Source organism: Panthera leo, chromosome E1 (assembly GCF_018350215.1).
Source record: "Panthera leo isolate Ple1 chromosome E1, P.leo_Ple1_pat1.1, whole genome shotgun sequence".
Classification (NCBI taxonomy): Eukaryota; Metazoa; Chordata; class Mammalia; order Carnivora; family Felidae; genus Panthera; species Panthera leo.
Genome location: NC_056692.1, coordinates 4,489,635 through 4,777,992, shown reverse-complemented (window position 1 = coordinate 4,777,992; position 288,358 = coordinate 4,489,635). Strand labels below are relative to the sequence as shown.

General features: G+C 43.7%; 5 protein-coding genes and 1 long non-coding RNA gene across 9 annotated transcripts; 5 read left to right on the top strand and 1 right to left on the bottom strand.

Annotated features, from left to right (window-relative positions):
• The first annotated feature begins 65,743 nt into the window (after nucleotides 1-65,743).
• LOC122206599 (myosin-2) lies at nucleotides 65,744-89,397 on the top strand. Of its 2 annotated transcripts, none has more exons than XM_042915939.1 (38): nucleotides 65,744-65,947; nucleotides 66,039-66,182; nucleotides 67,895-68,051; nucleotides 69,099-69,126; nucleotides 69,210-69,318; nucleotides 69,402-69,494; nucleotides 70,025-70,088; nucleotides 70,215-70,313; nucleotides 70,956-71,059; nucleotides 71,555-71,693; nucleotides 72,052-72,170; nucleotides 72,259-72,408; nucleotides 72,525-72,695; nucleotides 72,798-73,103; nucleotides 73,740-73,811; nucleotides 74,651-74,738; nucleotides 74,831-74,948; nucleotides 75,882-76,005; nucleotides 76,096-76,232; nucleotides 78,211-78,466; nucleotides 80,033-80,275; nucleotides 80,369-80,545; nucleotides 80,628-80,773; nucleotides 80,857-80,947; nucleotides 81,033-81,422; nucleotides 82,349-82,475; nucleotides 83,407-83,525; nucleotides 83,668-83,864; nucleotides 84,573-84,756; nucleotides 84,834-84,999; nucleotides 85,101-85,225; nucleotides 85,395-85,703; nucleotides 85,791-85,994; nucleotides 86,317-86,442; nucleotides 86,530-86,700; nucleotides 86,784-86,888; nucleotides 87,008-87,103; nucleotides 89,168-89,397. In XM_042915939.1, the coding sequence occupies exons 1-38, from the start codon at nucleotides 65,744-65,746 to the stop codon at nucleotides 89,318-89,320; spliced, it is 5,811 nt and encodes a 1,936-aa protein (XP_042771873.1). In that variant the 3' UTR covers nucleotides 89,321-89,397. The 2 variants fall into 2 exon arrangements, with proteins under 2 accessions (XP_042771873.1, XP_042771872.1); XM_042915938.1 differs by having other exon boundaries at nucleotides 72,798-73,107; nucleotides 73,738-73,811.
• Nucleotides 89,398-94,217: 4,820 nt separating this feature from the next.
• MYH1 (myosin heavy chain 1) lies at nucleotides 94,218-117,539 on the top strand. Its single transcript, XM_042915942.1, has 38 exons — nucleotides 94,218-94,421; nucleotides 94,516-94,659; nucleotides 94,778-94,934; nucleotides 96,400-96,427; nucleotides 97,155-97,269; nucleotides 97,353-97,445; nucleotides 97,580-97,643; nucleotides 98,275-98,373; nucleotides 98,465-98,568; nucleotides 98,728-98,866; nucleotides 99,047-99,165; nucleotides 99,256-99,405; nucleotides 99,522-99,692; nucleotides 100,458-100,767; nucleotides 100,865-100,932; nucleotides 102,328-102,415; nucleotides 102,498-102,615; nucleotides 102,935-103,058; nucleotides 103,148-103,284; nucleotides 103,383-103,638; nucleotides 105,724-105,966; nucleotides 106,060-106,236; nucleotides 107,067-107,212; nucleotides 107,289-107,379; nucleotides 107,466-107,855; nucleotides 108,687-108,813; nucleotides 110,387-110,505; nucleotides 110,664-110,860; nucleotides 112,129-112,312; nucleotides 112,597-112,762; nucleotides 112,852-112,976; nucleotides 113,381-113,689; nucleotides 113,777-113,980; nucleotides 114,303-114,428; nucleotides 114,516-114,686; nucleotides 114,948-115,052; nucleotides 115,175-115,270; nucleotides 117,356-117,539. Exons 1-38 carry the CDS (start codon nucleotides 94,218-94,220, stop codon nucleotides 117,506-117,508), a joined length of 5,817 nt encoding a protein of 1,938 aa, XP_042771876.1. The 3' UTR covers nucleotides 117,509-117,539.
• A 14,022-nt stretch (nucleotides 117,540-131,561) lies between these two features.
• LOC122206598 (myosin-4-like) lies at nucleotides 131,562-159,603 on the top strand. Its single transcript, XM_042915937.1, is given in 43 exon segments — nucleotides 131,562-131,627; nucleotides 132,341-132,700; nucleotides 134,609-134,768; nucleotides 134,986-135,031; nucleotides 137,527-137,736; nucleotides 137,739-137,767; nucleotides 137,853-137,996; nucleotides 138,333-138,489; nucleotides 139,247-139,274; nucleotides 139,364-139,478; nucleotides 139,897-139,989; nucleotides 140,145-140,208; nucleotides 140,351-140,449; nucleotides 140,576-140,679; nucleotides 142,347-142,485; nucleotides 143,127-143,245; nucleotides 143,336-143,485; nucleotides 143,602-143,772; nucleotides 145,284-145,593; nucleotides 146,428-146,498; nucleotides 146,902-146,989; nucleotides 147,117-147,234; nucleotides 147,784-147,907; nucleotides 147,999-148,135; nucleotides 148,251-148,506; nucleotides 149,198-149,440; nucleotides 149,743-149,919; nucleotides 150,124-150,269; nucleotides 150,557-150,647; nucleotides 150,734-151,123; nucleotides 151,592-151,718; nucleotides 152,186-152,304; nucleotides 152,432-152,628; nucleotides 153,855-154,038; nucleotides 154,118-154,283; nucleotides 154,385-154,509; nucleotides 155,160-155,468; nucleotides 156,033-156,236; nucleotides 157,591-157,716; nucleotides 157,804-157,974; nucleotides 158,061-158,165; nucleotides 158,270-158,365; nucleotides 159,331-159,603. Coding segments are annotated over 39 exon segments (5,817 nt in total). The 5' UTR covers nucleotides 131,562-131,627; nucleotides 132,341-132,700; nucleotides 134,609-134,768; nucleotides 134,986-135,031; nucleotides 137,527-137,564; the 3' UTR covers nucleotides 159,484-159,603.
• Nucleotides 135,797-213,812, bottom strand: LOC122206603. The gene is made up of 3 exons (XR_006196521.1): nucleotides 213,704-213,812; nucleotides 190,070-190,171; nucleotides 135,797-136,083 (listed from the first exon to the last, which is right to left on the bottom strand). It is a non-coding gene; the product is annotated as an uncharacterized LOC122206603 (long non-coding RNA).
• Nucleotides 177,810-205,029, top strand: MYH8 (myosin heavy chain 8). Its single transcript, XM_042915941.1, has 38 exons — nucleotides 177,810-178,019; nucleotides 179,230-179,373; nucleotides 179,459-179,615; nucleotides 182,333-182,360; nucleotides 182,462-182,570; nucleotides 182,654-182,746; nucleotides 182,879-182,942; nucleotides 183,596-183,694; nucleotides 183,786-183,889; nucleotides 184,102-184,240; nucleotides 185,396-185,514; nucleotides 185,605-185,754; nucleotides 185,871-186,041; nucleotides 186,928-187,237; nucleotides 187,348-187,415; nucleotides 189,255-189,342; nucleotides 189,426-189,543; nucleotides 189,923-190,046; nucleotides 190,142-190,278; nucleotides 191,939-192,194; nucleotides 194,086-194,328; nucleotides 194,422-194,598; nucleotides 194,679-194,824; nucleotides 194,908-194,998; nucleotides 195,087-195,476; nucleotides 196,130-196,256; nucleotides 196,832-196,950; nucleotides 197,078-197,274; nucleotides 198,369-198,552; nucleotides 198,637-198,802; nucleotides 198,900-199,024; nucleotides 200,341-200,649; nucleotides 201,370-201,573; nucleotides 202,630-202,755; nucleotides 202,843-203,013; nucleotides 203,196-203,300; nucleotides 203,870-203,965; nucleotides 204,862-205,029. The coding sequence occupies exons 1-38, from the start codon at nucleotides 177,810-177,812 to the stop codon at nucleotides 205,009-205,011; spliced, it is 5,814 nt and encodes a 1,937-aa protein (XP_042771875.1). The 3' UTR covers nucleotides 205,012-205,029.
• A 7,235-nt stretch (nucleotides 213,813-221,047) lies between the features above and the next one.
• Nucleotides 221,048-285,841, top strand: MYH13 (myosin heavy chain 13). 3 transcript variants are annotated; one of them, XM_042915618.1, is made up of 41 exons: nucleotides 221,048-221,288; nucleotides 224,924-224,971; nucleotides 232,642-232,858; nucleotides 234,427-234,570; nucleotides 234,659-234,815; nucleotides 236,919-236,946; nucleotides 237,034-237,145; nucleotides 238,277-238,369; nucleotides 240,606-240,669; nucleotides 240,761-240,859; nucleotides 240,969-241,072; nucleotides 244,326-244,464; nucleotides 247,038-247,156; nucleotides 248,342-248,491; nucleotides 248,608-248,778; nucleotides 250,282-250,591; nucleotides 254,151-254,224; nucleotides 254,320-254,407; nucleotides 258,649-258,766; nucleotides 259,840-259,963; nucleotides 261,243-261,379; nucleotides 262,098-262,353; nucleotides 264,594-264,836; nucleotides 267,118-267,294; nucleotides 267,886-268,031; nucleotides 268,182-268,272; nucleotides 269,848-270,237; nucleotides 272,999-273,125; nucleotides 273,205-273,323; nucleotides 274,976-275,172; nucleotides 275,557-275,740; nucleotides 276,121-276,286; nucleotides 277,201-277,325; nucleotides 278,099-278,407; nucleotides 278,483-278,686; nucleotides 280,232-280,357; nucleotides 280,641-280,811; nucleotides 283,478-283,582; nucleotides 283,671-283,766; nucleotides 285,191-285,325; nucleotides 285,732-285,841. In XM_042915618.1, exons 1-41 carry the CDS (start codon nucleotides 221,263-221,265, stop codon nucleotides 285,744-285,746), a joined length of 5,904 nt encoding a protein of 1,967 aa, XP_042771552.1. In that variant the 5' UTR covers nucleotides 221,048-221,262; the 3' UTR covers nucleotides 285,747-285,841. The 3 variants fall into 3 exon arrangements, with proteins under 3 accessions (XP_042771552.1, XP_042771551.1, XP_042771553.1); XM_042915617.1 differs by having other exon boundaries at nucleotides 224,921-224,971; XM_042915619.1 differs by lacking the exon at nucleotides 221,048-221,288 and adding an exon at nucleotides 222,469-223,105 and having other exon boundaries at nucleotides 224,921-224,971.
• The last annotated feature ends 2,517 nt before the right edge of the window (nucleotides 285,842-288,358 follow it).

The window sequence follows — 288,358 nt, the reverse complement described above, 5'->3', positions numbered from 1 at the left end:
ATGTACCCAAACTCTTCTCTGGTGCCCAGCTCCAAGTTAGGGCCACCTCCACGTCTTCAAGCTCAGACTCTGTTCTCACCTCCCACGGTGACTCGCCGTACATTCTGCTTCTCTCCAGTCACTCCCCTGCACCTGCGGCAGATCGAGCCTAAGTCACGGCATCTCCCGCCAAGCCTACGGTGTGAAGATCTTCCTCAGCATCTGGTGTCAGTTCCTACCAACTGCTCAGACTCAACACGTGAGATCTGGTCACTTGGTGGGGAGTTACTAGAGTCTGCTGTGCGCCAGGCACTTTGCTACTCACCACCCTTCTCCGCCCAAGGCAGGCCAACAAGGGGTGGTTTCCCCGACACAGACTGAATTTTCTCGGGTCTCCAGATTCACGTCTCAGAGCCGCTCTCGGCAATGGGTGCCCCATACTTCTGGGCTTATCCTGATACTGAGCATGAGAGGAGCCCTGGAATCTCAAATTCCCATGACACACTCCCGGTTAGACCCTGCCATGTTCCTCCAGCTAAATTCAGAATGGCGACAATCCCCTCCTGCCAGATGGACTCAAACCGCAAACAGCCCCTGTGAGAGTCGGACCCAGACCCGCGGCTCTTCCCCACTTTGCTCCATTCCTACCAAAAGGTAAAGGGAGTACTTGCAGAGACTCTGCTTTTTAGGATAGTTCAGATGTCAAATAGCCTCTCTCTGAGCCAAACATTCAAATGCTCTTAGACTTGGCAAACACTTGCCCTGCCGATTTAGGGGCTGCATTTGAGAATGTTTTGATTATGCATGCTCTTCGAGGGAAATAAGGGAACCTGTTCTTTCACAATTATACAATTTTAGAGAAAGGGAAGTCAATGAAATCCTTGACACAAACTACAGACTATTTTAAGAAAGGGGAGAGGAAGGATATAAGGAATCAAAGGGTTTAGCGCTGCTTAAACCAGAGAGATCATAAAATACTTGTGCGGGATTTATCTCCAAGATGGAATTTAGCTGACTGAATGATACGAGATGCTCAAGATAGCAACAAGAGAAGGGAAGGTTTCAGCTTTTTTAATCACTCCAGGAGGAGAAATGCATCAAAGAGGTTTACAGTTGAGTTACATTATGAGCCTAGGTCAAGACAAGACATGTGGACCTCCGGTCGGATCCAGTTTATGCACTAATGGAGAACTAATTTGCAAAAGTGGGACAATCAGAAAGGAAATGATTGTTAAAATGAGAGTCCAAGGTCATAAGACAAGGTATTCCAGAGGTCGCCTGACGGCCTGGGCAGCAGAGAGCTGACCGAGTCCCCTGCATGGTAATGGGCCATGGAATCAAGAGGCCAACAGCCTCCCTGCCTCCGTAGTCTTGAGGTTCTCGTGAGCACCGTGTCAATGATAAGAAGCTTATACTATCAAGAAATGGTAAAATACTATTTACTCTGTTTAAGAGGATAGAAACCAAAGACCACATGTGAGATGATTCCATCTGTGTGAAATATCCAGAATAGGCAAATCCATAAGGACATAAATAGTTTAGTGGGAGTGACAGATTAATGGGATGGAGTTTCTTTTGGGGGTGTTGAAATGTTCTAATATTAGAGCATGGTGATGTTTGTACATCCCTGTGGATATACTAAATGCCTCTGAACTTTGGATAGGTGAATGTTGTGATATGTGAACTATATGTACCTCAGTATAGCTGCAGAGAAACAGGGAAGATGGGAAGGTATGTCATACGATTTATAGATATTCCATCAGAAGTTATTCCAAAGTTCAGCAGTGTAAAGGGATTAGACTCATTTACCTAGAGAATTCACAGCATGGAAAATTTCATTCTCCGGCAATGGTGGGAAAAGGAGGTGTTTCTAAAATAATCAGCAGAGTTGAATTCCATTAAAAAGGTTAGAGAAAGAAATACAAAATATATCCCTCCATTCAAGAGAATTACAGACTCTCAGAAAAGGGGCTCAGAAGACCATCTGATCCTTCAGATAGAATCTCTTATTTAATGGACGAGGAAGTGGTCTAAAACAGCACAAAAGGTTCTTAAATTAAAAAAATTAAGGCCTCTTTCCTACCCCAGTTCATCAAGTCACATTCCCTAAAATAATCACTGCTTCCAGTTTCTTGTATGTCCTTCCATAAATGTTGTATCGATGTGCAAGGACATACATATACCTCCCCTGGTGCAATTAGGCGAAATGGAGGGAAAATGTACATTAACTTTAAGGACGAGTTTCCTTATATAAGAGCAAGTCCTCAGCGTTCCTCTAACATTTCTATACGGAAGAAGGACCTCCCTTGATTCGAGCACACTGAAAAGCAGGGCGGCAAGTGCTGGAGCCTAGCAGATGCACGCATGGACTCGGACTGTTGGCAGCTGAGTGACGCTGGGTGGCACTCACACAGCTCACTGGCATTGAAGGCGGGCAGAGGTGGAGGAACATACCCACCGTTCAGCGTGGAACCACAGCGGCACACTCCATGCTTTTCCTTAGACAAACACCAGCACACACACGACACCAGCGCGCCTCTGTTCCTCTGGTCTTAGGTCTCCGTGGGAGCGCTCCGATTAGACCACCGGACCCGGAGATGGTGGTGGCACGTAGGGGATTATGGCTGCCACAGAAGGATGGAAGTTCACACGGGCCGGAGAAAAGTGAAGCGTTGGCATGATGCATGGGGAAGGTGGCTAATTCTGTATGCTGAGGCTAAGTGGCCATAGTGCCATCAGGAAAATCACAGGCAACGTGGCTGTTGGGTGCCTTAGCAGGGAAAAGGCAACATAATCACAAGGCTCAGCATAAAGATCTGCTTCTAATCAACCATGACACAAAACACTGGTCTAGCAGGTAACATGCAGCTCAGTACAATAAAAAGGCTACCGCCTTGAAATATGGTAGCAAAATACAAGGAATACAGTCCTGGCTGCAAAGTCCCCTTGAAGTTTCTTCACCCTCCCAAGTATTTTTAGTTGTGGTAACTGTAGACGGTGGACAAACGCTACTGCCCTCAAAATAAGGTGGCTCCCAAAAAGAAAGGTCAGCAGATGCCGTCTCTGTAAGTCAAGCCCTCAAGAAGGATGGGATTAGCTGTCTACAGGACAGCTTTCCAGAAGTAACCCATCTTGCAGAGTGCTTTGGAGTGACCTTACCGAGATTAAAGTGCCTGCCTTGAGTATGTCATTAACAAGCAGCCAAACTCCACGTGAACCTGTCCAGCACTTAAGAAACTGTTGTGGTAACGAGTGTGCACGGCAGGGTGGTGGTCTGCATGAATATTTGAAAAGGGAAAGTGGGACGATGAGCATCTGTCATTCATCATCTGGCTCTGCATGATTGATCCTGACCCTGTACGTTAAAATAGCCTTGAAGAAATGGAGACCGGGCCATCCGATCACCAGAACTTGATAACAATAGCACATAAGAAGATCCAACTTCTGCTCTGTGCTCTCCAAGTAACCTTTGGATCCCCTTCGCCAGGAAGAGACTGCATTGGGACAAAGACTGGTTCTACTTCCTGAACCCTGAGAGCTCCTTTTAGGAACAAATAACCTGGAAATTAGGCATAAAAACCAGTCTCTTGTGAGTTTGGTTACAAATTTCTGATGATTAATCCTACATATCCTAATAAAACATGTTCATCCAACATTTATTAAGCACCTACTCTATACCATGCACCATGGTACCAACAGGTAAGATCCACATAAAGGACATAGTCCCTGCCCTCAGGAGGATTATAGACCTGTGCTGACCGGGCTTGCCCAGTGGTTAAATATCACACTGGTTATGGCCAAGCCTGAAGAGGGTGATGACCCTCCCCCACTGTTACTGAAACCGTATTTTATAGTCTACCCAAGGGGCCAGAAAATTAGTTTATCCTAGGAAGTTCAGATATCATTATATCCACTGGTTCTCAATCCTGCCTGTATGTAATCACCTGAAGAAGCTTTTAAAATCTACTGATGTCTGGGGGAGTCTGGGTGGCTCAGTTGACTGGGTGTCTGACTCTTGATTTCGGCTCAGGTTGTGATCTCATGGTTCGTGAGATTAAGGCCCACATTGGGCTCTGCACTGGCAGCATAAAGACTGCTTGGAATTCTCTCTCCCTCTCTCTCTGCCCCTCCCCTGCTCACATGTGCACATGTTCTCTCTCTCTCAAAAAATAAATAAATAAACAAATAAACAAACAAACATTAAAAAAAAATATCGATGTTTGGCCGAACCCCAGAGATGATCATGGAGTTGGTCTGCAGAGAATGACAGGCATCAGTATTTTAAAATTTTTCCCAGGTGATTCAAAGGTGAGGGCAGGGCCAAGAACCACTGACCTACTCCAACCCTTGTATTTTCCAGGTGGGTAAGCTCAGACTCAACTGAACTGAAGAGATGTACCCAAAGCAACACTCACTAGGTGTAATGCTCAGATGAGCTGTGACTTCTTGCACACTGAGCCAGACTATGTTTTGGCTCAGGCAATGTCTCCTCAATGTAGTAATTTGCACAATACCTTCATAATGTTTGCCATAGACACATGCATCTTCATGTTTTTAATATTTTTCTTTACAACCAATGACTTAATGATTGAACTTCAATGCAATACAATTTGTGAAATACTCCTAAAAATTAACAACCGTTAAAATGCAACAGATTTAGCGGCAGGCCACCTTAGTTCACAATGCGTATCATGCCTGGTGCATGTGGCACACTTTGGAACCCAAAGGGCTGGGGGTCCTCCTGACGGCAGCGGGAAGCTTGGGAAGGTCTGGGGCACATGTTGCACACCTTTGGAGCAGGTGCTCACATGTGGGGCTGAGGAAGCTTCAGGTGACCACAGGTACCAGGCAGCACAGGCATCATCTGATCCTCACAGGGTCTGTCAGTCCTGAGAAGCACTCAGGTTGGGAGGACTGATTTATGACAAGGCTGGCATGAGGCAGGAGGGGGCAACATCAGGAGGATTTATTTTACCTCTCCTGGAAAGGCCACAGGTCACCACTGTGACCAACAGACTCTTAAAATGAAGCTGCCTATCCATCACCTGGGAATTTGCTGATGGGAACACGCTGAAATTGATCTAGAAGGAGGGGAAAAATACCATTCCAGCATTCTGTCAAGTAACAGCCCAGGGACATCCTTCAGTCCAGCTCATAGCCATTCAGGGTCTTGAATTTACCATCCCAGTTAGCAAGACATTTTCTTTCTTGAATAAGCTCATTGGCCTTGATATTTTATTTAACATGTTCTGAATCACCATGCAATAGAAACAGAAAAGAAAGGAAAAAATAACAACTTTCATGAGTTCGGCTTCAGGATGAGTTAGTTCTTTGAGTTCAGACCAACAAATTCTCTGCAACCTGGATTCTAAGGAGGAAGGCTCCCAGGTTTCCAATGTGAGAGAAAAGTAATGAAAAGAAGTGGGGAATTCACCCTTGGGGGCGATGAAATGACCCAGAGTCCTTACTAAACCTGCTTCCTGAAGAAGACCGAGACTTTGGGTGTGTGTCTCCCTGTCTCTTGAATGTTAGAAGATGTTTCAGTGACCCAGTGGTTTCCCTGCAAGGACCATCCCTAGGATGGGCTCCGGTTCAAGTGCACAAGACCACAGAGACAAAGATGTTCAATGCAGCCATTATTATAATGGGGAAAACCCAGAGATGTCTTGCGTGTCTATGAGTAAGAGAATGGATAAAAAAATTGCAGATGAGCTATACAACGAGATGTGTACAGACGAACTGGGGCTACATGTATCAATCTGGATAAACCTCAAGAAAAAAAGTTGATGAAAATAGCAAAAATTAATTACATAGACAGCACCATACTACTTTGGTTTAGTATGGTAAAATATAAAATAATGGTGCATATCGTTTATGGATGCACCCACAAAATGAAAGCATAAAACACTGGACAGTAAGATGCATACCAGCTTCAGGGACACATTTACTACTGGAATAAAGGCAGGAGATAAATACCTAGTATGTTTATTATTATTATTATTATTATTATTATTATTATTATTAAATTGCAACGGTTTTTAAAGATCTAAAGCAAGTATGGGAAAATGACATTCGTTAAACCAAGACGGTGAGTCACGGATATTTGTTAAATGATTTCCCAGACTTTTTTTGTCAGCTCAAACAAAACTTCATAGTTGAAAAAATGTCATTTGACTACCGAAGCTCTGAATTAAAGGCGCATGTTGAATCCATTTGGTGGAAACAGTTGCTTGTGACAGAAAGGCCCGTGTGGTCCATATTGAGGGACAAATGCAAAACTTTTGCCAGGTGGGCTGAAACATGTAAAATTGGCAGAAAGGATCTGCTAAAGAGTGAAGAAAATAACATTCAATTCACAACATTTTGTACAATTTCAAAAAGTGAATTAAAAGTTTCACTTAATGAAACAGATTTGCTTTTGAAAAACACATGGCAAAAAATTTTTTTTTTAATTTTCCTTTCTTTCCTGAATTTCCTTAAAAAATGGCAAAAGGAACATACACTCATTTGAATGATGTAAGCAATACAGAGACAGTTTAAGGCTGACAAGCCCCTACCCCCACCTCTTGTTCCAGTTCCACCTCCATCCCACAAGTTAAACAAGGCCAACAATATGTATCCCTTTATCCTATCTTCTGTAAAACTAAAAAAAAAAAAAAAAAAAAAAAAATTGTTTTGTAATTTTTTTTCAAACTGATTCAATTTTTACAGCTGGAAATAATTTATCTTTATCATCGCCAGCACAACTCATCCGTATTTTAGAAAAATACAGGACATGCAAATGAACAAAAACAAGGTAAAATGAAAACATTTAAATGGGTGTGCATTTTAATTTTCTGTTTGAAAAAAAACTTCACACACATGCAAATCCTGAATTGAAGGTTTAGGACAGACTCCATTTGCCAGCTTGCAGGCGCTAACTTCGTTTGCCACAGTTACTCGCCACGAGAGGACATTCACGACCCCGGGAGTCACCCGGAATGGTTTCCACCTCAGGCAGGGTGTATTCGGGGTTGGTAAATCACTGATCACACCCTGAGGTTCAAGGCGGGAGGCATCCCTGTCCCCCAAAGTATGGCAAGGGGTATGGTCAGCGACAGGACTCTGCTCCCTCCCCCAGGCTGCTTGACTGTGGCCCACTGTGTCCTGCTTCACTCCCCCCACAACCTTGTCCTTCCTTTCTCCTCTGTCCTTCCCTCCAGCACCTCCCTCGCCCCACTCCTTTCCTGTCTACAACTGGCAAAGTGTCCACGTCACTCACCTCTTGGGTAACTGGAGCCCTTCAGCTGTTTGGGTCCCTGTTTGGAAGGACGTCTCAGCACTGCCCAGGGCTCCCGGAGCAGCCAACTTCACACAAGCATATTCACCTGTCAGAGCAAGATGCTGACTTAGATTTCCTTACAAGAACTTTGCCAGAGCAGTTAAAATAAGTTGTCTTAGGGGCTGAAAGAAATCTCTCCAGAATTGCCCCCGTCCCTTTCTGAGACATCTAGTTCAAAACACTTTCCCCTATCACAGTTTGGAGGGGCCCATCATGTAGCCCTGGAAAATATGTGTGTGTGGGGGAAACGCTGCAAGGAAAAGCCTCAAAGGCAGGAGTTATCTCCACAGGAAGAGGAAGGCCCAGAGACAGGTGCAGGACAGTAGAAGCAGAGTCCAGAAACAGGAGAAGAATATGGACATTTTAGGCAAGAACTATCACTAACCTTTACTAAGAGCTTCAGAGATTGGGGATGAGACTTGTCTGGGTGAGCAGATGGCCCTTTGTCTCCTCTCCTTCCTTTCTTCATGCCTTTCTTACTTTTTTGTTTGTTTGTTTGTTTGTTTTTGTAGTTCAACGCAATCTCAAACGTTGCTGGCATAAAAAGTTAACAACTCCCACAGAAGGTACAGCACCAAGACTGAACGCTCATGTAAATTATGGAATTGGGGTTAAGATGACGTGTCCACATAGGTTCATCGAATGTAATAGATGTGCCATTTCTCTGGGGGTGCTGATGTTTGGGGAGGGTGTGGGTGGCTGGGCAGGGAGGCAGGGAATATGGAAGCTCTATTACTTTCTGTTCAGTGTTGCTGTGAACCTAATACTGCTCTTAAAAAATCAAGTCTAGTAAAAAAAATCTCTTTTCAAGGCAACAACCACTCCCAGGAAGTAGAAACACACCCTGTATCCACCTGTACAAGGCAGCTGTTAAACACACAAAAGACAAAAGGGGAAAGAAACAAGGACTTTACAGATAGTCCCTAGGGTCTAATATCAGCAGGCACCTAGTAATCATGTGGGGACAAGGAGCCTTGGATGGGGGACATATTCCTGTGCTTGGGGCCAGGAACCTTTGGCATTATCATTTTACACAGGGAGCTGCAAGAATGTCTTCATAATCCAAGGCTTGGGCTCCCTCTCCTTGATCCCTGGCAGGGGGGAGGGGGGTAAGAAATCTGAGGACAGATGAGCCTGCTGGGCATGTCCTCCCCACACTATAAATCTGGCTGAGACATGGGGCCCAAGCTGTAAATCCCACCAGGGCTGTTCTCAGAAACTGAGTGATGGGGTTATCTGACCTCACTTGATCTACCTGACCCTGGGCTTCTCTACTGACCCTGACCAAGGAAACGTCATTATCAATCATATGTTATTCGCCGGATATTATGAATCGTGTTATTATGAACTCAGAATTTGTTGAGCACCTCCTGGATATGAGCCAACATTTGTTGAGCACCTCCTGTGTACCGGCCAACATTTGTTGAGCACCTCCTGTGTACCGGCCAGTCATGTACATTCTCTCACTTGTTCCTCATGTTCATAGTTAAGAAGGATGGACTACTCCTAGCCCTATTTTACTGGTAATATGGCTGAGGTTTAGGAGGAGCTAATAATTTTCCAAACCCACAATTACAGCAAGATCTGTGGCCAAGAAACATACTCAAGTCTGTTGCACAACAGAGCACACGCTCTTGCCTCCTAAGTCCTGCTCCTTGGGCCTCAGTAATATCACAGCATGAACCAAGGAGCCCTTTGGGTTTTGTTAGTGGTTGCAGCTGATTCATGGTGCCCGGACCTGAACTGACTGAAGCCCCATTGTGTTTCACCGCTACAGGGCTCTCCAGGTTCTTCTGTGTTCGTGTGTGCCCTGCCACACCTCAGACAGTAGCTGCCTGGACAGTTACTTTTCTCAGACGTATCAGGCTCCCCTACGTCTCCATGTGGGGTGTGTTGCTAACGTGGTTCCACCCGCTGGGAATGCACTTCCTCTATTCTCTGTCTGGCAAAGCCTCCTTTCAACAGCGAATGCCAGTGGTGTCCCCTCCTCAGCGAAAACAAATTCCTGGTCTTGCAAGAACTCCTTGTCCTCTCCCCACTGTGCTCTCCACGTTGTGTCACCCTCAAATCCAGCTTCCCACAGATGGCTCTTCACCATCGGTGTGCGTCACTGTCTTTTCCACTAGACTCTGTGCAAAAGGCAAAAGCTGTTCATCTCCTGCCTTGTCTTCCTCATCTTTATAGTGACTTAGTACTAGTAATGGGCCAAAGGCATGCTGGGTGCCTCTTAGAGTGAGTCAGCTGGGTGTCTGAAATACCTGTAGTGTAAGTGAATGCATCAAGTGAGTTAAACTGGGTGGAGAAAGCTAGTGTAATTGGAAAACACAATTAGGACTTTGGAAACCGCTGTTTTTTTCCATTTGCATGCCGAGGCTCACAGTTATTGAGTCGAAGTCATATTACCCAGATCACCAAAGAATTGAAGGCAGAAGCTAAATCAGAAGCAGTGTCAGTCCACTGAGCAGACCCTCAGTCTTGGCTGATAGCCTCCTAGTTGTAAATGTGGGGTTTTGGTTTTTTTCTTTTGTAAATTTTCTTTTTATGAAAAGTGGTCCAAGATGGAAAGTATGTTCTGAAAACTGGGCTTATTTGATGACACATAAGGATCTAATGGGAAGATTTTTCCTGAGAACGAGTCAAGATTTTCCTCATCTATTAAGTTCTAAGAGTCAAGCATCCTTGAGAACTCCCCAGAAAGAAGGGAAATTGCTTCTTCTGGAAATAAGTAGACACCAGTTAGAAAACAAGTTTTATTGTAACTGTGTGGCAAATAATAATCCTTCATGATGTGCCCCCATGATGTTCAGAAGGACTTTCCAGTTCATTCCAACCTGGGTTCAACATCAGTCAGAAAGACCACGAGTGTGCTTACACCAGGCCATATTGGTTGCCTTCTAGTGAGGCCCTCTAATGTTGCAGGCTGGACAATGCTTTGGAGATATAACGGTGCAGCAGGAAATACTTAGGGAGTACAGCTGCCGAACTGGTCCCCAACTTAATTAATTCAATCAATCAATTAATCAGCCAGTCAAATGATTAGCACCAGCACTAACATTTGTCGGTGTCTAAGCTCAAACTGCATCACAGGCATTGCTCTTTCAGAGAGTAACTGTGAAGTGGTCAAAAGGGGGCTAAACCAGGAGTATGGACACTACCACTTCATCCTCTGTCTCTTCTTCCCATCCTCATCAGCTACACATTATTATTACATACACGATAGTAAACTCTGGCCACTACACTGGGTCACTGTTGAACTTGACATTTTAAGTTGAGTGGTGAAAACAACTAGGTAGTGTGCTAAGAAATATTCAGTCCATTATCAAACTCAACACCCAAAAAACAAATACTCCAGTGAAGAAATGGGCAAAAGACATGAATAGACGCCTCTCCAAAGAAGACATCCAGATGGCCAACTGACACATGAAAAAATGCTCAACTTCACTCATCATCAGGGAAATACGAATCAAAACCACAGTGAGATACCACCTCACACCTGTCAGAATGGCTAGCATTAACAACTCAGGCAACAACAGATGTTGGCAAGGATGCAGAGAAAGAGACTCTCTTTTGCACTGCTGGTGGGAATGCAAACCGGTGTGGCCACTCTGGAAAACAGTATGGAGGTTCCTCAAAAAATTAAAAATAGAAATACCCTATGACCCAGCAATTGCACTACTAGGTATTTATCCAAGGGATACAGGTGTTCTCTTTCAAAGGGGCACATGCACCCCAATGTTTATAGCAGCACTGTCAACAATAGCCAAAGTATGGAAAGAGTCCAAATATCCATTGATGGATGAGTGGATAAAGAAGATGTGGTCTATATATACAATGGAGTATTCCTTGTCAATCTAAAAGAAGCAAATCTTGCCATTTGCAACTACGTGGGTGGAACCGGAGGGTATTATGCTAAGTGAAATTAGTCAGAAAAAGACAAATATCATATGACTTCACTCATATGAGGACTTTAAGACACAGAAAAGATGAACACAAGGGAAGGGAAGCAAAAATAATATAAAAACAGGGACAGGGGCAAAAATAAGAGACTCTTAAATATGGAGAAAAGCAGAGGGTTACCGGAGGGGTTGTGGGAGGGGGGATGGGCTAAATGGGGAAGGGGCATTAAGGAATCTACTCCTGAAATCATTGTTGCACTAACTAACTTGGATGTCAATTAAAAAAAAATAAAATTTCTAAAAAAGAAGAAAAAAAAAGAAATACTCAGCCCAGGTTCTCATCTTGCTATGCAACACTAAAGCTTAGCTATGAGGTCAGCTTGGCTCAGGAGTCACACGAGAGATTGTTAGCATATGGGTGTTCTCTGCACCTGTGCTCAGGTCTGGACTGCTGTCAGCAGTGGTAATAGCAGCAGAGTGGGTTTGGAAATAGGTGTGGGCTGAGAATTCTTTCTAGGAAATATCACTGCGAAAGCACTTGCTTTTTGTTGTTTGGGGAAAAAATGGACCCCTTGATGGAGTGAATTGGGTGTCTCTTAGCTCACGGGAGGAAGGGCATCAAAGTGTCTCATCCACTTCCCCGTCTGAGCCAATAGCCACTGTCTCTACCATTTTGTAATCCTAACTAGGAATACTGGACAGAGGTAGGACACTGAAAGAGTAAATTATTCTCAGCCATTTCAAAGATGTTCACAGTCATTTATGCTGCTTCTACTTCCACCGAAAGCCGCAGTGAGTCTGGTTTCAACTACTGCTGTGTGAAGGTTCATTATTGAATCAAGTTCATTATTTTAACAGAGCTCTTGATTCCATTCTTTACTGGACTTGATGCTCCTGAAAACTGATCTTACTACATTATTGCTTCTACTGTGAATGGACAGGCTCCTCGATTCGCTAAAGACACCACTCCACTAGGGATCACTTTTGAATGACTGTAGCACAGCCTTCTCCATGAGAGAATGCAAGAGAAGGGCCAGACGGGTGCCCTGGGATTACTACAACAATCAGCTCAGCAGCGGGGAAGGTAAAATAGTGTCCTGCTAACATGATGGAATGCTTTATCCACATTCCGAAAGCTTAAAAGCGGTGCCAGCTTTGGAATCCTACAGCAGTAAGGGCAGGGACTGGTCACACTGCACTCCTACTGCTGCTTGAGTAAAATTTAATATACAGTGACTTCCGGCTTCCCACCTGCTAAGCCATGCTGTAGGAATTGCCTGAATTCATTGAGCAGCTTCCAAAAGTTCCAAACATTTCATATATGAGATCTCTCATGAGTACAGTGTTCCTCCGAAAAGGGAGTTCAGTGCCTTGTCTGACTTCAATGAGTGAATAGTAAGGGAGATTCGAAGAGAGCTGGCTAAGCAAGGACTAACATTTAGGAAAAGAAGGAGTTCTTTTGTCCATTCTGGCTCTGCTGCAAAGTTTCTATCAGACCAGATGGAAGGCATTCAGTTACTCAATGAGCATTCATCCTTCATTCATTCATCAATTTGAATGTCTAGTATGTGACAGTCACTGTGCTACTAGTCATGGGAAGTGGGATAGACATGGAATCTACCTTCATGGAGAGAACAGTCTAGGAGCTGATTGCCTTATTATGGGCTAGATGCTGCAAAGGAAATACAGTCATCTTATAAAATCTCTTTATTTCAAGGAAACCCATGGCCACCCACATGCCAAGCTCCTTCCTGCCTCAGGGCCTTTGTATGTGCCCTTTCCATCTGCCTAATGCTCTTTTTCTGACCGTAGAGATTTCAACTCAAATGGTTTCTCCTCACAGAAACCTTCCCTGAGCATCTTATCTAATGTTATCTTTCTTGTTCACTTTATTATATCTTTGCTTTCTTTTCTTCACTCTGAAATTAGTGCATTTATCTGTGTGCCTGTTCATTCTATTTCACACACTTGAACATAGCTCCATGGGAACAGAATCTCATTTGTATCCCCAGAACCCGAAGAGCACCCAGAATACAGTGAGTGTTCAACCACATTTGTTGAGGTAAAGGTGAGGAGTACCTTACGAGTAGAAGAGATAAAGTTTTGTAAACACTCAAAGCAAAATGAGTATGGTCAACTGCGTTGATCAGCAAATGCTATCTGAAAATTTTACACTGGAATCTAGATCATGATGAACAAAGAAAATATGAATGTGGCTGGGGCCATGGCAGGGTGGGCCAGAAGGGCATGGGCAAAGGACTTGGAAGCAGGAAGGGGTCTTTAGAGTGGCTGAAACCAAGAGTTCACAGAAGCAAGCAGCGAGCCTGAAAAAGCAGGCTGGACCGGCCCACAGACAGGCTTCAATGCCCAGGGCAGAAAATATTCTCCAAGAGGAGAAAGGACTCAGGAATACTCATTTTCATCCTTACTGAATAAAGGCCAGAGTTTGTTGTTGTTTTGAAGGTATGACCATCCACATTTCTTAGAAAATGCCATACGGTGTTTCTTTCAAGTTTTTATTTTAATTCCTGTTAGTCAACGGACAGTGTTACAGGAGTTTCAGGTGTGCAGCCTAGTGATTCAACACTTCCATACATCATCCTATTCTCAAATCCACAAGTGCACCCCTTCATCCCCATCCCTCCACCCCCTCCCCTCTGGTAACCATCAGTTTTGTCTTATAATTAAGAGTCTGTGTCTTGCTTTGTCTATTTTTTTTCCTTTACTTCTTTAATTTCTTAAATTCCACAAGAGTGAAATCATATGGTATTTGTCTTTCTCTGACTTATCTCAGCATAATACCCCCTAGCTCCATCCATCCTGCTGCAAATGATAAGATTTTCTTCTTTTTTTTTTTTTGTGGCTGAATGATATTCCATTATATTTGCAACTTCATCATCCATTCATCAGCTGATGTACACTTGGGCTGCTTCATATCTCGGCTCTTGTAGATAAAGCTGCAATAAACATTGGGGTGCATGTATCCCTTTAGAATTAGTATTCTTGTATCCTTTGGGTAAATACCCAGCAGTGTGATTGCTGGGTCATAAGGTAGTTCTATTTTTAACCTTTTTGAGGAGCCTCCATACTGTTTTCCACAGTGGCTGCACCAGTTTGATCCCATCCAGTACTCTGACCTCTCGTCTCCTACTCAGAATGTAACCAAGTCAAGGAGAAGCCAGAAGAAGGATAAATAGATCCATTCATAACCAACCTCTCCAGGGCTCTCCCAAACCTGCCATGGTGTGAAAAGCAACGAGGAACTGAGGTGGGCACAGTAAGAGGGTTGAAAGTGCTTCCCCGGGAGACTGGATGGAAGGCACTCACGCACACTGAAGATGAGACTCAGTGCTTGAGGGCCATAAATCCACCGGCAGCTCAGGAACTTAGTAAGAAGTAGGTTACCAAGGAGCTTCACTTTTATGAGGACCAACTTTGCCCTTCAAGACGGTTTAAAGTAGACTGAAAGAGGACACATAAAAGCCTTCATTTCATAAGACCATTTGGGGATAGCAAAAGGGAAATTGATTAAAATTTTTACAAGTGAAAAGATACTGTCTTCCTGCCCCCTTTCTTCTTTGAAAACATAAAAGAAAAAAAAATCTCTTCTTACAGCCAAAGGGTCTGGAAAGGGGTCCGTGCGCATGTGAAGGCAGAATGACACTGCAAAACTTAAAAAAAGAACCTGATGATGTCTCAAAGCAAATGCATAACACTTGGAGCTTCCTTGACACAGATCAGCTTCTGTTTGCGGCTCGGCAAACCATATGCTATATTCACTCACTCCTCAAGGATCATCCGCTCCGTTCCAAGTATTAAGATGTCAGCGAAAATCTACCTTCTGGGGAAATTTAATCTGCTGGAGAAGAGCTGCTGACGCTCATAAAAATAGCTGTCAGACATTATGACTCCTCTGGGACGCATACGGTGAAGACGGGGTCATAGAACCCAAGGTGGAAAAGCAAAGCTGTTCAGGATCCTCAAAGATCAGGCAGGCCAGCAACTCTCGACCCAGGACCCAGAAGCCCTAAGAGGCATCAGGGTATCTAGAAACTCCCTGAAATGAAACAAAAAGTTTCATGCCTTTGTGGAATTTGGGGCTGAGGGAGGGTATGTGTGTGTGCGTGGAATTTTCATCAAATTCCCAGAAGTCATGACCAAAAAATGATTAAGAATCATCAAGTTAGTAGAACATTTCCATGGGTGTTTTTTGTGTTCTCAAAAATTGTTTTTCATTGCTCAAGAAATACTTCATTACATAAACGTTACAAGAAACTTAAAAATTATAGGTAAGTCTGAAGTCTCTTTCACACCTGCATTCTATCTGTTCCCCTTACTGTTGTCCCCTACAGAGGTGAGAGCTGGTCTATGCATTTTCATAAGTTTGCACTCACGGAGAACATTTAGAGCACTTGGGTGTGATTTTCCTAGCTTAAATGGTGCCATATTTTATATCTATTTCTGCAACCTGCCTCTGCATGCCACATTGTCTCAGGGAGAGTTCCACACTTAGAGCCACATCTTCCTTTTTCCCCTGCTGCCTAGTATCCCATAGGAAGGCTGTGCTCTCAGGTTATCTAGCCATCTGTCTATCCGTGAGTATTTAGGTTGTTTCCAGTTTCCCCTCATCGCCAATGACAGCACGATGAATATCTTCGTATGCGTGTGTTTATGCGCTGGGGCAAGGGTTTCTGTAGCAGAGAGGCTAAGAAAGGAAACGGCCTGGTCATGAGATAAGCTTATTTAAAATTTTAAATTAATCTGCCAAACTCTGCTCCGGAGATGTTGCATTGGTTTCCCCGCCACTAGTCCTATCTGAGAGTATGTGTTTCCTGTATCCGATTGCCACACTACATACTATCAATCCTTCACATTTTTACCAATCTGAAAGACTAAAAGTGTACTTCCTTGTTATTGTCATTTGTATTTTCCTGGACATTTTTCCACATGTTTACTGACTATCTGTATTCCCTTTTCAGTGAATTGCCTGCTTGAAGAGCTGAGCTTCTTACACGTTACCACACATCAGAATCATCCTAAAATGATTCTAAAACCTAAAATATGATTGCAGCCCCCCCAACCCCCCACCCCAGAGTTTCTGATTCAGTGATTGAATGTGAAAGTGCATTTCTGACATGGTCCCAGTTGATGCAAATGCTGCTGGTCTGGGGACCAGATTTTAAAGCCACTACACTAGAGAAATGCCTTGGTCCTTGCACCTCTCTATTGTTCCATCCCGGTGGTTCTCAATCCTGGCTGCACAGTGGAATCCTCTGGAGAGAGCTTTATGAAATAACGGGGGCCTGAGTCCCTCCCAAAATAATTAGGTCAGAATGCCTTCCCTATCTGTACTTCATATTTTTATTTTATTTTTTTCTTACTTGTATTTTTTAAAGTCCCCAGGTGTGTCTATTGTAGTTCATCCAGGATCGAGAACTTTTGCCAGCTGATACCAGCACTTTGAAGGAGGGCAAAGTCCCTCATTCTATTTCCTCGCTTAGAGCACATATCATAGTTATCCAGTGCCTTGCCTGGGACCATCTCAAATGTTCTTGCCCTGTGTTTTACCCAAAGGCACAAGACTGTGAATTTACAGCCAAAATGGTACTTTCACTCCTATCTGTTCAAAATGCCTATTGTTTGTTCTGTATGGGGGCAAGCCAGTGTGGTAGACTTTCAGACCTGAGTTCTTAGCTCAGTTCTGGTTTCTCAGCTACATTATGCTTAGATTACTAGCGAAGCTTCCGTTTGTTCATCGATGAAACAGGCTTCATTATAGCTACCTGACAGGCTTTCGTAGATCAGTGAGTTATGTTAGGTGCCAGAGACAGTGGTCAGCACTATAACAACTCAGCAAAACTAAGTTCAGACCCCTTCCCACTTTGTGACTTATTTGAGATAAAAATCTGGTTTCTGGATTCTCTGCTCACAGATGGAATAACCTACTTCCATCTCGTAGAATAGTTACAAGTCATTCCCGGAGCTCCAAACAAAATCCTCATGCTACTCTTAAAGCATAATCACCTAGGCTTCAGTTTTACACAACTGGATAGGAATTTACTTAGAAATAAAGGCTTCAATAAAAATGCTTTTGGTACTGAATGATAAAGGACAATCAATCAATCAATCAATCAATATTACTGTCTGTTACATGCCAGGCACTGAAGGAGTTCAAAGGGGAGGAAGACCCCCATCTCATCCTCAAGAACTGGTAACGCGTTTGGAGAGACTTGAAACTTAAAGCCAACCAACAACATCAGGAGGGGATGTTGAGTGACAGTGAGCTGTAAGTAGTTCCAACAGAGAAAGGAAAAAGTGGTCAGGAAACCTTTCCAGGACTTTGATGGAAAAGTAGACTGTAGGGATAGAGGATAGCAGTGTTTCTCATGAGGAAGGGATACCCGAATCATTCACGAAGGGGTGGGGAGAAGCAGGGCTGAGAAGGCAGAGAGAGCATGGGGGAGCTGGTGTAGGACATTAAAGATCAGGGAGCAAGTCAAGTGTCACCTGATAGACCAGATGTTTAGCAGTAGTTGCTTTGTTTCCCTGACACTGAAGAGAAATAACACTAAATGGTGTTTTTTCACTTTATGATTTGCTTTTAAATGACTACATTTAATTTTTTGATGGGTATGTTTGCATGGCACAAAATACAAAAGGCAGTATCATAAAAAGTCTCCTCCCACCCCGTCGCTCAGCCACCTAGTTTTGCTCTCTGGAGCAATCAGTGTCATCAGCTTTTTGTAGACCCTTCAAGGGAGCACCTGCATATGTAATCATATATAATTAATTATAAATTAGTGCATATTGAGTGATTGCTACTAGGGGAGACACAGGGTTCAGTTCCTGTGAGCCTCTGGTCACAACAATCGCACCAGGGGATCAACACATAGTCTTGTGTTATGTGTCATCCTGTTTAAAAGCACCTTATTTAATATATATTGTTGGTCCATTAGCGTTGAATGTCCCACCAAAAGCACACCTCCTGCCTGAACGAAACTTACGGAACACGAGTGTCTTCTCCGTGAGGCACACCATTGGCCTTCTTGCACTTTGGAACACTGAACAATGGCTAGCACCACACTTGGGTTTGCAACAATGAAATTACCAACGAAAGGCACAAAAATGCAAAAAAAAAAAAAAAAAAAAAAAGTGGCAGCTAATGGGAGGAAAAGGGCATGGTGACAGTATGAGAGCTGAAACAAAGGGCAGTTGTGTCACCTTCTTGTCCCTCAGCCAGGAACACAAGTGTTTCATCATATGCTGAGCATGTCCATGATGACCACCCAAGTTCACGAGGACTGATTTGGGGGTTACAAGTCAATTTTAGCAACTAGGCAAGTTAGCAAATATGGAACCTCTAAATAACGAGGATCGACTGTACACCCCAGACATTGGAAGATACAGTGTCCCCCTATTTCCACACAAATGATGAAAGCCATGATGGGTAAGATGGGTAAGTGCTGTGGGGGTGCAGAGATTCAGTGAGGAGCAGGCCCCACCCCCACCCTTGAGGCGCAGAGCTCCGGAAAGGGGGTCAACGACATCAGTGTCCATAGCTGCACCATCAGGATGGGAGGACAGGGCAGTGGCGGTCATAGTGTCTCCTTCCACCCAGGGAGCTTGGGAAGGAGTAGGACTGAGATGGAAACAGGTGAGCAGTCTGGCAAATGAAGAACAGGACTGGCCTTGGGCAGATGGTGGGCCAGGAGCAGAAGCAGCAGCCGGGAAGTACAGTGGGGGGAGCTGTGAACTCGGAAGGACTGGAAGGGTCTATGGTGCAGCAAAGGGATTAGAGGGATGATCTCAGTGATCCAACTAGTGTCTTTAAAGAAACTTGAAGCTTAGACATTATCTCTCATGCAAAAGCCCGGACCGGTAAGAGGACAACGGGAGAAACTGTCTCTGAGCTGATGCCCCTGAGTTCTGAGGGCCACGGGAGCCATGTTTTAAGAAGGGCAAACTTCCTAGAGGCCACTTTAGGGGCTGTTGCTATTTTCAGTCATCCCTAGCTCTGTAGAGGAGAGGACATTTGGATTGGAAGTAAACTCTTAGAGCCAGGAGCATTATAGAATAATGCCTGGATCTAATCGAACACAATCCTCTTCCCGGAGCCCATGATAGGAAGGCTTTGCTTAAACACAGCTGGGAGGAGTTAGCTCTCTGACTCTCTCTCCCTGCTACACACAAAATGTGTAGGTCTCCGAGATTGAAACCCACCCACAACATGATGGTATTTGGAGAAGGAGCCTTCGAATAGTGAGTAGGTCATGAGGGTGGAGTCCTCGCAAATGAGATCAGTGTCCTTACAGAAGAACTCCCACAGAGGTTCCTTGCCTCTTCCACCGTGAGGGCACAGCGAAAAGATGGCTGTCTATGACATAGGAAGCAGACTCTCCCCAGACACTGAACCTGCCAATGCCTTAATCTTGGACTTCCCAGCTGCCAGAACTGTGAGAAATTTCTGTTTTCTGCCTGTCTACGGTATTTTGTTATGGCAGCCTGAACTGACGATCCTTTAAGGGTCCCTGGGAGTCCAGGGCTATGGTCAAGGAGAATAAGGAGTCACCATGAGTGTAAAACTCTGAAAAAGTCATCTTCTTGTTCTCGAGAACTGGTTGCTCTGAGTATCCAAACAGTGCTCTGTCCTGGGTCATGACTGCATTTCACAGGATTTCCTAATTCCAAAGGCAGGAGAAGCTACCACAGGCCTTCTGCAAGAAACCGCTATATCAGCCATAACTGAATGTCAGTGGTAGACTGCTGACATTAGAAGACACCAAGCTTATTAACTAAGTGACCTCATCCTCAAAATTCAACCTTCTAGATATTTCCAGCCACTGTGCAGAAGCTTCATTGTCTGATACACTGTGGCTATGATCTCAGCATATTGCCAAGGAACACACATTTTTCTGGGTGTGAATGTTGGCATAGGACAGTGGTTCTCAACCGGGGGCTATTTTGCCCCTCAGGGCAACATTTGGCAATGTCTAAGGGTACTTTTTTTTAAAAGTTTATTTATTTATTTTGAGAGAGAGAGAAAGAGAGAGAGCACGGGGGGCGGGGGTGGACTTAGAAAGGGAGAGAGAGAATCCCAAGCAGACTCCGCACAGGCAGCAGGGAGCCCCATTTGGGGCTCGAACCCCCAAACCAGGAGATCATGACCTGAGTGGAAACCAAGAGTTGGACACTTAGCCGACTCAGCCCCAGGCACCCCAGGACATTTTTGATTATCACATCTCAGGGGAGGGAACATGCTACTGGCCTCTATTGGGAAAAGGCCAAGGATGCTGCTAAACACCACACAATGGAGATGCTTACTTCCACCACAAGGAATTACCCTGTCAGTGCGGGACACGGAGATCAAAGCTGTTTGTTTATCCTGCTGTGGCTTGTTCAAAATATATTTAAAATATATTGAAATGTATTTCAATTGTTACTTCAAGCCAATCTGCCGACAGGCCATTATCCATCAAATTAGCAATTTACAGCTCAGGGTTTGACATATAACTGGCAATCAAAAACCCAGACATAGGGATTAATTTGAGACCCATACTTTGTTACACTACAGCATTTCATTTTTGAGACTTGCATTGCTGACTCAATAGATTTCCATATGTTATCACTGCGTCTCAAAACTGTCATTTAACAATGACACCGAATGAAGTTGACTTGAGCTCATTTGGGGTATCTGCAATTTCATAGGCTACTGATCCCTCCTGATCCTACAGAGGTGAGAGACAGGACCGGATCCTGTTCTTAGGCATTTAGCTTAGGACAGCTCCTTGTGGTAAATAAAAGGGTGTTAAGGGTATACAGACAGATATCTTGACTGTTTGCTTTCAGGGATACGTTAATTGTGTGTATATGAGAAATAGTATGTTAGGAGATAAAGACAGTCTAGAAAACTCTATTTTTCCTTCCTTATGGGACTCTAGAATTTGGAAAATGATTTTCTGTGTTCTAAACGTGAGCTGTGTGGACATTTAACTATGTATGCATCCTGGAGCCCGGACTAGGAAGTACGCATATGAATGACCTGGGAATCTCAGTAAATGCAGATTCTGATTCAGCATCTTGTGGCAGAACCAGTGATTCTGGATTTCTAACAAGCTCCTAGGTGATGTGGATGCTGCTGGCCTGTGGACCACTTTGAGTAGCACCAGGATGTAAGGGATACTAAGTATCCCTTTGTTAGAATCTGTCCCTATTTTAAAAGCCACAGGGTCATAATATCTAGTATTTAGAAATCACTGCTATTCCCTCACTTCCTTCATTATATAATGAGATAGAAATATTTGGGCCTTTCCTCCACTGAAGGTCTAGAGAAAAATAACGTTTGTATCAATCAAAAAGTAATAGAGAATGGAGGTAACAATCATTAGGCATCTAGTTTGACTTAAAAGATGATCCTTGTTCAAAATGAATATCAAGTATTTGATTTTAAAGATATGGTAGCATTTTATAACTGAACAATGAAAAGTCCACTAGATCAAGGATCAGTAGAACCAGTTACCAGAACCAGTGACCCTGCCACTGCGTCACCTTGGACAGCCAGGAAGCCTCTGTAGCCCCAGTGTGAACTGTATGAGGTCCCTTTACATTCTGAAAGATCATGACTGTAAGATAGGAAAATTTTTACTATTTTTTTAAAACCATACATACATCTTGGATATGCCGTTTTGTAGGTATATTTCACAATACTAACATCTATTTATTTATTTATTTATTCATTCATTCATTCATTTATTGCAAGCAGGGGAGGGGCAGAGGGAGAGGGAGAGAGACAGAATCTTAAGCAGACTCCGTGCCCGGCACCGAGCCCCACACAGGGCTGCATCTCACAACTGTGAGATCATGACCTGAGCCAAAAATCAAGAGTCAGACACTTAACCGACTGAGGCGCCCCATTAATTATTATTTAAAAAGTTAAATGGTGTCATTGTCAGGAAGTTAGAGACTGATGTTCTGTTTTTAGGCTAATTTATTTGTAGAGAAGCGGTAGCATGAATGGGTAACGCACAGGAGATTTTGAGGCCAGTAAAACCATTCTGTATGATATTCCAACGGTTAGATAAATGACATTATGCCTTTGTAAAAATCCATAGAGCAAAGGGTGAACTTTAATGTACGAAAATTTTAAAAAAACTAAATGATTAATTTAATCCAATGATTAGATTTAAAAAATCTAAATGGAGGCCAGGGGATCCCGATAAGGAATGCAGACCATGAGAAGGGAATATAACTATATTACAAAGGTATGAAACAGTAATGATGAAGGGGGGAGGGGAGGGAGAAAAGGTGGTGACCTAATAACTTTAGGGGTGAATAGAGTCTGTAACATTAAAAACAAAAGGGCCTAGCATATGCTCTGTACTCTAGTTGATGAAGTTGTTTCCCGTGGGGGTATAGGGTAGTAAGTCTGATGCTGCTATACATATGCACTGATATTGAACAATTAAGTGCATGGCCAATGTTGGGATCCAGGTTCCTCACTCTTGGGAGTGGGAGTTTACAGATAAGCAAAGGAAGGAGGCTAGAATGATCCATGTGGAACAGACCAAGGTTCACCAGGATTAACTCCTGTTTAGCTTAATAGACAGATGGTTATATGTTGCTATGTACATATACACAGGTTAGGATTCACACCTATGTTTCTTTGCTCTGTCAGCTGGAAAGGCCTAAAAGTAATGACCCCATTAGCAGCAAGCACACTTCAAGCCTAGATATTGGTTTCTAATACCATTCCCCAGTAAAAGGAAGCAGAGTTCCTTGAAGAAATAGCTGAAGGAAGGATTAGAGAGGGAAGTATAGAAGATGAGCCCAGAGCATCTTATAGTGCCAGGCAGTGCTGACCCAAAACAAACAAAATCCTACCTCCCCCCACCGCTCCCCCCCCCAGAAACACACATGGGAGTAGGTCAAAGGGACACAGGAGCCAATCGAAACAGCTCCCAATGGCCAAAACTGGAAAAATTTGAGACAAAAGGAAATAAAGCAGTATTGGATTATAACTCAAAGTATAAAATAAATATCCATACTGACACCAATAGTTGGTTAAATGTATAAATGGGGGATGGGGCGCCTGGGTGGCTCAGTCGGTTAAGCGTCCGGCTTCGGCTCAGGTCACGATCTCACGGTCCGTGAGCTCAAGCCCCGCCTTGGGCTCTGGGCTGATGGCTCAGAGCCTGGAGCCTGCTTCCGATTCTGTGTCTCCCTCTCTCTCTGCCCCTCCCCCATTCATGCTCTGTCTCTCTCTGTCTCAAAAATAAATAAACGTTAAAAAAAAAATTAAATGAATAAATGGGGGAGAAGAGGTGAATTACTCATGCAGAAGAATTCCAAGTAATTGATGTAGACACTCTGCTCTCGAGGAGGGAGGACATAACTCCCCACTCCTTGCGTGTAATACCATGGTCCTGAAAGCCATATAGCTGTCCATCAGAAGCTATACTAAGTTTCTGACGGTCCGAGAGTCATACAAGTTTCAGTGGCTACAAACAGGCTGCCAAGACCTGGCTTATCTACCACAAACGCGTGTGCCGAGAGAGTGGAGTTGTAAATCCAGCACCCAGCATCTTAGCAACTTTTACGATGATGTCGAGTTTCCATATTTTCAGCAGAGTTCTTTTGAAACAAATCTTTAAATAATCTTGTAAACACGAAAAGGAAAACGAGCAGCAGTTTTATTTTCTGTAACGTGTATCACTAACCAACAGGTGTGGTTATATTTATTAGGCTTTATGATCTCTTCTATAAAAGACTGGGGATGCGAAGACTAGGACGTGTTCCTTTAAGAGCACATCCCCAAGTGTTTTACTGAAATGGACAGAATGGAAAACAAACAAACAAACAAACAAACAAACAAACAAACATGAGGTAAAGAAATAAAATAGCTAAGGAGAACTGAAATCCCAGCCTATCAAAACAGCGGTAACCATTAGGTTAACGTTAGGATTTTTGTCTCTTACATTATCATTTCAGGAAAAGAACATTTTAAAAATTACTCTCGTCTCACTAAGTATATATCTTCAAACTCCTTCATATGAAAAAGTCTAACTCCATCACACTCATTGCAAACATACATTCTTTTGAAATATTTCGTCTCATTTAAGGAGTAAAGTTTGCTGAGCTAAAGAATTTGTGGTAAAAACTAATAAGGAATCACGGAAAATGTTTTCAGATGGAGCAGCTGGCAATTTCTTTCCTATTCAGGTTTCAAGCGCAGTTGGAGCCGCCTGCAGCCATGAGCTTGGTTTGTGCAGTGCTCTGACTGGGGGACAGTGCTTGTGGCGTTTTCCCCACCTCCACCCCTATAACCCAGGAATGTCACCTGGATTTGGGATAAAGCCTTATCACTTCTAAACAAACTATCTACCCTTTAAGGGCAGAGTGGTACAAAATATTCATATCTCCTGCAAATGCAACTGGGAATGGCCAAGGATCCAATTATGAAATGCCCTGGGTAATACACAGTGCTTTGGGGACATTTATAATAGGCATCTTTAAACTCACTTTTAAGACTCATTCATCATGAATCTTTACTCACTTAAAAGATTTATTCGCACCTATTATGTTCCAGGTACTGTTTTAAGTGCTGGAGGGGAAAAAAAAAAAAGACAAATATATATGTCCTCAGGGAGATAAGAATACACATATATGAGCACATACAGCTTTATCTCATATTTTTAGATGTTGACTAGTATTTCATTGAATGAGTAATCATAATGTATTCATTTGTCTCCCACTGATGGATATGTAGGGTTTTTATCCTACTTTTTTCCTTACAAACATTGCTATGGTGAATTTTGTGTGTATATACATTGGTGCACCTGTGGAACTTAGCATACAAGTTAAATTTCTAGAAGTAGAACTGTTTGGCCAACAGATTTGTGACTTTCAGTTATTGATACATAATTCCCTGACTGCCCTCTGAAAGATAACTCTTCGGGTTATACTACCACTGAGATGAATTGAAAATCCCTCACCACAGGTGTATTGAAAAGGCAGCGAACAGGCCACAGAGGACTAGAGCTGTACCAGACCAGAAAGATTATCTGATCCAACCCCCTCAGCAAATAAAACTCCTATTTCTGGGGGAGCAGCCACCTTGTTTATTTCAAGGTTGCTATGTGACAAATGTGTCCCCAGCTCAAATTTACAAGCTCCAGATGAAGGTGGTTTGTCTTTCAACACAAGCCATCTTTCACCAGGTTGATTGTGAGACTTCCAAGGGCAACACTGTGCTTAACACTTCTGTGCTCAAGACGTTCCTGGGCACTGGGGAGCCCCAGAAGAAATAAGCACATTTTCCTTTCATTATTAACAGATATACTTCATTTCTTAAACCAAGGTATTTCTCCTTCATATCAATCTATTTCATTCTTTCAGGAAGGTTAACAGTGAGGACATTTCAGCTAGGATGTATGAAGTCTTTGGCTAAGACCCTTGTATTCTGGTGAATTGATTAATAGAAAAAAAAATCTCTGTACAAGACATATTACTCTATTAAGGCAACTGTCTAATATAATTATTACTAATAGTTGGCAAAATACACAATACCAGTATCCTTATGTACTACTTCTGGAACACTTGACAAGTAAAAATATTCCCTTAAGCTGATCAAAAAAATGGACTCACTTTGCTTTGGAGCAGGACCATGCCTTCAGTTCTCTGACTTAGACTTAAGTGGAGGAGATGGAATCCCTTAATTTTTCTTAGTAGAGTAAATGTTTATTCACAAGTCAGGAAATCAAGCTCTTGTCTTTCGGAGGCTCAGTAAACTGACAGATGCTCTGTATCCAATTACTTTTCTAGACGTGCTAGCTTTCCATGGGAGCTATTTCAAGGCCAGAATTCTACAGGCAGGTAGAACGCTGGTGGGTTTGCTGGGAACAGATGTCACTGCCCCCCCCCCCCCGCCAACCCTCCCATCTTGGCCTCAGCCCCCTTCAGTCCCTGCATGCTACAGGATCATGAGGTCCTCTCTCTCATATTCCAGGGGCCACCTCTCAACCTATTTCACTCTGTTTTCTTCCTGCCTCCTCTTCCCCCCTTGCACTCTCCAAGCCCTGTGCTCCCACCACCGGTATCCTCGCTCCTCAAATCCACTCTGGTCCCCTCCCTCTACCTTCTGGGTCTGCTGCCTTAGACTCCTCCCTCCATGTGTGACTTGCTCTCCAATCACCAGTCACCTTCACACTTTTCCATCGATGGAAACACGTGCAACTTTCTTGATGTCTACATGTCAGTAACCTACAATTCTGAGTTTCCAAACCACTGTCTCCATTTCACAGAGTGCTGACACAAGCCTGCCCTTACAGTGGGCATAAACTTTCCCCCCTGAAAGGGTGTATTTGCAACTGTTCATTTTGATAGAGAGTGGTAGGGTGTTAAAGACCATCCATCACATTTGAATTACCTTGAATGAAAATTTAAATGAAGGCACAACATAATGAATCTAAAGTCTTAAATTGAAAACCCACTGGGAAGAAAGGAAAAAGCAAAAGGCAGATTTAAACTATCTTTGACAGATAAAAGTCACTATTTTTAAAAAATATTTATTTAGAGAGAGAAAGAGAGAGCGTGCACACATGTGTGTGCATGAGTGGGGTTGGGGCAGAGAGAGAGGGAGACAGGATCCTAAGCAGGCTGCAGGCTGTCAGTGCAGAGCCCCATGTGGGGCTCAAACTCACGAACTGTGAGATTATGACCTGAGCCGAAGTCAGAGACTCAATTGGCTGAGCCAGCCAGGCACACCGCCCCCCGACAAAAGTCACTTTTTGAGAATCAAAGAGTAAGATCTTCCCAATATTCAAGTTCCTTTCTTATAGTCAAGTTCCTTTCTTATCAAAAGCTAAAAGCTTAAAATGGCACAACTACTGGTGTGGGCATTTCTCAAGAAGTAGAAATTGTACCCACGACCATATTGCAATGAGAGTATTACCTAAAAAACTTATGTAAACATATCACATACTCACAAATGGTGCAGCCACTGTGGAAAACAGTCTGGTGGTTCCTCAAAAAAATTAAAAATAGAACTACCATATGATCCAGCAATCCCACTTCTGGTGTCCATCCAAAAGAATCAAAATACCTCTCCCAAGAGGTATCCGCACTTCTATGTTCATTACACCCTTATTCACAATAGCCAAGACGTGGAAACAACCTAAATGTCCACTGATGGATAAATGGATAAAGAAAACGTGGTCTATGTACAATGGAATATTATCCAGCCGTTAAAATGAAGGCAATCCTGCCATATGTGACCTGGATGAGCCTCAAAGACATCATGCTAAGTGAAATAAGCCAGTCACACAAGGACAAATAAGGCATGATTGCACTTACACAAAAAATCTAAAATGCAGAAGCAGAGAGGAAAAGGGTGGTTGCCAGGGGCTGGGGAGAGGGGGAAACTGGGAGTTGCTATTCAATAGGTATAAAGTTTCAGTTTCGAAAATGCGTAAGTTCTAGAGATCTGCTGTACGACACCATGCCTCGAAGTTGAGAGAGCTGACATTCGCCAGACTTCTTTGGCTACTGTTGATATTCAGCCTAACAAATGTCAATGTTTGCTATTTTCGCAATAAACAGTGTGTGATAGGACAAGGGTGTGCACATACAAACAGGTGCACGTATGTAAACACATGGCCTGGCCCAGGAGCTGCTGTATGGAAGGAGGCAAGGAAACAGGGAAATGCTGAATCACCTGGGAGGAGGTGAGCCAACGGCAACCCCTCTCCCAGGACTCAGTGCCAACAGCACCCCGAGGTTAAGGGAGCCAGGGACACTGCAGGCATGTCCCCTCCACCGCCACTTGGCCATCTGGGCCCCTCGTTTGACAATCAACTTCAGCAGAGTAACGCCCATGACCTCTAGGCCTCTTATCTTTCCCATTCCCATCCTCAACTGCTTCCTCTACCCTACCCCAGTAGGGGGAAGAAATTACTATAAACATGTAGCTAACCACTGATGTTTTAAAACACAGGTACAGGGCGCCTGGGTGGCTCAGTAGGTTAAGCATCTGACTTTGATCTCAAGGTCTGTGAGTTTGAGCCCCACGTTGGGCTCTGTGCTGACAGCTCAGAGCCTGGAGCCTGCTTTGGATTCTGTATTTTTCTCTCTCTCTGCCCTTCCCCCACTCATGCTCTCTCTCCCTCTCTCAAAAATAAAAAAGAAAACATTAAGAACAAAATTTTTAAATAAAAATAAAACACAGGTACAATGTCCAACACTCCATTTACATAAACACGCCTCTGTGGATTGAATGTAGATAGACACCAGATCTGCATCGATATACAAATAAGAAAAGAAGAAATATGAATAATTAAAATGATTATGTTAATGCTCTGTAAAAATATAAAGCAGGATACTAATTGATATTATTACTGGTATAAAATGAAGTAAAAGCACAAGTTTTTTTCTCTAACAATAACCACCTTTACAAAGCAAAACACCTTTAACGAGCCATTAACAGATTCATGACACTCATAAAGCGTGTTTATAAAGCAGTATCCTGAGTCCAATTAATAAGAGACAGTTACCACTGTTTTGCAACCTAGTATTTTGCTTCTTGGCTCATTCATCACTGCTTCATAAAGACCCCTATCTTCTCACCAATTTACCATTTCATTTGACAGATTCTGCTGATGCACCAAAAGAGAACAATTATCGCTGTGAGCAATTCAGATTTTTGCTTGAAGATGTGGTTTTTAAGAGCAAAATATTCCTGAAACCATTTTCCAGTAGTGAAATACTCATATAACCAAGTTAACAGTTTACTCTAAAACTGCCATCATAGTATTTCAAAGGAAGACTACATTTTTTCTTTTTTTTTTTGTAGCCTCAGGCCTAAACCGGACTAAATTTAAACGTTAGCAGAATATCCCGTAGAAGGTGGTTGCTGCTTTTGACCTGGAACCTGACGACCTGGTGTGTTCAGTTTGTAAAAATTCATCAAGCTGTAATCTCATGATATGTTTACTTTGTGAAAAAAAAGAAATAACAGGCCCCAAATGGAGTCACTTGTGCTCAGCCCTATGTCAGCAAATTGGGACTTAACACCTTAACCTAACCGCAGTTTCAGCCTCTCCCCAAAGTGGAAAATTAAACCAATCAGTCTGGAATTTCCTGGTCAACACTAGAGAGGATAGAGCCCTGCCCCCCTCCCCCACAGTAAGGTAACCCTGCCTGAAATAATGCTTTCTTTTGTTTATGATGTCCTGTCCCTGTCCCTTTCTGACTATGAAAGCCTTCTACTTTGTACAGCTCCTCAGAGCTCCTTCCTATTTGTTCAATGGGATGCTGTCCTATTCATGATCCCAGCACCGCCCCCCCTCCCCCCGTCCCTGGCCCTTTTTTTTTTCTTTTGAGAGAGAGAGAGAAAATGTGAGTGCAAGTGGTGGAGAGGGGCAAAGGGAGAGAAATAATCTGAAGCAGACTCCATGCTCAGCATGGACCCTGACACAGAGCTCAATCCCATGAACCATGAGATCATGACCTGAGCCAAAATCAAGAGTTGGGCATTCAACTGACTGAACCACCTGGGCGCCCCTATTAATGAGTCTTTGAATAAACCAATTAAATCCTCAGATTTACTTCAAATGTATGTGTTCATACAAGGTGAATTGTTTTTTTAACAGATTTGGTGGCAGAGGTGGGATCCAAAGCAAAATGCTAACAGTATCTGGGAACAATGAGAAACACAGGCAGGGAAGCTATGAACTCCTCTTGAGTTCTTCTCCTCACTTTCTGTGGACTGTGGATAAATTCCTCTCTGTTGTGAGCTCTGATCTCTGCATCAAGCTCCTGATCTAATCGGCTTTCCAACACAGGGCAGGTCAACTGGAGACGGCAGAAGGTTCTCTTCAGAGCCCAACCTGAGCTTGCAGACAGTTTTGCCTGGACCCACGTGTCTTTCAGACCGCAGTTCCCAGGTTTCTGAGTGGAAAACCCCCAGCCCATAATTGTGTCCCAAGACCCATGTGGGATCTGTCGGTGACAGTGTGCAGTTCCCCATCTGTGTGGAGCCTCCGGTTGTCACCTGCCGGTTCAGTCCTCTCCCCCATCCAAGGCTCCCGGGGAATTTGTGGTGGTGCACAGCCCACTCTCTTGGCCAAGACGTGGTGATATCTCTTGATGACTGCTGGTATATTACACTGCATATGTTTATCCTTGGTGTAGCTAAAGGCTCATTGCTTGTGGGAATCTCAGAAATAAGAAAAGCCACAGAAATTTGTGGGCATGGAACAAGCATTTAAAGCTATGTTAGGTGCTCCCCGCCTGACCCAAAGACTCCCAAGTTCCGGGTAAATTGGTTCCAGAACAGGTTAGATTGACACTAGGTCATGTAGAGACCACTTATAGACAACAGGCCTAAGCAATGGAAACCTGAGTAAGCTAAAAGGGCCCACAGTGACCACTGTGCAAACAGGCTCATTAAGTGACCCAGCTCAAAGTAACCATAGGCTAGAACTGACCAGTTGTAGCCAGGCACAGTTCCTACGATTGCCAGAAAAGGGAAAATTCCACCTGTTCCCATACTCCCTCACATTGCCCTGTAACTGTGACCTCTCACCACTGCCTCATGACAGACATTCTCTCCTCTGCTATCTTACCATCACTCCCTTACAGTGTATTCAGTAAATTTCTATCTCTTCTGTTCTGCCTCCAGTGAATCCTTCCACTGCCTGGGCCACTGGCTCCCATCTGATCAGGTCACCCACATTTTGGAGCTCCCATCCAACAGGGAGAGACTACATTTGGTGGCCCTATATGTGGAGACTTTGTGTCTAATGTAGTGTCTCTCCCAATCAGATGGAGGCGCCCAAATGTGGAGACCTGACTGGGTGGAAGCTGGTGGTGTGGGCTGTGAAAGAATTTACCCAAGGGAGAACAGAGGAGCTAGAAGTTTACGGACTACACCACAAGGGAGTGGCAGGCAGGACCGCCAAGGAGAGACTGCAAGGAGGCAGTGGGTGGGGGTTGTATTTAAAGGGGGAAGGTGAGGAGGCGTGGGGATGTATGGAATTTAACTGTGCCTGGTTGTAAGTAGCCCATTGGTTAGTTAGGGCCTAAGGATATTCTGAGGTGGGTCACCTGATGGGCCTGTCTGTATTCAACCAGGTGGCCGCTATGGGCCCTTTCTACCTTTCGTTGCTCAAGCCTGTTGCCTAACAGCAGCCTTTACACTTACTTTCCAAATCCAGGCCATGGGTCAGGATACTTGGGAGTGAACCTAGATCTTGTGAAGATAATGCCTTCTGCACCCTCCTGCGGACACCTCTTGGATCCATGGGGTGGTTTAAGATGTTAGAAGTATTTGCTATTTGTTCCATCTGAAAACTGACATGATATTTATAAGAATTTTTTAAGTAGCTCTATGGTGGAGGTGGCCAGGAGGGAGGCCAATATTCAGAGCCTGATAAGAACTTTGTTTTCGGCCTTTTCCCCTGAGCTAAATGTACCCGGGGAGAAAGAAAAGCATTCCAACATTGGTGAATGGATGTATCAGTCCTCTGATATCCTTTAGCAACAACCCAGTTCTTTGAGGAATTAAAAACAGCTATTTCTGTTGTACAAATTTAGTCTTCACAGGACCCAAGGTCTGGGCTCCAGAGAGAATTCAAAGCCCACCAATCTTTTTTACCAATCCTAAAACCTCCCCCAGGTGCCCCTAGGTCATCTCTTTAAAATATCAACTTAAGGGAGGTAATTCTTATCAGGAGAAAAACAAAAGAGGGAAAGGTCATTTGAAACTTAAGTGGGAAAAAACCCTTGAGTGCCTTCTCCACCAAAACCCATATCATGACTAAAATTTTATTTATTTATTTTTTAAGTTTATTTTGAGAGAGACAGAGACAGTGCCAGTGGGTGAGGGGCAGAGAAAGGGAGAGAGAGAGAGAGAGAGAGAGAGAGAGAGAGAGAGAGAATCCCAAGCAGGCTCTGCTTTGTCAGCACAGAGCCTGATGCAGGGCTCAAACCCACAAACCATGAGATCATGACTTGAGCTGAAACCAAGAGTCAAGGGCTTAACCACCTGGGCACCCCTCATGGCTAAAATTTTAGAATGGAACCCAGGAAGCCCGTGTGTATGTTCAAATGTGTCTATATACAGGGGTTATAAATGTGTGATATTTGCCACCTGGGATGATATTGCAAAAATTAATTTGTAAAACAGCTCTATCTAATTGGTAAAAGAAAATTGCATGCTTATATAAATTCAATTCTCAGAAATAAAACAGATATTTAATCCAAAGAAATTACAGGTTCATGTGATCTGGAAAAATATTTGGTATTAAAGCTAGTTTATCAGTTTAATTAAAAACAGGCATGACTTTAGAGTTATAAGCATAAAATGTAATGTCTTCATTCTACCTGGATTTCCTAAAGGTCAAATAAGTTCATGTTTCCTCTTACAAAATCTGTCAGCAACGAAACAGCTGAAACAGTGGCCAACTCTGTCTAATGTCTAAATGTATTCATAAATTTGCTAGAATAGCAGTTCACAAAGGTTTGCTTCTTTATTTTCCCTAGAATTAAGATTGTTAAGGTCCAAAACTTCAATCTACATGTAAGCTACTAGAAACAATAAGGGAAATACCTCTGTGTGCAAGGAAAGTAGGATGCTCGTTTTCAGCAAGAGAAGGGATGAGGAGGAATGGAAATGTGTTTTTGATTGAGAAAAAAAAGAAGACAACTTTGTCCTAAAGTGAGGCTGGTTGCTTCAAAAGGAAAAACATAAGACAAAACCTAAAAAAAAAAAACAAAACAAAACAAAACAAAAAACAAAAAAACCCCACTAAATATAAAAGAGAAGGTTGTAGAAGTTTCATGGGAAGGTATCTTGGGAAAGGAATTTTACATATGGTCAAGCTATATGAATTAAAAAAATTTTTAATAAGCTTTAATATCTATTAAATATATGTAACTAAACATTCACTGTCTTTCATCTACTGAAAGGACAAGTTTTCTTGAGTTGATTGGTCCATTAGGTTTTCTCTACCTTTTTCTTTTTTTAATATGAAATTTATTGTCAAATTGGTTTCCATACAACACCCAGTGCTCATCCCAAAAGGTGCTCTCCTCAATACCCATCACCCACCCTCCTCTCCCTCCCACCCCCCCATCAACCCTCAGTTTGTTCTCAGTTTTTAAGAGTCTCTTATGTTTTGGCTCCCTCCCTCTCTAACGTTTTTTTAATTTTCTTCCCCTCCCCCATGGACTTCTGTTAAGTTTCTCAGGATCCACATAAGAGTGAAAACATATGGTATCTGTCTTTCTCTGTATGACTTATTTCACTTAGCATAACACTCTCCAGTTCTATCCACATTGCTACAAAAGGCCATATTTCATTCTTTCTCATTGCCAAGTAGTATACCATTGTGTATATAAGTCACAATTTCTTTATCCATTTGTCAGTTGATGGACATTTAGGCTCTTTCCATAATTTGGCTATTGTTGAGAGAGCTGCTATAAACATTGGGGTACAAGTGCCCCTATGCATCAGTACTCCTGTATCCCTTGGGTAAATTCCTAGCAGTGCTATTGCTGGGTCATAGGATAGATCTAGTTTTAATTTTTTGAGGAACCTCCACACTGTTTTCCAGAATGGCTGCACCAGTTTGCATTCCCACCAACAGTGCAAGAGGGTTCCCGTTTCTCCACCTCCTCTCCAGCATCTATAGTCTCCTGATTTGTTCATTTTAGCCACTCTGACTGGCATGAGGTGATATCTGAGTGTGGTTTTGATTTGTATTACCCTGATGAGGAGCGACGTTTAGCATCTTTTCATGTGCCTGTTGGCCATCTGGATGTCTTCTTTAGAGAAGTGTCTATTCATGTCTTCTGCCCATTTCTTCACTGGATTGTTTTTTGGGTGTGGGGTTTGGTGAGCTCTTTATAGATTTTGGATACTAGCCCTTTGACCGATATGTCATTTGCAAATACCTTTTCCCATTCCATTGATTGCCTTTTAGTTTTGTTGATTGTTTCCTTTGCAGTGCAGAAGCTTTTTATCTTCATGAGGTCCCAATAGTTCATTTTTGCTTTTAATTCCCTTGCCTTTGGGGATGTGTCAAGTAAAAAATTGCTGCGACTGAGGTCAGAGAGGTTTTTTCCTGCTTTCTCCTCTAGGGTTTTGATGGTTTCCTGTCTCACATTCAGGTCCTTTACCCATTTTGAGTTTATTTCTGTGAATGGTGAAGAAAGTGGTCTTGTTTCATTCTTCTGCATGTTGCTGTCCAGTTCTCACAGCACCATTTGTTAAAGAGACTGTCTTTTTTCCATTGGATATTCTTTCCTGCTTTGTCAAAGATTAGTTGGCCATACTTTTGTGGGTCTAATTCTGGGGTTTCTATTCTATTCCATTGGTCTATGTGTCTGTTTTTGTGCCAATACCATGCTGTCTTGATGATAACAGCTTTGTAGTAGAGGCTAAAGTCTGGGATTGTGATGCCTCCTGCTTTGGTCTTCTTCTTCAAAACTACTTTGGCTATTTGGGGCCTTTTGTGGTTCCATACAAATTTTAGGATTACTTGTTCTAGCTTCGAGTAGAATGCTGGATGTCCACTCTCACCGCTGTTGTTTAACATAGTGTTGGAAGTTCCAGCATCAGCAATCAGACAACAAAAGGAAATCAAAGGCATCAAAATTTGCAAAGATGAAGTTAAGCTCTCACTTTCTGCAGATGACATAACATTATACATGGAAAACCCGACAGACTCCACCAAAAGAATGCTAGAACTGGTACGTGAATTCAGCAAAGTCGCAGGACACAAAATCAATGTACAGAAATCAGTTGCATTCTTATACACTAATAATGAAGCAACAGAAAGACAAATAAAGAAACTGATCCCATTCACAGTTGCACCAAGAAGCATAAAATACCTAGGAATAAACCTAACCAGAGATGTAAAAGATCTGTATGCTGAAAACTATAGAAAGCTTATGAAGGAAACTGAAGAAGATATAAAGAAATGGAAAAACATTCCATGCTCATGGATTCTCTACCTTTTAAATGATCTTTTTATCAATCACTTTCTGTGTTTACTGTCTTCAGAGGGTCTTTGATTACTTAAATCTAGTATTCTGAGTATTAAAAGAGTTAAGCTTTTCTCAGAACTATGTAACCTTCTATAATTGCCTGTGGTCTTTGTCACTTTGGTTAAACAGAGAACTAACTACTGTGTCACAGTGACCTGTGATCCTAGCTGACCAAGTGCTTTAAAACCTTTTGATACTTTTTTTACAGACTTCCCCCCAAATCAAATTCTAAATGAATTCTTGTTGACAACAAATATATGTGAGATTTTTCATAGGGTCCGTGGAACGTCTCTCCTTATTTGTTCTCTCTCCTTATAAAAAGAAAGATGTTTTACTATTATGTTAATTGGATATGTTAAAGCACACTGGAAGCATTATCAAATAAGAAGTAATACTAAGCCTTTTTTATGTTGTGTTTGTATAGGTATATTTCCGGGTATAATGTTATTACCATAATTCCAGTTATCATTTTAAAATATTGTATTTCACAGAAATAACCAAATTTCCTTGTCCATTTTATTATAATTATAATAAACTCTCCACGGATCTTTAATGATGGACATTTTTAAGTCTGTCATTTACAGAGTTATTATTTTACTTCGATGCTTTACAGAAGTGCTTCAGCAAAAGTGTTCTGTCTTCAAGAAGACCCATGACAAGTACTCTAGAATACAGGTTTCTGACAACTTTAAGATCATTAAACTGAACTGGGTAAGACATCCCAAAACTAATGGGAAAACTGGATTCAAGCAGAACAAGGATTCGTAACATGGGAGCTGTTGGGATGGAGCTGATGGGATGGCTGTCATCTTTATGACACTCCTCTGTGTTGGACTGGATCCTGAATTCTGGTTTCTGCAAATACCTGACTAGGACTTGCTAATGTTTCTAATCATTCCTCCCCTTCTGGTTTGGAATCACTGAGAACAAAGACTGACCTTAAATCCCTTCAGAAGGGACTATACCAGCTCCTCCTCACTACCCACATGACAGCCAAACCTCAGAAGCCTGGACCTTGGACACACATCTCACAGCTGAAAAGGTGTCCACCTGGCTTCCAGTTCTCTACAAATGCTGGAGACCTCCAAACCCAACTGACTAGGAGGAGAAGTAGCAGACATTGATGTAGACTGTTTCCACCCAAGATGCCAGATCAAGGCTTCACACTTTAACTAAATATGAAACCCTGTCTTCTTTTCTTTCTCTCCTTCACACTGGCATTGGCCCGGAAGGATAACACCATCATTCATAACCCCCAGGCTATTGCGAGGTAACCGATGGATTTGTCATCAAAACTCTCATCTGCCCGTGATGCTAGAGAAGCGCTAGTCCATTTACCTGTCTCCAGCCAACGCCCCCAAATTTGGGGAATTCTCCGTCCAGGCTGTATGCAAAGAAAGGGGCACAAGGCAAGAGTTAAGAATGAAACTGCATGTTTGCTTTACAGACCTTTAAATTTTTACTGGCCTCCATGGCTGTCACTTTTCCAGTCCCGAGCCACAGATTCAAATGTGAATTACCGGGAAGCATTCATGATTCAGGCTATGCTCCCTTGGGCAGGGCCCAGCTTCCCTGGTTTGGAATAAATGTACATTAGATTACAATCAGGAGCCTCTCCTCAACTCTTGAAAGTATTGCAGAATCTGTGGCTAAAGCAATACTGCCCCCCAAAATCCTTAGACTCTCTGGCCAAAGTCGTTCTGAACAAGAGGATAGCCCTTGACGATCTTTTAGCTGAGCAGGGAGGCTCTGTGGCCTACATCACATACTGCACAAGTAACACTTCTGGGGAAGTTGAAATTCAGTTACGTAAGATCACCAAGCAAGTCACTTGGCTTAAAAAGGTGACTCCTTTAGTGGCATCTCTTACTTATTTGATTTTGATTGGTTTGGGTCTTGGGAACTATGGCTCCAGAGTATAACTACAGATGTTGGGAATTATCCTGTTTATAATACTCATAGTAATCTCCCTGGTGCATTGTATTCTCTCAAAGGCTTTACATGCATTTTGCAATTTCTAACCACCAAGCAAATGATCTCTCTAAGACTGGAACATTAGAAAGAAAAAAAAAAAATGAAGAAAATGACCAGCCAAAAAGTTGTGAGTCTGAAGTCATGACCTGTGACTACCACAGAGATTCAGCAAAAGCAAAACAAAATAGAAACACAAAAAGAAAACATCATGACCCATGAATGTCACCCAGAGTATCAGTAAAAGCTGTGAGAACTATAGAAGAGTAGCTGAGAACAGTGCTAATGCCTTAAATTTTGATCACATTTTTCAGTTAGGCTGAGAGTCTGGTCAAAAAGCGGGGAATTGTTGGAAGGAAGGAAGGAAGGGAGGGAGGAAAGGAAGGGACGGAGGAAAGGAAGGAGGGAGGGAGGGAGGGAGGAAGGAGGGAGGAAGGAGGAGGAAGGGAGGGAGGAAAGGAAGGAGGGAGAGAGCAAGGAAGGAAGGGGGGAAGAAAGGAGGGAAAGAAGGAAGGAAGGAAAGAAAGAAAGAAAGGAGGAAGGGAGGAAGGGAGGAAGGAAGGAAGGGAGGAAGGAGTAAAGGAAGGAGGGAGGGAGGAAAGAAGGAAGGAAGGAAGGGGGGGAAGAAAGGAGAGGAAGGAAGGAAGGAAGGAAGGAAGGAAGGAAGGAAGGAACAACAGGCCTAGAATGGAGTCATTTGTGCTAAGTTGTAGGTTAGCAAACCAGGACTTAATACCTAAATTGCAGTTTCAGCCTCTCCCTGAAGTGGAATTTTAAACAAATCAGCAGAACATTAGGGAGGTGATCTGTAGGATAGAGCCCTGCCCCTCCCCCACAGTAAGGCAACCCTGCCTGAAGTAATGCTTTCTTTGGTTTGTGACACCCCTGTCCCAGCTCCCTTCTGTCCAAGAAAGCCTTCCACTTTGAAAAGCCTTCCACTCGGAGCTCCTTTCTACTTGCTTAATCGGATGCTTCCCCATTGATGATTCCTTGATAAAGCCAATTAGATCTTCAAATTTACTCAGTTGAATTTTGTTTTTTGGTGACTTATTTTGTATTTATATTGTGAATTAATAAATAGTTAAAACAAAAATCATGCTATGTTCATGGCTATCTCCAGGGACTTACCAATAGTCTGTTATAACGGTTACAACTGTTATAATGGTTGCTGCTTGGAACCAAGGTGGGTAAGTTCCGGGACCCAATCTTATGTCCTGGAAGCATGTTTTTTCATTGTAGGGGCATGTCCAACAGCAATTCCCTTTTTTCACCTCCAGCTTTATTGAGATACAATTAGTATATAACACTGTGTAAGTTCAAAGCATACAATGTGCTGACTTGATACACCATGTATCTCAGTATGGCTACCCACTACAGCATTGGCCAATACCTCCATCTTGTCACAGAATTACCATTTCTTCTTTGTGGTGAGCACATATAAGATTTATTCTCTTAGCAACTTCCAAATATGTAATTCAGTATTAACTATAACCACCATGATGTACACTCGATCTCCAGAATTTATTCCTCTTAAAACTGGAAGTTGCACCCTCTGACCAATAATAATTATTTCAATAATTATTAAACAGATGGGTTTTGGTCTCAGGTAGCTTGGGGTTAAGGCTGTGGCTGCAGAAAAACACTGCTCTGTGACCACAACAATCCCCACGAGACTCTGCTCTCAGCAGTAACCAGCTGTGCCTGTCCATCTCTCAGGCCATTCAAGTTCAGGGATGTCAGAGCCAGTTGCCACAACCTATTTACAAAGCCACACTCCCACTGCCTCTCTAAATCCTCTTTCTTCCCTTCCTCCCCCAGGACCTCTTCACTGGACGACGTCTAGACCCCATTTCACCACTGGATCCTCCTTTCTGCCTTCAAACAAGCACATACACACCGTATTGACAAAGAAAAAAACTTATCTTGACTTTATTGACCTTTGAATGGTTTTCCCCCCCTTTTATTTGGCTTCTGCATCAGCCAGTCTCCTTTGCCCCTTCTTAATATTCTCCAGTTTGGGTTTGGGTATCTGGAAAGTTCTAGGGAAGGGGATCTCCAGGGATGGATGGAGCACATGGCCTAAGCCACCTTGATCAATTTTTTTTTGTCTTTTTTGTTTTTTGTTTTTTTGTTTTTTTGGTTGTTTTTTTTTAACTGTTGATGTACAGCTGAAAGATTTTTGAAAAACTATGTGACCCTTACACATTTTTCTGTTGACATCCAAAATCTTTCATTATCAGTTTTAGATGCAAAAGAAGTAATCCTGTATATGTAACTCCTGACATTTTAAAATAAAACCGTCAATTCATTTTTTATAGGTATACAACAAACTCCAAATACTGTGGCAATTGGTTCCCAACATCTAAAATACACCTGAATGAGTTCTTCTATAACAGACCGAATTTCCCACTGTTATTTTTTTTTATTACTTAAAAATTGGGTTTCTATTCTATTTCTTCCTCAGAGTCTGACCATAATGTAACATTCCTTTTGCAAGCTATTATTTCTCTGGGCAATAAAAAATGTCCATTATTTGAGATTAACTTATTTATTGTGACCGTAAGGTTCTACAAGTTAGCTTTTTCCTCATGAAGTTATTATTACAATTATTGCTAGTAAATTTTGATAAAAATCTAAATATAGGACAGACTTTGATTAAATGATGCCCAAACACTAATAGTAAAATTGTATCAGAAAGGCATTTTTTAATGAGATAAATGGGGCCACTTTTATATTTTAGTTATTAGTTCATAAATCCATGAATAAATATTACTCATTTTGAGAAATTTTCAGAAATAGGATTAATTCTATTGTCATATTTTCTTTCTATAAACGTATGTGCAGAGACCTCATTCATATAAATAAATAGAAGCAAGAGAAGGAATTTTATCCCAGAAATTAATGTTTTATTATTATGCACACAAGTTATATGCCAGAACCACACAGTGGTTTATGAAAAAAACTCTTCTTAATAATCAGCTGGTAAGTCAGTTAGGGTTTGTCTTTAATTGTGTTGGGAACAAAGATTTGGAAGTCACATGTCTTGCTAATGGACTTGTTTCCCTGTTAGAGTCATTCATTCTTTCAATTTGGGGGAATTATATCAAAGGGTTTACCTATCTAGCAAATGACCATTAAACTATACTTGACATTCTCTTACTAAGAGACACTTTATTTCACCCAATATACCCAGAAAGGGTGTGGAAAATAAAAGTATTGCCAATGTCAATAAAGCATTCCGATACATTTTTATAAAATAAAATTTGCACTGCATGCTTTAAATGTATTTCACAGAAACCGTGCCACAGCAGATTTCACTCGCTGTGTTTACACAGAAAATGTCCGTCATCTATTCATGTTGGCAAATGCGGCCCTCACGGCCAAACCTGCAGCCAAACAGACTTACTTTCTGTCAGGTGAAGCTTCTCTTCACTTTTCAATCCAAATACAAATGTCATGCATGGCAATCATGTCACCTCTGATGTCCAGGCATCTGGTTGAGGGGACACCAGGAGATCAGCCACCAGCACTTTTCCCCTCACCTAGTCCCCTTTGCTGTGTTCTCATGAATTTCTTAGAATGTGTTCTAAGCACGGCTGGGGCTTCCAATGGAAACTGTCCTAACACTCCATCTATTAAATCCGGGTTCAGAATGCACCAGGGTGGTCTAATGCTGGCTTTCTAAGTCATGCTTCACCCCAACCAAATCCATGGGTAAGACAGGGAATGTCATAAAGCCTTGATTAAAGGAGCTTGTTCAACAGGAACATTGCAAAACTGTCCTTTTGGAGTGTACCCCAGAGACTTTTATGGCCTGGGTCAACACACCATGGTAATGGCTGGGATGGCTGAGACATGCCCCCTGTTCTGGTGGAGCAAGAGAAGGGTGATCATGAAAAACGGAATGAAAAGAACCAACTGAGGCCTCACCTGCAGACAGGTTCTCAGGTAGATCAATTTTAGGCAAGAGTGAGTATGAAAAATGAATATATAGAAATTGATTGCCTTAAAACTATCTAAGCCTATGTACCATTTTGAAAAAGTCTTCATTTACCTTTAAGGATATGCATAGCCAGTTTGAGGCTGATAACCTAGGCTAAATCAATCGTGGTATTTCCCGACTCCTGGCAACAGACATGGGCATGTGACTTCAGCTTGTCCAAGAGAGAGATGCTTTCTCTTTCCTCTGGACCTGAGTGGGGAAGCGTGGAGATCTGCAAGCTGCTGGCAGCCATCTTGGAACCATGAGGAGAGCCAACCTGAGAGCAAACAACTCTCAGGGGAAAGCAGAAAGACCAGTCTGAATCCTTGATAATATCACTTGTTTCAGGTTCCTTGAATTGGAATTTACTTTTAATAAAAACTTTGATATACTTTAAGAAACTTCTTATACAAATAGTCAATACCCACCCACTCCATTCCTGTATCACTTCTTTTCTGAAATCAGCTTCAGCTAAGGGCTACAGACATAAGACAACTGTGTGTCCACACCCCCTTCTATATTGGCGTTTGTTCCACTTTGCCATGCATTGTCTAGGTCAACCATCCCTCATCTGAAATTGTGAAATCCACATGCTTTGAAAAGACAGAAACTTTGAGATAGATAGAGTTAAAAAGAAAATCATAGGCCCAATATGGAGTCACTTATGCTAGGCCAAGTCACCAAACAAAGGCTTAATGCCTATCCTCACTACAATTTCAACCTCCCCTAAAAATGTAGTCTTAACCAATCAGTCAGGAATTTTCTGGTCAGCACCAGTGAGGTCATCTGTCACATGGGCCCTCTCTATCCTTCAAAGGATGATGAGGTAATCTGCATGATAAGACTCTCTGTCCTTCCCAGTAGGGGCAGTGGGGGGAAGGGGACCTTGCCTGAAATAATCCTTTATTTTCTTTTGTTAATAACTTACTGGCCCATCCTGCTTCCTATAAAAACCTTCCATTTTGTACAACTCCTCAGAGGTCGCCCCACTTGCTAGATAGGATGCTACCCAATTCATGAATCGCTTAATAAAGCCAACTGGATCTTCAAATTTACTTGGCTGAATTTTGTTTTTCAACCATAGATACATTTGCACCTTGGCAGCAAGATTTGTCTTAAACTGACGTAGAGATATTTATCTGTACTTTTCCCACTTTGTGTGAATATGTGCAGAGATCATTTCTCTGCAGAAACAAGTATTTGATTCTCTGGTGCTGCTGCCGACCCTGCCAGGGATGCTAAGCAACACAGGCCTACGACTCCGAACCCAAAACCTTTGGGGCCAGGTGTGTTTGGAACCCAGTGTCTTTATGACTTCAGGAAAGCTTTCCAGTGCACATGACTCATATTACCCTACTGGGAGTATATATTACATATATACATATATAGTTCTTTGGGGATGCCAGGAGAAACCACCTGCAAAGCAGGAAGGACATTCAAAGCTCCTTGCCATAACAGTAGGGACCCACTGACTTCCATCAGGGACAGACGCCTTGGTGGTCAAGGACAGTTCTTTCATCAATAGAGTACCAAGCTACAGTGTCCCTGAAAGAGAAATTAATGTCCGTATGACACTGGAATGGCGAATGCATGAGATTATTTACTTGTCAAAACCCCTAGCCTATGCAACACAAAAAGTATAATGTAAACTACTGACCTGTTAGTATTAATATTATGTATTAATATTGGCTCCTCAATTGTAAACAATATACTGCACTAAGACAAATAGGGGAAATCGTGAGGGTAGAGGGAGAGAGGAGATTAGGCAACTCTAAACCTTCTGCTCAATTCTTCTGTTAATATAAAACTGCTTTAAAAATAAAGTCTATCAAGGGGCGCCTGGGTGGCTCAGTCAACTGAGCGTCCGGACTTCGGCTCAGGTGATGATCTCACAGTTTCTCTGTCTCCCTCTCTCTCTGCCCCTCCCCCACTTGCACGCTCTCTCTGTCTCTGTCTCAAAAATAAACATTAAAAAAAAAAGATTAAACAAAGCATGCACGTACAGCTCTTGGAACCACTGGCAGCATAGAGCAAGCTCGCAGTGAAGGTTAGCTCTCATCAGCTTTTTACTCTCCAGCATTATAATTCTCTTGTCTAACTCTTGAAGAAAGAAATTTCATAGACCATAGTCAGTGTGTCCATTCTGAGATTAGAGGAACAGAGTGGCAAAAGGCTGAGTGAAGAAGGAGCAGTTTCCACCCCGTGTCACCCAACAGAGAGGGGCAGCAGGCCTTATAAGGGGTTTCTAGCTCCAGGCTTTAGGTAGGGATGGTGGCCTGTGAGAGAGCTAGCATAAAGTCTCATACTGTCACGGGCACAGTCTGGAGAAGACACATGCAAACAGAGGCAATGAAGTAAGTCCCACAGCCTAGGGCATGCTGTCTTTCTAAAAGAGTAGCTGGAGAACCCAGTTAACCCCTTGATATACCAGTACAAGGAACCATTTCAGAACATGTTTGCTGAAGCCAGACGCATCATTGTACTGGGCAGCACACTGGACCAGATAACCTGAAGGACACCATCTAGCTTGTCCATGGTTCCTCCTTGTAAGCCCCCACCTGTTCTCTCAGAGTGTCTCCGTAGCTCTGCCCACACATGCAATCAGAAATCTCATCTGATCCCCAACTCCCACTCTCCATCCCAGTCTGTGCTCCAGTCCAGATCTGCTTCGCCAACGTATTATTGCCTTCTGCAATTTCCTTTTCCTCTCTGGACCTCCAGTGGCTTCTACTGCTTCCAGACCCAAGGTCATGAGTTCTCCCAGGCACCGAAGTTTGTAGTGCATTCAACAGATTCCCCTTTACCCAGGCAAACTCTTAGGTCAGTCTTCCTCCACAAAGGCCCTCCACTGAAAGAAAATACCCCATTGAATATCTGTAAAAGGGGTCTGCCCCCTTTTCTTTCCAGACCATCTCCACCATTTACCACTGACTGATCTGAAATGAGTCCTTCGAAATTCCTCGCCATTGGCAGTCAGTCATTCCTCCTGGGGTAATCTCCTAGCCCCTGTGAACTATTCTACCCTTTTTAAAACTGTTTTTTTCTAATCTAACATCTCTCCATGATCACTGTATTTACCTGATTAGAGCTCTCTGAGCTTTATTTATACAGCTAAAATTTAGAGGACTAACATTTCTAGTGTTGGTGAGGATGTGAGGACACTGGGGCTCTCATACCTTGCAAGTGGGAGCATAAAATGGTAAAACCACTTTGAAAAACTGTTTGACAGTTTATTCTAAAGTTAAACATACACCACCCTAGACTTAGTAATTCCACTCTAGTTATTTACCCAGAAGAAATAAAAATACAAGCCCACACAGACTTTTACGTGTATGGTCATGGAACCTCTGTCAACAATAGTAAAAAAAAAAACAAAAACAAAAAAAAAACAACCAACCAACTAGAAATGATCCAAATATCCATCAACAGGAGAATGGATAAACACACTATTACATTTTTACATAGTTAGATAAATCTCAAAAACATTAGGCTGAATAAAGAAGCCGGACACAAAAGGGTACACACTGAAGGTTCAATTTATATGAAGTCCCAGAACAAACAGAACTAATTTATGTGAAAAACAATCAGAAAGTGGCCACATTTGTGGTTGGGATTGACTGGGAAGAGATGTAGGAAACATTCTGAGATGGTGAAAACGTTTTGTATCTTTAATCTAAATGATGGTTACAGAGGTAGATACACAGGTGAAATCTCACTGATCTGTATATACCTCAATTTTTAGAGAGTTTACATTCTGTGACACAGAATCCAAAACTTACTTGTGTAATATAATTAAAATGCATTTCATCAACACTAAGACACATTCCCCCACATTTCAACATTTCTGAAGTCAGGATGTGCCTTAGAATAAATGAGATGTCACAGTTTATTGGCAGCATATTTTCTTTCCTAGAAGTACATAAAATAATGGTATCTCCTAGATTCACCAAAAATTGGTAGCTTCTATTTTTTTTTATTTTGCAAAATTCCTGCTAAACTCATAAAAATTAAACTTTCTCACAGTACTCCTACCTTGGTAGCTTATCCATTCTCCCATTGGTAGTTCTCCAAGCACATACTTAGCCTATTCACCACCCTAGGAATGCCCTGACTTTATGTCCTATTGCATAACATTCTTTAAATCCACATCTTCAAGTTGTTTGAAGACGAAGTAAAATGGCAGACTGGTTCCAGCCCCACACGGTTCCAGCACCCACAGCTGAGGCTTCAGCCTCCACTACTAGGTGTAGCCATGTCCCAGCCGATGTCCTTGTGAAGCCAATGGCAGGGCAAACATGAACACAACTATGGCTCAGCAGCTCAGCTGTTCTTGTTGCCAATCCCGCTCTGTCCTTGTCTGGTCCTAATGACTAGTCTCACAGAATGGAGAAGGGTCCAAGTGAAACCTTTCTCTTCCCAAAATTAGTGTAAAAAAGACTACAGTTTGGCTCACTAAGCATCTATTCCCAGCTTCATTATTCCATGCCATGCTCCATTATAGAAAGGCTGGGAAGCCAAATGCTAGCTTTTCCAACCTCCCTTGTAACTTACGGGAGCCACGTGACACAGTGCTGGCCCATGAAACATATTTTGAAATCTGTTGGTGTGGGTGAGGGGAGAAGGGACCTGGGAAAGCTTCTGATTTCTTGTTACTCTGCCTCCCAGTGATTTGTCTTGAACTTAGATGTGACGGTTGAAGCCAGAGAGGCTCTCTTGCAACCGTTAAACAGCAAGGATAGAGAACCACATGCCCTCCACGAGAAAACAGAAACAGTTTTGAAATCACAGTTACATTTTTTATGAATGTTAATGATCTTGTGGCTATGTTTCTAGGAGTCCTTATCTTTTGAAAGATCCATACTGAAATATTTATAGATTAAATGTGATGTCTAGAACTTGCTTCAAAATAGCCTAGTGGAGGCTGATGGGAAAGTGGATAGAGGTACAGATGAAACAAGATTGATAGATAAATAGATAGATAACAGCTAAGCTAGATACAGACCCACATTCTCTCTACTGTTATGGATATTTTGAATTCTCCATAATAAATAGACTAAAAGATCTGGCAGAAAATACCCCTGTCATCAAGCTCAACATTATCAGTTGACTCTCACAAGGTTAACCTCACCAGTGATAAGTAAGTCATGTTGATAGCACATACCCCTACCCCCCCAACTGAGGTGATGAGAAGGGCACTCCAGCCCTGTGGTATTCTTCCCCAAAACCCATAACCCCAAACTAAGTACGAGGAAGCATTAGACAAAATCAAACCGAGGAACATTCTACGAAGACACCAGACCAGTCCACTTCAAAAAGTGTCAAGGTCATGAAAAATAAGCAAAGACAGACAAACTGTCACAGCCAAGGAGGAGCCTGGGGAGATATCAGGGCATGAATGCAATGAAGTACCCTGGATTGGATTCTGGAACAGGACAAGAACATTAGTGGGAAAACTGATGAAATTTCAATGACATCTGTAGTTTAGTTAATCATAATGAACCCACACGAATGGCTTTCTCTTGACAAATGTACTATAGTCATAGGCGATGGTCACACCCAGAAGACTAGGTGAAGAATGTAGGAGAACTCTTTGTATTTTCCTTGCAATTTCCCTGTGAATCTAAAATAATTCCAAACCAAAAGTTTATTTTGAAAAAAAGTCTAAAAGGGAAGAATTTGTATTCCCAACGTTATTATTGAACCAATGGCATACTTTCAGATTTCCTGTAAAATAAAACACGTTTTTAAAAGTAAATGCCACTTAATTAGTCTGTTACTTGCAGCTGAATGAATTTGAACTGACGAAATGTGTTTATTGTTTGAGGTAATTAGCTTCTGAAACCCTCTGCTGACAACAATGCACTTGGCACCCTGCAGCAATGGGGCTGGCAGCTCCTGTGAGCAACCTTGGACCCCACTCTCTGCCTCTAGTTCACACAGGGAGAGCTGGGAAGTGAGGGGAAGAAGTCATCTCCTTGGGAACCTGCCTAAAGCAGACAAGTAGCATAACCCATTAGGAAGTATCTGTGACACTAGATCATCCAAAAAGCAACAGCTTTCTTTTCCGCTCTATTCATCAACTATAAAGAATTAGCGAACAAGATGGAAAAGAAGTCTCATGTCAAGTAGCAACAAAAACTACAACATATCTGGGAATAAGTAATAAAATAGGTGTGTGTACGTGTAGACCAAGATGTGTCTGAATAAAAGCACGAAGCTTTGCGGACATGGAAGCAGACCTGACTAAATGAAGGACACATTATCATGTCCCTGGATATAAAGAAGCTATGTTGTAAAGATGTCAGTTCTTCCTAAATTAATCTGTAACTTAAATATATTGCCAATCAAAATTCTGATGTAAAACCTAAATCTCATCTACTATAAAAAAATTTAACACAAAGCGGATCATATATCTTAAGACGTAAAACTGTAACACATTTACAAGATAATGGAAGAAAAAAATCTTTGTGATCAAAGAGTTCTTGGACATGGCACCAAACACACAATCTGTCACAGAAAACTATAGGTAAACTGGACTTTATCAAAATTTAAAACTTTTGCTCTGGGAAAGGCACTGCTAAGAGAATGAGAGGGAAAACAAACAGTGGGCTGGGAAAAAGTATTTGCACATCACACACCCCACACACAGGACTAGCTACATGATGCCCAGGGCCCAGTACAGGCTGGAAGTACTGGGTCCTTTGTTGAAAGTTATTAAGAGTTTCAAGACCATGAGTGCAGAGCGTCACATGAAGTGGGGGGCCCTTCTGAACGTAGGGTCTGTGTGACTGCAACGATCACACTCCCAACAACAGATCTGTGTTCAGAATACACAAAGAACTCTCAAAACTCAATGGTTAAGGAAACAAATAACACATTTTAAAAATGGGCAAAAGATTTGAACAGGCACTTCGCCAATGAGGAGAATAGGATGGCAAACAGGCCCACGAAGAGATGTTCAATATCGTTGACCATGAGGGAAACACGGGCTAGAGCCGCGATGAGGTAACATTGCATTGGTCAGAATGACTACAGTAGAGAGCTGATACCACCAAGTGCTGGCAAGGGCATGGAGGAGCTGGAGCTCTCAGGCCTCGCTGGTGGCAGGGCCAAACAGCATGCCATCCTGGCAAAGAGTCTGGCAGGTTTTTGTTCTTGTTTTTGTTTTCACCAAGTTATACTCACCACACAGCCCAGCCATCTCATTTTTTGGCATGTACCCAAGAAGAATGAAGAGTCATGTTCACAGAAAAATCTGTACACGAGTGTTTAAGATAGTTCTGTTCATAATGGCCCCAAACTGAAAACAACCTAAATGTCCTTCAGCAGGGGAGAGCAGATAAGCTGTGGTTACCTCCACACGATGGAGTGCTACTTAACAATACACTCAAGAACTTGGATGAATCTCAAATACATTGTGCCGAGTGAGCCTCAGAAAGCAACACACTGTAGGATTCCACTTATATAACATTCTCAAACAGATAAAACTTTGGGGACAGAGAATTGATGGGTTGGAGGAAGATGTGACAACCAAGGGATGGCAGGAAGGAGTTCTGGGGCTACAAAACCATTCTGTATCCTGATTGTGATGGTACCAACACGTATCTATGCTTGTGTCAAACTCACAGAACCATGCATCCCCCTGAAAGCCAATTTTATTATATACAAATTCTTAATTCCAGTGTAATTTTGAAATCGAACTTGACAAGCTAATACTAAAGGTCAGACAGAAGAGACAAAGAATGAGAATAACAGAAACATTTTGAAGCAGAACAATATTTGAAGATTTGATCTCTCAGATTTGAAAATATCCTATAAGATTATCATAACTGGCTGGTACAGAGACACAGATCTGTAGAAAGATAAATAAATCAATCAAAGAATCCGAAGCAGGCATACATACAAATTTGGTTTATGATAAAATTAACATTTCAGACCAACAGGAATAAGATGGACTATTCAATAAATGGTTGATAACAAATTAGTATCTATTTCTTTTAAAGTATAGTTATATCACATTATGTATAAAACAAACATTATATGCATTAAAGACCTAATTGTATGAAACAAGATTATAAAAGTCTGTGTGTGTGTGTTTACAAGAATGTTTGCTGAAGCATTGTTTGTACCAGCAAAGAGAAAGAGAGAAAGAAGACAAAACAGAAAGAAAGGAAGGAAGGAAGGAAGGAAGGAAGGAAGGAAGGAAGGAAGGAAGGAAGAAAGGTCCGTCAGAAGTTAAATAACATATATTCATACTAAGGAATAGGTATACCAATGTATGTTCTGACATGAAAAGATTTTTTTTTTCAGTGTAGAGCTAATGTTTAATTGCTTCAGTGTAGAGCTAACAGAATAATTGCTTTATTAAAAAGATCTTTGGGGGGCACCTGGGCAGCTCAGTCAGTTAAGTGTTTGACTCTTGACATCAGCTCAGGTGGAGATCTCATGCTTGTGAGATAGAGCCCCATGTCAGGCCCCACGCTGGGCATGTGGCCTTTTTAGGATTCTCTCTCCTCCTCTCTCTCTGCCTCTCTCCCCTGCTCAAGCACTAGCTCTTTCTCTCTCTCTCTCTCTCTCTCTCTCTCTCTCTCACAAAAAAAAAATAAATAAATAAACATAAATAAAAGATCTTTGGGTGTGCATATTAAAACCTCACACAACGTTGGGACACCTGGGTGGCTCAGTCAGTTGAACATCTGACTCTTGATTTCGGCTCAGGTCATGATCTTATGGCTCGTGAGTTCAAGGCCCACATCGGGCTCTGTGATGGTGCACATCCTGGTTGGGATTCTCTCCCTCTGCCCTTCCCTCCCCCTCTCTCTCTCAAAATAAGTAAATAAACTTAAAAAAAACCCACATACAACATGGTTTTGAGAGCCATGCTCTGAACTGCTAATAGTGGGACAGAAGGCAAAGAGAGGAGGGACAGCCTTCACTTCTCACTCTACGTACCTCATTTTTAAAACCTATTCACTGCATACAGCGAGGTATTACATACTATTAAACACCGACTTACTTGGTGACTATGTAACCAACGCGAGGAGCCATGGGAGTCTGAGAGGCTGTCACGGGAGAAGGAACACTGTGCCAGGTGCCTGCCAGACCCTCTTGGCCAGCAGGGCTTTTCATCCAGGCCCAGCCTGTCCCTTTGCCATACAGACCCCTAGTTCCCCAGTAAGAAGTAGTTGTCGAGGAATAAAAAGAGTCTTCTGGCTAAGACCCAAGGTTTGTGAGTTTAGAAACTTGCCTTTTCTAATACTTTTCAAAAGACAAATAAAAACGGGAAGAGAAAGCCAACACGGGGTTAAACTGTGGAAAGAATGTCCTGTGTTCTTAAAAATGACGGCCAGTCATAGTCAGTGTTACTAAGTGGGGTTCAGAGAGTGAATAGCTAATGACTAGAGCCACTGAAATCCCTTGAGAAGCATTTCCTGTGAGATTTATAAAAGCAGGCCACTAAGGAACATCAGCAGTGACAGCTTACACGTACATGTGTAATCGTTTACACATAGACACACACATGTGTACACATAAGCATTATATGTAGTGTTTTGCGTTTATAAAACCCTGTACACACAGCTTTGTATGTGATCCTTACAGCATTGCTATTACTATGACTCTGAAGTTATAGATAAGAAACTAGAGGGGCACCTGGGTGGCTCAGTCAGTTAAGCCGTTGAATCTTGATTTCGGCTCAGGTCATGATCTCATGGCTGGTGAGGTGCTGCACGTACATCGTGAAGCCTGCTTGGATTCTCTCTCTCCCTCTCTCGCTACCCCTCCCCTGTGCTCATGCTCTCTCTCTCTCTCTCAAAATAAATAAACATTAAGGAAAAAAAGTATGTTCTGCAGAAGACACAAGAGGAAACACTGCAGCTTCTTTAGAAAAACACATAGATCAATCTCATTTCAGACACAGTGTGAAAAACATGGTTCTAAAAAATATTTAGTGATTATATAAATACAGCATATATATTTATACACACACATAAAAACACCTTTGCTGGAATTATTGATGCCTCAAATAATAGAAATGCAATTCAAAATTACTTCAACAGAATAAACAATACTACTCCAAAGGTGAATCCCGTCTTGTATCCTAAACTCAGTCACTTTAATTTTACTTATATAATTTTACTCACTGCTACCAGGGAATTTCTTTAGCTATGCTCTTAATCTTATAGTTATTTTGCTTCAGTAAATCAGAGCTCTATTTGGAGGTCACAGCTAATTATCACAAGGTCATTGAGTAAAATTACCCTCTTATGACACAGTTTACCACTTTAAAGGAACGGACATAGCTTTCTACAAACAATAACAAGAAAAAAAAATTTTAAGTGTAACGTATACAGTTTTTTATAAAAAAAACATTTGTTTTTGGTTGCAAGTCAGCAGTCTTTGGAACTGTAAAACACATTTTGTAACGTAATATAATTTGTGGGTTTGAGCCCCAATTTCTCTGCTCATCTTAACCAAGAGACTTAGCAACTGAGCTTGAGGATGAGCAGTACAGAGTAACGGGTTTACTGAAAATCTGAGGTAACTATGTGCTGGTCTTTTTCTTCCCACAAGATGGGACAGCGGGCTGAGTGCCCACCTTCGCACTGCACCTGGATCAACCCCAACCCCTCAAGGCTTCTTTTACAACTGCCACCAGGCGCCTATAGTTTCCATTTTCAGCTATAGTTTCCAACTAGGCGTGAGGCTTCTCGCTAGACCTTACCTTCTCCACAGATACAAAGGAGAGTGTAGACGGGGGCATCCCTAACCTTTCTAATGCCTCCCAATCCAACAGTGTTTGTTGAGCAAATACCCACCAGACACTGGGGTAGGGATTGTGGACACTCTCTGTCTCCACAGGGCTCTCATTTGAGCAGTTGAGTGGACATGAGGCTCAAAATCAAAATAATGAGCTTCACTTGTCAAACCAGTTCATTGGCTCCAGCGAGAGTACATAACAGAGTACCTGCCTAGTCTGGGGGGGGTATCCTGTAAAGCTCTCCCAAGGAGGGGACTTTTATGCTGAGGCCTCAAAGCTGAGCAGGTGTCAACAGTACCAAGAATGGTGTTTGAGGTGGGGCGCCTGGGGGGCTCAGTTGGTTGAGCGTCCAACTTCAGCCTAGGTCCTGATCTCACAGTTTGTGGGTTTGAGCCCCAAGTCGGTCTCTCTACTGTCAGCTCAGAGCCTGCTTGGGATTCTCTCTCTCTCTCTTTCTCTCTCTCAAAACAAACAAACAAACAAACAAACTTGGGGCACCTGGGTGCCTCAGTCAGTTAAGCGTCTGACTTCCGCTCAGGTCGTGATCTCAAGGTTCATGAGTTTGAGCCCCACATCCAGCTCTGTGCTGACAGCTCAGAGCCTGGAGCTTGCTTCTGATTCTGTGTCTCCCTCTCTCTCTCTGCCCTTACCTGCTGGTGCTCTCTCTCTCTCTCTCTCAAAAATAAATCAAACATTAAAAAATGTTTTAATAAAAAATTATAGGTATTTTCATATCGTCTGTCAGCATTGTAGGTATTTCAAAATATGGTTTAGAAAGCATCACCACTCTGGAGGTATAACAGTTACAGATCTGCCTCCGGATCTTACGTGACAAATGCAAATATATTTATTCCTTTTATTAACACAGATTTTAAAATATTTTGATAACCGTATTTCAGAATAACGGTTTATTTTGAAATCTTGAAATAATGTTTCATTGTATTCATTTAAAAACATTATTCTGGGGGGCACCTGGGTGGCTCAGTCAATTGAGCATCCAACTTCGGCTCAGGTCATGATCTCACAGCTGGTGAGTTCCAAGCCCCGCATCAGGTTCTGTGCTGACAGTTCAGAGCCGGGAGCCCGCTTCGGATTCTGTGTGTCTCTCTCTCTCTCTGCCCCTAACCCACTTGCATTATGTCTCTGTCTGTCTCAAAAATAAGTAAACATTAAAAACATTATTCTGGGAGCACCTGGTTGGCTCAGGTGGTTAAGTGTCTGACTATTGATTTTGGCTCAGGTCACGATTCCACAGTTTGTGAGAGCAAGTACTGTGTCAGGCTCCATGCTGATAGTCCGGAGCCTGCTTGGGATTCTCTCTCTGCCCCTCCCCCCTCAAAATAAATAAACTTAAAAAATCTTTAAAAAATAACAACATTATTCTGGGGTGTCTGTGGCACAAAAACAGGCAGGGACAGCATCGGCAAGGCAGTGGCCACGTGGAGTAGAGAACATAGTAATCAGGGTGTGGAGTTGGAGACAAAGGTAGATGAAGTTTGGATTGGTTGGGTGAGTGGCGCCTTAAAAGCCAAGGAGAGAATCCATAAGGCCTGGTGGATTGTTATCATCTAAGAAATGTGATAGTTGACTGAACAGCTATATCAGGGCTTCTCAAACTTTAATATGATAAAAAATCACATGGAGAGCTTTTGAAAACACAGATTCTCCGGGCCCCGTCTGCAGACTGGGATTCAGTAGGTCTCAGGCAGGGTCCCAAGACCTGCATTGCTAATAACCTCCCAAGTGATGCTGACATGGCCTGTCCACACAGAAACACACACAGGAAACCAAAACTCAGAGATGTTGTGGTAAAGTTCTATGTTGTGTTAATGCTTTCTTGCATTTGGCAGTAAGGTGCAAGTACAAAACCAAAAAGAACAAAGGCCCATGGCTGAACAAATATGTGAACAACTTAGAATGATAAAGGCAGACTTGTGCTAAGACCTTTTATAATGCCAGCGTGCATGGTCACTCTTCAGAAGGACATAGCATGTGGTGTGTCTTAAGCTTTTATGACCACAAAGTCCCTTTATTGTCAGTGGTGCTGGACTAATTATCCAGAGGACACATGGTGAGGAAAGCTGGTCTCTGGTACCTCTGGAAGAAGTCTCCCCAGCAGGCAAATACCAGACACAGTTAAAAGCAGTCTATAGATAAAGACATGTTAAAGCCTTTGCCCACGGGTCCTGAGTAGCTCAACCAACATCCCAAGATTCAATTGAAGACGTTTTCCAGAAGTTCAATTTTCTCATTTCACTTAAATTATTGATTTTCCTGAATGCCAGCTTAGAATCACTGTTGAACTTAGAATCCCCTCAGGGAGGAGGGCCTATCTAAACATCCGGCTACCCCAACCAGGCCCCATGGTTTCTGAAGCATCGAACAAATACAGGTAGCTCTGTGTTTCCTGCCTTTCTCCTATCTGTACAGGGATTTTTTTTTTTAAGTTTACTTATTTTGAGAGAGAGAGAGAGAGAGAGAGGGAGAGAGAGAATCCCAAGCAGGCTTCATGCTGTCAACACAGAGCCCAACACAGGGCTGGAACTGATGAACTGTGAGATCATGACCTGAGCCGAAGTTGGAAGCTTAACCAACTGAGCCACCCAGGCACCCCAAGTTTATTTACATATTGAGAGAGAGAGAGAGAGAGAGAGAGAGAGAGGCAGTCAGAGGGGGAGGGAGGGAGGGAGAGAGAATCTCTAGCAGGCTTCATGCTGTCAACACAGAGCCCAACACAGGGCTCAAACCCACGAACCGTGAGATCATGACCTGAGCTGAAATCAAGAGTTGGACACTTAACCGACTAAGCCATCTGGGTGCCCCTGCACAGGGCACTTTAGATTAAGCACAGGTGTGTGTGCTAGGCATACATAAACACCACCACACCCATGGGTACGTATACACGTAGGCATCTAATCCTCAATCCATTTCTTCACCTAATTTTTACTTGCAGGACTGTTGAAGATTGACCAGCTAACATTTTCCCATGAGGTTATGACATATCTTAGGAGTTTCAGGGGTTATTTTTGTTCTTATTGCTCAAAGGGGAAAGAGTACAGGCTTGAGCCTCCCACAAGGCAGTTGAAAAGAGCAAATGCCCGTGTTCACTGACAGTTCGTAAAAGGGACAAAGTATGAGAAAATCCACTCGAACTTCCACCGTTAAGTTTCTCGGACGACCAGAAGAACTGGGTCTCCACAGCATATGGTTTCTCAAAGCTTGGCCTTTGGCCGCATTCCTTTTGAAGTATGCTTTTCGGGTCTTGCCAAGTCCCAGCTTCCACACAGGACTTTGGATGACATTACCATCCTTTCCTTCAAATAAAAAAACCTTCTTCCTCAAGACCTAAAAATACTCCTCAGCCTTGGAGTACAGCCTTGTTTTTATCAACGCCTGTCCACTGGACCAGTTGTTAGACTGGGACAAGCCAAAAGCACAAAGAAAAAGCAGCAGTTTTGAGGACGCTGATCCACACTACTGGGGTCTCCTTGAAATGTCCAGATCACAGAAATAGCAAAAATCTTTCCTTGTTCAGTCATGAGAATACCATTCCTACCCCCAACTCATACTTTTTCTCTTTCCTATTTTTTTTTTTTTTTTAGGAGAGGGGATGATCTTAGCAAGATGGAATATTTTTTTTTAATTAAAAAAAAATTTTTAACGTTTATTTATTTTTGAGAGACAGAGCATGAGTGGGGGAGGAGCAGAGAGGGAGACACAGAATCGGAAGCAGGCTCCAGGCTCTGATGTGTCAGCACAGAGCCTGACACAGGGCTCGAACCCACAAACTGTGAGATCATGACCTGAGCCGAAGTCAGATGCTCAACCAACTGAGCCACCCAGGCGCCCCTTGAGTTTTTATTCTTGCTTCTAAGATAAACAGATCAGGATTTGGTTAACTGAATTATTTTTCTCATTCCTAAAAATTGACTTTAAATCTCATTTAAATTGAGTAAAATAAAATTTTCTCAGAAAGCATTAGATACATTTCACTTTAAGTCGCATATGTGATGATTTTAGTGCTCAATGGTATAGTATTCTATAGCAACTCATGGCCGTGTTGTCCTGATTAATAGCCCCAAATTTAGGGGGTTAAATATTTATTCACATCAAGTCAAACTCATGTGCCCAGCATTTGAGGCCCGTTGCTGTCACATGCTGTGGGCAGGCTTGGGCAGGAAGCATATTTGCTGGTGGAAGTCATAGCTGTTTCCAGTCTCAATAGGGGTCAGTGGGAGGGAGGACCGTGGGCAAGGAAGAGGGTGGAGGGTTGGGTGCCCTGACAGTATGATCAAGTGAGGTCAAGGGAGGGAGAGATCAAGGGCAGAGGAGGAGCCCAGCTGTGGGGAGGCTACTGCAGATACAGGGGATGGGAAACCAATCAGAGTGCAAAACTGACTGGAAAATAAGGAAACTGGGGGAGTTGGGAGGTGGCAAATGGTCTGAGAAAAGGCAAAAAGCTCATACAGCAGGTGCTCTAGTCAGCCTGGTTTGCAGTTTGGGGACAGGATGTTTTGTTCCTAATGAGTTAGTTGTAGAATCAGCTTCTGATCGTGTGGCCCAGTCTCTCTTGAGACTCATCCCTCACACACGGGGTCCACTCCAGTCAGACAAGACAACTCCCACCTCCTCAAACAGACTTCAAATTATCCCTCTTTCTCCCTCTATCCCTTCTGTCTCCATTCTTGCCCCTCACCTAGAACTCCTTTCTTCCTGGATTGCCTCCTGTCAAATCCAGGGTGTTCCCTCACAAGCCATCGGAGATGTCATTATTGTGAAGTCGTCCCTGATCCCTCACTGACGACATCTGCGTGTACTGTCACAGCCAGTGCACTAATTTCGAGGTGACTGAGAGAACAGGGTAGCAAAGTGGTGGTGGGGGGGAGGGCAGAGAAGCTATCCCACCCCTACACTGTATTTTAAGCTCTAAACTTAAAATTCTCCTGCATTCTGGAATAACTATTGTTAGCTTCATATCAGTACATCATCTTACCTTCTGCAGGATATTGCACGATGCCAGGTTGAGGCTGGCAGTTGGTTTACTAACTTACATCCTAACAGTCAACCTGAAGGAGTCAGAGCCATTCTGGGATGAGTAGCATTCAGAGTTACATATATTCAGCATTATAAACAAGGGAGAGTGGAGAAGAAAATCTTTATTTGGGGTCCACTCTGTTTAGGCAAGCCATTCCACACCCCTCTGGATCACAGTTTGTACAAATATGAAAAGAGAAGAGTTCATCTGCCTTATCCATATCCCAGAGCTTTGAAAGGAAAAAGTTGAGATAATGCCTATAATATGTTTACAGGCTACAAAATGCCATGTACATAGTGACATTGGCAAAATGTTCATTTATTCCCTATTCAACTAATATGCACTGATGCTTATTACTTGATAAGCAGGAGGAAAACAGAGACCATGTACATACTGACTATACCTCTTAATTGGATAATTAACTGGATACAACTTGGTAAATGAGTGCTGAGATGTGCATTTTTCTCTACATCCACCATTAAGAAATCATCTCTCTTGACTTTCATTCTTTTGTTGTTCTTTTTCCAAATTTCTAGACAACCCATATACCTATGTTATTTTTGTAATTAGAAAAACAAACACTGGTTTTAGTCTCAAGGGAGTTTGTATTGCTTCTCCCAAATGTCACCATGAAAGGTCACCCAACTCCCTTATCTACCTATAGATCATGTGCCTTGTGTAGAATTGCTGGATGTTAGGCACCAAGTATGGTCCACACTTCCTCTCTCCTAAGTGCTAAACAGCATGCTTTACATACCACAGGCCTTTGGATTTTTTTTTTTTTAATATTTATTTATTTTGAGACAGAGAGAGAGAGAGAGAGAAAGAGAGAGAGAGAGAGAGAGAATCCCAAGCAAGCTCCACACTGTCAGCACAAAGCCCACTGTGAAGCTCGAAATCACAAACTATGAGATTGTGAGCTTGATTTCTTAGCTGAAGTCAAGAGTTGGGCGCTTAACTGACTAAGCTACCCAGGCACCCCAAGCCTTTGGATTCTTATATTTTAGTACAGCATGTTTCCAGAAACTTCCTGAACAGTTCCACCCATGAGTGTTCACAGATACAAGCTTTCCCTCTCCCACACCTATTTCAAATAAGGAGCAAAAAATGTATTATTTGAAAGCTCAAGGGGCACCTATGGCTCAGTCAGTTAAGTGTCCGACTTCGACTCAGGTCATGATCTCACAGCTCGTGAGTTCCAGCCCTGAGTCAGGCTCTGTGCTGACAGTTCAGAGTCTGGAGCCTGCTTTGGATTCTGTCTCCCTCTCTCTCTGCCCCTTTCCCGCTCACGCTCTTTCTCTCTCTCCTTCAAAAATAAACATTAAAAATTTTTTTGAAAGTTCAATCTGAAACTACTAAAGAGAACCATGTAATATATGACAAAATCAAATTATAAATGGCTTTTGAATGATCCTCACCATTTCTCTTGAAAACTTTAAATTATGAGTGCTCCCATAGGCCATTTTGCTATTTTCTTATAAAGTAGATTCTCAGAAAATTCTATGACTGGACATTTGGAAAAGTGTAGATTCCTATTGATGGGACCTTAAACATGGGGGCTGCTGGTGCAAAGGCATCAAGATTGGACCAGAGGACCAACACTTCTGGAAAACAACATCAGCACCCAAGCTGATGGGTCTGGGATCCAGTCTACAGAAATGAGTGAGAAGTAGCCACTGGAAAACTTACCTCTTAGATTCTGACTCCTCTGGAACTCAGTCTCTCATCTCTTTAATTCTGTGGTCAGACATCTTTCAATTCCATCCTTGCTTTTGTTTCATACTTTGGAGGAATCCTCTTTTGATAAATCACCACTTTTTGTTTTTAAACAGTAATACGTGCACTTGGCATGACATTCAAAAGGTACAAAGGGTATAGGTATGAAACATCAGTCTCCCCTCCACATTCAGTTCCTCTCCCTGGAGATGACCAGCTAACCAATTTTTAGAGCATTCCTTTCTTCTTCATTTCCACAACCAACTCCCTAGACCAGGCTCTCAAGTCTCCACTCTTATCTTAATATAACAGCTTACACCAGCTTGTCTCTTTCTAAGCCAGACTACCCTTCTTCTATCAGGTAGAAGAACCATGAAAAATGTCTGGGAAAGACTGATCTGGATTTTAATATACGTAAGACATAGAAGTGATACAAAAAGGGAGGAGAGCATTCCATGGCAGTGGGGAGCCTGGCATGTGCTCTGCAAATGTTTCTCAGGTAATTGAAATGATCAATGAAACAAGCAGGTCTTGTTAGAGGAATCAGAAAGGAAACTACTTTACTGCAACAGAATACAGAGTAAGACTGAACAAAAGATGGGGGCCATAGTAATCACAATAATTAACATCTATTGAATTAGTATTAGGTGCCATACACTTTTCTAAGCTTCTAAGCATTCTATTATCTTACTTACTCCTCAAATCCCCTTATGGTGTATTACTTCATCATCCAGCTTATAGATCAGGAAACAGAGCCTTGGGAAGGTTTAGTAAATTTCTAAGGATATCGAATTGAAGTGTAGTCAAAAGTCAAATCCAAGATCCAATTTCAGTTGACAGGGACAAGAGTGATTAGGATAGAGAAACATGGACCATCTGAAATTTGTAAACTAGAATTTGGGGGATATTTTCCATATGTTCCCACCATTCTCAGTATTGAGAAAGATCAAACAGATGCATAAAACTTGGCTCCTTCCCTGCAGAGAACTTGTACTGAGTTTTTTAATGTTTTGTTTTGTTGTTTTTGAGAGAGAGAGAGAGAGATAGCACGTGTGAGAGTGGGGGAGGGGCAGAAAAGAGTGGGACAGAGGATCCAAAGTGGGTCTGTGCTGATAGCAGAGAGCCCGATGCGGGGCTCATGAATGGTGAGATCATGACCTGAGCCAAAGTCAGACACTTAACCAACTGAGCCACCCAGGTGCCCCTACACTGTATTTTTTTAAAGCTACTATCACATTGTTCTGCAGGTGACCTGAGCCACTTCCCTAATGATCTTCTTGGTTTCTCAGAGTACAAGCTCCTGAAGACAGGGTCAATGGCCACTGTTTCCTTTGAACCTCCTCCCTCTGCACAGACCAGCATTCACTCTTGAATTCCTTCTGTTACTGAGTTGTTACTAGGTCTAAATGTGACAGATATCCCAAAGGTATGGAATTGAAGGTAGAAAACCCCTGACTCATTAGACCAGTGGCCAAAACAGTGGTGAAGTCAAGAAAAATGCTCTAAATAAATGTACATCTTTGGCTTATTTGCAGAGTGGAAAAGCAGATTATCATGACTGACATATTCCTAGGCCCTAGTTCTCAGAGAACATCTACCAGTCATAAATCATGAGCCAAGTGGCACAAGGAACAATTAAGGAATATTTCTCAACCACTGGAAATGAGGCTTCTCCTTTTCTTTTTTACAGCAAAAAATAATATATTAGACAGCTTCTACCTGTAACTATGGTATTCGCCAAAGGATTTTACCACCTGAAGAAGCAGAATATATAATCATGAGATGACTAAAAATGAAGGAAATTTTACAAAGAACACAAAATAATGAATTTCTTTATATATATAGATTTTAATTTAAATACAAATTAGTTAGCATATTTATAATGTTAATCATAATATAATAATGATTTCAGGAATAGAATTTAGTGATTCATCACTTATATAAACACCCAGTGCTCATCCCAACAAGTGTCTTCCTTAATGCCCATCACCCATTTAGCCCATCCCCCCCACAGAATACCCCACCAGGAACCCTCAGTTTGCTCTCTGTATTTAAAAGTCTCTTATGGTTTGTCTCCCTCTCTGTTTTTATCTTATTTTTCCTTCCCTTCCCCTATGTTCATCTGTTTTGTTTCTAAAATTTCACATGTGAGTGAAATCATATGATTATTTGTCTTTCCCTGACTGACTTATTTCACTTAGCAGAATATACTCTAGTTCCATCCACGTTGTTTCAAATGGCAAGATTTCATTCTTTTTGATTGTCAAGCAGTATTCCATTGTATATATACACACCACATCTTTATCCATTCATCAGTTGATGGGCATTTGGGCTCTTTCCATACTTCAGCTATTGTCGATAACACTGCTATAAACATTGGGGTGCATATGCCCCTTCGAATCAGCACTCCTGTATCCCTTGGATAAATACCTAGTAATGCAATTGCTGGGTTGTAGGGTAATTCTACTTTTAATTCTTTGAGGAACCTCCATACTGTTTTCCAGAGTGGCTGCACCAGTTTGCATTCCCACCAACAGTGCAACAAGGTTCCTCTTTCTCCGCATCATTGCCAACATGTTGTTGCTTGAGTTGTTAATTTTAGCCATTCTGACAGGTATGAAGTGGTATCTCATTGTGGTTTTGATTTATATTTCCCTGATGATGAGTGATGTTGAACATTTTTTCATGTGTCTGTTAGCTGTCTGGATATCATCTTTGGAGAAGTGTCTATTCATGTCTTTTGCCCATTTCTTCACTGGATTATTTGTTCTTTGGGTATTAGTTTGATAAGTTCTTTATAGATTTTGGGTACTAACCCTTTCTCTGATATGTCATTTGCAAATATCTTCTCCCATTCTGTCAGTTGCCTTTTAGTTTTGCTGATGTTTCCTTTGCTGTGCAAGAAGATTTTATCTTGATGAGGTCCCAACAGTTCATTTTTGCTTTTGTTTCCCTTGCCTCCAGAGACATGTCAAGTAAGAAGTTGCTGTGGCCAATAATAAAAATTTAATAAAGCGTAAAGATAATGCACATGGGCAGCAGGAATGGAATAAGAAAATATCAAAATATCGGTTTGGCACTAAAAATGGCTGCTTACTATCAGAAGACAGAACCACAGCTCATCTTAAGGCAGAGCTGCCCACCCAGTGTGTCCTGGCATCAGAAAGGTTACAGATGTGCCACGAAAACATTGATCCCTTCAGTCTTGAGATGGCTGGATGCGCTGGGAGGCCAGAGCATCGGGAAGTGGTCTCTAGCTGTGAGAAGCCTACCCAAGGGCTCCTCAAAGGGTAGCCTGGCTGAGTCAAAGTCTGACAGTGTACCCTACAATCCCCAAAGGAGGCAAGTACAATGGTGGTGTTTGCCATGGGCTGAGTGGAAGCAAGGAGGACATTTACTTCTGCAGCCAGCTGGGAGTGTGAGGCTGCCAGCTGCAGGCAAGGGACCCCTGGATATGCTGGGCAGGTTGGCGTTCCAGGATGCCCGGGACAGGGCATGCAGCCCAGAGTGCGGCCAGCCAGAGCAGGCATGCTGGAAGGCCAAGTAGGTTTTCCAGGTGGAGGCAGCTCCAGAACTTGCACTTTGAATGCATCAGGCACTTCTGTGTATTTGTGGCTGATGTGCCCTTTTAATGGTGGCCAACCAAGCAGCAGGGCGACTTCTTTAACACGTAGGCTTTTTGAAGATTAGAGCTTCAACATCTTCGGAAATATTTGATATTGAAAGAATTCAAGTGGATTCAAAATTTATTCTCATTAATCTAGAAATTTCAACATTATATTTGTCGGTAAAGAAAAAAGAAGAGCTGGTGAATTTTTAAGATATAATTTCAGTAGTTGTAAAAAAAAATATGGCTTTACATTTTGATTGCCTTCTTGTACAAACTTTGTGCAAACTTTATAATTACTTGATAGTAATTATCAAGAATGCAAATACTGTATGTCATCGTTTTAAAAGATTTGATCAGGAAATGTGTGTCATTTTTTCAAGTGTAAAGCCACATATAAACAAGTTTTGTTTAGGGACGCCTGGGTGGCTCAGTCAGTTAAGCGTCGGCTCAGGTCATGATCTCATGGTTCGAGCCCTGGTTCGAGCCCTGGTTCGAGCCCTGAATCTGGCTCTCTGTGCCCAGAGCCCACTTCGTATCCTCTGTCGCCCTCTCTCTCTGCCCCTCCTCTGCTCACACACTCTCTCCCTCTCTCAAAACTAAATAAGCATTAAGAAAAAAAAAAAAAAAGTTTTGTTCATGGAATCTAGCTGAAATTTCTCCTGAAAAGTTTAAGATCTTCTTTGGAAGTTTCAGGCACAGTCAGTATTTAGTATTTTTCTTAATGTAAATATATCATATTTACATCACATAAATAAATGTAAAGAAATATAAGAACTATAAAGCAATGTTCTTACCAAGCCCTTTACAGATAGAGCTAAGTCACGTCCATGTTACTCTAGTGTAACTACACTAATATATCATCATTTTCTGGCTGTGCTGACATGGAAAATGTTGGGAAGTAGTCCCCAAAACACCTTTTACTACTAAAAAACATTCAACCATTTTTACTGCAGGCAAGTCCAATGAGTATGTGGGCAGGAAACCATGTGCTGTAGGGAGGATGAGTTTGGGCAAAAAGAAAACAGTGAAAGAACAAGGGTATTCCCGCAAACTACAAGGACACCAGCACTAGGACAGGACCTTCCTTCTTTTTAAATTGTCGAAGACACACAACTTGATTTTGCCAGGCTGGAAAGGAAAGACCAACAGGTGAAAATTAACTGTCGCAAAGTCAAAATAAACATTTGTACTTTATTTCTATCATCGAATATGCAGAATATGAAAAGTGGCGCAAGCAAAGCTGAGTGTCATGCCCAGCAAGGCCACGAGGAATTTATGAGAGAGGCCAGTTATTCTGGCTGCCTGGTCACTGCCTTTATCCACCAGCCTGAACCTTCCTTTCAGATCATCTTCTCAAATTATCCATAGGAGATTTATCCACATACTCAATAAGAAAAATATTTCTAATTATATCCAACCATTCTTAATATGAATGAGAATTATGCAGGGGCGCAAGATTGCCAAGACTTTTCTGCCAAACAATTCCTTTTGACTTAAGAAAGAACAGGCAGCTGCATTGTTTCCATAGCTCTCCATATAAAAGAGCCCTTGGAATGAGGCTGACTGGCCTGCTTTAAAAAGCTCAAGGTAAGTGGGAACAGGGAACGGGCTTTCAAGAGGGACACTGGCCACGCTGCCTGCTGCCCTGTGTCGGCTGCAGCTGCTAGCTCGGTACTGCTCTTTCGGATACTACATGTTTCACATCCATGGCTTTGTTGCCTGCTGTTTACAATAGAAAGCAATACTGCAGATAGGATTGTGTGTGTGCGTGCGTGTGTGTGCACGTTAACTAATGAAGTGTTTCTTTCCTTTTTTTTTTTTTTTTTTTTTTTTTTTACAGAACTGTCTTGCTTCCAGGCTACATCTCCACTTGCTAACAAGGTAAGATTCAGACTAACCAGTCCCTAGAGGGGAATGTGAGAGCCTCTGGGATGGATCTGTGTCACTTAGCAACCTTTGAGAAAGTGCTGGTCTCAGTAAATACCTTAACAAGCGTACTTCAGGAAAGGTGCTGGAGAAAGAGGGAAGGAGCGGACAATGCACATATAGTCATTTGGGATGCAAGCAATCATTGGTGGGGTGACATTTTGGCAAGAAAATTGCTAATGGAATTGCTAGTTTGCTAATAGAATATTCCGTAGGGGGAAAAATCTGCACTAAGATTCTCTTGCTAAAAATCTCAAATTTAATAAAAATGTATCCTGCTATTGGAGTTCATTAAGCAAACATGATCTCTAACATATAAGAAAGAAGGAACCTAGGAAAATGCTTCCTTTAAACTTCATGAAAACTTTTAAGAAGTTACCGTGCCCAGTGCTGAGTGTTGCATGAAATTAAGATACTGTGAATCTTTTGTTACACACATGAAGGTATTTCTGTGCCCTTTCTACTACTACTGTCCACCGCATTTCTGAAGGAAGACCCTGGTGGATAGCTGATCAAAATGAGTTTCGAGTAACCTGATCCTGTAATGACTGCAGTAACATTCTTTGCCAAACCGTTCATTCTACTGATGCGGCTGGCAATCGGCAGATAACAGAATAGAGCAGTCCAAGCCTGCATTCTCCAGAAGGAGATCTGAAAGGGCCAAGGGAGTCCTTCAGTGTAGAAGAATGAGGACAATAATAACATCGAGGGTCAACTAAACTTCAGTGAAATAAATTAAAAATAATTTTTAAAAATGAGGATAACATTTGCTATGGCTTTTATCCTCAGTTAGGTTAATGGATTAACTGGATTTAATATGCAAAGAAATTATGTTAGACAAACTCTAATAAGCACACAACTAGAGAAAAAGAGGTAAACAAAATTATCATCCCCCAAACCACTGACCTTGAGCGCTTCTGGCTGAAAATCTAAAGGAGGAAGTAAAGTTCTCTTACATTACAGGACAAGAAATGGAATTGTATTACATTGCAATAAATGACATTTTACATCTAAATGGTAGCCTGCGCTATTTCAAACTGCTTTCTGAGTCATCACTTGACCTTTTTCCCCAAGGTATCTGTAGTGTATCTCACAGGCTGTGAATTAAGAAAGGCAGATGTAATCCCTGTTCTAAAGAGGGAGACACTGAGGCTCAGAAAGATCAAGTGCCTTCCCCGAGGTCACAAGCCCCTCAGCAGCATGCAGAGACTACACTCAGCTCCCTGATTAGAATGCTAGTGTTGGAGGATGGGAGAAAATAACGCGTGTAAAGCCCTGGGTACGGTGATGGTTACACAGTGACCCTCGATACATCTGAGACCTTGTGATTATGTTTGTTCCAGTAACTATAGTATGGTGCACAGTGGACCTGCCTGGTGAAATTTCCAAAAAGTGGATTCTCCGTGAAATATCATCAGTGCATAGAGATCTACTGACACATATGGCAGTCCAGAATCTCTAATGTGAAATGCCCCGTCTCCTTTAGGATCTCTGAGCTCAGCAGCCATGAGTTCAGACCAGGAAATGGCCATTTTTGGGGAGGCAGCTCCGTACCTCCGAAAGTCTGAAAAGGAGCGCATTGAGGCCCAGAATAGGCCCTTCGATGCCAAGACATCTGTGTTTGTGGCGGAGCCCAAGGAATCCTTTGTCAAAGGGACTATCCAGAGCAGAGAAGCAGGGAAGGTGACGGTGAAGACTGAAGCGGGAGCGGTAAGTAGAGTCCATGGAGCTGGCCACACGTGATTGATGATTTTTGGTTTGGTCACTCAATTGACAAAAAGTTATCCTTCCTACCTACCAGACTCTGACAGTGAAAGATGATCAAGTCTACCCCATGAACCCTCCCAAATACGACAAGATCGAGGACATGGCCATGATGACACACCTGCACGAGCCCGCCGTGCTGTACAACCTCAAAGAGCGTTACGCAGCCTGGATGATCTACGTGAGCACCCCCTGCCCCAGCCCCAAGTGGTCTTTATCGCCATCACCACCGACCTGCCAGTCTACTGCTTCCACTCTTGTATAAATGGGTCAAAAGTAGTGACCCGTTTCGTTTTCACTAGTAGCGTAACTAGTTCGCACACAAGTTAACTCGTTAGTACATCAGTTAGTTAACTAATTAAAAGGCTCACTATTGCTATCGTAAGGCACAACCCAACAACCAGACTTCATTCTCCGTCTTCCCATCCAAAGCCAGGCAAGGCCACCATCCATGTGCACTGGGTTTGCCACATGTCCCTTGAACAACAATGCAGCAGCTACTGTTTATGGCTCAACCATGTGCCTACATTTCTACCACTCCCCCCCACCCTAGTTGTAGAATCATCCAGAGGGAAATGATAAACTTATGTCTCAACACATAAAAATGTTTTAAGAACCAAATTTCACACAGTTACACTCCTCCAAAATAACAGCAACCAGTATCCGTGTGTTCTGGTCCCTTCTACATGAATGCCACCTCCTCGAGTTAACCTCTCCACCTTCCCCCGGCAGAGCAGGACATTCTGTCCTATGGTCTCTGCCCCAGCCACAGCACTGACCTTGGGTTTCCACCGCCATCCATTCACATGTCTGTCCCCCATGTGGGCTGGAAACCCAGAGCTCCCCAAGGAATGGCATCTCATTCAGGTTTTGCTCCTGTGCCCTGCAGAGGTCTGGCACATGATACATGCCCAGTAAACATTGCAGAACTGAACTTACTATATCACACTGACATTTTTGTGTGCTTCAGCCAGTGCTGCTATGCAGCTGGATGACACCTGCACAGGTGCACCTGCTGCTCAGGGCCAGTGTCCATGCTGACTGGCCAGTGCCTGTCTTACACCAGCTGTCCAAGTTTTTGAAAATCTCCCTGTTTGGTCATAATGTATTCACACCATTCTGTGTCCTGTTTCTTTAGAGCTTCATAGAAATTTGCAAATGTTTCCCCCATATTGCTAAATACGTTCATGCATTTTTTATTTTTTTTTAATGTTCTTTACCTTTGAGACAGAGAGAGAGAATACAAGTGGGGGAGGGGGAGAGAGAGGGGGGGACACAGAACCTGAAGCAGGCTCCAGGCTCTGAGCTGTCAGCACAGAGACTGACGCGGGGCTCGAACTCACAAACCGTGAGATCATGACCTGAGCTGAAGTCAGCTGCCCAACCAACTGAGCCACCCAGGTGCCCCCATTCATGCATTTTTAAATGCCTTTTTAAATGCCTGCATCCCACTGTCTTTAGAAGATTTCCTGTAGTTCACCTAACTGCTTCCATAGTGTTGGGCACTTCGGGTGTGTCCAAACTTCCTTTTTCATGAATTTGAACTATCTTAATGCTGCAAAGGAAATCTATGCATATTTCCTAAAACAGAGTAAAAAATGTCTCATCCTACACATGAAGAAACAAAACAAAACCAACCTTTGGAGCTCCTGCTGTGTGAAAGTCTTGTGATAAGTCCCAAAAGGAATAGTAAAAATTCTAAATTGGGATCCCTCCCCTCATGGATTTTACTATCTCATTATTGAAACTTCCAACTAGTTTTCATGCCAATGCCTTCGAGAAATGTAGGGTACTTACTTAAAGTGCTCCTTTGGGTCAGATTTCTTCTAAGTGAAATGCACACCTAGCAGGAGAAGCCTTTGGATAGCTGCTCTTTTTTATTCCCTTGAATAGACCTACTCGGGCCTCTTCTGCGTCACCGTCAACCCCTACAAGTGGCTGCCGGTATACAACCCCGAGGTGGTGACCGCCTACCGAGGCAAGAAGCGCCAGGAGGCCCCGCCCCACATCTTCTCCATCTCCGACAACGCCTATCAGTTCATGCTGACAGGTGAGTTGAATGCTTTGTATGTTCATAATCTTTTCAGAGCAGAACAATAAGAGAAAGAGGCTCTAACCATCTCAACACAGTCTCTGAGCCCTTTGGTTGAGCTGGAGACAGTCCAGAAAAGAGAAGGTGTAAAAGACAACTTGCAATCCCTAACATTACATAATAGATAATGATCTCTTAAACTTTTAAAAGTCAACAGAGGTTGGCCATAGTTAGAGAACTGACTTTTGAGTGACTCAGAAACTAGAAAAACTTGAGCAAAAATTATAAAACACTGTTTACATGTATGTACACACACACGCACACAATCACATACACAGACTGTGTTTCCATTACCAAGAGCCAAAAACCAGAAGAGTAAAATCTGCCACTGTGGCCTTATCCTCAACATCAGAAACTATGACCAATGAATACCCTCTCTACATCACAGGAGGCGTAAATTCTCTTGCCCTTTGCCCAGAACCAATCTGAACACGGTGTGTTTGGTATTAAAACAGCTACACCATGAATCTTCTTCCTAGAATACTGTCTCAGCTAGCCCAATCTAAGATACTTGAGGAAAGGGTTTAGAGAATTCATCTTGGGAGAGTAAAACAGTAGAACAAACCTTCCCCCCCAAATATGACTAAAGCCATGATTACTTCCAAAGCTATACTTCTGCGCTATATTTACCCCATCCCACATACTGTTTCTTGCACCTACAATAAATACGTTGCTGCTGGAGTTGTCATCTGAACCCAAGTGAAGACTCAAGTCCACTTTTAATATTTCCTTAGTGGTCGAATATGAAAAAGACAAGATCTGGTGCTTGTTTGCAGTGTTCTGTTTAAATGGTTGCACGTATGCTAAAGTCAGTGGTGGGGTGCAGGGAGGGACTGGGGTACACGAAAGGGATACCGGAGGCCTCAGGCTCATGAAGCCCCAGGGATCGCAGAGGCCAGTCTGAAAAACACTAAGTTTGTTCCATTTTACTTACTGCTTACAAATATACAAAACCAAGAAACAAAAAAACCCCAGTATTAAATGTCTATAATTTCTCTTTTATAGACCGAGAGAATCAATCAATCCTGATCACGTAAGCAAATTTTATGCTCTCTTCTCATGGCTGTGACAGTTGCCACGTTTGGAACCTCCTCTGACTTAGCTTTTATTTGGCAGCGGAGAATCCGGGGCAGGGAAGACCGTGAACACCAAGCGTGTCATCCAGTACTTTGCAACAATTGCGGTCACTGGAGAGAAGAAGAAGGAGGAAGCTGGCAAAATTCAGGTGGGTCTGGGGTCAGACTCAAGATGTCAGGGCTCTCAGGAAGTCTGGAGCCCCGGAGGTGAGGACCGTGATTGCCTTTGCAGGGGACTCTGGAAGATCAAATCATCAGCGCCAACCCCCTACTGGAGGCCTTTGGCAACGCCAAGACCGTGAGGAACGACAACTCCTCTCGCTTTGTGAGTCTCTTGGTCACTAGTATGGTCAACATTCATGGGATGCTTGTGAAGACATTCTCTGAATCTTTTCCATTCACATTATATTGCAGCACGAATCTTTCCTTTCCCTCTGAGCACATAACATGGATCCAAGTCCCATCTAAAAAGATGTGACCACCATATATCTGAGTTCTTTCTTCTCTGGTCATTACCTCCAATTATTCACAATTTTAAAATGAAAGATAGGGGCACCTGGGTGGCTCAGTTGGTTAAGCATCCAACTTCAGCTCAGGTCACGATTTCACAGTTCATGGATTCAAGCCCCTCATCGGGCTCTGTGCTGACAGCTCAGAGCCTGGAGCCTGCTTTGGATTCTGTGTCTCCCTCCCTCTCTGCCCCTCCCCCACTTGCTTGCACACACTCTCTCTTTCAAAAATAAACACTAAAAAAAGTTTCTAAATATTAACACATTAGCATTCCAAGTGTTTTGAGTTTCTTGAAGATTTGATATGATTGAAAAACAAAGTAGTAATATTAGTTTTCCTTTCAAGGGTAAATTCATTAGAATCCACTTTGGCACTACGGGAAAACTGGCTTCTGCTGATATTGAAACATGTAAGTGCCTGGATCTCCTTTGCGGTCATTTCTGTTGCTTATAACCTATATAAGGTGAACCCAAAGTAAAATTCGCATCTTGCGTGAAGTTTTGCACTGCTCCGCTTGTCATTTGTTTACTTCCAGATCTGTTAGAGAAGTCCAGAGTTACTTTCCAGCTTAAGGCTGAAAGGAGCTATCACATTTTTTATCAGATCACATCAAACAAGAAACCAGAACTAATTGGTAAGAAATGTCATGATCCCTTTCGAGAATGATTACACCAGCACCCTCCATGCATGGTCCAACCTCGTATTCCATGACTGAATTTTGTCAGGTTTATCATCTGGAGTTTGAAAATAGCTTTGTAATTTTACATGTGCTTATGATAAAAATCCAAAAGAAAAACTGAGGATAACACCCTCAAATCCTATCACTATGAAATAACCACTGTGAACACTTGGGTGGACACTGTTCTAGTAATTTTCTGTATATGCACCTTGAATACAGAAACACATACATACAATAACTGGAATCACAGTTTCATACTCTCCTGTGATGTACTTTTTTCATTGAATAATAACGTATCATGGTTTTTTCCACATCACCAACCGCAGCTGCACATTATTATTTCTAATGGTTGCATAGTGTTATATGGTAGAGATAAGCATTATTTACTTAACCATACCCTTTTAAGGATATTTAGGTTGTTTCCAGTTCTGGATTTTAAAGAGTCAGTGCTGTGCTGACCATTCTTACAGATATAACTTTTCCCAGTATGGGATAATCTTCTTTGGCTTTATACAGTGTCTTAGAATTTATCTAGACATCTCTTGTTTTAGTGAAGGGGATAATTCTGCTTACCTTTTCTCTGTTTCACGTACACAGAAATGCTTCTGATCACCACCAACCCATATGATTACCCATTTGTCAGTCAAGGGGAGATCAGTGTGGCTAGCATTGATGATCAGGAAGAACTGATGGCAACCGATGTAAGTGGAACGCAAGAAAATCAGAATGATGTTGGGTTAGAAGCTATGGTCCCTCCAGATAAATATTCAGATTCTTGTAGAAATAGCAAAAGAGGGTTCAAAGACAAGCATGGATGTGCCACCCAGAGCCAACCAGAAGGATTAAGATGTGTCCCACAACATTTTACTTTCCCTTTTAAAAACCTGTCATTTCTGAATTTACCTAAACCACTTTTTTTGAAATCCACTTAATGAGATCAATACCACTTCTCAAAATAACAAGTCCTTTAAATTTACTATTTTGTTCTTTCTCTTAAGTTTACTTTTTGAATCTTAGAGGCTATGTTCAGTGCTGGTCTTTGGTTGACCAACTCCCCATACACCCACTCTAAAGAGTTCCTTGCACCCCCATTAGCACTGAGAGTTTGACCAACAAGTCAGGAATCAGAATGTGAACAATGCATAGTAAGTGTGTAGATCATAACCTAACAGTTATCTTATTGGTTATGTCGGTAGAGTGCTATTGATATTTTGGGCTTTACTAATGAAGAGAAAGTCTCCATCTACAAGCTCACGGGTGCCGTGATGCATTATGGGAACATGAAGTTCAAGCAGAAGCAGCGTGAGGAGCAGGCCGAGCCAGATGGCACCGAAGGTATCAACCAAGTCAACCACCTGATTTTATTTTTGTTTGAAAATCACATTCTTAAACTTGTTACCCTTGCATTTGTCTAGGAAGACAAATTCATTTTTAAGAATTGAGTTTTAAAGCATACCCAGATAATATACTATGTGAAGCCTCATATTAGATAGATGTTTCCTAACATTAATGAAGTTTTTTAGGGCACACTACCCATAAAGTCTTGAACTCAGTGGGAAAAAAATGGGCAAGAATGCTCAAAAAGATATTCTGAAAACACTGCATAAAATGTCTATAGATTAAAAAAACTTTTTTTGAGCAAGTAGGTCGCTTTGGGCCATAATAACATTGTTCTACCCTTTCTTGCTTTCAGTTGCTGACAAGGCAGCCTATCTCCAGAGTCTGAACTCTGCTGACCTGCTCAAAGCCCTCTGTTACCCTAGGGTCAAGGTCGGCAATGAGTTCGTCACCAAAGGCCAGACTGTAGAGCAGGTAGGTGCATAATTCAAATTCGTCAACAGGAATTGAGCATTTTTACAGTCCTCTGATAACCTCAAGAGAGGTATTTTTGTTTTTCAAGGTGTACAATGCAGTGGGTGCCCTGGCCAAGGCCGTCTATGAGAAGATGTTCCTGTGGATGGTCACCCGCATCAACCAGCAACTGGACACCAAGCAGCCCAGACAGTACTTCATCGGGGTCCTGGACATCGCCGGCTTTGAGATTTTTGATGTGAGTTGTTGGAATAAGCAGCCTTATTTAGGTCCCTCCACTTCGTGTCTGCTCTGCCGAATTCCCCCTGGGTTTCCCAAACTCACTTGAGCTCTTTGGTGTTTGCAACGCCCTAGTTCAACAGCCTGGAGCAGCTGTGCATCAACTTCACCAACGAGAAGCTGCAACAGTTCTTCAACCACCACATGTTCGTGCTGGAGCAGGAGGAGTACAAGAAGGAGGGCATCGAGTGGACGTTCATCGACTTCGGGATGGACCTGGCTGCCTGCATCGAGCTCATTGAGAAGGTGTCCTGATCTGTCCACTCAGTAACCTCGTCTTGTCTACTCTGCAGCTCACTGCTGCAGCTCACGTGTACCTTACACGCATTTTTCTTTGCTTTAATCCAGCCTATGGGCATCTTCTCCATCCTGGAGGAAGAGTGCATGTTCCCCAAGGCCACAGACACCTCCTTCAAGAACAAGCTGTACGAGCAGCATATTGGAAAGTCCGCCAACTTCCAGAAGCCCAAGGTGGTCAAAGGCAAGGCTGAGGCCCACTTCTCTCTGATACACTACGCTGGCACCGTGGACTACAACATAACTGGCTGGCTGGACAAGAACAAGGACCCACTGAATGAGACTGTGGTCGGTCTGTACCAGAAGTCTTCAATGAAAACTCTAGCTTGCCTCTTCTCTGGAGCTCAAACGGCTGACGCAGGTAATGCTCAAAAACTGTAACACTTTCTCTAGGTATTACAAAAAGCGATGTTAGCTCAAGGCCAGTTTCAGGATGGCAGGGCCAGACCCATTGCTCTTCCACATTTTGAGTAAATAGGCTGCATTGCAGTCATACATGTGTGTCTCACTCCAGCACTGACAGAGGCCTTACTGCAAATGGTCAGAGAGGAACTATTAGGATCTCAACCAATGAAAAGCCTCAGTGTCTTGGATTCTCTCCTGCTTCTTCCTTCACATCTACTGGATATTGAGTATCTAGGAATATTTAAGACAATGGAGTGACAGAGCTCTCCCTATCTAGACTAGCTTCCACTGATGATTTTTGAAGTTACTGTGTCCCCCAAGTGTCCTAACATTAAGGATCCATCTTTATGATACAGTGAAGTGAATCCCTTCATTTCACCTTAAAATGTAGAAAAAAAAAATCACAGAAGAGTGGATGCAAGCTTAGTTGACAGGTAAGAGTCACTCAGTCTCCAACAGAGAGGCCAGCAGTGTCCCCCAAAGTGTTCCCCTTGATGTGTGCAGAAGTCGGCAATAAATAAGCACGAAACAGCCCTGCCAATTCAAAAATACACTTGAGTGACACCTTCCCTTATTTTCTCTCCAGAGGCGAGTGGTGGAGCCAAGAAAGGTGGCAAGAAGAAGGGCTCCTCTTTCCAGACAGTGTCTGCCCTTTTCCGAGTAAGGACAAAACTGGGTCTCACACTCCCCAGTTGCTTTAGGAAAATCTGTTTTTCAAAGCACAGACTCTTCTTTCCACAAGTCACTTAGGGAAAGACTGACACTGATTAATGGCTTCTGTTCATCGATCTTTGGAGAGAAGAGGTTCAAATTACTGAGAAATCATTAGCTCGTCTTTCATGACAAGCCAAGTAAAGCCGAATATTTGACAGGAAATTTTGTAAAACGGAATACTCTACCATTCATAATCTAGTCAAGTCGTGAAACTAAGCAATGACATGTACTCAGAGAGACTAAATCATCAGTGAAACTAAGGAAAATCTAGCAGCTAGCTTAGAAGGAACTTAATATGGCATCCTTGTTCTTAGTCCAGTCAATCCTCGATTACAACTGGTAGATTGTTCCCCTTTAGCTAATCTTTCTGCCCTGAAAGGACAGATATATTTATGAGAAAAAGCCCCATCATGATGTAGGCATGAATGTACTCACTGGAGAATATGGAGAGTTTGGGAGGAGAAAGTGAAACCAGTATGGGAAGGCTAGAATGGGAAGGCAATGGCCTTATAAATGTTTATGGAAAGCCATGGACCAGGGAGGAAGTAGGACTTTGCTTGAAAAAGATCATGTGTCAGGCTGTGTAACTCCTGCTAACTCAAGTGGAGAAAGAGGGACTAAGGAGAAACCTGCATGTCAGGAGAAGCATGGCAAGGTGTTACCTTACATGAAAATGATTCCTGCTGGTCATTCAACTCAGCCATAGGCATTGATTTTATAGACACCGCCAAATACTCATAACCATATTAAAGTTGGAGATAACAGGATTTTTCCTGATTTCACAGGAGAATTTGAACAAGCTGATGACCAACCTCAGGAGCACACATCCTCATTTTGTGCGGTGTATCATCCCTAATGAAACCAAAACTCCTGGTAAGAAGCTCTAGAATGAAAGCACAAAGCATGACTGCCACACCTCCCTTCAAAAAAGATCTCCACAGTGGAATAAATATGTATATTTGTAGGGGCCATGGAGCATGAACTTGTCCTGCACCAGCTGAGGTGTAACGGAGTGCTGGAAGGCATCCGCATCTGCAGGAAGGGATTCCCCAGCAGAATCCTTTATGCAGACTTCAAACAGAGGTCAGGCTCTCCTAATTACGGTGTGTCTTAAAGTTTAATATAAATATACTTATGCAAGCAAAACAATTTAGTGAAAAATATGTCTCTATTTGTTATTTTTGATTTGCCACAAAAAAAGAGTGAAAAGTGATAAGCCTCAAAACACCTTTATAATCTAGACCACATATTTTATACTCCAGACTTTTCATGGGCTTTACCAAGCTCCTGGCTTAGCCCACAGATATATACACTAACTTCAATAATTATGAGAACTATCATTTTTTAATGTGTAAATCTGTTTGGGTTATCTCATTTAATCTTTACAAAACGTCGGTAGAGGTAAGTCCTATCAACACCTCCTTTTATAGATGAATGAACTTGAGCCTTAAGGAGATTAAGCTACTTGCTCAAAGTCACATGGTTATTGGTGTCTGAGTTAGGAACTCCCCCATGCAGGTATATATCTCCCAGTGGGTCCTTTTCTGTCACTTCCTATCTTCATCTTTCTGTCTCACACACCAGTTTCACAAGGTTTCCCAGAACATTCACCATACCAGCTCCTCAGCAACTTTCTCCTCCCTAGAGAAGTCCATCTTGGGAGTCAAACAAGAGGCCAAGGGGATAATGGGCTGGCAGCAGCTCCAGGGAGCTGGTTACATGTTACATTTTATTGGTCATCTACATCTTGGTGTGAATAAGATCACAGAATCCTTTCCTGAGAACAAGGTCTGATGAGGCAGAAAGGAAAGCTACAGCTGTGCAGGAAGGTGAAATGGGGTAAAAAGAGACAGTTGATGCTAGTTTGACCAACTACGTATAGGAAGTCCTTCCTGTGAACAAAGGAGAATACTTTTTTTTAAAGCTCCAATTTTCTAAATAGGTCATTTAATGTTTATCTGCTATTAGTGTCATCATAAACCACCTTAAAAAAAACCCTATTATTTACTTAAACAGATACAAGGTATTAAATGCAAGTGCAATCCCTGAAGGGCAGTTCATTGACAGCAAGAAGGCTTCTGAGAAGCTCCTTGCATCCATCGACATTGACCACACCCAGTATAAATTTGGTCACACCAAGGTAATGGTCTCTAAAGCCCACCCGATGCTATCCGTGTCCCTTTGAAGTTTATGTACAGTTTCTGATCTGCAAATCCTCCCCCCCCCACAGGTCTTTTTCAAAGCTGGTCTTCTGGGGCTTCTAGAGGAGATGCGCGACGACAAGCTGGCCCAGCTGATTACCCGAACCCAGGCCAGGTGCAGAGGCTTCTTGGCCAGAGTGGAGTACCAGAGGATGGTGGAGAGAAGGTATAAATATAAATTATTTATTTATTCACATCTTTCTGCTTCAGAAACACATTTGAGGTGGCTTAAGACTCAGATATGATAAGGCCACTGATGTCAGCAAGAATGAGTAAGAGTCCTATACTGACTCTTCAGGTAGGGGTCATCACCATGAAACATATTCTGAGTGTTCAGGGTAAAAGGGGGGGCATAAAGAGTGGATAGCTCTCATCTAACAAGAGAAAATACAGCAGTGTAAAAATAAACCAGTGTGAATTTAGTGGGTAGATCATTAAATTAGACACATTGAACTGAACAGCAGACAGTATTTTCAACAGTGATTTTTTTTTTTTTTTTTTTTTTGCACCAGAGTTTAGGGCTTTTAATTTGTCCCAAAGTTGCTGAAGCAAAAATCAACAGCGATTTTTAAAAAATATTTATTTTTGAGAGAGAGAGAAAGAGCATGGAGGAGGGGCTGGGGGGGGGGCGGATAGAGGATCTGAAGTGGGCTCCGAACTGATAGCACAGAGCCCGACTTGGAGCTTGAACTCATGAACCGTGAGATTATGACCTGAGCTGAAGTCGGATGTTTAACCGACTGAGACACCCAGGTGCCCCTCCACAGTGATTTTTATGCAAGATGTAGAAACCACTTCTTCCATCTGATTATTTCTATTATCAAGCTGTTATGATTTAAAACATTAAGGACATTTATCTGTGAAAGATTTTTTTCAGTAACTTAATACAATGTCACCAAGATACATAGCTTTCTGGTGATCTGATTTGATGCAGGGTCAGAATTCTAAGTGCAAAGAACCAGGTGTCTCAAACTGCAGAATGCTTGTGAACAGGGCCCATGTTGAGAAATGCATTTATATTGGCACATGCACATTCATACACGTGTGTGTAAATATATATGTAATTTACATGAAACAAATTTTATTTCTATCACCTGTAGTTATGTTAATACCTTATACTGTATTCTATTTTATTAAATATAATAAGTTTGCTTATAAACCACTATATGTATATATATATATATATATATATATATATATATATATATATATATAAATTTATATATATATATTTATATATACATACACACATATATGTATGTATTTGGGAAGTTAATTGCTTATATATAAAGGTAATTCATTTTTTAAATAATTTAGATTTTTTAAATGTGAGAATATTACAGAGTAGAGTGCAAAATTCACACAACATTAAAATACATGAAACCAGAGATTTTCACAGAAATTCTTCTTTAATGAAGCCCTTTGTTCCACACCCACATCCCTCAGGGGTCTAGCTCCCCTTCACTGCTCTTCGTGGTGTTCCAGTGGCAAAGCCTGAGAAGCACTGGTATACAGCAGTTCTTTTTTTTTATTTTTATTTTTTTAAAATTTTTTTTTTTCCAACGTTTTTTATTTATTTTTGGGACAGAGAGAGACAGACAGAGCATGAACGGGGGAGGGGCAGAAAGAGGGAGACACAGAATCGGAAACAGGCTCCAGGCTCTGAGCCATCAGCCCAGAGCCCGACGCGGGGCTCGAACTCACGGACCGCGAGATCGTGACCTGGCTGAAGTCGGACGCTTAACCGACTGCGCCACCCAGGCGCCCCGGTATACAGCAGTTCTTAAAGGGTGGTCCTTAGACCTGAATCGTCTGTGTCTTTTGCAAACTTATTAAAAATGCAAATTTTTAGAGCCCCATCTCAGATCCTCTGACTCTGAATCTCTGGGGATAAGGCTCAGGAACTAGTATTTCACAAGTCCTTCAGATGATTCTTAGGTACACCAAAAGTTGGAGAGGCCCTGATGAAGAGAGGTGAGTGATTAACACGTCCTTGACCATCATCCCAAAGTAGAATTTCTTCCATCTGTGCTTCTGAAGGTAGGCAAGGAACAGGGTGGGACAGAACCTCCAGCTCTCACTGCCAAGACTTCATCTCATTTCTTCATCCACACAGTATCTAACTTGCACCAATTACATTTCAGAGAAGCCCTCTTCTGCATCCAGTACAACATCCGCGCCTTCATGAACGTCAAGCACTGGCCCTGGATGAAACTCTTCTTCAAGATCAAGCCCCTCCTCAAGAGCGCGGAGACCGAGAAGGAGATGGCCACCATGAAGGAGGAGTTTCAGAAAACCAAAGACGAACTCGCCAAGTCAGAGGCGAAGAGGAAGGAACTGGAGGAAAAGATGGTGTCACTGTTGAAAGAAAAAAACGACCTGCAGCTCCAAGTTCAGGCTGTAAGTGGTGGTGACACGCTATAGGTGCTGCAATCGGGATGCGAGTGGCCGCAAGTGGCAAGAGTTGGGTAGTCGGTGTGGGGACACTCACTGGGGGAAGAAGGTCAGTGCACTCTGATGGTTCCAGTAAAGTCCATACATCCTTTCACCATCCCAAACCAGGAGCAATAAGGTAAAACAGACCACTGTCACCCATCCTCCACAATTTCATCAAACTACAGGATTTATTACTTCTTTTCTAAAAATTTTGAAGACAGTCCTTGGAAGTGATTTTAACATAAAACTATCACAAATGAAATATTAAGGGGAGGATAGCATGTACAGAGTTGATTTTTTTTTTTTAATCTCTGAAACTTCCTTAAACTCATGGATGTCCATGAGTCTTAAATCACAATACATACAGCTGGCAAATGTCAGGAATTCTACAACACATTTTAGGGAATTCTTGTTTGTCACTGATCTCCACAACTCGGGTCCATTCTTTCCAATCCATCTGCACAGGCTGTGCCCCATCACGTCACACCTGGATTGCTGTGTCAGCACCCAAGATGCTCTGCCCACACTCCCCACCCCCCCACCACAGCCCTCTCCTCCCTCCAGCCTACTCGCTGTTCACTCCCGCACCAGTCATTTCAGAACAGCCTCCATCAACTCTGAAATGTAATTTATGAGACTGCCTTTCATTTCGGAGTGAACTGAATTGGTCTGGTATAATTTACTCATCACGAAATCATATATTTCTCCTGTTGATTAAAATTGGTTTCTTCTGTCAAGTGTAGGCAGTGTAATAACTCTTTCTTCTTGATCACAGAAGGAAAAAGAGCTGTCTTCTGTGCCCACCCCCTTCAGATCTATCCGGAATGCTCTTCTGTTGTCCCTAGAGATTTACTAAGAATTTGTCCTACACACGACATTCACTACGTGGTACATGCAGCACATTTTACTCTTTTGTGGATTCAAAGGCTGATATGGAGTCTCCTGATGAATGTGTATATCAATTTGTCACTCATATCCTGTTCACTCCCAACCCTCTTAATTGGAGACATAGCAGGTTGCCAAGAATTCCTTGATTACTTTATGCCCTAACTTGAATGTAGAACATCATAACCGAGATCATCTTCCAGTTCTACAAAGAGAACCAGTTAATTAGCAGCTGCCTCCTGAAACGCTCACTGGAATGCTTTCTCTCCTCCTGCTCCATCCCCCAATGACTTGATTTCTACAAAATCAAATCCTACCCACTTCTCAAGGCTCAACTCAAATGCCACTTCATTCAAGGAAACCACCTCTAATAGAACTTCTCGGATCTCTTCTGTCACTAACTGCTTTCTAAATTCATGGTAGCTTTTTGGGGGTAGGCTTTCTAATCTACCAGAGAATACACTCTTCTGAAGGAACAGGATAAAATCTGATTCATTTTGGTTTTCCCGCAATGTATCCTGGATTGCATACAGGAGGTGGTTCATATTTTTTAAAGCCAAAGATCCAACAGCAGAGATTAACATTGTTATCGCTGTGAAATATTTCATTCTTTCTTTCCAATTTTGATTTTGTTTCCAACTCTAGGAAGCTGAAGGCTTAGCTGATGCAGAGGAAAGGTGCGATCAGCTGATCAAAACGAAAATCCAGCTGGAGGCCAAGATCAAGGAGGTGACTGAGAGAGCTGAGGATGAGGAGGAGATCAACGCTGAGCTGACGGCCAAGAAGAGGAAACTGGAGGACGAGTGTTCAGAGCTCAAGAAAGACATTGACGACCTTGAGCTGACCCTGGCCAAGGTTGAAAAGGAGAAGCATGCCACAGAGAACAAAGTACGAATCACACTCTGTTCTACCATATCGAGGTTCCACCAGCCTAGTAAACCTGCTTTAGAGCAGATACCATTTCTTCTTTAATTTTTCAAGGTGAAAAACCTCACGGAAGAGATGGCAGGCCTGGACGAAACCATCGCTAAGCTGACCAAGGAGAAGAAGGCCCTCCAGGAGGCCCACCAGCAGACCCTGGATGACCTACAGGCAGAAGAGGACAAGGTCAATACGTTGACCAAAGCTAAGACCAAGCTCGAGCAGCAAGTAGATGACGTAAGTCCTGGATTATTGAAGAAATTATCTTCTTCGAAAGGAAGCTAAGCATTCCTTTACACTAAACATGATTTATATTTAGCTTGAAGGGTCCTTGGAGCAAGAAAAGAAACTCCGCATGGACCTGGAAAGGGCTAAGAGGAAACTGGAAGGTGACCTCAAGTTGGCCCAGGAGTCCATAATGGACATTGAGAATGAAAAACAACAACTTGATGAGAAGCTCAAAAAGTAAGCGTGGAAGAACTGTTTATGAACTTGCTTTTGGTGGTGGGTATACACTCAATTGTTATTTTTTGCAACTTTCCAAAAAGGAAAGAGTTTGAAATCAGCAATCTGCAAAGCAAGATTGAAGATGAGCAGGCCCTGGGCATTCAGCTGCAGAAGAAGATCAAGGAGCTGCAAGTAAGTTGGTATTTCTAAAAGTCTGGCTCAAAGAGGCACAGTTACCACACAGAGAAGCTAAGTGCATGCTTTTCACCACCCCCAGGCCCGCATCGAGGAGCTAGAGGAGGAAATCGAGGCAGAGAGGGCCTCCCGGGCCAAAGCAGAGAAGCAGCGCTCAGACCTCTCCCGGGAACTGGAGGAGATCAGCGAGCGGCTGGAAGAAGCCGGCGGGGCCACTTCCGCCCAGATCGAGATGAACAAGAAGCGGGAGGCCGAGTTCCAGAAGATGCGCAGGGACCTGGAGGAGGCCACCCTGCAGCACGAAGCCACGGCGGCCACCCTGAGGAAGAAGCACGCGGACAGCATGGCCGAGCTGGGGGAGCAGATAGACAACCTACAGAGGGTCAAGCAGAAGCTGGAGAAGGAGAAGAGCGAGTTGAAGATGGAGATCGACGACCTGGCCAGTAACATGGAGACTGTCTCCAAGGCCAAGGTATTCGAACCTGGCAATTTGTCATCAATGAAATAATCCTTTATGTATGCAGCATAGTTTGCACATGGTACTTTACACACATTATGTCCTTTGTTTTTTACAGTAATCTAGGAGGTAAGCAAGAAAGAAACTAGTATCTCTATTATTTGCATTTAACATATGAAGAAACGGAAATTCGAAGAAGTTAAGCACATTGGCCCCATTACACCATTAATAAATGACAGGACCAGCTTTTGAACATAGGTCACCTATGTTCTCACAGGGTCCAGCTGGAGAACACAGGTCTCCAATATTCTCAAGCACCCAATAAGCCAAGTTTCATTGTACATAAAGGCAGTCAAGTATTTGAATACATGCTTTTAGAAGAATACACCATACAGTTCTTACAAGAATCTTACATTTAAAGCATATTATTTATTATATTAATTTATTTATTCAAATTTATTATATTAATAGTGCATGGAGCTTCACAGTTAGCTCTTTAAAAATCCCAATGTAGGGGGCGCCTGGGCGGCTCAGTCGGTTAAGCGTCCGACTTCAGCTCAGGTCATGATCTCACAGCTGGTGGGTTCCAGCCCCGCATCGGGCTCTGTGCTGACAGCTCGGAGCCTGGAGCCTGCTTCCGATTCTGTGTCTCCCTCTCTCTCGGCCTCTCCCCCGCTCACACTCTCTCTCTGTCTCATAAATAAATAAACTTTAAAAAATTCATAATAAAATAAAATTAAATAAATAAAAATCCCAAAGTATATTCTCAACTTCACAGAGCAATCATAACATAACAAAAAGAATTCTTATGTATCACATTGCACATACAAGAATTTGATTGGTTTTACGTCAAAATAAGTACTTTTCTGTCTTATAAGAAATTTTAGCAACAGCAAAATGATCTTAGAGTGTTTGTCTCCTGCTTTTACTTCTTCTCACAGGGCAACCTAGAGAAGATGTGCCGCACGCTGGAGGATCAAGTGAGTGAGCTGAAGTCAAAGGAGGAAGAGCAGCAGCGGCTGATCAATGACCTGACGACCCAGAGAGGACGCCTGCAGACCGAATCCGGTAATTCTCTCCTCTTCTGGGCACTGAGAATGGAGATGGTGCGGTTGAAACAACCGATTTGGTAACGTGAGAGCCTAATAAAAACTGAGAACATGTGTGGTTCACGGAATGGTTCAGACTCTCGACCTACTTGCAAGGTCACTTGGGGACAACGCTAGAGAGAAAGACTTCAATAGGAGCGGATCAAGCTCTGCTCCAGAAAAGCATAGAGTGGCTGGCCGCACGGAGGGGCTGCCTGGGATTAGGAGTCACTGTCGCCTGGGGCCTGGGACTCCTGTTACAGGCTGAGCTTCTGTTTCTATACATCAAAGTGAACCAAATTCCTTTATTTAAAAAAAAGGTTTTTTATGTTTATTTATTTTTGAGAGAGAGAGAGAAAAGCATGAGTGGGGGAGTGGCAGAGAGAGAGGGAGACACAGAATCCGAGGCAGGCTCCAGGCTCTGAGTTGTCAGCACAGAGCCCGACGCGGGGCTGGAACCCACGAACCGTGAGATCATGACCTGAGCTAAAGTCCAATGCTTAATTGACTGAGCCATCCAGGCACCCCAAAGTGAACCAAATTCCTGAATGGGGAATGCATAATAAGCCCGTGTCTCAAAAGTCTGATGAAACAGCGATCATGTAGAATTCAGTACCCTGGCTCCCATAACCAGACTTGGCACAATATCATATACCCAGAGAGATTTAGTTATGGTAGAGAACAAAAAGAATTTCAGCTGTATTTATACATTCAGATCAATATGTAAGTTTCCTCATAAAAATCAGAAATTTGACATTAAGCATGAAGATGCCAGCAGAAAATTCAATCATTTGAGCACTCAATGCAGGGGGTGGGGGGAGGGGAGTTAAGAGTTAAAATTTACTTCTAATATGGGCTTGTAAAATTGTTTCTTCACTTTTAAAAATGGTGTCGTTTCTTTTGTGGATCAGGTGAATTTTCTCGACAGCTGGATGAGAAAGAGGCTCTGGTGTCTCAGCTATCCCGAGGCAAACAAGCATTTACACAACAGATTGAGGAGTTAAAGAGGCAGCTGGAAGAGGAGATAAAGGTAAATAATAATACTGTCAGACTCATTTTTGTCGTATGACCTAACCCTAACTGGAGTCCGTTACACCAACTTTTAAAGGGTTTGAAACTCAAGAATTAAACATTAACTATCCAATAAAAGGAAGCTGTAACTATCTCCACAGGCCAAGAACGCGCTGGCCCACGCCCTGCAGTCCTCCCGCCACGACTGTGACCTGCTGCGGGAACAGTACGAGGAGGAGCAGGAGTCCAAGGCCGAGCTGCAGAGGGCGCTGTCCAAGGCCAACACCGAGGTGGCCCAGTGGAGGACCAAATACGAGACGGACGCCATCCAGCGCACAGAGGAGCTGGAGGAGGCCAAGTACGTGTGCAGATATGACAGAATGTGCAGAAAGCTTTGCACATTGACCCCGAAAGATCCAACCCTCCGTGAAGTCGCCCATAAACGTTCATTAATTAGCTCCTGTTTGCCGGCTGCTATCAGGCCCTGAGAATGAGACACGAGTAAAGCAAACATGATACCTGCCCTCCTGTGCTTGAGGAATGAGTAACAAATAATTATACAGATAACTAGGCCTTATTACTGTCTGTCAAGCACACCAAGTTCATTGTGGCTTCAAGGGTCTATACTTGCTGGTCCCTCTGCTGGAATGCTCTCCCCCCAGATCTCCCTCCAGCTCACTCTGACTTTTGAGATCTTGACTCAAATGCTACCTCCTCAGAGAGGTCTTCCCTGAATATCTAGAATAACTGCCCAACCCTTACTCTATTTTACTTTTCTTCATCGCACTTATATCTGCAAGATGTTATTGTGCATACTCTCGCTCCCTTATCCTTTCTGTCTTGCACTCATTTGGAAGCTTCATGAGGCAGGGACCTTCTTTTTTGTTCTTTTGTCTTGCTCACTGCTACGTATCCAGTGTCTGGTTCATAGAAGGAGCTCATCAATATTTGTTGAATGAATACATGCATATTGTTAATATGAAGTTTCCATCACTCTTCAGTGTGGTAATAGTTCCTCTCTCTTGCTTTGGTTCACTCCTCCCTACAAACATATATAATCTTCAAGGAAGAAGCTGGCCCAGCGGCTGCAGGCGGCCGAGGAGCACGTAGAAGCGGTGAACGCCAAATGTGCCTCCCTGGAGAAGACGAAGCAGCGGCTCCAGAACGAAGTGGAAGACCTCATGCTCGACGTGGAGAGAACAAACGCGGCCTGCGCGGCCCTGGACAAGAAGCAGAGGAACTTCGACAAGGTACCTTGTGCTGCAGCCTCTGCTCTCCGCTGTCTTCCTTGGTACTTGACAGCAGATAACCACTCCCGGTTTCTCAGATCCTGGCAGAGTGGAAACAGAAGTATGAGGAGACCCACGCTGAGCTCGAGGCCTCCCAGAAGGAGGCCCGCTCTCTCGGCACTGAGCTGTTCAAGATGAAGAATGCCTACGAGGAATCCCTGGATCAGCTAGAAACTTTGAAACGGGAGAACAAAAACTTGCAGCGTGAGTCCCTTTCACTTTCAGCAACATCCATGCCTTGAGGAACCTCTCTCTTATGTCCTCTGTCTGATTAAATCTCTACCTGTCTTTAACCCAAACAACAGAGGAGATTTCTGACCTTACGGAGCAGATTGCAGAAGGAGGGAAACGTATCCATGAGCTGGAGAAGATAAAGAAGCAAGTGGAACAAGAGAAGTGTGAACTCCAGGCTGCTTTAGAGGAAGCAGAGGTATAGGTCAAATGGTGCATTACAAACAAATAAGGTCAGAAAATACTTAGGCACGTCCACATAGGTTGAATTAAAAAAATAAGCATAAAATTCATGGAAGGAAAGGTGTGCAGATAAACTTTCAGATGCTTCCATTCCCTGCTAACGTCACCACTTGCTGTCATTAAAGGCATCTCTTGAACACGAAGAGGGAAAGATCCTGCGCATCCAGCTGGAGTTGAACCAAGTCAAGTCTGAAGTAGACAGGAAAATCGCTGAAAAGGATGAGGAAATTGACCAGCTGAAGAGAAACCACATCAGAGTCGTGGAGTCGATGCAGACCATGCTGGATGCTGAGATCAGGAGCAGGAATGACGCCATCAGGCTCAAGAAGAAGATGGAGGGAGACCTCAATGAAATGGAAATCCAGCTGAACCACGCCAACCGCATGGCTGCAGAGGCCCTGAGGAACTACAGGAACACCCAGGGCATCCTCAAAGTAAGTGGGTTCAAAAAAGGGCCCCAAGGGGCTTGGGGAGACTGCAGCCCTGAGAACGAGGTGTCTCAACGATCGTTCATTCCACAGGACACCCAGCTGCACCTGGACGACGCGCTCCGGGGCCAGGAGGACCTGAAGGAGCAGCTGGCCATGGTGGAGCGCAGGGCCAACCTGCTGCAGGCTGAGATCGAGGAGCTGCGGGCGACCCTGGAGCAGACGGAGAGGAGCAGGAAAATCGCAGAACAGGAGCTCCTGGACGCCAGTGAGCGCGTCCAGCTCCTCCACACCCAAGTGAGTATAACAGAAGAGTGAAAAATACAAAGGAATGAAAATGAAATTCTTGCTCATATCGTAGCTTTATCTCAGAATGTACTCACAGTGTTTTATGGAGGATAACGTTTAAAACATTTAATATTTGTGGGTTAGTAATATTTATCTGTACTGTGACATCCGAAGTTGATTGTCGTTCAAAAATATATTGTCATCTCAGATAACTTATTGAACAAGGAGGGATACTAATTACTTAATTAACTAGCCTGTGAGTTCATTAGAAGTCTGGCAACCCAACTTTGCTCTCATATACTAAATATTTCTAAATTTGTTATTTTAACAGAACACCAGCCTGATCAACACCAAGAAGAAGCTGGAGACAGACATCTCCCAGATCCAGGGAGAGATGGAAGACATTGTCCAGGAAGCCCGCAACGCAGAAGAGAAGGCCAAGAAGGCCATCACGGATGTGAGCAGAGGGCAACACGGTGGTGCTCGAACTTGAATCCCGATGCGCCAGCCCAGCTCTCAACCGGTTTTGTTTCACTGCTAACAGGCGGCCATGATGGCCGAGGAGCTGAAGAAGGAGCAGGACACCAGCGCCCACCTGGAGCGGATGAAGAAGAACCTGGAGCAGACGGTGAAGGACCTTCAGCACCGTCTGGACGAGGCTGAGCAGCTGGCCCTGAAGGGCGGGAAGAAGCAGATCCAGAAACTGGAGGCCAGGGTAGGTCTCTCAATCTCTGTCTACTTCCATTTACTCCTGGTGCCTTATTAGTTCAAAGTTCTTAAGAGCCTACTTATTTGTAGGTGCGTGAGCTGGAAGGAGAGGTTGAGAGTGAACAAAAGCGCAACGCTGATGCCGTGAAAGGTCTGCGCAAACATGAGAGGAGAGTGAAGGAACTCACTTACCAGGTACACCAGAAGTTTTTATCAGCTAAGTGCTTCCCATACATACGTGAAACATTCATATACAACGATACAATGGTCAAGTGGTTTTGAAGTAAGGCCCTGTGGTTTTTATAATCTTTCAGACGGAAGAAGATCGGAAAAATATTCTCAGGCTTCAGGATTTGGTAGACAAACTTCAGGCCAAAGTGAAATCTTACAAGAGACAAGCTGAAGAGGCTGTAAGTATCCTTAAGATGGTAGGGAAGAGAGAGGTCCCTTATTAAGAAAAGCTAATAATTAAGGTTTACTATTCCCGGTAGTAAATAAGCCATTTGCTTTTTAGAAGACTTGTACTCCTTAAAAACATTTGTGAATTTTGTAATGTTAACGGCTTGATTTTAAAAGTAAATTTTCTGGGTGCTCAGTCGGGTGGCTCAGTTGGTTAAGCATCCGACTTCTGCTCAGGTCATGATCTCATGGCTCATGAGTCCCGCATCGGAATCTGTGCTGACAGCTCAGAGCCTAGAGCCTGTTTCAAATACTGTCTCCCTCTTTTTCTCTGCCCCTCCACTGCTTGCACTGTCTCTCTCTCTCTCTCTCTCTCAAATATAAATAAACATTAAAACATTTCAATTAAATAAAATAAATTTTCTATACACAAAGAAACCTCAAAAAATTTCAAAGTAGAAATAATGCAGCTCACATTCTCTAGCCATAGTGTGATAAAATTGTAAAGTGACAGGAAAATATAAACACAAATTCCCAAATGCTTAAATGCTTAAAACACTAACTTTCCTAAATAATCTTGGGTTAAATTGGAAAGAAAAAACATAATTACTGAATACTTATTAATCATAAATAAAACTTCAAAGAGGATGCTACTTTTACAAACCTAAAGAATGTAGTCAAAGTTGTCTTTGGAGGACAATTCATTGCTTTATGAATCAAAAGAAAAACAAATAAATAAACTGAAAGTCCAATAAAGAAATTACAAATAATAATGAAAGAAATATTGTTAAAGATAAAGGTAGACATTGATAAATTAGAGTATACTATTTTCTAATTTGATAGTTTCAGTAATATCTGATCATTTCTGGGGAGTTAATAAAATAAATACACTTATAACTAGCTTAATCAAGGAAAAAGAGAAAGAAAATACAAACACATTAGAAATGAGAAAGGGGGGGCATGCCTGGCAGGCTCAGTCAGAAGAGCATGAGACTCTTGATCTCAAGAGTAATGAGTTTGAGCCCCATGTTAGATGAAAAGATTACTGAAAAATAAAGAAATAAATGAGAAAAGAGAAAAACCACACAATCAGAAAATTATTTTTTACATAAAATATAAATCTGTCAACAAAGTTGAAATCTTACAGAAATTGATGATTTTTTTAAAAATTGATGATTTTTATAGGAGGCTATAAAAGTCCATTTACTTCTGAAAATGGACTCAGGTCCAGATAGGTCTTTCAAAATTTCAAGTAACAGATAATCCCTGAGCTATGTAAGCCATTCCAGAGCATGGGAAAAGATGGAAAGCTTTCCAGATCATTTTAAGAAGCTCACGTAACCCTCATACCAAAACCTGTCCAAGAGAGAAGGCGGGGGGGGGGGGGGGGGGAGGGGGGGGGAGGGCAGCATGGAACTAAAGGCAGTTTTACTCATGAATGTAGTTACAGCAAAGATAAATAACTAACTCGCCGAAACCTTATTTTATTAAGGGGATTGTCCATCATGATTAAATAGGCTTAATTCCTTCAGTGTAAGGATTACTTAATACTAGCGAATCTGTCAGTAGAATCATTACATCCAAAACAGGACAAAAAAATGATTGTTTTGAAATGTTCCAAAATGACATATAAAATTCAACATTTATTTCAATTTAAAGACACTATTAAGAAATTCATCCTTTATATGATAAAGAATATCTATCTTTATATCTATATAAAGAATATCTATCTCGAGCCTACAGTCACCTTATAGAAAGCATTGACAAGAAGCAGGACTTCAGTATTCTTGCCTGCTCTGCTCTTATATATTTTTTCTGCTTTACTTGTGGTGCACATCTTTTAATATGTTTTCATTGCAAAAATAGGGTTGCAATTATTTGTGGGACACCAAGCCCCAAATAAATCATAATGTTCACTTCAATAATAACCAAAATCCAGGAGGCAGTAAGACAACAAGGTTCCCTGCTGAGTATTTTAAGTTCTCCATACATGCCAAGTCCTTTCTTCCCTTAGATCTACAGGGTCTAGAAAGATGCACAGTGGGGATTCCTTACAATTCCATTTTCATTCTCAGGAGGAACAATCCAACACAAATCTATCTAAATTCCGCAAGCTCCAGCACGAGCTGGAGGAGGCCGAGGAACGTGCTGACATTGCTGAGTCCCAGGTCAACAAGCTGCGGGTAAAGAGCCGGGAGGTCCACACGAAAATCATAAGTGAAGAGTGATCATGTCCTGATGCTACGGAACGACTGAAGAGAGGCACAAAATGTGAAGTCTTTGGTCATTTCCTTCTGTAATTATTGTCTATTCTACCCTACTGCAAAGGAAATAAAGAGCATAGGGTACTTTGCAAACAGCATTCTTAGACTGGTCTTTTCTCTTTCTCCTAAAGTGGTGTCAAAGCTAGAATAATCACAAGGCTATCAAACAATTACACTCAACCTGCCATTAAGAAGTAGCATTCACTTTTAAGTCTATAAAAATACTTTAAGACTACAAAGTTGTTGCCTATCAGGGAAGTCTGTTTTGGAAGAAATCTGAGGGTCACCTTCCTTTCTTTCTAACCTTTCCCTAATGCCAGGTCATAGAAGGATCTTAGAAAGCTCCTGATCCACCTAACATAAACCTACTTTTCCAGGTCTATGCAAAGAATGACAGTGGCTATACTCCCAAATAGACTACACTATATCATTACTTCTCCTTGATGTTATCAAGAATACAAATCCAAAGTATTAGTATCATTAGCCCACAAGGATTTTTTTCAGCACTAATGCCGATACACCATATATTCACAGAACACACATCGGGTAATGAGTATGCCATGCAAGAGTGAGATATACCCTTCTCCCTAGGAAAACTACAGGGTGCCTATCAAGTCTGGAGACAAAGAGAATATTATTCTATATACTCCAATGTAATATCAATAAGCTATTAGCCTATGTTTCCAGATTTGATGGCTGCCTGTATAATCATGTGAAGAGCCAAAATAAATAAATGATCAAAAGTGTCGATAAAATATGAGTCCCTAGATAACTTAGGTGCATATTCAACACACATAATAATGAGTATCACTGTGGTGCAAAAACCCAGATATGGTAGCAATCTGGATTACTCAGAGAAGTTTTTCTAGATGACCAAGATTTTTTTTAAGTTTATTTATTTACTTTGAGAGAAAGAGGGAGACAGCATATGTAGGGAAGGGGCAGAGAGAGAGAGAGAGAGAGAGAGAGAGAGAGAGAGAGAGAGAGAGAATCCCAAGCAGGCTCTGTGCCATCAGCACAGAGGCCAATGCGGGGCTCAAACTCATGAACCATGAGATCATGATCTGAGCTGAAAATCAAGAGTTGGACGCTTAACCGGCTGAGCCACATAGGTACCCTGATGATCAAAATTTTCAAAAATGAATTCAGTTGAGATGCAGAGCCAAAAGTATGACCTTCCTAGACAGCATAAAGGAAAAGCCAAGTGGTCACTATCCATGTGAATTGAAAGCAAGAGTATATTCGTTTAAATGTACTGCAGGAGAGTGACTTAAATCAGACACAAGGAAGCAGCTTAGCAGGTAACTAGGATTCCCACTGTCATTCTGGCCTTAGGAAGGCTGTGGGATCACCCTTCTCACTGCTTTGGCCCCGCTTTCACTTTGTTCCCACACCACCTATAAATGCTTCAGTGCCTGGTAACTTGGCAGTAATGACCAAAACCAATGTCCTACAACAAACTTACTGCAAAATCTGTCCAGAGTGGGTCAAAGGACTACCTTAAAATTCATATCAAATCCTACTGAGAACATTATTAAAATGTTCTGTCTTCCTGAAAATCACTGCCCACATTTCTCGGAGGTCTGCTAAAGAAAATGAATGTGAAAAAAAAAAAAAAAACCCAGTTATGAAAGAAAGTAAAATTCTATCTATACCTGTGGTAACCAAGCAGGTTAGGAGTTGGCTAGGAAGGCTCCCATCAGACGCATGACTCCTGTAAGACCCTTCCTGATGGCTTTAATCTACTCCAGATACAAGAGTGATACCAGAAAGCACGCTGGGCTGCCATACCAATCAGGTGACCAGGGTCAAGGCTGCTGAGTAATTTGTGGTCACTCCTTTCTATTCTCTGGACCTCCGCTATTTCCTTAGTAAAATGAGGAATATGGGTCTGATGGTCCCTTACAGTAATAGATCCCATGACCACTACAACCGGTATCTCTAGACACCTGCTTTCAGAAGGTGACCCATTTCATTAAACTGATTGAAATGTAAGTGCAAGAATACAGGAACTGTTGTCAAACAGACTATATGCAGCAAATTGGGTCTCAGCCGCTGACAGACAATGCAGACACAGAGAGACACAAGACAGACACAATAACAAACATCTCTTAAAAAATCAGAATAGAAAACAATGTTCAGGTATTGTTTGTAAGCAAAATGTGAAATATATACCATGGGTAGCTGGTGGAGAAGTCACAGGTGCTGCCTCTAGACAGAGAAATGCCCTGCTTTCTAATATTTTCCTATGTTGAGTTTCATAGAGGAAACAGGATTTCACAAGCAACTTGCATTTTCAAAAAATGAGAGAAGTGGACACCTCAGCTTGGCGAGGCAAAGAAGTCTGGAGCCAGCTTGAAGTGGGAGTGGCCTGATCTGACAATGAATCAGAGGGAGCCGACTGGACGCAACAAAGGAAGCTGTCCTTGGCTGCTCTTCACGAAGCAAGTTTCAAAATTACGTTTCCAAGCACCCTCAGGAAAGCACAATAAGTTGCAAAGAAAACAAACAAAACTCATGCCTTCCTGGGGGCGACTAACCACCTCTTCCTACCACTCTGGTCAAGAGCTGCAACCTCCCTTCCTACTCTAATATCTGCAATTGTTCAGCCAGTGGAAGAGACTTCACACAGGCAGCTCAGCGAAACAGAATGACGGCAGCAACAAAGTCCAGGGATGGCAGAACATAGCTGTCTCTGAAACAACACCTTACATTATTCCAAAGGCAGATCACTTTCAGATTGCCGACCTCTCAAATTATTTATAGGAGATTGATTCATATACTTAACCCAATGTGAGAGGAAATACTTCTAATTATATCCAAACATCTTTAATATGAGGGGAATTATGCTTGGAGACCTTCATTGCCAAAAACATGTTTTGCCAAATATGTTTTAAGAAAGAGGAGGAGGCTACGTGTTTTCCATATTTGACCCTATAAAAGTACCCTTGGAATGAGTTGGCTCGTCTTTCCTCATAAAGCTTCAAGGTAAGTGTGTGTGAGGACAGGGCTCTGTCTGGAGACGGTAAGGGATACTTGGCTGCCCTCATACATGCCACACATCCCGGTTTCCCTGCCCCTGGCAGCCCTTCCAGTAAGGCACCTACTTACTCCGTGGCAATTTTAATTAGATGTTTCAGTGTCCCCAGTCATTTCCTGATTCTCGCCTAACAATTATGCTATTATTGGGAACCGTTAGAATTTAATCAGAAGAAATTTGCTCTTTCTCTTACAGTTCTGACCCACTTCAAGGTTGCATCTCTAAGGTAAGATACTGATTTTTTTTTTTTTTCTTATTCCTCACAGGAGGCAAGAAATCTTCTGAAGGTGGTTGGAGAGTGCTCGGGGGGTTATAAATTGAAAGCATTTTCATTTCATGGCTGATCATGCTTCCCTTGAAAAAATCCTGAAGGGGACTTTAGAAACTGGTTCTCATTAATTTATAGCCTCTGCAATATATGAAAATGCTTTCTTAGAGTCTTGAGAAGTTTTATACACAATTTTTTTCTATTACCAGCACTGCAGTCTATCTTTTAAATAACTGAGTTACAACATGTAATACAACATTTTGGTGTTATTATTCATTTATTGAGAAAATGTAAATTTCCTATACTACAGCTTTGCCTCAACATCATATAATATAAAAAAACCATGAGAGGCTATCTGAATGAACTGAATCCTTGCCTTGGAAAAGTGGCTTAAACGTGTATGTTGTTTCACAGTCCATAAAATGGAAATTAAAAAAGAAAGATATGTAAATGACTGAGCATTTTCAGCAAGACAAAGCATTTTGTGTTACCCAAATCCCTGCAGCTTGAATGGAAAAGCATGGGAAACCTTACACAAGTGCTTTGAGTCTTTCTGGAAAAATATCTTTATGATTATAAAATAAATTACCTATGATCACTATCATTATCTATCACTATTATCTATCACTACCTACTATCACTATCATTAAGCACAGGATTAATGAATGTTAGTTAAAGTGGCAAAAGACAGATCTTGGAAAGGAAATTTTGTGAAATTTTTCTGAGATTATCAATAATAAAGCAAGAAAACAGATAATAATATTTTAGAATTAGTCTTTCAGAAATACTACAGACAGGTGAAGAAGCCAAATTTGTCAAAATTACGGTATGGGAACAAGAAAACATTGATGTAAAACAGAATTTTTTTTTAACAAAACAACGCAAAGCAAAGCCACCCCCCCCCCCCCGCCCCCGTTTCTGCTTTCCTTGATTTAGGTAGTCTTTGTGAGTCTATAATGAATCCAAATCTGTAATGAAAAGGTTTTCACTATGTACAAAATAGTTCCTAGAATTTTAGCAACAGAAATCCATTGTGCTGCAAATTCACAAAGCCAGCTTTGAGCCCTTGCATGTATCCCACATGTGTTGTAAGAGGCATGAAGGATGCTGTAGAAGGAAAAGTACTCCCTGCCTGCAAGGTGCTTATAATCCAGTTGGAAGAGTGCTCTCAGCGAAAGAGCTGGAGGAAACCCTGTCAGAGCCTAGCTCTGTGCCCTGTATAAGACAGTCACAGGCAACTTAACAGAAATGAATGTGTATACAGATGAAACAGAAAGCAGCTACCATGTCATACAGCAGGTGAGCCAGAGCCAGAAACCACAGTCTCTTTCCAAATGCTTGACTAAGTTAAGTACCTATCAGTGCTGGCCCAAAACACAAACACCCATATTTCGTCTCTAGCCAAACGTGGTCACACTCTACGCAATGCTAAGTGAATACAGAATGTTTTCTTTTTCTAAACGTGAAATATGTAATATCTGAATGTCTGTAATACTTTTCCTTCCTTTCCTAGGCAGGGTCTTGGACTGGGCTGCTGCCAATAACCCGCAGCCATGAGTTCCGACGCCGAGATGGCCATTTTTGGGGAGGCAGCTCCGTACCTCCGAAAGTCTGAAAAGGAGCGCATTGAGGCCCAGAATAAGCCTTTTGATGCCAAGACATCAGTCTTTGTGGCGGACCCTAAAGAGTCCTTCGTGAAAGCAACAGTGCAAAGCAGGGAAGGGGGGAAGGTGACAGCCAAGACTGAAGGAGGGGCGGTGAGTAAAGTGTCTGAGATGATGAGATGGTGCGGCACCTGGCGCAAGGTGAGCTGACACTTTTTGACCTGGCCTCTCTTATTTGACTTGCCAGACTGTAACCGTGAAAGAGGACCAAGTCTTCCCCATGAACCCTCCCAAATACGACAAGATCGAGGACATGGCCATGATGACGCACCTGCACGAGCCCGCCGTGCTGTACAACCTCAAAGAGCGTTACGCAGCCTGGATGATCTACGTGAGTTCATTCTCATGGCCTTTCTGCTTGTGCAGGCAGTTAATATTTTTGAAAAACAGCAGATTATTAAGGTCCCCATGAAATGACTATATTCCTTCTTTCCCCCTTTTTGGTACAGACCTACTCAGGCCTGTTCTGTGTCACTGTCAACCCCTATAAGTGGTTGCCAGTGTACAATGCAGAGGTGGTGACGGCCTACCGAGGCAAGAAGCGCCAGGAGGCCCCGCCCCACATCTTCTCCATCTCCGACAACGCCTATCAGTTCATGCTGACGGGTGAGTGGCTCAAGTGTTTCTCATACAAATTACTTTACCCCCTAGAGTCACAACTTGTTAAAGCTAAAAAGATCTTTGGAAATAATCTAATCCACCCCCCTGGTTGTACAGAAGAGGTAATTAATACACAGAGAATTACAAGCCGTCAAAGCTGGAACTAAAACCTAGCTCTCCAGACTCCCACTCCGTGATTTTACCAGGCCACACTACCGCTCCACCTTGATTCAGCTGCATTTGCTTGCAGTCTCCTTCTTGGGAATACATAATTTATTGTATAGATGTAAATAATAAGAGTTAAGATTCAGTAACAACTGAATCACACTGTCTGAATAGAAATGAAAAATACACGTTCGTTCAGTCCTTTTGTGCTTAAGTTTCTTGCTGACCACAAACCTGATGCTTTTAGGAGTATTGTTATCTCTCAAGTCATCAGACACCATCTCAGAGAAGATGCCCTCTCTTTGAATGAAGATGGTGTTTGGGGGCTACACACACATGAACAGATGCTGTGTCCCCCACTTTAAAAGGATTTTGTGCTCCTCATCTGATCTTTCTTCGACCCGATGCCATACTTTGGGGAAGGTTGATGAGAATTTGGGGTGCAGTCTGTGGCCATAAGGCAAAAAATTTTTTTTTCTTTGTGAGGCCAATTGATTCATTTAGAAACAACACCTCAACCTTGGCTTGATGAACTATTTAAACCTACCGAACTATAGTCCAAACCGTTAGTAGATTACCCACTTTTCAGAAAGTTTCATGCACTGACCAGCAGACAGCATGCTACCGGAATCCACAGCTGACAACTAGACAGTGTCTGGCTTTGGAAAGTATCGCTCTTTGTCTTTTTTTTTTTTTTTAATTTTTTTTTTATTTTTTTAATGTTTATTTTATTATTTTTGAGACAGAGAGAGACAGAGCATGAACGGGGGAGGGCCAGAGAGAGAGGGAGACACAGAATCGGAAGCAGGCTCCAGGCTCTGAGCCATCAGCCCAGAGCCCGACACAGGGCTCGAACTCACGGACCGTGAGATCGTGACCTGAGCCGAAGTCGGACGCTTAACCAACTGAGCCACCCAGGCGCCCCTTTTTTAAATTTTTTTTTAATGTTTATTTTATTATTTTTGAGACAGAGAGAGACAGAGCATGAACGGGGGAGGGGCAGAGAGAGAGGGAGACACAGAATCGGAAGCAGGCTCCAGGCTCTGAGCCATCAGCCCAGAGCCCCCGCTCTTTGTCTTAAACCAGGACATGCTTATTGTCACAGCTTAAGGAATTCAAGATATAACAGCATTCTGCGTTTCTCCTCAACTTAAGAGGTTTAAGAATAATGTCATACATAACTTGACAATAATGTATTTAAAAACTCCATTTAAAGTGAGACACTCAACATCACAGGTCCATCCCCACAGAAAGTTTTGTTTGTGTAACTTGTATATATGCTGATTGCCTGCTGTTTTTCTTCTAGATCGGGAGAATCAGTCTATCTTAATCACGTATGTATTACTATCCTGGGACTCACCGGCAGTTTATTTGCACTGGGAAAAAGACACCAAAAAAGAAAAACAAAATAGTTAATGTTCCCATACTGAGGCGATGGCTGATCAGCCTGGAAATAGATAGTGTTTATAGCTTGTTGGAGGGCTTAGACTACCTCAGAATATAAAATAACAATGCCCCAAATTTTGTCATTTGCTAGTCCAGTCTTAAAGGCTACAAAGAACTTTCCTGAGAGTAGATGGTATAAAATCCCGTCTCTGTGCATGGAAGGGAATAACATACCACCTCCTGAACATCTGAGCCGTTTGGGAATGTTACCAGTAGCTCATTTTTAAGGCCTCCTTGAGAGACGTCCAGTCCTTCAAAGACTTAACCTAAGTCATGTCTTTAATCTAAGGAGACTGAAGAACACATAATTGTTTCATAGAGTTTTTTTTACTAACGGTTTCACTTCCCACATAGTTGTGGGTGGTTGCCCTTTGGCCCCCTCAACCCCAGACCACCTAGAAGAGAGCCTGGCACATTTTAAGCTCTCAAGAAGTATGTGTTAGGTGATTAATGGATGGATTTCTCTACTTCTTATCAGTGGAGAGCAACAGAAATAATATGAACTGACAAAGACATATAAAGATCGACGCATAAGGTAGTAAATGCTGCTAGTGGAAGTACTTTCGTTCGTCACAGAGGTTGATTCCTCACGGATGTTTGGTCTCTGTTTGGCAGCGGAGAATCCGGGGCAGGGAAGACCGTGAACACCAAGCGTGTCATCCAGTACTTTGCAACAATTGCAGTCACTGGGGAGAAGAAGAAGGAGGAAGTTACTTCGGGCAAAATTCAGGTGGGTCTGGGGTCAGACTCAAGATGTCAGGGCTCTCAGGAAGTCTGGAGCCCCGGAGGTGAGGACCGTGCTTGCCTTTGCAGGGGACTCTGGAAGATCAAATCATCAGCGCCAACCCCCTACTGGAGGCCTTTGGCAACGCCAAGACCGTGAGGAACGACAACTCCTCTCGCTTTGTGAGTCTCTTGGTCACAGAAGGCTCTTCTCAGCCCTTAGGTGCCCGAGAAAGCATGCCTGAACTATCGTTGCAGTCTCTTCTTTCTCGTGCGCTTCAAGTCTGGTATATAACATCATCATTTTTACTTGCAAGGGTAAATTCATCAGGATCCACTTCGGTACCACGGGAAAACTGGCTTCTGCTGATATTGAAACATGTGAGTAACAGGACCTCCTCAACAGAATCCAAGAATGACAACTGATGGTTTGGAGGAACATTTTGCAGCTCCTGCTGAGCCTGGAGCCTGTGAAACACCAGTCTGCTGCCAAACATGCCCATGGTTAATGCCAGTCTTACCCATAGCCCACAGAGTGCTTTATCCTCAGTCATGAGCTAATGATTCCGTAAGAACTGCCGGGAGCCGTTGGGCTTGTCTGAAATAATCCAGCCTCAGAATGAATTTCAACTTTTTCTAGGAAAACACTAACATGAGGGTAAATGAGTTGCCTACTGAGCCTTGATAAACGTTGCTCTTAATGGTCTATTTTAAAGTGAGAAGAGACCCTGGGGAGACAGGGGTTCTTGAGAATCAATTATACTCTAAATGTCAAGGATCTTCTGCATGAGAAATGTCTATGTCCTGGGCCAGGCAGGCTTTAGTTTCTTTCCAGAGGTGCTAAGAATAACTGCAATGGTGTTTGCAGAGGCACAATATGTGGTACCTCGGGGGGACATTCCGTGGAAATCTCAAGGGGCCAGTGAGAAGCAGCTAATGACCCCAAGTTCCAAAATCACTCCAGGAACTTTATAATTTTTCTGCCCTGACCAGTGTCTACTTTCCACTGCAGATCTTCTGGAGAAGTCTAGAGTTACTTTCCAGCTGAAGGCAGAAAGAAGCTACCACATTTTTTATCAGATCATGTCTAACAAGAAGCCAGACCTAATTGGTAAGAAAGAGCTTAAGTTTATACGCTAGACGTTAATCATTTATTAACAACTTCTAATGTAAAATGTATACCCTGACTTCTGTGTACCCAGAAATGCTCCTGATCACCACCAACCCTTATGACTATGCCTTCGTCAGTCAAGGGGAGATCACAGTCCCCAGCATTGATGACCAAGAGGAGCTGATGGCCACAGATGTAAGTTACATATGCAGGGGTGTTTTTTTTTTTTTTTTAATCCATTATGTATGGGAATGAAAATAACACCCCTCTCTGGGTGTGGTTAAAGATAAGGTATAAATTCTCCTCAATAAGTTAGTGTCTTCTGTCCTTTTGTCTTCTCATTTTTCCTGGTAGAGTGCCATCGAAATCCTGGGCTTCACCTCTGATGAAAGAGTCTCCATCTACAAGCTCACGGGGGCTGTGATGCATTATGGGAACATGAAGTTCAAGCAGAAGCAGCGTGAGGAGCAGGCCGAGCCAGATGGCACCGAAGGTAACAGAGCCGAAAAGCCCACTCCATATTCATGTTTCCTTTACAGCTGAGCTTCTGATGGATGTATGCAAATTTACCCCCATACAGACTTTCTATAAAATGATTCACTCATCACTCTGCTCCTATGAATTGTGGGGCCCACAGTAGGTCACACAGGATGCCTGAATTGTGTCTTTACAGTTGCTGACAAGGCGGCCTATCTCCAGAGTCTGAACTCTGCTGACCTGCTCAAAGCCCTCTGCTACCCCAGGGTCAAGGTCGGCAACGAGTACGTCACCAAAGGCCAGACTGTGCAGCAGGTAAGTGAACGGCCTCAATGAATCACACACATCCCCAGCCTTCTCAACACGTCTTTAGTAACGGCAACAATCGTTACTCTGTCCACGAAGGTATACAACGCAGTGGGCGCCCTGGCCAAGGCCGTCTACGAGAAGATGTTCCTGTGGATGGTCACCCGCATCAACCAGCAGCTGGACACCAAGCAGCCCAGACAGTACTTCATCGGGGTCCTGGACATCGCCGGCTTTGAGATCTTTGATGTGAGTTGTTGGAGTAAGCGGCCCTGTTAAGGCCCCTCCGCTTCGTGTCTGCTCTGCCGAATTCCCCCTGGGTTTCCCAAACTCACTTGAGCTCTTTGGTGTTTGCAACGCCCTAGTTCAACAGCCTGGAGCAGCTGTGCATCAACTTCACCAACGAGAAGCTGCAACAGTTCTTCAACCACCACATGTTCGTGCTGGAGCAGGAGGAGTACAAGAAGGAGGGCATCGAGTGGGAGTTCATCGACTTTGGGATGGACCTGGCTGCCTGCATCGAGCTCATCGAGAAGGTTCGTATGACTATTCAGGTCACAGAGTATACTGCTGAATAGTATTTAAGTGAGAATCTTAAAATATTTCCACTGGTAAACAAAATCAGGAAAACTCCTTCTTTTGCTAACTCCAAGGTAGATATCCTGGTAAAAGGAGAGTGAATATTTTCTTTAACGTACAGAACTCTACATTTCCCAATGGTTTGCAATGATGGCCTCATATTTAAAGCCATCTTTCCTTATAAAAGAGCACTAGATAGAGTATTTTGTACTTATCATCACTTCGTCATCCTTAGATTCATTATTACTGGTAACTGAAATGCCAATTTCTAGTACTTAAAAGCAGAGGCTCTCAAAGTTCGGTTTAAGACTCACCACAAGTACTTAATAAAATTGCACATTACCCTTGGAAAAACTTTTTGGTCAGTGTGGATGGGGGCCTTGGAACCTGAATTTTCATCAAGTGATTCTGATGCAACCAGTTTTTGAGTCACAATGGGAGAAATACGGCTGTAAAGCCTTGGGGCGAGACACAAACTCCACAAGAGCATGCCCTTCGATCATCTCCCTCACCATCACATCCCAGAGCCCAGCACAGCATCTAGATCTCTAGAGGCACTTGATACATATTTGCTAACTTAACGACTTCTGGCCCAAGGAATAAGTCTTCATTAGTTGTAAGAAATTAAAAGATGAATTTACTCAAATAGGATCATGATGTTACATATTATTTTTATAAGCAGACAAAATTCAAACGGCATCTGTTTCTTTTTCTACTCTCAGCCTATGGGAATCTTCTCCATCCTAGAGGAGGAGTGCATGTTCCCCAAGGCTACAGACACCTCCTTCAAAAACAAGCTGTATGAGCAGCATATTGGAAAGTCCGCCAACTTCCAGAAGCCCAAGGTGGTCAAGGGCAGGGCCGAGGCACACTTCTCGCTGATCCACTACGCCGGCACCGTGGACTACAACATTGCCGGCTGGCTGGACAAGAACAAGGACCCCCTGAATGAGACCGTGGTTGGGCTGTACCAGAAGTCCGCAATGAAGACTCTGGCTTTCCTCTTCACTGGGGGAGCAGCTGCTGAAGCAGGTAACTTGCAACAGAAGTCATCTTTCATTTAATGTATAAAACTTATACTGAGAAAGCCTGTCTTATGATTTGCTTGTGCTCTCTCTACCCCCCTTAGAAGCTGGTGGTAAGAAAGGCGGCAAGAAGAAGGGTTCTTCTTTCCAGACTGTGTCTGCTCTCTTCAGGGTACAAACATCCTTTGCTCTCTCTTATTTGATTTAAGAACTTCAATTTTATTGTATCTGTGGGGCAAGGGGAGTAATCTTGCAAGGATTCCAGAACTGAATGTGACTCAAAGATCTAGGTCAGTTGGTGGTGGTAGAATGGAGTCTCAGAGGGTCTGGGGTAGTTTGGAAGAGACACTTCAGTGTATAGGAGACAAGGTGTCAGGAGGGATGACAGTGAATTGCAGAAGTCAGTATCAGATAACAAAATTAAATGTGAATGCCAGGAAATAAAGTCATTTGACATTTAAAAGGTCCTATTGGGATAGGACTAAGCAAAACGAGATTTTTTGGAGTATGTGGGAGTCTCCAAATGATGCACGTGCCTAGGTATATATTGGCACAGAACTGAATAGAGTGGATTTTGAAAGCCAAAGACAGAAGAACAGTGTTGGGAATTGGAGGCTGATTCTAAACGAAGGGTATAAAACAGATGTGATAAAAAATAGCTCTTGAAGGAAAATTTGCTTTTCTTTGGACAATCCCATCTGTAACAATGAAAGCTTTAGTTATTCTGGAAAAACAAACAAACAAACAAACAAACAAGATTTCCACAAATTGGAACCCTTCTCACAGTTGGTAACATGGCTGTTGGTTTTCTGCCAATTCCCAGAGTGAAGCACTAAAAGGCCACTTTCTGTGGAATGAGCAGGAGGACACAGCTCTGTAATTAGGAAAAGGAATAGGAATGTGATAGAGAAGCAGATACAATTGAAAGTAGGGTAAATAAAGAAATGACAGATTTGGAATAAGACACTGAATTACTTGTAACGTCAGATCACATATCCAGGTGAAACAGTATGGGTGGGGTGTTTCCCTACATTTAGAATATCATATTAAGTCTACAACACATGCTAGGAGATTCAAAAGCAATGAACAACCACCTCAACAACTTGTAGACAAATATGTTTATAATGCACAAAAACAGGAAAGGAAAGGACTTTTTGGGAATGTGGAAATTCCAGAAAGAACTCTTTGCAAATTCAAATTAGGATACCATTCGTTAGAATTGAAGCAATGTTGGGGCGCCTGGGTGGCGCAGTCGGTTAAGCGTCCGACTTCAGCCAGGTCACGATCTCGCGGTCTGTGAGTTCGAGCCCCGCGTCAGGCTCTGGGCTGATGGCTCGGAGCCTGGAGCCTGTTTCCGATTCTGTGTCTCCCTCTCTCTCTGCCCCTCCCCTGTTCATGCTCTGTCTCTCTCTGTCCCAAAAATAAAAAAAAAAAAAAAAAAAAAAAAAAAAAACGTTGAAAAAAAAAAGAATTGAAGCAATGTCACGGTTGTCACAGTGATTATGTCTGTAAATATGAATGTATGAAAAGAGCACACTTTCAAACCAAATATTCATTAATTCCACAGGAGAATCTGAATAAGCTGATGACTAACCTGAGGAGCACTCACCCCCACTTTGTACGCTGCATCATCCCCAATGAAACCAAAACCCCTGGTAAGACACTTCTGACATCCAGACAAGTGCCAGTGTGTTTGCTTTAGACCATGAAATAAGGCATGTGTATCCTTCCCTTTAGGGGCCATGGAGCATGAACTTGTCCTGCACCAGCTGAGGTGTAACGGAGTGCTGGAAGGCATCCGCATCTGCAGGAAGGGATTCCCCAGCAGAATCCTTTATGCAGACTTCAAACAGAGGTCAGACTTTCTCACTTCAAATTATTTTAAGAGGTTCTTTTATTTATTTCAACTTTTTTGATTGAAATAAAAATCCTTTATACGTTCTATTATAATTGAGGAGAAGAGAAACACACTTAACAGACTCTGTATTGATCATTTGGTATGCTGATATGCCAAAAGTTTGACACCCTTTGAATATGCAGAGAATAAAGACGTAGATATGATTTCTTGTTTATGTTTGTTAGACTACCCAAAAGTTACATCATTTCTAAAATAAGGCAAGAAGATTTCTTATTGGTGACAATAGCTGTATCATTTATTTGTTTGGCCTAAACAGATACAAGGTATTAAATGCAAGTGCAATCCCTGAAGGGCAGTTCATTGACAGCAAGAAGGCTTCTGAGAAGCTCCTTGGGTCCATCGACGTTGACCACACTCAGTATAAATTTGGTCACACCAAGGTAATGGTCTCTAAAGCCCACCCGATGCTATCCATGTCCCTTTGAAGTTTATGTACAGTTTCTGATCTGCAAATCCTCCCCCCACACAGGTCTTTTTCAAAGCTGGTCTTCTGGGGCTTCTAGAGGAGATGCGAGACGAGAAGCTGGCCCAGCTGATTACCCGAACCCAGGCCAGGTGCAGAGGCTTCTTGGCCAGAGTGGAGTACCAGAGGATGGTGGAGAGAAGGTATTGACAGAGATATTTTACTGAGCCCCAGCAGCCAAGGCCTTTTCACTCTGCTTCCTGTGAGAACCTGACTTGGAACGTTTCTGCTTCTGTCACAGAGAGTCCATCTTCTGCATCCAGTACAACATCCGCGCCTTCATGAACGTCAAGCACTGGCCCTGGATGAAGCTGTATTTCAAGATCAAGCCCCTCCTCAAGAGCGCCGAGACCGAGAAGGAGATGGCCAACATGAAGGAAGAATTTGAGAAGACCAAGGAAGAGCTGGCGAAGTCAGAGGCAAAAAGGAAAGAACTTGAGGAGAAGATGGTAGCTCTGATGCAAGAGAAAAATGACCTGCAACTCCAGGTCCAAGCTGTGAGTATCAGAACCCATTTGTTTAGCACCCAATCTGATGCGAAAATTTCAGCTCAGCAATTGCTAGAGAAAGGTCTAGATTCCACCTCACTAAGGGACTATCAATCTTTCCTAACTCACAACTCCATAGAAGATCCACACAATCCCATACACAACATTACCACAAAGCACTGCAGTAGGATTCTTTGCTGTTTAAAAGGAAAAACAAAAGCATTTTCCCTTTCCCCCTAGTGTTTTTCCTAGCAGAATGTGGTCAAAAAATGAGGTGATCTTTGCTCCCCAAGATTCTCCCTACTGAGAAGAGCAAATTAGACCAGTGAAAAGAACAATATTCACAGTGAAGAGGGAGGACACATCATGATGAAAATACATTCACTTGAAACCAGTATTCTGGCAACTTCCCTGACAGTTCTATCTTTAGAAACTCTCCAGTACCTGAAAGAGTAGGATCATGACAAGGATAATGGGAACACTTTCTATAGACAGTGTCAGTTTTTATCCAAAGCATGAGAGACAGGGTTGACATTCTTGCTTGATGTCCCAATAAACACCCAGAAGACCTGGAAGAAATGTTTGATCAAACACCACTGCCTAACCCACTTTTGTGACGCAAATGACCAGAGACTTTCAGTTTGCTACTGAGACCCACTACCTGAGTACTGAGAGTTGTCCTACAGTCCTCTGAGCTCAGAAGAACATCTACTTTGGTCCAGTTGGACGTACAGGTTTAGGGCCTTTCACTAGAAGATGTAAAGAAAGATGAACTGTCTGTACCTACCTGGGTTGGCACTGTGACTTTGAACAGTTTTTCCAAAATGACAAGAGGCTCATCACACCTTCGAGAACCAGGTGCTAACTGCAAGGTATACCTCAGTTTCCAATCATACTCCTCTCCTCTGAGAATAGTATGACCTCTTTCCAACATCATTCTGTCAAGTCTCCACATTTAATAAATACGGAATAATGTTCCAAGCACCAGGGATACAACTTGAAGTAAGAGGCATGGCCCCTGCTCCCACAGAGTTTCTATTCTAACTTATGAGAAACCCACCTGGTACTTCTTTAAGCACCACCTCTGAACATTTTTAGTGCCTCGTATTTCTTCCATGTGTTTCCTGTGATTCCCAGCTACTCTGTCACTGTAAGACATCTTCCCTTTAAGTTACTTTCCTGATATTACCCCTCCCTCTAGCAACCTGCTGGATACCTGACCATTTTGTCTGTTTTTTACACACTAAACTTTTCTGGAAATAAATACTAAAGAAAGAAAGGAGACTTATCTGAAATTATATACCAACACATTAAATATAGGTCATCATTAGGGGAACAAGAAGTTTTCCTGGACCCTCTTAAAGTCCCTGGCTGGGTCTGAAAATTAAAGCAACCAACATCAACTAACAGGAGAAAAGCATGCACATTTACTGAATTTTTACATGTACATGGGAGCCTTTGCAAGAGACTGAAGACCCAAAGAAATAAGCAGAGCAGGAAGCTTATATATCTTTTAGACAGGCAATAAATTTGTAAAGATTTGACAGGACAAAGGGGTTTGAGTTAAGAGTAATAAATGGTGAAAAAGTAACTAAAAAGATAAGGGTTAGTTTAACAAGGTTTGTTTATACAGCCTTCTTGGCCCCCAATTCTCATCTCTGGTGATAAGAATGTCTTCTTTCCTACTAGTACAGGAAGGGCACTTTCTACACGGGAGTTTAATGACCTGTTTTAGGGTGAGGGAAGGAGGTCAGAGTGGGTTTCCTGCATCTTCCATTTTCTCAAACTCCTTCAGTTTATGGTACACAATATGCCATGGTGCCATATTTTGGCATAGTATGTCCTGAACTGCATCATTATCAAATAAAACTGTATCATAATTTCATCAGGAACCATGACTTAAATTCCTTAAATTAAAAAAAAATCTCCAGTGTCATAATAAGTGCCCAATAAATATTTCCTAGATGATGGGAAGTTTACAAAAAGTAACCTAAGGCTTTAAAACACAATTCACTTATATGGTTTTGAAATATTAATAAAATCTGAAAATGTCCAAAGAACTACAATCTAAAAATGCCTATTATCCCTTCTCAGGAAGCAGACAGCTTGGCTGATGCAGAGGAAAGGTGCGATCAGCTGATCAAAACGAAAATCCAGCTGGAGGCCAAGATCAAGGAGGTGACTGAGAGAGCTGAGGATGAGGAGGAGATCAACGCTGAGCTGACGGCCAAGAAGAGGAAACTGGAGGACGAGTGTTCAGAGCTCAAGAAAGACATCGATGACCTTGAGCTGACCCTGGCCAAGGTTGAAAAGGAGAAGCATGCCACAGAGAACAAGGTATGAATCACATTCTGTTCTACCATATCGAGGTTCCGCCAGCCTAGTAAACCTGCTTTAAAGCAGATACCATTTCTTCTTTAATTTTTCAAGGTGAAAAACCTCACGGAAGAGATGGCAGGCCTGGACGAAACCATCGCTAAGCTGACCAAGGAGAAGAAGGCCCTCCAGGAGGCCCACCAGCAGACCCTGGATGACCTACAGGCAGAAGAGGACAAGGTCAACACGCTGACCAAAGCTAAAATCAAGCTTGAACAACAAGTGGATGACGTAAGCCTAAAATCATGTAAAAAAATTTTTTTTTTTAATTTTGTAACAAACTAAGTAAACATGAGTTTGCATTCTTATGATGTAATGAGGACTTTTCAAGAGCTTCCAATGGATATGTGTATAGGACATTATCTTTGCTACAAGGTCTAAGATGGACACTCAAGAAGTCAAAAAAAATCAATAAAGAAAGTTGTTGGTTAACAGACAATATACATAAAAAGACTCAGGGAAAAGGAAAGCTTGTGTTTACCAAAGAAATCTGTACAAACAAAATGGGTCTGGCCTGGGCTTGAAAAGCAAGAGGCCATGCAAAGAAATTGAGAGATGCTCCAAGTGGGGAGCATAGCAATAGCAAAGAAGTAGTAAACATCCGTAAGATTCTCTCTCACAGGAAGAAAGGTTTCCAAATAAAGAATGTGGAAGATGAATTCGGCTTTAAACGTAGTCTGATACCAAATAGAGAACCCGCTATAAATGTGTGCATCAGGGAGGAAGTGACAAAAGTCATGGTTAGAAACACAGCTGTGGGGTCTGTGGGTGTGGTGAAGCACAGTCACAGTGGATTCCGGTGGGGAGATAGGGAAGGCATGCTGTCTCCCTGGCAGTTTACTGTAATCATATGGTAATGAGGTACACTTCACCTTTCAAATAATGATTCCTGGGACTAAGTGAATAGTTATGAGAATGGAATAGGTGGGACAAATTTGGCTAATTCATGGAAAAATCAAAATAAGCTGCTGATTAGATAGGAGTTAAATGTCTACAAGTCAAACCTGGGATAAAAGATGGTAACGTTTCAGGAACTATATTCATGCATTATTAACTTATAGCTTGAAGGATCCCTGGAACAAGAAAAGAAAATCCGCATGGACCTAGAAAGAGCCAAGAGGAAACTGGAGGGAGACCTAAAATTGGCCCAAGAATCCACAATGGATGTTGAAAATGACAAGCAGCAACTCGATGAGAAACTCAAAAAGTAAGCAATGAGAACACGTCTATGGGGAAAGTGCTACTACTGTTTCTGTGACTGACATAAAGTGCCCCTTTGACAGGAAAGAGTTTGAAATGAGCAATCTGCAAAGCAAGATTGAAGACGAGCAGGCCCTTGCCATGCAGCTGCAGAAGAAGATCAAGGAGTTACAGGTGAGTCACAACCTCCACCTCGTCCACATTATCACAGGAATCAAAACTGCCACGAGTTGCCATTAATGTTGCTGTGTCACCCTCAGGCCCGCATCGAGGAGCTGGAGGAGGAAATCGAGGCAGAGAGGGCCTCCCGGGCCAAAGCAGAGAAGCAGCGCTCAGACCTCTCCCGGGAACTGGAGGAGATCAGCGAGCGGCTGGAAGAAGCCGGCGGGGCCACTTCCGCCCAGATCGAGATGAACAAGAAGCGGGAGGCCGAGTTCCAGAAGATGCGCAGGGACCTGGAGGAGGCCACCCTGCAGCACGAAGCCACGGCGGCCACCCTGAGGAAGAAGCACGCGGACAGCGTGGCCGAGCTGGGGGAGCAGATAGACAACCTACAGAGGGTCAAGCAGAAGCTGGAGAAAGAGAAGAGCGAGTTGAAGATGGAGATCGACGACCTGGCCAGTAACATGGAGACTGTCTCCAAGGCCAAGGTACAACCATGGTTTAAGTCTTAAAGAGATTTCTGTGAGACAGGTGTGAGTGAGCCAGTCAAGAGTCCTTAGTAATTGGCAGCACAAGCAGGTGACTGGCGGGAGCGAGGGACACCCAGGGTGTGATGGCAAAGCGTCCACTCTTTGCTGTGAGAACAGCCACACCCAAAGAACATGTAGGGCGGAAAGTTCAGCTCTTCCAAATGAGAGCAACTCAACTATGCATTTGGGGTTTTTAAAAACACCTCACCTTGGGGCGCCTGGGTGGCGCAGTCGGTTAAGCGTCCGACTTCAGCCAGGTCACGATCTCGCGGTCCGTGAGTTAGAGCCCCGCGTCGGGCTCTGGGCTGATGGCTCGGAGCCTGGAGCCTGTTTCCGGTTCTGTGTCTCCCTCTCTCTCTGCCCCTCTCCCGTTCATGCTCTGTCTCTCTCTGTCCCAAAAATAAAAAAAATAAAAAAATAAAAAAAAATAAAAAAAAAAACGTTGAAAAAAAAAAAAACACCTCACCTTGATTAGGCTTTTGTTTTTCCCCTTAAGCACAAATACATAAACTTGCTGCTCAAAAAAATCAAGTGTCATTATTCTCATCTCAGAGATAAGCCACCTGATTTAAGACTTAAATTCCCAAAGCCATTTGCTGGTAGCACGTTTAGACTCTGTCATTCGTTACTCTTTCCACCACAACCCAAGGCCTCTGTAGTTTTTGTTTGCTTGTAAAGATATTTAATTCTCCAAATAAGGAAGTACCACCGTATGGAATGTGTGGATTATTGAAATTTTCTGTGGTCCAAATACTTGCTTGAGATGCCTTCTACCACTTTTTGATGCAGGGGAACCTGGAAAAGATGTGCCGCACTCTAGAAGACCAGGTGAGTGAACTTAAGACCAAGGAAGAGGAGCAGCAGCGGCTGATCAATGACCTGACGGCTCAGAGAGCGCGTCTGCAGACAGAATCAGGTGGGCCATTGACCAGTGTTGACCTTGAATGACAAATTTAGCTTGGATGCTTAATTTGCTGAAAACCTCTGCAATGACTTAATTGAGATCACATACTATCTGCCTGGGGGCCACCCACCACCACTCGTAGGAACACATTACTGACCCCTGGCACGGACTGCTTTCTTTTTTGTTGTAATTGTTGATTTCACTAAAGAGATCCAGGCTCTTTTGCTCGTTCACATTTTAAAGCAGATTTGACTTTAATCAAGTTATCAGACTTAAAGTGTATCTTCACAATATTTATTTTCATCTTTCAAAATGCTTGCCCAAGTTATTTATTACTCTATTACCCTCAACGGCCTGTGTAATGTAATCCACATTTTAAAAATGACAGACTACGGCAATGATGAGGTGGCTGTCCAAGAACGCTTACTCCACTCTTTTTCCTGAAGTCTGGCCAACTGCTGCTAGCTAGCACCATCATGCAGAGAAATAGTACTACAAACCCCCCCTGGAGCCTTCAAGGGATGTTTGTAGAGTTTTGACTTCCCAAATTGGAGAGTCTGTGCATTAACCCCTTCCCCTAATTAACTTTTTACCAAAGTTTTACCAACTATTTTACCAAAGTTCTACCTCCTCAAGCAAGAGGTTAACAAGATGGTAATTATTTTATGGGTTGTCTGGACTATTAAAGTGATAGGCAGATCAAAGTGTTGGAGAACCACTTTTTCATATCCATTCAAATATTGTTCTTTCTAGAACAAAGTTCAAAGTAAGGCTTGTGTTATTGTCATGCAGATAGTTAGTATACTTCATGCAGGAAGAAGAAAACCTGTATTCTCAAAGAATCTTAAGAATCTTTTCTAAGTTCCTTCTAGAATTTAGTGGTATGGAAAAAAGAGAAAGTTGTCATTCTTATTAAAGAGATAAAGCTTCCAGGTAACCAGTTCAAAAATGGAGCTGAAAGTCTTTCCTCCCTTTTTAATACAGCACAGCATGTTTTCTGAATTATGGTGCCTGAAGAGTTGGATTGGATTTAAATGCCATTTAGTCTAGGAACTGCTCAGGCCCCCTAAACCAATGAATTCTGGGGTGGAAGGGTATTTGATCATTTCTTAACATAAAAATGCTTCCAGGATTTTCTTCTGAACATCACTTCTACTGATGGAGGGAATCGGTCAAAGTCTCCTATTTTCCATACAATAAATTCTTTGTTTCAATCAACTTTCAGTGTAAGGTACACTAGTACAACACTATTGCCTTAGACAGGAAGCACTGGGATGTTTTGTTGGTTTGATTTACATTTCTTGTTGCATGTTTCTTGACCAATTTCTACTGTGATCAAATAATCTTAAATACCTTGCAAAATGTTTTGTGTTGCCTGTAAGTATGTAATCTGCCTCAAAGCTTTCCATACTTCTCATTCTCATATAGATTTTCTCATCAGAACTGAAGTGGACGTTGGTGGCTTGCTGTAATCCATACTCTCCAAAGTGTTTCAAACTCAGCTCCCTTTCCCTGCTCCAGCTTTTAATTCAGAGCTCTGATTTCCAAAAGTAAGGCTGAGTTTTATCCATCTTGGTCTTAATAGGTGAATTCTCACGCCAGCTAGATGAAAAGGACTCGTTAGTTTCTCAGCTCTCAAGGGGCAAACAAGCATTCACACAACAGATTGAGGAACTAAAAAGGCAGCTTGAAGAGGAGATAAAGGTAAGCCCTACTTGTTGTTGTCACTATCCTTATTTTTGAGGTTATTTGTGGTTTTCTTACTTCCATAGATTTTCTTCTGGTGACCTCTAGGAGCCTAGAGACTAAATATCACTTTAAAGATATAAAATTAAGTCACTGATCTCTTGGCCTGTTCTTAGGCCAAGAGTGCACTGGCCCACGCCCTGCAATCAGCCCGCCATGACTGTGACCTGCTGCGCGAACAGTATGAGGAGGAGCAGGAGGGCAAGGCTGAGCTGCAGAGGGCAATGTCCAAGGCCAACAGCGAGGTGGCCCAGTGGAGGACCAAATACGAGACGGATGCCATCCAGCGCACAGAGGAGCTGGAGGAGGCCAAGTATGTTCTAGACTTAGTTAAAATGGAAATATCCCTGTTAACCAAGTGCATCTGCTATAAGCGCTATATGGGAAAATGTCCATTGCTCCAAAAACAAAATTTAAAAACAATGGAAAAAACACGCATGAACGCAAACCAAAGCAAGACAGACAATCTGGCAGTGCAGGAAAAGAATTAAGCTAGAGGGCAAAAAGAGAAAGCAGGTAAGGCAAGAGGAAGCTGAACGACTATTTTCAAAAGGGGGTATTTTGGGCATCATTCTATCTATAAAGGTGTAGACAGAGTAAGAGTTAACTGTATTGCCCTGTGCCTCTCCTTCCTCTCAGCCACTAATGGAAAAATTGTTCGAAGATGTTAGGTATGTAAGGGAAAAATAACCAAGATTTCAAAGCATAGCTCGTCCTTCTGAGATGTAAAAACATGGCTATTTGTAGGGGAACAAAGACATATACTATTAAAGACTAAAAAGAAAACATAAATTCTGCAATAAGAAAGGAAACACATGGTTTCAAAAAGGACCAAATATTCAATGCAATCAACAGTTCGAGATGCAACTGTGAAGAGGGAGAATCTTGACAAGAAGAAACCTACTCATTCAAAAGGTTTCAGGAGGGAGCTAGTCGTTTATCCCGTGACAAGTGTACAACCATGTGGTTGGAATCATGTTTGGGTGGATGCCTTAGAGGAGATTTTCAGTGGAGCTCACAAAGCAAAATTGACATTGATTTGGAAAAGTTTATTTTTATTAAAGGATTAATGGAAAGCCAGGAAAAATAAGGGAGGGACACAATTAGCCAAAATCAAGCATATTTGGTAATGAATTTGAATTCATTTGAATTCAATTCATCCAACATTTGAGTACTTAACATGTGTGACAGTCTTGCAAAGATTAGCAAGATACACACTCTACCTTCTGGAGATGAAAATTCAGTGGAGGCAAGACATACGTAACAGTAATTCAAGACAGATATTAATATTTTACAGAGAAGGAATAAACCAGTGACCTTAATGGGTAAAATGTTGGCTTGGGCTGATCACAGATGGCCTTAAAACCAGACTATGAAGTGTGGTGATGTTGAAATTTGGACTGTTGTCAGCATTTAGTTTGCAGGAGTGGGAATGAGTCAACACAGAACTAGGCGTACAAAACAAGCTTGAAGAGCAGACTGTTAGGAGTCTGGTTGTGGAAAGCACTCTTTTGTACATACCTGGAAACTTCCAATTCTGCTGATGGCCTTCACTTCTATTGTCCTTATTTCACCTTTCAGGAAGAAGCTGGCCCAGCGTCTACAGGATGCCGAGGAGCACGTAGAAGCGGTGAACGCCAAATGTGCCTCCCTGGAGAAGACGAAGCAGCGGCTCCAGAATGAAGTGGAGGACCTGATGATCGATGTGGAGAGAACAAACGCGGCCTGCGCGGCCCTGGACAAGAAGCAGAGGAACTTCGACAAGGTACCTTGTGCTGCAGCCTCTGCCTTGGCATTCAACACGGGACCAAAGCCTGCTGCCTTCAGTGGCCTTATTCCAACTATCTGAAAGAGCTGTTCTTGGGAGCTCCTGCTCCATGTCAGGTGGCAGTGGGGAAAGACAAGTCCTGTGGTTTCTACTTTTTTCATTCATAACTACTTGTCAGTCTCAGGTCATCCCAACTCTGCCTGTCAGCTGCCAGAATAGATGGTTCTCATATCCCATCAAACTCTCTCCATTAAATTTCTTGACTGCCCTTTGCCCTGCAGATCCTGGCAGAATGGAAACAGAAGTATGAAGAAACTCATGCTGAACTTGAAGCTTCCCAAAAGGAGTCCCGCTCCCTTAGCACAGAGCTGTTCAAGATTAAGAATGCTTATGAGGAATCCTTAGACCAACTTGAAACCCTGAAGCGGGAAAATAAGAATTTGCAACGTGAGTACATTTTAATCTCCTTTAACCAAAGATTTGAAAAAATGTTTTCCTTCACTGAACAAATTTTTTATATCTCTGTTCACCAACAGAGGAGATTTCTGACCTTACTGAGCAGATTGCAGAAGGAGGGAAACGTATCCATGAACTAGAAAAAGTAAAGAAGCAAATTGAACATGAAAAGTCTGAACTTCAGGCTGCTCTAGAGGAGGCAGAGGTAGACATTTTATCATACATTCTAAAAACAATTACAAGGGGAATTAGAGTCTATTGCATGTAAAATTGATGAAATTCTTGAATCAAGAGAAAAGAAAAGTAATTCTCACTCTGTGTACTACATATGAGGATGGAGACTTGACTATGCATGCAACTAACACACAGGTGTTAGTCAGAACTGTGTTAGACACCAAAGGAACAAAAACAAGTAAGTTAAGGTCCCTGCCCTCAAGGGAATGATCGAGCTGGGGAGACAGAAATATATAAAACCAACAACACATTGTAGAAATTTCTGTAACGAGGGAACAAAGATGTCTTATGGTAGCAAAAAAGTAAGAACTAATTCCTATTTCTAGAATACCATAAACTTCCATTCCCTAACGTCACCCCTTGCTGTCATTAAAGGCATCTCTTGAACACGAAGAGGGAAAGATCCTGCGCATCCAGCTGGAGTTGAACCAAGTCAAGTCTGAAATCGACAGGAAAATCGCTGAAAAGGATGAGGAAATTGACCAGCTGAAGAGAAACCACATCAGAGTCGTGGAGTCGATGCAGAGCACCCTGGATGCTGAGATCAGGAGCAGGAATGACGCCATCAGGCTCAAGAAGAAGATGGAGGGAGACCTCAATGAAATGGAAATCCAGCTGAACCACGCCAACCGCATGGCTGCAGAGGCCCTGAGGAACTACAGGAACACCCAGGGCATCCTCAAAGTAAGTGGGTTCAAAAAAGGGCCCCAAGGGGCTTGGGGAGACTGCAGCCCTGGGAACGAGGTGTCTCAACGATCGTTCATTCCACAGGACACCCAGCTGCACCTGGACGACGCGCTCCGGGGCCAGGAGGACCTGAAAGAGCAGCTGGCCATGGTGGAGCGCAGGGCCAACCTGCTGCAGGCTGAGGTCGAGGAGCTGCGGGCGACCCTGGAGCAGACGGAGAGGAGCAGGAAAATCGCAGAACAGGAGCTCCTGGACGCCAGTGAGCGCGTCCAGCTCCTCCACACCCAAGTGAGTATAACAGAAGAGTGAAAAATACAAAGGAATGAAAATGAAATTCTTGCTCATATCGTAGCTTTATCTCAGAATGTACTCACAGTGTTTTATGGAGGATAACGTTTAAAACATTTAATATTTGTGGGTTAGTAATATTTATCTGTACTGTGACATCCGAAGTTGATTGTCGTTCAAAAATATATTGTCATCTCAGATAACTTATTGAACAAGGAGGGATACTAATTACTTAATTAACTAGCCTGTGAGTTCATTAGAAGTCTGGCATCCCAACTTTGCTCTCATATACTAAATATTTCTAAATTTGTTATTTTAACAGAACACCAGCCTGATCAACACCAAGAAGAAGCTGGAGACAGACATCTCCCAGATCCAGGGAGAGATGGAAGACATTGTCCAGGAAGCCCGCAACGCAGAAGAGAAGGCCAAGAAGGCCATCACGGATGTGAGCAGAGGGCAACACGGTGGTGCTCGAACTTGAATCCCGATGCGCCAGCCCAGCTCTCAACCGGTTTTGTTTCACTGCTAACAGGCGGCCATGATGGCCGAGGAGCTGAAGAAGGAGCAGGACACCAGCGCCCACCTGGAGCGGATGAAGAAGAACCTGGAGCAGACGGTGAAGGACCTTCAGCACCGTCTGGACGAGGCTGAGCAGCTGGCCCTGAAGGGCGGGAAGAAGCAGATCCAGAAACTGGAGGCCAGGGTGGGTCTTCTGATGGCACATTTCCTCATTCCAGTCCAGGGCCTTTTGAGCACCTAGTGCTGCTGGATGAGTGGGGCATACAGAGATGGAATGAGACACATTCCTTGCTGCCAAAGAGCTTTTAAGGGGACAATTAGACTAGGGCATGAAACCTAGATATAAAACAGAGTGAAAGAAGCACCACAGGTCGTTTGAAGAAGCAGAAATCCGTTGAGTGAATGGATCACAGTAAATGTCTTTAAAATGTCCACGTTTTTGCAGGTACGCGAACTTGAAGGAGAAGTTGAAAGTGAACAGAAGCGCAATGTTGAAACTGTCAAGAGTCTACGCAAACACGAGAGAAGAGTAAAGGAACTCACTTACCAGGTAAGGAAAATGGCCTGTCTAGGTTTTCACCCTAGTTTGCAAGGGATCAAAAAGCAAATGTACAACAAAATGTGATGGTGTTTGTACTCTCAAGAGACTCACTCTTAAAAATATTATTTCAGACTGAGGAAGACCGCAAGAATGTGCTCAGGCTCCAAGATCTTGTGGACAAACTGCAAGCGAAGGTGAAAGCTTATAAGAGACAAGCTGAGGAAGCGGTGAGTTCCAAACCCCTTGGAGTGACTGAGCAGCCTCTGGTCTCAGATATGGCAGAACCAACTTCATTTAAGGGATGAAAGAAAAGGAGGGTATGGTGAGGAAGGATCAAAGGAAAATGGTCAATGACATTCTAAAGAATGAGAAGAAACCAACCACTCAAGGAGCCAGGGAAAATGGTTCCAGGGAAGGGCAAGAGCAACAAAATGCTTTTGAGTGGAAAAGAGTCTGGTTCAAGGAACAGAAAGAACCACGGAGAGAGCAGTAGAGAAGAGGCAGTAGAGTGAGGTAGGAAGCAGATCACAGAGTCTTCTAGGCCCTGGTAGGAAGTCTGGATTGTATTCCAAGTACAGTGGGACCCTGGGAAGCCACAGGAGGGTTCTGAACTGCTCAGTCATGCCTGGGCTTATACTCTTTAAAGTATATTTTGGCTACTTTGTGGAGAATGGACTGTTGGGTAACACAGGCAGTACAAGGAGACATTTTATGAGGCTTTCCAGGCGGTCCCATGGCTTGTGTTACAATGGTGGTGGAGCAGACAGAGTGGAGAGACTCAAGACACATTCTGGAGGGAGAAACTACTGGATATGCTAAAAGGTCGCCCTTGGTTGGCGAGAGAAAAAGGAAATCAAAGGCAATTCATCAAGTCTGTGATTTGAATAACCAGGTGGATGGCACAGCAAGGACTAAAATGCAGAACTAAGAGAGGAACAGATTCACAGGGCAAGAAAGAAACAGGAATTCTGTTTTGGAAACAATGAAATACCACTGTATACATAAGTGAAGGTGACAAGTAAGCAGTTAAATATTAAGCCTGGAGCTCAGAAGGTCCCGCTTATGTTCAAACCACGGAGCTCAGAAGATCTTGGTTATGTTCAAATCAGCAGATTCTTGGCACTCCACCTTATCTCACTTCTCTAGCCTATGATTTATCTTAAATAATAAATAATGCTGATTTCCTAAGTATTTAAGTATGGGTATATATATATATACCTACTTATCACAAATTAGTTCCTTTGTCCATGAATGTTTTTCATTTTTCTGCTGACCTCTAAGGTCTGGGGCAGGGAGTGGGCGCGGGTTGGGGGGGGGGGGGTGGTGACAGAGAGACTTAACATGTCTCTCTGGCTCTTACTTTCCTCATCTATAAGAGGAAGATCTGAGGTTTTTTTCAAGCTCTGTTATTTAGTGATTCTAAGTTTTATTCACTTCAAAATTTGAATGCCACATTATGGACAGCTGTCAATGAGCCTTTTAAAAAAGGACAATTACTGGGGCGCCTGGGTGGCGCAGTCGGTTAAGCGTCCGGCTTCAGCCAGGTCACGATCTCGCGGTCCGTGAGTTCGAGCCCCGCGTCGGGCTCTGGGCTGATGGCTCGGAGCCTGGAGCCTGTTTCCGATTCTGTGTCTCCCTCTCTCTCTGCCCCTCCCCCGTTCATGCTCTGTCTCTCTCTGTCCCAAAAATAAATAAAAAACATTGAAAAAAAAAAAAAAAAAAAAAAAAAAAAAAGGACAATTACTAAAGACTAAACCCGAACTGGCCTTCCCAAACTCACTGATTATCTGTTCAAACATAATCAGAGACTACTCAAAACTATTTTAAGAAACAAGTTTTCTTTAATTTGTAAACTGCATTAAGTTGCAATAATTTATATTCAACAAGCAATAATTTATACTCCAGGCTATTAGCTCAGTATAACACAGGTGGTGTACCTGCATTTTTAGAAGGTTTGGTTTCATTCACCAGACTCAGGGGGACAAAAAGTTTGGAAAACTGACATATTTAGTAATGGCTCTAAGATGTTTACATGTTAAAAAGGAGAACTTTTAGAAATCCTGGTGGCAAATGTCACCTGTCCCTCCTTGTTATCCATGAGTTCAAGAAGCATGCAAGGAAAATTAAAAATAAAAAATAAAATAAAAAAATAAAAAAAAATTCAAGAGCATTTCTCTAGGTTTTTAAAAAAAAAAAAAAGGTTTACTAGAGTGAAGTCTTTTCAAGTAAAAAGAAATTTGAGACCCATTGACCTAAGAAACTAGAAATCCTGACCTTTTTTCCCTCCTAAATGCATTTCCATTCATTCTCAGGAGGAACAATCCAATGTCAACCTCTCCAAATTCCGCAAGCTCCAGCACGAGCTGGAGGAGGCCGAGGAACGGGCTGACATTGCCGAGTCCCAGGTCAACAAGCTGCGGGTGAAGAGCCGGGAGGTCCACACGAAAATCATAAGTGAAGAGTAATTCAACCAAATGCTGAAAAGTGACCAAAGAAATGCACAAAATGTGAACATCTTTGTCACTCTGTTTTCTACTCCAGATTTTTGCAGATAAAAAATTTATCCGCAAATAACTTGTGAGTCTCTCTTTCCACACACCCCCCCCCACCGCCCCCATGTCAATTAATCTTTTTCTGCATCAAGAAGAGAAGGAAAGAGATTTTGCTTATATCTTATGGAGAAGGATTTAGTCACCAAGAATAAAATAGGATAGGAACAGCCAGGCCAATCCGTGTTGGTAAATGCCCTAAACCCCCCTTGTCCCTGGGGAGGGGGGAGCAGGTGAAACTAGAGGTGGGCATTAGGTGTACACAACATGGAACATCTGATAAGTCTCACTTGGTAAAACATCAGCTAGCTATCAGAGAGGCTGATTTCTATTAAGGAAGTAACTTATTTTCTTCATAAGATGGTAGGAAATTCTTGATCCCAAGATTGAGTAGAAATAAATTAAAACACTAATTAGCTACATAAAATAAGTGAAAATATAAAACGTTTGGATTAGACCCTCAACAATATTAATAATGCAAACTCTCCACTATAATTACGTGAACTATTAATTTGGGATTAGGGATTCCTTGAGAGAGAAATATTCTGTAGATTTTCTAGTCCTTTTTAAATATAAGAGATTTTTTTGTTTTTTGCCACTGCGATGTGTTTAGTTATTTGTTTTCCTGAGTTCCTCCCTCGTTGTGAAACGAGAGTTAAGAATGAATATATTTGCAGTATTTGTGCTCATTCTGGAAAGTTCGGTATCTCTTACAAGGCATTCTCCCAGTACTTCTGACAGCAGTGGAAGGCCAATTAATCTTTTTTTCAGTCAGTTCCCCCTTCTCATTATTTTCTCTCTGGCTTGCGACGCTGTGCCTTTCTACCATGCTGCAGCAATTGTCCTCATCATGATTAGAATTGGTATCACTACCAGGGAGTTACATGTGCTGGAGGTGGCATGGGCCTCCTCACCTCATTTTTAATAGACAAGGAGCAAGTAAAATAGCAAGTATCTTGTCGACCAGGAATGTAACAAAAGAACATACAAGAACCATACACCTCTTAAAAAAATTTTTTTTTAATGTTTATTATTTTTGAGAGAGACAGACAGAGAGCAATCAGGGAAGGGGCAGAGAGAGGAGACACAGAATCCGCAGCAGGCTCCAGGCTCTGAACTGTCAGCACAGAGCCCGATGTGGGGCTCGAACTCACAGACCGTGAGATCATGACCTGAGCTGTAGTCGGCCACCCAACCGACTGAGCCACCCAGGTGCCCCAAGAACCATACACCTATTTAAAAAGAACAATACCAGATTACTTTTTTTTTTTTTTTTTAACTATCTAGTCAGTTAAATTATCCGGCTGCACTCCTCCGGACCTCAGCTCCTGGGGGAAATCTCTCTGGGTTGATATGCACCTTCACTTTTTTTTTCTACTGAGCCTTAGAGACAAGTGTTCATCCTAATGCTGCATCCTGAGCTGTACTATAAATTAAAATCTACCCTTCCCTGATAGCAATGCTCCCCTGGAAGCTCTCCTAACAGGTGACCTTTACTCTCTCAGGCTCTGAGAACTTAAGTTCTTAAGGAGCCCTGAGCTACAAGCAATATCCTGCCTCCATCCCCAGTGCTGCTCATCCTCTTGTAGAGAGTTCTTCCTTCTTTGAGATTCCTGCTGTTCCGCTTATCCCCCACACCTGCTGCGGTCCTTGACTGACTTCCTTCAGTACGATTTTGGCCCTTCTTCTCTGATCACCCAATTTTTCCCACATTCCTGGGAGATTTCCTCATCCATATGGATGATGTCTCTAGTCCAGTGACTCCCATCCTCCACTGCCTTCTCCTCCCCTGCACCTCGTCCACAGTCCCACTCTGGAAAAGGCCCCAACATCACACTCACCAAATCAAGCACCACCTTTCTGATCTTCCAGCTTGCATGTTGCCCTATCCCTAATCTAACATTCTTATTTAACCACACTGTACCTCCAATAACCTCTGACCTTTTATTTCTTCCATATTCATCAGCCCCTTTTGCTCTTCCAAGCAAGCAAAAATTCATAATCTTTTGTCCACTCTCTTCACAAAACCCCAAACTTGCTTGCCATCTCCTATCCCCTGCCACACTCAAGTGGAAAGAAACCAAACCTGAATGAATGCAACAGTTCACTACTCCACATTTCCAAGGAGATGGTACCAGTATAAATTCCCAATCACGGACCCCGCTGGGCCTTTGGTGCTGGAGTTATGCAGTCAACTTGCTCAGTCCCTCTAGTTCTATTTCAGATCTCTGCTCTCCTCAAATCTCCATTCCCTGCCTTTGGCCCCATAAGGTGACCTCACATCCTGCTTAAAAGAAAAACTAGGTGTTCTCAGATGCCAATGGCCTCCCATTTCTGCTGCCAAGCCATATTCATCCTTCGAATGTGGAGGTCGCTCCTCCAATTTAAATTCAGGGCCGCCTCATCTGCCTACTCTAAATCTCATCCCCTCCCCCCTTCTCAGAATATACAGTGGACACTCCTTTTCTTCCACCTTCTTCTCAATATCTTCCACTCTACTGCATCCTATCTTAAAACTCTCACTTGACCCAATTCTTCACTCTAGTTCCTTTCTCATGTCTCTACTTTCTGACAAAATCTCTCAAAACTGTTACATATACACATTGCTGCCTTTCCTCACCTCCTCCTCAACTCACTCCAGGCTGGTGTTTGTTCCCTCCACTGCACCTAAATGGATCTCACTATGATCCTCAGTGACGTCTTTATTGCTAAATCGAATGGACACTTCTCAATCTTTAATCACCTCAACCTCTCAATTGCATGTTACACATCTGACCATTCTCTTTTATGGAAATGTATTCTTCCCTTCATTTCCAAAACTCTGACCTGCTTTGGTGTCCTTCATAGCTCCAGCTCTCCAGCCTCTCTCATTCTCCTTCATCATCTCATCTGCCTCTGTTTAACCATCAGAAGTTTTTCTTCTGAAGTTCTTCTTCTGAAGAAGGAAGTTTTCTTTTGTGAACTCAATGTGATGTGACCCAAGTTTCCATCCTAGGCCCCCTTCTCCTCTCAGTTTACATTTCTCCTTGGATGATCTCACCTGCTCCCTTGGTTTCTATTACCATCCATAACGTATGGATTCCAAATTTACACCCCAACTCTAGTTCTGTACTCTGAACTCCAGGCTTAATGTCTCTGCTAATAGAAACTTTAAACTCAACATGGCCAAAATTAATTCATGACCATAGCCTCCAATCCTTTAGCCTCTCTTGTATTCCTGCACTGTTCCTTATCACAGCACATGGCAACAGTGATCATTCAGTTCCTCAACCTAACTATTTAGGAACCAGCATTGAGACCGACCAACCTGTCCTTCACTCGCCCATATCCAATCGGTCATCATGTTTTTTTCTTCACTGCCCTTAAATATCTTTCAAGACCATCAACTCTGTCTTTTCCACCACGTTCCCTATCCAAACTGCCATCATCTACTGCCTGGTCTCCCACACATCTACTCTTCTTTCCTGAGTCTAAACCATTCTGACAGAATCTAAACTACAGCCAGTGAGAGCTTTCTAAAAACAATACACTGGCCACATCACTGTCCCGCTTAAAGTCACCCCTCTTTTCTCGTAGCATAAAGATTAAAATCCTGAGGATGGCCATCGCCTACCCTGTAAGCTCCACCTTGTGATACACTCTGCCTTCCTCTTGTGTGTCTCAGCCTCACTGATCTCCTTTTTAGTTCTAGGGACATACTCTGAGCCTTCTCACCTGCCTTGGCTTCAAGGACCCTCTCACTTCTTACCTCTATACTTCGACTAGCTAGGGCCTATTCATCCTCTAAATCTGAGCTTAAATTTCACTATGTTAAGAAAAAGACCTAGACCCTCCCGAATAGGTCTGATTTCCCTGTTGTATGCTCTCTTTACTTATCACTTAACTAAACTGCAAATAAGTAATGTCATTCTCCCTCATTAAAATGGATGCTACATGAAGCATATATAGGTTTGGGGTCTTCCTTATTCACCCGTATATCCCTCCACTTGACATTGTGCCTTGACCAGAGTATCTGCTCAATAATAACGTTTTGGAAGTATGAATGAATGAAAGTTTCCATACCTTTGAATTTGCTGCCTTCATGCCCTCCCCTTCTTATCCATCTGACAAATGTTTAACCATTCCTTAAGTCTCAGCTTCGACATGGTTCCCTTTAAAGCCTTATTTAAGAGTCAAAGCATCCCCTGATAAGTGTTCTAGGACCTGCAGGTGGACGGAAATGTTCCTTTCCTGTACTTTCATCTCACTGTCCTATTCTCCTCACTTCTGCTGCTGCCTCTGACCATCATACTCTCGCCTCCTCTTTTGTAAGTGCACCCTATTTATCCTTCAAGGGCACTGGCTCCAAGCAACCATCCCTAATAGGAAGAAGAATCTCTCTAGAGCAATTACGTATACATTCTCCTGTTCAATTATCCCTTCCTGTCTTCTCTTTCCCACCGAGATATTCTACCCCGTCTTATCTCTTATGTTCAGTTACTGCACCCTGGCCATGTGTCCTTCACAGTCACGGTATTTTGTCTTAACTCTCTCGTCCAGTTATTTCATCCTTTCTTATCTCTCTGCTCATTTATTGCATCCTGTCTGATCTCTTCTGCCCAGTTATTCCATTCTGCCTTATCTTTCCCGCCTAGGTATTGCATCCTGTCTGATCTCTCCCATTCATTTTTGCACCCTGTATTATCTCGCCTGCTCATTTATTGCATCCTGTCTTCTCTTCCCCTCATTTATCGCATGTTTTCTTATCTCTCCTCTTCCATTACTGTATCCTACCTTGTCCTTCCCATTCAGTTATTGCATCCTGTCCTTTCTCTCTCTTTCCCTCTCATTTATTGCATGCTTTCTTGTCTCTCCCCTTCAATTACTGCATCTTGTCTTATCTCTTCTGCTCAGATGTTCTATCCTGCCTCATGGCTCCTGTTCAGTTAATGCACCCTGTCTCTCTCTCCTCTTCAATTCTTGCAATCTGTCTGATCTCTCCTGTTACCCAAGGAAATTCCAGAATTTAGATTGATTAGTCTGGTTTACTCATTTAAAGAAAAAGAGTTGTATTTATTCACATTTTACTTCTGAATTTTGCCCAACTACAATATATATTTAGGGAAAAAATAGTTTCTTAAAACTTTTCTCTTACTTTCAACACCTTCAAAACCAATGGGCAACTGTTTACACAGTGACATTTATAGAAATGCAAAACATCCACAAACAACCAGCACAGGAATACTAAAAGATTTACTTCATTTCCCCTACACAACTGCCTCTTACTTCTTTACAATTCTCTCTTGTTGATATCCTGCCACTTGGGAATATAATATATTCTCCTCCTACCAGTACTTCCAATTGTGTAGAAGATACCAGCTATCAGCACGGACGGCAACACTTTATTGGTACTTGTTTTCTGGAATGGGAAACTTAGCACCATACGTAAGACTTGAACAGAAAAACGATCCTAGACGTGTGTCTTGCTGTCTAACTGGAACTAAGAAGGACAGAGAATTTGAAAAGATTTAAGTTAAAATTAGATTTGTCCCACTGATTTATTTTTATTACAGTTCACCAATACATGGGAAAATAGATTGTCAAATATTAATTATTAATGTTGCCTGCATGGTGGGGACAGCACATGACTTCTTACACATAAGAGTAGGAATGTCAGCTAATACCTGGCGGGGAGCAAGAGTGAGCCAAACAAGTACATACCAAGCCCTGGGAATCAGGGAGTCCCTAAAGAATGAAAGAGAATAATTAGAAAGAGCTGAATGATTCTGTCTCCCCATTCTTTTCCCATCTAGACTTGCTTCCCCAGGAATCTGTGTGCATCTGAGTTAACTTTAACACCTAGTAGGTGCTCCTGTATTCACTCTATTCAAGGAAGTGGAAAGGTGTAGACGGCTAGAAGGGGTGGGTGATAAGCGAGCAAAACTTACGTGTCGTGTAGGGACAAATTATTGATGTGCTCCCAAGACAGAATTTCTGAAAAACATCTTCAAGGCTCTCCCTACATGCTGTGGCACAGAAAACACAAGTCTCTACATTTCTCTATCTCTTTAGCATCATGTACTTTGCATAGATTTGTGTATCATGGGGTAGTTTGCTTATGGCATCCTGGTTTTGGATATGCTGGCTTGGTGGGCAAGGTTATGGCATGTTCAACAACAGGACAACATAACACCACATGCAGTTCTCATAAAATGCAGCTTTCACAAAATGTAAATCAGTAATTTGACGGGAGGTCTCTCATTTATCATTCTGTTAGCTGTTTACTTCTGGCATAGCTTTCATTGTGTCAGTAAAATCACTAAAAAAACATGGAATCTCGGAGTTGGAAGGGACACTGGAGGCTGTAGAGCTGGTGACTAGGTGACAGTCTCGGGGGCGGCCCTGCCTGGGCCGAGTCTCCGCTCCACCATACACACTAGCTATGTGATCCTGGGCAATTTATTGAACCAGACTGCAGCTCAGTCCCTTTTCAGTAGACAGCATAATGGCATTTTCTACTCTTGAAGTTTGCATGAGGATCAAATGAGGCAAATCAAATACTGAGAATATACACGTGGCTCTTGGTAGACACTGAAGATACAGACCTATTTTTCCTTCACTCACTTCCCCACAATTGTCCCTGCTTGGAATGCTCTTCATTCAGATCTCTTCAGAGGTAATTCTTTCGCATGATTCAAGTCTTGGTTCAAAGAAGTCTATCTTGCTTGCCACACCAATGTGGCCCCCTGCCTACAGTAATCTCTACCTTGTTACTCTAACTTACACTTCTCATAGCACGTCACATAGAATAAAAAATACATCTTTAACTTTTTTTTTAATGAATTCATTGTATCCACCACCCCCTTCCATCAAAATGTCAATTCCAAGAGAGCACGGACTTCTTTTTTTAAACTCTTGTATGTCTGCCCAATAAATACCAATTAAATGAATAAATACCACTATGGAAAGCATTTCTATACATGATAATGAGTAAAAAACCAAGTTGAAGACCATCAGTATATATAATCCCATTTGTATAAATAAATAAATAAATAAATATATATATATATATATATATATATATATACACCCTATACATTTATATACAAATATGATATATTTGTATATAATACACTATATATTTGCATGTGTAGAAAATTAGCTCTGGGGAATAGTTTGAGGTAGCTGAGTATATAGTCATCACTGCCCTTGTCATGATCAAGATCTGTACATTCACAAAAATCTCAACCTCAAGCATCCCATTCAGTCTCTGCACAAATTACCAAAGCATACAAGGAGAAATAAATAATCTGAATAGATGCACATCTATTAAAGAAATTGAATCAATAATTAATAAGCTTCTAAAACAGAAATCATCAGGTTCAGATAATTTCACTGGTGAATTCTACCTAAGATTTAAGGAAAAATAATATCAATTCTCCACAATGTCTTCAAGAAAAAAGCAGAGGGAGCATTTTCTTTTTTTTTTTTTTTTTTTTTTTTTATTATTTTTTAATATATGAAATTTACTGTCAAATTGGTTTCCATACAACACCCAGTGCTCATCCCAAAAGGTGCCCTCCTCAATACCCATCACCCACCCTGCCCTCCCTCCCACCCCCCATCAACCCTCAGTTTGTTCTCAGTTTTTAACAGTCTCTTATGCTTTGGCTCTCTCCCACTCTAACCTCTTTTTTTTTTTTTTTCCTTCCCCTCCCCCATGGGTTTCTGTTACGTTTCTCAGGATCCACATAAGAGTGAAACCATATGGTATCTGTCTTTCTCTGTATGGCTTATTTCACTTAGCATCACACTCTCCAGTTCCATCCATGTTGCTACAAAAGGCCATATTTCATTTTTTCTCATTGCCACGTAGTATTCCATTGTGTATATAAACCACAATTTCTTTATCCATTCATCAGTTGATGGACATTTAGGCTCTTTCCATAATTTGGCTATTGTTGAGAGTGCCGCTATAAACATTGGGGTACAAGTGCCCCTATGCATCAGTACTCCTGTATCCCTTGGATAAATTCCTAGCAGTGCTATTGCTGGGTCATAGGGTAGGTCTATTTTTAATTTTCTGAGGAACCTCCACACTGCTTTCCAGAGCGGCTGCACCAATTTGCATTCCCACCAACAGTGCAAGAGGGTTCCTGTTTCTCCACATCCTCTCCAGCATCTATAGTCTCCTGATTTCTTCATTTTGGCCACTCTGACTGGCGTGAGGTGGTATCTGAGTGTGGTTTTGATTTGTATTTCCCTGATAAGGAGCGACGTTGAACATCTTTTCATGTGCCTGTTGGCCATCCGGATGTCTTCTTTAGAGAAGTGTCTATTCATGTTTTCTGCCCATTTCTTCACTGGGTTATTTGTTTTTCGGGTGTGGAGTTTGATGAGCTCTTTATAGATTTTGGATACTAGCCCTTTGTCCGATGTGTCATTTGCAAATATCTTTTCCCATTCCGTTGGTTGCCTTTTAGTTTTGTTGGTTGTTTCCTTTGCTGTGCAGAAGCTTTTTATCTTCATAAGGTCCCAGTAATTCACTTTTGCTTTTAATTCCCTTGCCTTTGGGGATGTGCCGAGTAAGAGATTGCTACGGCTGAGGTCAGAGAGGTCTTTTCCTGCTTTCTCCTCTAAGGTTTTGATGGTTTCCTGTCTCACATTCAGGTCCTTTATCCATTTTGAGTTTATTTTTGTGAATGGTGTGAGAAAGTGGTCTAGTTTCAACCTTCTGCATGTTGCTGTCCAGTTCTCCCAGCACCATTTGTTAAAGAGACTGTCTTTTTTCCATTGGATGTTCTTTCCTGCTTTGTCAAAGATGAGTTGGCCATACGTTTGTGGGTCTAGTTCTGGGGTTTCTATTCTATTCCATTGGTCTATGTGTCTGTTTTTATGCCAATACCATGCTGTCTTGATGATGACAGCTTTGTAGTAGAGGCTAAAGTCTGGGATTGTGATGCCTCCTGCTTTGGTCTTCTTCTTCAAAATTACTTTGGCTATTCGGGGCCTTTTGTGGTTCCATATGAATTTTAGGATTGCTTGTTCTAGTTTCGAGAAGAATGCTGGTGCAATTTTGATTGGGATTGCACTGAATGTGTAGATAGCTTTGGGTAGTATTGACATTTTGACAATATTTATTCTTCCAATCCATGAGCAGGGAATGTCTTTCCATTTCTTTATATCTTCTTCAATTACCTGCATAAGCTTTCTATAGTTTTCAGCATACAGATCTTTTACATCTTTGGTTAGATTTATTCCTAGGTATTTTATGCTTCTTGGTGCAATTGTGAATGAGATCAGTTTCTTCATTTGTCTTTCTGTTGCTTCATTGTTAGTGTATAAGAATGCAACTGATTTCTGCACCTTGATTTTGTATCCTGCAACTTTGCTGAATTCATGTATCAGTTCTAGCAGACTTTTGGTGGAGTCTATCGGATTTTCCATGTATAATATCATGTCATCTGCAAAAAGCGAAAGCTTGACTTCATCTTTGCCAATTTTGATGCCTTTGATTTCCTTTTGTTGTCTGATTGCTGATGCTAGAACTTCCAGCACTATATTAAATAGCAGCGGTGACAGTGGGCATCCCTGTCGTGTTCCTGATCTCAGGGAAAAAGCTCTCAGTTTTTCCCCGTTGAGGATGATGTTAGCTGTGGGCTTTTCATAAATGGCCTTTATGATCTTTAAGTATGTTCCTTCTATTCCGACTTTCTCAAGGGTTTTTATTAAGAAAGGGTGCTGGATTTTGTCAAAGGCCTTTTCTGCATCGATTGACAGGATCATATGGTTCTTCTCTTTTTTTTTGTTAATGTGATGTATCACGTTGATCGATTTGCGAATGTTGAACCAGCCCTGCATCCCAGGAATGAATCCCACTTGATCATGGTGAATAATTCTTTTTATATGCTGTTGAATTCGATTTGCTAGTATCTTATTAAGAATTTTTGCATCCATATTCATCAGGGATATTGGCCTGTAGTTCTCTTTTTTTACTGGGTCTCTGTCTGGTTTAGGAATCAAAGTAATACTGGCTTCATAGAATGAGTCTGGAAGTTTTCCTTCCCTTTCTATTTCTTGGAATAGCTTGAGAAGGATAGGTATTATCTCTGCTTTAAATGTCTGGTAGAACTCCCCTGGGAAGCCATCTGGTCCTGGACTCTTATTTGTTGGGAGATTTTTGATAACCGATTCAATTTCTTCGCTGGTTATGGGTCTGTTCAAGCTTTCTATTTCCTCCTGATTGAGTTTTGGAAGAGTGTGGGTGTTTAGAAATTTGTCCATTTCTTCCAGGTTGTCCAATTTGCTGGCATATAATTTTTCATAGTATTCCCTGATAATTGTATCTCTGAGGGATTGGTTGTAATCATTCCATTTTCATTCATGATTTTATCTATTTGGGTCATCTCCCTTTTCTTTTTGAGAAGCCTGGCTAGAGGTTTGTCAATTTTGTTTATTTTTTCAAAAAACCAACTCTTGGTTTTGTTGATCTGCTCTACAGTTTTTTTAGATTCTATATTGTTTATTTCTGCTCTGATCTTTATTATTTCTCTTCTTCTGCTGGGTTTAGGCTGCCTTTGCTGTTCTGCTTCTATTTCCTTTAGGTGTGCTGTTAGGTTTTGTATTTGGGATTTTTCTTGTTTCTTGAGATAGGCCTGGATTGCAATGTATTTTCCTCTCAGGACTGCCTTCGCTGCATCCCAAAGCGTTTGGATTGTTGTATTTTCATTTTCGTTTGTTTCCATATATGTTTTAATTTCTTCTCTAATTGCCTGGTTGACCCACTCATTCGTTAGTAGGGTGTTCTTTAACCTCCATGCTTTTGGAGGTTTTCCAGACTTTTTCCTGTGGTTGATTTCAAGCTTCATAGCATTGTGGTCTGAAAGTATGCATGGTATAATTTCAATTCTTGTAAACTTATGAAGGGCTGTTTTGTGACCCAGTATATGATCTATCTTGGAGAATGTTCCATGTGCACTCGAGAAGAAAGTATATTCTGTTGCTTTGGGATGCAGAGTTCTAAATATATCTGTCAAGTCCATCTGATCCAATGTATCATTCAGGGCCCTTGTTTCTTTATTGACTGTGTGTCTAGATGATCTATCCATTTCTGTAAGTGGGGTGTTAAAGTCCCCTGCAATGACCACATTCTTATCAATAAGGTTGCTTATGTTTATGAGTAATTGTTTTATATATCTGGGGGCTCGGGTATTTGGCGCATAGACATTTATAATAGTTAGCTCTTCCTGGTGGATAGACCCTGTGATTATTATATAATGCCCTTCTTCATCTCTTGTTACAGCCTTTAATTTAAAGTCTAGTTTGTCTGATATAAGTATGGCTACTCCAGCTTTCTTTTGGCTTCCAGGAGCATGATAAATAGTTCTCCATCCCCTCCCTCTCAATCTAAAGGTGTCCTCAGATCTAAAATGAGTCTCTTGTAGACAGCAAATAGATGGGTCTTGTTTTTTTATCCATTCTGATACCCTATGTCTTTTAGTTGGCGCATTTAATCCATTTACATTCAGTGTTATTATAGAAAGATATGGGTTTAGAGTCATTGTGATGTCTGTATGTTTTATGCTTGTAGTGATGTCTCTGGTACTTTGTCTCACAGGATCCCCCTTAGGATCTCTTGTAGGGCTGGTTTCGTGGTGACAAATTCCTTCAGTTTTTGTTTGTTTGGGAAGACCTTTATCTCTCCTTCTATTCTAAATGACAGACTTGCTGGATAAAGGATTCTCGGCTGCATATTTTTTCTGTTTAGCACACTGTAGATATCGTGCCAAGCCTTTCTGGCCTGCCAAGTTTCAAAGGAGAGATCAGTCACGAGTCTTATAGGTCTCCCTTTATATGTGAGGGCACGTTTATCCCTTGCTGCTTTCAGAATTTTCTCTTTATCCTTGTATTTTGCCAGTTTCACTATGATATGTCGTGCAGAAGATCGATTCAAGTTACGTCTGAAGGGAGTTCTCTGTGCCTCTTGGATTTCAATGCCTTTTTCCTTCCCCAGTTCAGGGAAGTTCTCAGCTATAATTTGTTCAAGTACCCCTTCAGCACCTTTCCCTCTCTCTTCCTCCTCTGGGATACCAATTATGCGTATATTATTTTTTTTTAGTGTATCACTTAGTTCTCTAATTTTCCCCTCATACTCCTGGATTTTTTTATCTCTCTTTCTTTCAGCTTCCTCTTTCTCCATAACTTCTAGTTCACCTATTCTCTCCTCTGCCTCTTCAAGCCAAGCCATCGTGGTTTCCATTTTGTTTTGCATTTTGTTTAAAGCGTTTTTCAACTCCTCGTGACTGTTCCTTAGTCCCTCGATCTTTGTGGCAAGAGATTCTCTGCTGTCCTGTATACTGTTTTCAAGCCCAGCGATTAATTTTATGACTATTATTCTAAATTCACTTTCTGTTATATTATTTAAATCCTTTTTGATCAGTTCATTAGCTGTTGTTATTTCCTGGAGATTCTTCTGAGGGGAATTCTTCCGTTTGGTCATTTTGGAGAGTCCCTGGCGTGGTGAGGACCTGCAGTGCACTTCCCCTGTGCTGTGGTGTATAACTGGAGTTAGTGGGCGGGGCCGCAGTCCGACCCGATGTCTGCCCCCAGCCCACTGCTGGGGCCACAGTCAGACTGGTGTGTGCCTTCTCTTCCCCTCTCCTAGGGGCGGGATTCACTGTGGGGTGGCGTGTCCCATCTGGGCTACTCGCACACTGCCAGGCTTGTGTTGCTGGGGATCTGGCGTATTAGCTGGGGTGGGTAGGCAAGGTGCACGGGGGCTGGAGGGGCAGGCTTAGCTCGCTTCTCCTTAGGTGATCCACAGAGGGAGCATTTTCTAACTCATTCTATGGGGCCAGAATGACCTTACTATCAAAACCAGATAAAGATATTACAAGAAAGAAAAACTATTTCAGTGTCTCTTATGAACATCGATGCAAAATTCCCCAACAAAATATTAGCAAATCAAATCCAACCACATATGAAATAATCACACATCACCACCAAGCGGGATTCATTCCATTCAATCTCTAACACCGCCTCTTCTTCCAGCTCACCTACTCCAGATATCCCATCATCTCCATTGACCCCTACCACTTTTTCATTGTTCTGGTATGTTCTTTCACCTCCTTCTTTAACCAGGCCTAAATTTCATGGCCCAACATTATAATAACTCACTCGAAAAGATTCTTCACTCCGTTGGCCTTCTCTCTAAATTTCACTTGCCTGACAAAGTCTCACCTTGGTTAAACCCAGATTCTCTATGGCTACATCCAAGCGTCTGAACTTGCTGGAGAAAAACAGATCCGCTAACCTGGTCTCACTTTAACTACAAGATTATAACTCAGTACTCCTGGGCGAGCCTCTCCCTCTTCAAAGAGAACACGTCACACCTTCTCTCTGTATACCCACTACATCTCCTTCAACTGTCCTCACTCTCAGCCAGTGACCTTGCCTCATACTTCACTGAGAAAACAGAAGCAAGCAAATAGGAACCCCCTCATCTTCCCACCATCAAATCTATCAGCTAACCTGCATCTCGCTCTCACTCTCCGTCTTCTTTCCTAACCTAACCCTTGTCCATGTTCCCATCAGAGCCTCTGGACTCCAGTCCCCCTTGCCTTGCTGCTCACAATAATTCCCTCTTCTCCTGTGTCATCAGTTTGTATTAACTCTACAGAATCCTCATCATCAACACAAATATGCTTAGTCTCTCCCCTTTTTTAACAAACTTTCCCTGGACCCCATGTCTGCCCCCAGGCATCACTGTATTTATTAGCTACCCTTCTCAACAATCCTTTTGTTCTCTGGCTTTTGTTATGGGACATAATACTTGCCCCTAGCTGTTGAATCACCCCCAGGTTTTGTTCTCAGAGAACACAGGTACTATAAAACAAAGGATGCTGTGTTCCTTCCAGATTCTAAATTCCTGACCCTCAAAATCCATAGGCATGATAAAATGTTTGTTTTAGGCCATCATCTGGGGCAGTATGGTAAGTCAGCCACACTAACAGGAACACGGCCCAAGCCACCATTATGATCCATCTACACTGTGGCAGTGAGTAGCCTGCTGCCTCTCCTTGGCCTCCCCTTGCTGCCCTGCAATCTACATTCAACACAGGCACCAGAGTGGTTCTTTTAAATCTTCAGTCAGACCACACTGCCCCCCTTCCTAAAATTCTCCTCTGGCTCTCCATCTCATTCAGATTAAAAACCAAGTCCTGACATGGTCTCACAAGCTCCTACGTTAACTGACCCTTCCCACTCCGTCTGCCGCCACGCTACCCCTTGTCCCCTGACAGTGTGCTTCTGTTTCAGGCTTCTTCACTGATCCTTCAACACTTTAGGGTACTCCAGCCTCAGGACCTTTACATTTTCTGTTCTCTCTGTCTGAAATATTCTTCTTCTAGATACCCACATTGCTTGTTTCTTAACTTCCCTCAAGCTTCTATTCAAATGTCTGTCACCTTCCATGAAAAGCCTTCCAAGATCGCCCACCTTGGTACAGTTCTCCCTTTCCCCCTTACTCGGTTTTATTGTTCCTTTTAGCATGTAGTGTCATCTGACTTCTTTGTCTGTGTATGTCCACCCCCATTGACTGAAGCATGAGCTTGGCCAGTTTGGGTAATTTATTGGTACACAGTGGACATTTAGTAAGTATGTGTAGAGTAGAAAAGCGAGTGAATGACTCTACCCACACCCTGGAATGAGAATTCTGCTCAGTGTTATAAACAACCGACTTAAAATGAATATGCAACTTCTCTTCAACAGTGATGACGCATTGGGAGTCCCAGACAAATTTTTAAAAAGACAAACAACAAATGTGACTTGCCGAATCTCAAGGGGTTTCGTTGAGGCTGTGCTGCTATGCCAGATACCACAGAAGCTAGGACTGGGTGCCAACTATAATTTTTGGACAAAATTCATCTAATAAAACCATAAAACAACAATAATAATCTTGTTCGCTGACATTTCCTAGCCACCATCTCTCTGCGGTCCTTTACTACCATCTGGACTCCCGTGGTACATTCAGGAGTGTCAGCATGTCATTGTGACCTTTACTTGGAATTACAAAATGTATGCTTCAGCAGCCCCTGGTGACACTGTTCTAAGCATCTTACATATGTGTAGGTATGTGTGTGTGGGTGTATGTCTGTGGGTGTGTATATTTAAGAATTAAGTGATTATATATAACCTCCAATAATAATCATCTGTAATGCCTTTATTACTCATAAAGGCAGTTTATACTATAGATTGTTTACATAGCCTAATTTAATTCATACAACTCTATAGGATAAAGGGAATCTCAGGTTTTCACTAAATTTATGCTTTTAGTAGATGAAGGAGTCCAAGATCACAGAATCCTATAACATTTCCAAATCTGCAAGGATAATGGGGGGACACGCAAGGGAGAAGCTCTTATCCAAACTGCTTAAACACAGCATCCAAATCACAAAGAACCACACAGATACAAGAAGGCTTAGCACTGTTTTCCTGTATTTCCTGTTCACACAGTCCTTAGAGAAGCAGGTATAAGGGAAAGGCCTCTCCCTCATTCAGCGCTGCTACTCTTCTGTCCTTGTCCAAGCTCTGCAAGGTTCTCTGACCCATTCCTGGTGGTCTATGCCAGTCTCCACAAGACCCCTGCCCCGTTTCAGAGCTTTCAAGATCTGGATGATCAGTCGGTCTCTGCAGTTTGTCAAAGCTCTGTGTTTTAGGTACAGTCCTCACTAGCTATAGTTGCATAACTCAGCCTGTGTCTTGGTCCCATCCACAGTGTCTTCTTCGATCTTTTAGTTCTAAAAGTGGTGGGTGTGCTTGATAATATAGTTATTATGTCTAGAATTTAGGTACCAAGTTCCAAAAGAAGTAAAAATAAATGAGTTGTGAAAATCTTAACATAGAAAAAAATCAGAAGACATTTCCTCTTTCTTAGACCCCCAACATTTTGTGTACATTGCTGAACTTCTGAGAGTCATTTCCACAGAGATTTTTTAGAAAATAAAAATAATGTCTGCCTTCCACAGGATTGTATCAAAAGAAATTTTAAAAAAAGTATAAAAGATTCAGTCTGTTAATGTGTTAAAGAGAAAATTCTAACTCAATAGGATGCATAAAAATAGTGATCACATTAATCAGTAATTTAAGCTAGCAGATGATAGTAAAAAATATCACATCGGATCTCAGGGACACACTTAGAGTAGATAGATTTCCCGTCATATTGGGCAACAGCTGTGTATGTGGCAAAACCACCAAAACCCAATTTACAAGTATCATGGGCATATGGCATACTCCCACTCATCTTCTCAATCCACAAGAGTTTTATGGATACCACATCTTTCCTCCCACCTTAAATCAAAGTATGTAGTACCCACCTCATTAGGGCTACAGCTAGTCATGAGGATTTGCCCGTGAACTAGGGACGCATGTCTGTGTCTCCTTCCATTATGCAGGGGAAACACGCGTGATCACCACACGGCATCCTGGTGTCCCCTCAGTGAAAACAAATGAGCTGGACGTAGCCATGGCAAGTTCTTCAGAAAAGGAACAGAAGTGTTTATATCTGTTCTAAATCCCTTACGAGGCCTGCACTGGTCTACCGCCACTGCCTAACCTGACAATTCGTTTTCTCCATCATGTTTAGCTTTTCAGACTTTAAAAGCATCTATCGCCAGTGTTTCTAAAATCGGGACCCTGGCTAGGAATTTTCTGCCTTAATATCTATCACTCACTGCTTCCAAAGACAGTGTCCGATCTAAAATTCATCCCAGCTCCTTAATGGCTTTAAGTGCTAAAAACCAATTAGTCCTAAGTTCCTCACGTCCAGCTCGTTCTGTTGGACCAACTTTAGAGGCAGGAGAGTAAGTGGGGGCCTGGCTTTGAACTCCATGGTGAATGATGTAACAGCGAAGCTGGAGAAACAGTCTTAGAAGCCCTGAATCCCTGTCCCCTATCAAATGCCTATAAAGAACTCTAGGTTATCCTCTGTCAAATTATTTATAGGTGACAAGAAATATTTCTAATTATATCCATTCACAGCCACAGTCAGTGAATATTGTGCAAAGAGATTTGCCAAAAACGGTTTTGCCAAGTAGGTTCCAGTTCGGACAGCTGAGGCGGCAGCTTGTGCTTGCAGAACAGTCTCTATAAAAGTGGAGCCCACATGCCTTGGTCCCGTCCTTCTTCAAAATTCCTCAAGGTATGTATACGTGGAGGGCATCTGGCTGGTTCTACAGTCCTGGTGGTGAGGACCATTCACTTAAGGGAGATGGCTACTCTTTCCAAATTTTAATTTTTCTTTCCACCATGCCTAAGAATGACACGGTACACAATATAGTTACTTGTATTTTGTGATTAAGTGGAAAAAAGAAGAATCTACATTCTCTTAGTTTTTTTTTTTTTTCTTTCAACAGTAGTTGTCTGCTTTGAGCCTGCCACCGTCTTCATCTGGTAACACACGAGGTAAGAGTGATTTATTACTGCACTCTAAACAACAAAGGGATCTCTACTGCTAAGTCCTAAAGAGCTACCATTTTATTTCCTGGTTTAGTGATGGGAATAGGGTAATACAAGGAGCAGCTGTTCTTTAAAAATGGCTTCGCGTAAAATACTGACTTTTCAGACCACTTACCCACGTGAAATTTAATGACTAGTCTCCTTCATGTGCTGTTAGCACTTCAGAAAGAATGCCAACAATCACGTGTAATATTCTAATGTGGACTGCTAGTCCAACTTAACCAGGAAAGCTGTATTATAGAGACCATTTGGTAAAATCAACAACACGTTGGTCGCGGAGTCAAAATTTCCAGGTGCCAATCCAGGCTTTTCACGAGCTCTGGCTGCCCGAGGGAAGCCAGTTGGTTTTACGGGTCTTTAAATACAGTGTACCGCGGTGGAATTAGCACTGGCCCTGGATGTAGGGGAACAGGGCTCGTGCCCCAGCCCCGCCGTCACACCTCTGTGGTGCTGCATGACCCCTTCACCTTTCTGGGTCTTACTTTCCTTATCAGTAAAATGAGGACACCACATTCTAGGTGACTGCTAAGCTACTTCCCAGCTCTTGCCATCTATAACCTAAACCAGTCGTTTCCAAGTTCTCCTCCACAGAATCAAAACATTCAATGGACCTCCCCCCAACCAACTCCGCATGTTGGGACCTGTACTTTTAGTATTACGTTAGAAAGATACATAATGATGAAAAACAACTACACATTTAATACATTTTTAATTAGTTTATATTTAATGGGAAGCTATAGTCACTTAGACTTTCTAACAGAAAACACTGTTTGTTTGATGATGTTGCTTGCTCAAACTGGAGGCAATTATCGCTGTCCAGATGGATTCAAGAGTCCCCTGCAACAACCCTGAGGATCCTTGGGGGCTTGTGACCCCACAGGTCGGGAAACCACTGATCTCAGACATGAGACGGCAAGGGTGACTTCCTTTCTGTGTTCGGTGAATACACTGCATTACAGTAATCTCTACGTGGTAGTGTGCTGTTAATCCAAAATGGCCTTGTGTAAAAACACAGAAACAAAAAATAACATTAACAGGATAACATTTTTCCTTCGAAGAAAAAAACTGTTAAATATTTAATATTTGTCCCCTGGAAATATGTTGAAATTTCACTGGATCATCAAGAGGTTTTCATAGGTGTGAACGGGACTGATTTTAGAGCTAGAATATGTGGCAAATTCCACATCTAACATCTCAATCGCGAGGATGTTTAATGCAGATGACAAAATACCAAGACCCCTTCTGAAAAGCCCACCTGAGGTGAAGGCTGCTGTTCTCACTGTCGTTGACAACCAAGACACTGTTTTCCAGAAGCCAGCCCCTCTTCCTCTCCACAGAAGTCACCTTCTGTCACTGGTCGCTTGTCTCATCCTTGCCATCAAGGCAAGAGGATGTATTTTCTCATAATTAATTTGTCAGTGGGAAAAAAATTTTAAGTTCATTTTGGCTTGAAACTTTATACTGGCTATCCACTTCAGAAGAGATATTCAAAGAACTGGTTTTTGGGTTTTGTTTCGTATTTTGTTTTGTTTTTAAAGGAAGAAGAAAGAGAGATCTGAAATAATAAGAATCAGATAAAAATAACTGGTATGCTGAAATCCAGCTAAAAACAAAGAGAATATAGACTAAAAATACACAAACGCTATGAAAATTTTTTTAATTAAAACGGTTTTCTAAAGTTATCTTCTGTTTTAATAACACTGCTTTCACATAATTTAAGAAGTGATCAAGGAGACTTAATTTTGGCTTAGGGAAAAATCATTTGTTGGATTTTCAACTTTCATTGCATTTACTTTTCCCTTTATTTACCTGATACCTAAATAATGCACTCCTAAACTGGGAGTTTATTTGTGCTTATTAACTATTTTCATTTTGGACCGTGTCCTGAATGAACAGATTTACCTTTTAATCAATCTAATTTTAAAAATATGACATCCAATGTATGTATCTGATTTTAAAAATTTGGGCCAGGAGAAAAATTGGACAAAATATGTGAGTTTTTACATTAGGTTCAGATTGTAAAGCCATTGAAAAGAGTTATTTTCCATGGTTTTGTATCATTGCAATGTCAAAAAAAAAGTGGGAAGGGGGAATGGAAAAAGGAAACAAAGCTAAGCAAGCAGAAAAAGAGAATATTCTGAACACACTTGGGACATCACAAACATTGCTGACTGAAATATGAATTCTTCCACATTTCTCTGCAAAGCCTTACAACACAGAGGATGCAATGGAGGCCTCAAATGTCACAAACATGAAGCTGCCAATATAAGGCTTTCCAACCTGTGATCTGATCCCTCAGCACCTTTGTACAGGACACGAGAGTGATCCCGACAGGCAGCAGTGAGGAAACGGGCAAGGCCAATGAGGCACAGGAACGTGAAACCAAGAGGACAACGTCCACGCTCCCCCAGCCTCACTGTCAGGCTCTCTCTGCCCTCTAGGTACACCTGTGTTGTGTTGCCGCCAATAACCCCCAGCCATGAGTTCCGACGCTGAGATGGCCGTTTTTGGGGAGGCAGCTCCATACCTCCGAAAGTCTGAAAAGGAGCGCATTGAAGCCCAGAATAGGCCCTTCGATGCCAAGAATTCTGTCTTTGTGGTGGATGCTAAGGAATCCTACGTGAAAAGCACAGTCCAGAGCAGAGAAGGGGGAAGGTGACGGTGAAGACTGACGCTGGGGCTGTAAGTAACACAAAGGGAGGTGGGCAAACATAACTGATGCTTTTCTGTTCCTCAGCTGATAAGCACCAGCTCCTTCTCTTAACAGACTGTCACAGTTAAGGAAGATCAAATCTTCTCCATGAACCCTCCCAAATACGACAAGATCGAGGACATGGCCATGATGACGCACCTGCACGAGCCCGCCGTGCTGTACAACCTCAAAGAGCGTTACGCAGCCTGGATGATCTACGTGAGCACCCCCTTCTTTTTCTTTTCACTTTCCACTAACTTCATGAACTATGTTAGCTAAACCCTATTAAAGACTTTATTTTTTGATTTGGTTATTATAATATTAAGACTAATCATCTGGTTACTGTTGTGAATTCTAATGTATTTGAAAATGTGCATGGGAAAAGCCATCTACTTAATGCTGAATTAATTGGCAAACTGAAGCATCTTGTGTAGGGTGTGTGTGGGTGGGAGGCAGCCTTAGGAGAACCATCCTGGTGCTCTGGTCCCTCTCCCTTTGCACATCGAGCAGTATTTCCAAGGTGATTGCTGACTGAGCAAGCTTGTCATTTCCCAGACCTACTCGGGCCTCTTCTGTGTCACCGTCAACCCCTACAAGTGGCTGCCGGTGTACAACCCCGAGGTGGTGACGGCCTACCGAGGCAAGAAGCGCCAGGAGGCCCCGCCCCACATCTTCTCCATCTCTGACAACGCCTATCAGTTCATGCTGACAGGTGAGTCCATAATTACAATTTACGGAGTCATTTATGAAGCAAGTATATACTGATAACACAAAAGACGCAGAGGCAGTACTTTGAGAATAAAATGTTCAGCACAAACATAATAATAATGATAGTATGCTAATATGGCAAGTAGTATACTATAATAATAAAATTGGGAAATATACTTAGAATAAAATGGACCAGTTCCAAAAACATAGAGAATTTTGCTTATATTTCCATGGTAAAATCCATACTAATTAATGCTAATTTCAGCTCAAAATTAACCAAATGTAGGTACCATCTATGCATTTTAATCACAGCTAATGTGTCCTCTCTCCTAGAGAGTGAGCTTTGAAAGCTCACAGCTTTGAAAGCTCACAGGTCGCCACAATCACGACACAAAACTTTGGATGGGACATTAATAGCATGATGAGATTTTGCACTATGGACCAAGTGGCTAAATGGATAATGGAGCCAGTACTCATTGGATATTGATACATGACTCTCACAGACATTTTGTTGAAATAGTGCATCACACGTTCTATGTCACACTAAAGGTCGCAGGAGTGCAACACACTGGCTAATTAACACATCTTTTTGCTACTTATTTTAAAAAGAATCTTGTGAAAAAAGCAAAGCACCAATCCATATAGTTATTTTTGTGTGTGTGAGTGGGGGGTTTTAAAAGGCAATTTTGAGTTTGCAAGCACTGTGTTAATCTATGTGCTAAGTGTATTTTTCAGCATTATCTCCTGTTTCTCTTTCACAGATCGTGAGAACCAGTCGATCCTGATCACGTATGTAGATTTCAGTGCCTTTCTTTCTGTTGGATTTTGGTAGCGGTAGTGGTTAGACTCTGACTTGTCCCTCCGTGTGGACTTGGCAGCGGTGAATCCGGGGCGGGCAAGACCGTGAACACCAAGCGTGTCATCCAGTACTTTGCAACCATCGCAATCACTGGAGAGAAGAAAAAAGAAGAACCTACTCCTGGCAAAATGCAGGTGGGTATGATACTCTTCCCAGGATGCAAGACATCAGAGGCTCTGAAAAATCTGACCAAGTCCTTTAGAGCCACGGCCACCAATGTAGGTGACGCCCAAATGCGGAAAATAACTCTTGGGTGGGCTGTAAGAATGAGATGATTGATTGTTGCTGGGTGCGCCAGGTAGTAGTTCTCACAACCATTTATGAGGAGGAAAAACCAGGCATTGCGGAATACAGAAATCAAGGCCATGTCACTGGAGTACCTCCCTCCCCCACTTTGTCTTCCTTCTACTTGCTGCAGAAAGCCTCCCCAAAGTTACAGAGGTCTGCGAAGGGAGAAGGGGGCAGGACAGGAAGTCAATGGGAGGCTACCTCAGCAGACTGCAACTCATCTTCTCCGGGGTCTTTTTGTCCATCTTCCTCATTTCTCTTCAGGGAACCCTTGAAGATCAAATCATCAGCGCCAACCCCCTACTGGAGGCCTTTGGCAACGCCAAGACCGTGAGGAACGACAACTCCTCTCGCTTTGTGAGTCTCTTGCTCTTCCTTTTCACGTGAACATCAGCACTGACACTTCTGGACGTGTGGTGTCGACATCTTTACCGTCTGGTTCGGTCCGTAGCTAAAGAAAACATTTGTCTGCCTTTGAATGTGTACAAAAAGTCTTCCTTTGCCTTTTTAAGGGAAAATTCATCAGGATCCATTTTGGTGCAACAGGCAAACTGGCTTCTGCAGATATTGAAACATGTAAGTTAATAAATATTAGGGATTAAAAATCTTTTTCTTTCAGGGAATATATTGAAAATCTTATTTGTGTTGGGTGAACTTTTCAAATGCTTAATTTTCCATTGTGCCTTTTCTTTTAAACGTGCTCGATCTGCTTTTCTAGATCTGCTAGAGAAGTCCCGAGTTACTTTCCAGCTAAAGGCTGAAAGAAGCTACCACATATTTTATCAAATCATGTCCAACAAGAAACCAGAGCTTATCGGTAAGAAGTATCTGTGATTTATTTCCACCGAGGAAGAATAAAAGCCCTTCTTCCTAATAGTCCCTCTAAAAAGTTTCTCATGACCAAAGTAATTCTGGCTATACTTGTTCTTTTCCACGTGCACAGAAATGCTCCTGATCACCACCAACCCATACGACTTTGCCTTTGTCAGTCAAGGTGAAATCACAGTGCCCAGCATTGATGATCAGGAAGAGTTGATGGCCACAGATGTAAGTAATAGGTACAAAACAGGAAAAAGCAAATTCATCTTGCAGTATACGACACTCTCCTCTATAGAGTGAACAGCATTAGCAGAAAGACATTAGGGGCAATATTACCTTTCAGGCTTCCTTACCCTTGGAACAAAGTTATAGGATGTTCCAATGACCTCTACCATGTATCAGAAAACTTTAAAAGTCTGGAATAAACATCGAGCGTTAGGCATTTCTCAGCTGGTTTGCTCCTTTTTTCTTTTTTTCTCATTGGTCATTGGGGTCCATTTTTGTACTCCAATAGTGACATTTCTCCTATGTCACACCCTGCAGCCAAGAGTCTTGGAAAAGGAGCTAAAAGATTTTTAACAGAACATGATATTTCCACAGTTCTTCTGTAACTGGACGTAAATACGAACTTTGTTTCATATGTAACTCTGTGGGCCAATGGTATTCCCTTCTCCCCCCCAACTCCACCCCATGTAGCATTTGAAGAAATGGATTCTCTACCTCAAAAATTCATTTTGGGACTCCATGAACATTTAGTTTTGGGAACTATAGATTCTCTCTCCCTTCTCTTCTTTTTTTAAGGATCATTGCTCTTTTATTTTCTTTATACATATACTTTATACATATTTCAAGTTTTCTTTTGAATTTCTGAATAGTCAACCTTCAATTATTCTCAACTTTAAGACCAGTGGGAACACCCCAATATTCCCAAGACAAGATTGAGAGTTGCTTACAAGAATACTTTTTCTCTTAAAATATTACATTCAAAAACTCTATGAACTATTTGTGTGCCTTTATCTGATAAATAACAGCTTTCACAAGCTTTAACCCATTATTATTCCTATGTCCAAAAGTGTTAGGAGTTGACAGGTTAAAAAAAAAAAACAAAACTTAGTAGTCTTGCCCCAAGACTTCTGTAATATTAAGGTCGGGTCAGTGAGCTGGAAGTAAATTATCTGGAGAGTCTTAGGAGACACGAGTGTTACATAACCAAGCTCTCCCTGCTTTCTCAAAGCCTAACATGGGCAACTAAGAAGGTGATCAAAATCTGATAGAGAAAAAAGATACAACAATACTTCAATGAAAGCAGTTCTGTTCAGAAATGTGTCTTCCCTGCATGAGGAACAACCAGGTGAAGTTCCCTGCCAGGCATCTCACGGGACCTGATATCATAGAAGAACATGGGGAAAAACACAGGGCATGTGCTGTCCTCCTCATACCCTCTTCCCAACTTCACCTGCCCTGTCCAGGAAGGCAGGCTAGGATTACATATTTGGCTGGGACAACACAGGAGGAAAAGGAGCAAACAGACTTGTGAGGCAAAGGGAACCCACGAGATAAGAAACATACGGGGCAAGGCTGGGGTCATGTGGAGAAACGGGAAGAGCGTTGGCCTTGGCATCCAAAGCCAAGGCTCTGAGTCCTGGCTAGGTGAGTGTGGACAAGTCGCATAAGATTTTCCCTGTTCACCTGACTCCATGGGAAACTGATGCATACCTCTTGGTGCTGCTTTGTGGAACTAAGTGCTAAAGAACAGGAGTGCCTTTAGACAGCAAAGTGCTAGTCAAATGCAAAGGCAAGACAGGGTGAGAAGGTGGGGAGGCAGGCCCCTGTGTACTGAGGGCATCTGCCATGGTGATCATTGCGAGCCGAGTCAAATCCAACTCTTTCCACAGAGTGCTGTGGACATTCTGGGTTTCAGCACTGATGAAAAGGCTGCCATCTACAAGCTCACGGGCGCCGTGATGCATTACGGGAACATGAAGTTCAAGCAGAAGCAGCGTGAGGAGCAGGCCGAGCCTGACGGCACCGAAGGTACCTACACTCCCTGCTTGCTCACGTCGTTCAATTGAGATTATAGCTGACACCATCAGTTCCTCAAGGGCAAGGGCCCTGGGTTCACTTTCTTGACTTATCCGACAGTGGGGAAAACTAGAAGGAAACAGAAATGACACACACTGCATGTTTTACACAACTGAGATTTGTGGAGACGTGATTTCTGCCGATTCCATTTTTCACTGCCTTACTGTACGCTAGTATTTACGATCTGATTAAAGCATTTTTCATCCCAGTCAATAATTTGTGTGCCCACATGCACTGGAGGGAAAAAAAAAAAAAAACTGATCGGAATTTTCCTGTCACTACTCCTCTAGGTTAGAATTTCACAAATTATTTTTATCTGTGGTCTACTTTAGCTATGTTTTAAATATCACACAGAGCATCAATTCCCCAAGTTCCAAATTATCATCTCAAAAAAAATGACTAAAGTTAGTGTGAAAGTTGGCAATACTTTTGAAGCAATATGAACAAATGGTTTTGCCACATTTGCACATATTACTCTTTGAGCAGAACTTTTTCTCTTTGTCATTGTCCTTCACACCTTAAGCTGTGCACACTGTGGTTTTTGTTTTGTTTTGTTTTGTTTTGTTTTTACCGTCCTCACCTGGTTCATGCAGTTGCTGACAAGGCAGCCTACCTCCAGAGTCTGAACTCTGCTGACCTGCTCAAAGCCCTCTGCTACCCCAGGGTCAAGGTCGGCAACGAGTACGTCACCAAAGGCCAGACTGTGCAGCAGGTAAGTGAACGGCCTCAATGAATCACACACATCCCCAGCCTTCTCAACACGTCTTTAGTAACGGCAACAATCGTTACTCTGTCCACGAAGGTATACAACGCAGTGGGCGCCCTGGCCAAGGCCGTCTACGAGAAGATGTTCCTGTGGATGGTCACCCGCATCAACCAGCAGCTGGACACCAAGCAGCCCAGACAGTACTTCATCGGGGTCCTGGACATCGCCGGCTTTGAGATCTTTGATGTGAGTTGTTGGAGTAAGCGGCCCTGTTAAGGCCCCTCCGCTTCGTGTCTGCTCTGCCGAATTCCCCCTGCGTTTCCCAAACTCACTTGAGCTCTTTGGTGTTTGCAACGCCCTAGTTCAACAGCCTGGAGCAGCTGTGCATCAACTTCACCAACGAGAAGCTGCAACAGTTCTTCAACCACCACATGTTCGTGCTGGAGCAGGAGGAGTACAAGAAGGAGGGCATCGAGTGGGAGTTCATCGACTTTGGGATGGACCTGGCTGCCTGCATCGAGCTCATCGAGAAGGTGAGTAGGACTTTTCAAGCCTTCGGTATGTGAAAAACAAACTGTCCACCTCCTCATGCTGAATGAACTGCAATCCCAATTCTCAAAGAACCAGCAGCGGTGTTTTATGACATTCCTGGGCACAGTGACCAGGTGCATGGTGCATCACACGCGACATATTAAGGAGTAGTTTTTCATAGAAAAATGATTGCAATACATACACATCCACAGACACAAGGATTCACATTTCTCCCTCTTTTCACTTCCTTCTCCCTCACTTTTGTTCCTACATGATCTCTTGGGGATGGGTGACAGGAATGAAATCACAGCTAGTCCTGTGAGTACGGTCATTGATCCTGGCTGTCCCATGATGGTGTGCCATGCATGAATCATCCTTCACGGGTATCAAGGCAGGATATGTCAAGGTGTCTTATAGGCTGGGAGGGCAGCTTTTCAGTTGTTGCAGTCAGTAAGACCATGTGGACTGCTGAATAAACAGCCTTACCTGGAAGGGGAGCCCTAAATTCCCCTTTATCAAAGAGGTGGGGCAATGATTCTATCGGTTGTGTGTATACTAAAACCCAACAAGCAATCATTAAGCACTTTCGAATGTGCACTGGGCACTCACCACATGCCTAGGGAAGCCCACACAGTACATGGTTACATGCGAACACTAGCCTGAGCAGACGAAAGGGAAAAGTAAGTACAACCGCCATCTATGACAACTTCACACACTCATGTCAAAATTCATCAAAATATGAAAGAGGAGGGGTAATATCAGCCTGGGTCTACCCAATTAGAGGAAAATAACTTTAATTTGGTGATACAGTATCTCTGCTATTCACAAAAACTGTGTGGCACTCAGTTCATGGAACATCAAAATAGGTTTGGGGAGACAATTTGTGACTGAACATCATCAACATTGAGTTTTCTATCAGTCGTTCATATCAAACTTGCCACTGAAAGGAGTCGATCTGCTTACAAAGCAAAACCTAATTATCATCACTCAACTCCACAGAGTGCGGAACATAGCACAGAGTACAGAGAGTTCTAATGATACAACGTGAGATGCACTTTTCTCCTGGGAACAGACCATTTTTAATCATTAGCTTCAATTTCTCTTCTCTTCATACTTTTGTCATGTCTAGAGTTGAGGTGAAGGAAATTACACTGTCAGTAGGGAAAAAAGTATTTAGATAGATACATACATGGGATAAAGAATTCAGCTTTGAAATGGTAGTTTCGGAATTTAATTTTATATTCTGAACATAAAGTTTGCCAAATGGCACAGATGGGCTTTTTTTTTTTAATTGAGTCTTTCTAGCAAATATATTTCCCATATGTCCTTGATACAGGACTGTTTCACGTTTCAGTAGCAGAGGAGAGGCAGCAAAGTAGAACCATGCCTATTGAATTTCTTATCACCCGAACTCTTATTCTGGAACATGTTCAGGTTTCCACCAAGTACATAAACTATTAGAGCACACTTTTCTGAGGGACTCACATTATCATCCCTTTTTTCCTACTCTCAGCCTATGGGCATCTTCTCCATCCTGGAGGAGGAGTGCATGTTCCCCAAGGCCACGGACACCTCCTTCAAGAACAAGCTGTACGAACAGCATCTTGGCAAGTCCAACAACTTCCAGAAGCCCAAGCCTGCCAAAGGCAAGGCCGAGGCCCACTTCTCGCTGGTGCACTATGCCGGCACCGTGGACTACAACATTGCCGGCTGGCTGGACAAGAACAAGGACCCGCTGAACGAGACTGTGGTTGGGCTGTACCAGAAGTCCGCAATGAAGACTCTGGCTCTCCTCTTTGCCGGGGGACAAAGTGCTGAAGCAGGTTGTTAATATCACTAATATGTTCCTAGAGTCACAAAACAAAAATATACTTTTTATCAGAGACTGATATAGTTATCTCAAAACCTAACATGAAAATACTGGCCAATATGGACTTAATGATAGGAAGTATATTTAGTGAGTCTTATGATCATAGGCTTTCAGAGCTAAAATTGACACTATGGATCACTTTGTCCATGGCCTCATTTCACCCATGAGGAAACAGAGACTCAAAGGTTAAGTGACGTGCTCAAGATCATACAGCTTATTTCAATTATTTTGATAGTATCGGTTCCTTAAAGGATCCAGCTAAGCTGGAGATGAAGAAATCCTTTGTCAAGGCACTAGTGCTTAAGGAATGCAAGTTGTGTTCTCCTAAGTCCCCTAAGACTAGATGTGCAAGCAGAGGTAGAGAAACACAAGCAAACAGGAAGCAGGACTTGCCTGCAGGTTAGCAGAGGCTCACCTCCCTGGCACCATGCATGCAACTTTGCCTCTTCTCTGGGGGATGTGTGCACTAAGGCGGCATTACTCCTCTGTCTTCTGGCACTCCCCCTCTGCTGATTTGGAGGAGAGGGGTCCTACCTCTTCCCCACACCTACCCTTTTCATGCACAGTTCTTTTATTGTTGCTGTTGTTGTTTTCCTGAATACCTATAATGTGAGCCAATGCATCTATTTCCCTAATCCAGAGCTGAAGGAGGAAAGATACAGAGGGAAGATGAGGGATGATACAAGTGAATGAGTGCACATTTAAATTCCAGAGGGAATCTTGGGAGTCCTTATACCTATGGATGGTACAAATTAAATAGTTTTAATTCTTCTATATTATTTTTCAGAAAGTGGCGGTGGAAAAAAAAGTGGCAAAAAGAAGGGTTCTTCTTTCCAGACAGTGTCAGCGCTTTTTAGGGTACAGTATATTCTTGAATGCCAAAAAAACTACTTCTGTGACAAATTAAATTATCATAACTTAAAAAAACTTTTTTAAAAGAGATTTATAGTGAAACATAAAAAAGGTAATGTTGTACAAAGGAAAATGAAAAATGTGTTAGGAAAAATTGAACAAAAATAAAACCTGCAGTGTGAGTTCAAACCTTACAATATATGAAACATCTCCCTTCAAAGCTCCAAATCTAAAAGATCTAGCGTTGAACAAATTTCACATGAAATCAAACCCTCTCTGGAAGCAACTACTGTAGTCAGTTACATTGACTTTATTCATGAAATGGAGCCCATTAACTACAGATCCTTGATAGGGAGTCTCACGTAAATGCAACAAAAAACGATTTTAAAACTTTCCCTATGGTTCTCAGGAGAATTTGAACAAGCTGATGACCAACCTGAGGAGCACTCACCCCCACTTTGTACGCTGCATCATCCCCAATGAAACCAAAACTCCCGGTAAGACTCTTCTGACATCCAAGTAAGACTCCAGTGTGACTTCACTATTCTATAGACATACAGACAACACGTTTGTTTGCTTGCTTGTTTGTTTGTTTGTTTGTTTGTTTGTTTGTTTGTTTGTAAGGGGCCATGGAGCATGAACTTGTCCTGCACCAGCTGAGGTGTAACGGAGTGCTGGAAGGCATCCGCATCTGCAGGAAGGGATTCCCCAGCAGAATCCTTTATGCAGACTTCAAACAGAGGTTTGTGTCTCATTTTTTTCTCCCTTTCAATGTGCTAGTCCAGATCATTATTGCCATGCAATTCAAACATCTTTTAACTTTTCCCCGAAAACCGAAATTCTGGGGCGCCTGGGTGGCTCAGTCGGTTATGCATCTGACTCTTGGTTTTGGCTCAGGTCATGATCTCATAGTTTGTGGGATCAACCCCTGTGTCAGGGTCCATGCTGACAGTGCAGAGCCTGCTTGGGATTCTCTCTCCCCATCTCTCTCTGCCCCTCCCCTGCTCATGCTCGCTCTCTCTCTCTCTCTCTCTCTCTCCCTCTCTCTCAAAAGAAATAAATAAGCATTTTTTTAAAAAGAAAACTGAAATGCAATTATCAGAAAGAATGAAGCCTTGGTTTAGATTATACTGTTTTTAAACATATTTTCCCAAGGTTTATCTAAAGCACTGACTGCTTGATTATTTTAATGGAATTTTTTCCTCAAAACTCAGTCTATTATTTTTTCAATGATAGTTACTATGAGTTTTGGTAAGAAAAACAAACTTTCATATTCTTTAAATTCTGATAGATACAAGGTTCTAAATGCAAGTGCTATCCCAGAGGGTCAGTTCATTGATAGTAAGAAGGCTTCTGAGAAACTTCTGGGGTCTATTGATATCGACCACACCCAGTACAAATTCGGTCATACCAAGGTACCAATCTACCTAAATCTCTATCATAATTTCATCACCTTGGGACTTTCTCTTGAGTGGAAATGACATATCTCGCTTGTTCTTTGGCCAGGTTTTCTTTAAAGCTGGCCTGTTGGGAACTCTAGAGGAGATGCGAGATGAAAAGCTGGCCCAACTCATCACACGCACCCAGGCTGTGTGCAGAGGGTACCTGATGAGAGTAGAATTCAAGAAGATGATGGAGAGGAGGTGAGGGACCTCGTTCTCCACATTTTCATAGTTGAATCCGATGCAGTCATTACTTCTGTTGAGTGCCAGTCACTGCCCACATTCTTCTTCATTTCCATATTTGTTCTTCCTACAGAGAGTCCATCTTCTGCATCCAGTACAACGTCCGCGCCTTCATGAACGTCAAGCACTGGCCCTGGATGAAGCTGTATTTCAAGATCAAGCCCCTCCTCAAGAGCGCCGAGACCGAGAAGGAGATGGCCACCATGAAGGAAGAATTTGAGAAGACCAAGGAAGAGCTGGCGAAGTCAGAAGCAAAAAGGAAAGAACTTGAGGAGAAGATGGTAGCTCTGATGCAAGAGAAAAATGACTTACAGCTTCAAGTTCAATCTGTGAGCATTAATCCCTGCACAGCTCAGCCACTTCTTATCCTCCAAACGCTGCATAAGTAGATATGAAACATTTTTAGTTTAAGGTTTATAAATCAATGGTTTCCACTAAAATATGTGTTGTCACTGTTCATCCTTCAAAAATACTCAGACTCAGACCTGAAGAAGCAATAGACATGAAGTCACAAATTACGCTGCATATGTTCATATGCACATCCATACGTAGTATGGAAATCAGAGAGCAAAGTCATAAAGTTATCCAAAGATGTTTTCCTTCCTTTATAGAACCTTCTCTTAGATGAGACTGTTGTTTCCTTAGGGAATACATTGTGCATAAAATAGAAGTTATGCTGTTCTTACCAGGGTGAGGAAAAGGTTAAATTAAGGAACCCCTCAAACCTGAGAAAACCGAGTCCAAGAATTAACAACTGCCTTCCAAAGCAGCACAAGTGCAGATTTGGCCAAAGGGCTAGTTTTCCCGATTTGGTCTTCCACACATGGATATCTGGAGGAAACTGTTACTATACTTAATCAGTGGATTAAAATTACTAACATTTTGTCTACTGGACTTTTAAAAGTTGGCATATGTATTGACCAAACTGGTTGAGTCACTAAAGTATCCACCTTTTAATAAATTATTGTGTCTTTGCAGATATAGCTTATACAAATGGAAGTGTTTAATTTCCCCCATTAGGAAGCAGATGGCTTGGCTGACGCAGAGGAAAGATGCGACCAGCTGATTAAAACCAAAATCCAGCTGGAGGCCAAGATCAAAGAGCTGACTGAGAGAGCTGAGGATGAGGAGGAGATCAATGCCGAGCTGACGGCCAAAAAGAGGAAACTGGAGGACGAGTGTTCAGAGCTCAAGAAAGACATCGATGACCTTGAGCTGACCCTGGCCAAGGTTGAAAAGGAGAAACATGCCACAGAGAACAAGGTACAATCATGATCCATTTTAGAGGGTTTAAAAGTGCTAGCTTGTTACGGAAATACTTTAACTAAAAGTTTAATCTTAAAATCAATGAATATGAAAGAAAAGTACCATCATATATATGTCATCTTCACCATTTCTATCTAATTACCTTGACCCTTACCTCCCATATTTTTCAGCTATGGAGGCCTGGGTTAGCTTCTCGTCTCCATTTTCCATCTTAGGCTGACACTGTCCTAAGCTATTACCATGTTTTTTGTCAAGATGACGGGATGTCATTAACATTCTATAATCTGTTCAAATCTAAGGTGAAAAACCTCACAGAAGAGATGGCAGGCCTGGACGAAACCATCGCTAAGCTGACCAAGGAGAAGAAGGCCCTCCAGGAGGCCCACCAGCAGACCCTGGATGACCTACAGGCAGAAGAGGACAAGGTCAACACGCTGACCAAAGCTAAAACCAAGCTCGAGCAGCAAGTGGATGATGTAAGGGTGAAAAACACAGTATTTCCTCTTAAGATAAAACAAACAGTTGTGACATATGCCTTTCTCTGTGGGTTTGAAAATAATCATTAAAATTCCCATGCTATTTGGTGCATCTTTTAAAATTCTCCTGTGCATCTTTGGTGGCCAGTAACATATGGTTCAGTGCCTCAGGACTGAAATAAATAAAATACACTATAAATTTAGCTTGAAGGGTCTCTGGAACAAGAAAAGAAACTCCGCATGGACCTAGAAAGAGCCAAGAGGAAACTGGAGGGAGACCTAAAACTGGCCCAGGAGTCCACAATGGACGTCGAAAATGACAAACAGCAACTCGATGAAAAACTTAAAAAGTGAGCATGATATAGTTAAATTGTAATCTGCTTGTTGTCTGTCAATTCATCTGTCAATTCAGGCCAAATATATGTTTTAAAGATCTCCAAAATATTACTTTGGAGTACACATAAAAAAACAAATAATGGCATCTTTGACTTTTTATTAAATGAAAATGGTACAGTATTGACTTGTAAAACGTGTACTACTCATGTCCTCAACACAGCAGCATAAAGATATTCTACCATATGTGGCAGAGAGGACTGGTAAGAGAACTGACAGAGCTTATTTGTTGCTCCTCTGACAGGAAAGAGTTTGAAATGAGCAATCTGCAAAGCAAGATTGAAGATGAGCAGGCCCTCGCCATGCAGCTACAGAAGAAGATCAAGGAGTTACAGGTGAGTCACAACCTCCACCTCGTCCACATTATCACAGGAATCAAAACTGCCACGAGTTGCCATTAATGTTGCTGTGTCACCCTCAGGCCCGCATCGAGGAGCTGGAGGAGGAAATCGAGGCAGAGAGGGCCTCCCAGGCCAAAGCAGAGAAGCAGCGCTCAGACCTCTCCCGGGAACTGGAGGAGATCAGCGAGCGGCTGGAAGAAGCCGGCGGGGCCACTTCCGGCCAGATCGAGATGAACAAGAAGCGGGAGGCCGAGTTCCAGAAGATGCGCAGGGACCTGGAGGAGGCCACCCTGCAGCACGAAGCCACGGCGGCCACCCTGAGGAAGAAGCACGCGGACAGCGTGGCCGAGCTGGGGGAGCAGATAGACAACCTACAGAGGGTCAAGCAGAAGCTGGAGAAGGAGAAGAGCGAGTTGAAGATGGAGATCGACGACCTGGCCAGTAACATGGAGACCGTCTCCAAGGCCAAGGTTTTTATTAACTTGTCTCCTTTTCATTTTATAGAGTTTATATATGACTATATCCAATCTGTACGAACTTTCAATGTTATCTCATTTTACGTCTGTTAGGCATCACTCTATTGAAATGAATCACTTCAGTGTTCCTATCTTATTTGTAGAAACCACTTTAAATATTGTCACTATGACCACGAAAGAATGTAATTACAGGAAAAAAAATTTTCTCTAAAAACCATACTCTACAGGATACAGAATTTAAGTGATGCTCATATTTTCCAAAAGGAAATGACCTAATTTTCATAATCATATGTGTATTCATTTAGCCCAAATTATGTGCCTCTACATCCAAGGCACCATGCAGGGCTTTGGAGTAGATAGAAAAGTACATAAAACTCAGCTCCTTTCCACAAGTAGTTCTCTCCAAATCCAGACTCACAAATAAAAGTATCTGCTCTTCCCATTGCCTACTTCCCACCACAGGGAAACCTCGAGAAAATGTGCCACACACTGGAGGACCAGCTCAGTGAAGTGAAAACGAAGGAAGAAGAGCAACAGCGCCTCATCAACGAGCTGTCGGCCCAGAAGGCGCGCCTACACACAGAGTCAGGTCAGCAGGTGCACGGCCGATGCGCACAGAGGCCAAGAATGGAAGGCGGGCCTCCACTTGTGAGCGCCCACCGGATGCCCATCACTTCTCAGGCCACATGTGTCCAGGATCACTGATTTGTCATTCCTTCTCCTTTTTACTGGGAGATGGTAAAAAGTATGGTTCTAAGCTATAACTGGAAGAAAATTAAGCCCTGGACTGAGATATTTGCTGTCGTGGCATTACTAAAAAAAAATAATCTATTCATATATACACACATATATATATATATATATATATATATATATCTCCATCCTGAAATATCAAAGAAAGCTCACATTTAAAAAAAAGAAATAACACCTCAACCATATCAAAGTTCTTGAGTTATTCTTTTCATCATGGGATAAGAGTTCTGATGTTACAGCAGTCTGTAAACTAGTTGGCACCTAGAAAACAGAACTAAAGCTCTCATGTTTTGTCTTTCCCAGGTGAATTTTCACGACAGCTGGATGAGAAAGAGGCTCTGGTGTCTCAGCTATCACGAGGCAAACAAGCATTTACACAACAGATTGAGGAGTTAAGGAGGCAGCTGGAAGAGGAGTCTAAGGTGAGAATTTTCCAGCTGAGATTTCCAATCCCTCGAACTTTGCAGCATGACATACAACTGAGCTTCACTTAGAGAATATCAATGATCAGAACATAAACTTACAATGCACATTTTCTGGTTGGTTCAGGCCAAGAATGCGCTGGCCCACGCCCTGCAATCAGCCCGCCATGACTGTGACCTGCTGCGCGAACAGTATGAGGAGGAGCAGGAGGGCAAGGCTGAGCTGCAGAGGGCAATGTCCAAGGCCAACAGCGAGGTGGCCCAGTGGAGGACCAAATACGAGACGGATGCCATCCAGCGCACAGAGGAGCTGGAGGAGGCCAAGTACGGGGTCTTAGTGATGGGGACAGAAAGAGAAGTTTAAAAACAGTGAAGATAAAATAATGAAAGAAACAATATTCCAGACATGAAGATAGGTGAAAAATACCAGCCTATCTGATTACAGAGTGGTGGAAACCACCATTTTCTCTTTATAAACTGGTACATGTCCATTGAAGAAAGGGCCAAGACCACAGCCTTCCCCACAATCTCGTTTACTACAAAAATATCTTAAATTTCTTTCTAACAAAATGAACCAAAAATTATCAGCATATCCTTTACGAACTGAGTAGAATTTCCTTCAATATAAGAAAAAATGGAGACACTGAGGCTGTCTGATACATTATTATGAATATTATAATTAGCAATAATCAGTTTATCCCTACCTGGAGTATTTAGAAGTTCAGAATGAGACTATCATACTCTGTCATTATTTAACAACCAGTATCAATAAACTTATTCATTAATTATGTACAGTTTTAATGGAATAAAACTCATGGGAGTTACACATGGAAAGGCAATAATCATTATGTTCCCAGTGAAGGAAACTTCTCTATATTGGATATAGCTTGGTAGTTGTTAGAATTAAGCAGAATGAAGGGGTTTGGCAAGCATTTCCAGAGGGAGCACTCCAGATAAGAGCATGGGCTGGGGGAGGTTGTGAGTTAAGGGGGCTGGTGAAGGAAGGTATTTGGGGAAAATGTGATTATGGAATAATATTTATTGTCTGGGGCTTCAGACCCAGAACATTAGTCATTAATCATAGGCCCTCAGACATGTCACTTTGGGCCCCAGTTTCATCCATAAAGAGGACCATGTTAACACATGTTTTACGATGCTATTCAGCACTAGCATCTTTGAAGACATGCCTCCTGTTCACGGCCGTCACTTCGTCACCCTCTCACACCCTCACCTTGCTCACTCAGCTGAAGCGCTTACTCATTCTTCATCTCTCTCCCACACGCGCACACACATTACCATCACCATGCACACAAAAAGGCCTGGCTCGGGAGTATGTTTGGCAACCCCAGAGATAAAGAGTAGACTTCACTAGGGAGAATTAAAGAGACAAAATGGGTACTGAGAAGACATTTTAGGAAACCTTAACAATTTGTGGACACAGGAGCAAAAAATTCTTGGGGAAAACATGCTTTCCTAGTCAGCAGCTTTATTAAGTTCACTGTGGTGGCTTCAACTCTGCTCTTGGTGACCCGCACTGACCAACGTTTCAGGAAGAAGCTGGCCCAGCGGCTGCAGGATGCGGAGGAACAGGTGGAGGCCGTGAATTCCAAATGTGCCTCTCTGGAAAAGACAAAGCAGCGGCTCCAGAACGAAGTGGAGGACCTCATGATCGACGTGGAGAGAACAAACGCGGCCTGCGCGGCCCTGGACAAGAAGCAGAGGAACTTCGACAAGGTGGCCCACAATGACCAGCTTCTTGGGGGAAAGTGGCCTGACTCTTGATTACAGAGGCTTAGTTCTGATGTACTTCCAGGTCCTGGCAGAGTGGAAACAGAAGTATGAGGAGGCTCAGGCTGAACTTGAGGCCTCCCAGAAGGAGTCCCGCTCTCTCAGCACTGAGCTGTTCAAGGTCAAGAATGCCTACGAGGAATCCCTGGATCACCTGGAAACCCTGAGGCGAGAGAACAAGAACTTGCAGCGTGAGTCTTTGTAATTCTTCTCCTTCCAAAATGGCAGGGAGGCATCTTTTCAAGTTTTCATTTTTCTCAACTGAATTTGGTGTTTTACTATGAACCTACAGAGGAGATTTCTGACCTGACGGAGCAGATTGCGGAGGGGGGAAAGCATATCCATGAATTGGAGAAAGTAAAGAAACAAATAGATCAAGAGAAGAGTGAACTACAGGCTGCCCTGGAAGAAGCAGAGGTACATGTTTCGTTTGCTCACTTATGCCTTATAAATAAATGGAAAAATTAATAGCAACTGAGATCTGTCATGTGGTAAAGCTGCAGGGGATAACTCCTTAATTCAGTGAGAAATACTGAATTTCCTTGGGAATGCAGAACAGGCTAAATTAAGATGTATGAAAGTTTGTGCATTTTTTAACGCCTTCAAGAAATCATCATAATGTGCAGAACAAACAACAACAAGCTCTTCAGGTATCAATTGGGAAACATCATCAAAAAGACGTGACACCCACTGACCTCCCCTGTCCTTGGAATGTGGGTTCCGCTTGCCTTTCCTGCTCCCAGGGGCTGCTCCACAAACAGCCTTGAGACAGTGGTGTGGTGTTGAGAACACCTAGACGGTACACGTGACTAAATCCACTGATGGCCTCTTTGTAAACTTTTAAAATTTTGTGGGCAGAGGCACGATTCATTCTGCTTCCTGCCATTCAAGACAAGCCTCTTACCCAAGTCACTTTGCTATTATTAAATAGCCACTACCAAGCTGGAGTGGCCTGCCTCTTTCTTTGGTCTCTCCCTGCCCTCCCAAGGGCCAGTTGCAGATTATACCTGGGAAGATCCTGAGGGGGTTGAGAACCAAGAGTAACCTAGATGTTGCTTTTTAAAAAGGGATCTCTTGAGCACGAAGAAGGCAAAATCCTTCGCATCCAGCTAGAGTTAAACCAGGTGAAATCTGAGATTGATCGGAAAATTGCTGAGAAAGATGAAGAAATCGATCAGCTAAAGAGGAACCATCTCAGAGTGGTGGAGTCAATGCAGAGCACCCTGGATGCTGAGATCAGGAGCAGGAACGATGCCCTGCGGATCAAGAAGAAGATGGAGGGAGACCTCAATGAAATGGAAATCCAGCTGAACCACGCCAACCGCCAGGCTGCAGAGGCAATAAAGAATCTTAGAAACACACAAGGAATACTGAAGGTACACTGGGATAAACACACATGGTGTCATGCAGTCAAGGTGTAACTGTGCAATTTATATGCCGTAAACCTAAATAATATGGTAATCAGTTGAAAATTTACACTGCTGAAAAATACACAGCTGAAAAATAGCTTGCTTCTGGAAAAGTCAAAGAAAAGTTCACTTTGTCAGCTGAAGACACTGCACAAATCACTTTATAGGAACCTCATTTGTATAATGTATATAAGTATATACACATATTTTTAAAATACATATATCTACACTTGTTTAATATATGTAAAACAACATCATTAGAGTAGCTCATCTCTGAGGATGCTTTCTTGATCCAAAATTTTGTAGCTTTGGCCATGGTATTTTTTTATGATTCACAATCTAAAATATAACATCATGTTCTTTTGAGTAGATCTGCTACCCTAGGCTACAGAGAATGTCATTAAAGGGACTTTCTCATTTTTTCTCTCTAACCATACTCTAAGTTATTGAGAACAAGATGTGTCGATGACCCGAAATTTGTATTCACTTTCATTGGAACATGAGTAAGAGTCTTTGCCTCTTTCTGTGCAGGACACTCAGCTACATCTGGATGATGCCGTCAGAGGCCAGGAGGACCTGAAGGAGCAGCTGGCCATGGTGGAGCGCAGGGCCAACCTGCTGCAGGCTGAGGTCGAGGAGCTGCGGGCGACCCTGGAGCAGACGGAGAGGAGCAGGAGGGTGGCCGAGCAGGAGCTCCTGGATGCCAGTGAGCGTGTGCAACTCCTGCACACCCAGGTGAGGTTCAGGACTATGGCTGAGCAAAGGCACTTCCTGAAGTTGAAGACAATCTGAGGGGATAAGCTTGTTTTTAAGTAAGGAGTAACCCTGGCCAGGGTCCTTCGTGAAGTTCTGGAGAATGCACATTACTAAGACATACTGGGAAGTGGGGGCGGGCCTAGCCAGCTCACAAGTGTATTTGTAGGCTGCCATAATCATGCTGATTAGAAAAAATTTAGGGTTCTAGAAACTTTCGTAAGGAAAGCACAAAAGGCGATCTGCTAATAACCATACATATGACATTAGTGGCCATCTTGTCTTTTGCAACTCTAAGCTGCAAATAGATAAGCAAATAAAATAGAGGAGAAAGAATAAGCCACCAAGTAATTTTGTGTGTCCCAGACACACATAAAAGCTAACTACATGAAATATAAAAAGAAGCTCTTAAGTTCAAATTCACAGAGGCCATCATTACTGCTAGTCAGCATTTGTTGTTTATAATGGATGTGCTAAATAAATGGTGGTAGAGCCTCATGATGGCTAATAAGGAGCCATTACAGTATGCATTTACTGCCATGGAAAGATGTTCACAATATACTAAGTGAAAACAGCAACTTAAACATAATATATAAAGCATGATCATTTTTGTAAAAAATATATAGGATAAACAAAAGTATTATCAATGCTTATCTCTGGGTAGGGAGAGTATAACAATTATTCTTTACCTCTTATTTTGCTAATTTGTATGTTCTTTTTTGTAACAAACATATATTACTACATACTTTTTAAAAACTGCAATATAAGTAAATAGCCATCATGGAAACGTTAAAATCACGTAGGACAAATAATTTTAAATTCAAATTAAAATGCAGTGTTTTTCATACTCATGCTTAGTATCCTTGAGTTGATTAAATACATTTAAATACCATCAAGTTTTCCAAAACATAACAGGTCCTTTGTTAATTTTTGTACCAATAATGATGCTATTTATGTACTTTAAATATGAAGCCAACCACATGTGAATAAACAACTAAAAATCAGTAATCCATTTTCCATGAGCCACAGCACTTTACATTTTTTTTCCTGGCTCGCAGTTGTGCTTCATGCTTACAGGCAGCCAATGGTAATTGTTGAACATCTTTGGCATCAAAAATCAAATTTTACCTTAGAATTTAAGAAAATATTCATTAACAGAAGTATGGGTGAATAAGAAGAGAAGGCATAACTTAGAGTCAACTTTTCATTTGATTTTTATGCTGAAATTTTCTTGGATCACTAATTTTTGCCTGTATACACTAATAAAAATGATAGTATAAACAGAATATAATTAAATGTGCTTCCCCCCCTCCTTTTTCTTATTAATTTGAAACAGAACACCAGCCTGATCAACACCAAGAAGAAGCTGGAGACAGACATCTCCCAGATCCAGGGAGAGATGGAAGACATTGTCCAGGAAGCCCGCAACGCAGAAGAGAAGGCCAAGAAGGCCATCACGGATGTGAGCAGAGGGCAACACGGTGGTGCTCGAACTTGAATCCCGATGCGCCAGCCCAGCTCTCAACCGGTTTTGTTTCACTGCTAACAGGCGGCCATGATGGCCGAGGAGCTGAAGAAGGAGCAGGACACCAGCGCCCACCTGGAGCGGATGAAGAAGAACCTGGAGCAGACGGTGAAGGACCTTCAGCACCGTCTGGACGAGGCTGAGCAGCTGGCCCTGAAGGGCGGGAAGAAGCAGATCCAGAAACTGGAGGCCAGGGTGGGTGTCCATCAGTTCATTCAGTTCCTGACCTGTTCGTGCAGCCAGTTACAGCCAAATTGCTAAACACCTTTTTTCTCTTCCAGGTGAGGGAGCTTGAAAATGAGGTAGAAACTGAACAGAAGCGCAATGTGGAGGCTGTCAAGGGTCTCCGCAAACATGAGAGAAGAGTAAAGGAACTCACTTACCAGGTGACCTGCCTTTCCATATTTCTCAGGCTCACTTGCTTTCAAGAGAGTGAAAATAATGCGTTGTTTTCAAATAACAACACTATTTGCTGCCTCTTACATTTCAGACGGAGGAGGACCGCAAGAATGTTCTCAGGCTGCAGGACTTGGTGGACAAATTACAAACCAAAGTTAAAGCTTACAAGAGACAAGCTGAAGAGGCCGTGAGTATCTGCGTAATGAGACAGAAAAGTCCAGAGCAGGTCCAGGTTTCGGGGAGTCTGAAGTTTATAGAATTTAAGAGTCTTTCTTTAAGGCAAAGAATATAAAATCAGGTCTGAAAATGAGTATTTGGAATGAAAATAAATTTACCACTAATTACTGAAGCCTTAGATTCAGGTTCATTTCTTCTGAGACCTCTTTAAGCAATTTTCCAGACATGTTAGTATAGAAATGCTTCTTGGTTACAACCTACTTCCCTATCTAGAACACTCTGCCACTCCCAGAAATCTCCAGCACTCACAGGGTCTGTGCAAATGAGGGCTCTGAAGTCTAAGCTCTGCTGAACAAACTTCACAATAAATCCATCAGAACATTTCCTTTTCATTTGGCTGCTTTCTCATCTTGTTATCTTTCTCCTCCTGTTAAATTCAGAAACTTCCCTTAAGATTCTCTGCACCCAATAGTACCACTGTGTCTACTTTTTTAATTTATTTATTTATTATGAGAAAGAGAGCACAAGCAGCAGAGGGGACAGAGAGAGAGAGAATCCCAAGCACACAGGGCTCAATCCCACCAACTGTGAGATCATGACCTGAGCCAATATCAAGAGTCGGATGTTTAACAGATTGAGCTGCCCAGATGCCCCGACTGTGCCTACTTTTTCAAGTTTGTCTCATAGAATCAGATTCCCGCTACTTTGATCTCCTTGTTGACATTATAGCATCTTAAGTTTTCCAGGACACTCTTTCCAGTGAAAAAGCCCAAGGGTTTGTTAAGCCCACTCATTCACAGAGGCGAGCATGTGGGATGCCCTACCCCCAGATAAGTACATGACCAAACAATAGAACTTTTTGTTTTCTCACTTATGAAGCAAATCCATCAGTAGCTGCTTCTAGAAGTAAAGAAGGCAATGAGAATCCAAAAATGTCAAACTTTCTTGTTCTCTCAAATGCATTTCTTTTCTCAGGAGGAACAATCCAATGTCAACCTCTCCAAATTCCGCAAGCTCCAGCACGAGCTGGAGGAGGCCGAGGAACGGGCTGACATTGCCGAGTCCCAGGTCAACAAGCTGCGGGTGAAGAGCCGGGAGGTCCACACAAAAATCATAAGTGAAGAGTAATTCATTCTTATGCTGAAAGGTGACCAAAGAAATGCGCAAAATGTGAAGTTCTTTGTCACTGTCACATGTCACTGTAGCATTAAGGCAATAAAATCTGCAGAGAATTTTGCAATCTAAAAATATATGTCTCTGTTAATCACAAGTTCTGTAGAACTATCAGAACTAATTCATTTATTCTACATTTGTTAAGCGCTTACTGGGCAATCAAAGATGATGACAAACATGAGTGTGGTCAGTGAACCAACTTGAATAGAAGGCAAATGAAATGCAGTTCCCCGAAAGGATACAAAGGTGCTCAGTGCACCCTCAAAACCATTCACCCAATTTTACTAACTACCAAGTATGTGTCTGTACAGAAATGGGCACCACGGATATCACAAATGTCCCCCCCCTTGCAGGAGATCAAGCCAGTAGGACAACAACAATTAACACAGCTCTTAAAAGATGAGTAGATGGTTATCGGGTGAAAGAGAAATGGAGCTGGTCATTCTAAGAAGAGAAAACGAGCATGAGATTTCAGAGTGGTTTAAGCATAGGCTCCGTGAGCAAGGGCCTCAGTCAGCAAGGCCTGACTATGAAGGGACCTGACTCGTGTGGTGCTGACGAATCAGGATATGCATCAACCTGGAGAAGTTTCATGAGGAGGAGAGTTGACACATTTCCGGTGAGGATGGAGTAGGAGAGGAAAGACCAGAGCCTGGAGAGACTGTTGAGGCTGCTGAAATGGTCCAGATTAGAGATGACAGGGATGGAAATGAACAAAAATGCAGAGTGCAAGCAGGCCTCCAATACTGGTCTAAAGAAAGGGCCGGAAGAGCAGTGAAGAAGTAACACAGTTTCATGGCATTCAAAACTCCCAGCTACTCTGTGATTACAGATTCTATTTCTTTTTAGGGGAGATTCTCTTCCTCTGAACCCCTCCAAGAAAACGGACAGAACTTCTTAGATAAATCCTCCTATTGACCTAATTTCTACATACAATTCTGCTTACCAAACCCAAAGAGCCTGATTTTTCTCAGTACCATGCATATTTTAAGGAAGAATCAGAAAGGGAATTTCCTATTAATATCAAAAAGAATGTGACTGAAATATACCATAGCCATTGCCAGAGTGGTCTTTTCTTTGATACTTTTTTAAAGCTCGCAATTTGGCTTCACTGTGTAGCTATTTTAAAAAATAAGACAGTAGTGCTCACTTCGGCAGCACATATACTAAAAAATAAGATAGTAGAATCCCAATTTATTCATTTAAAGTGGTGGATATCCCTTTCTAATGAGGTGGCTGCTTCAAGGAATCTCCTTCCCCAGTGTGGGAATCCTAATTAGTAATGAAAAGACTGCTTGCTTCATAAGAAGAGGATTTAAGAGCGGTGAAAAATAATAAGGAATATTTGACTTAGGCCATGATGAAGACTAATGAAATAACCTGCCTAAGGTAGGCAGACATTTATTAGCAAATTTTAATTAAACTCTGTAGAGTTAACCTATTGACCTCAAAAGCCCAGGGCAATTGCTTTATTATTCTGTCTCCTAACTATTTAAATAATTGCTCATGTAGAGAATTGGGAGTGGATTTCATTATATATGGGTCAATTATCCTGGGGTCTCTGATTAAAACAGCAAGGATTTTAAGAGTCACAGATACTCTGGTTAATATTCTTCCTCATCTTCCTCACAGATTAGATATTTACAGGCTAATTTCCTTATCTCTCACAACAAAAGCACACATGAAAATCCAGAAATGCTTATAACACCCTTGTCTTTCCTTTAAATGAAATGAGGGACCATTGAGACTTGGGAACTGTTCATAACCTACTGATGCCGGATTTGAGGACCCAAATGGGATGCATGCAGTGGGGAGGCAGGAGACCATCTCCGAGAACAACTCTGAATTAGGAACAAGGGAGGTAGTTTACGTCAACTCCTCCCTGATGGCAACACTAAGACTTCCTGTGATGGGGAGAAACAGACTGGAAGAAGATTATGGACTGCCACACGGGGCAACTGTCAGGTAACCTAACGGGTTAGATAAACCCACTTCAAGCGCATAAGCGGTTAACTAGACAGACATAGCCATGCCCTAGCATTTTTGGTATCCAGCCAGGAATCATTACACTAAAAAAATCTCAGGATCTATAACAAGGCCAGATTCTTTCCTTCTCTATCTTCCGAGGACTTAAAGACCATGGTTACTTAAAGCAAATACTGGTACCACTGACATACTGATACTCGAAAATACCATGAAACCTTTTTTCCAACTCCATTCATAACCACACAGATAGCAAGAACAGAAGAAATCTCATGATCCCTCTCCATTACCTCCCCTTCTCTTTCATATCTAAATCTCCCACTGTGAGACTGAAATCTTCAGCATCCCAAAAGATATGGACTTTTCTAACCTCCTATTACATTGGAAATGCACTAATCTCCACTAACACCTCAGCTGGAATTACTGGCTAATCAACTAAGAAAGCATCTAGAGAAAAAAGTGTCTTGAAACGTGCCTGAAGGGAGAGAAAGGGGGAGACTTTAAAAATGTCTCTACAAAAACCATTTGCCCAAAACTTAGGGCTGCCCCTGGGGATCAGGACGCCTGGCACCCTCCTCGTGCGTCTATGGATTACGTGAACCACCCCCCCCCCCAACATCAGGACTCTGGTATAGCCTGAATCAGAACCATCTGGAGGGCACCCTAAACACCCAGATTAAGGATCCCCACCTCCTAAGCTTCTAACTCATTAGGTCAAAGGTGGGGCCCAAGAATTTGCATTTTTACCAAGTTTCCAGGTGATGCTGACGTGGCTAGTCCAGGATAATAGTCTGAAAACCACAGCTCTACATTATCACCAAAATTTTCCAAAAAGGAAATTATACATGATATCTATAGTCCTGCATTTATACCTATAAATTCAGTCAAACCTCTCTGAGCCTCAGTTTCTTCATCTGTAAAATGAAAACACTGAGCTAAATAATCACTAAAATCCAATCGAAATGCCTTAGAGTCAAAGCTGGACAGCACCGTCAGTAATAATGGTACAATCATGGAGTGCCTAGGTGGCTCACTCGGTTAAGCGTCTGACTTCGGCGCAGGTCATGATCTCACAGTTCGTGAATTCGAGCCCTGCATCTATATCCGTACTGACAGCTCAGAGCCTGGGGCCTGCTTCAGATTCTGTGTGTGTCTCTCTCTCTGCCCCTCCCCTGCTCATGCTCTCTCTGTCTCCCAAAAATAAACATTGAGATTTTTTCTAAAAAATCATGATATAATCACAGTACATTTGTGGGACTCTGATTTATTTGCAAAATGCTTCCACATACACTTTGTCAGTTACTGGATACTCACGACTATGTGAGACAGACTCCTTTTGGAGACGGAGGTACAAAGAGAATCATGGTTTGTCAAAAGTTGTATAACTAATATATGATAAAGCCAGACTGAGATCTTCTAGCTCTTCATCCTGGGAAGTAATGCACGGCCCCGGACTTTCACCCTAGCTGATCAAGGGAAGATTCTGAGGACAGTCTTTGCCTAGAAACAAGGTCAGTAATCCGTCATTTCACTGGAGGAGAGAAGGCTCTCTACTCTTTACCTGGACATCCACATAGCTTGCTCCTTCACAGCTGCAGGATTCTGGATTATTACACCTTAATCCAGAGGCCTTCCTTGGCTACTCAGTATCAAAAGGCAACCCTTTTTCCCCTCTCCTGCCAATTACACCTCTTATCCCCTTGATTTACTTTAAATCTGTCCATGCAACCACTTGACTATCTGACCACTTGACTACTATTTTAGTATCTGTCTCCCTCTACTAAAATATAAGCTCCACATGGGCAGGATGTTTGTTCACTGTTCAGTGTCCAATGAGTAGAATACTGCCTGCCATGTAACAAGTGCTCAAGAAATATTTGTGGGACACATAATAATTTAATAAGAACTTAATCTGTGACACACACTGGGCTAGGTATTTTATATATACCATCCAAAAAAAAAAAAAATCCTAAAGCAAAGGATACTTTAATGCCTTTTTCTCAGTAATTGATTTTTTAAGAATCAGTAAGGATTTCCAGGATTTCTGTTTCCAGGAAAATGGAGTTGACCTAATTTCCCTATTCCTCCCACTAAGTACAACTAAAACCCCTGGACATTATATATCAAACTAACATAAAAGATTCTGAGTGGTGGAGAGAAGATGGACCAGGTAAGTTCCCTGCTTCATATGCCCGGGACTCGGAGTTGAAAAAGAAGACAACACAAACACCGATGGGTATAGACAAAAAGCCCCATAAAAAGCCTACTCTCTCCAGCCAAAGGACAAAATATGGACAGCCTACTAGCAAGGCTGGTTTAACATTCGAAGCCCATCATACTCACAGAATAAAAGTGAACATTATCTGATCATCTCAATGCATCACAGATGTGGTACAAGAATTTCATAATATCCAGCACACATTCATGATTAAAAATAGAAAAACTCTCAGAAAACTAGCAATAAAAGAGGACTTTTTCAACCTACATAACAGGCACCTATCAAAAAAAAAAAAAACAGCATAGCTAAAATATTATGTTTCATGATGAAACAGTGAAGACTCCCTACCTAAGACTGGTCTAGCTAACCCTCTGGAGGTCCTAGTCAATGAAGTAAGACAAGAAAATACAAGACACAGATATTGAAAAAAGAAAAAAAGGAGTAAAACTGTCCTTATTTGCAGATGACAAAATCATATGAATAATTAAATAAGTCTATAATAACAACTTAATCCAAGAAGTAAATTGAGCATGTGTCAAATTGTAAGGTCAGTATATAAAAATAAGCTTTATTTTTATATTAACAGCAAACATTGGAAAGTGAAATACTAAAAATGAATAGCATTTACAATAGCATCAAATAAATCACATAATATTTTAGGAATAAACTTAATTAAAAACTTGGGAGGAGTGGTGGCACCTGAGTGGCCACCTGGTTAAGCGTCCCACTTTGGCTCAGGTCATGATCTCACAGTTCATGAGTTGAAGCCCCGCACTGGGCTCTGTGCTGACAGCTCAGAGCCTGAAGCCTGCTTCGGATTCTGTGTCTCCCTCTCTCTCTGCCCCTTCCTCACTTACTCTCTGTCTCTCCCTCTCTCTCTCAAAAATAAACATTAAAAATTTTTTTTTAATTTTTTAACCTCTATACTATAAACTATAAATCATTGCTGAAAGTAAAGATCTAAATAAATTATATACTTGTGTGTGTGTGTGTGTATACATGGAAAGAGAAGAATAGAGATCTTGAAAAGAAATCCACCATATATATACATATGTATATGTATATATAAACAAGTATAGACTATAGATATATAAATCTATCTATCTATATATATATACATATATATATATACATATATATACTATACACACACACACACACACAATCAAATAACTTTTTACTAAGATGCAAATGCAATTTAATATAGAAAGGAAAGTCTTTTCAAGAAATGATACTGGATCAATTAGATATCTGTATAAAAAAAGTATCTCATACAATATGCAATAATTAACTCAACATGGAAAACAAATCTACATGCAAATCCTAAAATTATAAATCTTCTAAAAGAAAATGTAGGAAAATATCTTTGTGATCTTGAGCAAAAATTCTTAAGCAGAACATAAGAAGTACTAAATAAAGAGAAAAAAAGATAAACTGTCCTCTTCAAAATCAAAAGTACTGCTCACTAAGATACTGTTGAGAATGCAAAACGGTAAATCACAGGCTGGGAGAAAATATATGCAATACATATCTGCAACAAACAACTTTATTATATCTGTTCTATAAGAACACCTACAGGGGCACCTGGGTGGCTCAGTCAGTTGAGGTCATGATCCCAGGGTAGTGGGATTAAGCGCCACATTGGGCTCTGTGCTGAGCGTGGAGCCTGCTTAGAATTCTCTCTCTCTCTCTCTCTCTCTCTCTCTCTCTCTCTCTGTCCCTCTCCCCCACCACTCACTCTCTCTCAAAAAAAAAAAAAAAAAAAAAAAAAAGAACACATACAAAACAATGAGGAAAAGAACACAATCCAGTAAAAATAAACTTAAGAATTTGACACTTTCAAAAAGAAGACATGTCAAGGCCCAATAACCACATTAAAAGATGCTCAGTATCACTGGTCTGGAGGATACAGTTAAAAACCACAAGGAAATTCCACTGGATATCTATAGACATCCATAAGAATGGCTAAAATTATAAAGACAGACAATGACAAATGCTGACAAGGACGCTGGGCAACATCTCTCATATGTGAATACTGGGAATGTAAAATGGTCCAACTATTTTTGAAAACTTGTTTGGCTGTTTCTTATAAGTTGAATACACACCTATATACCTTTTGATCTGGCAATTCAACTCTGGAATTTAACCAAAAGCAATGAAAGACACATTCACAAAAAGATGAGAATACCCATCAGCACGAGGACAGATGAACAAAATATGCTATACCCTCCCAATGAAATGCTACTCACCAATAACAACAATAACTGACCTACATGCACGAACACAGAGGAATCTACATAACATTCCTCTCTGGCATGAATCTTATGAAAGGTGAGTTGTTCCCTTTGTCTGAAGATGAGATAATTACAGAATTTCATGTAAAAAGGTAATGATGCCTTTAGTTGCTGTAATCCCTCTGCTTTTCCTCACTGGAGGGAGAGAACATACAAATCCTCACAGCAAAGGGAATCTTAGGAATTATAAGCTAACTTCTGACATATGCACTCGTAGAACAGAAGGATCATCAGAGTAATTTAATGCTGCCCCTGGGCTTAATTGTAAGCAGATACTAGCAAGAAAAGTAAGGACAAGGAATAAGAGCCAGACCTTGGAAGGGCTTTTACCCTAAGTTAAATAGTTGTCATACAACAATTGTGTAAGAGATATCTGCACATCGGAGAAGGGTTGAAATATACCAATAAATAGACTTCAGCAAAACTATACCTCACAATTCAGTTTCTTATTTATATTGCCCATTAAAACTCTTCATTGTTTCATGTTATTTTAAACAAGATTTTCCATTTCCAGGGTTACAACTCAAAGAAAAGCAGTGGAAAATGTATCATGCTTATCCTATTCTCAGATTCAAGTGAGTGTCAGGTATCAACCACTGACCACGGAGCACCACCATTTAACAGGTGGCCACTTAAATTACAGACGAAGTAACTGAATGGATATTTAAGTCGTTTCCAAAGTTTCGTTATTAGAAGAAATGTTAAATATACAACCCTGACCTATCTTCTGTTCCCTCTGCTTCTGTAGAGAAAAGAGTAAGGGGAAATTACGGCAATTTTAAATTTCAAAAGAAGCAACAAATTGCCCTGGAATTTTACACCCTTACCTGAACCAGAGGAGGGCGTCCCCTCTCCAACACCACCATTTGCTACTAGGAAATTGTTCTGTCAAACTGATGGGTGAGATATGCTGGCTGTTATCTGAGCTTGTGCCTCCTGAGGCTGAGCGTGTTATCAAGTTCACTGGCCATTTGTCCTGCCTCTTCCGTGAACTGTCCCCATTTATATCATTCGGCTTTTTTTTCCATTTGCTTGTATCTCCCTTTCTTCTTGATGTGAAGGATATGTACACATCTTCTACTACATTTATAACTGTGCTTTATTTTAATGCTTAAGACTTCAGCTCATCTAGAACTAATTTTTATCAGTGGTGTCAGGCAAGGACCTACTTTAATTGTTTTTTGAATGCTAAATCTCAACCCCATTCACTGTCTAGTCCTTCTTTTCCCCCTTTGTGACTTAAAATGCCACCTTTATCATATTCTAAATTGCTATATATTCAAGAACCCATTTTGAACGATATTATGTTCTACTGATCTACTTCTCTTCACCTACACTAATTTTATACTATTTTAACCACCATATTCCTAAAATAATGTTTGATGTTAGTTAGGGTGGCTTGTTACCTCATTGTCTGGTAAAAGCTCATTCATTATCCCTAGAAATACATTCTTTTACTGCAAACTCTGGAATTGTAATGTCCCATCAAATTTATACCTCTATCTTTTATCTAGTATTTCCAAGTGTGTTCCCTTGCCATGAGAAGTATTACCCCCCAAGCTCAGGAAATTCTGTTTATTTTTAGTTGTCTTCAGGTAGAATAAATTTAGGTGATTCCTGAACATCTAAAATTATTTGTTTCACCAGCGGCAAACAGAGTCAAGTCTACAACCTAAGTACCTCTTGCTCACACCCTCTTCGTTTTCTTTTCCAAGAGCTGCTGGCTTACAGCAGGTTCTCAGCTCTCCTAAAATAGTACAACAACTGTTTCAGTGGGTTCTTTCTCTCTGCCTCACTCCTCCAATCCACCTTCCGTGCTGCTACCATAACTGTGCTTAAAACACAAATCTTATGACATCAGCTTCTTGGTTAAGACTCCAGTGATATTCCATGACTCACAGCCACAGAGCCCTATTTTTCATACTATTTTAAACAGAGTGATGGCAGTCAATATTTATTAAATACGTTCTGTGTTGCCAGATGCTCTCTATATATTTCTCATTGAATACTCACATAAATCCAGTGAGATAGTAGGAAATAATTGTTATTGCTTTCCTTGAACAGATGAACAAACTGAGGCTTACAGGGGTTAAGTGACTTGCCTAAAATCATACAAAATAACATCTGATTCAGTTGCTATTTAAAGCATTGTGCACATTGCTGCCCTTAATTTAAGACTTACCTGTTAAAAAAAGGCTCTCACACTGGATTTTCAAAGTAACTACTACTTGTTTTTTTTTAAACGTCAGATGTAAACTAAAAACACTCAGAAGAGTTGAAAAATAAAGGTATGGGAAAAGATGGCCCATCTATATGCTACCAAAAAAGTAAAAGCAAATATAGCAAAATATTAGCAAAAATAGAATTCAAGGCAAAAAAATACTAAATGAAGCAGGGACAGTTCCTATTTTATTTTAAAAGATTCAGTTTACCAGAAAGATCAACTGATCACAAATTTCTATGAAGTTAACAACTATCTTTGAATTACACAAACGAAATCTGAAACATCTGAGAACAATCGTAGTCGATGAATTTAACTTCCATCTACTAGAGAAACTATAGGCCAAGTAAACAAAAGTAAAAAACATAGATGACTGAATAACACAAAAACCAAGCTGAATTGTAAAGACAAATGTTAAAATTTGTACACTTCATTAAAAAAAACAAAAAACTTAGGGGCACCTGGGTGGCTTAGTCAGTTAAGCATCTGACTTCGGCTCAGGACATGATCTCACGGTCTGTGATTTTAAGCCCCGCATCGGGCTCTGTGCTGACAGCCTGGAGCCTGCTTCAGATTCTGTGTCTCCCTCTCTCTTTGCCCCTCTCCCACTCACACTCTGTCTCTGTCTCTGTCTCTCTCTCTTTCAAAAATAAATAAACATTAAAAACAACTAACTTGAAACAGAATATAGACCCACATGTAAGAACTATAAATATAAAATGTATAGAAGAAAGCATAAAAGTATTGCTGACTTTGCATTAGGAAATATTTGTAAAATATCATATAAAAAGCATGACCCATAAAAGAAAATATTGACTTCATCAAAAAATTGGACTTCATCAAAATTTAAAACCAACTCTTCAAAGGAAACCATTAAGAAAATGAAAAGACAAGTCACAGACTGCAAGAAAATATTTGTTAATCATACATCTGATAAATAGCTTCTAACAAGTAATTAGTAAGAAAATGATCCAATTTTTTAAATGGGCTAAAGATTTAGATTGACACTTCACTTAAAGAAAATACATAAATGGCAAGCACACGAACACATAACCAAAATCATTATTCGTTAAGGAAATGAAAATTAAAACCACAAGGAGATGCTACTTTACACTCACTCGGATGCCTATCAGTGAAAAGAAGGACAACACGAGTGTAGGTCAGAATGGAAAGAAGCTGGAACCCTCACGTGATTAGTGGAAGTGCAAAATAGTACCGCGACTATGGAAAAGAACTTGGCAGTTTCTTAAAAAGTTACACAACCTAGTGGACTGACTATTCAACCCCTAGTTATCGACCCAAGAGAAATGAAAACAAACTTCCACACAACGCCTTGTACGGAGTATTATTAACAGCATTATTCATAATAGCCCCAAACTGGAAACAATTCAAATGGCCATAAGCTGGTAAATGTATAAACACAATGTGACGCATCCACACAACGGACTCATACTCAGCAAAAGAAATGATCACACTCCTGATACAAGTGACAACATGCATGAACTCCAAAACTAAGGGAAAGGAGCCCTACAAAACAGAATGCACACTGTAGGACTCCATTATAGGAAATTTCTAGAAAAGGCAAGATGATAGAGACAGAAAACGGTGTTTGTCTATGGTTTGGGGTTGGGATGGGAACTGAATGCACAAGGGCACAAAGGAGCATTTTAATTCAATGTAAGTGTTTATAAAATTGGATCGCGGTGATGGTTGCACAACTGCATAAATCCACTAAAAATCATTGAATTATATATGCACTTAAAATTGATGAAGGTATATAAACTTCTACCTGAATAAAGCTGCTAAAAGAGGAGGAAGAAGAGATGGAATAACAACTACCCAGGTACAAAACCACAAAAGAACCACCAACTATTTCTAGAACAAGATACCACAGAACTGACAGTCACTCTTCATCTTGAAATAAATAAATAAATAAATAAATAAATAAATAAATAAATAAATAAAGCAAAAAACTGGGAATAACCCCAAATTCTGTATACAACAGAATATCATCATACGATGTAATACTGCACAATAATGAAAATAAAATCCAGCTACATGTAACTTCATGGGGGAAAAAAAATCCCACAATATTGTTGTGCCAAAAAAAGTGAACTACTAGAGAATAAGTAAAGTTCTATCTATTCACATGAAACTCAAGATTAGGCAAAAAAAAAAAAAAAAAAGTATATGTATTGTTTACAGCTGCATACACAAAGAGTGAAACTATACAGAAAAGCACAGAAATGACTGTCATAAAGGTAAAAATTGTAGTTGCCTTTAGGTGAGGGAAATCTGAGTTCTAATGAGAAGGATCATGAGAGGTTTTGGGGTGCTGAAAATCTTATTGCTTACAAACACGCACACACACACGAACAACGTCCCTCACTCCTATCAAGTCTACCAGGAACCAAACTAAATTTGCACACTCACATGCACGTGATGAAAAGAATTAACAACTAAAAGAGAACCCTCCCCCCAATGCCCAAATGTATTCATTTGAAAATCTAAAAAACAAATATGCTTTAGATAATTTGGGAGTTGAGACGGAAATGGAAATTTTAAAATGTAAATTATAAGTGAAGGACAAGCAGAGTACTACATATAAACCTCTGGAATTTAGCCACAGTGGTTACCAAAGAAAAATTGATAACCACAAATAAATCCATGAGATCATAAGAAAGAATGAAAATAAATGAAGCTTTCAATTTAAGATGTTGAATACAGACCAATAAAATAAACGTACAGAAATAAAAGAAAGAAATGAATGAGATTAAAAACAGAATACAAAATAGAAAATAGGAAAAAAAGTTATTTCGTAAAACTAAATTTAAAAGACTGATACAAAAGACAAAACTTTAGCAAATATGGTTTAAAATAAAAAGAATAAAATTAAACTATATAAAAGGCAAATGAAAAGGAATAAAGAATAAAAGAGAATCGATCAGGAGGTTTTTATTATAAACAGATATGCACAAAAAAAGTCAAAATATCTGAAACCTCACATGAAATGGGCAATTTGCTAGGAAAACAAAACATTTCTAAATGGGCAAAATAAAAAAAAAAAAAAATAGAAACTCTGAACAAACTAATCAATAGTCATAAAAAAACTAATAAAAGTAAATAAAAGATTCCTCCACCAAGAGCCTACAGACTAAAAGAGTTCCTTGAAGGAACTCTACAAATCTTCCTGGAACAGATTATTCACATTCTAAACACAATATTGCAGAAAATAGAAACAGGAAGCTATTTATTTTACAAGACTAGCACGATGTTGATATCAAAACCAGAAGAGGACAGCATAAGAAAAGAAAACTATATGCTAGGCCCATAATGAACTCAGATGTAGAAATCCCACATTACCAAAAAAAAAAAAAAAAAGTAAACTTAAATCAATCAGCAGGAAATTAAACAATATTATCTCAATGGCTTTTATTTCATGAATTTTAGTGGTAAAAGTGAAAAAAATCTGCCATATCATTCACTATATTAATAAATTTGAGGAGAAAGAATAATTTCAATAAATGCAAAATACACTGATAAAATCCAATGCATTTTTAAAAATTTAATTCACATACCATCAATTCACCATTTAAATGTACAATTCAGTCATTTTAGTAGATTCACAAAGTTATGCAGTCATAACCACTATTTAATTTCAGAACCTTTTCATCGCCTGGAAAAGAAATCCCATTAGTAGTCATTTCCCGATCTCCCCTCTCCAGACCATCCTTGGGAAACCACTCAACTGCTTTCTGTCTCTATGCACTTGCCTATTCAACATTTTATACAAATGGAATCATCAAACCTAAGTGCATTACGTCTGTCACTCAAGCATAGTGTCTCTGAGGCTCATCCATGCTGTGGCCTGTGTGAGTACTTCATTCCTTTTTATGGCTGAATAATATTCCACCATATGAATATACCACATTTTGTGTATCCATTTGTCTGTTGATGAACATTTGGGTTGTTTCCACTTTTTTTTGGCTACTGTGGATAATGCTGCTATGAATATTTGTGTATAAGTTTTTGTATATGTTTTCATTCTCTTCATCGTATCATATACCTAAGGATGAAGCAGTTCAATTCATTTTTGTGATTAAAATTATTGGCAAACTAAAGTACACAGCAAATATACTTGAGGAAACATTAGCAGCAATCCCATTAAAGTCAGGATCTAAATAAGGATCACTCATCTCGTACATGAAGTATCCTAGTATTCAACATTGTCCTAAATGTCTCAGACAATGCAATAAGAGAAAGATAACACATAAATTACAAAAAAACAAAAAAAAGAAGACACAAAACTGTGATTGTTTGTGCATGATACATCAAAAGCCCAATAGAATCAAATAAACTATCAGGAGGGATAAGGAAGTTCAGCAAGTGAGTTAGATGAAAGATACCAGTAAAACTAACTTTCTGAAACACTGCGTGTCTGTCAGAGATTGTGTTTGTATGGAACAGAAAATCTGAGTGAATAGTGCCTTATTAATATGACTGGTTAATTTTTTTATTTATGTAATAAAATTCAACTCACACATGTCAACACTGTCTCTGAACTTCTCTTGATCTCTCCTTCAAGGCTGGAGCTCCGCCATTACATCTGTGTTCTACACCAAAAAGCAGTAAGAAGGGAAAGGAAAAAGTAGTACCAGTGGAGTCTACTTTCTTTTCTGGAAGTCCCACCCAGCAACTCCTGCTTGCGTTTCATTAGCCAAAACAGGGTCATGTGGTTGCCCCGGTGCTGTGAAGTGAAGGGTAGTGGGTACCTGCTGCCACAGACAAAACAGAGGTTCTGGGCACACAATCTTGGCTGCCACATGCCAGTGATAACCCAAGTGGAAAGAAAAATCCCATTCACTAGAGCAACAAAAAAACTAAAATTGCTAGGAACAAACATAACAAGAAATATTTTAAGATATTTCTGGGAGAAAAAAACTAGAGAAAAAATGACTGAAAAACACTTTAAAAAACAGAATAAACAGGAAAATATATCGTACTTGTAGACTGAGAGGCTCACTATTAAAAAGACACCAACTCTCATTAAATTACCTATTAATTCAATTTAACCTAAATCAAAATCACAACAGGATTTTCCATATAATCTGAAACACAGAGTCTAAAATTAATACAACAGAATGCAAGAACTGTCAAGACAACTTTAAAATAAATGAATAATTAGGGATAATCTACCCTACTACATATCAAAGCATATGTGCTATTGCCACAGAAACATGGTACAAAATATGGAATTCAGAAACATTACATTCACATACACATTCACATACACACACAAATCTCTAGATTACAAATCCCTCTCTATATTTTTTTTTAGTTTTTTGTAATGCTTACTCATCTTTGAGAGAGAGAGAGAGAAACAGAGTGTGAGAGAGGGAGGGGCAGAAAGAGAGGGAGACATAGAATCCAAAGCAGGCTTCAGGCTCTGAGCTGTCAGCACAGAGCCCGATGTGGGGCTCAAACTCACAAACCGTTGAGATAGTTACCTGAGCCAAAGTTGGAAGTTCAACCGACTGAGCCATCCAGGCACCCATTAGTATATTTTTTTAAGCATTAGATTGAAAATATAGAACATATTCATGACCCTGAGTCCTTGATTTAGAAAAGGCCTTCTTTTACTATACACACAAAAAAGCAAAAATACAAATGAAAAGTTTGTAACTTTGACTACATACAAATTTAAAACGTCCATAAGACTGAGATGCCACAGCAAAGTTAAGATCACTATTAGACCAGGAGAAACCTTCTGCAACTTACCTAACAAAGAAATCATATAATCACAGAGAATTCTACACAGACATTTTTAAATGAGTAATATCAAGTCAGTCCTCTGGGTATAGGGCAGTGGGTTGGGCTGAATTAGGGCGCCTGAGTAGCTCAGTCGGTTAAGTGTCTGGCTTCGGCTCGGGTCATGATCTCCCAGCTCGTGGGTTCAAGCCCGACGTCACTCTCTCTGCTGTCAGTGCAGAGCCTGCTTTGGATCCTCCGTCTGCCTCTCTCTCTCTCTCTCTTTCATTCTCTCAAAAATAAATGTTAAAAAAAAAAAAAAAAAAAGACTGACCATGAACTGATCATTACTAATGCTGGATGAATATAATGGGTTCCTATACCATTTTCTTTATTTTTGTGTATGTTTTAAATTGTTGCATATTTTAATTTATGTACTAATATGGAAAATGATCCAAGAGTACAGAACAACAACTCAACAACAAAAAACAAGTTGGTAAATGTAAAGTATGATACTACCTCAAACATACTTTAAACATCTAATTATATATTTTCAATGAGCCAATTTTCTTAGACCAGTTTTACCAATGTATATTTTCCCAACTATAACTTAGTAAGTGCATAGAAAAGGTCTGGAATATTATACACCAAACTGGTAATAGGTGGTTACCTCTGGAGAGAAGGGAGCTACCTCCATTGTGAGTTCATCAAAGGAGAATTTTAGCCTCATCTTCAAGGCTTTAATTTTTCATGTAATTTGTATGTAAGAGGTCACACAATTACACACATGTCAGAACTCACATAAATGGAATTGTTCTGCGTCCTGTCTGTGGCAGTGTCTATAAGAATCTGTGCATGTGTAAAAGGCCTTAGAGCTATACAACAGAGAAAGGGAATTTACTGTCACAGTTAAAAATGTTTTAAATGGCAGAAAAAAAAAATCTCATACAACTGTCAGCCAAATAGTGAATTCTGCTGTACATAAATTATACCTCAATATACCTGACCTTTTAAAAATGAAAAATATTAATTTAAAAAGAATGATCATAGGGGTGCCTGGGTGGCTCAGTCAGTTAAGCGTGTGACTTCAGCTTGAGTTATAATCCTGCGATTCATGGGTTCAAGCCTCGTGTTGGGCTCTGTGTCGTCAGCATGGAGCCCGCTTCGGATCCTCTGTCCCTATCTCTATCCCTCCCCAGCACACGCTCTCACTCTCTCTCTCAAAAATAAACTTTAAAAAATAAACAAAATAAAAAATACAAAGAATGATCACAATATAATCTGTTTAAAGAATAAGGGTGTAAATTATATAAAATTACCTATAATTCTTAAAGTAGATTATAAGACCTCTATGTACGATATGCACGTATAGAGTATGAATCCACTTATACCTCTCTACCTTATTTTATCTCTGCATAGTAGGATTATAGATACTTTTTTTTTCTCTTTGCTTATCTGTATTTTTTCCCTACAATGAATACATATTATGTTCTACTGAAATAATCTTTTCAGTGTGGAGTGGGTGGGCACGGGGCCAACGGTGGAGACTTGGTGCAGATTCTCCTCTCACCTTGGCACAGCTGCCCAAGCCCAGACTCCAAGGGTAAGCCTTGGCAGGGACCCAAGGGAATGGAGTGAGGGTTCCTATGGTAACAAATAAGGACAAGTGGTTAAGGCCCTGACAGCAATGTGTCACTGAGAACCACAGGTATGTGTGAAAGAGTTTGCCAAATCGAACACAGCTCACAGGAACAGACTCTGGGGCCCCACCAGGCACGGTCAGAGATCACCTTCCTAGCATACTAGAAAGCATTCTCTGCTGGCAGATTGGTCCCTGTCAAATTATTTATAGGCGATCGGTTCACATACTCAAAATGATATGAATACTTCTAATTATATCCAAACATGCCAAATGTCAGTACAAATTATGCTGAGGGTCATGTTGCCAAATGTCCTGCCCTAACAAAGAGGAGAGAGCCACAGCGTCAGCACACGGGTGCCTATATAAGCACGGGGACCCCGCCTGCCTTATCGCCACCAAGAACCCAGAGGTGAGTGACAGGGGGGCCTTGGGGCTTCAAGGATCCCCAGGGACCCCGGGACAGGGAGAGTTGACCCCATGGCCCACCTCTGAGCATGAAACCGTCCCTCCCAACTCTGACTTTTATTTTCTCAGAGTCAAGATTTAGACCAGGACAGTTTTAATTCTGTAACTATTTTACTGGGATTCCACAGCTTTGCTAATAAGAAATCTGTTGTTTCACAGTGTCAGCCACTTCTGAACCTGCATTTTCATCTGGAACTCCGGAGGTAAGCCTCAGCTTTATTGATGTGTTGATGACAGAGGGCATTTAGGCTAACAAAGCTGGGAACAACTCTTAATTGTACACTATTTCCACATTTCTGCAGTTATCTAAGTAGCTGCTACTTCCAACGACTGCTTATAAATGCTGAGAAAACACTATTCCAGAGAGCCTTATTCTCTGACGCTATCCTCACCTGAGTTCAGGGTTAAAGGACTATACTTAGGACAGAAAGAATTTTGACAATGAGTTTTCAGCTACATGTAGACCGGTCAAGGGGCAAGAGACTCTTCTGTGCGTGTCGACCTCCCTCTATCGCAAAGCATTGATACTTAGCCATTTTACAGATATTTTTGAAACTTCTTGGAAAGATCCTTATCAAAAAACGAAAACACAAACATCTTGTGAAAACCACAATGTTTTAGCTACTTTTTGATGATTCATTGTTATTTGTTTTTAGAAAGATTTATTATTGTTCATCTAAAAAGTCCCCAGTGGTACACCCACAGAGTGCTAAATACGGAACCTAATTTAAGAGAGACCCTGGCCCTTCCCCAAGTAATTTACAAATGAAAGGAAAGGAACAACTCAATCCGTGTAACAGGCCAACACTGCAGAGGCCCATCTATCAATCAGCGGAATGGTTTCCCTGTGATGAACCCTTTCATTTTTGTCAGTTTTCTTTTTATTGGTGGAAAGAAAAGAAGCCTGTGGAATGCATGTGGGAAGAAGGACCTTCTTCATGCTCTCATTTCTCTGTGGTTAGATCTGTTAACTGACTGTTGAAATCCCTCATGCCAAAAACAAAGTGTCAGAAGAGATTCTGGAATTAAGGCAATGCTAAGTCTCTTTGGTAGCAAGCCAAATGACAAAAATACACAGTATTAAGAATTTATTAGGAGGTTCTTTTAACAACCCACCAAGAGATTTAACACCAAATATTAATGTAAAGTAGATGTTAAAAATAGTATGTGCCTTATGAGAAGAAAATGGCCACCTAGAAAGTAAAAACGTAAAGCAAGTTTTTGAACGCTTTGAAAATATCACCCTTCCTTCCCACAAGACAAACCTTCCACCCTAAGTGCATGATGGTCCCAGTGTGTGGCAGACCCAATCACCCCGAAGGAAAAGTGGGGACTGAAGAAGCTGCCTTAAAACAATCCATCTGCAGTTCCAGCTGTAGATGCTGTTAGTGCAGAGATTCAAACATGCAAAGACTCCCAGGTAGGCACCCTAGCCCTGAGGACTAAGAAACGTGATCTGGGAAAGAAAATCTGCAAGGTACCAAAAATGAAGCCTCCAGTTACAACCTCGCTCCAGACCAGTCCTGGGGCCTGTGTGAGGACACTGGCAGATGACAACCTGCGGGAGCATCGACAGCCCCAGCGATGGGGGCTCAACACTTCCTTCCTTCACTCCAAATCCTAGCTCCCAGGTGTAACTTCTGGTTTCTATTTCTCCCTCTCCCCCACGTCTTCCCCAAGGCAGAATCCTCTGCTAAGTAAACCGCAGCCATGAGCGCGAGTTCAGATGCTGAGATGGCGGTTTTTGGCGAAGCAGCTCCCTACCTCCGAAAATCGGAAAAGGAGCGGATTGAGGCCCAGAACAAGCCCTTCGATGCTAAAACATCAGTCTTTGTCGCGGAGCCCAAGGAGTCCTATGTGAAGAGCACCATCCAGAGCAAAGAAGGAGGGAAAGTAACAGTCAAGACTGAAGGTGGAGCAGTGAGTATAAACACGGGGAGAGAACAGTCCCTGTTGTATTTCTGGGTCTCCTCACCTCAAAGTGAAGCTCTAATGGCTTAGAATCTCTAAGCCTATGGCCAACACAAACATCCTTCCAGTACGTTCCCGACACCCGATTTGGACTGCAGAGGAAGGTCCCAGCAGCTATCTCCTTTCCTCCACTTCCCATCCACCCACAGGACTTCAACACACTAGAATCAGCCGCCACCGCATCCCCTCAAACCCTACTTCCCAATCTAAATCCCCAAACTTGATCTTGGGTGGGGGGAATAGAAGCTAGCTTCTCCTGTCAGAAAACTATTATTTACTTAGCTAAATAATGTATTAATAACCCCATTACTCCGCCCACCCCCAGATTGAAGTTTCTTGTAATGAATGGCCAGGAAAAATTAAAAATTTAACCTCTTAAAATAAGAGTAAAAAGATACAAATTGATGGAGCACCTGGGTGGCTCAGTTGGTTAGGCATCTGACTTTGGCCCAGGTCATGATCTCATGGTTCGTGAGTTTGTCCCCCACATCCGGCTATGTGCTGACAGCTCAGAGCCTGAAGCCTGCTTCAGATTCTGTGTCTCCCTCTCTCTCTCTCTCTCTGCCCCTCCCCCCACCCTCCCTCTCTCTCTCTCTCTCTCTCTCTCTCTCTCTCAAAACTAAATAAACGTTAAAAAAAGTTTTTTAAAAAAGATACGAACTGGGGCGCCTGGGTGGCTCAGTCGGTTAAGCAGCCGACTTCGGCTCAGGTCATGATCTCGCGGTCCGTGAGTTCAAGCCCCACGTCGGGCTCTGTGCTAACAGCTCAGAGCCTGGAGCCTGTTTCAGATTCTGTGTCTCCCTCTCTCCGACCCTCCCCCATTCATGCTCTGTCTCTCTCTGTCTCAAAAATAAATAAACGTTAAAAAAAATTTTAAAAAAAACAAAAAAAAAAAGATACGAACTGATAAATAAACGTGGGACGGGGGATTGTGGGAAGAAAAAAAATCTTTAAAAAAAGGTGGTACCCTAGCTCATCAGAGGAGACAGATTTACTGTGTCAAACTCTGAAACAAATATAATTTCATGCCTTTATTTAAAGAATACTGAATAATATAATGAAAAGTATCTGTAATTATAGTTTTGCAAGCAAACCAAACAGACAAACCAATCCTACATCAAGCTGTCGATACCAAGTCATCTCTCACTTTCCTTGCCAGACTCTAACTGTCAGGGAGGACCAGGTCTTCCCTATGAACCCTCCAAAATATGACAAGATTGAGGACATGGCCATGATGACGCACCTGCACGAGCCTGGAGTGCTGTACAACCTCAAAGAGCGTTACGCAGCCTGGATGATCTACGTGAGTGCCCTTTGGTATCTCCTTATTCTGTCCCCCTTTCTGAGTAAAGACAAGATCCACATGCTGCATTTTCTGGTTTTCTCAGACCTACTCGGGCCTCTTCTGCGTCACCGTCAACCCCTACAAGTGGCTGCCGGTGTACAACCCCGAGGTGGTGGCCGCCTACCGAGGCAAGAAGCGCCAGGAGGCCCCGCCCCACATCTTCTCCATCTCCGACAACGCCTATCAGTTCATGCTGACGGGTGAGTGATGCAGCCATTTGCAGAAATGTGGAAACGGAATCTTTAATGAGCAAACAGACTCTGACTGGAACTTGATTATCACACATTGCAGCCACACGGGCCTCACTGTTTTCAAGGAACTTCCAGAGTATAATGTCATACGCTCTTCCCAGCAGCCACCCCCATTTCATAGAGTAGAGAAGCTAGCTGAGTTCATTCACTGACCTGCCCATACTAACTCAGCTATTAGTGGAAGCCTAGCCAAAACAATTAGCAGACCTCTGCAAAGATGTCGTCCACTATATTTTTTAATTCCTGAAAAAAAAGTTCAAGTTGATTATTTTAAAATAAGCACATCCAGGGGTGCCTGGGTGGCTCAGTTGGTTAAGTGTCCGACTCTTGATTTCGGCTCAGGTCATGATCTCACAGTTTGTGAGTTCAAGCCCCATGTCAGGCTCTGTGCTGACAGCTCAGAGTCTGGAGCCTGCTTCCGGTTCTGTGTCTCCCCCTCTCTCTCTGCCCCTCCCCTGCTCGTATTCTGTCTCTTTCTCTCTCAAAAATAAATGTTAAAATAAATAAATAAATAAATAAATAAATAAATAAAATAAACACATCCACAGCAATCAAGAAAAGTAGTTACCAGCTATAGCTGGAAAGCTTTGCAAATTCTTGTCTTTATCTTTAAATGACACAGCTAATATTGCCAGCCTTGGGGGTAGGACACGTGTAAAGAAAGAGCTACCACTTTCTTCCTGATGATTTTGAAGCATTTCCTATTAGAATGGAAGAAAATAAAAATACCTCTTCCTCTGACAATATTCTTGAAATCATATCAAAGTGTGTTATTTCTGTCTTATCAAAGCATAAACAAACAGCTTTGATACACAGTATAGGCCCAAGTACAGCATTAAAACCTTTTATCTTCACACACCAAATGTATTGCCTTTGGAAATATTCGAAATTCCTGAGTTTCCTGTTGTTCCAAAGGATTTTGGAAACTGAGAGGGTTTTATTCTCTTTTGGTTTTTATTTGTTTGTTTGTTTTTGCTGCACTTGTTGTTAAGCTGTCTATTAAAGGAGACAAGAGAGGAGAAAGGAATAAAATAGGAATCTTCCATGACAAATTGGCCAGCAATTCTACAAGGATTTCATGCCAGGAAACTGTTCTTTGGTTGTCAACAGAAGTTAACTACCTTCCAGAAATGATCCAAAGGCTGGCTCATTTTGGAGGTTTTAATACTCAGCAGCTGCACTGACCCTGCTATGTACACCCCCACCCCCACCAAGGTCTCCACTCCCCAAACTTTGGAGCTGCTCCAAATCCAAGATTACTCATGGCTCCCAAACGTGATTCGCATATAAAACCATGCAAAACCATGGCATTTGACCTGGTTAATGTTATTTTAGCATTGCCAAGACAGCCTCGAACTTTGTTTTCTTCTCTGTGCTCCCATGAGATGTGATATGATCTTTTATAATTTTTCTGCTATTGGGAAAAAAATCAATTTGAGTATGTTCTAAAATCCGTATCTACATCTCTGAGTAGAACTCTGAAGATCCCTAAAGTCTACATCCACATCTAAATAACAGGCAGATTTGTATCTGTTTCCCTAATAGGTTTTTTGAGAATTCACTCAAATCTATAATCCATGAGTACAAAATTCGATATTTAACAAATCAGAAAATTGGTATAGATCCAACATATCAGCATATAACTAGTGACAATTTCTGTTTTTATTATTTTGAAATGTACATAAAATTAAAGGGAACATAAGACTAAATGAACACATTTATAATTCCAGATCCCTTCCCGATAGTGTTACCAGCAGTCAAATGAGTCCTATCAAGAGTTGGGAGGAGGCTAGGTAGTAGAAAAATATATACACTGCAAGACAGAAGACCTGAATATCTTTGAGCTTAACAAGCTATGTAATTGTTATTAGAAAAGTCATTTATTCCTCTCTGGGTCTCAGCTGTTTTATCTGTTAAATAAAAGAGTTGGCCTAAGTAATTTCTAAGATCCATTATGACTTCAAAATTCTATAATCCGTACTAAAATATTTATCAATAAAATTACATGATGCCTGGGATTTTCTTTAAAACAATCCAGGGAGGATGGAATGGGAGTACAGAGGATATAAAATTGGCTAAGTGACAATAATTGTCGAAGCTGTATGATGGGAACCCAGGGGGCTCTTTGTATTATTGTCTCTACTTGGTATCTGAAATTTCTAATCACAAAGGTTTTTAAATTAATAAAATACAAAAAAAAGGGAAACTGGGTGGCTCAGTGGATTAAGTGTCCGACTCTTGATTTCGGCTCAGGTCACCATCTCACGGTTTGTGAGTTTGAGCCCTGCACTGGGCTCTGCACTGACATCATGAATCCGGCTTAGGATTTTGTGTCTCCGTCTCTCTCTGCCCCTCCCCAGCTCATGCACACGTGTACATGTGCTCTCTCTCTCAAAAATAAACATTAAAAAATAAATAAATAAAATAAAATACAAAAGGAAACAGATGATAGCTTGCCTCTTATTTTCACAAATTTTCACAAATTTTACTCCAAGAGCCAAGAGCTATTTGAGGGCTAACTAGAAAACTACATTCATAGGTGACATCTTCAACATGTTAAAAAGAATAAGCTGTGTTTGATCTAAATGGATTCAATAATCTTTATATTGAATGTTCTTGTTCTTGTTTTCATTTTTTAACTGATGGTCTTGATTTCTCTTTCACAGATCGTGAGAACCAGTCCATCCTGATCACGTACGTGACTTTTTCCTCCTCTGGTTTGTGGTGATTGTCTTAGATATAGACAACGTGAGTTGTAGTAGTTCTGTTCTCATCTCTGGTCACTGTGTTGGCAGCGGCGAATCCGGGGCGGGGAAGACCGTGAACACCAAGCGTGTCATCCAGTACTTTGCAACAATTGCGGTCACAGGGGAGAAGAAGAAGGAGGAAGCTGGCAAAATGCAGGTGGGTCTGGGGTCAGACTCAAGATGTCAGGGCTCTCAGGAAGTCTGGAGCCCTGGAGGTGAGGACCGTGCTTGCCTTTGCAGGGGACTCTGGAAGATCAAATCATCAGCGCCAACCCCCTACTGGAGGCCTTTGGCAACGCCAAGACCGTGAGGAACGACAACTCCTCTCGCTTTGTGAGTCTCTTGGTCACAGAAGGCTCTTCTCAGCCCTTAGGTGCCCGAGAAAGCATGTGTGAATTATCATTTCGATTGCATCATTCTGTGCCCTTCAACTTTTTAATACTAAGTAATCTTTCTCTTTTCAAGGGTAAATTCATTAGAATTCATTTTGGTACTACAGGGAAGCTGGCTTCTGCAGATATTGAAACATGTGAGTAATAGGACCACTGAAAATCAAAACAGAGGGACAGGTGACTTCCTTCGCAGGCATATTCAGCAACACCTGGTGTGCACTGAGCCTGCTGCCAGTGTTGCCCATGAGCTAATGGCCAGACTTAGACATAATCCACCGCATGCCCCATCTACCTCGATGCAGACTGATGGTTCCGGAGCACATTCTGAAATTCCTGCCACAGAGCAACTCTGACATTTTTTCTAGGACAAACACTAGGACTACTTACAGGTTCCTATGAGTTACCTATAGGTTTACAACGCTTCTCTGTGATTTGCTCTTGATCTGAGCTTTGGTAGGTGTTTCTAAGGAGCCACTCACCACAAAGTCTCCCTGAGAAAGGAGGGGAATATTACAGATCAATTATAATACAGAAGTCATGGGTCTCCCATATTAAAAGTTTACTTTTACTAGAGCAGACATGCTTCAGTGTCTGCTCTTAAATGGTGAGAAACTTGGGCAGTTGCCATATGTATTTGGAATTCTTATATGTAACACCAAAAGGATTGACCATCAGGTAGAAATCTCAATGGAGCCAAATACAATGTTCCCAATTTTAGTAAAGACACCAAGGTTCATTTAATATTTCAGCAGCATTGATTTTTTTTCTAAATATCTACTTCTATTTCCAGATCTTCTAGAAAAGTCTAGAGTTACTTTCCAGCTTAAGGCAGAAAGAAGCTACCATATTTTTTATCAGATCACTTCCAATAAGAAGCCAGATCTGATTGGTAAGAAATAACTTAAATTCACAGATGAACATTAGTATTTTTATTAACAACTTCTAGTGTAAAATGTATACCCTGACTTCTGTGTACCCAGAAATGCTCCTGATCACCACCAACCCTTATGACTATGCCTTCGTCAGTCAAGGGGAGATCACAGTCCCCAGCATTGATGACCAAGAGGAGCTGATGGCCACAGATGTAAGTCACTCACACACTCACACTCATACTCATTCATTCATACATACACACACACACACACACACACACACACACACACACACACACACTGTAAAAAAATGCATTATGTGTGTGAACAGCCCACTATAGGTGTGGTTACCTTAGGACACAGTATAAATTCTCCAAAATAAGTTAGTTTCTTCTGCCCTCACCTCTGTCCTTTCTCCTGCCAGAGTGCCATTGACATCCTGGGCTTTACTCCTGAAGAGAAAGTTTCCATCTACAAGCTCACAGGGGCCGTGATGCATTATGGGAACATGAAGTTCAAGCAAAAGCAGCGTGAGGAGCAGGCCGAGCCAGATGGCACGGAAGGTACCAGATGAATCTCCTTCTGGGCCTGAATTAAAGAATATGGTGGGGGGGGAGGGGGGCTATTCTAAACTCACAACTTCATCACAACTGGACTTCTGACGGGCACATATGTATTTACACACACGGCATGCTTTCCTCGCCCCCATTCCTTCCTCATGTCTCTGTATCGCCATCATTTCTAAGCAGCCCAAACAAGTGAAAATGAACCCTTATAGGCACTTATCAAGAGATATCTGAGAGCACAACCTGGGGCCAGATCATGAGAGAATGAGACGGCGCAGTGCTTCTGCTCTGCCTTGGCAATGGTGGCTTATCAGCCTATTTCAGCACTAGCTGGGTAAACTGGTGGCTGGCTATACGGGATCTGCCCAAACATGGGGCTGGGGCTGAAGGATGTCCCTAGACATCTGTATGCATGTGTGTGCTGTCTGCATATAAACCCATACACAGTCTAGGCAGTAAGATTAAAATAAAAAAACTGAGAAAGAAAAAAATCATATATTCCACGTGTGGAACATACAGGACCTACCAAGGAAGCTGACGTTATTTGTCCCCTGAAGCCTTTCCTGACCACTTCAGCTTGACATATTTTCTCCCTCCTCCTAAACTTTTCAGCAGTTACTCTGCACCTGACATATGGCATTTACATTATAGTTACTGACACAATTTTAGAAAGAGACCCTGTAGGGGTCACATGGTGAAATTTAATACCCTCATATTCAGAGAGTGAAACTGAACGAGCGGATTTAAGTTGGGAGGAGCAAAACTGAAGTCACACTTTTATCCCTCTCTAACGGTAAATATTAAGATGGATTTATCTTCTCCTTCCAACTACACCTGATGTGTCTGCCTTAAGGGCAGAGACAACGGCTTTTGCCTTACATAAAGTGTCACAATAAACACTGGACATATGTTCACTGTTGATGAATTTCTCAAAAGCTACTTGCAATAAATCACCAAAGTCCAGTATAGCCGACTATTTATTAGCGAGTACATGCTCTCAGGTACAGAAAGCCTCATCTGACCCTCTACATAATTACTTAAAGCTTTTTTTTTTTTATAAAGAGTAAAGAAAATTAATTAGATGAAAATAGAAAATTAGCTTAAAGAGGATATCTGCTATTAAACAACATTTCTTGAATTGTGTCTCTGCAGTTGCTGACAAGGCAGCCTACCTCCAGAGTCTGAACTCTGCTGACCTGCTCAAAGCCCTCTGCTACCCCAGGGTCAAGGTCGGCAACGAGTACGTCACCAAAGGCCAGACTGTGCAGCAGGTAAGTGAACGGCCTCAATGAATCACACACATCCCCAGCCTTCTCAACACGTCTTTAGTAACGGCAACAATCGTTACTCTGTCCACGAAGGTATACAACGCAGTGGGCGCCCTGGCCAAGGCCGTCTACGAGAAGATGTTCCTGTGGATGGTCACCCGCATCAACCAGCAGCTGGACACCAAGCAGCCCAGACAGTACTTCATCGGGGTCCTGGACATCGCCGGCTTTGAGATCTTTGATGTGAGTTGTTGGAGTAAGCGGCCCTGTTAAGGCCCCTCCGCTTCGTGTCTGCTCTGCCGAATTCCCCCTGGGTTTCCCAAACTCACTTGAGCTCTTTGGTGTTTGCAACGCCCTAGTTCAACAGCCTGGAGCAGCTGTGCATCAACTTCACCAACGAGAAGCTGCAACAGTTCTTCAACCACCACATGTTCGTGCTGGAGCAGGAGGAGTACAAGAAGGAGGGCATCGAGTGGACGTTCATCGACTTTGGGATGGACCTGGCTGCCTGCATTGAGCTCATCGAGAAGGTTCGCTTGACTTGTTAAGAAAGGCTGACTGGAAGGACAACCCTCCCAAGTGTCTGAAGCAATTCTAGAAAGTATCACTGTGATCTAAACAGATGGATATCAGAATTCCTCTTTAGAACGAACTCCCTCTTTTCAACTTTTACATGAGAAGGATCAGTGTTTAGTTTTGTTGTGTCCTGAACGGTTTGGTTCTAACAGCAACGCAACCCGGTTTTTAAGCAGCTCTGAGAACTCAACTGAGGTGATGTGCTCTGCTACCAGAAGTACCTCATTAGTCCTCAATCTATCCCTGCTACGATCCCAGGTGTCAGCAGCAAAAATAAGTCTTTTTTCTAGATAAAAATTAGTACACATGTAACCCAGCTAAGGCCTGTATGAAAGGTAATCTGTTCACAAGTCAAGAAGTCCAATTACTTATGCTTTTCCATAATCTATCTTTAAGGAGATTAAATACAGAAAATGTCTTAAATAAGGTTTGGGTTATTTTTACTATTCAATTACTGCACCTAAAGGAAACATCACTCTAAGTCAGTAAGTCCTTTTCGTAGCAAAATAAAACAATGACAGCAGGTTAATTCACTCAATAGGCAAAAAGTGTGATGATACAGAAGATTTTAACAAACTGCCCAGACATGCTCTGCTGACATTTGGAGTCTGAATTCAGCTATTCTTTTAACTGAAAATGTTGCTTTGGATTGAATATGGCAAGGAATGGTGGAAACATCATTCTAGTGATAACAAAAGGACTTCTTTGTGAGCTATGACCCTATTGTATTTTACATATTTTTTAATTGGCAGTTCTAATAATTTAATCAAATAAAGTCACCATGTCTGTATCTTTTGAGAGAAGGCAGGTTGACACTAATATCCACCTTTCTGAATCCAGCCACTGGGCATCTTCTCCATCCTGGAGGAGGAGTGCATGTTCCCCAAGGCCACGGACACCTCCTTCAAGAACAAGCTGTATGACCAGCACCTGGGCAAGTCCGCCAACTTCCAAAAGCCCAAGGTGGTCAAGGGCAGGGCCGAGGCACACTTCTCGCTGATCCACTACGCCGGCACCGTGGACTACAACATTGCCGGCTGGCTGGACAAGAACAAGGACCCCCTGAACGACACCGTGGTTGGGCTGTACCAAAAGTCCGCAATGAAGACTCTGGCCAGTCTCTTTTCCACATATGCTAGTGCTGAAGCAGGTACTTTCTGTGCCTTCCATCTATATTAAACCTATTCCCCCAGAATGTCCATACAACATTCCAGCCTCTAGGATTCTACTTTAATTGATGGGTTTTTCTTTCTACCTCAGACAGTGGTACAAAGAAAGGTGCTAAGAAGAAGGGCTCCTCTTTCCAGACTGTGTCAGCCCTCTTCAGGGTAAAGTACAAAGTCCATCCCAAAATCCTATTTTCTTTTTTTTAATGGTTTTTTTTTTTTTTTTTTTGAGAGAAAGAGAGAAAGAAAGAGAGAGAGAGAGGGAGAGCAAGTGGAGGAGGGGCAGAGAGAGAGGGAGACACAGAATCCAAATCCAAAGCAGGCGCCAGACTCTGAGCTGTCAGCACAGAGCTCAATGTGGGGCTTGAACTCACCAACTGTGAAATCATGACCTGAGCTGAAGTCGGACCTTAACTGACTGAGCCACCCAGGTGCTCCTCAAAATCCTATTAAGTTTCTATGAATTATCATAATTACAGGGTTTGAAATAAATTAGAACAGAATAGAATGTTCTAATATTCTCTTATCATGGTAGAACCAAAGCAAAACCACTCTTACAGGGTCAGATGCTTTACCCATTATCCCTCATTATGATCATCTGATGTATTGAGGAATGCCAAAACATCCTTAGAAGCTTACTTATTACATAATCAGGCTGATTTCTAAAGAAGCATAGCTGAACTTCAAGGCTGTCCCTAGGGAAGCCGTATCTTTATTCTACTAATGTTGCCCTTTGAGATGCTCCCGAGTTCCTGTTTGAGAAGGAACCAGAGATACACTCTTTAGGACATCCCTCCACCAAAACACATCTTCATCCTCTGAGGTGGATTGAATTTTTTGTAATGGCTGGAAATCATCTAAAGCCAAGCCTAGTGATATATGGATGATTAAGCTTAGAAAATATATCTTGAGATTAAAATAACAACAATTTTACTACAAATAATGTGATTTTGTTAGGTAGCTTAAAAACTGTCGCCTCCAAAGGGACGTGTGTGAAATGTCTGGATTAATGGCTGCTTTGTCAGAATCTGTATGGCTAAGTCTCATTCCTTTTAAAACTAAAATGAGGATATAATCCATGACTGAAACAGTAAAACCAGCCTGTCCTTTTTCTATCAAATTGCATTATCTCATGGAGGCTCTTGCTTCATCAACTCATCCTTGTATGTATCTTCAAGATTAGAAGCTCACAGTAATTATTTTATTTCTGAATAGTTAAATGAGACATGAAAGAAAAAAAAAAAAGCCACTTTGCCTTCTCAGAGTATACCTAAGAAATATTTACATATGAGTTTCCTATAGTTGAGTAAAACATCATCATCGGTCATAAACAGTTATTCAACTTCTGGAATAAGTCCTTCCAGATGCTTCAGACTGTGGATCATTCTTCCTATGCACCCGAAATCCACCTAAACAAGGTTATATAGTCTCAGGATTTTAGACTCTTCAAAAAAACGACAAAACAATACAAAACAAGAAGTCACAGGTCCCAGGGAATAATAAACTTGAGGAAGGAATGGCTAACCTAGGTTACCACTGTAAACTACTACTGTGAAAATTACCAGCACTGAGACAGACGGAAGAGGCCTTAGAGGTAATCTCAACTCTTCAGATTAATGCCCAGAGAGTCGAAAGGGATTTTACAGAAGTCAAGCAGCTCATTAGCTGGCAGAACGAGACCACAGTCTTTTGTCTTCTGATTCCCAGTTGAGAACAATTCCTATGCATCAAGGCTACTGGATTTGCAGCTTGTTTATAAGGCAGACCCTAGATGTTATAAATGAATACCTTTACAGGGCTGCATTCTTCCCAGCACTTTGACCTGGTGGTTATTTGGCAGGCTAGAGCTCTTGAGACGTTTAAAATACAGAGCAATCGAAGCCTCATAGGCTAATACCTAACAGTTAAGAGAGTGTCTAGGTTTAGTCCAAATAATTACCAAAAAAAGCACTCTGAAATAAAACTTCCTCATCAAGAACTTCCTTCTGTCTGGTTTTCTAGGAAAATTTAAATAAACTGATGACCAATCTGAGGAGCACACACCCTCATTTTGTACGGTGTATCATTCCCAATGAAACCAAAACTCCTGGTAAGATATAAGAGCATGAAATAATCAAACAGGCACAAGTTTGAAAATGGACTACCCAAAACTAAGTACTCTTCTATTTGTAGGGGCCATGGAGCATGAACTTGTCCTGCACCAGCTGAGGTGTAACGGAGTGCTGGAAGGCATCCGCATCTGCAGGAAGGGATTCCCCAGCAGAATCTTATATGGGGATTTTAAACAAAGGCCTGTCTCTCTTTGTTTGTATTTCACTGCATGCTGCAGACCATTCTGTCACCTTAACTGTTGTCCTCTGTGTCTCATGTATCCTGTGTCTCATGTACCCTACTCAGTGAATACTGTAAAATTAAGAAGTCAAATAATATAGTCCCGTGGTAGCAGGGCAGGAGAACAGTTCAAAGGGGTGGTATTTCTTACAAACAGGAAGGAGGCATGCATTAGGCAAAAGAAAAATCACATTGTTTTACTGTTGGAACTTAAAACGACATGTGGATTTTCTACTTTTACTTTTTATCTGATTTTTGTTAATGCTTCTTTTTGGTGTCTCAGTTTCCACATATAATCACACCTCCCTAATAATTCTTTTCTTTGTTTCACTGAACAGATACAAAGTTTTAAACGCAAGTGCTATTCCAGAAGGACAGTTCATCGACAGCAAGAAGGCTTCTGAGAAACTTCTCGCCTCTATTGATATTGATCACACCCAATATAAATTTGGGCATACCAAGGTATAGCTGTTATCTATGCATACCTGACCCATTCCCTTCACCATTTCTGCATCTTCTGTACTATAGGGATGACATGGGATTCACTTTTCCTCCAGGTATTCTTCAAAGCTGGCCTTCTGGGTCTTCTGGAAGAAATGAGAGACGAAAAGTTGGCCCAGATTATAACAAGAACTCAAGCTGTCTGCAGGGGATTCCTAATGAGGGTAGAATATCAGAAGATGTTGCAAAGGAGGTAAAAGTTGTGCAGATTATCAGAACTGTAAGATCCCTTGGGGACTATTACTCAGTGTTCTTTCTTCATTAACTTTCATTTTGTGGCTGATACGTGCTTCTCACACAGTTCAGAACTCACTCCTACAACACATCAGCCTTTGCTTAACCCCTCACATTTGGGACTCCTTCCAATTTCTCCTTTTCCATCCACCTCACATAGACCTGCCAGAATACTCGGCAATAAGCACCATTTTCATCAGGCCGTATCTCAGTCTGTGGCTCCCATTTCACGTCAAATCCAAGTTTCCCTGCGTGGCCATCAAGGCTGTCTCTATTCCCCACTGCATCCGTCATCCCCAGCCACACAGCCTTTTCCAGCCAGGCTAGACAATTCACTTGTCTGTTTTCATGTTTGCCCCAGCCTTTTCCCCTCATCCTAATTTCCCTACTTACCAATTCAGAACATGCACTTCTTTCTCCAATAAACCTCGTCCAGCTTGCTCTACCCAGCACTACTGTGCTCCCTACCACCCCCGCCACACACACAATTTGCGTTCATTTTGCTCATCTGTGCTTATTTGGATTTGCACTGTAAGTGTTCCCAAGCCTTTCCCATGTGTCTACATTATGGCTTCTGCATGGTATTTGCCTTCTCAGAGTCATGGTTCTTGTAATTTGCACCTGTACAGAAACAGAATTTACATTTTAATAATAAAGAGGCCTACACATTGCTACAAGGTAGTCAAACCTTGTTTTGTCTATTGCTACAGTCTGCAGAAGGGGTGTCTTTTATTACTATTTAAAATTTTATTTAAATAAAACAAATTTGAGTGCTCAATGCATACTAAATCCCCTGCAGAAATTAACAATTTAAACAACTAAGAATGAGAGGCATTTAAAAGAATTTGAGAAACATCAGTACATTGTCTGAAGAAGCTAACAAAAGTTGATGAGTGGATAATTCAGTGGTAATCAAAATAAGAGGAAAGGCTTCAAGAAAGACAGGCTACATCAGAAGTTCACACAGCGGGGAAACACAGAAAGCACCCTATGCCATCTTACAGCTCACATCTGTGTGCCAGCAGCCAAGCGGCACACTCAGCTTACAACTGCCACGCCCACTCCCAAATCACTAAGACTGTATATCCAAATGATCTTAAATTGGTATGTGTTGCTCATACCTGCAAAGTATTCCCACTTTAAGGTCAGCTCCTTTGCTAGCGTGGTCAGGTCTTAAAAACACAGAATTAGGGGTGCCTGGGTGGCTCAGTTGGTTAAGCGTCCAACTTCCCTCAAGTCATGATCTCACAGTTTGTGAGTTCGAGCCCCACGTCGGGCTCTGTGCAGACAGCTCAGAGCCTGCAGCCTGCTTCGGATTCTGTGTCTCCCTCTCTCTCTGCTCCTCCCCTGCTCACACTCTGTCTCTCATGCTCTCAAAAATAAACATTAAAAAATTGCTTTTAAAAAGAACACAGGATTATTTGGTATGAGCAGTATACATTAGCAAAGTGGTTAGACGGGGAACCAGCAGGAGTGTGTGTGTGTATACAAAGCCTGCGTATAAATCATCTCTACATACGGGATCATTACAAGGGGTATTTGTGTGGAAAATACAAAATAACAACAGTGACGCTGCCTCTGACGGATCAATCTACACTGATATTTTCACATCATTTCAGAGAAGCCCTCTTCTGCATCCAGTACAATGTCCGCGCCTTCATGAACGTCAAGCACTGGCCCTGGATGAAACTCTTCTTCAAGATCAAGCCCCTTCTCAAGAGCGCGGAGACCGAGAAGGAGATGGCCACCATGAAGGAGGAGTTTCAGAAAACCAAAGACGAACTCGCCAAGTCAGAGGTGAAGAGGAAGGAACTGGAGGAAAAGATGGTCACTCTCTTGAAAGAGAAAAATGACCTGCAGCTTCAGGTTCAATCCGTGAGTACTGTGTATTTGGGATACACCACGTTATGGAAGCGTTTCTGGAAGGCATAGATATTTTGGATTTACAAATAGCTTCATCTTTTTTTTTTTTTTTAATGTTTTTATTTATTTTTGAGAGAGAGAGAGACAGAGACGGAGTGTGAGAAGGCGAGGGACAGAGAAAGGGAGACAGAGAATCTGAAGCAGGCCCCAGAATCTGAGCTGTCAGCACAGAGCCCACGAGCCATGAGATCATGACCTGAGCTGAAGTCAGACGCTTAACCTACTGAGCCACCCAGGCGCCCCACAAATAACCTCATCTTGAAACAGAAAATCTCAAGTTACTTTTTTTAGCATTTCGCTTACCTTTCAATAGTCCTGTGAGGAAGACACAGCACAATGACTTCCAAATTACAAATGGAAAAGGGAAGACTAAAGCACGTATTCAATAACATCACAATTTTAACAGCCACAAAGGAAGCAGTTTAAAGCGAAAACTCAGTCAATATTTTACCCACTTGCCCTGCAGGCTTCATCCCAGCCTCACAAGGATCATCCTATTTTCCGAACGCAGTGTAGGATATTGTATTGAAATGAAAGAAAAATCATTACTCTTATTTCTCTCCATCCCTACTGAGATTTAGTTCAATAAACCTGTTTGCAGTTACCTGAACTGAGTAACCGTAGTCTAAAGTAGAGCCAAGTACCCTCTGCGATTCTTCCTTCGATAGAGACCCCGAGTCTTTAGACTTCTGTTTATTATCTCAGGAAAGAGTTGTAATCAGGGTGGGGGACAGTTCTGGGCTCTGACCAAATGTAACTTCCCATTTCCTTGGACCTAAAGCCCACCAATGTCATGAAGAAACCTAAAATCGTCAAGCTATTTTCAGCTTTTCTTTCTGATAACTTCGCTTACATGAAGGTTACCTTTTCCCAAAAGCACAAGATCAAAAGCCTCTCCATCTTAACCTCTCTTCACAGTTATTATCATCAGTGAATAAATATTTATCGAGTGCATCACTATTAAAAATAACAGCAAAGGAACACTGGGAAGTCCCCATTATCATCCACTTAGGTGTTTAAACTAAAAAACGTAAGATATGAACAAAACCAGCACTGAGTGAGAAGTTAAAGAAATTCCCCGGGCTAGAGTAATCTAATAAGGCTGAGCTGATTTTTGAGACCCTTAGTCACTCATAAAAAAATGTGTGGAGCTATATAGTGCCTCAAAATTGCATGTTCTTGTATATTCTAAAATTCACATTGAGACTAATAGGTGTTCCGTACAATGGAAATGAAAATTGTGGACAATTACAGCACTGTTAGGGACTATCAGGAAGGTTGGGAGTGTGTGACAAATGGTGCATGGAAAGGTATTCATAGGCATAAAACTGTTTAAGTTCTTTTTCTTTTCCTTTCTAAATCCAGTCCAGCAACTAGCTGTTTGAGGTGAGCAGAGAATAATCAAAACCAAATTTAACCAATCTAAGTCACAATCTTTGAATATTATAGCTAAAGTGTTCCTAGTGGTCATTTATTCCCACTCCCTCAACTCCCTATGAGAAAAGTGAGAACAATAGAACTAAAGCAATTTGCCTGAGTTCATCCATACGGAGGCAATACTGAGACAAGAGCTCAGGCTTCCATTGGCCTATCACTCTTCTAGACACTACTGTGTAGTCAATGCTTCAATACAATCATTTTTCAGGTTAATTTGCTTCTGAATCTATAGTCTCACTTTTAATTAGCTGCATCTCTCTAAGCCATGTAATAATGTTCAATTAAGTTTAATTTACATTCATACTGAAAGAGTCACCAGAATTCAACAAACACTACTACTTTGTGCAAAGAACAAGTTCAAAATCAGTAACAAGTTCTCTAAATATCTTAATGAATCCCTCTACAGGAAGCTGATGCCTTGGCTGATGCAGAGGAAAGGTGTGAGCAACTCATTAAGAACAAAATCCAGCTGGAGGCCAAGATCAAGGAGGTGACTGAGAGAGCTGAGGATGAGGAGGAGATCAACGCCGAGCTGACGGCCAAGAAGAGGAAACTGGAGGACGAGTGTTCAGAGCTCAAGAAAGACATCGATGACCTTGAGCTGACCCTGGCCAAAGTTGAAAAGGAGAAGCATGCCACAGAGAACAAGGTATGAATCACACTCTGTTCTACCATATCGAGGTTCTGCCAGCCTAGTAAACCTGCTTTAGAGCAGATACCATTTCTTCTTTAATTTTTCAAGGTGAAAAACCTCACGGAAGAGATGGCAGGCCTGGACGAAACCATCGCTAAGCTGACCAAGGAGAGGAAGGCCCTCCAGGAGGCCCACCAGCAGACCCTGGATGACCTACAGGCAGAAGAAGACAAGGTCAACACGCTGAGCAAAGCTAAAACCAAGCTCGAGCAGCAAGTAGATGACGTAAGTGTGGTTCTGATATCCATGTGAAGGATATTTTTAAATACACTTTCAATGTTTAACATACTTTCCTTTCTCATTAGCTTGAAGGGTCATTAGAGCAAGAAAAGAAACTCCGCATGGATCTAGAAAGAGCAAAGAGGAAACTGGAGGGAGACCTAAAATTAGCCCAAGAATCCACAATGGATGTAGAAAATGAGAAACAGCAACTTGATGAGAGACTCAAAAAGTAGGAACTCCAGAAAAACATCCTGTGTGGTATCATCTTTCAATTCCTAGGAGTACTAATATGTCTCATTCTTTTGTCTGAAGGAAAGAATTTGAAATCAGTAATTTGCTAAGTAAAATTGAAGATGAGCAGGCAGTAGAAATTCAACTACAAAAGAAAATCAAAGAGCTGCAGGTGAATCATCTAGCCTCCATTTGTTTCTGTACCCCCAAAACCCCTGAGATTGAGATGAGTTTATGTTAATGTGTGTGTGTCACCCCAGGCCCGCATCGAGGAGCTGGAGGAGGAAATCGAGGCAGAGAGGGCCTCCCGGGCCAAAGCAGAGAAGCAGCGCTCAGACCTCTCCCGGGAACTGGAGGAGATCAGCGAGCGGCTAGAAGAAGCCGGCGGGGCCACTTCCGCCCAGATCGAGATGAACAAGAAGCGGGAGGCCGAGTTCCAGAAGATGCGCAGGGACCTGGAGGAGGCCACCCTGCAGCACGAAGCCACGGCGGCCACCCTGAGGAAGAAGCACGCGGACAGCGTGGCCGAGCTGGGGGAGCAGATAGACAACCTACAGAGGGTCAAGCAGAAGCTGGAGAAGGAGAAGAGCGAGTTGAAGATGGAGATCGACGACCTGGCCAGTAACATGGAGACCGTCTCCAAGGCCAAGGTACCAAATACCATCTACAAATGATGGTAATTAATAACCTGTAACAACACTCATTGTTCTGTCATTAAACATTGTTTGCTGGCAGCTTACAACACTAGTATTTCCTAATATTCTAATATATTCCCTTCTACTTCATTTTTGTCAGTACTTAGTTATGACCCCTTAAGACTATTGCAAAATCCACGTTAAGCAAGCATCAGTATCAGTGGGATAAATGAACAGGCTCCAACGATGACCACTTCAAGGACATTTCCACACTCATCATATTTGAATCCTAGCCTGTCCCATAAAGTTGGTGCCATAACTTCCTACTCACACTTGACTTGAATTTATTCACTCTAAAAATATTTTAAGAATCAAGTTTTAGGAGCACCTGGGTGGCTCAGTCGGTTAAGTATTTGACTTTGGCTCAGGTCAAGATCTCACAGTTCATGAGTTCAAGACCTACGTCAGGCCCTGTGCTGACAGCTCAGAGCCTGGATCCTGCTTTGGAGTCTGTGTCTCCCTCTATCTATGGCCTTCCCCTGTCCACACTCTGTCTCTCTCTCTCTCTCAAAATAATAAACATTAAAAAAACCTTTGTTTGAAGAATCTTTTTTTTTTTTTTTTTACTGCATTCAATGTCTCACCTTTCACTGACACATGTCCTATAGGGGAACCTGGAAAAGATGTGCCGCACTCTAGAAGACCAGGTGAGTGAACTTAAGACCAAGGAAGAGGAGCAGCAGCGGCTAATCAATGACCTGACGGCTCAGAGAGCGCGTCTGCAGACAGAAGCAGGTGGGGGACTTTTCCTGAGCCCTGAAACTACGTACTAAATAAAAGTGATCCCAGAGGTGGGGTGCCTGGGTGGCTCAGTCAGTTAAGCGTCCGACACTTGATTTCGACTCAGGTCATGATCTCCTGGTTCATGAGTTCCAGCGCCGTGTCAGGCTCTACGCTGGCAGTGTAGAGCTTTCTTGGGATTCTTTCTCTCCCTCTCTCTCTCTCTGGCCCTCCCCTGCTAGCACTCTCTCTCTCTCAAAATAAATAAACATTAAAAAAAATTTTTTTAAGTGATTCCAGGGGTTCTGAATAAACAGCATTACTCTCTCCCATTTTAGAGGGGAATAAACGAACTGTTGGAATCTGCTGAGCAGGTCAGAAAGAATACAAAGGAAGAATGAGCAGAGTAGTTTGTTACACTCCTGTGGCATTTCTGCTGCTTAACTCCAGTTCTAACCAGTGCTATACTCATAGTTAGAAGCAGATAAAGTATATACTTGATACACATATATAAATATATACAGATACATAAGAAAGCTTGAGCTTATTTTTATGCCATTAACAAATTCATCTACTTCTCTTGTTCTTAGGTGAATATTCCCGACAATTAGATGAGAAAGAGGCTTTGGTCTCTCAGCTTTCAAGGAACAAACAAGCATCTACACAACAGATTGAGGAGCTGAAACATCAGCTGGAGGAAGAAACAAAAGTGAGTTTTACCAAAGGTCTTCTTGGCTAAGCAAATCTAAACACGTCAAGTTAGGTTCTCCTCTGGGTATGTGAACTATGTAGCACTGAATAAACGATTTTAAGTCACTGAAATGGTACTTCCACAGGCCAAGAACGCGCTGGCCCACGCCCTGCAGTCCTCCCGCCACGACTGTGACCTGCTGCGGGAACAGTACGAGGAGGAGCAGGAGGGCAAGGCCGAGCTGCAGAGGGCGCTGTCCAAGGCCAACAGCGAGGTGGCCCAGTGGAGGACCAAATACGAGACGGACGCCATCCAGCGCACAGAGGAGCTGGAGGAGGCCAAGTATGTGCTGTGAACGCTGGGGGAAGAAAACGACGTGGTTTCCTAGCTGCACAACTCAACAACTCCCAGCAACACTATGATGATGTTGATGATGATAACATGAGGGTAACAGCAGATGTGAAATTTACTGACTGCACACTATGTGTCAAGTACTATACATATGTCAGCTCATTTAGTATCCATGGCAACATCATGTTTTATCCCTATTTTACAGACAAGGAAACTGAGGCTACAAGAGGTGAACCAACTAACCCAAGAGCACACAATAAATGGTACAGCTAGGATTAGAACCAGATATTCTGATTCCAGAGCCCACCTTCTTAAGTATTGTAATAAGAAGACATAGCTGGAGGCCACCAAATTGTACATAATGTCCACAGTTAGTCTAAATAAAATAAAGCTTTAGTCTGTGTACAGACCAAAGGGGACCTTCAAATAGATCTTCTTGGACTTCAGGGCTAAAGGCTTTTCTGTACCTTAAGTATGTAGAGCTGGCAACACTATGGGGAATGAAGCAAGAATGTAGGCAATTCAGAAGGAAAAATTAAACCTGCCTTTGCTTAAACAGCATGAATTATTCTGATTTATCCACCAATTTCTTTCTCTGGTGAGAATTCCAAATATGTATTAGAAGAAACTAGCTATCTTTCTCTGGGGATAAAGTACATAAAATGAAACGGAAAGGCTGAGAAAGCAAATGAATACGCTCAGTACATTTCTGCCCGGTAAAACACCTAGTTAGCCTGAAATCCTTTTTGGAAAGAGATGAGATATATAAATCAATCAACAAAATTGTCCTGGATAATCATTTTCTGCAACCATACTCAATCAGAAGTCCTTAAAGTCCTGAATCACTTACACAGTAAGACCCATATAATAGAGTGCTAACAGCAGCCTCTAAGAACTGAATTCTGTTGTTCACCATTTTGGACCTTTTCATACAGCAACAATCTAGAAAGCAGTTCTGGCTGCCACAGTTCGGATGACCATACGTAACGCACCATTACAGAAGCAGGACTGAGAAGGGGACCAAGGAGGTGATCGCCTGCTCCTGTTCTTGACCACTCTCCTTAATTGCTTGGCTAACTTTTCAGGAAGAAGCTGGCCCAACGTCTGCAGGATGCCGAGGAGCACGTAGAAGCGGTGAACGCCAAATGTGCCTCCCTGGAGAAGACGAAGCAGCGGCTCCAGAACGAAGTGGAAGACCTCATGCTCGACGTGGAGAGAACAAACGCGGCCTGCGCGGCCCTGGACAAGAAGCAGAGGAACTTCGACAAGGTGGCCCAGCCTGCTGAAACTTCATCAGAGTTTTACTTGGCCTCCCTGTCTCCTTGCAGAGGCTGACAATTTGCTGCTTTTCAGGTCCTGGCAGAGTGGAAACAGAAGTATGAGGAGACTCAAGCTGAACTTGAGGCCTCCCAGAAGGAGTCCCGCTCTCTCGGCACTGAGCTGTTCAAGGTCAAGAATGCCTACGAGGAATCCCTGGATCACCTGGAAACCCTGAGGCGAGAGAACAAGAACTTGCAGCGTGAGTGCTCTTGAACTTCTGTACTTCCGACAGCCGTGGTAAGACCCTTCCATGCCACACCAGTCTGACCACCTCTCCCTGGTCTATTCACCCACAGAGGAGATTTCTGACCTCACGGAGCAGATTGCTGAGGGAGGGAAGCAAATCCATGAACTGGAGAAGATAAAGAAGCAAGTGGAACAAGAGAAATGCGATATTCAGGCTGCCTTAGAGGAAGCAGAGGTACATATTATGATGTTTGGGGGGGGGGGGGAATCAAAGACATGGGTGAATACACCCAAAGCAGGCAGTGGATCCATTATTATGCACACAATCTTTATGAAGGACAATTTGGCGATAGTTAGCAAAAGCTTAAAAATGTAATACTATGGGGGCGCCTAGGTGGCTCAGCTGGTTGAGCGTCCGACTTTGGCTTAGGTCATGACCTTGCGGTTTGTGAGTTCAAGCCCCGTGTCAGGCTCTGTGCTGACAGTTCAGAGCCTGGAGCCTGCTTCAGATTCTGTGTCTCCCTCTCTCTCTGCCCATTCCCCGTTCATGCTCTGTCTCTCTCTGTCTCTCAAAAATGAATAAACGTTAAAAAAATTTTTTTTTAATGTAATACTATGACCCATCAATTCTATATCTGAGACTCTATCTCAAGAAAATTATCTTAAAAACACAAAAATGTGCAATCCAAGAACAAAGATGAAGCAACCAAGGAACATCCATATGATGTAATTCTATGCAACCCTAAACATAATTAACATGGGGAAATATTTATGGTAGACAATTTTTAAAGCAACACACATCTGAATATACACTATAATGTCATCATGCAGAAATATATAGAAGTAGGAAAAAAGACTAGAAAAAATGTACCACAATAAGATGGTTATGTCTGGGTGGGGGGCACAATAGGAGGTTTTTCTTTGTTTTATATATTGCCCCATTTTCTGCAGTGAACATGTACTTTGCAATCAGAAAAACATATGTTTTAAAACTGAGAATTTCTACAACAAGAATTCATATAGCACACATAAACATTTTAATGTTTAATGTTTATGACTGAGAGGCGCCTGGGTGGCTCTGTCAGCTGAGCATCAGAGTCTGGATTTCGGCTCAGGTCATGATCCCAGAGTCATGTGATCGAATCCTATGTCAAGCTCCATGCTGAGCATGGAGCCTGCTTAAGATTCTCTCTCTTTCCCTCAGCCCCTCTCCCCCACATGCTCTCTCTCTCTCTCTCTCTGAATAAGATAACACATGGAGAGTTTATGTTTATTCCATGAGTTTAATCATATAGGTTTTGTTATTACTCCTATGAATATTATTTATATACCACTTTACACTTTACAAAGCACCTTTATTACAGAGCTACCCTATATAATCTATGGCTGAATAAACAAAAAAAAAATGATGTACTTAGCAGGCTCCTGGAACTGCTGTATTATACTTTGTAAACTCAGACAACTGACATTAATAAGAGTTTGGCTCACAAGGAAATATACTCCAAATATTCAAGTTACTTTCCATTATTAATTGATCACTGTTTTGTTAAGGCATCTCTTGAACACGAAGAGGGAAAGATCCTACGCATTCAGTTGGAGTTGAACCAAGTCAAGTCTGAAGTCGACAGGAAAATCACTGAAAAGGATGAGGAGATCGATCAACTAAAGAGAAACCACATCAGAGTTGTGGAGTCGATGCAGAGCACCTTGGATGCTGAGATCAGGAGCAGGAACGATGCTCTGAGAGTCAAGAAGAAGATGGAGGGAGACCTCAATGAAATGGAAATCCAGCTGAACCACGCCAACCGCCAGGCTGCAGAGGCCCTGAGGAACTACAGGAACACCCAGGCCATCCTGAAGGTAAATGGGTCCACATTAACAGCTAAGTCAGGGAAGTTATCTGTCTTCCATTCGGCAAAACATCTTTGTGCTAAACAATCCAGTTTTTTCTTTTAACAATTTATGTAGCTCACAGTATGCTGGTAAAACCAAATATAAATTAAATATTATATGTACATATACAGAGAATATATTTTTACAGGAACATTATGTAAAAGAACAAACAGAAGCCCAGAGATAAGCTTTGATATGAGAGAAAATGCAAGACTTTGGTACCAATAAGCCTGAGGTTGAAGCTTTTTGTTACTTACTGGCTGCCTGACTTTAGGCAAATTATTTAACCTCTCAGAACGTCTGCTGCTTCTTCTACAATATAAGAATGAAAATACTCATATCTCATAGAGTTCCTCTGAGAATCAAATGAGATAACAGATGTCAAGTACTGGGTAGAACATATGGAAAATGCTCTGTAAATGATAGACATTAGTTACTCGCACATGAAAAAATAACCAGTCAATGGCATAAATAGAATGAGAATCTGTCTCCTGATAATTCTCTCTCACCTAAGCCGGTGACATCACCATTTGCACGCTCAAATGACAGAACTGTCATCTCCTGCTCCTGGCACCAGTAAGTTCTTCCAATTCATCTCCTGGAATGTTCATGTCCTCTTCAGAGTGTCTAAGGTTTTGTTTTTGTTTTTGTTTTGTTGTGTTTTTTTTGTTTTGTTCTACTTAACAGGACATCCAGCTGCACCTGGACGACGCGCTCCGGGGCCAGGAGGACCTGAAGGAGCAGCTGGCCATGGTGGAGCGCAGGGCCAACCTGCTGCAGGCTGAGGTCGAGGAGCTGCGGGCGACCCTGGAGCAGACGGAGAGGAGCAGGAAAATCGCAGAACAGGAGCTCCTGGACGCCAGTGAGCGCGTCCAGCTCCTCCACACCCAGGTAAGGCCTGCAGAGCAAACAGATGCTGGTGTATTGTTAGGTGATGGATAAGAATTAAAGTATGGAAACACTCCATTACTGTAAATATGTGTATATATATATTAAAAAAAAAAAAGCGATGTAGGATGTGCTCTAAAATGTTAACTGCAAGTTATCTTGGAATGAAGGGACTGTAGGTGACTTTTTGGTGTGTGTTCCTGTCTTTTTTTAGGTTTTCTACCAAAAAAGGGAGAGAGTTTTTATAAAAGCAAAATTGACTCTTTAGACTATTTTGAAAACCGTGATGCAAAATAAACTTGAATAAAGATATCTGCTAACTCCCAAATCCAAAAATGTTCTATGTAGTGTTTCTCATCAGGAGTACTTCTGCACTTAACATTATTGTGTTTACTGGCCTTGTGTCTTGCAAGACATTGCTGACTTGCCTGGACATCAAATGCAGTAGCACCTTGTAGTGATTTTGACAAGCAAAATTGTCAAAATTGACAAGCAGGCCAAGAAGGCCATCACTGATGTGAGCAGAGGGCAACACGGTGGTGCTCAAGCAAAATTATCTACCCCCAAATGTTCCCATATGCCTGTTGAGGCAGTACTGATTCCCTCCAAGAACCACTGGGTTAAAATTTTAATAAAATGTTTTCATAAAACTAATTGAGTATTCCCCCAGGGAGCAAACCATGAAAGTTAACAGAGATCCTAACTGAAAAGCTCCCAATGCCAGGCACTCACAAAAAGAATCTATTATTTTCTAGTATTTCCAACCTTTTAAGGATAGAATACTACTAATGTCTGTTTGAAATATAATTGAAAGATAATTATAGGAATTCTTAAATCTCAAAAGTCCTTATGCATAAATTAGAAAGCTACTGGGACAGTAGTGGGGGAGGGGAGTGTTCCAACCTTTCAAATGATTAATACTTTCCACTGAACAAATATTTAAAGTTTAGTAAACTGTTGCCATCAGGTCCCCTGCACAAGCCAACAAGGAAAACATATGTAAAATCCCATGATGGCAGACAGCAAGTCTTGTAAACTTCCATTGACTATTTTTAACAGAACACCAGCCTGATCAACACCAAGAAGAAGCTGGAGACAGACATCTCCCAGATCCAGGGAGAGATGGAAGACATTGTCCAGGAAGCCCGCAACGCAGAAGAGAAGGCCAAGAAGGCCATCACGGATGTGAGCAGAGGGCAACACGGTGGTGCTCGAACTTGAATCCCGATGCGCCAGCCCAGCTCTCAACCGGTTTTGTTTCACTGCTAACAGGCGGCCATGATGGCCGAGGAGCTGAAGAAGGAGCAGGACACCAGCGCCCACCTGGAGCGGATGAAGAAGAACCTGGAGCAGACGGTGAAGGACCTTCAGCACCGTCTGGACGAGGCTGAGCAGCTGGCCCTGAAGGGCGGGAAGAAGCAGATCCAGAAACTGGAGGCCAGGGTGGGTCTCTCACTCTCTCTAAATATGCGAAGGGGAAAGGGCACTCCGTCTACCCTTTCTCCCTACATAGTGATACCCATCTTTGTCATCGCCCTGAGGACATCCACCCAGTATCTTCAGCAGGTCCTGAGCTAATTAATATCCTTCAAGATTGGCTGTATTCATATCTTTCTTGGTTGTAGGTACGTGAACTTGAAGGAGAGGTTGAAAATGAGCAGAAACGTAATGCAGAGGCTGTTAAAGGTTTGCGGAAACACGAGAGAAGAGTAAAGGAACTTACCTACCAGGTAAGGGGAATAACTTTCTAGAATATCCAGACTTCCTGCTCAAAGGAAAACTGACAACTGGCAACTATTAAAGTGGTATTCACAAATAGATACACATTAACCTGATATATAAATTAAGGGGTAAATGCTACAACTGCTTATCACAGACCCTTTCTTAAGCCGGGAAAATCATGGAGGCCTTTAGAAAATGGCATACAAGAGAAAAGAACACAGGTTTTAAAGCCAGATAAACTGGGTATTCACCCTAATTTGGCCTCACTTAATTTTTTAACTTGGGTAGGTTACTCAACACTCTAAACTTTAGTTTCATTACCTATAAAACAGAGTAACAGCATCTACTCTCCAGAGTAGGGAGGTAAAGATTAAAGAACATGTGTCTAATTCCCTAATACAGTGCCTGCACAGAGTGGACACTTAACAAGAATGGCTACTGTTAACAGTATGGAAGCCTCAACATGGACCAAGTTTACCCCAGGCCCACCTGCCATCATACCAAAGTGATTTCCTTTACCACCTGTAGTAGGCTCATTTCATTGTGCTGAGTGCAGATTGTTTTTTCAAACTCCCAGACCGAAGAAGACCGCAAGAATGTTCTCAGGCTGCAGGACCTGGTAGATAAACTACAGGCAAAGGTGAAATCGTACAAGAGACAAGCTGAGGAGGCTGTGAGTATCCTTAAGCCCTTGAGGGAAGAAGAAAACTTATTCTGAGGTAGAAAATGAATAAGACTTCAAAAGAAGAGGTTTTTATCATTAAGCAATTTGTAAGGGTTGGGGGAGGGGGAAGAAAGTTCCAAATAACCCACCTTACTTGATAGCTGCAAAAAATATACCATCACAACTCTGTTCCATGATAAATACTCCTCTTCCTCTAGAAATGCACAAAACTCAGTGTTCTCAAGAGCCAAACATAAATCTTGTACCCCAACCGACTTGTTCATGCACTACCACTATCATCAGGGCCCACCTCTCCACTGCACCGTGACAAATAAAGGCAAGCGGGAAGACCCTCCAGCTTCACTTTTCCTGGTTGTTCCCCATTCTTCTAGACACAGTGCAGTAGGTAGGAAGCGGGCAGGAAGTTAGGAGGGGGAGGAAGGAAGGAAGAGGCTCAAATGGTAATAAGTAAAACCAATAGATGCATGCTTCTTCCCAGACCCACTTTTTCCCTTTCTCTGTATACCAGAGTCAAAATAAATGGCCAAATTTGTTAAGTGAGGTTGTCCCAAAGTTAAAATTTGACCTTGCATTTACTTACTACACCATCAGGGTACGTGGCTCTCCTCCTCCCTTCTACCCAACTCATGCATCACAAACAGATTTCACATACACCTGGGTTTGCCATACCAAGGTTGTCCCTTCCACTCCAAACGTATTTCTTTCATTCTTTAGAGTGAAAAGAAAAATGTAATTGAAGTTACAAGTTCTGTCCAGATTTTAAGTCAGACGTGGCAAACAGACCATAAGAAGGAAATATCTGGGTTGAGCAGATAATCTGGTTTGGTGACAAGTGCAATGAGAACCACAAAGTCTCATTCTCACAAGTTTCTCTTTCTTCTCAGGAGGAACAATCCAATGTCAACCTCTCCAAATTCCGCAAGCTCCAGCACGAGCTGGAGGAGGCCGAGGAACGCGCTGACATTGCCGAGTCCCAGGTCAACAAGCTGCGGGCAAAGAGCCGGGAGGTCCACACGAAAATCAGTGCGGAGTGAACATAGCTGCCTGATCCTGCCAAGGGGCTGAAGAAATGCACAAAATGTGCTATTCTGGGCCACTTGGCTATGATGTTTATTTTTCTTTTAATGTTGAGTAAATAAAAACTCTAGTAAACTTATAAATTAAACCATACTGTCATTATTTTTCATTTGCAAAATTATTTACTCTCAAATACAGTTCTCACCTAGCTATTTTTTTAATATGATATATGGCTTTGCAGAGCATTCAATTTTTTATACCTCCATCAGCACTCACCTGCACCCCACCCCCACAAGTATCTTTTGCGGGACTTGGTTTTATTAAGACTCTCTAGATTGTTACAAACTACTAAGGAAAATACTCCCCAGGGCTGCCTCTACAGACAGGATCCATTCACTGATCTACTGCACAAGTAGTTACTGAGCATCTACTCTGTGCCAGGCACTGTTCTTTCCTGTGTAGGTACAACAGTGAGCAAAGAGAGTTCCTGCCCTCTGGGAACTTACATTCTACGAGGATAAAAAGGCAACCAACAAATAAGAAGGCATGTAACATGTCAGACAATAAGTACTAGTGGGAAATAAAGAAGTAGGGGGAGGCACTACTTTGTAGAGAATAGGCTTCTCTACAAAATTAGACACCAGAGGGGTGCCTGGGTGGCTTAGTTGGTTAAGCCTCCGACTTTGGCTCAGGTCATGATCTCAGAGTTCGTGAGTTCGAGCCCTGCATTGGGCTCTGTGCTGACAGTGAGGAGCCTGCTTGGGATTCTCTGTCTCCCTCTCTCTGTCCCTTGTGCATGCTGCTCTCTCTCTCTCCTCTCTCTCTCTGTCAAAATAAATAAACTTAAAAAAAAAAAAAAGACATTTGGGAAGAGACCTGCAGGAACCAAGGTAGTAAGCCAAGCTGAGTATGTGAGGTCAGAGTATTTCCAGGCAGAGGGAAAAACAGAAAAGGCACAGGCCCTGTGGCAGGGGCAGGTTAGCATGTCACAGGGGCTGGAGGAGAATCAGCAAAATAAAGAGTTATGACATAAGAGAGGAACCAGGGGCCAGATCATGTAGGGCCTGAGGGCTTGAGAACTTGTGTCTTTATTCAGAGTGAGATGTCAAAGCTTTGGAGGATTTAAGTAGAGAAGACATATTAACACACATTTTTAAGAAATAACTCTGGCTGCTGCATTGAGAAATAGACTGAAGAATGCAAAGGCAGAAGCTGGGAGACTAGTGAGGGGCCTACAGTAAAATAAAAGGTAACAAATGACCATGGCTTAGACTGGAGAAACAGCATTGGGAAAATATTAGGGTGGGGGATTCTGGATGTGTTACGAAGGTGACGCACAAGGATTTTCTGACCAACTGGATGAGTGAGTCAGGGAGAAAGCGAGGAAGAAAAAAAAACTAAGAAGAGAAAACAGGGACAAAGGATACAAGAAAAAAGTGGTGCAGTGTAAACAGTAGGAGTCTGGTCGTCAGAAAGAGGGAAGGCAGCAGAGCAAAACTGGTGATCAGGACCATGATCTATTTTATGTCCTCCTGTCCCTCCTGCAGCATCTACTTGCCCCCAGCTCCCAACCCTGTCATCTTCAAACCTTTACAGCATAAACTGTACAGCCTATGATCTCAAATATGTCTCAAATTACTAAAAAAGTTTAAAATTTTAAAAAAATCCAAAGAAATTTTCTTCAAGAAAATTTTGGATCAAGGAGAAACCCAACACTACAATCACAAAAACTTCCAGAAGTAAACAGAACAGTAAAGCTTTGTGACCCTGGCTTAGGCAAACAATTCTTAGTTACAACACCAAAAGTACAAGCCATGAAAAAAAAAGTGTACTTCATCAAAATGTAGTTTTTGCTCTTTGAAAACATGTTTTAAAGAGAATGAAGGGGTGCCTGCGTGGCTCAGTCGGTTAAGTGTCCAACTTCGGCTCAGGTCATGATCTCACGGTCTGTGAGTTCGAGCCCCGCGTCGGGCTCTGTGCTGACAGCTTGGAGCCTGGTGCCTGCTTCGGGTTCTGTGTCTCCCCCTCTCTCTGCCCCTCCCCTGCACGTACTCTGTCTCTGTCTCTCTCTCTCAAAAAATAAAATAAAATAACAAAATAAAAATAAAATCATAAATAAAGAGAAAAAAAAGATAAGCCACAGACTGGAAAGTATTTGCAAATTATATCTCTGATAAATGACTTGTATCCAGAAGTTTAAAGAAGTCTAAAAATTCAATAAAAAGAAAACAGATCACCCAATTTCTAAAGAGGCAAAAGATTTAATAAACATTCTATTAATATTTACCTGTCAGAATGACAGGCAAGAAACAAGGGCTGGAGAGGATGTGGAAAAAAGGGAACCCTCGTGCACTGGTAGTGGGAATGTAAATTGGTGCAGCCACCATGGAAACAATATGGAGGTTCCTCAAAATTTTTTAAATAGAACTATACCATATGATCCAGCAATTCCACTTCTGGGTTTTTACCGAAAAAAAAAAAAAAAATGAAAGCACTAAAGTTATAAGACATATGCATCCCCTATGTTCAGTACACCATTATTTACAATAGCCAAAACATGGAAGCAACCTAAGTGTCCTCTCGTAGATGAATAAAAAAGATGTGATACACACACACACAAATATGTATATATGTATATATACATGTGTGGATATATATATTATATACAATGGACCATTTCTCAGGCACAAAAAAGAATGAAATCTTGCCATCTACAACATGGATAGACCTACAAGGTCATTATGCTAAGTTAAATTAGTGAGACAGAGGAAGACAAATACCAAATGATTTCATTTATTTGTGGAATCCAAAAAAACAAAATAAATGAACAAACAAAACAGAAACAGACTCCTAAATACAGAAAACAAACTGTGGCTGCAAAGGGGAAGGGAGGAGAGGGGAGATGGGTGAAACAGCTGAAGGGGATTAAGGGGTACAAACTTGCAGTTATTAAGTTAAACACACAAGGATGTAAAGTATGGCACAGGGAATAAAGTCAATAATATTGTAATAACTTTGTATGGTTACAGATGGTGACTATACTTACCATCATGAGCATTTAGTACCACATATAAATGTTGGAACAGTATGTTGTACACCTGAAGCTAATATAATACTATATACCAACTATACGTCAATTAACAAATAAATAAATTTATTTCATCAAAGATGATATACAGATGACAAAAAGGCACATGAAAAAAAATTTAAACACACTGAGTCATTGGGTAAATAACAATGAAAACATAATGAGATACCACTACACACCTATTACAATGGCTAAAAGTTAAGTGTTAGCCAAGAACTGGACCTTTCACATCCATTAGTGATAATGTTAAATGACATAATCACTTCAGAAAATAGTTTGGCCCTAAGAAGAGAGCCCAAATGTCCATCAACTGATGAACGGATAAAGAAGATGTGGTATATGGTTCATGAGTTCGAGCCCTGTGTCAGGCTCTCTGCTGTCAATGAGGAGCCCTCTTCGGATCCTGTGTCTCCCCACCCTTCTCTGTCCTCCCCTACCCATATGATTTCACCCATATGTGGAATTTAATAAACAAAACAGATGAACATATGGGGAGGGGGAGGCGGAGAGAAGAGAGGGAAACAAACCACAGAGACCTTTAATGTCACAGAAAAAAACTGAGGGTTGATGGAGGGAGGTGGATGAGGGGTGGGTGGCTAAATGGGGGATGGGCATTAAGGAGGGCACTTGTTAGGATGAGCACTGGGTACTACATGTAAGTGATAAATCACTAAATTCTACTCCTAAAACCAAGACTGCTACATGTTAACTAACCTAAATTTAATTAAAAAAAAAATAGTTTGGCAACGGTGCCTGGGTGGCTCAGTCAGTTGAACATCGACTCTTGATTTTGGCTCACGTCATGATACCCACGTCACAGAATCAAGCCCTGAGTTGGGCTCCGCACTAAGAGTGGACCCTCCTAAGGATTCTCTCTCCCTCTCCCTCTCTCTCTCTCTCTCTCTCCCCTACTCTGCCCCTCTCCCCTACTTGCACTCTCTCCCTCTTAAAAAACAAATAAATAAAAATTTAAAAAAAATAGTTTGGCAGCTTCTTCAAAAGTTTAGAAATAATCCATTTGTTCTACTCATTCCACACCTAGTTATTTACCCAAAAGAAATATCCATAATATATTTATTTGTAATAACCCCAAAATGGAAACAACCCAAAAGTCCATGAACAAGTGAATGGAGAAATGAACTGGGGTAAATCCATACAATGGAATGTTACTCAGCAATGAAAAGAAATAAATTGTTAACATACGAAAAAGTGGATGATTCTTCAACTAATTATGCTTAGTAAAGAAGACAACCCCCCAAAAAATTATAAACTCTATTATTCCATTTATATAAAATTCTAGAAAATAAAAATTAATCTGTAGTTATTGAAAGCTGACCAGTGGTCACCAGGGGGAATTACAAAGGAGCAGAAGGAAACTTTTCAGGATGACAGACATGTTCATTGTCTTGACTCAGATGATGGCATCAGAGCATAGGCACATGTCAATACACTCTAAATATGTGCTATATGTAATATGTCATTATACCTCCATAAAGCTGTTTATAATTTTTCATTGAGAGACATACTACAATTACAGTGCTTTGGTAAGATAATTAGAATACTGTATGTCAAACTTTAAAGCCACAGTTAGAATTTTTGATAGCAAATGTATTAAATCTGTTTATCACTTTGGGGAGAATTAACATACTCTGTTGATTCTTCCAATTCATGAAGTTAGTGTATCTCTCCATTTATCTAGATCCATGATTTCTTTCATCAGTGGTTTTGTAGTTTTGGGCATATAGAGTTCTATACATGTTTTGTTAGATTCACACCTAAATTTTTATTTTCCTTAATTTTTCTCTTCTTTTTAAAAAAATTTTTTATCTTTATTTATTTTTGAGAGAGAGAGAGAGAACAGGGGAGGGGCAGAGAGAGAGGGGGAGACACAAAATCCAAAGCAGACTCCAGGCTCTGAGCGGTCGGCACAGAGCCCAACACAGGGTTCAAACCCATGAAACTGTGAGATCATGACCTGAGTGAAGTCAGATGCTTAACTAACTGAGCCACCCAGGAGGCCCTCCTTTCTTTTTGCTTTTAAGCAATTGTAAATGGTATTATATTTTTAATTTTGATATCCATATGTTCGTTACTAGCACATAGCATATAGAAATACAACTGATTTTTGTATGAAACCCTACTGAACTCACCTAGTAGTCTGGAAGTTTTTTATAAATTCCTTGCAATTTTCTATATAGACAAACATGTCATCTGGGAAAACAACCCTTTTAAAGTGAATCTAAATTAAAATGAAGTCCAAAACTGCATAGTAAATTCTGGGGAAAGAATCTGATTGGGATTTTGCCTTAAAAATAAAACCAAACTCGGGGCACCTGGGTGGCTCAGTTGGTTAAGTGTCTGACTTCAGCTCAGGTCATGAGCTCAGGGTTTGTGAGTTTGAGCCCCGCATCCAGCTTTGTGCTGACACCTCAGAGCCTGGAGCCTGCTTCGGATTCTGTGTCTCCCTCTCTGACCTTCCCCCTACTTGTGTGCACTCCCTCCCTCTCTCTCTCTCAAAAATAAATAAAAATTAAAAAAATAAAACAAAAATTACTGAAATAAGTTTATTTTCTATTATATTTCACAAGATTTAGCTTGTAATTGCAACTCTCTGCTAATTCTTAGAATAAAGAAGGAATCAACAAAGGAGTTGGGAGAAAGGGAAAGTTCCCAGTCTTACACACTATGTATGGCATCCATTAGGTTGAAGTTTTGCAATGCAATCATAAAGAATGTCTCATTTTTTGCAAACAATGTGTAATGGCTTCATTATTTTTAAGGGCCTTCCTAATCCTTTGATTCTGAACTCAGTTCTCGTGAAACACTGGATCAGCTTCACTATTTTCAGTTCTTCACTTGTTAACTAGTTCACTGTTGCTGCATCCATACTTTCCAAAATTCAAGCAGATTTCTAATACTACTTCCATCAATTTCATTAAATTCTGCAATTTTGGCAAGATCTGTCATCTTATTTTGCAATCAGGTTGTTGCCTTAATTATTGCATATTTACAACATTTGATGATCAGCACAATCATTAATGAATACTTTTTGTTTTCCTACAAAATATCATTGCTATGGAGACTGCAATACCAGGGACTCCACTATTGCAAACCTTAAAACATCTATAGCCTTTGACCACAAAGTCTATTTTCTAAATTTCATAATTAAAGATATGCATAAAAACATTTATGTGTACATACACTTACTAGGATATTTCAAGGCACAAAAAATTAGAGCACCTAAATTGTCAATAGAAAACTGGGTAAGTTATGGTACCTTCACAGGATGGAATGCTAAGTAATCATGATGGGGGGGGGGGGGGGGGGGCCTGGGTGGCTCAGTCAAATAAGTGTTCAACTCTTGATTTCTGCTCAGGTCATGATCTCATGTTCCTGAGTCCAAGCCCTGCATCTGGCTCTGCACTGACAGCAAGGAGCCTGCTTGGGATTCTCTCTCTGCCCGTCCCCTGCTCACGGGTGTTCTCCCTCTCTCAAAATAAATAAATGAACTTTTTTAAAAAATCATGATGTGGAAGAAGAGTTAGCACCATGAGAAGTTTTTCATCATCTCTTAAATTTTATTTTATTTTTTTCAACGGTTTTTTTTTTTTGTTTTTTTTTTTGGGACAGAGAGACAGAGCATGAACGGGGGAGGGGCAGAGAGAGAGGGAGACACAGAATCAGAAACAGGCTCCAGGCTCCGAGCCATCAGCCCAGAGCCTGACGCGGGGCTCGAACTCACGGACCGCGAGATCGTGACCTGGCTGAAGTCGGACGCTTAACCGACTGAGCCACCCAGGCGCCCCCAGAATTTTAGGAGTGATTTAAAATTCCCCTTCCAGGGGCGCCTGGGTGGCTCAGTCGGTTAAGCGTCCGACTTCGGCTCAGGTCACGATCTCATGGTCGGTGGGTTCGAGCCCCCGCGTCGGGCTCTGTGCTGACAGCTCAGAGCCTGGAGGCTGCTTCGGATTCCGTGTCTCCCTCTCTCCGACCCTCCCCCGTTCATGCTCTGTCTCTCTCTGTCTCAAAAATAAATAAACGTTAAAAAAAAATTTTTTTAAAAACTCAAAAAAAAAAAAAAAGATACGAACTGATAAATAAATGTGGGATGGGGGATTGTGGGGGAAAAAAAAAATCTTTAAAAAAAGGTGGTACCCTAGCTCATCAGAGGAGACAGATTTACTGTGTCAAACTCTGAAACAAATATAATTTCATGCCTTTATTTAAAGAATACTGAGGGGCGCCTGGGTGGCTCAGTCGGTTGAGCGCCGACTTCGGCTCAGGTCACGATCTCGCGGTCCGTGAGTTCGAGCCCCGCGTCCGGCTCTGGGCTGACCGCTCAGAGCCTGGAGCCTGTTTCAGATTCTGTGTCTCCCTCTCTCCGACCCTCCCCCCGTTCATGCTCTGTCTCTCTCTGTCTCAAAAATAAATAAACGTTAAAAAAAAAAAATTAAAATAAAATAAAATAAAATTCCCCTTCCGTGTTTGATTATATTTGTCAGTCTTTCTAGAATGCAAACGCTACTTGGGGAATTTTTTTTTTTTTTTTTTTTAAGGCTCACATTTTTTAAATAAGTGAGTAAATAACACCTGCTCCTTAAGGAGATTTCCGACCCACTTCTCAGCCAAGACGAGGCTACAACGGACAACAGCAAAAGGTGAAGAGGACGGGGGGGGGGGGGGGGGGGGGGGGGGGGGGGGGGGGGGGGGGGGGGGGGGGGTCATGTGACGGAGGAGACCGTTAGCACAGCTGCTCAGAGCTGCTCCCTGTCACTCAAGCTGTCGGGCCGGATTAACATTCCGGGGCTGACACCGCAGCTGTCAGGGAGCAAACGGTAAACTCGGCCTCCCGGCCGTGGCAGAGGTCCGGGCACATGTCACACATACCAGTGTCCCCGGCCACCTTCACGGCGGACCTCAGGGGTCACATTTTTTTCCTAAGTGGGAAGCCGAACACTCGGCTGTGGGCAGATGGAAAGAACCTTTGCTTAAGGGATGGGATTTACCAGCCTGATTCCTCCCTCCTGCCCCCGAGGGCCACCAAGAGGCCGCTTCCGGAGCCCACGAGGGAAAACAGAGCCCGTGCGGTGTCCAAGGAGAAACAACAGTCCCCGTGGGGACAGCGCCCAACGCAGGGCTCTTCTCGGCCCACGGCGGCCTGACCTTCACGGGTTCACCCAGAAACCGGGGTTCACGGCTCGCTCCGGGGGAACGGAGCTACTAGAGTCAGAGGTTCAAAGGACAAGGGCTCACAGCTTGACACACCCGCGTGACGAGCGTGGGCGGGAAAGGTGGTGCCTTTGGGGCAACACAGTCCTCCTCCTCGGGATTCGGGAAAACAATGCCGCGTCTATCCCACGTTGCGCAACGCAAACCGGAGGGGGCATGACGTGCATGACAGGTATATTCGACCGAACCCCGCGCCCTGTGCAATGTGCGGGACTCAAGAATTTTCCAGAAGGTTCTAACGGCCCCGCCTTCAAGTTCGCGCCCCCCAAGCCCAGTTTCATCCCCGCGCCACCACCCGGCCTCGTGCGGCTATTCTCTGTCATCGCCAGCGCGAATAGGTCCTGAGGACGCGCGAGGCGCTCTTCCCTCACAAACCCCACACGCGCACTCACCGGCAACGCCGCGCCCTCGCCTCAGCCAGGTCCGCACAATGGCGGCGGGCCACTTCCGGCCTTTTCTTCCCTCCACCCGACTCCTCCCATGATGCCCTGGGGCGCGCCGGAAGTGGCCCCTCCCCTCTGTGGGAAATTCAAACTTTAGTTCCAGGAGTTTCACGGCGCGTCTCCCGAAGCCCACGCAGGGCACGTGAGTTTTCCCGCATTTTCAGAGCTGTGACCCACTTCTCCCTCTCCAAACCCCAACTGGAGTATAAACGGAGAACCAGCTTTTTTTTTTTTTTTTTTAATTTTTTTTTTTTTTAACATTTATTTTATTTTTGAGACTGAGAGAGACAGAGCATGAATGGGGGAGGGTCAGAGAGAGGGAGACACAGAATCTGAAACAGGCTCCAGACTCTGGGCTGTCAGCACAGAGCCCGACGCGGGGCTTGAACTCACGGACCGCGAGATCATGACCTGAGCCGAAGTCGGCCGCTTAACCGACTGAGCCACCCAGGCGCCCCCCAGCTTTTTATTCTCAATGGCCGGAACAGTATCTTCAGGAGCCAAATTCTTTCCGTTGGACTGAATGAAGCAGAGCTGCTGCTAGGGCCCATACTCAGCATGCAATAAAAAAGAACAAAGCTGCCATTATAACAGCTGACATTTGAAACCCGAAGTCTTTACCTTAGTTTGCAAGGCTCCAAACCATTTGGCCCCTGGCCACCTGTGCCACTTCATTCCCTGCTACTATTTCCCTGGCTCCCTTGGCCCCTGCCCTACTGGCCTTTTTTCCCTTCCTGTGCAGGCACACTCACCTCCCAGGGCCTTCTTATGGCTTGCTCCTTCACTTCGTGTCTATTCAAAGATCACCTCTTCAGAGAAACTTTCCCTGATTTATCAGTTTAGACACCACACAACCGCTATTTCCTGATCCTGCTTTGCCTTTCCTTCGGAGCATTTATCGCTAATTGACATCAGGTGTTTGTTTATTGTCTGTCCCTAGACAACAATGCATACACACTGGAAAAGAATTTACAGGAAGGCAGAGACTTTGCCTATTTAAAAAAAATTTTTTTAACGTTTATTTATTTTTGAGAGACACAGAGAGAGAGAGCGAGAGAGCACGAGCTAGAGAGGGACAGAGAAAGAGGGAGACACAATCCCAGGCAGGCTCTAGGCTTTGAGCTGTCGGCACAGAGCCTGATGCAGGGCTGGAACTCACAAACTGTGAGATCGTGACCTAAGCTGAAGTTGGACACTTAACCGACTGAGCCATGCAAGCATCCCGAGACTTTGCCTATTTTGTTCTCCAGCACTTAAAATCCAGCACATAGTAGGTGCTCAATGAATGTTTGTTGAATAAACGATTGAATGAGTGTATGCTCACTATGTTGCTGGTTCTGTGCATGACAGCCTCAAAATTAGCAATTCCAGGTATGAATTCCGTCACCATCCTGGCATGGTGGGAGATCGCAAGCTGGTTCTAGGTAGCCCCATCTCAGTCAGGTTCGAGGGCTTTGCCATCATACCCCCCGCAACAACCTTTCAGGTAGGGTGATGAACTTATCTGATTTACCCAGGACTGTACTGACCTTAAAACTGAAAGTCTCAGGAACTTCTTCAATCCCACACAAACTAGGAGAGTTGGTCATGCTGCTTTCCAGTATCCAGGCTCCATCTTGCATGTTTTGTCTTATTGTTGTGTGTATGAGTGTGTGTTTGGGGGAGGAGGGGTGCTATTGACTTAAGAGTGTTCTTCGCCATCTGAACAGGAAATTGGCTAAACGCATCGGGTAGGATGGGAGGACTGGATGGACAATGGTCAGGGTGTGGTCATCTGGTGAGCTTCACCAAACAGCAACATAAGAGACAGGAAATAACAAGAAAGATGGCATTGTCCTGGCTTCCAGAGCCCCCTGGCACTGACAGAGGAAGCTCTAGAGAAAGCTCCTGGTTTCTAAATCTCAGGCTGTCCTGCTGACACGGCCCTGCCTACTCTTCCCTTTTCCAAACTATGGAATCACTTCCAAATAATACCCTGCCGTGCATTCATTAACGTAATCGTCATAAGAACCCCATGAGTTAGGTTTTGTTATTATCCCCATTTTACAGATAAAGAAACAAGCTCAGAAAAGTTAAATAACTTGCCCCAAATTCAGTTTAAATTATGAAATCAGGATCTGAACCTCTGCATTGTGACTCTCAAGGTCCATTCTTAATTACTACATTGCATGCAGATCTTAGCAACATAAATATACATTTTGGCTATGTCTGGCAAAGAATACACGTATTTTAGAATACATCATTTAAGATCCCAACAGTAGTAATTAAAAAAAATTTTTTTAATGTGCATTTACTTTTGACAGAGAGAGAGAGAGACAGAGACAGAGACCGAGCACAAGCAGGGAATGGGGGGCAGAGAGAGACAGAGACACAGAATCCGAAGCAGGCTCCAAGCTCTGAGCTATCAGCACAGAGCCTGATGTGGGGCTCAAACTCACGAACCATGAGATCATGATCTGAGCCAAAGTCGGACACTCAACTGACTGAGCCACCCAGGCGCCCCCCAACAGTAGTAATTAAAAGTAATCGGTCATACTGTTCCTAGTTCTAATGGGGCTTTAAGCAACCAAAGTAACCAAAACACAACTAACAGACAAAAATGACACACAAATGACAGGAGACCCTACTGCTGGCAGGGTATCAGTCCAGATTATGAGGCCAAGCAGGGAAGTCTCCAGTTTACAGAGCAGACCTTGCCAGTAGGATTTCTTCTTTGAACACAGTGTTCCCAGACCATCCACACAATCTCTCCCATGTTGTTTCAGAGAGGGTTGCCTGGTTTGTGTGTAATTCTGAGAAGCGTGTATAATTCTGAGAGCATTAGTGTCTTACAGGATCTTGCAAAGCCAAAAGCAGCTGCCTTGAGCAAAAAACACAAACCAGACTTGGAGTCAAAGATGTTTGTTCTCGTGCCCCTCTGCCACTTACTAGCTGTATGACTAGCCGCTCAACCTTGCCAGGCCTCAGTTTTCCCACGTGTAAAGCTGATCGATCTATCTCCTCATTGAGATTTAAGGAGAATCTATTTAAATGATTCTTTTGATAATCCCCTATCAACTGTGCTTTGCAAAATTCCTATGTATGAATGCCAGCAGTGAAGAAGGGTATACATTGCATTTGAACAAGTTCTGAATTAGGTCTCTTGGGTTTGAAAGTAGAACAGGAAGGGAGTCTGTTTCCACCTGTAGCATTAATTAGGTAATTTGTCTGGAACCTCAATTTCTGATTCTGTACGGTCAGAATTAGATTAGATAATATTCCAGCGCCACCCCCCCCCCCCCACTTCTGGTTCTGGGATCTAATATTCTCACCCAAATCTTTAATTAGGCAATGCAAATATGAATTAGTGTCACTCAGTGATGTACCTGTCCTATGACTTTCACCCAGAAATTTCTGTCCCTGGCTAGGGAACTTCCTGCTGCTTGCTGAAATTTCAACTGTTACATAAGCTCTTACATGGCTGTGAGGGGTAAGGTATGATCCTGCTACCAGCACAATTAATTGCCCTTTCTTCTCAAGTAGCCCTCTGAGGAATGACCTTGGTCACACTTATTTCCTAGTCCTCTCTATTTGGCCCTGCTACTGCCTCTCTCTTTCTTGCACCATCCAAATCTATGCTTCCTCTGAATGCATCTTGCATACTGATTGGTCGAGAGATTTGCTCCTAGGAAAATCAGGAAAACGTTTCCCTCCTCCTTGACACCTGCTCACTCCTTAATCCTTTGCCATCAAAGCTTCCACCCCCACCATCCTGCTGACATTAATGTCAAGATCACCTCCCTGACCAATGCAATGCCCTTTTCAGTCTTCTTTTTCTCTGGCTTCTCTATAGTGGTCTCCATTAGACCCTCTCTCTTGAAAATATCACCGCCCTTGACTTGTTCTGACTCTAATAATAAAGTTCCCTTTGCTTTCGAGTTCACAAAACCATTTTGTCACAAGAATGGAGAAAGCCCTTGTTCACAGATCTCCTCTCAGGTCTGGGAGAGATGGGATGATGGTGTGGTTGTGTGAGCTATGGACTATGGCAGGCGATAGCAGTGGGATAAAGATGAGACCCCCAAAAGGGCATGTGAGTGTAAAAATAGGTGGTCACCCCACTTACTAAAGCCAAAAGTAGTCTTCTTTACTTGAGGACTCTTATTTTGTTGAGTAATCAGCTGAATAGGAATGGCAGAGCTGAGGGCTCCCATAACAGAGCTGAGTACCAGTAAGAGTTGGGGGAGACACTCCGGGGAGGAAAGGAAATAAACCACCAGCATCCTTGTGAAGGAAAATGGAGTTTGTAGACCTGACATTTCTTTTTTTCTTTTTTTTTTTTTTTAATTTTTTTTTTTTTAACGTTTATTTCTTTTTGAGACAGAGAGAGACAGAGCATGAACAGGGGAGGGGCAGAGAGAGAGGGAGACACAGAATCCGAAACAGGCTCCAGGCTCTGAGCTGTCGGCACAGAGCCCGACGCGGGGCTCGAACTCACGGACCGTGAGATCGTGACCTGAGCCGAAGTCGGACGCTTAACCGACCAAGCCACCCAGGCGCCCCTAGACCTGACATTTCTGATGCACACTTTGAATACTTAACTCTAGGGAGTGTAATATAACCCTCTTCCACGTCTCCCCCCACAAAATCTTTAATAAAGTCCATGTTGCTCTCTTGGGTTTTTGGTGCTGACGGATTATTTGCTGTGGTCTATATCAAGGATGACGCGGGTGGAAACATAGTGTCTGGCATGAGCTAGAAACAGGCTGCGTGCAGAGACACCCAGATCAAGATGGAAATGACAGTATTTTGTTTGATCCCCCACACCGTCCACATTGCTTGGGCAGAAACAGAATTATCCATATGCTTTTGCAGCTGAAGGGAAAACAGCACAGTTGGTAAAAGGGGTGATGTGACTTGCCACAGTCACTAACTGGCAGAAGTAAAATGCAAACCCATTGGTTCCCTTTGGCTCCAACGAAACCTTCACTCAGGTATTTGCCCACCCGCAGAATGACCTTTTCTCCCCACTCTGCGTTCCCTCCTCTCACCTCCTAAACATGCAGCCTTCTTCTGAGAGAGCTTAACCTCCTTAATGAGTTCAAGTGTTGCCCCATACAGGTGACAGCTCCCCTCCCCCCAAAAAGTCCCCTTCCCTATAGACCTATGGTCTTCAGCCTTGACTTCTTTAAACTTTGAACACTTGTCCCTCCGTCCTGTCATCTCAAGTTCAATATGTTGAAAATCTAAACTCATCTTTCTCTCCTGTACTTCCTTGGGGCTGGGGTCATGCCCCTAGGTTCCCAGGCTGAAATGAGGGCTAGATGAAAGGCGGTCAAACCTGGAAGCCATCTAAGTCCCATGGATGCTACCTTCAGGGTATCCCTTGGGTTTTCTCTTTCTTTTTATTTATTTATTTATTTATTTATTTATTTATTTATTTTTTTTTTTTTAATGTTTATTTACTTTTCAGAGACAGAGACAGAGCATGAGCAGGGAAGGGGCAGAAAGAGACAGAGACATAGAACCTGAAGCAGGCTCCAGGCTCTGAGCTGTCAGCATGGAGCCCAATGTGTGGCTCAAACTCACAAACCGTGAGATCATGACCGGAGCCGAGGTCAGACGCTCAATCAAGTGAGCCTCCCAGGCACCCCTCTCTCTCCCTTTAAATCTCATTCTATCTCACTTAATCAAGGCCCTCCTTATTTCATACCATGATTATTTTTGTATTCAACACAAGTAGATTTTAATGTACTGACACAATGCGGGGTTAAGACTCAAAACAATAAGCCTATGGCCATAGAGGTCTTTTCATCTCCAAGGTTTAAACATTTTCTCTTCTCGCTATACCTAAATGGGACAGTGAGGCAGAAAAAGTTTGATCCACATTAATCTTCTTCTCCTTGAATCTGCAGGATGGACTCAGAGACAGCAGGGCACGACCATTGTGAAGGCCAGCCTTCCGGGGCTGTGGAGAGTTTTCACACAGATCTGAGTTTGTAGGGCCATCCAGGGGATAATGCTAACTCTCTAACTGCCTGCCCGCAGACTCTGAGTCTGTGTAATCATCTCAGCGAGTTTTGCAGCAAGGTTTTTTAAATAGTTGCTAAATGGTTCTGGGCTCCCCTGGGTTCTCCCTTCTCCACTATATCCTACCATCAGTTCTAGAAGCATCATCAAATATCTTTACATATATATGTTCACTGTGCTGCTCAGAACATCAGAAGATCCCCCAGTGATCTCAGAACAATGTCCCAACTCCTTCACTGGGCCTTGGAAGCTCGTGGCGCAGTCGGTTAAGTGTCCGACTTCAACTCAGGTCATGATTTCATGGTTTGTGGGTTCAAGCCCCATGTCGGGCTCTGTGCTGACAGCTCAGAGCCTGGAGCCTGCTTCTGCTTCTGTGTCTCCCTCTCTCTCTGCCCCTCCCCCACTCGTGCCCTGTCTCTCTGTCTCTCAGAAATAAATAAATGTTTAAAAAATTAAACAAATAATAATAATATGAATATGAACAACATAAACCCTCAGGCTGGTAGAGAAAATCAAACATAATATACGAAACTGCAAGATGAACTAGAAACTACTATAAAAAGTTCATTATTATCTCTGCAGCACCCCCCCACCGGCCGCCGCCGACTTCCTTCCTTCCTTCCTTCCTTCCTTCCTTCCTTCCTTCCTTCTTTCCTTCCTTCCTTCCTTCCTTCTTTGGAGAGATCTCTCTCTCCTCCAAAGCAGTATCACTATCACCAGTAACAATTCTGATGAGATTTTGCATATACAACATGCTTTAGGGGGTTCAAATGCCTTGTGCATACATCTAATCCGTGGCCCATCCCACTCATTTGGACGCTTAGCTGAACCTTGGAAAAGTGGCTTCTCCTTTCCCGTCCAGGGGCCCTGTCCCCACGTCTTTTATCAGCTCTTTTGAGGCAATGACCCCCTTTCGCATCCCCATTCCCCCCTGCAAGCACAGAACCTCGTGCCGAACAGGCACCCAAAACTGACATGCTTGTGGAAGTAAAAGCTTACAGGCACAGGTTCTCGAGTCAGAGAAGGTTTGAATCTTGTTCCCACCACTTACTCTTCACACGGCCTGGGGAAGTTCACTTCCACTGCCAGCGGCCCAATTTCCTTGCCTGTAAAAAGGTCACTAGAAAGATATTAATGCTCCCCTCACAGAAGGGACTATCACAAAGCTTCAGTGAACCTATATGGACAAAGCCTGGCATGCGGTGAGTTCTTAATAAGTGTAAACTACGACTATTAAGTGAAACTGAGCCTGATTCCATTGTCTTTCCTACCACTCCACAGATTCCCCATGAATCCCCTGGATTCATTTATTCGCTGGAACGTCTACTCAACATCTGCTACGCGCAGAAGGCTGTCCCTTGAATAAAAGCAGCTGTGTTTATGGCTGATGGCTCTCTGTGGCTTTCTCCTGGCTTTCTCTGCTGCTAAGGAATAGAGACAACCTCCATGTGGATTACAGCCTTCTGGTTCCCTTCTTGTTTTCTGGAACAGGGACTAGGATGGGATTGCACCATCAGATCCACAGGTACGAAAGTTACTCCTGTTCACTGAAAAAGATGGCTCCGATCCCTTAATGTGCTAATATCTTCAGGGAATCTCTGATGGCTGGCAACAGTGTTTGCCATTCTTCCAGTTCGCCACTGGGCCATTTATTTTGCAGCTTCCCTCAGAAGCAGTATTCTGCCAAATCTACTTTGGAAAACACCACATGGAAGTCTTATTCCTGTCTGTTCCTCCTCTACACACAGTGTCATCTTGTTCCTGTTCCTGTTCCTCCTCTATGCACACGTCAACTTTCCTGTGGCAATGCCCCACCTGTACCAGACTACCCACTGGAGGACTGAATGAGACTCTTGAGTCACCATTGATCATATATGACTTAAGTCATTCTGTGTTGCCATCAATGGCTCTAATTTTCTACACATTCAAATATCACTTATGTTCTAGCAAGAAAGAAAGAAAGAAAGAAAGAAAGAAAGAAAGAAAGAAAGAAAGAAAGAAAGAAAGAAAGAAAGAAAGAAAACCCAAGCAACCATAAGAGCTGTCACAAAGACCATGTATTGTCATCAGAACTCCAGAATTTCATGTGGAACTTACTGACTCTGAACTTCAGCATGATTCGAACTTTGTAATCTGCTTCCTGGTCTATACCAGATTAGAAAAAACAAACTCAGGCAGGTAGAGGCAAGCATACTAACCACAAAAAGAAATCACACCTGGGATGCCTGGGTGGCTCAGTCCGTTGAGTGTCCGAGTTCGGCTCAGGTCACGAACTCGTGGTTCATGAGTCTGAGCCCCACATCAGGCTCTGTGCTGACAGCTCAGAGCCTGGAGCCTGCTTTGGATTCGGATTCTGTGTCTCCCTCTCTCTTTGCCCCTCTCCCGTTTGTACTCTCTCTGTCTCTGTCTCTGTCTCTCTCAGAAATAAACATTAAAAAAAAATTTTTTTTAAGGAAATCACACCTGAGAGGCTGGCCATGAAGTTGAAGGTGTAAAAACTAAAAAGCAAGGGGTGCCTGGGTCCTCAGTCAGTTAAGCATCCGACCTGGGCTCAGGTCATGATCTCACAGTTCGTGAGTTCGAGCCCCACATCGGGCTCTGTGCAGACAGCTTAGAGCTTGGAGCCTGCTTCAGATTCTGTGTCTCCCTTTCTCTCTGCTCCTCCCCCGCTCATGCTCTGTCTCTCACTCCTTCAAAAATAAGTAAAAACATTTTTTAAAAATTAAAAAAAAAAACTAAAAAGCAAACACAAAAATTCTTCACAATCTAGGAACAATTAGCACAGGGAAAAACCCACTACGAAAAACTAATTACTCTGATGACTGCTTTCCATCATCCTCCCAGATGCCTGGATTTTTTTTTTAACAATAAATAAATAAATAACACTGGATGTGTTAAATGGTTGATCTTAAATTTTCCAGAAACTTCTGAGAAGAGGCACGCACCATTCCATATCAATGCTAGCTAGCTGAGATGGACTTACCGTCCGTGCTATTGATCGCCCATTGCTTGACAATTCATCCTGTGGTTCTGCCCTTCACTGACCTTCTTAGCACACCCTGCCCCAGTGCACTCAGCCCCTAGGACTCTCTAAGTCTCAAAGATCTGTGTCCAACGTCAAAATCCCTACGCAGCTGACTTGGCATTATGCAGCCTCCGCTGGTCATTTATCCAAGTAATTTAACAAGAGTGAGAGATCAGGGCTACGACGCATTTACATCTCACAAGTAAATGGTGATCCCCCAAATATAGCCAAGTTGGAGTGCTGGGCTGGCAGATTTGGGAGTATAAAGAGAGCTGGGGGGCCACACTCTCGAAACTGCTTCGCCGCAGCATCTCAAGGTAAGTGCTCACAAGTGCCCACTTGTTTGCTCCGTGTAGCTGTGATTAAACCTCATAAGGTTACAGGTCAAGGAGGTACGGCCACACGGTAGTCGTTATTGAAGACCTACTAAGCGTAAGGTCTGGTGTTAAGGGTAAGACAGGTGACAATACGGGAAGATAGATAATTGCCTTTCAAAAAGCTCTTACAAGGAGGAAAAAGACAAGACTGTAAGCAATTAGGAGACCAAAAGGTGTGTAACCTGCAGAATAAAACTGAATATGACGCATCATTCCGCCTCTCTCCTAATTGTTTAGGTACGTGTTACACCACGCGGTTAGCAAATAAACATGTTAATTTGTGATATCTCTTCTGTGATTGCCTTGAACTATTATTTGAAATTTTTATGGTTATTTAAAAATTGTTTCCCATGTCAGGATTTCTGGGAGATGATTGTAGGAAGAAGCTCTCCCAAGCATTCTATCCATCCTAGGATGCCCCGTGGGCATGATTAGCTGGTGTCCAAGACTGGTCTTGCACAGCGTGCCTTGTGGACGGTGGGCTGGGTCACGTCTGACACTGCATCCATCAGAGGGGCCCCAGGCTTGGGAGACTCTGATTCCAGGCCATCGTCTCCACCTGAGTACCTCCTGTCATGCATTCACAGGGCTAAGAGAAATGCTGGAGATTATTCTGGTCCATCTGTCTCGTTTAGCAGAAGGAAACCAAAGTTCAAAGAAATTACAAGAGCTTCTTGATGGAACCAGTGTTAGAAAACAGATTCTGCCTCCACGTCTTACTTGTTTTAAACTAAGGACTCAGAATATAATATGTAATCACTGAATTTTTTCCTGAAAATTTTGGTAAGAATTTCAGGGGATATAGCTGGAGATGATCAGAGACTCAAAAGAGAAAGAGATGGAAAGGGCAACAGAAATAATAAGCCAAGTGTTGAAATGTCTCTTCCTGCCCAAATGGTATTTCATGACAGGTCCCCTGGTTCCATAGAAGTACTGTGGAATAAATGGGAAGTTTGCTTAAATTAAATTTGATGTCAAAAATGTTCAGACTCTCACGGCTCCTAGAGATCGTCACGTAGGTTATAAACTGCTAGACTGGAGATGCTTTAGTCCTAGACGAATTTTCAGCTGCCCTCCCTAACCTTCATCCTCTCTAGGAGAATGTAGACTATTCAAGGGAGTGTTTTTCCTACACGCCTGAAAGAGGCTTTGCCTACAATTCACACCTTTCTCTTATTTCCAAATGAATTAACTACTGGCTTTAAGCATCCAGGTTAAATTTGGATCATTTCCTCTCCCTCCTTTCTTTTTTTTTTCCTGACCGCTCACAGCCCCCTACTCTCAGCCAGAAGCATCATCTCCCTAAGGCCCCATAGCATTTCATCAGCCTCTTTCAGAATTTATGTTACTTTTCCTTGGTTGACGATTTATTTGATCGTGTCTCTTTAACTCTTACTAAATTTTGCATTCACGTAGGGCAGAGACCATCTTTATTCTTCTTTGCAGCTCATCTTAAAGAACTGACATGGTACTTTGCACACACAGAAGATACTTTTTAAAAAGATATAAACCGTATGTTGTAATTAACCAATTATTTAAAGAATAAACATTTAACCAAAGGGGGGAGTGGCAAATTTAATTCCATCCCACATCTGCTGTGTACCTTTTTAAAAGCAGAACTTGCAGCAAACACAGTTTCTATATGTATTTAAACTGTTATATAAACATATATGTTATATATTTATTTATTTATTTATTTAGAGTTCACTTGTTCTTTGTTTGTGTTTGGTTTTGGTTTCTGAAATGACCCCCAAGAAGACACATTGCTCCTGAAGGACACCGACCATCGCTTTGGAAACCAAGAAGGTAAGAGTCAATTTCAACCAGATTTGAAATTAGCAAACTTTGTTTTACCTATTTTCATTCCGACTGCGCTCATAAGGAGCTGAAATTGAGGAAACTGAAACCAATTACTTAAGTATTCCTAAAGGCAGATTTCAAAATACGCAGGTTTTACCAAATGAAGAATAGTTCCCCAAATTTGCTCATTATCCTAATAGGCATAAAATACAGTGCAGAATTTTGACACACAAGCTCCAGGTCAATATAGTTAGTTGGCCCAGAAGGTAACGTTCAACGTTCATACTGTCATGATTAGTCTTCACACACAGGCTAACCTTGCTGTTCCTTGAGCAGTCTACATCATTGAATCCACCCAACTGTGCCTTTCCTCCGAGAGAACAGAGATCGATTCAAACCTATACTAATAAAAAGCCCTTTCCTTCCCACCTCCCTGCAAGATTTGCATTTACTAGAGACAATTCCAGATGACTTAGGACCAAGGACACCAAAGTATAATTGAGTCATGACCCCACCATTGCCGACAAGATATGGTGGCTGAGGAACTCCCAGCCTGAAGGGGGATGAAAGAAATTCAAGAGCGACATCAGGTGCCCTGACGGCGAACAGATAAAGGGGGGTGGGGCACTCAGAAGGTGGCAATGGAGATTAAGTGGACCAGGGTGGCTGTCTCAGAAGACCCCAAGGACAGGAACAGAGTTGGGGGATGAAGAGACAGGGCTGCATGGGCATATAAGCCCAGATCCAGTTTTTGAAACAGAGAAGATGCTAATTAAGGGACTTGGGGAGGGCAGCGTCCAGGAGCACCATGAGTCACGCCTAGAGAGTTGGATCAGACCTAACAAGGCAAAGCTGATCAGCCAAGAATGAATGGTTTTATCCTTGGGTCGCAGAGCACAGTTGCATAACTATGACGAGAAGATCTGACTTAGCAACCGCACGCACGCAGAGGATTGAGGGGGTTTTGCTTGACAGTGAGCGGTGAGTCAGCAGGGGGACGGGGCTGCCAAAAGGCAGTCGCCACCTCCAGCGTTGCACCTGGGTCAAGAGAGGGGAGGGCACAAGGTGATGGAGGACGACATGTGGTTTGGATGTCATACTTTGAGAGATTAACAGCAGTGGGTTCGCCATGACAGTAGAGGAGAGTCAGAAGCACATCACAGAGGAAGCAGGTGAAGGTGGGATGGAGGCCGTTCAGCATGGAGAAGAGAAAGCTAAGAAGAACCAGAGAAGCCGCCAGATGGGTTCAGAGTTGTCTTGTGGGCAGAAGGCTCGCACTCCCCCTGTTGTTACCAAGAGCCGGGATGCGGGTGGGTCGTCCAGCAGTTACAACAAGCCAGATTTTAGTCTCCAGCACGAAGAATCTTGAGCCCGTGAAAACTGTCCAAAACAAAGAGAGCTGTCCCTGATGGTGTTCAAGGAGGAGGGATAACCCCTTTTCCAGAATGTTGCTGACACGACTCGTGCCTCATCCTGGTAGTAAAATTAGGAGATCCTGGGTTCTGAGTCACGGTTAGAGTAGTGGCTAAAAGGAAAGAATCTGCACTTTGTGACTTGAAACCCACAGGAAAGTCTTGTTTCTCTGAGATGCCTAAAAATAGTTTGTCCGTGGGCTATTGTGGTTGTCCCCATCTTCAGGCTCTATTCTTACGCACGGTCACACATTCTGTGATATACCCATTTAACACCAGTACTGTTAAGTCCCTTAATGTTTTTATTTACATGGATTCCTTTTTTTCTTCAATTTTTTTTAATGTTTATTTATTTTTGAGAGAGAGAGCATGGGGGAGGGACAGAGGGACAGGATCCGAAGCAGGCTCTGCGCCAACACCAGAGACCCCACCGCGGGATTCGAATTCGTGAACCCTGAGATCATGACCTGAGCCGAAGTCAGATGCTTAACCCACTGAGCCACCCAGGCGCCCCTTCTTTGATTCGTTTTTTTGGTCACCCTACCCTGGATGCTTGCTATGAAAGTGTGGACCACCAGCTGAGACATTTGTTAGATCTTCAGAATTTCAATCCCACCCCAGACCTGCTGCATCGACACATGCATTTCAGCAACACGCCCAGGTGGATTCATCCGCACGCCAACGTGTGAGAAAAACACTGCCTTATATCACATCACCGGCATCAACGGGAACAGCACACTCTCTAAATGCGAGGCTCATATCAATCACCCTGTTTGATCCATTTTAATTTTCTTCACATTTTTCATAAAATATTATCTCTGATCATGAGAAGCATCTTACAATCAGTGAAATGAGGACTGTCGTGAGGTGCGTTTTTTTTTTTATTTCTGAAACATGAAATAATTTACCTCGCAATTGATGACAGTTAGGTTTTGATACACTAATAGATTTAACGAACGCATAATTATTACAATTAAGAAATATTTGCCTAAGGTCATTTTGGTTTTTTTTGGTTTTTTTTTTTGTTTGTTTGTTTGTTTTTTATTTATTTTTGGGACAGAGAGAGACATAGCATGAACGGGGGAGGGGCAGAGAGAGAGGGAGACGCAGAATCGGAAACAGGCTCCAGGCTCCGAGCCATCAGCCCAGAGCCTGACGCGGGGCTCGAACTCACAGACCGCGAGATCGTGACCTGGCTGAGGTCGGACGCTTAACTGACTGCGCCACCCAGGCGCCCCGCCTAAGGTCATTTTGTGCAGGACCGATGGACCATGCCATGGTTTTGGAAAGAGTGGTTTCAGGAGAGCAAAATAATGACTCAAGCTAGTAGTTCCCAAACATCACTGGGTTTGAGGCCCTTGGGAAGAATTCAGGTTCCCCAGCCTCAGCCACAGAGATTCTGTTGCCAATGATTGACGTAGATCATTTTCCAACACTGGGTATCATGCTGAATGCTAACCCATGCTAAATCATGTAAGGTCATACACCTGTAACCTGACAAGATTCCCTCATTGTGCCAACAACTCTCAAGTGTAACCTGCAGATCTTCAGAGATTCCTAAGAACTTTTCAGGAGGAACAGGAGATCCAGACAATTTTCATAATAATGCCTAGATACTATTTGCCTTGTTTCACTGTGTTAACCTAATGATGCAAAACAAGGGTGGGCAAGACTTCCGGTGCTTTATTACAAATCAAGGGATGCCACCAAGCCAGACTAGTTGGAAAAAAAATTGTTTTTAATTTAAAAAGCCAGTTTTGGGGGCACCTGGGTGGCTCAGACGACTGAGTATCCAACTTTGGCTCAGGTCATGATCTCACAGTTCATGAGGTTCTGCGAGTTCCAGTCCTGCACTGGGCTCTCTGCTGTCAGCACAGAGCCTTCTTCAGATCCTCTGTCTCCCTTGCTCTCTGCCCCTCCCCCACTTTCTCTCTCTCTCCCTCTCTCTCTCAAAAATAAGTGAAACATTTAAAAATTCTTAAAAAACTAAATTAAAAAATAAAAGCCAGTTGTACTTAAAAATTACTTACAATTTCCAGCAACAAAAATTATTAATTTTAGCATCCTTCAATTCTTGCATACATATATTTAGAATATTCTCTGTGATGAAATGGGAAGTCTGTGGAAGGCACTCCTGCTACGTACCAGAGTTAGGTGGTTGTCTCCAGGAAAAGCACATGCGCAGTTGCTTGAGTTGCAATATGAGCTAGCCACTATATTCACACGGTGCCATCAATACTTGAAAGAAATGTGGTTTTCCAGAACTGGATATTTGGCAGACATGTTCTCAGAAAGGAATGAAGTCTGCTTATCATTTCGAGAAAAACACCTGACAGTATTTGTTACTAATGATACAGTTGAACTTTCTTTTTTTTTTAATGCTTATTTATTTTTTGAGAGAGAGAGACAGAGCATGAGTGGGGGAGGGGCAGAGAGAGAGGGAGACACAGAATCCGAAGCAGGCTCCAGGCTCCGAGACGTCAGCACAGAGCCCGATGCGGGGCTCGAACCTACAAACTGTAAGATCATGACCTGAGCCGAAGTCAGACGCTTAACTGACTGAGCCACCCAGGTGGTCCTATATTTGAGCTTTCAAGCAAAAATTAGAATTTTTGAATACTTGCATCTGCTACCACTAACTTGACAAGTTCCTAATACTTGAAGAATTTTCTAATGAAGTCAGTGCAGACATTGATAATTGTGATTGTTTCATATACTGTATCGAAACATGTTAACATTTGGAAGTTTCGTATAACTCAGGGAACCAGTATTTTCCAAGGGACTCACGTATGATGTTCACAGGTGGGAAAAGATCCATTCAAAGTTCAAATACGGGGGGCGCCTGGGTGGCTCAGTCAGTTAAGCGTCCAACTAAGCTCAGGTCATGGTCTCGCAGTTCATGGGTTTGAGCCCCACATCGTACAAAATATTCCTAGATACAGTTTCAGGTTTTATTCCACATTGCAATTAGCCTTTAAGGAACTACCACTTGTCATGTTTTGGTACAATATCTAAGAAGAATATTCACAATTATTTGAAAAGACAATGAAAATATTCTCTCCTTTTCCAAACTACGTAACTGTAGAAGGCCAGATTTTCTGTATTTACTTTAACCAAAATAAAACAAATAAGCAAGGCACGCCTGGGTGGCTCAGTTGGTTAAGCATCCGACCTCGGCTCAGGTCATGATTTCACGGTCATGGGTTCGAGCCCCGCGTTGGGCTCTGTGCTGACAGCTCAGAGCCTGGAGCCTGCTTCGGATTCCATGTCTCCCTCTCTCTCTGCTCCTAACCCACTCATGCTCTGTCTTGCTCTTTCAAAAATAAATAAATGTGAAAAAAAATTAACAACAAAAATAAAACTTCCAGTAACAGACTGAGTACAGAAGCAGGCATGAAAATCCAGCTGTCTTTTATTCAGCAGACATTAAAGAAAGTTGCAAAAATAAGAAACAATGCTACTCTTCACACTAATTCATTTTTGTTCTGGAAAATATAGTCATTTGCATAAAAATGTATTATTTATGCTAACAGGTAATGGATTTGATAGTAATTTTATTTTACTTATTTTTTAAGTTTATTTTGGGGGGGGGAGGGGCAGAGAGAAAAGGAGAGAGAAGTCTAAGTAAGTGCCACACTGCCAGCACAGAGCCCAACATGGGACTCAAACCCACAAAGCGTGAGATCGTGACCTGAGCCGAGATCGAGAGTTGGCTGCTTAGCCGACTGAGCCCCCTAGGTGTCCCTAATAGTAATTTTAAACGAATTAATGAATATTTTTAAATGCTCTCCACTTTAATTTCTAATGTCTAGTCTCTCCTCTGAAAATCTAACCACCATGGTTCAGCGGAGGCACTGACCAAAGTAGAATTACGATGCAGCCTAGCCGAATAAGGCCCAGAGGGAAGCAAATGCTTCTCTGCCTGTAGGAATAAAACCCCGCAGTGGCACCAGAAGGAATAATAAAACAACTGTTACCCATGAAGAGCAATTTCATAACGGGTAAGCTGGGGGAGACTGACTTCCAAGAGAGAACCATAAACAGTTCAATCCTCCTGCTTTTAATAGGAAACGTAAAAGGCCTTATTAGAAAAAGAGATGAACTTCTCTTAAGAGAGCTATGGGGATACATATGTGTAACATCACTCTATAATCAGTTACAGGAGAACAAGTAGGAGGGAAACAGGAGGGAAAGGGAAGGTGGGTAACTGGGGGAAAAGAAGTGGAGGGGCCCCGGGGAGGGGGGGCGGTCAGAATCCAAAGGGGGCGGGACAAGCAGGTGCAGAGGCAGAAAAGGAGTCTGAGAGTCACAGCATCTGCAGGGGCCTTAGAAATAAGCTAGACTTGCGACCTCATTTTAAGTGGAAATAGAGGGGCGCCTGGGTGGCTCAGTTGGTTGAGTGTCGACTTCGGCTCAGGTCATGATCTCAGTTTGTGAGTTCGAGCCCCACGTCGAGCTCTGTGCTGACAGCTCGGATGGAGGCTGGAGCCTGCTTCAAATTCTGTGTGTCTCTCTCTGCTCCTCCCCTGCTGTGGTCTCTCTCTCTCTCTCTCTCTCTCTCTCTCTTTCAAAAATAAATAAACATTTTTTAAAAATTAAGTGGAAACAGAGGCCCGGTGAAGCTAAGTGGTTTGACCAAGTGCAGCACTGGGACGTTAAAGCCAGGTTTTCTGGCTTCTAAGCAGGGAAAATACATAGAAGGATCAATGAAGAGGGGGATAGTTTGGGGAGGGAGGGATAGGATGGAGGGAGGGAAAGGGGAGAGAGGGAGAGGGAGAGGCACGTGTACACATACTCACACACACACACACCAGCCAGTGAGTTGTAAGGCAGCTGTTAATCTAATTAAACACTGCCTGTCACACCCTGACACTGTTACACACAAGTGAAATTTGGAGGACACTGCACGATGGCCAATACCTCTCAAGTCTGCTATGCCTAGAAATCACCTGGAGATCTCATTAAAATGCAGCTTCTGGGGGCACCAGGGCGGCTCAGTCAATTCAAGCATCCGACTTCGGCTCAGGTCATGATCTCACCATTTGTGGGTTTGAGCCCCACATCGGGCTCTGTGCTGACAGCTCGGAGCCTGGAGCCTGCTTCGGATCCTCTGTCTCCCTCTCTCTCTGCCCCTCTCCCACTCACACCCTGTCTCTCTCTCTCTCTCTCTCTCTCTCTCTCGTTTATTTATTTTTGAGACAGAGAGAGACAGAGCATGAACGGGGGAGGGTCAGAGAGAGAGGGAGACACAGAATCTGAAACAGGCTCCAGGCTCTGAGCAGTCAGCACAGAGCCCTACGTGGGGCTCGAACCCACAAGCTGTGAGATCATGACCTGAGCCGAAGTCGGATGCTTAACCGACTGAGCCACCCAGGCGCCCCCCAAAAAAAATTTTTTAATGCAGCTTCTGATTCTGTATCCGGCGTGGGTTCTGCATTTCCAGTACATCTCTGGGTGGTGCAATTATAACAGGTTCAAGGACCACATTTATAAGGTTTGAGGCCAGCAGTTCTCAGATGTGGTCCCTAGACCAGCAGCAGCAGCATCACCTCGGAACTTGCTAGAAATGCAAATTCTCAGGCCCTCCCCCAGACCTACTGAATCAAAACTCCAGGGTTGGGGCCCAGCCCTCTGTGTCTTAACAAGCCCTCCAGGTAAACTCTGATGCACATTAAAATGTAGAACCACTGTATTTGTCCATAATGCTTCCCATCAGCTTGCTACCTAGAATGTTCTAAGCGAGTGTGGTAAGACTATTTATGTTCAAGTCATTACTTTCCATTGGGCTGTATGAAATTTCTACTAGGAACTATCAACATCCCAATCATTGTTTTCAGACACCCTTAAGATTTGGGAATCTTAAGGGGATCTTAAGATTTGAGATCACAGGGCTCAAACAAGGTATGTCATTAAGGAAGTGCTTCCCAAGTCCTCTTTTGTTGGACTCACCTTTGTTGGGCTCACTCTGGTTGGTTCAGACTTCCTTCCGAGCGTGGAGCTGAACTAAGAGATACCCCCCCAAATCAGCACCCAGGGATGAAAACCACCCCTCAACCATTTTTCTTAGAATGCAGTCTCTCCCTTAGCTCATTGCCCCTTGCCCACTCTAAGCCCCTAGACATGGTCCTAGATTCCTCATGACCTAAATTAATCCCAGGAGCTTTTGATCCGACCCCCTGGGATGGGTAGAAATAATAGGGTGGGACCCTTCAGATTCAGGAGTCACCCAGGCTCCAGACTCAGCCATCTCCCTGGTCTTCCTAGCCCCCCTGCAGTCATGAGTTCTGATGCCGAGATGGCCATTTTTGGAGAGGCGGCTCCCTACCTGCGGAAGCCAGAGAAGGAGAGAATCGAGTCACAAAACCGCCCCTTTGATTCTAAGAAAGCCTGCTTTGCAGTAGATGATAAGGAAATGTACGTGAAAGGTATGATCCAGAGCAGGGAAAATGACAAAGTCACGGTCAAGACGCTGGATGACCGGGTAAGTGTTGATCTCAGATGTCCTTGAAAATGTGGGCATTCTCATGTACCTTTGGCGTGGAATATTGGAAATCACATGCTAGTCCGTAGCAATGTGAAGACAGAACACAACTAACGTTGATCTATTCCGTAGTGAAGTGACATTTGCAAACGCCTTCATTCCTGCTTCTTTCGTTTTTCTGGGACTTGGGCTTTGAGAGTTTTTGTGATGTTTGCTTTGGAGAAAGGAGAAGGTTAGGGTGGCAGAGGTTGGACCATTTAAGGGAAAGATCGATGCTGGTTGCTGCTGGGTGGGCCAGGCAAATGTCATTCCCTAGGCTGCAGAGTGACTTATAGAGAAAACACTAGAGGCAATTCCTAGCTTAATGTAGAATTACAGGGCACCATTCAATTCAATATTCACTGGACGCCCACCATGCCTGGCATCCATCGCTTTGCAGACAGAAGCAAATCTCACAACCTGCCTTCCCAAAGTTTACCATCTTGTGTAGGAATTAAGATGTGACTGGCAGGTATGAGTCTCAGTTCACAAACTCAGGCATACAAGGCAGATCTTTATTTTATTTGTTGTTTGTTTATAGAACTTAACCTCTGATTTCAGCCTCTTTGCACTGAGCTGGAAATACATTTTCTTCAGTCATTCTTGGGGGGCCCCTCCCATGGTTGTGCCTCATTTTCGGAATCTTACACGGTCACACGCTGAGGATCTCACTGCTTCCCTGAATGATCTGAAAAGAAACAAGTCCCAATGTCTGAAGGTTCAGGATACACAGAATTTTCCATCTCCCCTTATGCTATCTTGGGTATCTACTCTAGTGCAGAGCAGCGGGGCAAATGAGTCTCCTTTCCTCAAGAGATTTGGCCCGTACCAACAAATCCCCGCCTTTTTGCCTTCTGAGGGGAAACCCACAGAAGGGAAATTAAGTAATAGTCTCAGAAATATACAGTTTGACCACGGACCATGGTGCAAGCCCAAATGCTGTAAATGCAAAGAATGATGGAACCCCGGAAAAGATAGGGAGACAGGAAACAGGTCACAGGGGAGGTGTCGCCTGAGCTGAACTTTGAGGGGTTCTGAACATAATTTCGGTGAAGGTACTCGAGACAAAGGAACCCATGTGAGCAGAAGTATTGAGGTGGAAATGCACGGAATACACTGGAATACTTCTTTCCAGCCTCTTGACCTTTGTCTCATATCAGCACTCACTGCAAATGGGTCGAACAGAGGCGGCCCGCCCTGCCCTGGCCTTGGCCGTCCCGAGTCCCACTTGGACCCCGAGGGCTAAAGGGCTCTATTGCTGTGCGTACCTGTGGCTCATTCCCCGAACACGGGATGGCATGCTGACAGGGGGCACCAGACCAGAACCGGTTATGCAGTTTGACCGGGATTAGGTTAATCAAGGATAGTTCTTTGTGGATCATCTCTGGGAACGGAGATGATCCATAAAGCTGTTCATGGTAATGGGGTGATCACACTGCAGTGTCTCACGACTTCCTCCGCACCAGGTAGAGTGGGGTACAGAGCATTGGCTCTCCTACTCATCATGTGCTTTTCCTCTCAATCCCCAGACACTCACCCTGAACAGTGACCAGGTGTTCCCCATGAACCCTCCCAAGTTTGACAAGATCGAGGACATGGCCATGATGACGCATCTGCACGAGCCCGCCGTGCTGTACAACCTCAAAGAGCGTTACACAGCCTGGATGATCTACGTGAGTGCCCTTTGGCATCTCCTTATTAAGCCGTCCCCCTCTCCGAGTAAAGACAAGATCCACATGCTGCATTTTCTGGTTTTCTCAGACCTACTCGGGCCTCTTCTGCGTCACCGTCAACCCCTACAAGTGGCTGCCGGTGTACAACCCCGAGGTGGTGGCCGCCTACCGAGGCAAGAAGCGCCAGGAGGCCCCGCCCCACATCTTCTCCATCTCCGACAACGCCTATCAGTTCATGCTGACGGGTGAGTCATTTCTTCAATCCGTATTTTTTACGAATAGTTTTTAGTTCCTTATTCAAGCCCTTTAATTGGACTGCTTCTCAGCTAATTATTCAAGCCCTTCGATCATCTGGATGGGGCGATGAGCAAAGTGACCTTGGGAGACTCCGATGATTGCATGATGATTTTGCAGTATCTTCCATTAGCAGCCATGGTTCGTAGGCCAGTGCTGACGACTGATGCCGCGCTGCGCACATGCTTACTGGGGGCGGGGGGGGGGGACCAGGAACGCAGAGAGATGCCCTGCCCTAACCCCACAGAATCCCCCAATATGAGCATGCTTAGAAGGGAGCCTATTAGTGGCAGCTAGAAAGCAAAGTTGGAGAAATGCGCATAGCAAAGTCCCTGCGCTGTCTTCCTCCCCAGACTCGGGTTCCTCTGTCTCTTCCCTAAATTTCCAGGAGGGCACAGGATGTAGAGATGTGACGATAGTGTCGTCTCTGAGACGACACCCTGTTTTCTGTCACTTTGACCTGTGCCACTTTCACCTGACTCAATTTGGTGCAGACTCAAGAAGCAGAAGCAAGCCTCTGAGATTTGACGACCCTGAAAGTCATCTCCCAAACCTCATGTTGTCCAGACCTCAGCCCTCCCTCTCTCACATTCAGTCCTAGACGTTACTGTACATTTCATATTTGTCTGCAAATCAACTAAAGTTACATCAATTTGAAAAGGAAGATCGATAGCACTATTTTTTTTTGTTTGAGGAGGGTTTAATATTTTTTTAATGTTTATTCATCTTTGAGAGAGAGAGAGGCAGAGCATGAGCAAGGGAGGGACAGAGAGAGAGGGAGACCCAGAATCTGAAGCAGGCTCCAGGCTCTGAGCTGTCAGCACAGAGCCCGATGTGGGGCTCGAACCCACAAACCGTGAGATCATAACCTGAGTCGAAGTCAGATGCTTAACTGACTGAGCCCCCAGGTGCCCTGTGGAGGGGGGGTGGTTTTAAAGCTTATTTACTTATTTTAAGAGAAAGAGAGAGAGAGGCATGCATGTGAGTTGGGGAGGGCCAGAGAGAGAGGGAGAGAGAGAGAGAATCTTACGCAGATTCCACACTCAGAGTGGAGCCCAACATGGGGCTTGATCCCACAAACCATGAGATCATTATCTGAGATGAAATCAAGAGTCGGATGTTTAACTGATGGAGCCACCCAAGTGCCCCCAATACCACTATTTGTATGAGTTTCTAGGGCTGCTGTGGCAAAATCCCATAAAGCAGGTGGCTCACACAACAGAAATTATTGTCTCAAAGTCTGGAGGTGGAAAGTCCAAGGCTGGGGTATCAGCGTGGTTGGGTCCTTCCAAGGGTGGAGAGGTAGAATCTGTCCCCTGCCCCTCTTGCAGTTTCTGGAGGTTTCCTGGCTGTCTGTGGGGTTCCTTGGCTTGTAAAAACATCACTCTGCTTATACATTTGCCTTTACATGGTGTTCTCCCTGAGTGGATCTATCTCCAAACCTCTCCTTTTAATAAGGACCGAAATCATATTGGATTTGGGCTCCACCCACCCCAGGGCGACCTTATCTTCACCAATAGCACCTGCAAAGACCCTGTTTCCAAACAAGGTCACATTCTGAGGTCCTGGGGGTAAGGATCTCAACATATGAATTTGTGAGGGACACCACTCAACTCATAAGCGACTGTAAATGGAAAACCACGGTCATTTTCCACGAGTACAGAGTAAAGGTAAAAGAAAATCTCAATGACAACCAATCAGTGCCCATAGATTCTAATTAGAAGCCGTGCCTTCCCACAAGCCCTGAGTCTGAGACTTGTTCTTTGTTGAGAAAGGGCTGGCAAGGAGTTAAAGACCCATGAACAAGAAAAACTTGCACACTGTGGGATTCACTGTTCACTCGCCACGCTGTCCGTGGTGCACATCCCACATTTGGGAAACCTGCACCAATGGTCTCGAGGAAGATTAGGCACTCCCCAGCCTCACACCCCTCGTTCAGGTCAGCGCCGCATGGACCCCGACCACACCCGATGTTGCCCTGTGTTTTATTTTTTGTTTTTTATTCCGTGTGTTTGCTGTTTCTTTATTCCGTCTTCTTCCCTCTGCATTTCCAGATCGAGACAATCAGTCCATCCTCATCACGTGAGTAACCTGTGTTTGCACCATGAGGACACGGAAGCCGGCACTGCCCCTTCCACCCTTTTATCTCCCTTACTTTTAAATCGGCAGCGGAGAATCCGGCGCGGGGAAGACCGTGAACACCAAGCGTGTCATCCAGTACTTTGCAACAATTGCGGTCACTGGGGACAAAAAGAAGGAGCAGCAGCCAGGCAAGATGCAGGTAAGCAGCTCCCTCCATCGGGAGGTTTGCGGGCATAAGTCCAACTTAAAGAGTGGGTGAGCACCAAGTGTAGGCAGTGCGCCACGTCGTGTCCTAAGGGTGCTTGTGGGGCAGGGCGGGAGGTGGTGGCACCACAGCTCCATCAGGAAAAGCCAGGGACAGGTGAGCAACTCACTATGCACTCCCCTCCAGGAGGGATGCTTCAGGCCAGGGGCTCTCAAAAAACAGGTGAGCGCACGTAAGAATCACCAGGAGGGCTTGTGAACGACCGATCGCTAAGCCCCTGGCCCAGAATTTCTGACCGAAATGCCAATCTCACATTCACAACGCTGACGCTTTGCATTTTCATCACGTTCCCTCTGTTCACGCAACTGGTCCAGGGATCACACTTTGAGAACCAGCTGGGCGGGACAGGAGTTTGAAAACTGCCCTGGAGACAGAAGGATAAGCAGTCGTGGTGGGGGCTGAGGGTAAAAGTTCTGCCTTCTTAAAAATTTTTTTTTAATGTTTATTTCTGAGACAGAGAGAGACAGAGCATGAGTGGGGGAGGGGCAGAGAGAGAGGGAGACACAGAATTGGAGGCAGGCTTCAGGCTCCGAGCTGTCAGCACAGAGCCCGACATCTTCTTTAAGCGGACTTCTGAGCAATAGTTCTCATGACATATTTTTTGCTACTTAAAATTTTTTTGAGAACCACTATTTCTATAAGTGATCTCTTGGGGCACTTTAATTGCTCAATTCTATTTATACTTCTGAATCCAAATCTATTAGTTGGGTCCCGATGCATGCAGTAACGGGTGTATGTATTCTAAAAATCCATGCTTTATAATGAAGTGTTATCAGAGAAGAAAGGCAGCCTGAAAAATCAAGATGAAGCCTGAAATCTGGTGTGACCAGAGTCACGTCAATGCTATACTAATCAGACCGTCTCCTGGATGGGACCTTGAAGCCTCCTTGGGAGGTGGGGGGTGAGGCCGTGGGTTCCTTCTCACATCTGCACTGGCCACCGGGCTGGACTGGTCAGCATCTCTCCTTGGACCCTGCCCGGAGCATACACACATTCGAGTCACCAGGGGGCTCCTTCAGGGGACAGTCCAAAGTCCTCCCTTTGTCTCTTCTTGTTTATTATTAGGGGACGCTGGAAGATCAAATCATCCAGGCCAATCCCCTGCTGGAGGCCTTTGGAAACGCCAAGACTGTGAGGAATGACAACTCCTCAAGATTTGTAAGACCCAGTCCAATTTTCCACACCGCCCCCCCCCCCCACTCCCACCCCAGAACCAAACCCTCTCCTCAAATGCTGGATATTAAAAAATGCCACATAAACCAGAATATAGCCAGCCCTATTCTACCCTCACGTGATTCAGATCTATCTGCCCTGCTGGGATATTCTGATACACTGAAGAATGTGTTGGCTCATTCTCGGCAGAGGGAGAATTATCTGTCCCTTCCTAACTAGACAGCGACATCTCAGACCATCCTGAAGTTATGGTGATTCAGGTTCCACAAGTAGAGAGCAATTCTTTTATGCTAAAATTGGTCTCTTGAGGCAGAAACTTTTTGGGGGGGGGGGGGGTTGCAGAGGGAGAGAGAAAATCTTAAGCAGGCTACAGGCTCAGCACAGAGCCTGATGAGGGGCTCGATCCCATGAACTGTGAGATCATGACCTGAGCCGATACCAAGAGTCAGATGCTTAACCTACTGAGCCCCCCAGACGCCCCTTGAGGTAGCACATTTTAAAATGTTGAAGTCCATTGAGCAATCTCATTGGCTTATTAGCCACATAAACCTTAGTGTGAATTAAGTGAGCAGCTTTAATTTCTCCAAGTCAGAGGCATTGGGAAAAGGAAAAGTCCTGTGAAGGCAGGAGAGCCCAAAACCTGGGAATAAGTTGATGTTGAAAATACTGAAGGATATGTTCCATCCCTCAATGTCTCACTTAAGTTTAGCTCAGCCAAAGAGGCATTGACTTCCTCCGTCGGCAAATAAACAACCAGTCCTCTACCTAACCTCACTGTACCAGGAGGTGAGCAAATACCACGAGGTGAAGCCCTCATTTATACCTGTAGTTGCAAAAGTACATCAGGACTTCACACATCTCAGGAGGTGGATAATCTCAAGCTTGTGTTTCATCGTTATTTCTCAAAGATAAAGTGGTCACCGATGAGAGAGTAGATGTAGCCATCAAGGACAGTGACAATGAGCCCTGACCTTTCTTCTTTCTTTCCCTCGGTCCTCTGTGCATTGCCCATTTGCACATCTGTCCTCCCTGTGCACAACTAAAATCTCTTGCTCGTAGGGGATCTGGGTGCATGTTACACACCAGAGATATGGTACATATATTGGCATCAAGTCAGTTATTGAGCTAACCTGGTGCCATGAGGAAGACAATGCCTTTAGACACCCCCTATAGTCCTTAGGCCTCTCCTCTTGGCCCAGACCCAGAAGTCACGATCACCCTGGTTATTCTGTCTACCTTCCGCCCACGCACCAAACATCTGCAGGCTAAAACTTCCATCATCTCCCACTGAGCAGCTAACAATACCGAAGACCAACACTTACAGTTCACTCATACCTCCACTGGCCCTACACCAACTCTTCTCAAGCTTCATTCAGAAAATATACCAGGGCATCTGGGTGGCTCAGTCATTCAAGCATCCGATTCTTGGTATTGGCTCAGGTCACGATCTCACGGTTCATGGGATCGAGCCTCCTTTTGGGCTCTGCACTGAGAGTGTGGAGCCTGCTTGGGATTCTCTCTCTCCCTATCTCTCTCAAAATAAATAAATAAGCTCAAAATAAAAGAAGAAAATATTGAGAATATTACTGAGTAACGACCACATTCTTGACTATGGGTGAATAAGCAAGGCAACATTTTTGCCCTCAAATTTGCTCACAGTTTGGTAGAGACCAATCACTCATAAAATTTCACCTCTCGCCTCCCCTCCAAAGGGGAGAACTCAGACTCTGAATGTGTATTTGGGGAGCCAGAGAGCCTGGCCTGAGCCTGGAAGCTAGGTTTGCCTGTAGTAAGCAGTAAGGGAAACCAAAGGAAGAAATCTCAGAAGGAAAAAAGGAGGTCGGCAAGACAATCCAATGAGACCCATCAAAGTTGTCATGAAGTGTTTGGGAATCCGGGTACCAGAGAGCAGGTTAAAAACCAAGGGGACAGTCTAGCGTGAGGTGGTCTCAAGCAGAAGTTGGTGAGGGAGGCTGTGGGCATCCCCAGAGCTGGAGGAACAGGGCCAGATGCTTTGGGTAGAACTATCTGAGTCTTGATGGACCCAGAATGGGGACACCGGATGCCAGGCAGACAGAGAAGAGGCAAGTCCTCTGCATCTGGCATCACTTTCTCCGTGACCCTACATTTCCCACTCATGGCTGGTAGTCCCTAGCAAAAGCCAGCCACGCTACCATATACATGAAATAATGGTGATGTTTGTCTAACTGCCATTGGACAGGGGAAATTCATTCGGATTCATTTCGGAGCCACGGGAAAGCTGGCATCTGCAGACATCGAAACCTGTGAGTCAGGGCACCCCACTGGGCACCATGGGATTTGACCACAGAGGCATCTCCCAGGGACCTCAAATCACATTATTTCCTGTTCCCTTAGATCTCTTAGAAAAATCCAGAGTGACATTTCAGCTGTCCAGTGAGAGAAGCTATCACATTTTTTACCAAATCATGTCAAACAAGAAGCCAGAACTAATCGGTAAGGTCTTAGGGGTTATTGCTCTCATCTTCCAAATCAGTCACGTAGGAAAAACACCCCGCGTACGAGGTGCGCGAGGCGCTGATGGGACCTCCTTCGTGTTTCACAGACTTGCTCCTCATTTCAACCAATCCCTTTGACTTCCCCTTCGTGAGCCAAGGAGAGGTCACCGTGGCCAGCATCGATGACAGTAAAGAGCTGCTGGCAACTGATGTAAGCATCTTTTCTCCTTCCTCCTTTCTTTCTGTGTGGAATCACTGAGCTTGTGAACGGAGAGGCATCCTAGCGATCTAATGAGAAACAGGGCCCCAGAGATGTTAGGTGATCAGACCCAAGATCTCAGAGATGGAGATGTCAAGACAATTCGTCCAGATTGCACCCCTCCCAAGCACCCAGCACCACCTCAGCAGATCCCGTGGGGGATCCAGACATTCTCCCAAACAGGACTTCCCGTTCCCTTCTCCAGCACTTTAGATGTTCACACGTATAAGGTTTTGAAAGGTTTCGTTGGAACTTCTCAGGTTACAAAACCATCTGCACGGTTCTTTAAGAAAAAATTAAAAAAAAAAATTTTTTTAATGTTTATTTATTTCTGAGACAGAGAGAGACAGAGCGCGAGTGGGGGAGGGGCAGAGAGAGAGAGGGAGACACAGAATTGGAGGCAGGCTTCAGGCTCCGAGCTGTCAGCACAGAGCCGGACGCGGGGCTCGAACTCGAGAGATCATGACCCGAGCCTAAGTCAGATGCTTAACTGACTGAGCCACCCAAGCGCCCCAAGAAAAATTTTAAGACACAGCCAAGTATGAAGCAGGAAAGATAACCCACTCTGTAGCAGACGCTCCACTCCTCAGGCTACCTGCCCACTCAGGCTCACCTTCAGCTCCCACATCCTTAGCGCACCCATCGGCCCCCACCCCCCAGCCGTTAGCTTTGGGAAGCATTTCTAAGGTTAATAACTAGAATAATAATAACGAAGTGCATTGAGCACTTACATGAGCTAGGAACTAAGATAAGGGCTTTGTCCGTGTTACCTTGTTTAAGCCTCCCCCAAACCTGTGATAGAGGTAACAACTATGACTTCTGAGTCACAAAGATGGAAGCGGAGTCTTAGAAGAAAAAAACACACAATTTGCTCAAAGACAGAGTTTGTAAATGTTAGAGCGTTTGAAGCCAGATCTGCCCAACCCCAGGACTTCCTTTTTTTTTTTTTTTTTTTTTTAATTAATTGCACTTTTAACGGACAGACATCATCTCTGGGCAATTCATCTCCACTGCTGTTGGCTCTGCCCTCACAGGACCCATAAGAGCTGGTGGAAAGGGGTCTTGTCCAACAGGCTGGGGGCACTGTCCAGTGCCAGCTCCTTGGCTTTCATTTTGTGACATTTCCGGGTGACGCTAATTGTTTTAAGACAAGAGAATGTGGGGCGCCTGGGTGGCTCAGTCGGTTAAGTGTCCAACTTCAGCTCAGGTCATGATCTCGCGGTTCATGAGTTCAAGCCCCATGTCGGGCTGTGTGCTGATAGCTTGGAGCCTAGAGCCTGCTTCAGATTCTGTGTGTCTCTCTCTCTCTCCGCTCCTCCCCTGTTCTCTCTCTCTCTCTCTCTCTCAAAAATAAACATTAAAAAAAAAAGACAAGAAGAGATGTTCTTGGGCAAATGAACTTTAGTTAACTCAAACCTAGCTATATATATTTTTACCAATTTTCCCCAGCCCTTACCAACTGATGAAGATGGAAAGATTGGGTTAATGACCTGGGCAAAGTCTCCCCAGCCCCCAAGAAAGAGCCTCTTAGATAATTTTTAAAATTTTTTTTTTGTGATTGTTATTTATTTTTGAGGGGGAGGGAGGGGAAGAGAGAAAAGGAGACACAGACTCTGAGGCAGGCTCCAGGCTCTGAGCCGTCAGCACAGAGCCCAACGCAGGGCTCGAATTCATGAACCACGATATCATGACCCCAACTGAAGTCGGATGTTCAACCGACTGAGCCACCCTAAAGTCACCAAAGATGTCTCAGGTCCTCAGCATAGGTCCCCAGCTGTCAGGGGCCGACACTGCTCATCCCTCTCATGAAGCTTTTCCTGGGCGATGGTTTATGGCCGAGCAGAAGGGGATTTCTCCCTTCCAGAGACTGCGTTCTCCAAGAGGGTCCCCAGACAGTAATGCTTTCACCTGGTTCCTTTCAAAATTTAATGAAAGGTTTTCTCTCTTAACCTACAATGACCCCTTCCTAGGACACAGATATGCATCTGATGGGGTGGGATATGGAGTCAAGGAGGCCATCACGGCCTCTCATCCTGCAGGTCGGCTCCTGGCATGGACTCTCCCTCTCCAAAAGGGGGCACGACCCCAAGAGTGCCATCCTGCTGACACTGACCAACCTGCTCACCAGCACGTCCATACATGTCAAATCCACCAGTGGGGATTGCTTAGGCTCAGGCTGCAAGGCCTACTGCATAGTCAACACATACACCCCAGAGAAGGAGTCGCTAATTTAAGTCTTTGTGGTAGATGACGGGCCAAGGGCTGTCAGACCAAATCAGCAACCGCTGTGGGCTCTGAAGTGACCCAAGCACTTGGTCCGGCCCCAGTTTTATCCCATCCTGCCTGTGTGACTTGGGGCAGGTCACTTATCCTTTTAGAACCTCAGGTCTCACCTGTAACTTTGGAAACATCTGCACACCTAGAAGGTTCTCATAGCGACCTAACGGGGCGATACATGGATGTGCCTAGCACAGGTAGGCTCTGCAAAAGTTTTCCCCTTCCTTATTTGAAAAATGGTGGCATTCTCTTCCATGACCGTCCCTCGAGGCTCTAGTTGCCTGGGGCGCCATATTGTCTCAATTCTGAGCAACACCAGAATTCCCGGCTTACCATGCCAGGCTTTCAAGCTGTTGGACACCTCCTCAGACACTCTCCATGACACTTCCTTCTCCTGCTATCACACAATGGTTCCCAACGGCCTCCTCCAGAAAACAGCCCCAAATCTATGTATAAAGGATTCAAATCAGTTCTTACAGACGATTCACATTTTCTTCCATAATCTCCCCCTCCCACATAAACATGTTAGAGAAATGGATTTTAAATCAAATATATATATACGTATATATATATATATATATATTTTTTTTTTTTTTTTTTGAGAGAGAGAGAAAACAAGCAGGGGAGGGGCAGAGAGAGAGGGAGACAGAATCCCAAGCAGGCCCCACACTGTCAGCACAGCACGACGGCTGGGCTCAAACTCACAAACCATGAGATCATGACCTGAGCTGAAATCAAGAGTCAGACGCTTAACCAACAGAGCCACCCAGGCGCCACAAAGAAATGGGTTTTAACCCCTATCTTAACACATCCCACCTGTCAACCACTCCTTTGGGCAAATGCCGTCTCCCGGGCTGTACAGAAAGAGTGAGGTCTTCACCAGGGAAAACAGAGTCTCTGTGACAACTGTCCTTTTTCTAACTCCCAGAACGCCATTGACATTCTGGGCTTCAGCTCAGAGGAGAAAGTCGGGATCTACAAGCTGACGGGCGCCGTAATGCACTATGGGAACATGAAGTTCAAGCAGAAGCAGCGAGAAGAGCAGGCGGAGCCTGACGGCACCGAAGGTAACCACGTCTGGGCATTCTCGTGAATGAATAATCACTGTCCACACCACTACTGCTCGCTATCACAGCTCACCTGTTATTTTGGGGTAGACATTTCTAAGAGGATATGCTTCCATGAACTTCACTTTCTCTCTGTGCACGCCATGATTAGTGTCCAGAATACTGTCCTTAAGCACCTGAGCCTAAGACCAGGAGAGGAGGTCTCCTCCTCTCATTGCCTTTAATTCTGACATCTGTTGAAGTTGAACCCAGAACCATGGACTAGTGTATGCATCTCCCTGCGCCCCATGGCTCTCACCTGGATGGTCTCCAGTCCCCCTCCTGGAAACAGAGCAGAGGGCAGTGGGAGGGGCTCAGAGCAGCAGGAACCCCCCCCATACCCCCTGTTCTTCCCCTCATCTCTCTCCCGCCGTGTCTTCCAAGCTCTGTTAAGTAAAAGACCGGTTCATCTCCAATAATCCTACCGGTTGTAACATCCCCACACTATGGGAAGCACTGTGTCTTGAACCCCAGATGATGCAGGGGTGCAGTAGCCTTGAAAGAAAGACCAGGAAAATATACGTGACTTTACCACTGCCCATAAAGCCTCGCCTGATTAGGCTAGGGTTGCCCAGGATAATCTCTTTTCCTTAGTGACCTCTTCACAGGAGTGACAGGTCATATCACGTTCACCGGTTCTACCCCCACACAAGTGGAGGGGATTATGCGGGGAATATATACCAGGGGCACCAATCCGGGAGGCCATCTTGGAATCCTGCCTCTGGCAATGGTGCCAGATAAGCAACAGGAGAGAGACTGTGTTCAGAACAGGAAGCACTTCTGATTGGGGGTAATCGAGGAGGGCTTCCTGGGGGAGGAGGGCACTGATGCAGAGTTTGAAGGGTGGGTAGATCCTGAAAGGTATGGTTGAAAGGAAAGAGGTAGTCTGGGCAGAGGAAACATGATGATCAAGGGGGCAGGAGAAGGAATGTGATGGAAATAAACAGAAGAGTGGTCCACATTGGCTGCAGAAGAGGATGTGTGCAAGTGTAAGACATGGGAATTACAGAGTAGTTATTTTGGCCTCAGTTTGAAAAGGCCTTGAATGACGAGCTAAACAGCTTAGAATGGATGTGATAGGCACCAGAAACCACAGACGCTCTACATAGGAGGGGAGATGCGTGTGAGTTGATCTGTGACCAGTCAAGGTTGCCAAGAGTGTGGGGGTTTGAAAAGAAAATGTACCAGGCTCCTCGGCAAAGGGTGGATCTCGTATTATAAATATCACGGTGGGGGCCCAGGCCCCCTTCCAGCCCTGGCAGCCGTGTGCTCAGTGCTTAGGAGCAGAAAGAGCCCGAACAGGGGAAAGTGATCCAGGCCTGAGGTCCTCTAATGAGGATGCCAATCCAAGTAAACGTTTGCTGAGGGCTCACCATGCACCAGGCCTACTTCCCAACAACCGAACCGACGGGAAACCACCAAGAATCACCCTACCCCCAGTTTAAAAAATAAATAAATAAACAAACAAACAAAAACGAAACCATGAGTACAAGGAAGCAAAACCAAAATGTGAACATCAGGCTGAGTTGAGAGCCCAAGCTCTCTACCACTCTACTATTCCCAACAATGGAGATCCAAGCTATTTTGAAGGTGAAGTGAGCAGGATTTGATGCCTGTCTGACCACAGGCACATCAGGGATGTAAAGGAGGGATATGATCAACCCCAAGCATTCAAGTTTAAGTGACTAGAACAATAATTATACCACCCACCTAAGCGGGCAAAGCAGGAAAAGAGGATAGTTGGAGCAAAGAAGAAAGCATCCATTTGGCCTCTTATTAAACACTTAACAAATACTGTCCTGGATTTTGATTAGCTCGTCTCCCGAGCCAGCAATAAGGTGACGGTCCCAGCCAAGAAGGAGCTGTCTCTAGGGGAACAACATTTCTCGACCTTCTCGATTAGTTCAGTGCAGGCAGCCAGGTCCGTCCCCAAGTCAACTGAACTCCCAGTGAACTGTGTGAAATTGCCAAGACTCGACTGCTTTTGACCTCTTCCAACACAGGAAGGTTGGGGCAAAGTTTTGTACTTCTTCCTCAGCTGTGAGCTTGCATAAATCAAGAAGGTGCTTAGCTGTATGTCCAAATGGTGCCTCCTTTACTCAGACACCATTTTGCTGCATTATCAGACTCCAAAATTACTATGTAACTGTATCTTTTCTTCAATTTTTTTTTTAACATTTATTATTTACTTTTGAGGTAAAGAGAGAGTGTGAGAGAGGGAGGGACAGAGAGAGAGGGAGACGCAGAATCCGAAGCAGGCTGCAGACTGAGCCATCAGCACAGAGCCCGACGCAGGGCTCGAACCCACGAGCCAGGAGCACAGAGTCTGCTTGGGATTCTCTCTCCCTGTCTCTCTGCCCCTTCCCCACTGGCACTCTCTGTCTGTCTCTCTCAAAATAAAGAAACAAACATTTAAAAACAAACAAACAAAAACAAAAGGATCGTAGGAAACATTTCTGGGAGGCCCTTGGGGCCTGACTGGCCACATCAGCAGCTGCTGTTTTTGTGTGACGCTGTTTCCCCTCTTCCTCCAGTGGCTGACAAAGCTGGATACTTAATGGGTCTGAACTCTGCAGAAATGCTGAAGGGCCTGTGCTGTCCGAGGGTGAAGGTTGGGAACGAGTATGTCACTAAAGGCCAAAATGTCCAGCAGGTAATGGAGATGATCTGAGTTCAGCTGACTCAGTGATGTTGCTATTTTAACCATCATTTTAGGGGCACCTGCGTGGCTCACTCGGTTGAGCGTCCAACTTTAGCTCAGGTCATGATCTCACGGTTCGTGGGTTCCAGCCCCACATTGGGCTCTGTGCTGACGGCTCAGAGCCTGGAACCTGCCTCCGATTCTGTGTCTCCCTCTCTCTCTCTCTGCCCCTCTCCCTCTCGTGTTCTGTTTGTCTCTCACTCTCAAAGGTAAATAAACAGTAACCATCATCTTAGAGCTCTCTCAGTTGAAGATATCAGAAATACATATGCAATTGTCATCAGCATTAGGGGGAGTTTCATTCTTATGACCCTAGGTGTAGCTAGCTCAAGGAATGTAAATCAAGAGTACCATCGGGCATCCTAAGGGCCTGGAGCCAGAAACTGAAGGGTCCTCTGGAGCCAGGCAGTCCCTGTGCAGCTCCTTCCCGGGGGCTCCATGGGCTGTCTGCTCTCCTCTCCTGTGTCCTCACCAGGAAGAAAATCTCTCTCCATCTCTCCTGCTCACCCCATAGCTCCCAGCTTCACATCTCTGTAGTTCAGCCTCCTACTGAGACTGAGACCAGTGTCTTTGATCCCAATTCCAAATTCGCAGGAGAGACACTTTGTACAACCCAACTTGGATCAAATGTCCCCTTGTGGTTCAATTACGTGCAGCCAGGGTCTAGAGTCACATGTCATAACCATGGTTGTTAGAAGGTTATCTTTGTACATACAGTGGTTCTCACAGAAAGGGGAATATTCTAAGGTAGCAAACATTTCAAGAAATTTTTAATGGGGGGCTGGGGGTGGGACGCCTGGGTGGCTCAGTCAGTTAAGCGGCTGACTCTTGATCTCGGCTCAGGTGATGATCTCACAGTTCGTGCAATTGAGCCTGGCATCAGCTAAGCGCTGATGGCACGGAGCCGGCTTAGGATTCTGTCTCTCATTCTCTCTACCCCACCCCCTCTTGTGCTCTCTCACTCTCTCTCTCTCTCAAAAATAAATAAACAAATCTAAAAAAAAAAGAAATATTTAATATTAGGTTGGACCCATCTCCAACAGCTTTGACCCTGAAGATGTCATCCGGTTCATGCTTCAACTTAATACCACCATATAAACATTAATTTGAGGGATGAGCGAGTGATCTTTCTTCAAGGTGACCAATGCGGTGGGCGCCCTGGCCAAGGCCGTCTACGAGAAGATGTTCCTGTGGATGGTCACCCGCATCAACCAGCAGCTGGACACCAAGCAGCCCAGACAGTACTTCATCGGGGTCCTGGACATCGCCGGCTTTGAGATCTTTGATGTGAGTTGTTGGAGTAAGCGGCCCTGTTAAGGCCCCTCCGCTTCGTGTCTGCTCTGCCGAATTCCCCCTGGGTTTCCCAAACTCACTTGAGCTCTTTGGTGTTTGCAACGCCCTAGTTCAACAGCCTGGAGCAGCTGTGCATCAACTTCACCAACGAGAAGCTGCAACAGTTCTTCAACCACCACATGTTCGTGCTGGAGCAGGAGGAGTACAAGAAGGAGGGCATCGAGTGGGAGTTCATCGACTTTGGGATGGACCTGGCTGCCTGCATCGAGCTCATCGAGAAGGTAGAGAAACAGAGGTGCTCCCCAGGGACTTGGGACCACCACATCTTTGCTCTCACCCTTCCCTGCTAATCGAGTGGCGACCCTAACCCTACTCTCCCAGCCTTAAGAGAGCTGAATCCCCTTGAAGCTGAAGAGTAAGTGTTTGGAAAGCACGTGTAATTCAGACACCTTAAGGGGTACCTGGGTGGTTAAGATCCAAGGGCTCTGTTCTCCCCAAGAATGTGAGGAGTTCTTGGAACCGTGTTATTATAAAAATAGCAGAGGACATTAACTTAAAAAAGGGCAGGGGGGTACTCCTGGGTGACTCAGTTGGTTGAGCTTCTGACTCTTGATTTTGGCTCAGGTTCATGAATTTGAGCCCTGAATCAGGCTCTGCGCGGACAGTGCAGAGCCTGCTTGGGTTTCTCTGTCTCCCTCTCTCTCTGCCCCTCCCCAACTCGCATTGTCTCTGTCTCTCTCAAAATAGGTAAATAAACTTTAAAAAAAGGGGGGGGGCGGCGCCTGGGTGGCTCAGTTGGTTGAGCATCTGACTTCAGGTCAGGTCATGATCTCATGTTGCATGGGTTCGAGCCCTGCATGGGGTTGTGTCCTGACAGCTCAGAGCCTGGAGCCTGCTTCCGATTCTGTGTCTCCCTCTCTCTCTGCCCCTCTTCTGCTTGTGTTCTGTCTCTCTCTGTCTCTCAGAAATAAATGCTAAAAACAAATTTTTTTAAATAAAAAATAAATTTAAAAAAAGGAATTCCCATAACATTCTGAGCACTGTCACATTGGAATGAGTTTATCTTTCTGAAGTGGTTCCTGAGATGTCCAGACTTAACAGAAACCCATGGGGGAGGGGAAGGAAAAAAAAACAAACAAACAAAAAAAAAGAGGTTAGAGTGGGAGAGAGCCAAAGCATAAGAGACTCTTAAAAACTGAGAACAAACTGAGGGCTGATGGGGGATGGGAGGGAGGGGAGGGTGGGTGATGGGTATTGAGGAGGGCACCTTTTGGGATGAGCACTGGGTGTTGTATGGAAACCAATTTGACAGTAAATTTCAAAACAAATATATGTATATATATATAATTATATATATACATAATTATATATATAATTATATATATATATTTATATATATCATATATATTTATATATATATCATAGTATTTATATATATATATATTTATATATATATCATATATATTTATATATATATCATAGTATTTTATGTCTAGGTATGTAACTTTACTTTTTGGGGGGTAAGCCGATAGCTAAAAGTGAGCTACGTTTATAATAAACACATACAATCTCTTTCCATGCTCTCTTGTTCAACAAGCGTTCATTAAGCACATACTACACGGCTAGTTCTGTTCTGTCATCACACCTTGCTCTCACAGCACTTACCTTGCAAGGCTCTTAGCCAGAAAGCGGTAGCACTGAAGAAGTTGTGTTTGGCTCCTGCAGTCAATGGAGTCATGGAAACGTACTATTAAACGCTGAGACATGGTCTGTTCTCCTTTCAGCCTATGGGCATCTTCTCCATCCTGGAGGAGGAGTGCATGTTCCCCAAGGCCACGGACACCTCCTTCAAGAACAAGCTGTACGACCAGCACCTGGGCAAGTCCAACAACTTCCAGAAGCCCAAGCCTGCCAAAGGCAAGGCCGAGGCCCACTTCTCACTGGTCCACTACGCCGGCACCGTGGACTACAACATTGCCGGCTGGCTGGACAAGAACAAGGACCCCCTGAACGAGACCGTGGTTGGGCTGTACCAGAAGTCTTCGCTGAAGCTGCTGTCTTTCCTTTTCTCCAACTATGCTGGCGCAGAAGCAGGTGAAATTCTCCCCAGCCCCGTGTGAAAAGCTCCGTGTAATTACTCATAACCCAAAGGTGTCCTTGAAAATCAAGTAGTCAACTGTGAGCTTCAGACTGAGCTGGATGTATTTTGTCTTTGGTCTCTCATTTTCTTCCTCTTCCTTAAGAGATTGAGTCCTATGGAGGTAACAGGGCCTCTCAGGGAACAAAATAGCCAATACCACATTTTTAAAAATTGTTTATAATGTTTATTTATTTTTGAGAGAGAGAGAGAGAGAGGGCAAGGGCAGAGAGACAGGGAGACACAGAATCTGAAACAGGCTTCAGGCTCTGAGCTGTCAGCACAGAGCCCAACGTGGGGCTCGAACCCACAAACCACGAGATCGTGACTTGAGCTGAAGTCAGGTGTTTAACCAACTGAGCCACCCAGGCGCCCGCCAATACCACATCTTTTAATAACCTCTCAAAATTGAGATGGGGTGGCTGGCTGGTTCAGTCGGAGGAGTGTGCGACTCTTGATCTTGGGGTCGTGAGTTCAAGCCCCACGTCGGGTGTAGAGATTACTTAAATAAAAACGTTTTAAAATATTGAGATATAATTCATGCACTATACAATCTACTCTTTGGAAAATTCAGTGGTTTTAGTATATTTAAGGGGTGTGCAACCATCCATACATCTAATTCGAGAACATTTTCATCACCCCTGTTACCACTTCACCAGGTCCTGGCAACTACACATCTACTTTCTGTCTCTATGGATCAGCCTACTCTGGTCATTTCATGTAAATGGAATCATACCCTATATGGTCTTTGGTGACTGGCTTCTTTCATGTAGAATGGTTTCAGGGTTTGTCTGTGTTATGGCATGTATCAGTACATCACTTCTATTTATTTTTTTAAGTTTATTTCTTTTGAGAGAGAGCGAGAGAGAGAGAGAGAGAGAGAGAGCAAGGGAGGGGCGGAGAGAGAGGGAGAGAGAATCCCAAGCAGGCTCTGCACTGTCAGCACAGAGCCTGATGCAGGGCTTGAACCCACAAACTGTGAGATCATAACCTGAGCCAAAGTCAAGAGTTGGATACTTAGTGGACCGAGCCACCCAGGCACCCCCAGCTCACTTCTTTTTAAGATGAGTATCATTCCAGTGTATAGAGAGTACACGTTTCCTCTATCCACTCATCAGTTGATGGACGTTAGGTTGTCTCCACGTTTAGCTACTGTGAACCCTTCTGTTATGAACCTTTGTATACAAGTTTCTGTGTGGGTATACGTTGTCAGTTCTCTTGGGTATATACCTAGAAGTGGAATTGCTGAGTCCTATGATAACTCTAGATTTAACTTCTCGAGGAACCTCCAGACTGTTTTCCAATATGGCTGCACAAGCCAGTATCACTCCTTAAGTTACCCATCTTCTATTTTTAAAATAATTGCCAAAATAGGGTTTTAAAATTATGGACTATCTTAAATGCATAAATTGTTAAAAATTAATGTTCGTAACGTGAAAATATAGGCAATATGTTCGTTCATGCTATAATTAGATCACTTTTAAATATTAACATCCTGTGTACTCTGGGATAGTTGAATGTAAAAACTGAGCACAAGTTTAAACTCAAAGGATGAATATCGTTTTCTTCAAATCCAGTGAGGGCATCTCTATGACTGTGTTGCCCAACCGCACTCAGTGATATCACCAAGACTCTACGGAGAAGGCCCTATGTAGGTCTGGGTCTTGGGAAGTGGCTTTCTGGCCCACCCCGTCCTGCTACCCACATTTCATGCTAGCCCTTGAAGGCAAGGAAGATGGGTGGAGAATGAGGCATGACATTTATTTCCCCTAGACTAAATCTTGATCGCATGTGGGAGGCAAAATCTGAAATGGAGCCATTCACAAAAAGTAGACCCAATATCACCGACTCCTAGAGAAGCCAAAAAGCTAGGTTGTTCCTTTGAGACAAGAAGAGAAACTGACTTGTAGAAAATTCTTGAGATGCATCAGTTGTACTGGTTTCAGTTACTTCCTCATCGCAAGATAAACAGGGACGCAAGAAGGAGGTAGACTCGTGAAAGAAACTATAGTCCATCCAGAGGAATATCTCAATCTTACCAGCTGTTGAGTTGACTTGTCTGGTTCCTACAGGAGAAGACTCGGCTTTGATACTGAGAGTCTAAGCTATACTCCTGGTCAAATGCCACCCACATCCCACCCCACCCCATCTTTTAGTGATAAAGATGAGTTTTCCCTAATACGACTAGTTTGAGACACATTTTATTTTTTTTTTAATTTTTTTTAACGTTTATTTATTTTTGAGACAGAGAGAGAGACAGAGCATGAACGGGGGAGGGGCAGAGAGAGAGGGAGATACAGAATCGGAAGCAGGCTCCGGGCTCTGAGCCATCAGCCCAGAGCCCGACGCGGGGCTCGAACTCACGGACCGCGAGATCGTGACCTGAACCGAAGTCGGACGCTTAACTGACTGAGCCACCCAGGGGCCCTGAGACACATCTTAAAAACAAACAAGAAATAAACACCCTGCAGCTCTGTTACATCAAAAGAAAACCCAAAGTTCCATTCCAGGGTTTGAAGGGTGTGGCCACCACTAAGAAAAAGGAACCCTTGTGCACTGGTGGTGGGAATGTAAATTGGTGCAGCCACTATGGAAAACAGGACGGAGGGTCCTCAAAAAGTTAAAAATGAAATTACCATATGATCCAGAAATCCCACTTCTGGGTCTGTATCTGAAGGAAACAGAATCACTGTCCTAAAGACATATCTGCACCCCGTGTTCATTGCGACATTATTTACAAGAGCCAAGACATGGAAATCACCTAAGTGGCCATCAGTGGATGAATGGATAAAGAAAATCTGGTGTACTATTCAGCCATAAAAAAAGACAAAACCTTGGATTTGTGATTATACAGGTAGATCTTTTTTTCAATGTTTATTTATTTATTTTGAGAGACGGACAGAGAGAGAGAGAGAGAGAGAGCGCGTGAGAAAGAGTACAGGCAAGGGAGGGGCAGAGAGAGGGGGAGAGAAAGAATCCCAAGCAGGCTCCTAGCTGTCAGCACAGAGCCCGACGTGGGGCTCGAACTCACGAACCGCAAGTTCACGACCTGAGCCGAAGTCGGATGCTCAACTAACTGAGCCACCCAGGCATCCCTGTATTACATATTTAAAAGTTGCTAAGAGGGGCACCTGGGTGGCTCAGTTAATTGAGCGTCTGACTTCGGCTCAGGTCGTGAACTCTCGGTTCGTGAGTTCGAGCCCCACGTCGGGCTCTGTGCTGACAGCTCAGAGCCTGGAGCCTGCTTCGGATTCTGTGTCTCCCTGTCTCTCTTCCTCTCCCCTGCTTGTTCTCTCTCTGTCTCTGTCTCTGTCTCTCTCTCTCTCTCAAAAATAAAGATTAAAAAAAATAAAAAAAAAAAATATATATATATATACATGTATCAAGTCATTATGTCCTACATCTGAAAGTCACACAATGTTATGTCAATTGTATGTCAATATAACTGGGGGCATGAGGAGAGGCCACCACTGTGTCCTCAGGGACACATCTGACACACCTTCTGTGTCCATCCAGGTGATTCCGGGGGAAGCAAGAAGGGCGGGAAGAAGAAGGGGTCCTCCTTCCAGACTGTGTCCGCAGTGTTCAGGGTTTGTATTCTGGCAAGTTCCACATTCTGTTGTTTTTCTGCCCGGCGAAATGGCATTTACCAAGTTAAACGTGCTTGTTCTGATTTGTGTCCCAGGAAAATTTAAACAAACTGATGACAAATTTAAGGAGCACCCACCCTCACTTTGTGCGATGCCTGATTCCCAACGAGACCAAGACTCCTGGTGAGTAAGAATCCATCAGAACAGGACTCTGCATGTATGTGTGCATGCATGTGTGTGTGTGTTTCCCCAAAGAAAGCGTTATATAGCCTTAATTACTCCTCAACATCATCTACGAAGCAAGATTGCCAGATTTCGCAAATAAAAATACCAGCTGCCCTGTCAAGTCCGAATTTCACATAAACAATGAAGAACTTCTTTGTGTAAGGATAACCCACGCAATATTTGGGATATACGCGTACTAAAAACTGGTTCGCTGTATCTGAAATTCAAGTTCAACTTGGCGTCCTGTATTGTATCTGGCAATCCCTCCTCCGAGGTCAGATCCAAAGTAGCGTCTGTACATACGTATGAAGGCACATTGGATCCGTGACTTTCATTAAGGTTCTCCCAGGGCCCTGTGGCTCCCTTTCTCCCAAAGACAGTCACCGCGTCTGGGGTATTTTACAATTAAAACAGCAGCAATAACACCTGTTTTCTGAGTCTGTATGGTATGCAGCTACTCTTTCTATTGCCAACAACCGTCTGCATTTTACAGATGGGAACACTGAGAACTGTAGATCTAGAAACCTGTGCAGTACAACAGACCTTTAACCATCACTCAATCCCAGATCCACAAATATTCTTAAGAGTATAGGTGTGGCTTAGGGTCATTTGTCACAGAGAGAACACACGGTCACACAGACCTGTGGCTCTGAGGCAGCCGAGTTATCTGTCCCAAACATGAGTGAGTGTCCTGCCTTGGCAACGTGACAAGTGGCCGGAGGTATCCGAAGGCTGGAGGAGAAAACCCCAGTTTCACCTGTCACCGCCCATGGGAACCTTAGCTGAGGACTTCTGCTTTCTGGGCTATAAAACGAGCATTAAAGTGGCATTGTATGCATGCGTTCACTTAGTTAGCTATTCATTTATTTAATGAGTGCTTGTAAACTTTGTAAATAGTAATTCGTTTAACCTGCCTTAGGGGCGCCTGGGTGGCTCAGTTGGTTAAGTGTCCCACTCTTGGTTTCGGCTCAGGTGATGATCTCACGGTTTGTGGGATTGAGCCCCACATCGGGCTGTGCACTGAAAGTAGGATTCTCTCTCTCTCCCTCTCTCTCTCTCTACCCCTCCCTTACTCACGTGCTCTCTCTCAAAATAAATAAATACAGTTAAAAAAATAACCTGGGGCACCTGGGTGGCTCAGTCAGTTAAGCATCTGACTTCGGCTCAGGTCATGATCTCACGATTCGTGGGTTCCAGCCCTGCGTCGGGCTCTGTGCTGATGGCTCGGAGCTTGGATCCTGCTTCAGATTCTGGGTCTCCCTCGCTCCCTGCCCCTCCCCCACTCACACTCTGTCTCTCTTTCTCAAAAATAAATAAACGTAAAAAATTTTATTAAGAAAAATAATAAACTGCCTTAGAGGATTGCAGTGAGGATTCGATGTCAAGCATTTTAACTGAGGCCAAGCACATCGCGAACACTCAGATGTCAGCTCTCAATTATAATAGCAACAGTTGTTATTCGTATTATGAGATGAATTATGATGATAACATTATGTATGATAATAATCATGAGAGCAATAATAACATTGTGGGGAAATAATTTTACTATTCTATTAATTATTATATTGATTATTATATTAATGATTACATTACAATTATATTATCATATTTATTATTATTGTTACTACTGAAAGCCAGACATTTTATTTTTTCACTTTTATATTTTCAGTGCTTACTTATTTATTTTGAGAGAGCATAGGTAGGGAGGGGCAGAGAGAGAGGGAGAGAGAGAATCCCAAGCAGGCTCCGCACTGTCAGCGTGGAACCCAACGTGGGGCTCCGTCCCACAAACCGTGAGACCACGACCTGAGCCAAAACCAAAAGTCAGACGCTTAGCCGCCTGAGCCACCCAGGCGCCCCAAGCCAGACATTTTAATTCTCCGAAGAAGCAAGTCTACTATGTGTGGTAGAATTCATCTTCCGTGAAAGTCTAAGTCAAAGGCAAAAATCAGCTGCCGTGCGATGTTTGGGATCCGCGTTGTCTGGGCACGCTGTACCCCTCCCAGTGTGCCCAGCACACAGCCCGTTTCTCCCCCAGTGTTGGAACGGAGCTGTCCCCCTGGTTAAGCATCGAACAAAATTATTGGCTTATGTGTGGATGTTGTATCATAAAGAAAATTGAGTTCCGTTATTGGTGTTTTATGGGCACGTTTGCACAAATCAAACACGTATGGCATGACTTACCCATAGGGCGCATGCCTGCAAATATCAAGTGACAGGGGGTTACATCCTGCTGGCTGCAGCCTGTGCCTCTAGGGGCCCCCAGGGTGTCTGGCGGTCCACTGGTTTACTTTTTCTCTTGGAAGGTAAATTGTGGGGAAATCTCCATCTCTTCCTCTCCATTTGGCTTCTCCTTCACTCTGGCACCTCTCTGTTTTCTTTCCCATTTCTGAGAAAAGACTAAGACAATACCATAGACATACATACTGATAGGTTAATAGACTATTAGACTAATAGACTAAGACATGTAATGGAATACATATTATATGTATGTACATACGTATAATATATGTATTGTATGTATGCATATATGTAATATATATACTACATAATGAATAGACCCTAGACATACAGGAGCCTTGGTGACGCTTTGGAAGGTGCCTAGTGGTGCCTCTTCATTTTTTCTGTGAGGGGGGTGCTCATGGGGAGGGGGGCAGTTAGTCATCCTTGGAACTGGCCAGCTCTGGGAAGGGCAGCCCCTCGGGGTCTGCAAGGCCCCAAGATGCCAAAGCCTTGTAAGACACAGCGTGTAAGAAACACGATTCACACAATTGCCCACAAAGCTGAGATGGCAGGGAAGGAGTGACAGAGGTGATGGATGAGGGGTAAAGAGCAAATTCTTTAGCAATGGTAACCCGAGAAAGATAAAGCAATAGCTCGGGGGACTTTTTAGAAGTCTTGCACGTGGGTCAGAGGGCAAAGAGGATTCTTTTTATGGGCTTTCCAGAGACCGTCTCCGCCTGGGTTGGGAGGGACACGGGAGAGCCCTGTGAGACGTCAACCCTCTTCTGAGCCTGCAGCAAAAGCAGGGGCCCCTGAGGAGGAGGGGTCCAGTCTCAGCTCTGCGACTACCCAGCAGGACCCTCACGTCTCCAGGAAGGGGGGGGCACAGAAAGTCCAAGTTCACACAGCTAGCAAACGGCACAGCCAGCATCTGAGCCCCTCAGAATCCTCATCTGGCAAATACTGGGAGCTGGACGAGGTGAGCCCTAAGCTTCGTTCACCCGAGAAGTCCTCTGAGTGTCTGATACAGTTCTCCTTGGTCTTAACCACTCCTTCCTCGAGGGAATCACTGTCCAGTAGAACCTTCAGGAATGACGGAAATGTTTATGTCTTGCTGTCCAGTATGGCGGCCACTGGGTATGAGACATGAGGCTAGCACAACCGAGAAAATGAACTTGCCGTTTTATTGAATTTAAACAACCACGCGCGGCCAGAAACTATTGTACCAGCCAGCACAGCTCTAGCAGAACCTTGAAAACTGCATAAATGAATAGTCCTCTCTCCACCCAGCAACCAGGAAAACGTGTGGGCCTTCTAGAAGTTTCCAGAAGTTTCATTAAAGACAGCTTTAGCCCTCCCCCAAACCTGCAACTTAGGGAACCCACAAGGAAAAGCCATTACACAGCCATGATACTGCTCCTAATCCCTCACCCAGCCCCAGTATAGAATTTTCCCAGTCCCCGTTTGGTGTCTGACCCAAGAGCACCCCCACTGGGGGGCTTGTTCCTATGGCTCCTCTCCTCCCACCCAGCTTTGGTGGTCCCCCTTCTTTCCCAGAGCTCATGCTGCCCTCTCTTTCTCTGTCCCTCTAAAGGCACAGCCTTCAGAGCCTACATCCCTGTCCTTGAGTAGAGAAGGGCATCTCGAGTTCTCCAATGGGAAGTCCAAGGGGAACCCACACCCATTCTGCTCTCCCTTGGAGCCTAGCTACAGACTCAAGGCTGAAGATCAGTATTTGGTCTTTTATCCCATAGTAACGGAGCGCTCGAGTGTCCCTAGGAGGTTGGGACTATTTCTTCTGTGACGTTGTAGGTAGGCTCCAGCCATTCCCAACCCCTCCATCTTAGAGCTGGCACTGACTCTTTCCACTCAAGTCTGGGTGTGCTGGCATGTCTCACGGCAGCCAGACCGTCAAAGACGATGGGAAAGCTGCTGACATCCCCCCCCCCCACCACCCTGGGGCTTTCTCTCCCCAGGAGTCATGGACCACTACTTGGTCATGCATCAACTGCGCTGTAACGGGGTCCTCGAGGGCATCCGGATTTGCAGGAAAGGATTCCCCAGCCGGATCCTCTATGCTGACTTTAAACAGCGGTAGGTCACGTGACTTTGCCTCTGTCTCCTTTTGAGGGCACTGTGTGCATTTCCCGAAGGGGCCCCTCCGGCTGGGTGTTGGGTGAGCTCACAGCCTCCCAGGGTCTCCATGAGCTGGAGGATGATCTAAGCTCAAAGCAAGTGCAGGGCCAGCCCCAAGTGGTCGCAAGGTCCAAGCCCCGACCCTCCAGACCAGGGCTTCTCAACTTCTGCCCTGTTGGCATCCGGGGCTAGATAATCCTCCACTGTTGGGGCTGCTCTGTGTGTTGTAGGATTTTAGCGGCATCCCTGGTCTCTACCTACAATGTTGGTAGCAAAGCACACCCCACCCAAACTGGGACGATCAAAAACGTCTCCAGAAATTCCCACATGTCCCCTGGGCACAGGTGGGGGCGTAGGGGGGGAATAAATCATCCCCATTTGAGCCCCACTGCTCCCGACCAGCACTCTCCTCCCAGCTGCCATCTGGGCCCACGAGTCAAGTCCAGGCCTTGTCTGGAACAGAGGAAGGGAGGGGACGCTCCAGAGGTAAGAGGCCCAGAGGTCTGCAAGTCGTAGTTGATGTCAAGGTCCTTTTATGTCAAATGAGAACCATTTCCTTTGAAAGCAAACAGCCCGGGGTCTTTCTCGGGGATTGAATCCATTCAGGAAATGTTGTCCCTCAACTGAAACTGCCATCTGGCCTATCATCGCCATGCTGATGAGAGGGCATAAGTAGGGAGTAGGCCTGACCCAGCTTCCAGTGCCAGACTTGAGTGCCGGTGAGAGGTCTCTGTGTGTGCTTCCTGTGTGCTTGGCCAACTGCTGGCAGATTCTTGTCGCCTAAACCACGGCGGCTCTCTGGAGTCTGTCTTTCCTCGGGGGAGGGCATGGCCTTCCTGACCCAGGTCGTCACAGAATGACTGGCCCGGGCCCTGGCAGGGCTCTCAGGCCCCTGGGCCTGGACACAGAGCAAAGTGCATGAAGGGAACACCTTCCCAGCTCTGTGTGGCCAGAGGCCCTTCTCCCCGAAGACTACCCCCACACACACCCAGCTGCCGGGAGGTATCTCATCAGCCTGTCTCCCCCCTCAGCTACCGGATCCTCAGTGCCAACGCCATCCCCGAAGGGCAGTTTATTGACAGCAAAAACGCTTCTGAGAAGCTGCTGAGCTCCATCGACGTGGACCGTGAGCAGTATAGGTTTGGCCACACCAAGGTGAGAGCGTGTAAAGCGGGGACACTCCCAACCCGTGTAACCCACAGCCCCAGGCTGCTCGTCGGCCGGTCAGGGGAAAGGGCTCTTCACCCGTCCGGTCAGCCTGGAAACCCCTTTGCACAGGAGCCCAAGCAGAGGCAGCCTGGGTCTAGGTGTCGAGAGTTCTGTCTCTGTGTTGGTTTCTAAGTGGCCAGCGGCTTAATTTGGAAGCCAGGGCCTCCTCAGCAATGGAGGAAAGCAATAGAAAGTTCTAGTGTCCTGAGAGAGCAGAGAAAAGCACTTTTTTAAAAAAATGTTTATATATTTTTGAGACACAGGGAGAGAGACTGAGTGCGAGCAGGGGAGGGGCAGAGAGAGAGAGAGGGAGACACGGAATCCAAAGCAGGCTCCAGGCTCCGAGCTGTCAGCACAGAGCCCGACACGGGACTCGAACACATGAACTGTGAGATCAGGACCTGAGCCAAGGTCAGACACTTAACCACCTGAGCCACCCAGGTGTCCCAAGAAAAGGCACTCTTAAATGGGACAAAAGAGTCAAGGAGAGAGGAAAACACAGCAAGGATTCCAGGAACAGTGACAGTTTGGAGGGAATGATTACAACAGATAAAAATGGCTGCCATCTAGTGATCACATGTGGATCCAGCCCTGTGACACCCCCCCCCCATGCACCTTGCACTCAGTCCTCCCAGTATCCCAAAGGTGATAAGGATAGTTCTGACCTCGTGGGGTTGCAGGTCGGGCCAGGGATATAAAGGCTCCCAGAGGGCAAAACATTTGCTCGAGGTCCCAGGGACACTGAGGCACAAAGGCCAGCTTCAAATACCGGCCTGACTCCAGAACTCTCCCTCCTGGAAAGGGCCAAGCCGGGCCTGCTGGCCTCCAAGGGTTCCCTGCTTCCTTGGAACATTGGTGTGGGCCGTGGGTGCATGGGTTCAGGGTGGGAATAGTCTCAGATGGGCAGACAGACAAGAGAATGGGGAGGCAGAACTGTCTGTGGATTTCTCCTAATCGGGGCACAGTTGAGTTCTGAGGTTACTTCTGGACTCATCCTCGCCTCCAATATGTAAGGCTGTCCCAGTCGGTCCTTGTGCATTGGTGGGACCTGGAATGTACTTTGGAACAGGGCACAGGAGGGTCCACTGTGGAGCCCAGATGGCTGCCAGTCCCGAGCCAGGGTGCTGAAGGCCGGGGGCTGGTTTGGACACAAACAGGCTCCTGGGAGGGCCCAGGTTCCACACCTGCTGAGAACAAAGCAAGGCTCATGTCTCCCCTGATTCAGGTGTTTTTCAAAGCCGGACTTCTTGGACTCCTGGAGGAGATGAGGGACGAGAAGCTGGTGACCCTAATGACACACACGCAGGCCATCTGCCGGGGGTACCTGATGCGGGTGGAGTTCAAGAAGATGATGGAGAGGAGGTGATGTGGACCCTCGTCCCGGCTCACACCGCCCTCCCTACCTAGCAGCTGACTGCTGCTTCCTGGTTTTAGTCTTGGGGCACTAACGTCCTCGTTCATTCACTTAACCGACACCTGCTGAGCGGGCCATTCTGTGCTGGGGACCCCGCGTGGTGCTGGGGATGCAGAAAGGAGTCCTTCCCTCCAGGAGCTCAGAGACGGGCCGGAAGCAGACACTTGCATGTTTGACTGTAACGCCCGTGACAAGTGCAATGTCAGAGTCACGTTCAGGGCAATGGGGGGGTGGTGAGGAAAGCCCTCCACATGGCTGGGAGTTGGGGCTGGCTGAAGGGGTCAGCAAGAAGAAAGAACTTTCCGAAGCAAGCTTTGCATGGCCTGAGAAAGGAGGGCTTGGAGGCCACCATGGTGGGAGCGAGGAGGGAGGGGCGCTCAACGCGGGCTCCCCTGCACCGAGTTAATGAGGCAAGGCTGGGTCATCGGGCTGGGGAGCCATGGAAGGCACAGATGGCCCGTGTCCTCCCTCAGCTCCCAACCTCAACGAGTGCTGTTTCCTCTGAACCCTCAGAGAGCACTGCAGGGTTCACAGGAGCTGCACGGCTCAGCCGTCCCTGCTTCCCACGTAGCGGGGAAGGGTGAAGGGTCTGGGCCCACGGGGCAGGTGGGGGTGGACACAAGTCCTTGCTGTGGTTCAGTAACCCCAGTCCTACTGGGCGAATAGGGAGTCCATCTTCTGCATCCAGTACAACATCCGAGCCTTCATGAACGTCAAGCACTGGCCCTGGATGAACCTGTTCTTCAAGATCAAGCCCCTCCTCAAGAGCGCGGAGGCCGAGAAGGAGATGGCCACCATGAAGGAGGACTTCGAGAGGGCCAAGGAAGAGCTGGCCAGATCCGAGGCTCGCCGGAAGGAGCTGGAGGAGAAGATGGTGACCCTGCTGCAGGAAAAAAATGACCTCCAGCTACAGGTCCAGTCTGTAAGTACCTTCCTGAGGAGGCTAGAAAAGGAGGAACAAAAGGGAGGCCGCAGCAGGTGCATCCATTCAAGGGGCAGTGGTGCCACCTAGTGGCACTACAGAGTATTGCAGCCAGTTGGAGGCAAAGATGAGGGCTTGGTTTAGCCCAAGCACAGGTGCTTGCTGGGGGCAAGTCTACAAAGTGAATTTCTGCTCGCCCTCATTTGTCTCTGTCTTCCAGAAGGGAATGTGTCTGTCATCATAATTAAAAACTGTCCGGAATGCACCGGAAAATCATGTAACTAAAATCAAAGTAAATCACTAAAATAATTCAAAGGAGAAAGTAATTTTATATATATGGTTTTGATAATAGGATTCTACTAAAAAAAAGCTTTGAAGATATGCATTTTTTAAGTTTATTTATTTTGAGAGAGAGAGTGTGTGTGTGTGTGCGCACACAAGCGGGAGAAGGGCAGAGAGAAAGGGAGAGAGAATCCCAAGCAGGCTCCGCACTGTCAGCACAGAGCCCAACGTGGGGTTAAATCTCACGAACGGTGAGATCATGACCTGAGCCGAAGTTGGACGCTCAACCGACTGAACCACCTAGCCACCCTGATAAGCATTTTTATTATTTAAAATAATTTTTTTCTAATGTTTATTTTTGAGAAAGAGAGAGGCAGAGCCTGATCGGGGGAGGGGCAGAGGGAGAGAGGGAGACACAGAATCCGAAGCGGGCTCCAGCTCCGAGCTGTCGGCACAGAGCAGGACGCAGGGCTCAAACTCACGAACAGTGAGATCATGACCTGAATCGAAGTCAACGCTTAATGGACTGAGCCACCCAGGTGCCTCGAAGCATTTTTAAAATCAAGGAAATAGGGGAAACGAAACCATACCTAGTATGTGACATCCTGGTACAATAATTGTATCAATACACAAGTTAAGATGCTTATCATTTGCCCTTTTGAATGAACTCCTAAATGCCTGGCACTTGCAAAGCATTTTCTCCTCCGTTGTTCACTTTCCAGTCAGTACAGGTGGTTATTAGGAGCACTTTCCCAAGCCGAGTAGGCAAGAGGACTAGTTTTGGAACCAGAGAGCTAGATTTACATCCCTGGCCCTCCACTTGATGGCTGTGTTGCCTCGGGCAAGTTTCTTAGCCTCTTTGTACCTTGGTTTCCTCATCTGTAAAATGGGCACAGTAATAGCACCCATGTCGTAGGGTTATGGGGAGGATCAGATGAGTCCCTGCATGCAAAATGCCTAGCACATAGTACATGTTCAGTTAACACACACACTTATTCTTATCCATAACCTTGGGATGTGTGTCCAGTTTTTACAATACTTATATAAAAAGAAGTAGCCCAATTAAGTTTAAGAATATAATTAGCTAATCTTGGTCTGTCCAAGAGACTCATTACAGAGCCTTCTGGGATACATTTGTATGTTATCACTTCATTCCTGTCTGTTTTGAATTTTCTGCCCTGTGGCTCCAGGAGGCAGGGCTAACTAGGCATCGACAGGACTTTTCCATTGAAAGTGAAAAGGTAGTAATGTTTCAAAAATGCCACTTAGCTGGTGGTAACATCGAGTAGATGAGTCGTTTTTCACCCCATAGTAGATGGAAGCATGAAATGGCTAGTGCCCAAATCTGACAAATTTGCAGAAGCTTTATGAACTTTATGCAGTCCTTTGTTTGCAATTATTTTAGGTGTTTTCTAGTAAGTGGATGTCCCTGGTGGTTTTTTTAAAAAGGTGTATACAAGGGTGCCTGAGTGGCTCAGTTGGTTTAAGCATCTGACTTCGGCTCAGGTCATGATCTCACGGCCCGTGAGTTTGAGCCCCGCGTCGGGCTCTCTGCTGACAGCTCAGAGCCTGGAGCCTGCTTTACATTCTGTGTCTCCCTCTCTCTCTGCCCCTCCCCTGCTCACACTCTGTCTCTCTCTCTCTCTCTCTCAAAAATAAAGATTTTTAAAAAGGTGTATACGAATGGTATATAAGTGGTGTGTGTGCATCTGTGCCAATGAGTGTGTGTGCACGTGTGCGTGTGTGCACATGAATGTGTGCATGTGTGTTTGCGTTTAGACATGTGAGTGTGTGTGTGTGTGTGTGTGTGTGCACACGAGTGTGTGTGCAGGTGCATGTTTGTGTGTGTGACCTATCCCTTGGCTTAGGTCTAGACAGTGGGCTTTTGGAGGGCAGAGCCCTTCCCTTGTAAGGTTTGCCGAGAGTCTGACCAAAACACAATGATCTGGCTCTTTCAGGAAACAGAAAATCTGATGGATGCCGAGGAGCGGTGTGAGGGACTCATCAAAAGCAAGATTCAACTGGAAGCCAAAGTCAAGGAGCTGAGCGAGAGGCTGGAGGAGGAAGAAGAGATGAATTCGGAGCTGGTGGCCAAGAAGAGAAACCTGGAAGATAAATGCTCATCCCTCAAGAGAGACATCGACGATCTGGAGCTGACCCTGACAAAAGTGGAAAAGGAGAAACATGCCACTGAGAACAAGGTGGGCAACCCCAGGGGTCCCCAGAGTGTCTGGAGCTCCCTCTCTGTGAGGAGGAGACATTGCCTGAGGTCAGGGGTAGGAACGGACGGACAGTTAGTGAGGTCCCACCCAGTCCTCTCCTCTGCCTCGTTCTGGAGCCCGGAGACTCTGCTCAACCCTCCTCCTGCCTGGCTGGCTGCACCCCAAACTTCCAGCCCCAACCCATCCTGCACAAAGGAAGTGATCCTGGAGAAGAAGGATGGCGTCTTATTCATCATCACTTACATTTGTCCCAGGATAGAGCAAACCCAAGTGCCTCCAGGGGCCAGGCAGACGATGAGGCAGGCAGGTGGGGACAGGGGCAGAAAGCTGGATCACACCAACCACTCGCAGGGACGTGGGGGCACAGGGACTCTTGTGTGTTACTGGCAGAGTGTAGACTGATGCAGCTTTCAGGAAAGCATCTGGAAATACTTGGTCACATTAAGAATCCACATATCCTTTGAGCCAATGATTCTGCTCTTGAGTGTCTAGACCAGGGAATTCTCCCACCAGCCCAAAAGGGGACACATTCAGTAGCATCGCTTGTGGTGGGGGAGAGCCAGAGGCAGTATCAGGGTCCACACTGGGGAGCGGACATTTGAGGAGTAGAAGATGCCCATCAGGGAGTTCTACAAAGCCAGCAGGAACACCAGGCTTGTACACACAGGGCACCAAGATGGATACGAAAGACCTAACGCTGAAAATAGGAAAATGAAAGGTACAATACAATACCATTCACGTGAACTAAAAATCATATGTACGCACAAGAATACACATTTTACAGAAACAAGTGAAAAATGCAACACCTGATTCACATCGTAATTGTTGCCAATGAGATAGAGCAAGGGATAGGGTTGACCTGGTGTGAGACGACCCAGAGTCAGTGTTGGTTAGACAACCAGGAGTAGGGGAAAGGGACAATCGGAAGGGGTGGAGATTGTGGCAAACAGAAGGGCATTTGCCCTGTCCAAAATGGCAGCCATGACTTGGCTCTAGCCAACTGCCTCCCGGTGGGAATGGGAATCCATTGTCGCCAAAGCCTCTGATTTTCCATGAGAAGCCAGGAGTCCAGATCTTATGTGAAACTGCTTTTCCTTTTTCCACCCTGGTAACTTAACTCAAAAGTTGTAAACTGTTACATGGACTAAAGAAAACATGTCTTCTGCCAGATTCAGCCCACAAGTCAGGTGCTTAACAACCTCTGATCTGGAAGGGTGTCGTACGTGGAACAAAGTTTAATTTAAATGCCTTGCAACTTCAGGGGCGCCTGGGTGGCTCAGTCGGTTAAGCATCTGACATCAGCTCAGGTCATGATCTCACGGTTCGTGGGTTCGAGCCCTGCATCGGGCTCTGTGCTGATGTCTCAGAGCCCGGAGCCCGCTTCGGATTGTGTCTCCTTCTCTCTCTGCCCCTCCCCCATTCATGCTCTGTCTCTGCCTCAAAAATAAACAAACATTAAAAAAATAAAATAATGGGGCGCCTGGGTGGCGCAGTCGGTTAAGCGTCCGACTTCAGCCAGGTCACGATCTCGCGGTCCGTGAGTTCGAGCCCCGCGTCAGGCTCTGGGCTGATGGCTCGGAGCCTGGAGCCTGTTTCCGATTCTGTGTCTCCCTCTCTCTCTGCCCCTCCCCCGTTCATGCTCTGTCTCTCTCTGTCCCAAAAAAAAAAAAAAAAAAAAAAAAAAAAACGTTGAAAAAAAATTTAAAAAAAAATAATAATAAAATAAAATAAAATAATAAATAAATAAATAAATAAATAAATAAATAAATGCCTTGCAACTTCACATTTGGTGCCCCGCCTTCTGCTTCTTGACAGCACAAGACTCCCATTCTGGATGCTCTTGCATGGCACTTCATCTCTTTCCTTATGCTTCCTACCTTATTCTAACCCCCAAATTCTCATTGATATATTATGATAAATATAGATTGATCGGTTGTCCTTCAGAGGCACCCTATCTGCATCTATCAATATGCTGCCCTGTGAGATCCCTGACCCTCTCTGAAGGAATGATCCTAACGGGAGGATTTGAGGCTCTCTGTGCAGGCCAGTCAGGAAGATGAAGAATTCATAGACTGCCCGTTTCAGGATGATACATCCCACGACACACTAAGCACCTGCCAGGGGGGTAAAGAGGCAGTGGCAAAAAAAAAAAAAAAAAAAGAATGAAAAAGAGAAAGTAAAGAAAATGAACAATCTAGGTTCTGCTGGAAGCCCCTGACTTCATTGTTTGCACGATTCGATTGTGTTGATACTCTTCCAGGTAAAGAATCTTTCCGAGGAAATGACAGCACTAGAGGAAAACATTTCCAAATTGACCAAAGAGAAGAAGTCTCTGCAGGAGGCCCATCAGCAAACACTGGATGATCTCCAGGTTGAGGAGGATAAAGTCAACGGTCTAATCAAAATAAATGTCAAGCTGGAACAACAAACGGATGATGTAGGGAGATTTTACCACTGCATTCTAAGAGCTATTGCTTGCAGAAGCACGGGCAAGAGCGGGGGGTGGGGGTGGGGTGGGGTCCAGCTTCTGATTCTGAGTCAGAATCCCTGCCTGAGTCTGGACCTCAGCCCCCTCCACAGGAGCCTGGAATGTCGAGTGAGACCCTTAAACTCTTCAGCCTCCGTTTCCACCTCTTGAAATGGGGATACACCCAGATCCACCTCGGAGGGTTTCCGTGGAAAAAGCTCAGGAGGTGGAGAGTGTTCAGTAACCATGACAATGACCATTGTTCCCCATCGTGTTAACACTTTTTGTTCTCGGTGCAAGAGCCGGGTCTGAGGTTTTTCAGGTTTCACTCACGGTTGTGGCTTGAACTTGTCTGGATGGCATCAGTTTTTCTGTTCCTCACACGCCCTCGTGCACCCTGACAGATTTGCACTCATCACCCCCCCACCGCCATGCATATGAGCGAGGGAGGAGTGACGGTGTTCAATCTAGGTCCTCAGAAGCCGTGGGCGGCCACACTGGCTCAGGGGACGAACTCACGTTCTCCCCGGGGTCTCAACCTTTGCACCCACGTCTCCCCAGCTTGAGGGCTCCTTGGAGCAGGAGAAGAAGCTCCGGGCGGACCTGGAGAGAATGAAGAGGAAGCTGGAAGGAGACCTGAAAATGTCCCAGGAATCCATCATGGATCTAGAAAATGATAAGCAGCAGGTAGAGGAGAAATTGAAAAAGTAGGTATTTCATTCATGTTTGACCTCTGTGTTTGAGCCTGAAAGCCAGTCGACCCCCTTTAAAAGGCTTGTATTTCGTGTTATTAAAATATATATATATATATATATATATATATATATATATATATATATTTATTTATTTATTTGCAGGAAGGAGTTTGACATCAGTCAGTTACAAACCAAAATTGAGGAGGAACAAGCACACAGTTTGCAATTACAAAAGAAGATCAAAGAACTACAGGTGGAAACATCAAAACCCTCCCGACCCTGAAAACCCTTTGCAAGGGGCCCTCCTGCCCTTCTCCCTTTGTTTCTTTGTTTCTTTGTTTCTTTCCCCACCCTGAAAACCCTTTGCAAGGGTCCCTCCTGCCCTTCTCCCTTTGTTTCTTTGTTTCTTTAGCTGCTGGTTTTCCTCCTGTTCTCAGAGCCAGAATGTCCTGTCCTTCCCTTTATGTCTCTGAAATTAACACCTTAATTTTCTCAGTAGCACATAGGCAATCTCCTTGAGAATATTACAGTGTTGCCTAAATGGGATTGGTAAGGGTGCTTTGATCACCACCAGCGAGCTGGGTGCTCTCCACATCTTCTCAGAAGTCACTCCTGGGGCACCTGGGTGGCTCAGCCGGTTGAGCGTCTGACTCTCGATTTCGGCTCGGGTCAGGATGTCATGGCTTCGTGAGTTTGAGCCCCGCATTGGGCTCTGCACTGACAACATGGAGTCTGTTTGGGATTCTCTCTTTCCCTCTCTCCCTGTCCCTCCCCCACATGTTGTCTCTGCCTCCCTCAAAATAAATAAATGAGCTTTAAAAAAAAAAAAGAAGTCACTCCCACCCTCAATGGGATGTGTATCCTCCGGGATCTTTTGCTATGGATTTATGTACATTGATCTAGGCGTTGTGAGTTCAAACCCCACGTTGGGCATAGAGATTACATAAAAATAAAATCTTTTTTTAAGAAAAGACCCAAAGAAACTAATAGGATATATTAATGCATACATATGTATATGCACATATACATTAAAATATAAAGGAACAAGAACATTAAACTATATATATTTACATATATATTTATGCATGTAAATATATTCATTAAATATATGGATATTTTATATCTCTTAGTTTAACCATGATACCACAGAGGCTTTGGTTCTGCAACTTGCTCCTTTCTTTCTTTTTTTTTTTAATTTTTTAAATCTTTATTTATTTTTGAGAAAGAGAGAAAGAGAGAGTGAGAGCAGGGAAGGGACAGAGAGAGAGGCACACACACACAGAATCCAAAGCAGGCTCCAGGCTCTAAGCCATCAGCACAGAGCCCGACGCGGGGCTCGAACCCACGAACCGTGAGATCATGACCTGAGCTGAAGTCGGATGCTTAACCAACTGAGCCACCCAGGCACCCCACAACTTGCTCCTGCAGACCTGTCCGTGATAGACATGGGTCCAGTCTAACCCTTCACGAACTTCTGGAACACGGCCCCACCATGGTGGATTTGACAAGTCCCATATTTTTTTTAAATTTCTTTTAATGTTTTATTTATTTTTGAGACAGAGAGAGACAGAGCATGAGCAGGGGAGGGACAGAGAGAGAGGGAGACACAGAATCCGAAGCAGGCTCCAGGCTCTGAGCTGGCAGCACAGAGCCCAACAAGTCCCATATTGATGGACATTTAGACTGTTTCCAAGTTTGTTCCTCACTAATTTAATGTTCTAGCATATTCTTTTCTTTGTGATGCCTACCCTCAGTCCCTCACCACCCTGCCCCTTCCAAAGAGGGCTACTCCCCCTCCCCAATATGCCTGATGCAGTGACTCTTTCAGGCCCGCACAGAAGAGCTGGAGGAGGAAATCGAGGCAGAGAGGGCCTCCCGGGCCAAAGCAGAGAAGCAGCGCTCAGACCTCTCCCGGGAACTGGAGGAGATCAGCGAGCGGCTGGAAGAAGCCGGCGGGGCCACTTCCGCCCAGATCGAGATGAACAAGAAGCGGGAGGCCGAGTTCCAGAAGATGCGCAGGGACCTGGAGGAGGCCACCCTGCAGCACGAAGCCACGGCGGCCACCCTGAGGAAGAAGCACGCGGACAGCGTGGCCGAGCTGGGGGAGCAGATAGACAACCTACAGAGGGTCAAGCAGAAGCTGGAGAAGGAGAAGAGCGAGTTGAAGATGGAGATCGACGACCTGGCCAGTAACATGGAGACCGTCTCCAAGGCCAAGGTACCTGACTCCCTGCTCGTAGCAAGTGTGAGGCAGTCACATCCACCTGCCCAGGGGGCAGATGTAATTTGATGCCCACGAATTCACTTCCCCTTCTAAACCGATTCTCCCCCAATTCTTCCTGCTCCCAACACCCGAAATCCATTCCGGTCATTCAAGCTTGACCCAATGATCTCCTTGCCATGCAAGGTCTCATCATCCTTCCCAGAGTCTCAGAAAGCTTTCAGAACCTTCCAACCCATCTGGCATTTTCTACAGCTAAATCTATTGATGGGTTGTACCAAAGGGCCTTGCCGGGCATGGTTTTCTACATGCCACTTCCTCCCTAGCCACCGTGTTAATCCTGGGTGGCATTACCAATGTGAAATTATGCGTGAGAACAGGGGCAGATCCGAGTTTTGTGCCGCTCGAAGTAAAACTCAGGACGGGAGGGGCTCTTTAAGAAAATGTACTCAAAATTAGGGGCACCCGGGCGGCTCAGTCACTTGAGCGTCCGACTTCAGCTCAGGTCATGATCTCGCAGTTTTTGAGTTCGAGCCCCGCGTCGGGCTCTGTGCTGACAGCTCAGAACCTGGAGCCTGCTTCGGATTCTGTGTCTCCCTCTCTCGCTGCCCCTCCCCCTCTCACACTCTGTCTCTTGCTCAAAAATAAATTTAAAAAAACTAAAAACAAAAAATAAAATGTACCCAACATTATAAATACAAAGTTAAGCACAAAAGTAAATATTCATTTAGAGTGAGAAAAACAAATCAGGTCCCCGTCTTCGGACACCTCTTCGGGCCATTTGCCAGAAATGCCTCCCTAGAAATATATTCTGCTTGCATGCAGCTTCCTTCCCCACTTGGAACCTTTTATAGCCACCTGCATGACCTAGGGCCCCTGGAAGTGAGGGTTGTGAAGCTCAAACCTCACCAGATTCATGGTAAAGCCGCTCCTGTGTGACTTCAAGGCAAACCTTCCTCACGGAGTGACTATGTGCTTCTAGATTCGTGGTGCCTCTTGCTGTCCTTGTTTAGGATCTGGATTCACAGCCGGGGCTTCGTCTTGATTGCTTCCTCACTGCCTGACTGCCACTCCTTTTTCTCTCTTGCTTGCCTCCCCAGTTTTCTGCCCTTCTTGGCTTTGTCCTCCCTCTCAGGAGTTATGTATTCTCTGTCTCCATCTCTGTCCCTCTCCCCCGTAACACACGGGCCAGGTCTCAGGGTTGCCTGGGTTAGAAGTGAGGATGGCAGCACCCACCCGCAGCACCGCCTTGTCACCTCCCTTTCTCTGTCATGCTTCCCGCTCTCCGTTCTCAATTTTAAAATCCAGTGGAGGAAGTCTTTTATATTGCTTTATTTTTTTTAAGTTGTTGTGTCCTTTGATTTTGTTTCTCCTTGTGAGTCTGCTGTTTCTTTTTCAACTACCCCAGATAAAATTATTTTATGTTCATATGTCATTTTCTCAAAGATATCCTAAGCACTTTGAGAACTTCCTTAGAATCTAATATCTCTGCCTCTTCTTTTTTTTTTTTTAAATTTTTTTTTTTTTTTCACGTTTTTTATTTATTTTTGGGACAGACAGAGAGAGACAGAGCATGAACGGGGGAGGGGCAGAGAGAGAGGGAGACACAGAATCGGAAACAGGCTCCAGGCTCTGAGCAGTCAGCACAGAGCCTGACGCGGGGCTCGAACTCACGGACCGCGAGATCGTGACCTGGCTGAAGTCGGATGCTTAACCGACTGCGCCACCCAGGCGCCCCTGCCTCTTCTTTTTTTTAAATGTTTGTTTTTGAGAGAGAAAGAGAGAGCACAAGCAGGGGAGGAGCAGAGAGACAGAGGGAGACACAGAATCCAAAGCAGGCTCCTGGCTCTGAGCTATCAGCACAGAGCCAGAATCAGGGCTTGAACTCATGAACCATGAGATCATGACCTGAGTGGAAGTTGGACACTCAACTGACTGAGCCACCCAGGTGCCCCTACCCCTGACTCTTCTGCTGCCATCTTATACTTCACAGTCTAAGGAAAAATATACACTCAATACATTTATCTTGTGTTACATGAGGTGGGAGGAAGAAGTCGATAATATATGCAAAGTTTTGAAACAAATTTCACAAAAATACAGGCCAACTAGAGGCTACAGGAGTGACTCCCTTCCTGCTATCTCTACCATACAGAACCTTTTGTATAATCGAGTGAAATGTTCAACACTGTCACCTGAATATACTGCTTGCAAACAAATCAGAAGGTAGTATTATTCCAATGGCAATCGAATTACTTACATTGCAAGAAGATTCTGGGGTTCCTTTGAATAGCATCTCCTCAAAGGTGTCTTTTACAAACCAATCAATACTTAGCTACCAAAACCCTGTTGCTCCAACTTATTGGGGGCGAAGCAGTATTCACAGACAAAAAAAAATAAAGCAAATCTGAAGCGACTGTAATTTTTTAAACTGACATTCAGGGTGCCTCGGTAGCTCAGTCGGTTAGGCATCTGACTGTTGATCTTGGCTCAGGTCATGATCTTGGGGTTCATGAGTTCGAGCCCCATGTTGGGCTCTGTGCTGACAGCCCAGAGCCTGGAACCCGCTTCGGATTCTGTGTCTCCTTCTCTCGCTGCCCCTCCCCTGCTCACGCTCTGTCTTGCTTTCTCTCCCAAAAATAAACATGACCAAATTTGTTTTATTTTACCTGACAAGAAGCCTAAGCCACCATACTTCCCAGTTCAGTCCTGGACACCGGAAACCCATTTTTCCCATTCGTGTTGACTTCTTTCTTAAAAGAGTAACATGGAGAGAATGTGCCGGACCGTGGAAGACCAGTTTAATGAGATCAAGGCCAAGGATGACCAACAGACACAGCTGATCCATGATCTGAACATGCAGAAGGCAAGACTGCAGACCCAAAATGGTAAGGATGGGCAGGGCCCTGGGGTGCAGCCAGGCCACGGGAGAGGACGGTGTGCAACACTCATGCATCTGTTCGGTAGGGGAGCTGAGCCATCAAGTGGAAGAGAAGGAGTCTCTGATTTCACAGCTAACCAAAGGCAAGCAGGCCCTCACCCAGCAGCTGGAGGAGCTTAAGAGGCAACTGGAAGAAGAAACCAAGGTAAGAATGCCTCTTTCTGGCACAGTCACAACCTGAGAAGCCACAAAAAGTGGTTGGAGGCAGTGTGACCCCAGGAGGTAGAAAGCTTCTCCTCTGCTGCATAGGAACCTACAGGAACCTGTTCTCTGAGATTACAGGACTTTGACCTTGGATCTCCTTCCTCAGAGCCAGGGTGCCCCATCCTCTGGGTTCCTCTGCTCCCCACGAGGTGGTCTGATAAACATGCCTCTCCAGCCAGGGCATCCCTGGCCCCATTCACTGCACCAGCTTGACTTTCTCTACCTCTCTCTGTGTATCCTTTCCCCCTGCTCAGCCATTTATCCTGACCACCCGAAACGCCCTCCTCTTTCTTCCACATCACTCACGTATCACCTGCTACAACACCTGCTCTTAAGCTCTCCTCCTCCAAAAACACCGCATGGCTTTAGGGACACATTTGGGACACGTACATAAATATGCACATCATCATCATGTTCTTGACTTCGATATCGAGATATTTATGTCCATCATGCCCATTCCCTCCCCCGCACTGATCTATAAATGCCTAGGCAAGAATAATTTTTCCCTTGTGGTAAACAGTAGGTACAGTGCGTAGAACAGTGCACACAGCAGGTGCCTAATAAATGCCGATGTGTGTTCAAGCGTTAGAATGGGAGTCCAGGAGTCCACAAAGCTGCATTCTGTGATTTTTGAGGTTGCCATGCACCGGCTAAGATCTACAAGGCAATCTTTCAGAATTCTCCAGGGCTCTGCATACCCTTAAAAAAAGAACGAGCACTTTTTGTCTGCCATCTTCCTATCATATGCGAAGGGTCTTCAGTGGGCTGGGGTGGGGGTTGTGGCAGGAAGCAGAGTACGAACAAGCAGCGAGAAGACCCACTATAGGAACAAGGCTGTCCTCAGGCCAGGATACAGTAGCAGCTAAGCTCAGGGAAAGCTTTCCCTAACATTGCATCAAACAAGGAGAAAATTATTCCTTTCTCGTTCTGTTTCAATTCTTCTGATTACATAAGGAAAAGATCTCAAGTTGGACACCATCTCTCTAGCAGGTGCTTATTTTCGTTATACAGAGAGGAGGCCTCAGCCACAGAGCCGCGGCCGAAAGTACCTAGCTAGAAGGTGACAGATAACTCGGCTTTATGGCTTTATCTCCGTGGCGTTTATTCTCTGTTTATGGCAAATGCTAACACTTTGCGATTTAATGCAGTGTAAAGGTTTACTTTTGAAATGCACGTATTTAAATATAATAAGGGAGTCAGCTTTAAAAAAATTTTAAATGAGGGGCACCTGGGTGGCTCAGTCGGTTGAGCGTCTGACTTCGGCTCAGGTCATGATCTTGTGGCCCGTGAGTTCGAGCCCCGCGTGGGGCTGATGGCTCAGAGCCCGGAGCCTGCTTCAGATTTTGTGTCTCCCTCTCTCTCTGACCCTCCCCTGTTCCTGCTCTGTCTCTCTCTGTCTCAAAAATAAATAAACTTAAAAAATTAAAAAAAAAAAATTTTAAATGAGACGGGATGTATGGAGGTGTGGCAAAGCTTTGTGAAGGCAGCTTGGGAATGGTTCACGTTGGGAAATGCTGGTTTAAAGTGGAAATACCTTAGCTTGGAAGATGGCCAGATAGACATCTTTGCAGTCTCACCATCATACTGCCGTAGGCCAAGAACGCGCTGGCCCACGCCCTGCAGTCCTCCCGCCACGACTGTGACCTGCTGCGGGAACAGTACGAGGAGGAGCAGGAGGGCAAGGCCGAGCTGCAGAGGGCGCTGTCCAAGGCCAACAGCGAGGTGGCCCAGTGGAGGACCAAATACGAGACGGACGCCATCCAGCGCACAGAGGAGCTGGAGGAGGCCAAGTACGGGGTCCCGGGCTACGGCGGGAGAGGTGACCCCAAGACACAAGTGAAGAGACAGAGAATTCTTCCTACTTTGAGAGACTCTCTCTTCCTTCCTCTCCAGGCCCTTGAGTTTTCTTAAGCTTTCAGATGGGGCATCCCTGTCCCTCCCCTGGGACTGTCCACTCCACCTTGTTGCTTTGGTGGCTTCTCGCTGGCCTGCTTTGCCACCCAGCACTTAGCAATTCTTCAGGCGATACCTAGACCCTGTCCGCTCATGACCTTCCAGGTCTCGGTCTTACCAAGTTCCAGTCCCGAACAGACTGTTCCTCCTCATCCGGTCTAACAGGTAGTTCTGAAATAGTCCACCTTTGCCAAGTTGGGGGGAAACTCTGGTTCTTTTAGGAAAAAGCTGGCTCAGAGGCTCCAGGAAGCAGAGGAAAACACAGAGGCAGTGAGTGCCAAGTGCGCCTCCTTGGAGAAAACCAAGCAGAGGCTTCAGGGGGAAGTGGATGATTTGATGCTGGACTTGGAACGCACCAACACAGCCCGTGCCATCCTGGACAGGAAGCAGAGAGACCTGGATAAGGTCTGCCCCCCGAGAGCCCCGGCTTCTCACGCTGGGATGTGTGAGATGCCCACACATCAGGGAGACCCTCTGAGCAGCAAATCACGGTGTGGGCGGTTGGGATTTGCAACGCCTCTCTGCTTTTGTGACTGTCCCTCCAAAGTGAATTTTTAGAGAAAGCTGATTCAGGTTCCCTTGGAGAACCCAAACACCTATAGGAACCCAGCAGACGGCCTGTGGGAATAGCAGAGTCTGGGGCCCGTGATCTAGACCTGTTTCTAGACTCCCAGGACGGGAGGGTGAAACCCTGGCATTGCTGACACAAGCTTCCTTGTTTTCATGGGCTCTCCCGGGTCCCCTGGCCCTTTCTGCTGCTCACGTGTCCCTTGGTCATCTCCCAGGTCCTTGCAGAGTGGAAGCAAAAGCTGGATGAGAGTCAGGCTGAGTTGGAAGCCGCTCAGAAAGGATCCAGGTCACTTAGTACTGAAATCTTCAAGATGCAGAATGCCTACGAGGAGGTGGTGGACCAGCTAGAGAAACTGAGGCGGGAGAATAAAAATCTGCAAGGTGATGGGGCGCTTGGGAGGCTCAGTCCATTAAGTGTCCGACTCTTGGTTTCAGCTCAGGTCGTGATCTCACAGTTCGTGGGTTTGAGCCCCGTGTCGGGCTCTGTGCTGACAGCATGGAGCCTGCTTGGGATTCTCTCTCTCTCCCTCTCCCTCTCCCTCTCCCTCTCCCTCTCCCTCTCTTCTCTCTCTGTCTCTGCCCCTACCCATCTCATGCTGTCTCTGTCTCTCTCTAAATAAATAATAAATAAGCTTTAAAAAAATCTGCAAGGTGAGCTCTCTCCGCACCCCAGGTTTGCACCCGTACCCCTTCTTGCCTCCTCCCTCTTTCTTCTTCCCGCTGTCCCTCAAAACCCTCCCATCTGTTCAGCTGACCCTGGAGCTCAGCGCTGCTCATGTACAGCAATCACACCAAGGTCTCATTCTGCAGCACAAAGGGCAAAATGAATTGCTAAGCTCACCTCTTCTTGGAGAACAAGTTCCCCCCATGGATTCCGTCTCTACGTGGCGTTGTGTCCTCCAGCATATCACTAAATCCCTTAGGACCTCAGACCCCTGATCTGCAAAATCAGACCAGATCCTACACCCCCTAAAACTCCTTCTGGCTCTGAAAGACAATGATCCTATATTCTATGCATCGTCTCCACAAATTTCCTTTTCTGGCCCTCACCGTGACCCTGTTATACACTTTGTGAAGTGTTAAGGGCCACAGGGTGTTGTTCTTACCACTCCTCTCTGCAGAGTTCAGGTGAGGCAACAAACCTGTGTCCTGCTGACCCCTCACCTGAAGGGTCCCCCTGTATCCTGTCCTATATAAACGTGAATGTGTCACCCATCCCCAAGATCCCTGGCAAAATGCCTCGGTTGTCAACTGGAACCAGATGAAATGATCTAAATCGAGCCCGTCCTTTGCAGAAGAGATTTCCGACTTAACCGAGCAGATTGCAGAGACTGGCAAGAATCTGCAGGAAGTGGAAAAGACCAAGAAGCAGGTAGAGCAAGAAAAGTCAGACCTCCAGGTGGCCCTGGAGGAGGTGGAGGTAAGGGTCTGGGGCAAGACACGAGGAAGCTCAGGAGGGCGGGACCCTGAACGAGGGGGGACTGACTAGACCATGACTTTGGGGCTGTCTCCTGCCAGGAGATGCCAAGGCTTCATGGGAATTAACATCCAGCCATCCCCGGGGAAACAGCTGTGCTGTGTTTCTCCTCCCGGGGCCCCCTCCAGCTCAGCTCATCACATCTCCCCTTTTGAAAATAAATAAATGTGTTCATTATGCCCTCAGTGTCTTCCTCTCAGGAAGCAAGAGTCCATCATCAAACATCCTGAGAGCTGTCTCAGAATTGCTCGGTTTTTACAGTCACACACAACCATCTTTGGCCACTGGGACTTCTGTAAAGGCAACATATAGGCTCAGTGTCCCGATGCCCTGATCAGTGTGGCCAGCACAGGTCGGGTGGACAGTCGCGCTGTGTCTAGGGAAATTTGCATAACGCAGGATGACCGGAAAGCAATTACCCTGTCGTTTTGGAGAATAAGTGGCCCCTGACTTATGGTCGCTTAGAATAGACACACCCAATAAAGGTTTTACTGACTCAAAAAGATGCTCCGTCCTCCGCAAGACATAAAATTGTTAATAACAGATACAAAGTTTTAGTTCCAGTTTCGTTACTGGGAGGGTCATTTGGGGGCAAATTGCTTGACCTCTGGCTCTCTGTAAAACGGGTAAAATGACACCCGTTTTCTCGTAACGGGGAGGAAAACAGCCGTTTGAGAAGACAGCTGCCCACCCAGTCACCCGTCTGCCTTCCTCAGGGTTCCCTGGAACACGAAGAGAGCAAGATCTTGCGCATCCAACTGGAGTTGAGCCAGGTGAAATCCGAGCTTGACCGCAGGGTCACTGAGAAGGACGAAGAAATCGAGCAGCTGAAAAGAAACAGCCAGCGGGCCGCAGAGGCCATGCAAAGCGTGCTGGATGCCGAAATCCGGAGCCGGAACGACGCCCTGAGGCTGAAAAAGAAGATGGAGGGAGACCTCAACGAGATGGAGATCCAGCTGGGCCATTCCAGCCGCCAGGTGGCGGAGACCCAGAAGCACCTGCACACCGTGCAGGGCCAGCTCAAGGTCAGCGCGCAGGCCCTGGCGGACCCGGGGGGCTCTCGGCCTGGGCTCCAGCCTCACGCCAGGTTTTCCCTGAAGGCTTCCCAGCTGCCCCTGGATGACGCCCTGAGGAGCAACGAGGACCTCAAGGAGCAGCTGGCCATTGTGGAGCGCAGGAACGGCCTCCTGCTGGAGGAGCTGGAAGAGCTGAAGGCGGCCCTGGAGCAGACCGAGCGGACCCGCAGGCTGTCGGAGCAGGAGCTTCTGGACGCCAGCGACCGCGTGCAGCTCCTGAACTCGCAGGTGCGTCCGTCCGGAGGGGCACGGGGGACAGGCAGGCCACCCATACGGTGGAAGGCGGCACCCTCCCTTCCTCCCAGACCAGCGGTCAAGAGCCAGTCGCCTCAAGCTTTCGTTCTTGGAATGAGTGCGCTCCAGATGCCAGATTTCTGAGCTGTCTTTAAGCTGAAGATGCACGTTGTGGGGAAATCAGAGAAGGCAAGGATGAATTATTACATCGCGAGACCGGAGGAGGAGACATCCAAGCCACCACCTTGGAAAATGAGAATTGTCTTTCAAAATAATTACGTTGTTACATTTGTAAAAGTTTCTTTAATTTCTTTGAGTTTACTTATTTATTTTTGAGACACCGAGAGAGAGAGAGAGAGAGAGAGAGAGAGAGAGAGAGAGAGAGAATCCCAAGCAGGCTCTGCACTGTCAGCACAGAGCCCGATGCAGGGCTCAAACACGCAAACTGTGAGATCATGACCTGAGCCAAAATCACCAGTCGGCCGCTTACCCGACGGAGCCACCCAGGCACTCCAGGCACCCCTACCTTTATGAAAGTTTTTTTTAAATTATTTGTTGCAAAATATAGACAATACAAGCACACGAACAGAAGAAAAATACCAGGGCGTCTGGGTGGCTCAGCCAGTTAAGCGTCTGACTTTGGCTCAGGTCATGATCTCGTGGTCACGAGTTCAAGCCCCACATTTGGCTCTGTGCTGACAGCTCAGATCCTGGAGCCTGCTTCCGATTCTGTGTCTCCTTCTCTCTCTGCCCCTCACCCACTCATTCATTCTCTCTCTCTCTCTCTCTCTCTCTCTCTCTCTCTCTTTCTCTCTCAAAAATAAAACATTAAAAAAATTTTTTAAAGAATTGTTTCACATTTTAGGGACACCTGGATGGCTTAGTTGGTTAAGCATCCAACTCTTTTCAACGTTTTTTTTTTTTTTTTATTTTTTTTTTTTTGGGGACAGAGAGAGACAGAGCATAAACGGGGGAGGGGCAGAGAGAGAGGGAGACACAGAATCGGAAACAGGCTCCAGGCTCCGAGCCATCAGCCCAGAGCCTGACGCGGGGCTCGAACTCACGGACCGCGAGATCGTGACCTGGCTGAAGTCGGACTGCATCCAACTCTTGATCTTGGCTCAGGTCATGATCTCACGGTTCATGAGTTTGAGCCCTGCGTCAGGATTTTCTCTCTCTCTCTCTCTCTCTCTCTCTCTGCCCCTCCACCCCCCTCAAAAAAAAAAACAAACAAATTTCACGTTTTATATACTTATGTCTACCCATCCTTTCTTTGCTCCAACACCTCTTACTGAATATTCTTCCTCATTTATGGGAAAATCTACTTGTATCATTTAACCAATGATTTTACGTGCAGTTCTTGCATCTGTTTCAGGACCTTGTGTTCGGTCAAGAATAAAAGAGCATCCGGCAAATCCCCGTGTGGGAAATAAGAAACACGATCGTGATGTGTTTCCTTCCCCACCCAACTTTCTCCCTCTCGGTTGTTTCGAGCGTCCAAATACAACCTATACCTCTGGCATCTGATTCTTTTTATAGAACACGAGCCTGATAAATACCAAGAAAAAACTGGAAGCCGACATAGCTCAGTGCCAGGCGGAGGTGGAGAACTCGATGCAGGAGTCCAGAAACGCGGAGGAGAAGGCCAAGAAGGCCATCACGGATGTGAGCTCCGTTCCTTCTTTTCAGAGCAAGTGCTTGGCTTGGTGGGGAAGGGGCTTCTAAGCCGAGACCAGGCAAGTGGGTTTCGTCTCCTGCTGACCTGCCGTCAGCAGAGGGAATGAGATAAAGCCTCCGCAGAGACAACGTGGGGAGGAGGTGCGTCGCGGTGCAGGCTGAATGAGGGAGGCGGGACCAACACGCTCAGTATTGACCTTGATGGCATCCTCCCCGTGCGCCGGGTAGGGATGCCAGGTGGCCCACTGCTACTTTCCATGCGCTTAATCAGGCGGCCATGATGGCCGAGGAGCTGAAGAAGGAGCAGGACACCAGCGCCCACCTGGAGCGGATGAAGAAGAACCTGGAGCAGACGGTGAAGGACCTTCAGCACCGTCTGGACGAGGCTGAGCAGCTGGCCCTGAAGGGCGGCAAGAAGCAGATCCAGAAACTGGAGAACCGGGTAGGGCGGGCAGGGCGGCGGCTGGAGAGGACTCTGGCTCTCCAAGTGATATCGCGTTTCGCCACCTGGGGCACAGCCGCGGTCCAGACATTCAGACATTCGCTGCTTCCCACAGCCCAACACACACCCCCACCCACTTAACAAGGCTTAGGCCTCGGTAGCTTCGGGGGTAATGACACTTGCAAACGTTCACGTCCTGTTTTCATGGGAACTGGGACCCACGGAAATAAGGGGGGATATACTTCACATTCTTAAAATCACATATTTGGTGGGAGCCCCATTTGGGGCCAGCCTCCACTTTGGTGAGCAGTGGCCCGTCCTACCTAAAGTCTATAGTGTCTCTTTACCTCTGGCTCCTGTTCCTTTCCAGCTCTCCCAGTCCCAACGCAGTCCACAACACTGTGCTCCTTCCTAGACTGGCTCTCCCCCCACTCCCCTCCTCCCCCTCCCCCCGCCAATGCCCGCAGGAAAATTCACCGCCTTGCCCAAGGGAATCCTGCTCTTTCATTATCTGGGAACTTCTTTGTGTTTGTTTTCCTTTCTTTGCTAATTTCTCCCTTGGTTTCCTGTACCCATTGCTTCTCCTTTTAGACCTGTGACGGTTCTTATTTCTTTTGTTTTGAAAATGGGCTCCACTACCAGTCGAAGTTCTGGAAAAGGGCTGGGGTTTGGGGGGAGTTTGTAGAAAGTCCCTGTTGTCCCAGAGGGAGGAAATGGAAACGTAGGTGGGGAAGGGCGGGAGGGGGGCTGGCAAAGGGAAGGAGATGACCTCTCCCAGCAGGGAAGGGCCTCAAATGCGGTCAGTCTTCATGCCAGCCTCCCAAGGATGTGGTCACCAGCAAATACACGCCGTAAAAAGGATCTTTTGGCTAAAAACGAGGCAGCCGTGGACATGTGAGTAACAAAAGTCAACACCAGGGGGCGCCTAGGTGGCTCAGTCAGTTGAGCATTGGACTCTTGATTTCTGCTCAGGTTATGATCTCACGGTTTGTGAGTTCAAGCCCCGCATCAGGCTCTGTGCTAAGCGCTGTCCTCCAAAATTCTTTAAATGCTTCTTTTTAATTATTCCCAGTCATACAGTGTTAAGTGAATTTAGGTCTGTCCTTCTCACGGATCCCTCCACTGAGGGAGGGATTAGATCCCATGCCATCCTCCAGGATTCTTTGATTCCTGGGTTGGCAGGGAGCCCTCCTCGGCCAGCCTCCCCTCGCACACGAGGCATCTCGACTGGCCTCCAATAACAGCCACCCAGTTATCTTTACTTCTGTAAACCTCGCAGAGGCCACAAGAGCACTGCCAGGAGCACACGCGTTTTGTAGAACCTAATGGAAAGCAGCTTCCCAGAGCTTGTGGGGTGGCCAGGAGTCCCAGGGATCTGTTTTGGGACAGTGCCCAGAGGTACCCCGTTCCACTGGTGGATTTCAAGGTTGACCTGGTGAGTCCACAAGGCCTGAGCTGCCCCCGTCTGTGGCCGCTGGGATTCCCGGGGGCTGGCTGCCACGGTCCCTGGACTGTGGAGTCGGGGCTAGTTAGTGACCTGTGTTCTCAGTGGCTGACCTATCCTCTCAAGACTTCAGGAAAGGCAGAGGCAGCTGTGAAATGAACAACACCTATGTATCGCTTTATCAAACATACTTGCACATAACTTTGATATTTTTTTTAAGTTATATTGAGAGAGAGAGAGACTCAGAGAGCACAGTGGGGGAGGGGCAGAGAGAGATGAGAAAGACAGAATCCCAAGTAGGCTCCACACTGTTAGAACAGAGCCCAATGCGGGACTCGGTAAGATCATGGCCCGAGCGGAAACCAAGAGTCGGACGCTTACCCAACTGAGCCACCCAGGCGCCCCTCGTTTGTCTAATTGATCCCCACATTTGAGGTAAGTGGGGAAGGAATTATAATGTCCATCCTAGACGCGTAAGAACTCATTCTCAGGAGCAGCCCCTGACCTGCTCAGCATCAATCAGCTGGACCAGGCCCTTCAACACACCCAGACCGTTCCTGGCCCAGGCTCTCATCATGACCCGCACATTCTCATTAACCAGGAATCAGGGCCACCCCAGATGGCCGTGCCGGCTTCGCCCGCGGGGACAAGTCGGGGCCAGAGCACAGGCCTCACCGGGCTGCTGGCCCCACAGAAAGAGGCGTCTTATGCAGAGCCCGGCTTGATAGCCCAGCCGTGTGCCCCTAAGAGCTGTCACTGCCCAAGGAGGGCATCTTGCTATCGTTTGCACAAAGCCACTGCACAGACCGTGGTGGCCTTGTGACCAAAGTGTGGTTCCTGAGCGGGGTGCCTGGGTGCCTCAGTCAGTTGATCCTCTGACTTCGGCTCAGGTCGTGACCTCACGGATTGTGGGTTCGAGCCCCGCTCGGACTCTGTGCTGACAGCTCAGAGCCTGGAGCCTGTTTCAGATTCTGTGTCTCCCTCTCTCTCTGCTCCTCCCCTGCTCATGCTCTGTTTCTCTCTCTCTCTCAAAAATAAACATTTTTAAAAAATAACTAAAAATAAATTAAAAATGTGGTTCCTGAGCGTGAGGAGGAGACATTTTTACAAACTATCATCAGAGGATCCCGAGTTTTCCCGAAAATGCCCCCCACTCACGCGTGTGCAGGAGAAGCACAGGGGCTCCGACCCGGATGCTGTGCTCTCTCCCCCCCAAACCCAGGTGCGGGAGCTGGAAAGTGAGCTGGACGCCGAGCAGAAGAGGGGGGCCGAAGCTCTGAAGGGGGCTCACAAATATGAGCGCAAAGTCAAGGAAATGACGTACCAGGTAAGGGGCTCCAAAGCCTCCGTGAGTGCCGGCCCCCTCGGGAGCAGAAGAGGGTCTGGGGGACCCTGGCACGGTGCTATGTTCGCAGGCTGAGGAGGACCGCAAGAACATCCTTAGGCTCCAGGACCTGGTGGACAAGCTTCAGGCCAAAGTGAAGGCATACAAGAGGCAGGCCGAGGAGGCTGTGAGTAGGGGGGCCCCAGCACCCCCAGCCCTGGGCAATGTCCACGGAGCCAGAGGCCTGGGGTTTTATTTGTAGGTTGCTGATTCAGGGACACCTGCCCTTCCTCCCTCCCCTGGTTTGTGTCAAACAAGCCTGTCCCCCAAACCCCAGCTGCACCTCCTGGGTGCCTCCCGCCTCAGTCTCGTGGCCAGCCCCCTCATTTTATCCCCTATCCCCACCCTGCCGGCCTCACTTCGCCCTGACACCCCAGCCAGCTCAGCGTACCCCACAGCCTCACCTTAAACCCCCTACCCTGGTTCACGGCATCCCCCCTTGCCCCCATCCCTGGTCCCCAGGGTCTTATCCTTCCTGCCCTAATTGCCGCCCACCACCCTGATCAGATAGACCTAAGGGAAGTTACTAGCAGGAACCTTCGGGGGGGGGGGGGGGCAGGAGGAGGGCAAGGGGGGGGTACTTTCTATTTTACAGAAAAGAAATAGTTTTGGAAACTCTAGGTTAAACAGAGTTGAACTGGCTGGTTTCAAGGATTTCTCAGATTTTTTAGGTGACGTGAAATGCACCCTTCAAAGTGGACAGAATATTCTAGAACGTAGTGTGGCTCACCCTTAGTGGAACTTGGAACCTTTTTTTTTTTAATGTTTATTTATTCTTGAGAGAAAGAGAGACAGAGCATGAGCTGGGGAGGCACAGAGGTGGTGGGGGGGCACACAATCTGAAGCAGGCTCCAGGCTCTGAGCTGTCAGCACAGAGCCCGACGCGGGGCTTGAACCCACGAACTGCAAGATCCTGACCTGAGCCACCCAGTACCCCAGAACCTTTTATTATATCCAGAGCAGCCCACCGGACTGGTGTCCTGAGGAACAAAATTGGGGAGACCCTGCTGTCGACAAATGACTGAGCATATATGGTTTCTCTCCTTGCCCTGTTTTCCTCCGTGCCCAAGGGGCTGGTGGTTCCATCCTGACCGCAAGGAAGCAGATCTGAACTGATTAAATGGGGGAGGGATTTGTACCCATTGGATTAGCACGGTCGCAGCAGGACTTCCCAGGAGGCCACCTTCTTCAAGAACCCTCAGATCGCCCTTGACAGACGTGCACGGCGGCCAGGCCACAGGCAGACAAGGGCTGGAGGAGGCCAGGGCGGGGGGGAGGGGGGGGGGGGTTGGGCTACTGGCCTCTGACCTCCCAGGTGCCTCGGGAGGACTGAGGACTGGGGTCCCCGCCAAAGAGCTCCAGTGGGGGTGTTAGCACAGAGTAGGGACGTGAGGGGACAGGCGGGGGTCCTAGGACAGCAGTACCCTCGAGGTGATCAGACAGCATCGGCCGTCAGGGGCTGGGAGTGTCCCCCAAGGCCCCTCAGGGACTCGGAGCCTCAGAGCCAGAGTGAAGGGCTTCCTCAGCCTCTAGCCCCTCTCTCTTCCACAGGAGGAGCAGGCCAACACACAGATGTCCAAGTGCCGGAGGGTCCAGCACGAGCTGGAGGAGGCGGAGGAGAGGGCCGACATCGCAGAGTCCCAGGTCAACAAGCTCCGGGCCAAGAGCCGAGATGTGGGGAGCCAGGTGAGAGCAGACGTCCCGAGACCAGGACCAGGGGAGCACCCCAGGGAGAGTGTGGAGGACGTAGGCTGCAGCCTCTTCCCCGCTGCTGGCCCTGAACTCCCAGATGCCACGCCTTGGCCAGGCCCCCGGTGGCTCCAGGCTCATGGGGCAGAGGGGGACAAGGGGGCCAGACACCTAATCATCCCGGTCCCTCTTTGTGGTAAGAGGCACCGCCCAGGAAGCCCCTACTTTCTCGGGGGGGGGGCTCGTCCATCTTCAGGGGCTCCCGGCTTTGTTTTTATGACGTGCAAGGGGGAAACCGTGCCACTCCGTAATATTTTTCGTGCCTTTCCGGCTGTGCCACATGAAGGCAACAGTCCACCTTGCCTTTGGTTTGACTCGTTCCCTGATTGTTTTTTTCCCACAGAAGATGGAAGAATGAGGCCTTCCGGACGCCATTGCCATGGGACGCCTCGGGAGATGGGCGGTGGAGGGAGGCACAATGTTGTGAGGAATAAAATCTCCTGACTCCTCGTCTCTCCAGCTCTGTGTGTTCATCCATTCTGCTTGCTCGGGGTGGTTTAAGAGTCTGCTGTGCATATAAAGAAGTAAGGGCCCAACCTCCTCAATTCTGCAGACAAGGAAACTGAGGTCCTTCTCAAGGCCCCCAGAAAGCAGCCCCAGTCCAGCCCTCCCAATAAGAGTAATGATAGCAATGCAAACACACAGAACGAGTTTGTTCATCTCCAGCGTTCACATGTGCATTTTTGTTTTCCTTTCCATTCAAGCCACGAAACAAGCCGGCCAGATCAGGCCAATATTGATGCCCTCATTTTCTAGAAGGGTTGCAGACAGGCTACGGCTTGTCCCGTGTTGAGAAGGTGAGATCAGACTCACCGCACAGCACACAGTCTCACAGGGTGGGTTTTGCCTCCGCGTAGGCACGTGATGCGGTGGTAAGAGCCACCCCAGGGTGCCGACCCGCGTGGGTCCCAGACCTGCCCCGTCGCTAACTAGCTTGGTGATTTGGGGCAAGTCACTTTACGACTTTAAGCCTCAGCTACCTGGCGTGTAAAATGGGGGTGTAACAATGCACTTTATAGGGTTATTTTGAGAAGTAAATAAGATAATGAAGAAGCACCCTTGATCTAGATCCTGGCACACAGTTAGCATTCCAGGGACCCGTCATCACAGTGGGGAGGGGTAAGCCTCAGGACATGGGTGGAGTCTAAGACTTGGGACCAGATGGACAACAGTCTGGGGTTGGGCTGTGTCTCTAAGGGGTTTCCGCTGGTTTGAGGACTTAATTACACCGTGCAGGCGTGGGGGAGGAGAGTCATCAAAAAAATTCCTCTAGAATTCCATTCCCTTCTGACATCCCAATAGGGGCCCCTGGGTAGCTCAGTCGGTTGAGCGTCCGACTTCGGCTCAGGTCATGATCTCGAGGTCTGTGAGTTCGAGCCCCGCCTTGGGCTCTGGGCTGATGGCTCAGAGCCTGGAGCCTGCTTCCAATTCTGTGCCTCCCTCTCTCTCTGCCCCTCCCCCGCTCGTGCTCTGTCTCTCTCTCTGTGTCAAAAATAAATAAACATTAAAAAATTAAAAAAAAAAAAAACAGAATCCCCATGGGCTCCAACATTCCCCAGTTTGCTCGAGGCTCCCCCCAACGATGAGCCACCCCCACACGTCTGCACTTACTCAGGTCCCCACATCCAAGCTCTGGGCCCCCAGATTTCCGAGTTAGAAAGAAAGAAAGAACGTTCCTATACCCTTCCCAGTGCATTCCAATGCCTTACACTACATCAGAATCCTGGTCCTTGAATGAAGGGATGCATGAATGAATGAGAATCTTCCATACCTAGACACCAAGTATGTCCTGATGAGAATAAAAAAAATTTTTTTTAAGAAAGTTCTTTTCTAAGGACTGGAATAAGAAAAAAGAGGCTCCTGTGTTGAGTTTTATTTCCCGGCATCTCCTTATCAAATTCGAGGGAGAGCCTCACTCAGGCTCTTTGGTTCAGCCCCTCTGACCCCTCTAACTCTCTGGAAAAACCAAGAGGGTGGCAGAAAGTTCCTCGCCTCAGGTCTCCCGAGCAGTGACGTAGAGAGTGCATAGGACCAAAGTGTGCGTTCCTGTCTTGGCGTGTCCTGCTTTCTAGAAGTCCTTGGGCAGGTCAGGTAATGTCCCTGAGCCTCAACATGGGGCTGGAAGTCTTGGCACTATACCCACGGACAGGATGGGGTTGTTGGAAAATTCCTACGTGATACTGTGCAAGGAGTTTCCTCACCTGCACAGTACAGAGTGAACCTCAGGAGGCACTGCTGCTATTTGCTCACAATAGTGGCAACGATAATGACATTGTTGCCATTATCATTGATTACTATTGTTCAGTCTAGAAGCCCAACCACCAAACCGTGCTTTGGAGAGCAGAACCTCCCCCTAGCCTACAGGGCTTTGCTGCCACCTCCTGGCTGTAGAAGGACACACTTGCCATCATGGGAATGACCTTGAGACTCCACTCCTAGACATTAGACATTCGGAGAGCTGGAGGTATCCTTCGGAACCAGGATCATCTGGTCCAGGCCCTCCAGTTTTGCAGATGAGAAAATTCAGATTAGTGAGAAGGTCTTACAATCCCTGAGGATGGCAGTACAAGGGGCGCCCGGGGCCCTTGTCCCCCCGGGAAAGGGCTCCCTCATCTGAGTGTCCATGGAAGAGGCCCCTGTAGAATCTCGAGATGCAGGGCGAGCACCAACCAGTGATTCCTGGCAATGTCTCTGGCAACAGAGGCTGGGACCATTTCCAGGGGTCTGCCCCCCAGACCCCTTCTCCTCATGTCAGGAAGCTTTGCCAGGCTGGAAAAGCAGGATTGGCCCCAGGGTGAAGGGCAGTGCACCTTCAGAAACAGCCTGCTGCCCCTAGCAGGGGAGGTGACCAGATCCTGAATGCCTTTGGGATAAAGGTGGCCCAGGGTGGTTCCAAAAGCCATGTTCCTTGGCCCTTTTCCTAGCCCCAAGACAGAGGATCAGGGTGTCCACGACTCAGTGAGATACCCA

Excerpts from the sequence above, each read along its gene's own strand:
- MYH8 (XM_042915941.1), top strand. The coding sequence starts at position 177,810 with ATGAGCGCGAGTTCAGATGCTGAGATGGCGGTTTTTGGCGAAGCAGCT. Across the intron at positions 179,616-182,332 it reads CTATCAGTTCATGCTGACGG|ATCGTGAGAACCAGTCCATC; the intron begins GTGAGTGATGCA and ends TCTCTTTCACAG. Across the intron at positions 189,343-189,425 it reads CAATGAAACCAAAACTCCTG|GGGCCATGGAGCATGAACTT; the intron begins GTAAGATATAAG and ends TTCTATTTGTAG.
- MYH1 (XM_042915942.1), top strand. The coding sequence starts at position 94,218 with ATGAGTTCCGACGCCGAGATGGCCATTTTTGGGGAGGCAGCTCCGTAC. Across the intron at positions 103,059-103,147 it reads ATAAATTTGGTCACACCAAG|GTCTTTTTCAAAGCTGGTCT; the intron begins GTAATGGTCTCT and ends CCCCCCACACAG. Across the intron at positions 110,861-112,128 it reads GAGGAGCTGGAGGAGGCCAA|GAAGAAGCTGGCCCAGCGTC; the intron begins GTATGTTCTAGA and ends TTCACCTTTCAG.
- MYH13 (XM_042915617.1), top strand. The coding sequence starts at position 221,263 with ATGGGATTGCACCATCAGATCCACAG. Across the intron at positions 234,816-236,918 it reads CTATCAGTTCATGCTGACGG|ATCGAGACAATCAGTCCATC; the intron begins GTGAGTCATTTC and ends CTGCATTTCCAG. Across the intron at positions 264,837-267,117 it reads AACATGCCACTGAGAACAAG|GTAAAGAATCTTTCCGAGGA; the intron begins GTGGGCAACCCC and ends ATACTCTTCCAG.
- LOC122206599 (XM_042915938.1), top strand. The coding sequence starts at position 65,744 with ATGAGTTCAGACCAGGAAATGGCCATTTTTGGGGAGGCAGCTCCGTAC. Across the intron at positions 76,233-78,210 it reads CAGAGGATGGTGGAGAGAAG|AGAAGCCCTCTTCTGCATCC; the intron begins GTATAAATATAA and ends ATTACATTTCAG. Across the intron at positions 85,226-85,394 it reads CTGCTTTAGAGGAAGCAGAG|GCATCTCTTGAACACGAAGA; the intron begins GTATAGGTCAAA and ends CTGTCATTAAAG.